At 36.7% G+C, this 288,358-nt stretch overlaps 3 protein-coding genes, 1 long non-coding RNA gene, 1 other non-coding gene and 2 pseudogenes across 6 annotated transcripts; 1 reads left to right on the top strand and 6 right to left on the bottom strand.

Annotated features, from left to right (window-relative positions):
* Positions 1-55,081: 55,081 nt before the first annotated feature.
* Positions 55,082-139,610, bottom strand: LOC143669735 (uncharacterized). Of its 2 annotated transcripts, none has more exons than XR_013169023.1 (3): positions 139,005-139,610; positions 67,849-67,911; positions 55,082-55,172 (listed from the first exon to the last, which is right to left on the bottom strand). It is a non-coding gene; the product is annotated as an uncharacterized LOC143669735 (long non-coding RNA). The 2 variants fall into 2 exon arrangements; XR_013169022.1 differs by lacking the exons at positions 55,082-55,172; positions 67,849-67,911 and adding exons at positions 124,897-125,443; positions 127,239-127,322.
* LOC143669771 (olfactory receptor 13G1-like) lies at positions 60,827-61,713 on the bottom strand (annotated as a pseudogene).
* A 1,586-nt stretch (positions 139,611-141,196) lies between the features above and the next one.
* Positions 141,197-173,814, bottom strand: LOC143669608 (pleckstrin homology domain-containing family A member 3 pseudogene; annotated as a pseudogene).
* A 700-nt stretch (positions 173,815-174,514) lies between these two features.
* On the bottom strand, positions 174,515-174,621 carry LOC143670075 (U6 spliceosomal RNA). Its single transcript, XR_013169256.1, has one exon. It is a non-coding gene; the product is annotated as a U6 spliceosomal RNA (small nuclear RNA).
* Positions 174,622-188,403: 13,782 nt separating this feature from the next.
* Positions 188,404-189,304, top strand: LOC143669943 (porimin-like). Its single transcript, XM_077144596.1, has one exon. It carries the CDS (start codon positions 188,525-188,527, stop codon positions 189,134-189,136), a length of 612 nt encoding a protein of 203 aa, XP_077000711.1. The 5' UTR covers positions 188,404-188,524; the 3' UTR covers positions 189,137-189,304.
* Positions 189,305-196,653: 7,349 nt separating this feature from the next.
* Positions 196,654-197,589, bottom strand: LOC143669849 (olfactory receptor 14C36-like). Its single transcript, XM_077144430.1, has one exon. It carries the CDS (start codon positions 197,587-197,589, stop codon positions 196,654-196,656), a length of 936 nt encoding a protein of 311 aa, XP_077000545.1.
* Positions 197,590-236,533: 38,944 nt separating this feature from the next.
* On the bottom strand, positions 236,534-237,469 carry LOC143669848 (olfactory receptor 14C36-like). The gene has a single exon (XM_077144429.1). It carries the CDS (start codon positions 237,467-237,469, stop codon positions 236,534-236,536), a length of 936 nt encoding a protein of 311 aa, XP_077000544.1.
* Between the last annotated feature and the right edge of the window lie 50,889 nt (positions 237,470-288,358).

The raw sequence follows: 288,358 nt of genomic DNA, 5'->3' as shown, positions 1-288,358 counted from the left end.
GCATACATAATTTGCTCAGATGGATTCCTCTTGCCAATCCTATTATATATATGTATCCCAGGGTACTGTAATAGATTAGCAATGAAACAGAGTTTGACCAGTATGTTATAGTGCCAAAGTTGCTTTTGCTTGCTTCAGTGATGTCATTGGGTTTTATAAGCCAAACACATAGTAAACTGGCCATAAAGGCCTGTCTATATATTTCACACTTCCATGTAAGAAATTCAATAGGGAACCTTTTTTTTTCAAATCACAGATTTTTTTTAATTGTGAAAAAAATAGTGATAAATTTCAAAGTGCACCACAACAATTGGCTGTAGAACAGATTTCAGAGTTGGGTATGGATTACAATTCCACAATTTTAGGCTTTCCTTATGGTTGTTTTAAGATACTATAGACTAAAAGAAATATCAATATAGTGATCAGTAGTCATTCTTATATCCTATCTTCTCTTTATTTTTAAAATTTTTTTATTGTATAGCATAACATATACACAAAGCAAAGAAAGAAAAAAGCAATGGTTTTAAAAACACTCTTCAACAAATACTTATAGGACAGATCCTGGAGTTAGTCATGGGCTACCATTATGATCCTCTCAGATTTTTCCTTCTAGTGGCTCCAGAATATAGGAGGCTAAAAGGAATAAATATATGTATTTTTTAACATCACAATCCATTTTCTCTTTTATTTGTGAAAAATAACATATATGCCAAAAGGTAAAAAATTTCAAAGCACAGCACCACAATTACTTGTAGAACATACTTCAAAGTTTAACATGGGCTACAATTCCATAATTTTAGGTTTTTCCTTCTAGCCACTCTAAGATACTGGAGATGAAAGAGATATCAATTTAATAATTCAGAAATCCTATTCATTTGTTAAATCTTATCTTCTCTGTATACTTCCACCATCATCTTTGATCTGTCTATACCTCTCTTTAGGGATATTTGGGCTATGGCCATTCTAAATTTTCATTTTGGAAGGGTATGTCAATAATATGGGGTAGTGAAATGGAACTATCTGATGTTCTGGAGAGGCTGGGCTTTCTAGGTTTCACTATTTCTCTGGTTGAGGGATTCATCCGGATGTTATAGGTTTCTGGAAAGTTACTCTAGAGCACGGAACTCTATTGGAATCTTATATATTGCCTTGGGTGTTCTTTGGGATTGTCTGGAATGGTCCTCATTGGGGTTTGGGAAGTTGTGATAGGTAGCAATGTCTAACTGAAGCTTGTATAAGAGCAACCTCCAGAGTAACCTCTCGACTCTATTTGAACTTTCTCTACCACTGATACTTTTTTTAGTGACACTTATTTCCCTCCTTTTGGAACTGTTGATCTCATGGTGCCAGGGCCAGACACATCCCTGGGAGTAATTTCCCATACCAGCAGGGAGACTTTCATCCCTGGATACCAATGTACCATGTAGGGGGGTCAGCAATGATTTCACTTGCACAATTGTGCTTAGAGAGAGCGAGGCCACATCAGAGCCACAAAACATGTCCTACAGAAATAGCTTTTAGGTGCACCTATAGGTAGGCTAAGCTTCACAAGAGTAAGCCTCAAAATAAGGGCTTGGTCTATTGATTTGGGTGTCCCTAAAGTTTGACACAGTATCCCGGGATTCCTTGATGGCAAAGCTTAACAGTGCCATATTTTCTCTCCCATCCCTAAAGGAACTTTGCCAATACTTTTTGATTATCTGCTTAATATAATTTAGGATGTATCAAGGCATTACTTTAAGATACACAAGATTAAAGGACCTCTTTCCTATTCTCAGCTCCCATTGCTACAATTGTTCAAATGAGCTACATAGAGAGATTGAGTTAGATTACATGCTACAGAAAATTTAGGTTTCAGACCAAGTAAACCTTACTTCCTTTGGTCTCAAAGAGTACAATGTGGTTTAAAATATAGACAATATCTGCCTTACCCCTTTGTTCTGAATTATTTTAAATCTGACCTGATGCGCTTCATTCTTATGTTTAAATACCAAGTGATAGATAGATAGATAGATAGATAGATAGATAGATAGATAGATAGATAGATATAGATATAGATAAAGATATGGATATAGATACAAAATAGTCTCTCAAAATCCAGAAATGATAATTATTCTACACCTAATGTGTCTGCTATAAGAGCTTATCATCTATGCCCCTGTTTCTTATAAGCATTTTCTAAAGGAAATTATACCATAATTGTTATTTTATTTCTGACTTATTTTGCCTTACCAAATGTCCCACACATTCATTCACATTGCTGCATGCATTACAACTTCGTGATTTTTTTGTAGGAGCACAACATTAAATCATATGTATACACCATTGTTCACCAATCTTCTTCTCAGTCAGTGCATCCTTCAGCCACCTGCATTCATCAGGAATTATGTATTGTGCCCAAAGTTCACAGTCCATCAACACTCTCAATTTTAGATAATTTCATTGTTCCCAAGAAAAAGATAACCAATAAACACACCCTCACCAAATAGGAAATCTAAACCTCCTGTTAACTCTTGTCCCTTCCCCCATTATTTACCTCTGCTGTTGCTGTGGTAGTGCTGATGTTTTCCTTTTAAACAGCCCATAGCATGCAATAGCAGTTTTTGCCCTGTACCCTGGACTTAAATACTTTTTGTACATGAATCATACCTTTGAAGCAGTTCTTGCAAGAACTGATTTATATTACTAGTATTAAGCAGTGGGACACAATGGTCTATACAATCTCTTTCAGTCTTGTTCATCTTCAGTGTGGCAATACTACTTATAAACCCACTATAGAACCACCTTCACTTCTATCTATTCCCTTACATTTGAGCTCAACCTCATTAGCTAAACATTCACCTATCTCTAGCTTCTATGTATTTCTAAGTCCCATATGTTCTGTATTATAAGTTTCTGATTTTACCTTTACATGGTCATAAAAGTAGAATCATACTGCATCTGTCTTTTGGTGTCTGGCTTATTTCACTCAGCATTATGTCCTCAAGGCTCATCCATCTTGTAATGTGCTTCAGGACATCATTTCATCTTACTGCTGCATAATATTCCATCATCTGTATATACCACATTTTGCTACTCTACTGGTCTGTTAATGGGCATTTGGTTTGTTTCCTTCTTTTGGCAATTGTGATTAATGCTGCTATGAACATTGGTGTGCAGATGTCTGTGTCATTGCTTTCATGTTTTCTGTGTATATACCAAGTGGTGCTATTTCTGGGACACAGGGCAACTCAATATTTAGTTCCTCAAGGAAAGGCCATAGTGTTTTCCATAGTGGCTGCACCATTATACATTCCCAACAACACTGCCTAAATGTCCAATTTCTCCACATCCGCTCCTATATTGATAGTTTTCTGTTTGTTTAATAGCAGCCATTCTTTAGTTGTGAGGTGGTATCTCATTGTAGTCTTGATCTGGATTTTCCTTATTGCTAATGAAAATGAGCATCTCTTCATGGGCTCTTGAGCCATCTGTATTTGCTCTTTAGAAAAATGCATATTCAAAGCTTTAACCCATTTTATAATTGGGTTGTTTGTTCTTTTGTTGTTGAGCTGTATGATTTCTTTAGGTAAACAGGATAGCAAACCTTTGTTAGATATGTGATTTCCAAATATTTTCTCCCGTTGACTTGGCTGGCTCTTCACCTTTTTGAAAAAGGCTTTTGAAGTGCAGAAAGATTTGATTTTGAGGATTTCCCATTTATCTATTGTTTGTTCTTGGTGCTTGTGCTTTGGGTGTGAATTTTAGGAAACTACCTCCTTTCCTAGGTCTTGAAAATGTTTCTCTTTTCTTCTAGAAGCTTTAATAGTGCTAATTCTTATATTTATGTGTTTGATCCACTTTGAGTTCATTTTTATATACAGGATAAGGGGATATCCAGTTCTTCCATGCCAATTTATTGTAAGGACTATTTTGCCCCAGTTCAGTGGATTTGGAAGCCTTTCCAAAAATCAGTTGACCATAGATTGGTGGTCAATTTCTGCACTTTTAATTCAATTCCATTGGTCAATGCTACTATCTTTGTGCCAGTACCATGATGTTTTGACCACTGTGGCTTTATAATAGATTTTAAAGTCAGGGAGTGTTAATCTTGCCACTTCATTCTTATTTTTTAAGATGCTTTTAGCTATTTAGGGTCTTTTCCCCTTCCAGATGAATTTGGTAACTAGCTTTTCCAATTCTTCAAAGTAGGTTGTTGAGATTTTGATTAGTACTGCATTGAATCTATAGATCAATTTGATTAGAATTGACATCTTAACTATAATTAGCCATGAGCATGGAAGGACTTTCCACCTATTTAAATCTCCTTTGATCTCTTTTAGCAATGTTATGTAGTTTTCTGTGTACAAGTCCTTTACAACCCTAGTTAGATTCATTCCTAAGTACTTGATTGTTTTAGTTGCTATTTTAAATGGATGTGTTACCTTAACTGACAGCTCAGTTAGGTCATTGCTTTTGTGTAGAAATGTTACTGATTTTTTCACATTAATTTTTTTATCCTGCCACCTTGCTGAATTTGTTTATTAGCTGAAGAAACTTTACTGTAGCTTTCTCAGGATTTTCCAAGTACACCATCATGTCATCTGCAAATAATGGAAATTTTGCTTCTTCTTTCCCAATATAGATGTGTTTTATTTCTTTGTCCTGCCTGATTGCTCCAGCTAGAACTTCTAGTACAATGTTGAACGATAGTGGTAACAATGGGCATCCTTTTCTCATTTCTGATCTTAGGGGAAAAGCTTTCAGTCACTCTCCATTGAGTACGATGCTGCCTATCAATTTTTCATATATTCTCTTTATCATATTGAGGAAGTTACCTTTGATTCATATCTTTTGAAGTGTTTTTATCAGAAAAAAGATGTTGAATTTTGTTGAATGTTTTTCAGCATCAATTGAGATGATCAGGTGACTTTTCTGTTTTGATTTGTTGATGTGCTGTATTATGTTAATTGATTTTCTTGCATTGAACCATCCTTTCATTCCTGAAACAAACTTCACTTGGTTGTGCCATATAATTCTTTTAATATATTGTTGGATTTGATTTGCTAATATTTTGTTGAGAATATGTTCATTAAGGAGATTGGCCTGTAGTTTTATTTTCTTATAATGTCTTTACCCAGCTTTGGTATTAAGATGATATTAGTTTCATAAAATTAGTTCAGCAGAGTTCCTTTTTCCTCAATTTTTTGTAAAAGTTTGAGCAGGATTGGTGTTAGCTATTTTTGGAATGTTTGATAAAATTCCCCTGTGAAGCCACCTGGCCCTGGGCTTTTCTTTGTAGGAAGATTTTTGATGACTGCTTGAATGTCTTAACTTGTGATTGTGTTTTTGAGATCTTCTACTTCTTCCTCAGTCAATGTAGCTTATTTGTGTGTTTCCAGAAATTTGTCCATTTCATCTAAGTTGTCTAGTTTGTTGGCATATGGTTGTTCATAGTATTCTTTTATTTCTTCAGGGTCTGTGGTTACACACCCCTTCTCATTTCAGATTTTGTTTATTTACATCATCTTTCTTTTTTTCTTTGCCAGTCTTGCTAGTGGCCCATCAATTTTATTGATTTTTTTAAAAAACCAAATTTTGGTTTTATTGATTCTCTCTAGTGTTCTTTTGTTCTCCCATTCATTTAACTCTGCTTTAATATTTGCTTTTCTCTTCTATTTGCTTTGGGGGGTGTCAGTTTGCCATTCTTTCTCAAGTTTCTCCAGGTGAGCAGTTAAGTCCTCAATTTTTGTTCTTTCCTGTTTTTTTAACAAAGGCATTCAGGGCAAAAAATGTCTCTCTCAGCAGACTTTGCCATATATCATAAGTTCTGATATGTTGAATTCTCATTTTCATTTATCTCCAGAGTTACTGATTTCTCTTAGCATTTTCTTCTGTGACCCATTGGTTGTTTAAGAGTATTTAATCTCCATATATTTGTGAATGTTCTCATTCTTTAGTGGTTATTGAGATCCAGCTTCATTCCATTTTGATCATAGAAAGTGCTTTGAATAATTTCAATGTTTTAAAATTTATGAAGCCCTATTTTGTGCCCCAGCCTATGATCTATCCTGGAGAATGGTCCATAACCATTAAAAAAGAATGCATATACTGGTGTTTTGGGGGGCAATGACCTTATATATGTCTATTAGGTCAAAACATTTATCAAGTTGTTTAATTTCTCTATTTTCTTGTTGATTTTCTGCCTGGTTGTTCTGTCTATAGAGGACAGTGTTATATTGAAGTATCCTACTATTATTGTTGAAACATCTATCACTTCCTTCAGTTTTGCCAATCTCTGTCTCATGTACTTTGGAGCTCCTTGATTGGGAACATGAACATTTATGATTGTTATTTCTTCTTGGTGAATTGTCACATTAATATATAGTGTCCTCCTTTGTCTCTTATGATGTTTTTATATTTAAAGTTTATTTTGTCCAATATTAATATAGCTACTCTGGCTTTCTTTTGGTTACAACTTGCATGGAAAATCTTTTTCCATCCTTTCACTTTCAATCCTTTTGCATGCTTGTATCTAATATGAGTCTTATAAGCAGCGTATAGCTGGGTTATATTTCTTAATCCATTCTGCCAGTCTGTATCTTTTAACTGGTAACATTAGTCCATTAACATTCAAAGTAATTACTGAAAATGTATTTCTTGAACCCACCATCTTATTGCTTGAATTTTGTTTGCCAGATCTATATATTATTTTCCCTCTTTCTCTTTTTATCCTTTAAGTTACCCTTACTGGTACTCCTCAATTCAGTGCCCTCCTCCAGGCTTCCCTCTCCTTTCTGTCTGGCTGAACTCCCTTTAGTATTTCTCATAGGGGTGGTCTCTTGTTGACAAATTCTTTCAGGATTTGTTTGTCTGTGAAAATCCCTCCCTCAGTTTTGAAGGACAATTTGGCTGGGTACAGAATTCTTGGCTGGAAGTTTTTTCTTTCAGGATCTTAAATTTATTATATCACTGCCTTCTCACCTCCATGGTGCCAGTTGAGTAGTCTGAATTCAGTCTTATGTGTTTCCCCTTTTTTTCTCTTGCCACTTTCCGAATTTACTGCTTCTCTTCAGCATTTGACAGGCTGATTAGTATGTATTGTGGGGAAGGCTGGTTTGGATTTATTCTATTTGGAGTTCATGAGCTTCTTTGACTTGTATATTTGTGTTCTTTATAAGGGTTGGGAAATTTTCCCCCATTATATCCTAAACTACTCCACTTAGTCCTTTACTCCTCTCTTCTCCTGAGAAACCAATGATACTTATACTTGTGCACTTTGTTTTGCCCACCTTCTGTCTGAGATCCAAATCAAATTTTTCTTTTTTGCTATTTGTTGTTTTGAGTATCCAAAATTAGTTATTCTGTCCTCTACTTAACTTATTCTTTATTCTGCCTCCTAAATCTGCTGTTGTGTGTGTGTCTAGTATGTTTTTCATTTGGTCTACAGATATTTTTAATCTCTGTGATATATTCTATTTTTCTATTTATTCTTTCAAATTCCTCTCTATGCTCTTCTAGAGTCTTCTTCATCTCCTTTGACTAGTTGTTTCAATGTTTGTGTCTCATCTTGTGTTTTAATTTGGTCATTAGGTTGGGTTATATCTGTCTGCATTGTGAGATTAGCTATCTTCTGTTGTTTCTGCCACATGTAAATATCTTGATTGATTTCATTTGGAAGTCAATTTCCTTCAGTAGTCTAAAGCCTTGTGCTTGTGGGATGGATGTGTAACAGGATGCAGGGCATGGGGTGGGGCACAGCAGTGCAGTAATGAGTTGCAGTACAGGTATAGGTGCAGGTTGAGGATGTTATGCAGGTACCTATGAACATGGGTGCCCAGTGGTTGGGGATGATATGGCTGTGTGGGCACATGGGTCTGGGTGTACAGCCCTGATGTGCACTGGTCTAGGGTGTAGAGCCATTTGTGCACATGTACAGAGCTATGGCAGTGAGTCAGCAGTTTGCCTGCATGGCTAGGGGTGGATGAGACCTGGCTGTGCAGGTCAGCTCTTTCCCACAACTTGGGGGTGTGACTAGGGGCCATGCATGTGCAGGTCTAGGAGTGCCATAAACTGATGTACATGTGTGGAGAGCTCAGGGGGGTAGGGCTGGGATGTGCAACTGTATGAGCTGGCATTGGGTGTAGCCTTGATATGGAAGTAAGCTCCTGCATCCTTTACGCTCTGGTGACAGATTTCAGGGATTAAGGATGGGGAGGTAGTGCTCAGGAAGGGCACAGGAGAGGTTTGTTGGGCTGCATTCATGGTGGTGGTTTGGGGCAAGTACACACGTGAGGGGTTGGAGGGGTGGGGTGTTTGGAGCATGGGGAGTGAGTGTGGATGAAGGGGTTCAGGTACGTGGAGTGTGGGGTGAGTCGCAGGTCACAGGGCTGCACTGAGTGTAGCACATCCAAGGAATGCAGCTTGGCCTACTTTATAGTCCTTGTCTCACCATCCATGCACTCAAGATGGGTCTGAACTTCCGTGTTAGGCTCCAGTTCTCTGTTTCTCAGTTCCTTAGCTTTTGCAACTAGGGAAACTCTATGTGGTGCAGAAGGTTCTCTGAGGTCATTTATCCTCTGGAATCACCATCTCAGTTGCCCTTCTGTCCCTTCTCCAAATTCTTCTGGAGCAAAGCTGAACTCAATCTATCTTATTCCACCATCTTCTGATAATTCACAGCTTGGATCATTTTAAAAGTAAATCCTGAAAAGGAATTAAAAGAAAAATGGATCTTCACGTTTCTTTTCAGCAATCCGTGCTGACTGTGGATTCTGTTCTGACTTCCTCTTAACCTTCTGAGTCTGGCCAGACTCCTCTTCCCACTCAATCCATACTTTGTTTTGTTTGAATTCCTCAGCCTACTTAATGGCACCACCAATTGTTCCATCATCAAATTTACTGATTTTTGGTATCTCTCTCTCTCTCTCTCACCCTCATAACAAAACTAATCCCAACAAGGGATTCTTTACAGCAAGAGGAAAGTGGTTTTTTTACTAAGCATATGTGTATTGTTACATGGGGATATTTTTTATATTCCTCTCCAGAGGTGTTTGTCCCAACAATGAACCAACTGGAGGCCCTCCATGCAATAAATGCTCCAAGAACTGATGACTTGTGTCAATAAGTCTGTAAAGATTTTACTGATTCTATATTTTTAGTGGAGTTTGAGTTGCCCAGACTCTAGGTGGCAAATAATTCTGATTTTCTGGCTGACTACACAGATCTCTCATCAGAGCACAGGTATTCAGAGTTATGTTGTCTGTTTTTCTATATTCATGAGTAAACCAGGACACAGATTGAGCCATATCTGAAAAATCTTAAAGTGAGAGTGTACAAGAAGAAAGAACCTTAAGTAAGAAAGCTGGATAATGTAAAGTGGTTCCCATTGTTTTATATGTCATATGTTTATGTAATGTACTCAGGTAAACTAGGATTTGGCCTTGCCTTGGAAGTCTCTGAGTTGACTCTGCAGATTTATTTACTAATGAAAATGATTTTTATGTCTAGAAATTGTTGTGATTACTTCTTAGAAGACTTCTGAAACAGAGTATCTTTGATGATTGGCTGATGGGCATTGTGACTGTTGTCCAGTCTCCCCTATTTAGATGCTTACCAGTTTTCATAAACCAAAATGACAATGCACAGGTTCTACACAACAGCCTGATTTGACAAATGATTAAAGAGCAAAGGTTTGCCACTCCTCTGCTCTTATTGCAATTCACTAAACCTACTTCTCTCAAAAATAATATTCTCTGTATACAATGGTCCACATTGCAATATAGGGTGTCATGATCAAAATCACAGAATCATTTTTACTTCTTTGTTTCACAACACTTATCTGAGCAACTAGGAAATTCTGTCAGCACTAGTTCTTCAGTATTCTCATAATATGACCATTCTCACCCGAGACACCATCATCATATCTGCATTATTGAAATAGCCTCTTTATTCTGTTCCTACATTGTCATTACCCATTCATTCTTTTTTTAATGTTCATAGAGCTATTGACATGTCATTATTCTTCTCAGAACTGAACTTTTAATCACATTCAGAGAAATGGTTTGCATATTTATCATGAATTACAGGACTTCTTTGATCTGGCCTACTTGAAGTCATTCCCTATACCTCATAAACTTGTCCAACTTGCTATACTACCACTGATCATCTTGTTGTTTTATTTGTTTCCTAATGCTCCCATCCAAACTTGTAACTGAGTAGCTTAAAACAGCATTATTATCTCAGTCTTAAAGATTAGATGTCTGAAATCAAGGCACCAGCAAGGATGTGCTCACTCTGAAGGCTTTAAGAGAGGTTCCTTTCTTGTCTCTGCCTAGATTCTGGCAGTTACTGGCAATCTTGGGTGTTCATTGGCTTGTGGTATTATAACTTTAATCTCTGCCTATATCTTCATGTAGCCTTTTCCATGTTTTCCTCTCAGGAAGATGCCAGTCATTTTGAATCAATTTCCACTGTGATCCAGGTTTGCTTTACCTTAACTAATTCCATCTTCCATAGCTTTATTTCCAAATAAGGTCACATTCACAGGACTGTGTGTTGGGATTTGAATATACCTTTTTTGGGGACACAACTCAACTCACACCACTGATTTCCAAGCATGTTAACTTTCTCTCTGAATCCTTTACCAATGAAGAGTATCTTTGGCCTGGGATATTTTCTCCCACAAGCTCCCATAGCTCATTTCCTTCCTCCAGATCTTATTTCCAATATCATCTTCTCAATGATCCCATTCTTGTTCTATATTTTAATTCCATACTTCCCATCCCTTCTCCTGGTTTTATTTATTTTTCACCCTTGACATTTGCCTCTATCCAACACACTTTATACTTCCCTTGGTTAAAGTATTGGTTGGAAAGTTGTATGTACCCCAGAAAAACTGTGCTTTAATCCTGATTCAATCTTGTAAGAGCAGCATTTCTATTAATCCAGATTCAATACCATAGGTTCAAAAACTTTGATTAGATTATCTCCACAGAGAGGTTCTATGCCCAATAATTGACCTTTTATTAGATGGGGATGTGACTCCACCCATCCCATTTTGGTCTTGATTACTTCACAGAAATATTTAAAAGAGTGAAAATATTGGAAAGAATCAGAAATGACAGAAGCCTTAGAACCAACACAAACTTCACAGCAGAGCTGACACAGTTGCAGACACATGGAGAACAGAGACATGGATTTCGGAGATGCCTGGAGCCCAGCAGACATTGAAATGAGATTTTAAGCAAGCCAGAACCTGGGGAGAACCAAGGGAAGCAAAGAGAAGAAAATAGGCCCTATAAAAGCAAAATGAGAACCCCAAAATAACAGAGGTTTAAAGCAATGGAGCCCAGGAGCAAGGGACCAACAAATGCCCACCACATGACCACCCAGCTGACTGTAGTGTTCCTGACACATTGGCCTTTCATGAATGAAGGTAACCTCTTGTTGGTACCTTAATTTGGACACTGTCATTTCCTTAAAACTGTAAACTTGTATTAAATTCCCCTTTTTAAAAACCATACCAGTTTTGGAATATTGCATTCTGACAGCTTGCAAAGTAACACAGTTACTATATATATGTATACTTTGTATCCCACTAGAATATAAATTCATAGAACAGGAATTTTGTCTTTTGAATACAGTCATATCTTTATAATTAACACATTACCTCATGCACATTTGGCCTTCAGTAAATATATAGAGACTCAGTAAAATAATGGATGAAGTCACATTTTGAGAGATATGTGCCTCTTGGGCAAATCATAAAATTTCTCCTGTAACCACTTCAACAACAACAGTTGTCAATGAAGCCAGGGCCTAGGCAGTGGAAAAAGCTATGGCCACAGTAGCAAATCTGTCAACCATCCAGACAGAGAACAGGTTAGAAAGGTTTCAGGGCCAGGTGAAGAGATTTGCACAGAGTTGGCAGGAATGGTACCTTCAGGAGCAAGATTGACTATCAAGGAGTAGGGGATGTTGAGTGAAAAGGGATCTGATGCCCTCTCCCAGCCATTAGTTATCATAACAGAGGCTAATAAGTGAAGGGGTTGGCACTGAACATGTGGCAAAAGGAAAGAGGATGTGATTTCTGACAACTGACTCCATAGCACAAAGAAATGAATTTTTTTTTCAGTAGCAGGAAGACAGAAGAACAGAACTATCTTCCAGTCTCTGTAAAAAGAGAAAGATAGAAGTTAACTTTGTTTGACTACTACAGTTAACCTCAAATAGGACCTCTTTCTTTCATATTAAGCCTTATCTTTTTTCATGACTAGGAACTAAGTATACTAGGAATCAGCTCCAGAGCCCCAAGAACACTTCAACTGGGTAGTCATTAAATTCACTGACAGTTTTTTGGCTTTTGGGGTAATTATAATGAGTGATCTTGCCAGCTGTTCAGTATCTCCTTAGGTGTCTTGTTTGTGAGGGAACTTTGTTCAGTGCAATTAGCTAAATTGGATTTCATCTATCCACACAGAATGTCTGTATCACCATTTCTGAGACAAACTATCAAAATTCCTCTGGATTATAGGGAAACCTTTCCTCATGAAGTTTTTATGGAATGATTTAACAGAATATTAATTTGATGGCTGGATTAACTAAGATTGCAGGATATGACACTCCAGAGTACTATTATCCCACAGAATAATTGAGAAAATAGCATAAAATTGTAGAACCATCTTCTTCAAAATTAAAACAACAACAAGAACAACAAAGTTGAATGGCTACAGTAACTGAGGGAAGTTGAATAAAATACTGTTTATGGCAAGAAAAACTCATGATGTCCTTGCCTGTCTTTCCCTCTCCCCAGCACCAAACTAGTCTGCTACACTGTGGATCACTGGTCCTGATCTGCAGGGAAAACAGAAATGCCAATGTGCATAATGGGATGCCTGTTTGTTCCTGTCAATATATTTATCCAGGGTGGGCCACGGTGGCTCAGCAGGAAAGAATGCTTGGCTGCCATGCCAGAGGACCTGGGTTCAATTCCCGGTTCCTGCCCATGTAAAAAAAAAAAATAAAATATATATATATATATATTTATCCAGTGGCAGCATGAAAGATTATACCAGGAAACTCCTCTCAGGATCCACCCTTCTAGTATTAGTCAGAAACAGCTTGCTCAGAGTTTAAGAGTATAAGTAATAGCTAAATCAAGATTGCCTGAGGCAAATTATTACAGGCTTTAATTTGAACAATAGAGCACAGAGGAGGAGGTTTAATTTGTATCATAGTGAAGAGAGGGTGCACTCAAATTCCTGTAAATGCAGGAATCATAAAAGCATAGAAAAGCACAAGCTTAGGAAAAGATGTAGGGTCAATAAAGTCAAAGAAGACCCTGCCCTTCACATTCATTTCAAGTTTGTCTTTACTTTGAAAGAGGGAACCAGCCAAGACAAAACTAATTTGCAAAGACTGTGAAATGTGTTTTTGTTTCTGTTCATCTGTTTTTCTTAGCTCCTAGAACTCAAGGAAATCTCTATCATATCACTCATTGGATGAAAACTTCAGGAACAGACAATTCAGGTACTAAATCTGAATTAGCACAATAAAATATTCACATGTACAGTAGGAAACAAAATATTACAAACCAAAAAAATGAAAGAGAAAATGATAGCCCATCCAAAAGAAAAAAGCAAAAATCCAGAAACCATCAACAAAGAATACCAGGCTTTAGGCATTGCAGAAAAGGACTTTAAAAAATAATCTTCAATATGCTCAAGTAGATACAAGATATCAGGAAAGCAATGAATGGCAAATATGAGAATCTCAGAAATGAGAAAGGAATTTTAAAAAGAAAGCAGAGAAATTCTGGATAACAATAACTGAAATGAAAAATTCCCTAAAGGTAACTTAATTTTTCTATACTAATGACAATTATAATTTACAGACAATTCAATTACTCATGGCACAAGTTTCTACATAATGGGTGCAATTTTAAGAATGAGCTTCCTATTAGTAACAGTTAATTAGCAATATAAACATTGTCAAAATACAAAAAAAGCATTAAAATAAGAGAAAATATGTTACCAAAGATGATAACTAAAATATGCTTTTATGGCTCTCTAGAGAATATTGCAGTTTTAGAAATGAGATATAATTGCTTGACAAAAGGATGTAACATGTTTATATTTGGGAAAAATCAGTTTTCTAAAGCTACCAATTCTCCACAAAATTATCTATAAATTGAATGCAATTCAGTTTATTAAAATTATAACATTTCTGAGATCTTGAGTTCTAACTAACTCCTTCAAAACCAATTGTCTTTGTAGAACTGGTTGACTCCTGGGATGTGGGAGGGGGGGAATAAAAGATAAACCCAAAACACCTTCTGTTACCAGAATGTAAGGTTGTGAAAAAATGAAGTATGTCCAAAGGGCAAGAGATAATATGACAGATTTCTCTATGGCCAGTGTAAGAACAGTGTGAACAACAAAGTAAATTATAATAGTATTTGATTATAATACAAAGAATAAAATAAACGCAAGGTGGCAATGGCAGCTTAATGGCAGAATTCTTGCCTTCTATGCTGGAGACCAGGGCTCGATTCCTGGAGCCAGTCCCCCCAAAAAATGTATATGAATTGATACTGATATGAATAAAGATCTAAAAAAAAGCAAACAAATGTAACAAGTCTTTCTCAAAGAATTTCAATAGAGAAATGAAGAAGGATTAAGGTTATACCACAACAGAAATAATTTCCACAAATAAGATGCACCAATTGATAGAAAAATAAATGACAAATATTGAAACAGAATCAAATATTTGCATAGTTCCAAAGTAAACATGGCACAAAATATTTAGTAATTACAAAGAGTAAAATTGTACTTTTCCAGTGGCAAATCATGGTAGACACTATTCCAACCAAATGATCAAGGGTAAAATCACCAGTCATAAGTCATATTAATAACACATACCCCCTAATAAACTCAAAGAGAAGTACACATCACCTTTCTGATGGCCTCCCCAATAATGCATTGCCTCAATCTAATCATGAAAAAAACACCAGAAAAATGAATATGAAGGACATTCTACAAAATTACTGATGAGTACTCTTTCAAATGTATCTAGGTCATCTAAGACTAGAAAAGATCAAAACTGTTAAACTGGAAGAGACATAAGAGACATAATTATATGCAGTGCAGTATCCTGAATAGGATCCAAGAGCAGAAAAAGTACAGCTGGGGAAAAATACTGGTAAAATTTTAAGAAAATTTGCAGTTCAGTTAACAGTATGGTAACAATCTTATTTTCTTAGTTAGGATCATGTTTCTATGGTTATGTAAGAAATTAACATAAAGGGAAGCTTGTAAAAGGTATATGGAGCATAAATTTAATTTTAATATTTTCTGCAGGTCAAAAATTACCTTGATTGTTACAGGAGCTCAAAATCCAATCATAAAATTATTAAGTCAAACCGAAACACCATAATAAGCCAAGATAATTTTGAAGGATATTAAGGACTAGTGGAATGGATAACCTTACATGATTTGAAGACTTCCTGTTAGATTTTTTTTTATTTTTTTATTTTTTTTTATTTTTAATTTTTTTATTAATCAAAAAAAAGAAAAGAAATTAACACAACATTTAGAAATCATTCCATTCTACACAGGCACTCAGTAATTCTTAGTATCATCACATAGATGTATGATCATCATTTCTTAGTACATTTGCATCGATTTAGGAAAAGAACTAGCAAAACAGCAGAAAAAGATATAGAATGTTAATATAGAGAAGAGAATTAAAATAATAATACTAATAATATATATATATATAAAAAGGAAAAAGAAAAAAACAAAAACAAAAGATACAAACACACAAACAAACAAACAAAAAACCATATTTCAGGTGCAGCTTCATTCAGTGTTCCAACCTAGTTACATTACACTTAGGTATTATTGTGCTGTCCATTTTTGAGTTTTTGTATCTAGTCCTGTTGCACAGTCTGTATCCCTTCAGCTCCAATTACCCATTATCTTACCCTGTTTCTAACTCCTGCTGGTCTCTGTTACCAATGATATATTCCAAGCTGATTCTCGAATGTCGGTTCACATCAGTGGGACCATACAGTATTTGTCCTTTAGTTTTTGGCTAGACTCACTCAGCATAATGTTCTCTAGGTCCATCTATGTTATTACATGCTTCCTAAGTTTAGTCTGTCTTAAAGCTGCATAATATTCCATCGTAGGTATACGCCACAGTTTGTTTAGCCACTCGTCTGTTGATGGGCATTTTGGCTGTTTCCATCTCTTTGAAGTTGTAGATAATGCTGCTATAAACACTGGTGTGCAAATGTCCGTCTGTGTCTTTGCCCTTAAGTCCTTTGAGTAGATACCTAGCAGTGGTATTGCTGGGTCGTAATCCATTCTGCCATTCTACGTCTTTTGATTGGGAAATTCAGTCCATTAACTTTTAGTGTTATTACTGTTTGGATAATATTTTCCTCTACCATTTTGGCTTTTGTATTATATATATCATATCTGATTTTCCTTCTTTCTACTCTTTACTCCATACCTCTCTCTTCTGTCTTTTCGTATCTGACTCTAGTGCTCCCTTTAGTATTTCTTGCAGAGCTGGTCTCTTGGTCACAAATTCTCTCAGTGACTTTTTGTCTATAAATGTTTTAATTTCTCCTTCATTTTTGAAGGACAATTTTGCTGGATATAGGAGTCTTGGTTGGCAGTTTTTCTCTTTTAGTGATTTAAATATATCATCCCACTGTCTTCTAGCTTCCATGGTTTCTGCTGAGAAATCTACACATAGTCTTATTGGGTTTCCCTTGTATGTGACAGATTGTTTTTCTCTTGCTGCTTTCAAGATCCTCTCTTTCTCTTTGACCTCTGACATTCTAACTAGTAAGTGTCTTGGAGAACGCCTATTTGGGTCTATTCTCTTTGGGGTGCGCTGCACTTCTTGGATCTGTATATTTAGGTCTTTCATAAGAGTTGGGAAATTTTCAGTGATAATTTCTTCCATTAGTTTTTCTCCTCCTTTTCCCTTCTCTTCTCCTTCTGGGACACCCACAACACGTATATTTGTGCGCTTCATATTGTCATTCAGTTCCCTGATTCCCTGCTCAAGTTTTTCCATTCTTTTCCCTATAGTTTCTGTTTCTTTTTGGAATTCAGTTGTTCCATCCTCCAGTTCACTAATTGTAGCTTCTGTCTCTTTAGATCTACCGTTGTAGGTATCCATTGTTTTTTCCATTTTTTCTTCTTTGTCCTTCACTCCCACAAGTTCTGTGATTTGTTTTTTCAGATTTTCTATTTCTTCTTTTTGTTCAACCCATATCTTCTTCATGTCCTCCCTCAATTTATTGATTTGGTTTTTGAAGAGTTTTTCCATTTCTGTTCGTATATTTAGCATTAGTTGTCTCAGCTCCTGTATCTCATTTGAACTATTGGTTTGTTCCTTTGATTGGGCCATATCTTCAATTTTCCGAGCGTCATCCATTATTTTCTGCTGGTGTCTGGGCATTTGATCAGATCTCCCTGGGTGTGGGACCCAGCTGGTTGAAAGGTTTTTCTGTGGAATCTCTGGGCTCTGTTTTTCTTTTCCTGCCCAGTAGGTGGCGCTCGTGGCGGTCATTTGTCTGCAGGGCAGTCGGCCCGGGAAACCGCGCGTGGAGGCGGGGGTCGCTGGCCGTGGCTTGGGGGAGTGCCGGTCCAAATTGCCCAGCTGGCCGAGACGCCAAGCGTGACTGCAGGGACCCGCTATCCAATGTTCCCAGTCAGACCGGGGAGCCACGTGCGTGGAGGGGACCCCAGACGCCAGCCACCCCAGCCGGGAAAACGTGCACCCCTCGGGTATCTCACAGCAGTGGATTCTCCCTACCCATTCAGCCGTTCCAGAAAGGGGTACGCTGTCTTTTTTGGTCTCTGTCGTGACTCCGGGAGCTGTTTCGTATTGTTTCTGTTTCTTTAGTTGCTTTTCTGGAGGAGGAACTAAGACCCGCGCGTCTTACTAAGCCGCCATCTTCTCCGGAAGTCTCCTGTTAGATTCTTAATAAATAATTTATAAAATCAATCCCAACAGGCATTACATATAAGTGGCAGGAGAATTATTCATATCCTAACTAGTATTAGAACACTGTAAGATCAAAATGGAGAAAATTATAGCTCTGTATATCAAGCAATGTGTACGAAATTGGTCTCTGGCATGGCAGGCAAGAATTCTGCCACTGAGCTATTCTTGCACCACCTCCTACAAGATTTTTTAAATAAAAGTAAAATATAATCAATGCATATATTTAGCAAAATGCAGATGACTTTAACTGGTAATATTCTTGGACAATTGAATTCAAAGAGAAGTACATCCCTGTCACTTTATCATATGGTGTGCTAGTTTGAAAAAATTTATGAATCCTAGAAAAGCCGTGTTTTAATACTAATCAATCTTGTGGGGGCAATCATTTCTTCTAATCTCTATTTAGTACTATAGATTGGAAACTTGATTAGGTTATCTCCATGGAGATGTGACTCAATCAATTGTGGGTATTGAATTTGAGTGGATAGAGACATGTCTCCACCCATTCTATGTGAGTCTTGATTGGTTTACTGGGATCCTATAAAAGAGGAGAAATTTTTGGAAAGAATGCCTTTGAGAATGATGAGAAAGCCACAGCAGAGTTCTGCAGAGCCATGAGGCCAAGAGAACCACAGAATCCACCAGCCAGGGACCTTTGGAAATGAGGAGAATGCCATATGGAGCTTCATGAAGCAAGACACCTGGAGAGGAAGCTAGCAGATGATGCCATGTTTGCCATGTATCTTTCCAGATGAGAGAGAAACCATTACCATGTTTGCCCTGTGCCTTTCCACTTGAGAGAGAAATCCTGAACTTCATTGGACTTCTTGAATCAAGGTATCTCTCCCTGGATGCCTTTGATTGGACATTTCTGTAGACTTGCTTTAATTGGGGCATTTTTATGGCCTGAGAACTGTAAACTTGTAACTTATTCCATTTTAAAAAAAAAAATATTCAATGCTGGTGTATTGTATTCTGGCAGCTAGCAAACTAGAGCATATAAACAAGTGAAAAGGATATCACAGATTGTTAGAAAGACACAGAATAAGCTGAAAGACTTCAGATATGCCAGGACAACATGTATAACTGGACACCCACCTCTTTGTGCTGTGCTGTGCCTTGCCTCCAGAACTCTGTAGTTAGGTGCTTAAAAAATAAGAATCAGTGAGTTGTGAGAATGATGATTTTTATTGTGCATACACAGCAATTAAATTCCAAGAAAAAACCAAAAATTCCAGAGAAATGCTCCCATTAGTAGGTAAATACGAATAAATGTGCTCAAAGTTTTAGTGCTTTGCAATATACTTGTCTTAGAACATCTTCATCAGATTCTTAAATCGTGCTTATACTTATGCATTAAAATGTGCTTGAATTGTTTCCCTCTTTTACTATTGTCTGGGAGAAACTATCTTGGTATTCCTATATGTATTTTTTACATGGGCAGGCACCAGGAATTGAACCCGGGTCCTTGGGTATAGCAGGCAAGCACTCTTACCTCCTGAGCCACCGTGGCCCACCCTCTTGGAATATTCTTAAACCTAGTATGGTCCTGTCTTTGCTTATGGACTTTTCTATAAATTTTTTACCTTTAGACAAATTAAAAGTTTATGTTATATATTGCTTCAAATTTGAAAATTATAAGGTGACTATCTTTTCTTCAAGAAATAATCAATGTTATGAACTTCATGCATTTTTTCAGAAACTTAAAAATCCATTGCCTACATGGAATGTGGGAGTATTTTGTGTGTTTTTGGCTCACAAATTTTTTTTTCAGAAAAGAGGCTTTTTTTTTAACTCAATTAACTGAAAATAGGAAACCAGAGGAGGGTCCCAGGGTGGTACAAATAATATCTCTCTCCTCCACTGACAGAACATGGGGAGAAGATGGCCTCTGTGTTACATTCAGTTGTCAACTTGGCCAGGTGAGCATACCTAATCTTGTTGCTGTGGACATAAGCCAACGGTACATGAACCTCATCTGTTGCCAATTACATCTGCAGTCAGCTAGGAGGCGTGCCTGCTGCAATGAGTGATGTTTGACTTAATTGGCTGGTGCTTAAATGAGAGAACGCAATGTAGCACAGCCTAAGCAGCTCAGCGTTCCTCATCTCAGCACTTGCAGCTCAGCCCAGGCCTTTGGAGATGCAGAAAGAAGTCACCCCGGGGAAAGTTGTTGGAACCCAGGGGCCTGGAGAGAAGACCAGCAGAGACCATCCTGTGCCTTCCACGTAAGAAATAACCTCAGTGGAAAGTTAGCTGCCTTTCCTCTGAAGAACCAACAAAATAAATCCCCTTTTATTAAAAGCCAATCCATCTCTGGTGTGTTGCATTCTGGCAGCTAGCAAACTAGAACAGCCTCTCTTCTTTCGTTGGTCTCCAAGGGCCTCCCTCCTCACTCTGCTGCAACATGCTAACCCTATGGGCTGGAACCCACTAGCTTTATGACTGGGGAATTCAATAGCCCAGCCTGCTCTGCCCCAGCCCCTCTTCCCAGTGAAAAGCATCTTGGGAGAGAAGAATATGAGCAGAACATTAAGAGGCAATGAGCATGAACATTTGATACTGGTGGTAGCAGTGCAAATGGACATTTAAGAATGAAACTTTGAACACAAAATAATACTACTATCCTGGGGTAGTTTGTGGTGAGAAGAAAGATGGAATCAGAACTCTGTGGTAGGAAGAAATGGATGGACAAAGATAACTCCTTGCTATCAGTGCCCCATATATAGAAAAGGGAAAATGGACTAGAGTGGATGCAGATAGATTTGGGTAAGAGGTCCCAGCCAACCTTAGGCAACCACCACAGGAATCTGGAACTTCTTAGACACACCTGTGTAAAAGGTGACACTCAGCATCTCCAAACTGCAAAATGTTCTGATTCCAGGTGAGAAGCACTGTACGCTTCTTTGGCTCCAGATAGAGGGTGCAATCAAACTATAGATTTATGGATGATTAAAAAACAGCATGGGAACACACAGATAATACACTTAAATCAAATTACTGTTTGATTTTCTACAGCTCAGACTCTACTTACAGAATCATACCTTCTAACATAGACTGATGTTTGCACTTACCAAAGTCAGAATTTTAAAATAGAGTTTTAAAATCTATTTAAATTTTAAATCTGATACCATGATCATTTTGTTTAGTCAGCATTTATTAAGCACTTTCTATTTGCAAACTATGAATATTTTCAAAATTTCAAAGATTTTTAAGATTTTCATTCTACTCTGAATTAGTTTAATGTTTTTTAAGTAGGACTCTACAGTTTTTCTTTATATTGAAAGACAAAAATGAATCACAATATATGTGCCACTGTATAAGTGCAAGAATAATGTCATAAAAGGAGTACGACTAATGAAAAATTCAAGCTGGTAAAAGAAAGGAACAAATCTGGGAGGACCTGATAATTGAACTAAACTGTGAAATATTACATCAATGGGTGGTGGAGAGAATAAATGGAGGACACACTGAAAACAAAGAAAACATTTAGACAAATGTGTGAATTTTAGATAGTATGCTGAAACCAGAATTAGAGTTGTCCAAGATTTTGAACTTCAGAGCATGTGTAGTTCTCAGAAAAAAAAAAGTTCATGCTTTTTTGAAATGCAGGAGTAAGAACAGAAACCAGGGAAATAAGATCAGTGTCTTACAAGAGTTCAGATAGATGAGCTTGGATTAGAGAGAGATGGAATTAAGGAAGGAACTCTATCAAATTACCAAGGTGCTGTGTCTGACTAGGTTTGGGGAATGAGGTACAATGGGGAGGTAAGTATGTGTCTGAGCTATTTGAGTAACTGAATTGGTTCTATTTTCAAAACAAGGACCAAAAATAAGAAATAGATTCATTTACTCATTCTACAAATATAATTCATATGCATTTTGTACCAGGAATTGTGAAGAAGTTAATATATGATTTGTATATTTTCTCATATGTATATAGGATATATGGAATTAATATCTGAATGTTAGAAAAATGTTCAGTATGCTTCAATGAAAAATATTCCATATTTTACAATTTAAAAAGTTTTCATTAAAAATATTCATTGATTTAAATGCACCCCAAAGTCTGCTTCTAAAGTGTCAGCAAGGTTATGCTTAATTTGTACAAAATTTCTGTTTAGATTCATTATAAAGGTTTGGATATGGATTGTGGGGATGGTAGCACATTATTGTGAGTATAATTAATAGCATCAAATTTTATAGCTGATTGTAGTTAAAAGGGTAAACCTTAGGGCTTATATGTTATTAGAATAAAAACTAAAAGAGAAAGCATAAGACTGTGTAACATATGAATCCCATTGTAAACCACAGATTAATAGTGCAAGTACAAGAAGTCCTTCAAGAATTATAGCAAATGTACAACACCAATACAAGGTGTTAATAATAAGGTGCTATATGGGAAAAATATATCTAACATCAATATGGATAATAGCTAATAGTACTATTTAAACAACCATGAATCAATCATAACAAAGATAACCTCTGTTTAAAAAATAATACAATTACAAAAAGATGCTATCATCAATTATAACAAATATTTCACACCGATGCAAGGTGGCATTGGGATGATGCACGGGGATCCTGTATTTTACGCATGATTTTTCTATAAATTCATATTTTTCCCAATATATTGTTTTTTAATTTGATGTCTGCTTCTTTTTTAAAAGTACAGACACATTAACACATCAATTTTGATGTTATTTATGTATACATGTATGTTTACATATTTAAATAAAAGACTTGGGGTCTATAAGACTGTATATCTTATCCTAAATTAGTAATGATAAATTCCTCTCACCATAACATTTTATTAAACATATTATGTCGTTTCTTCATATTTTTTCTTCCTCCCACAATTCTTTTAACTTGACTTCCACTTGTGATTTAAATGACCTCCATTCTCATTTGGATACATAATATCTGAAGGAAATCTTTTTCCAAAATATATGTCAATTATACTATTTTCTTTTTTGTGTGAGTACCTTCAATGATGTTTTACATGGAAAATCATTATCCTCAATTTGGATTATTTTTTCTGTATTTTAACATATTCTCATATTTTTGTTATTTATGAATTTAGTGCCTTTGTATATCTGTATTTATCTTCAATACTACAAGATGTGAGAAAAAATCTTTAACTATCTCACCCTTCTTCACTGCTTTATGATTACATCTTTACCTGAAATATATCTTGTATGTTAACCCTGTTTCTGGTGAATGGTATTACACTTGAACTACCCTACCAGAGCCACATTGTTATCATTATATTGTACGATCTTTATTACCTAGTGAATACATGCTATACATGCTCCTTTTTAGAAAATGTTTTTCTAAATATTATTTTCTGTATTGATTTTTTATATACACTTTTGACAATGTTGGCCATGATCCAACATATTCCACTTGAATAAAAATAGCAATTTAATTACCATTATGATATGATTTGTGGAAAATTTTGTATTTATATTATATGGTTTCTCCTACGTTTTATCTGTCTCATGATATAATTTTTAAATGTTATAAATTTAATGTATTCAAGATTGAGATTAAACATTTTTTAGTGTTAAATATATATAAATTTGAATGATAAACACCTGGACTATGCCAATTATTTATGTTAGAGAATCAGAAGAGATAGCTGAGGATTGGTATAGTAGATGGGATGGAGAGGTGATTTCTGATACTGGGTAGCGATCAGAGATATAAAACAGAGCCAAAACTCTCAAAAGGCACTGAGTCCTCAAGTATCTGTTAGTGTCATATAACAAAGCTCAAAAATCTCAATTATAAAAATTCATTCCTTTAGGTTAAATAAACCTGCATAATTTTGAAAGTCTTCTGAAAAGTAAATGTCTTCAAAGAGATAGTCTAAGGTTGTGTGAAGCATCTTAAACTTTGCTATAACTTTGTGGGGTCTAATTTTGACCTGTAAAAATGAAGACCATCAAAAAGAAAAAAAAATGAAGCCCTACCTAAATTAACCCTGCCTGGCATTCTGGCATTTGTTAAGATATAAAGAAAGAAACAAAGTGGGGAAAAGGAATGGGAGGGACCCCTAGCCACATACAATTTTTACAATGAGTATTATTCTCAATCTAACATTTCTTTGTCTGTACTTGCACAATTTATATGAGAGCCCTAAAGGGAAAAGACATTTATGTATATCACCACAGTAAAGATGAATATGAAGATCTGAGTTAGATACCCAGAGATTCACATATATGTAGAATTAAAGTTTAAATGACTAATGTTATAGCCACTCCTTTAGTGGCTTCTGCAATCTAACATGGTTTCTAGGAAATGTGGTGAGGAAAGCTGAAAAATGAGGACATAAAACTACTATCTGGAATGCCAGTTGATATCTGGGATAGTTCTTTGGAAAAGAGCATCATCAGGCATACTTGACAATGTTAGCACTCTTTGCTTTGAGATAACAGATTACTGTGGAAATATGTCATTTTAAGTATCTCACTTTAGAAGCTTATATTTTCTGCTGTCCATAGGTGGAAGGCAGCCAAAAAGAAAATACCTCCACAATCACTTAGGTGATCTTGCTAGGTTCTGGAAACTCAGAGAATTTGGGATTGTCTTTTTCTCTTTATACTTCAACCTTTATATGGTCACACTCTTTGGTAATCTGCTGCTCATTCTTGTTGTCCAGACAAGCCCTTGCCTTCATATTCTTGGATATTGTGTCTTATGAATGCTATTTGGTCATTTGTTGGTCCTGAGATATAAATTGCTGATAGACAGCAGGACCTGTGTGAATGTAGGAGTTGGGTCATGGATTGGTAGTTTCCTTTTCATGGGAGCTGTGCTAATTTGTTTGCCATATTCATCTTCTATTGTCCTAACATAATTGAACATTTATTTTGTGACTTCTACACACTGGTGAAGCTCTCCTGCACAATACTGTAATGGTGGAGAAATTAACCTTTGCTTTATTATTTCTATACCTGTCTCACTTCCTTTGGATCTTATTGTTTTACTCTTGCTTCCATTTTAAGGATTTCTTCTGTCAGGAGGCACAGAGCCTTTTATACCTGGTTATCCTGACTGATGGCTCTGAATATATTCTATTGCACCCTGGTTTTGGTGTATATGTCATCAACATTAGAATCAACACTCAATCTGTACAAGATTTTCTCATTTCTGTATACTGTACTCAAAGCCCTTCTCAATTATTTAGTTTATGGTATGAGAAACAAGGAGATGCAAAATGCTTTGAAGAAAGGAACAAAACACATCTACCCTGGAGGTTAAGTGGGATGAGGTAAAGTTATTGTCTAGAGAGTTAGGATTTGGAGCAGAACTTGCAGCTTATGAGATTTCCAGTAAGACAGTATAGTTTAAGTTCAGCAAATAAACTGTTAGTAATAGTTTAGATAATAAATTCAACAAATAATACATAAAATAGTTATCAATTTTATATGCAATTAGAACACTAATTGTCTATATATAGTAGGTGATAGAATATTGACTAATATATCATCATGATATATTTTGAAATGTTTATCCATACTTATGTTATCCTCAGAACTCTATGAGAGCCAGTGGATATTACATAGTAGGTATAATCAGTACCTGCTAATTTTTAGTATTTTGTAATGACCATGATTAACATGTACATTTCTGCATCCAAATTTGGTTTAAAATAGCTCAATAGTAGTTTTATAAACTAACGTTTTCTTTACTGATTCCTAATTTTCATTAATTTAATTAAAATAGCCCAAAATGTGTGAATAAACTCTATACAATACATGATAGGTTAAAGGTAATTAGAAGGAGACTGGTTTGAGTCATTTAATGCAAATTGACAATAAATCTGTCTTGTATCTTGTACAAATTAAGAAAAGCAACCTCCTTAAGTATTGTATTTATAGTAGCATTATTAAAACAGTTATGACTTAAATCTGAAAATGAAAAGTAAATCACAAACACAAATTTGCAGATGATGATGAAGTTAGAGTGATTACACTCAATTTACCGAGACATATTATACAATCATAGTAACTAAGGAAGCATGTCATTTGTATCAGTAGAAATCAAATGATAGAAAAAATGGGTGTCTTGAAATTGTTACACATATATATAAACATTCAACTTATAACAATGATGAAACATAGTCCATGGAGACTTTGTGTTCTCTATAGAAACAGAATTAACAGGATTTATATCTACATATATTAGGAGATTAATTATAGGTATTGTCACAAATGACTGTTGGCATTGGAAAGTACAAATTCAGTAGGGAAGACCACAAGCTGAAAGCTCCAAAGATGTTGAAGGTGAATTTCTGAGGAGATGCTAGCTAGCAGAAGTAGGAGCAGAAATTATTCCTTCTGACTTCTAAAATCTCAGTTTAGGCTTTTAATGACTCATTGATTGTATGAGTAGTCTCCAAATGTTGCTGAGGACAATCTCCTTTGTTGACCATAGATGCATAAGGTGCATACAACTGATTATAGATAAGGATCTATGAAGAATTACCTTCAAAATAATAATCAGCCTAATGACTGCTTGGCAAAAAAAAGTCTGATACAAAATCATGGTGTCAACAAACAAATACCAAACTAAGATGCAAAGCAACAATGACATTTATTTTGGATATTAGAATTGCAATTCATGGAACACAGATTCATGTAGCAACCCAAATAGTGTCTCATATCAGCATTTCCTAGCAAGGCTTTTCATAGGAAAAGCACAAGGTTAGATAAGTTGTTTTCAGTTAGTGGCTATTAGGGTACACCAAATATCCTTCATGTTAATAGTTTACTGAGTTCTTTATCTTATGATTTTGTTGGTGCCTAAATGTCATTAAGGTTTTAAGGAACAATGTTGCTTAAAGCTTTGCATACTTGTTCAGTTTACGATATTTGACTGAAATTTGCATGCAAGTAACCTCCAGAATGAACTTCCAATTCAATTTTAAATCTCTTAGCTGCAGTACCTCTATTTTATTTTATTTCTGATGTATAAAAATGACTGTCACAAAAAGAGTAGGAATTATAATTAAATTACCCTAAGATAATTGATTATCTGGTTTAATGGGGGAAATATCTGTTATCCCCATACAAAGAAATTTCAAATAGATTGTGGATCTGAATGTTAAAGCTTCAAGATAATTTTGGGAATTATGATATTGGGAAGGTAAATATTTCTGAAACAAACTGCATTATATACAAAAGAAATTATTACATTAAAATTATGAACAACTATTCATCAAAAGTCAGTTTTGAGGGAATATGCAAATCAGAGAGAGATAGATGTAGAGATAAGGGAGAGAGAAAATATTTCCAATACATAACTGACTTAGACTTCATTTCTAAAATAGTTTAATAACTCTTACAAATTAATAGTGGATTTATAGATAAACCAATAGAAAAATATACACAAAGTTTTTCAGATATACTACAAACAATCCAAATGGTCAAAGTTTATGAAAAATAATAATCTCAAATGGGGTTTCTGCAGTGGCAGCTCTGAGACAAAAATGCAAGTGGAATTATGTGAATTATAAGTGTGTCTAAAGAAACATGGGCCATAGGGTGGGGAACTGACATAGCAGTGGAAGGCTGGCCAAATTTAACTCTCTAATAAGAAAAGTTACTAATGTAGTCAACTGTAATGAAATCCCACTGGAGACATTTTGGAGAATATTTTGAACAAGTCTAAAATTGCCTCACCCATATAGGAAGGACATTGGGTATTTATTAATAACAATTCTTGTCATTGGTAGAAGACTTCTCCTGGGGGAATTAATTCTCCACTAATTCTACCCTGAGCAATCCTTGAGGCAAGCATATTCTTTTAGGTTCGGAGTAAATTCTGCACCAGAGAGTATCTAAGGATCATAATAAGAATTCAAATGGTAATTTGGGCTAGTTGGGGTTCTCTAGGGAAACAGAATTAGCAGGGAGATATCCATAGATACAACACTTATAAAATTTTATCAGATAACTGTGGGAATGCAGAGTCCAGGGTCTGCAGGGCAGGCCACAAACTGGCAACCAATGAAAATTCTCAACAAAAAAGAGACTGTCTGAGTAATCATGGAAATGAAACAGTCCAAAATCTGTAGGGCAGGCTGTGAAGCTAGTGACTCCAATGAAGGGTCTTAATGAACTCCACAGGAGAGGCTTGGGAGCTGAAGCAGAAAGAGTGACTGTCTCTTCTGAATCATCCTTAAAAGCCTTTTGGTGATTAGATTAAGCATCAGTCATCATAGAAGACACTCCCCATAGCTGATTACAAATGCAATCAGTTGTGGAGGCAGACAACATAATCATGATTTAAGTCCATGAAATGTCCTCATGGCAACAGACAGGCCAGCACTTGCACAACCAGATGGCCAAGTACCACCATGTGGTCAAGTTGACACATAAACCTGGCCATGACTGTCCACCGCTTGTCAACTTGACAGCTATACAAATCACCTTAAACCATACTTAATCTCTAAATAGAAAACAATAACAGATGCATTTTTTCCTCTCCTAACAATACTCAACTGTCGGTATATGGCTGGAAATGTATTAAATCTCCTCAGAATATGGTGCAAGTCCTTGGATAACATTCACTTTTAAACTTGATATCCTACAACTTAAATACTATAACATGAACAAAACAACATTACAGTCTTTGCTTCTGTAACTAATTATGTGGACTTAGTTCATATTTATCACTACCTTCTTCCACTACCCATTCCATATTCCCTGTGCCCTCAGCAAGCACTTCAGCTTGCCATGGTTTTTTCACTGCTGGGGTGACCCAAACCTCATCCCTGAAGTTTCAGAACCATTTGTAGTCCTGCTTGCATTGGGTTGTTGCAGTTTTCCATTGATTTTAATCACAGGGATTGTAGTACTTAGAGATGCCCTAGGGGATCTCCTATATTCCACGAAAACTCTTCTTCATCTCCATTGTGTAGGTGCAGTCCTATTTTCCCCTGATAGTCAGGGTCAATCATCCCAGCCAGTAAAGTAATTACTTTCTTGGTTTGTTGATTCAGGGGCATGAGTAGCCCAAAGTGACCAGGTGGCAATCTTAGATACCTGTTCAATGGAATCATTGTTGTTTCTCCTGGTAGAAACACTCTCCTTTCTGGAACTAAAACCTATAGACCAGCAGAGCTCAAGGTCACAGGGACAGGAAGAAAAATTTTTCCTAGTGGATTGCTAGGGGTGGTACTGGATGGTACCACTCCCATTTTTACCCCTCGGTTTCTGGACCCATGGACTCTAGCTATGGAAGAAACAAAACCATACAATGAATGCTGATTCAGAGCATGCACAGCTTCCTAAAGAACATCACCCCGGTACTGCAAGGTATTGCCAGCTAGCTGGCATTGTAATTGAGTCTTCAGAAGGCCATTCCATTGTTCTATCAATCCAGCTACCTCTGGATGATGGAGAACATGGTAAGACCAGAGAATTCCATAAGCATATGCCCATCCCATACTTCATTTGCTGTGAAGTGGGTTCCTTGATCAGAGTAATGCTGTGTGGAATACAATGACAATGGATAAGGCATTTTGTAAGTCCACAGATGGTAGTTTTGGAAGAAGCACTGTGTGCAAGGAAAGGAAACCCATATCCAGAGTATGTATCTATTCCAGTTAAAACAAATCACTGCCCCTTCCATGATGGGAGTGGTCCAATATAATCAACCTGCCATCATGGAGCTGGCTGGTCACTCAGGAATGGTGTCATATTGGGGCCTGAGTGTGGATCTCTGCTGCTGGCAGATTGGGCACTCAGCAGAGGCTGTAATCAGGTCAGCCTTGGTGAATGGAAGTCCATGTCGCTGTGCCCACGCATAACCTCCATCTCTACTACCATGACCACTTTGTTCATGAGCCCATTGGGCAATGACAGGAGTTGCTGAGGAAAGAAGTTGACTGGTATCCACAGAACAAGTCATCATATCCTCATAAAAACAGACAGGTCAGTGCTTGCTTGACCAGATGACCTGGCAACATAACCTGGCCAAGTTGACACATGAACCTGACCATGACATAACCTAAGACACATATGTCCTTAATCATAATCTGCATTCCTGTGAGTGTGAACTCACCATAAATTTGACCTGTTGAAAACGCTATTCTTATTTAAGATTTAACCTGATTGAATATGTGTAGGTCTTAATCTGTATTACTAGAAATTTTAGAAAGAAGACCCAGGAATCACCATATTTTCAGTGAAATATTTGCATATTTCGTGAAAGTGAGAAAGGAGCCCCAGAGAGTCTTAGTCCAGGAAGTATCTGAGAGTGCCACTGTCTGATGGCTTGGACTCTTGTGTACTATATGCAAAACAGGCATTTTTTGGTAAGGTCTGTTTATGGGAAACTACTGTCAGCCTGAACTAAAAGAAACAGAAATGGAACAGATTGAAGGGGTAATAAATTCAATGATAGGACCATGGAAGCTAAGGTATGCACCAAAGTCATCTTCTCTGGCCAATACAGCAGACACACCCATGTATGTGGAAAGGATGACTATATCTCAGCACTTCAAGAGGACAGGCCATCTGAACCTTTGATCAGGATGGGAGCCACGACCACAGCTTCAGAGGAGGATAAGCATATATCTTGAAGATTATGGATAACATAGCTGTCATCTAGTATTCTGAGAGGGTTGAGCCTGTGCCCCAGGAATTGGGGAGTCTGGTAGTTGCTCTGGTTCTTGGAAAGAGTGGAGTTTTTACATCAGACTAAAGATTCTATTAAATTTCTGTTATTATTAATTATATTAATATCTGTGATTATTAGACTGGATGAGAATATCAAACTCAACCATATGCTTCTACCAAGAGAAATAACTTAAATATGAATACTCAAAATTTTAGGCTACATTTATATATAAGAAAAAATGGGATTGAAGGAAAATTGAATTTGTCAAAAAATAACCGAACTATTAGATACAATAGTTGTAAATCTGCATTGCCTAATAAGGCAGTCCCAAAATACATTAAGGGAAATTGACAGAACTGAAAAAAGAAAAATACACATTTATAATTATAATGCGAGGAAATAGTCCATTAATAATATGATAGAATAAACAATAAGCACTCTATAAGAATATAAAAGATCTGGACAAATATGAAGAAGATAGACAATTGACACATGTGGAACACTGCAACCAATAAGAATAAACTACATATAAAACTCACCATATGTGAGCCCATAAAGCACACCTCAAAAAATTCTAAAGAGTAAAATACTTCAGAGTATGTTCTCTTGACAAAATAGGATTAAGTACAAAGTCAGAGAAAATATACAATAATTTTGAAAATTACATATCTACTATTGTAAGTAGAATAATAAATTGCCAAATAATCACTGAATCAAAAATATTTAGGAACTATTTTTATTTTAATTATAAGAAAAATAAAAGACATCTAAATTGGGAGATTCAGGAAAAGCTTGGAAAAGAATAGCAAACCACATGTAAAGAATGCAAAAAGATTAGGTCAACGTAATATTGATACCTATATTTAACCAGGATATATAAGAAAGCAAAGAAATGTCGATATGCAAAGGTCTATGTTCAAAAATTAAGTACCCATTAATGATATAAATTTTCAGCATAATAATATAGAGTAAACTTCTTAATATAATAAAAAGTACTTTCAAAAAGCCTATGACAGACAGCATACCCCATTCTGGAATGGCTGACTGGCTGGGAGAACCCACTCCGGTGAGATCGCCGAGGGGCATGGGCCTCCCTGGGCCGGAGTGGCAGGCGGCCAGAGTCCCTCCCTCCCTCCTTACTGGGCCGGCTGGGAGAATTGGACAGGCAGTCCCCTCAAGCTGCAGTGGTTGGCACCACCCCCATGGAGACCAGCTGGGAGAATTGGATTGGAGATCCCCAAGCCACAGAGAATGGTGACTGGGGTCCCTTCCAAACATGTGGCTTCCTGGTCCGGTTGGGAATGGTGGATAGACACTCACCCAAGCTGCAGCGGCTGGAGCCCCCCTGCCAGGCTTGGCGTCCTGGGCCAGCTGGGAAATTTGGAGAGGCGCTCCCCCAAGTCGCGGAGGCCGGTGATCCTCCCCGTGTGCGGATCCCCGGGCTGGCTGGGAGATTCAGACTGGCACTCCCCCAAGCTGTTTCGGCTGGTGACCCCCCCCCCCCCACAGCAAGAGTTTTCCAAAGTTAAAGGAGCCACAGCATCTTTTACTGGTGGGACCCACAGACAGATGAGCACCACAAGTGCCACCTACTTGGCAGGATAAGAAAAACAGAGCCCAGAGATTTCACAGAAAAATCTTTCAACCTGTGGGGTCTTACACCCAGGGAAATTTGATTAAATGCCCAGACACCAGCAGAAGATAGTGGATCATGCTCAGAAAATTAAAAATATGGCCCAGTCAAAGGAACAAACCAATAGTTCAAATGAGATACAGGAGTTGAGACAACTAATGCTGAATATATGAACAGAAATGGAAAGCCTCTTCAAAAACCAAATCGATAAATTGAGGGTGGACATGAACAAGACATGGGCTGAAAAAAAGAAGAAATAGAAAAACTGAAAAAACAAATCACAGAACTTATGGGAGTGAAGGACAAAGTAGAAAAGCTGGAAAAAACAATGGATACCTACAATGGTAGATTTAAAGAGACAGAAGCTAGAATTAGTGAATTGGAGGATGGAACATCTGAATTCCAATAAGAAACAGAAACTATAGGGAAAAGAATGGAAAAACTTGAACAGGAGATCAGGGAACTGAAGGACAATATGAAGCACACAAATATACGTGTTGTGGGTGTCCCAGAAGGAGAAGAGAAGGGAAAAGGAGGAGAAAAACTAATGGAAGAAATTATCACTGAAAATTTCCCAACTCTTATGAAAGACATAAATTTACAGATCCAAGAAGTGCAGCGCACCCCAAAGAGAATAGACCCAAATAGGTGTTCTCCAAGACACTTACTAGTTAGAATGTCAGAGGTCAAAGAGAAAGAGAGGATCTTGAAAGCAGCAAGAGAAAAACAACCCATCACATGCAAGGGAAACCCAATAAGACTATGTGTAGATTTCTCAGCAGAAACCATGGAAGCTAGAAGACAGTGGGATGATATATTTAAATTACTAAAAGAGAAAAACTGCCAACCAAGACTCCAATATCCAGCAAAATTATCCTTCAAAAATGAGGGAGAAATTAAAACATTCTCAGACAAAAAGTCACTGAGAGAATTTGTGACCAAGAGACCAGCTCTGCAAGAAATACTAAAGGGAGCACTAGAGTCAGATACAAAAAGACAGAAGAGAGAGGTATGGAGAAGAGTGTAGAAAGAAGGAAAATCAGATATGATATATATAATACAAAAGGCAAAATGGTAGAGGAAAATATTATCCAAACAGTAATAACTCTAAATGTTAATGGAGTGAATTCCCCAATCAAAAGACATAGACTGGCAGAATGGATTAAAAAACAGGATCCTTCTATATGCTGTCTACAGGAAACACATCTTACACCCAAAGATAAACATAGGTTGAAAGAGAAAGGTTGGGAAAAGGTATTTCATGCAAATAACAACCAGAAAAGAGCAGGAGTAACTATACTAATATCCAACAAATTAGACTTCAAATGTACAACATTTAAAAGAGACAAGCTACCTAATTCATTCTATGAAGCCAACATCACCCTCATACCAAAACCAGGCAAAGATATTACAAAAAAAGAAAACTACAGACCAATCTCTCTAATGAATATAGATGCAAAAATCCTCAACAAAATTCTAGCAAATCGAATCCAACAACACATTAAAAGATTTATACATCATGACCAAGTAGGATTCATCCCAGGTATGCAAGGATGGTTCAACATAAGAAAATCAATTAATGTAATACACCATATCAACAAATCAAAGCAGAAAAATCACATGATCATCTCAATTGATGCAGAGAAGGCATTTGACAAGATTCAACATCATTTCTTGTTGAAAACACTTCAAAAGATAGGAATACAAGGGAACTTCCTTAAAATGATAGAGGGAATATATGAAAAACCCACAGCTAATATCATCCTCAATGGGGAAAAATTGAAAACTTTCCCCCTAAGATCAAGAACAAGACAAGGATGTCCATTATCACCACTATTATTCAACATCATGTTGGAGGTTCTAGCCAGAGCAATTAGACAAGAAAAAGAAATACAAGGCATCAAAATTGGAAAGGAAGAAGTAAAACTATCACTGTTTGCAGACGATATGATACTATACATCAAAAACCCAGAAAAATCCACAGCAAAACTACTAGAGCTAATAAATGAGTACAGCAAAGCAGCTGGTTACAAGATCAACATTCAAAAATCTGTAGCATTTCTATACACTAGTAATGAACTAGCTGAGGGGGAAATCAAGAAAAGAATCCCATTTACAATTGCAACTAAAAGAATAAAATACCTAGGAATAAATTTAACTAAAGAGACAAAAACCTATACAAAGAAAACTACAAAAAACCATTAAAAGAAATCACAGAGGACCTAAATAGATGGAAGGGCATACCATGTTCATGGATTGGAAGCCTAAATATAGTTAAGATGTCAATCCTACCTAAATTGATTTACAGATTCAATGCAATACCAATCAAAATCCCAATAACTTATTTTTCAGAAATAGAAAAACCAATAAGCAAATTTATCTGGAAGGGCAGGGTGCCCCGAATTGCTAAAAGTATCTTGAGGAAAAAAACCGAAGCTGGAGGTCTCACGCTGCCAGACTTTAAGGCATATTATGAATCCACGGTAGTCAAAACAGCATGGTATTGGCATAAAGATAGATATATCAACCAATGGAATCAAATAGAGTGCTCAGATATAGACCCTCTCATCTATGGACATTTGATCTTTGATAAGGCAGTCAAGCCAACTCACCTGGGACAGAGCAGTCTCTTCAATAAATGGTGCCTTGAGAACTGGATATCCATATGCAAAAGAATGAAAGAAGACCTGTATCTCACACCCTATATAAAAGTTAACTCAAAATGGATCAAAGATCTAAACATTAGGTCTAAGACCATAAAACAGTTACAGGAAAAAGTAGGGAGATATCTTATGAAACTTACAATTGGAGGCGGTTTTATGGACCTTAAACCTAAAGCAAGAGCACTGAAGAAGGAAATAAATAAATGGGAACTCCTCAAAATTAAACGTTTTTGTGCATCAAAGAACTTCATCAAGAAAGTAGAAAGACAGCCTACACAATGGGAGACAATATTTGGAAACGACATATCAGATAAAGGTCTAGTTTCCAGAATTTATAAAGAGATTGCCCAATTCAACAACAAAAAGACAATCAACCCAATTACATAATGGGAAAAAGACTTGAACAGACACCTCTCAGAAGACGAAATACAAATGGCCAAAAGGCACATGAAGAGATGCTCAATGTCCCTGGCCATTAGAGAAATGCAAATCAAAACCACAATGAGATATCATCTCACACCCACCAGAATGGCCATTATCAACAAAACAGAAAATGACAAGTTCTGGAGAGAATGTGGAGAAAGAGGCACACTTATCCACTGTTGGTGGGAATGTCAAATGGTGCAACCACTGTGGAAGGCAGTTTGGTGGTTCCTCAAAAAACTGAATATAGAATTGCCATATGACCCAGCAATACCATTGCTAGGTATCTACTGAAAGGACTTAAGGGCAAAGACACAAACGGACATTTGCACACCAATGTTTATAGCAGCATTATTTACAATTGCAAAGAGATGGAAACAGCCAAAATGTCCATCAACAGAAGAGTGGCTAAACAAACTGTGGTATATACATATGATGGAATATTATGCAGCTTTAAGACAGAATAAACTTATGAAGCATGTAATAACATGGATGGACCTAGAGAACATTATGCTGAGTGAGTCTAGCCAAAAACTAAAGGACAAATACTGTATGGTCCCACTGATGTGAACGGACATTCGAGAATAAACTTGGAATATGTCATTGGTAACAGAGACCAACAGGACTTAGAAACAGGGTAAGATAATGGGTAATTAGAGCTGAAGGGATACAGACTATGCAACAGGACTAGATACAAAAACTCAAAAATGGACAGCACAATAATACCTAATTGTAAAGTAATCATGTTAAAACACTGAATGAAGCTGCATCTGAGCTATAGGTTTTTTTGTTTGTTTGTTTGTTTGTTTGTGTCTTTTTTTACTATTATTATTTTTATTGTTTTTCTATATTAACATTCTATATCTTTTTCTGTTGTTTTGCTAGTTCTTTTCCTAAATCGATGCAAATGTACTAAGAAATGGTGATCATGCATCTATGTGATGATGTTAAGAATTACTGATTGCATATGTAGAATGGAATGATTTCTAAATGTTGTGTTAATTTCTTTTTTTCTTTAATTAATAAAAAAAAAGCCTATGACAAGCATATGTAATAGAGAAACACTTCTGCATTTCCTTCACAGCTTGAGAAAAAAAATCAAATATCCATTTTTTTCAATTTCTATTCATTATCATCCTGGAGATAAAAGAAATATAGTAAAGCAAGAATGAAAAATAAAGGCTAAAAATGAGAAAGGGAGAAAAAAATCATAACTTTATAGCCAACATGATTTCTTATCAAAAATTCTAAAAGAATCCACAGGAGAACTATGGGAATTGTAAGTAAATTTAACAAGGTTGCTACATGCAAGTAAATAGATAAAATTTTATGGATACGAGTGAGAGAAATAAATACCAAATTAAATTCAGATAAATATACCATTTAGAGTTACATTGAAAATTCAAATTCCTAGTGAGATTCCAACATATGATATCTGAAACCTCTATAATTAAAACTACAAAATATAATTAAGAGATATTTAAGAAGATACTTCTTAACAGGTATTTAAGAAGTAAATGGAAAATTGCATGATGTTTATGGATTGGAAGATTTAATATCTCAAATAACACTGCTCTTCATCTTCAAGTTGTCTATAGATTCAATCTATTCCCAATCAAAATTTCAGTATTTTTTAGATTGATAGACTTATTCTCAATGAATACTCATGGCAATTTTGAAGAACTAAGCTGATGGAAACCATGTATAAAATATTCAGTCCTCTATATACACTAGTGATTAATACAGTGTGGAATTGTTGCTATATGAACAAATTGAAAAATGGAACAGATGTCAGTTCAGAATATATATATATGTATATATATATATATGCAGATGGATTGAGACAGTCTTTCCAGGATGGCACTTAGGCAATTAGACATATCAAATGATTTTGACACCTATTTTACATCACATACAGAATTAAATTATACATGGCTGCGATTCTAACTATGAATAGTAAAAAAAAAATAAAGTTTTAGGAGAAGTATAGATGGCTGTCCCATGATTTTGGCTAAGCAAAGATTTATTAATACACAAAGCACTAAATGTAAAGAAGAAAAAGTAAAATGGATAAATTTACAGTTAATAACTTCTAATCATCAACCAATACTATTAAGAGAGTGAAAACATAACCTACAGAATGTGTTAAAACTGTATAGCATATAAATGCTTGACAATAAATACATATCCACAATGTATACTATGTTACTGCAAATTGATATTTTAAAAAGAGTATTATACCAATAGAATATGCACTTAAGAGAACTATCAAAACAGTTAATATGAAAAGTTACCCAACTTTTTTAGAGCTCAAGAAAATGCAAATTAAATTTATACATTGTAATATGACCTCACACTACACAAATGTCTAAACAGAGAAGACATGATTTGTATAGCAGTGGAATTCTCATTACTGCTGGTTGGAAAGTAAAAGTGTGTGATTAATTTGGGGAAGGTGTTTTTCTATCTCAAAATTGAGACACGATGAAAGAAAATATTAATAAATTTTTACTACATGAAAACAAAAATAATCTGCATGGAAAAGCACCAGTGAAGGCAAAATATATTTAAATTGTTATATTTTATATAATTTTCATTATTGTATTTTATATCATTTTTATTACATTGAAAGGTGAGTAAAATAAAATTGAAAGGTGATAAAATAAAATGGAGCTATTATGCCTAAGAAATTTAAAATGGAGTCTTGGGGCCATTCAAGAACTTTCTCTTATGCAATTCTTAACCATTTATCATAAACTGCCAAAGTATGCAAAATTAAAAGAAAAATGGTTCTGAGTACCTCTGGATGACATGTACCAACTAAGATAAAGAATATCAGTAAAGTGCCTAACCCGAAGGATATTTGGCTATCAAACCAATCATAATTCTTTACAAACAATTTATGTAATCCTCATTTTCTTTAAAATCCTTTGTTTGGAAGCATCAACATTTTGGAATAGAGTTTGCATTGCTACCTGAAACTGAAGTACCAAAATTGCAATTCCAAGAGCCCGCAAAAAACCTTCTATTGCCTTACAGCTCAGTCAGAAATTTCTCAGTCACAAGGAAACCTGAAAATATTTATTACATTTTATTTTTAATTTTTAACTTTGTCATTAATTTTATAAAGGAATTTTAGAAACCAAGAATAAAAACACTGACAATCAATAAAATTATAGGCAAAGGAAGAGATCAATTATCAAAAAATGGAGAAAATATACCTTAAGTATTTGAAAAATATGCTCAATGTAATTCACAAAAAAAATTTGTGATTTAAAATACACTGAAATTTGTGAAAGTGCAACGTTTGAAGAGACATTGGAAAACAAGGCTGATGAGAGTCCAAAACTCTATCCTCAATGGAGTGAAAAATTTCTTAAAATAAATAAAAATTACAAATGCATTTCCAATTTGTCTCTCATGCTTCTGGGCAGATATATCTGCTCATATAAAAAAACTGATGTAAATCCTAAAAAAAAAAAATAAGAAAAAAACCCCCAAAAAACTGATGTATGGAAAATTGTCCCCAAGACAGAATCAACAAACGGCTGAGTAAAACCACTCTGCCCTCCACATAATTAAGGAGAATACAAAGGTATGAAGTAAATTAAAAAGTATAGAAGAGTTATATAGATTTTGCTAACTTCTGTTAAGAATGGAATGTAAATTATATTTAGTCTATTCTCTTATAGCACTGTAAGTAAATACTAGAAAACATGTAATTTTATTTGAAGAATATCTAGGAAATACATTAAAAAGTAAGGCTAATAAGAAGCATATCACCAACAATTTATTTATTATATGGTATGCCAGTTTGAAAGGATTGTGTATCCTAGAAAAGCCATATTTTCATCCTGACCTATCCTGTGGAAGCAACCATTTCTTTTAATCCCTATTCAGCATTGTAGGTCAGAAACTTGGTTAGATTATCTCCATGGAGATATGACACACCCAATTGTGTGCTAATTTTTGAATACAGGGAGCTGTGACTCCACCCATTCCAGGTGGGTCTTGATTAGTTTACTGGAATCTTTTAAGTGAGTAAACATTTTGGAAAAAGCAAGAGAGCTACAAAAGAGCCACAAGAACCACGAAAGCCCACACATCCAGAAACAAGAAATCTGGAGAGAAAGCTAGCAGGAACTGCCATGTTTGCCATGTGCCATTCCAGTTGAGAGAGAAACGCTAAACTTCATTGGCCTTCTTAAACCAAGGTATTTTTCCCTAAATGCCTTAGATTGGACATTTCTAAATCCTTGCTTTAATTTGGACATTTTCACAGCTTTAGAACTGTTAACTTGCAACTTAATAAATTCCCCTTTTTAAAAGCCAGTCTATGTCTGGTATATTGCATACCAGCAGTTAGCAAGCTAGAACATATGGCAATATGAACTAGATTAAAATGGTATGGGTACAGAAAATTCATAATCAAAACAATTTTATAGATTGCCAAAGTTCAACATATGAAGATTTCATATTTGACAAAGCATTTTTTAAATGGGAAATATGTGGTATTTAAATCTTGATGGGTATCCCCCTGCTCCCCTCTCCTGAGGTCACTACAAATTACAATGCTTTTTCTATCTTTCCTCATGATTCTTAAATTGCCATAGGGTCCTGAGAAAAGCCACCACTAAATGACTGCTATTATATATGAGAGGAAGTATATTTGCCATGGCACAGGTAGTGTCTAAGGGAGAACAAATTAGGATATGTATTTCATTCCTCATTCCAAAAATAAATTACATCCAAATAAAATATTTAAATGTAGAAATTAAAGCCATAAAAGGAATAAAAAAAGATTATGGTATTCATAAAACTGATGTAGGAATGATATTTAAAACACCATCTTGTACTGATATTAAAATTTGAACTCTGTCAGCTCTGGTGAGACAGCTGAGATTTGACACATATGGATAGGGAAGTTTCTTCTGAGAGACATCTGGATAGAATGGCACAGAGCTCCCAAGAAATGCAAAGAATTTGAGTGGCTTTATTGCTGACAATATCTGCAATGGTGAAATTGTTTTCATGGTAATGAATGAACAGACCGTTGCAACCAAGTTCAGTGCTTCAGGTTTGTGCTTTGCTAAGGAATTGAAGACGTTTTTTTCTTCTTTTTAAAAAGTTTCTATATGACCAGTGTTATCAATAATGAGATTGGATGATGGTATTGTAGAATGACAAATCAGGGTTGAGTTTGCTGAATATAGGATTTTATTGGAGACACCAATGATTGCTGCAGGAAAGGAAGCAAGATGGCTTGCAGGAAGGGAAGAAACTTCAAGATTCTAGGGATGGCAAAATATTTTTATAGACACAAAAATTAGGTGTTTGACTCCTACTGATTGTATGCAGGTTTATTCTATCTTTAAGGGGTGGAATGTGGGCAGGTGGTCTTTATTGCATGTTGGGGCAAATGTAATATGCCAGGGGATTGATTAGTTATCTGAGTCAGTTGACTTGGTGGGAATTTCTAATTTCAAAGGATATCAAGAGGGTGTTCAAAGAAGAGGTCAGGCACAGATATTTATATCTGAGCAGTCCCCAGGCCTTTGCTATATAATCTTATCAGTAGGTAAGTTCCACATCTTCATGTATTCTCTATTTGGGGTTTCTCATGTATGAACACACTGTATCCTTGCTAATATGCTCAAGCATATATATTTGATAAAGATAATCCTTTCCTGAGATTATAGTCAAATGTGATTCCTTCACCCACTGGGAAGTGTGAAGGCAATTCTACTTGAGATTGTGATGGGTATGCCTGATATTATGTAATTTATTGAATAAGCAGGATTTCAGCAATTTGCTTTGTCCTGTCATTTTTCCACTGGTATCAAGCTTTTCTCCACAATCACCTGCATTCATCACTTGCATTCAAATGGAAACTTAGTGGTGTTTTCTGTGGTTCCAATTGGATTAATCCCCTGCAGGAATACGTGCCTGTATCATAAAATTTTCCCAGTATTGAAACTATGACCTACTAACCCACTTTTCAAAGTAGTCGCTCCCTTACTGTCTTGCAAATATTCCCACTTTCATTTCCTTAGAATTCCCATCTCCTCATGTTTATTCATAAGAAGCTTTCTCTGCTGCAAGACAAGTTCCCATTTTCCACTCCCATTCACACAAGTGCTGTTGGCCCTGTAGAGTAGTTTCATTTTCAGAAAAGAAATAGATCTGGGAACAGATGTCTTCTAGGGAAGTAACTTTATATAAGTGCCTATTCTTTTGTCAAAGTTTATTTGTTAGGATCATGGGTTCCAGTCCCACCCTAGAATATTTTATTGGGAACAAGCCCCAAGACTTATGAGAATTTTGTCACAGACAGTACTCAGAGTTTCTGGTTCTGATCTGGGTAAGCTTGCAAGTGTTAGAAATAAGATTCAAATTGTGATAGGCAGATTTCACTCTGAGACATGTTCTGTTGGTGCTGGATAATTGTAACCAGGGAAAATGTTAATATTTTAGCAGCAAGTATGTATTTTAGATGACTGGTCCAAATTTAGCTATGAGTCTATCAAATAATTTTTTTTCCTTTTGATAATGCTGCCTGCCCTCAATAAACATTAGAATATGAAGAACAATGACTAGGAAATGGATTGTTTACCCATAAGACTATATTACACTTAGGTTTATGTTGCAAAAATTAAATTAAATTAAATGCCATATATTCAATCTTGTATGTGTTTGTATCAGAATTAGAAATTATGGAAGAAGTACAAGACAAAAAATTAATAGGTTTTATGTTGCTGTGTCTGATTCATGCTAAAGATTTCAATAGAAGCTTCAGAATTTCTTTTGTGTCTGTTTGATGTATATTTCCTACCTCCAGATGTTAATACCAAATTAACAAATGAAAATTCTTAGGAGAACTTTATTCAAATTTCTTATAGATAAATAGGAATATATAGGAATATATATATATTTCAAGGGTTTTATTTATATTTTAAGCATTTAATTTCTTCATGAAAACAAAAGAGGAAAGATTTATTTTATCCAAAATTTAAATTTTCTGTGGCACACTGTCTGATTGAAGCTGTCTGGTATTATTTAGACAGCATAACTTTATTTTCTTAACATGGATAGAAAATAGGAAATAATATCTTAGTATTCTATACAGTTTAACTTTAAAATGTTTTAAGCATAAAATGAAAAATGTATTTGCAAGGTCCCTTGAGAGACATGGAATTATTTAGACTTTCCCACCTGGTGAGTTCCTGTTATTGTCTCAATCAATAGGGTCTCCCACTTTATTAAACTATAATCAAGGAACTTTACAAAATCTAAATCTTAGCTTCACTTACTCCTCCACTTTTAAGAAAAAAATAAATGATCTCCATTTGAACTTACAATAGGAAGACCTATACAAATAAACTCTAGAATATATAAGTCCAACTATACTAGTAAGCCAAGCCTTTGATCTTCAGTTTTGCACTTAGGAAACATTTCTGTAATTATGAAACTAAACTTACTTATAATTAATGTCTAAGAGTTGCCCCCTGAAAACCTGGATGCTCATATTTAGCCTCTTTCTCAGCTGAACTCTGCAAATAAACCCATTACCTTTCCCCATACATGGGACAATTCCAGGGATGAGCCTCCCTGGAGGTGAGGGATTAATGCCAAATGTTAATCAGCAATGCTCTTAGAGAATGATCGTGATCAAAAGGGGGAATGCTAAAAGGAATAAAGCAAAATGAAATGTCTATGGATAGAGATTTCAAATAGAGTTGAGACGTCATTTTAGCAGTTACTCTTATGCAGGTCCCAGCCAGATATTGCAAACTGCCACCATAAGCAAAGTCCCGAATAAAAATATTCATGAAAGCCCTAGAGACATATGGACACCATAAATAAGCTACATGGCTACATGGAATCATCCCTATAGATTCCATCTAAGAATCAAGAAAAATTGTTTCCCCAAATTGACATGACTATTAAAATTCCCCTGGGCGGGCCGCGGTGGCTCAGCGGGCAAAGTGCTTGCCTGCTATGCCGGAGGACCTCGGTTCGATTCCCGGCCCCAGCCCATGTAACAAAAACAGAAAAACAAAATACAATAAAACAAGAAAATGTTTAAAGATGTTTCCCTTTCTTCCTTCCTTCCTTCCTTCTATCCTTCCTTCCTTCTCTCTGTCTTTCCTTTAAAAAAAAAAAAAAAAAAAAAAAAAAAAAATTCCCCTAATCATAATTCTTCTACTCTTTTATTTAACCCTGTAATTTTCAATTTACTTCTAATATTTATTCCTCAAAAATTTAAAACCTTAGGACTATTCCTATGCCAATTAAGAACTGAAACTTTGTGCAATAAAAATCAGTTTATAGAGATGTCCACTATTCCTATCATCTATTCTTCCAAGCTTATTTTAACCTTGATCCTATAACCTGAGCTTGTGCAGAAAGCACCAACTCTTGCCCTTCAGACCATCTCTGAGACACCAGGAAAAGAAGTCAGTTTCCTAGGACCTAAGATTAGGAAGACAGGGAGACATAAGGCACAAATAAAAAATTAAAATCCACAAGGCTATTTCTATGCAATCTAAACTACAAGAATACCATCTGTACTGGTTTGAAACTTATTTACCACAGAAAAGCCACTCTTTTAATCAACTCCTGTGGGTGCAGACTTACTATGAGTTGGGTCTTTTGAATAAAGTGTTTCTGGGAATATGTGACCCAACCGATAGTGGGTAGATTATTTCTGTGGACACGTGAGCTCACTCATTCACAGTAGGTCTTAGCTTAGTGGAGTTCTTCAAAGAGTTCATGGGGAAAGAAAGAGTTCAGAGTTGATACGGAGAGCAGAGATCGAGACAAATGTTTGAAGATGCAGAAGAGGATGCCCCATGGGGGAAGCCAGAAGGACCCACAGCAACTGAGAGAGCCATTTGAAACCAGAAGCTGGGAGAGACAAAAGATATTGCCTTGTGCTTTCCCATGTGACAGAGAAACACCAGACCTGAGCAGCCTTTTGAGTGAAGTTAACCTCCTGGTGGGGCCTTAATTTGGACATTTTCATGGTCTTAGATTAGTAACTTTGTAACCTAATAAATTCTTTTTATAAAAGTCAGTCCATTTCTGGTATATTGTATAACAGCAGCTTTATCAAACCGAAATACCAGCCTCTTCAGGAACAGCAAACTGGAAACCAAGAATATCTCCAACTGCTAACAAAGCAATTTCATTCTTCAACCCCCAACCTAGAACCAAACCTCTTATCCCTCAAAATTGTGGAATGTAACAACAAAAGTGGGGACTGAAACCACCACCTACTAACAGACTTTTCAAAGCAGCCCCCCTTTACTGCCTTGTAAAAATTCCCATGTCCCTTTTGTTAGAACTCCTACCTCCTCATGTTTATTCATAATAAGCTTGCTTCACCACAAGATAACTTCCTGCTTTTCACTTTCCCTGCAACACCTATAAGGCCAGTTCTGAACTATTCTAGGCACAGGGTCAAAATCAGATTAAAGTAGACTAATTTAATAAATAAATAAATATATATACCTAATTATGATTGTAAAAATCATATTCACACATTATGATAAACTAACAGTTTTGAACATGGAATGCATGCAATAGCATGATTTATAACAGCGTATGATCCAGTTAATCTTGCTCCTTGATCCATATCATTTAATTCCATCCTGTGTCACTTTCCAGTGTTAGGAGGTTTACACCTTCCTAACCCCATAAAAACTCTAAACCTCTGTCAGGGAGATAAATCTCAGCTCCTGTTCAGATAATGTCTCCTGTTGTATGAACCTTGACATAAGTTTTTTTTCTGGAAATCCAGATTTCACAAGATTGGTTTCCATGTGCATAGAACAATGAATCTACTTGGGAAGTAACAGTATCCATGACCAAATTCTGTGACATTTATAACCCTGAATATCTTATCCTGAATAATATCAAATAATGTGAGGTAATAAGGTCCACTTTGTTCTTTGTATTTCTCCATAATTGTTTATAAAACTGTCCCTGTTTGCTTGTTTTACCAAATTAACATTTGCTTTATGTCATGTCTTAAACCAGATGGAGACAAGCAACCAGTATGGTTAGGGGAAAGATATCACATTTTATAAATAATAAATGGAATGAATATACTAGGCAGCAAAGATTACAGAATTGTATTTGCTAATATGCACACAACAGAAAGAAGTAAAATGTAAGGTATCAAATTAGTTACAAATACAAAATTAGTGTGCATTCAAGCTACCTAAACATGAAATCACTTCATTTCTGATTTGTGTATAGATATGTATATACATAATAGATATGTATGTATACACAAAAATAAGGGGTAAATTTTTCAAAACAAACTATAAAGAGAAAAATGAAGGGAACAACAAAAAAGAGTGGAAACATAGAAAACACTAGATGAAATTTTCAACATACAGAAAGAAATATGTACTCTTTGTAACATGTTATTAAATCACATAGGATGAATATAACAAATAGGTACCAATTGATGCTATAAGAAAAAATCAAATCTAGGGAAACCCTATGTATCCTAAATGTCATGCCTAACCCTAAGTTCACCTCATTCTTAAAAGAAAGAAAATTAATTTACAGTATCCAATAAAATAATTTTAACATTTCATATTGCTCTATTACCTTTCTCTGTTCTTTTTCTTGTGGGAGCTTTGATACACACTTGGATTGGAAATTTCCATGATTATTAACTACTTAAATAGTCTCAGCTAAATAATGTCTTCTCTCTAATATTTTCCTTTAATGCATATAATATTTCATCATGTGCACTGATGGCCCATTTTTTAAAATCCCAGCTGTATCATGATCCTATCAGTAATACTTTAAGTATTTTAGTCAGTATCTAATAACCAGTCTTTGCTTTTGTTTTTTTTGTGTGTGTGCTTTTGAGGTTTGCTTGTTTAGAGTTAGTGGGTAGGATAAGTGCAAAGGACAGTGGAGTATGATATTTTGGAGTAGATTATAATATCAAAGTAGATTTCTTAGTTTCAATTGGAGCAATAAATACTAGTATCTTTACTCATGAAGCCTATTAATGGGGGATCCAGTTTTCCAGTGTTGTATTTTTCTCAGTTTCATTAAAGTGAGTACAAATGAAAAACAATGACAATGAAGAAGTTTTGCTGAGAACAGTGTAAAAGAATCAGTATTATGTAGCAACTTAGATTCAAATTGTGATTGTTTTGATCTGATCAGATAGGTTTCACAGAGACTTTCCTTTGGATGGTAGAAATTTGGTTTGTCTAAATTAAGAATATCTTGACCTCCCAATAAGAGAGTTTTTTTTATTATTAAAATAAAGGCAGGTTAAAAAACTTGGGACTTGAAGTGGGGCAAGATGAAGATGTAATTAGGTGTAGAATATAGTTAGTCCTCTAGAATAGCTAGCAAATAACCAGGAACTTTCTGTAAAACTATGTGAATGGACATACATTGTACATCACTCTGGAACAGGTGAGAGGGCTAAGAGCAAAGCACTGACCTGTTAGTAAATCTCCCAAACTGTGGATGTGGCACCTCTCCCCCACTGGCATGGTAGACTCTGTTGGAGATGCTTCCCCATGGGAAAAAGAAGCAGTTTCTATTAGGAGTAAGAAAAGGTAGCTTGACAAAACTCCAATTGCAATTTTAATTTAAAAAATTGTACTACAGAATGCAAGCTCTGAACACAGATAACTCAGAGAAAGCACGAGAGTAACCCTTGAGGTTTTTCCTGGCAGAGATGAGACAGAGCTGATGAAAAAGAAAGAAAGAAAGGAGGCTTTTGGAATTATTAAAGCTCAGAATACTGGAACAGGTTTGTGCCCCAAGAAGAGGGTCACACAGAGCTGTGTGCCAAATCCAATTTGTTACTGGTGAACTTGTGGACTGGTGAGACTTACTTTGAAATAGGATTTTATTTTATTTTATTTTTTCTCTTTTTTCCATTTTTTGAATATTCTTGGTGGCTCATTAGAGAAAACCTCAGAAATTTTCAACTGTCAATGATGACCCAGGAAATGGCTATGTTAAAAAGTTCTGAGAGACAAAGTACAAAGTCAAGTGAAGAAGATAATTGCCTAACATGCATTTCTTTCCTAAGGAAATGGGATGGGGCCCAGCTCAAGTGGTGGCCCTCCTTCAGAGAATTCAGACTCCAGGGACTGGGAATCAGAAACAACCTAAGTTTGCCTTCCACCTCAGCCTCTGATCAACACATTCCTGGAATGGCTGAGAATTAGACTCCACACCACTTTACTGATGCTAACAAGCATCACCTGCTGGACAGGATAGGAAAAGCACAGAGTCTTGAGGCTCCACAGAAATATCAAACAACCTGCTGGGTTTCATCCTCAGGGAAACTTGATACTGATTATATGCTTTCCTGACATATGGGAGAGCCTTGTCTGGGAAAATCTGATTGGTGTCAATCATATCTGGGGAGTAGGTTTCATTTAGGCAGGGCAAGTACAAGAAAAACAAAAGGTGAAAAATTCTGATCAGTTAAACATAAGTTATGCTAGAGGTCTAGAATATATTGAACTGAATGCAAAGAATAGATAGAGAACAAAGACAACCAACAAAATAATCCTACATAAGAATGAAAATGACCTCCAGCAAAAACTAATCAAGGAAATCAAATGCCTTAACATCAACAAAATTATGACTCATACTAGGAAAAATGAAAATATTACCCAGTCAAAGGAACAAACTAACACTTTACAAGAGATACAGGAGTTGAAAGGACTAATTAAAGGTGTTCAAACAGGCATGATAAATCAATAGAAAAATTAATTCAATGAGTTGAGAGAAGATATGGCAAAAGAGTTGAAGGATCTAAGAAGACATTGGGTGACCATAACGAATTCACAAGCTTGAAAAAGCAAATGACAGAACTTATGGAATAAAAGGCACAGCAGATGAGATAACACAATGGAGAATTAGAACAACATATTAAAATGAGAGAAGAGAGGATTAATAAACTAGAGGGAAGGACATCTGAAATCCTACACACAAAAGAACAGAAAGGGAAAAGAATGGAAAAAATATAAGCAAGGTCTCAGAGAATTGAATGACAATTTGAAGCACATGAATATACATATTATAAGGGTACCAGAAGGAGAAGATATGGTAAGAGGGTCAAAAAACCAATGAAGGAAATGGTCACTGAAAATTTCCCATCACCTGTGAAAGATGTAAAATTACAGGTCCAAGAAGTGCAGTGTACCACAAAGAAAATAGATCTGAATAGACCTACTCTAAGACACTTACTAATAAGCTTGTCAAGTGTCAATTGCAAAGAGAAAATTCTGAAAATAGGAAGAGAGAAGCAATCCATCACATACAAGGGAGGCTCACTAAGATTTCTGAGCAGAAAACTTTGAACTGTAATCTAGTAGCCTTGATTCTTGAAGATTATTGTATAACTATATGGCTTTTACAGTGTGATCTTGTGATTGTGAAAACTTTGTGACAGACAATCCTCTTATCGAGTGTCTGGATAGATGAGTAAGAAAATAAAGACAGCAATAAATAAACAATAGCAGGGATAGGAGCTATGGGATATTTTGGGTATTCTTTTAAACTTTAACTTTTATTTTTATTATTTCTGTTATTTGTGGAAAAATGAACATGTTCAAAAATTGATTGTGATGATAATGAACAACTTTATGATGATACTGTGATCGTATACTTTGCATAATTGCAAAATATACTTTGCAAAATTGTGCGTGAATGTATCTCAATAAAGTTGCATTTAGAAATACTAGAGGGGGTGGGCAATGGTGGCTCAGTGGCAGAGTTCTCACCTCCATGCTTGAGACCTAGGTTTGATTCCTGGTGCCTGCCCATGTAAAATAAAAAAAAAATACTAGGGACTGGATGCATGGGTGGTTCAGTGGTGAGTGCTTGACTTCCATGCAGGGGACCCAGGTTTGATTCCTGGACCATGCAACCTCCTCCAAAAAAACACTGGGGACTAAGGAAAGATTTAAATAGTCTCTTGAAGAACATTTTTAAAATCTTGAAATGCAGGTTTCTTTTCTTTATTTAGCAATATCCTGGAGCTGACAATTTCCACTTTGAAAAGTACAAAGGAGAACCCTCCCTCCTCATTATACTCCATGTCTGGGCATGCCTGGGGACTCATCAAAGTGCTACAATATAATAATTTAATTCAAAAGAAGAAATTACAAGCACTTGCACCTACAGTTTCTATCTCAGAAAGATACGAGCCTTTTAAACTATCCCTTGGGCTTCCAATTCAGCTCTCCATGGCATTCTGAGCAGTAATACAGCTTCACATTCATTTAAAAGGATTTTTTTGAAAGGTGAAAAAAAGAACAACTTTGAGAAAAAAGTGTTACGTTCCTCTTAGGATTAGATGTAGTAGCCATATACAATGCATTATCAATGTGTTTAATAGAAGGTGGTCTATGTTTTCAGGTGCATTGGGAATGAGAGAATAATAGTGTACTTTTACTTTGATCTTGTAAAATAGCAAAAGGACCTCTCCTTGGTGCCATAGGGTTCATTTTAATTATTATGTTTAGCCTCCATAGAACTTGTCTCCACTGAATAACCATTGGACACAACTGATAAACCTTAAGGATTATATCATTTCTCTGACATGACTATTTATTTCAGTATCTTGAGGGCATAAATCTCAGTGCATACTATAACATGAAAAATAAATGTAGTTATATCATAATGATTACAGTAAAATTGCCACTGCACTAAAAATACAATTGTGTATTTTGTTTGGTGTAGAAGCACATATTATTCAACTCTCTTACTTCAGAAGAAGCTACCTGATTATTTAAAGCTTGCACATTTCAATTATTTATAAACCTAAAGAACTGGAGCTATAATCTTCGTAAACAAAAACTAGTGAGAGTTATCAATTTCATAAAACATTCCATCACAACAGTGAAATCCACATTTCTCTGGGGACAAACCGAATTGACATTTCACAGTACTTCAATTTCTTTCCCATAAAGAAAGTAGATATTATCCTAGAGAACTTTCATCATAAACCAAAGTCTGCTATTTTCTGCTGTCTCTTTTCTACTCTTTGATGACCGTGCCCCAACTCAAATTACTTTTAACATTTTAAAATTAGTATTCTACTTTCCAAACTGCTAAATATATTTATTGAATTGAAACATGGCTTAGGTGTCCCTTATCTTCTGACTCCTGTTTTCTTGTGCTGATTTAAAAGAAGAGAGTATTTCAATTTTATGTGTTCTTTCATTTTCTATTTTCTGGGATGTCTTTTTTTAAAAATAAAATTGGTGCTATTGTTTCTCTAAATATTTGTTAAGAGTATGCAGTGGAGACACCTGGGCTTTAAGGTTTTGTTTTTAGGAGATTATTAATTACATATTCAACTTATTTCATGGTTATAAGGCAAGGAGGATGACCATGTTATTTTGGTTGAATTTTGGAACTTTGCTATTTTCCAAGGATTTTTCCATTTCTTCTATTTTGTCAAAATTATTAGTGTAAACTTTTTGTCATATTCAATTATGACCCTTAAATAGCTAGAAGATCTGTAGTGATACCTTTTTACTTATGTTATTGGTGATTGGTGTCTTCTTTTGACATCTTTCAGTCTTTAGAGGTAATTTATTTTTAAACTTTTTTGTAAAGTCAGCTTTTGTTTCACTGATTTTATCTATTGCTTCTCTGTTTTCAGTATCCTTGATTTCCACTTTTATTTTCATTCTTTCATTCCCTCTGCTTTCTCTTTTTATGTTGCTCTTCTTTTTACAACTTCTTGAGAGAGAAACTTAGATTAACTGACGTGAGACTATTCCTTTTTTCTAATGTTACCATTTAGAGCTACACATTTTCCTCCTCATACTGATATTAGCTGTGTTTCAAAAGCTAAAAGTCTTGATTAGTTTACTAGAGTCCTTTAAAAGAGGAAACATTTTGGAGAGTGTCAATGGAGTACAGAGCTGACAAATCTTCAAACCCCAGAGTTGACACAGATGCTGACACTTGGAGAAAAGAGACACAGATATTTGGAGATGCTTGAAGCCCATAGACATTACCATGAGATGTTAAGCAAGTTAGAACACAGAGAGAGCCAAGGGAAGCCAAGAGATGAAAGCCAGCCTTGGAGAAGCAGAGTGAATGAAACTCTGCTCTCAATTTAGCAACTGGTTTAACTAGGGTTTAGGGTTCACTGTGTAGTGCAGTCCAATGGCTTTTAATTCTAAATTTTTTCTATTACCATAAATATAGCATAATATTTCCCATATATATATATACATATATATATGTGTGTGTGTGTGTGTGTGTGTGTGTGTGTGTGTGCTGTGATTTTCATTCACAATGTTAGGCTACCATCACCGCCATCCATTACCAAAAGAGTTCCATTGTTTCAGATAAGAACCCTGAACATCTGAAACCTAACTTTTGATTCCCTATCCTCATATCATTCCTTGATAACCTATATTATATATTCTGACCCTATGAATTGGATTTGCCTAATTATTCCATATTAGTGATATAACACTCTCTGGGTCTTTTTTTTTCTGGCTTACTTCACTGAAGATGATGTGTTAAAGGATCACTCATACTGTCACATATATCAGAACTTCATTCCATTTTATGGCTAAATGATATATTTATCATTTAGCCATAATATATATGAATAATATATATTGTTCATATATGAATAATGAATAATATATTCATTGCAGGAATATACCACATTTTGTTTATCCACTTATCAATTGATGGACACCTGGGTTGCTCCCATCTTCTAGCAGTTGTGAAAAATTCCACTGTGAACATTGCTGTGCAAACATCTGTTTGATAACCTGCTTAATAATGGGATTCCATGATCATATAGGAATTCTACAGCTAACTTTGTGAGGGATTGACAAATTGGCCTCCACAGCAGCTGCACCAGTTTAGATTGGCACCTGCAATAAGTGAGTTTTCTTACTTTCCTCATTGTCTCTAAAACTCGTAATTTTCTGTTTTTGTAAAAAAGGCAACCATTCTAAAGTAGTGTGAAATAGTATTTCATTGTAATTTTGATATACATTTCCCTGATGGCTAAAGATGCTGAGTATCTTCTTACGTGTTTTTTGACCATTTGTATATGTTCTTTGAAGAAGTGTCTATTCAAGTCTTCTGCCTATTTATACACTGGGTTGTTTGTCTTTTGGTTCTTAAATTGAAGAATTTCTTTATATATTGTGAACAGTAAGCCATCAGAACTATGGCTTCCAAATATATTTTCCCACTGTGTAGGATGTCATTTTACTTTCATAATAAAATTGATTGATGCAAAAATATTTTAATTTTGATGAGGTTCCATTTATCTATGTTTTTGTCTTGTTGCTTGTGCTTTAGGGGTAAAGTCTAAGAATGCACTGTCTTTGATCCATTTTGATTTTATGGTGTGAAATAGGGATCCTCCTTCTCCTCCTCATTCTTCTCTTTCATCTTCTTATATTTGAAAATGGAGGTATAGGTTTTCCACGAAACATTACATTTGTTGAGGAGCATATTATCTTCCAACTGAGCAGTCTTTGCCCTCTTGTCAAACTGAGTTGACCAAAAAGTCCTGTTGTTGAAGCCAACCAGTTTACAATATTTGTCTTGGCAGCTTGCCCACCCAAACTATGAAAGCACCCATTCCCCACATCCCAGTTGTATTGTTATTTCAATGTGCCTCTCATTAAAATTAGTACTCTCATTTATAAAACAAAAAATTGTCACTCTTAAATATAACAATAATTTCTTACTAATGCCAAGCAACCATTAGGTTTCAGATTGCTTCTTTTGCATCATAAGTGTCTATTTATAGCTTTTTTATAACATCAGAATCCAGATAATCTCACATATTTTGTTGATCTATCTTATAAGATTTAAAACAAATCTTTTGCAATTGACTCTCCTTTTTCATTTTCTTGCCATTTTTTTGTTGATCAAAATAAGCCCTTTGTCCTTTATAATTTCCCACATTCTCTTTTTGTTACAGTTTCAAAAATACTGAAACCATTCCTCTGTCTCTTTTATTTCCTATGATGTGAACATTTGATTGAATTCTGGTTCTATTATTTTGCAAAGAAACTGGATGAAACATTGCACCTTTTATTACCGAATATCAAGATACTTATAATATCTAGTGGTCTTCTTATTAATGATAACAACTTTAATCATTATGTTCAAGGGTTTTTAACCTGTTTATCCATTTAAAATTTCTACATTAATATTTCATCTAACAATTTTAATAGCCGCTAATGAATACTGAAGCTGCAAACTGACAATATTTCATTCATTTTGGATTTATTAACTTGAAATTTTCTATAAATAATAATTTTCTTCATTTACTATTTGTTAATACTGAAATGCAGTTCATTGAGACCACAAAAGTAATCATATTTTTGTTCAGTTTTTGTGTTTTTATTGGCTTTTAAGTTTTTATTTTGCTCTTTATACTCCTTTATATATATCTTATTTTGTCTTGTCTTATGGTTTATCTTACTGGAAAGGTTTGTTTGTAACATTACTGTAGTTTGAAATTATTTAAAGTATTTCATTTTTTAGTAAAGCCATAAGTTGAATATAAGATAAATGTATTTATGTTGCTTTTGAGTTTTAGGAATTGCTAAAATTTTATTTTAATTTAGTTGTATAATTATCTAAAATATTTGGATTACCCAAGAATACAAACTTCAAAATATGATTAACACAGAAATGTAAACTCCATCTCTCTCTGGGCCACATTGTGGCCTTTCTGCCACTGTATAAAGTCATCCTCACTTTATTTGGTGTATCCTTCCATTTTTAATATATACCAATATTATACATACTATTCTGAAATGTACTTTTTCACTTCACAAGATATCTAACAGATGAGACCATAATGTCATTTCATGTAAATATATGTATGCATGTATATATATATACACACATATATGCTTTATATATATATACTTTTTCAGTTACATCATATTATAATAAAGATTGTTATGCTGTATATATTTGAATATGCATGTATTCCTCACCCCAGAATAGTTTTATGATATTGATCCTTTGAAATATTGGAAGTTCTACTTTATGTTGACATGCCTGGTCTATTCCTGTAATTGTTCATATGTGCTTGTAAAGACTCTCTATTCTCTTTGGAGGGAGTATAATATACAATAGTGTACATACTGCTTTAGTTCAATATATGGGTCTTTGAGCTTATTAATTACAACGTCTTTTTTTTTCTATGGATAAAATTTATTTTCTTCCTTAATTTTAAAGTGAACAGCAAAATAATGAAAGAAGCCAAACCAGTGTTGATATATAGAAACTCTACTTTACCCAGATTCTGAGGTAAAAACAATTAGCCTGCTAATCAGTTGTCAAATACTCATAAGAAACAAAAACCGAAATAATTAAATGTATTTGACATGTGAATATATTCTATTATTAACAATGAACTTCACCTTATGTGTGTATTTTATCTCACAATATTAGCTAATAATAGTATGAAGCCATCACCCTTAGGACAAATTATTCAAATTTAGTATTCTGGACAGCGATATCCCTCAGAAAATTTTGCAATAGATCACACTTTACAGAATCTTGTAATTTAAAAAATGTATGTATATAAAAAACAAAGAAAAATTTAAAAAGTATGCATAATGATAAATATTTGAAAGCTGCATTTGAGTTTTTTATTTGAAAGCAAAAGAAAGAAAGCAAAATCGCTTTAAAGACATACTTTTTTTTCTTATGTTGTTGAACATTGCTGAAAAAGGTGGGGGAAAACGTTGCGATAAGAAACTGAACTTCATTCCTGTGTCAGCAAATATCTTTGAAAGAACAGATAAATGAGGAGGTGAGTTCAGAAAAACATGAATTTTAAAACAATTTTTTCAGTGTAAGAGGTCTTCTATGAGAACATTTAATATTTGTAACAATTCTATTTCAATTATGTGATACTCAAAGAATATTTTTGAAAATGAGTGAAAGGGAGCTGTATTAGGGAAGATATATTCCCAACAGTAAATACTATCTATATTGTTTTAATCAAAAGACTATGCAGAAAGAACTATTAAGATGTTAACCACTAGTTGAGCAGCTACATTTCTTCTTTGCTGTGGTAAAGTTAATTTCCTATATCAAAAGCTAAAGTATGCACAAATACTTGTAGACAAAAGTGAAAAAATTGTGAAGGGGTTGGCTTTACAAAGAAAAACACACTTAAAATATAATAGAACATTTATGAATGCATCATTCCACATAAAGTTTTCTTATTTTACACATGAAAAAAATACTAAACAAATTTCAGCAAGAATTATTAAACTTAATGATGGAAGGAATGTTTCTTTTTACCTTTATTTGTTCCGTACATATTTCATAATGTACCTCTGAAAGATAAAACACTTTTTCATAATAAAACATCACCATACTTAAAAACTAACTCCACAAATATTATGAAATAATCATTTGATGTTCTTCTTTTTGTAATTGCCTTGGTTTTCATACAACAGCTTTGCTTGAATTAGGAGTAAAAGAGAAGGTCTAAACTTTGCAATTAGTTGATAAATCACTTAAATTCCATTTGTTCTGTGTTTACCTTCACCTTTTAAAAAAAATTTTCTCTTTTAAAAATTTATTTTTAATCTTGAAATTTTGTTGTTGCTGGAAAATCATTAGTTTATATTCAAGTTTTCCAGTTTGGATTTTGTTGAAGGCACGTCTGTGGTATTATTGTCCTTTAAACACTGCAGTTTCCATAAACTGGTTGTTAGATTGAGGTTTGCTTAAACTGTGATTAATTCTTTTAGCAAGGTGACTTGTAAGAGTAGTTATCCTCTTTCAGTGTTGTCAACAGCCATTCATGACAATTGCCTAGATTTATTTAATTTACTTAATTCCATCTTCCTTATTCATTTATCAACTAAAATCCTTCTAGGAAGACAAATTTCTCTAGCACACCAACTATGTGACAACACTGGTGTACTGAAGCATGAATTTTATAAAAAAGACAAAATACACACTCTTTTATTTTCTTTACCAGTTTTGACAGTTCATTCCCTAACACCCCCCTGAATTCATGATACATTTTAGTATCATTTGGACCTCTCATATTTAAATATATGATGGGTTAAATTCACTCCAGTTATTATCCATGCTATTGCACAAATGTCCAGCCCTTGCCAGTAGAAAGAAGCATGTAAGTTGTTAACTGAATCATAATACTATTTGTCATAATGCCCTTCATCTCTAATAGCATTCTGGCTTTCTTGTTTGACCATTAATTCCAGGGTTATCATAAACAAATTAGACCCCTGTCCTATAGCCTACTATTTCTGCAAAGAATGTGCTTCTTTTGATGGGAACTAGTGTATAAATACCACAATCTCAAGGTCAGATGCTCATTGCTTTTTTCATTGATCATTATTTCTAAACCTTTCCAGAGACAGGCCCAGAAAGTATGTCTGTTTTAAAGATGAAATGCCCCATGAGTTCATGCAATTTTATTGTTGATGAAACTGGATGGCTTATACTGAAGAGTTCTATATTTTACCTCACAATTGCATACCAACTATTACTAAAATCAGTATAAACATTGTTTGTAGTTCTTTGTATTTAGGTTATATAACATTAAAGCAGTGCAGTGAAATTACTTTCTTTTCAAGTCATTTCACATAATTTTAATATAAAGCGTTTTTCCTTAATTAAAAAAATACAGAATTTAGGGAAATTTGCATGCTATCTAGAATTCAGGGAAGTTTGCATGATATCTAGATCAAAGATAAGTTTCATAAAATATAACACACATGGGGAAAAATTAAAGAAATAAATGTTTGGAGATACATGTACCATTGTGCAACTTTGTTGGCAAAAATGATGTAAACAAATCTCTAAATCACTTAGAAACATGATTTTCTAAACTCATATTAAATTATCAAAAGAAGAGGTTCAAATAGGTTTTCTACCCATTTGAAAGAAAACAAGCCTGTGACAGCTTATGGTTTATTTGTAAAGCCAGATTTCAACATGTTTGCATAAATGTGGAAAGTCATTGATAGATTATTATTATCATTTAGCAAACCCAATCAGTAATGTATTTGTTTTATTTTTGTATAAAATAATGTGTGAAGTATTGCTTTTAGCTCTTGTAAATTAATGAATCTAAATAGTACAATATAACACACTTAAAACCAGCCCATTGTTTCATTAGTCAACTATTAAGAATTTTGAAGATGTGGAAACAATTTAAGTTATATGACTCTTACTAATATTACTTAAACATTACCATGTATCATTAATATAACTATTGTTTTAGAATTATTAAAATGCATGTACTGCTAATAAATATTTTGAATTAAATCTTATTAATTAAATTATTCTCTTTATCTTTAACTCATATTTTAAACATATTATATAATATGATATAAACAGGGAATATGTATGTTATAGTAAAAAAGTTATTTCCAGGGGTTCATGATTTTCAAAATACTATCCACTGTTCTAGAAAAATCATGCAATATGGTTCATAGTTTAATTTTTCTTTTCAGTGCCTTAAAAGTTCTGAACAGAGCTCAGTAACTTACTCTGGGATGTAAGCAAAATTCTACCTCTTTGGGAATATGTAAACCCAAAGTAGAATCTGGAGTTAAGGAAACAAACCTTGTTTTCTTTCTTTACCCAATTCTAGCTATAGATTTGCTTTTATATTAATTAAACTTTAGAGTGTTTTTAAATCTCAATATTTTATTCTTTAATCAGAATGATCGACTACTGTTAACCGAGAGAAGACATCTAAAATCAAATCTTCCCTTTGTAAACCTTTGTCTACATGACTGTCTAGAAAAACCTATGTTTTTAATAAACACATGGTAGAGTTGACCTTTTGATTCCAATATGTGTATTACAAAGAAACCTCAATTTTTTACTAATTTTCTAAATTCCAATTAACTCTATACCTATATAATGTAACACAAAAGGAAAAAATATGAACAGCATTTTTTTGAAAATCAAATCATATCAAATTGTAACAAGTCTTATGGCCTCCACCAGTAGAAGAACAAAGCTTGTATTATGATGGTGTTCTCAGTTTTATCAACCTTCGCTTTTCAATACATATTTGATTCAAGCATTTGATGGTTCCAGATCTGCATGTGTGATACATTTTTTATAGTAGATATTTCTAATAGTCTATATAATATGAATATTCCTTTCCATTAACCTTGAATTAGCTCCAAATTTGTTCAGGCATGCCAAATGTTAGTTACAAAACTTACTTTTCCCATCAATTTTTACTGCTTGAGATGTGCAGTAATATAGTTATGGCCAATCTATATTGACTCATAAAAAGAATGAACAAAGTCTCATTTGCCCTTTTCTTCTTTATTCTTAACCTTCATTCTGTTTTTGTCATGACTGTGATGCCTAGTAAAATGAAGCTGTCTGTGATCCAAGGGAAAACAAAGTTAATGGCCAAGCAAGAAAATTGAAGAAGCATAATTCTTTTGTGGCAGCAAAGAACTATCATAGACACCAGGGACTGCCTATCACCAGACTTCTGTTTCATGAGGCCTAAATTTCTTCACTGGCTTTAAAGGACTGTGATAGTATTCTGTTATTTGCAGTTGAACATAATATTGGAAACTTGCACAGGCTTTGTTCTATAATTTATTTTAGTACAACATACTTTCTCCAGTGAAATCTAAATAACCTGCAAGAGTACCAAGCCCAGATCAGATGGCTTATTATCACAGCATTCTAAGCAAACTAGCTCTGTCCATTGTGAAGTAGTCATTAAATTCTCTTAAAGTACCAGATACAGTGAATAATAAATCCATTATATAGAATAATTTTCTTCATCCCATTTGCATATTAACTTAGAAATGGTACAAAACACAAAATACTCACATTTCTATTGTCACCTACCTCTGAAACTTACAATGATTGGTAAAAGCCTTAATATTTATATTTACCTTGGTAAGAGATGTATGGTTCTGGGTAAGAAAAATGGGTCTACTGTAAATGTCATGCACATAAATATTCCAGAAAAGTAGATATATATACAAAGTTATTTCTCTCCTATATTATGTGAGGTATATGCTCCAGTATAATATGTCAGGTAGAAAAACTTATAAATTAGTCCAAAATATGGTGATGTGATATTCCTTTATACATACATTATAAAATGCATGCACACAGTGTCAGAATAATTCCTCTTTGAAAATTTTTCATTTGAAATGAAAAATCTTGATAAAACAAATATGAATTTTTCAAATGATGGACTTAGTCCTTCAAACCTTGTTATAACTACCTAATTTCAGAAAAGGGAACACATTCAAGCAGTTATTTAACTATAATGTGCTGTAAAGAAAGTAATCTATATTTTCAAATTGACTTTCATGGGGCTTTCTTTTACAAGAAGAAAAGCATAATGGAAAAAGGTCATCTATGAGCTGAACTCTCATGAAGTGACAGTGGAAAAAGAAGCAAGCTCTGATAGTTGTCAACAGAGTTCAACATCTAGGCTATGATATTCTATTGATTATTTAAAAAAAATTCTCTTTATACCAGAAAAATTCACTATGTTGGTGCAAGACGGAAACAAGGTCAGGCCATTAACTTTCCTAAGCACAGATGAAAACAAGAACACTGCTTAAGCCCCAGGATGACTAAAATCCTCTTTTACCAGCTAATATGAGTGATTGCAGATTCCTTCTTAATTAGAGCTTTAGCAATGCTTCATTCCTCCTGCATTGTATATAAAATTGCTCCCAATTTTTTGTCACCACCTAATCCAAGGAAAATTCCTGCTTCCTTTATCCTTTTCCAAACCACCCAACACAATACCAAATGACTCCCTTCCAATGTCCTCTTTGAAATATACCATGGTTCCCCATTTTGTGCTGTTTTCTTCATTGCAAAGAAATTTACAGAACATTGAATTATATAATATTAGAAGTAATCTTACTTTGTCATATATGAAGGAAGTGTATGTGTGTGTGGGTAATTGTTTTATATGCATGCATGTATAAGCAGTTGATGTTATTGTATATATTTAAATATATCTCAGAAATATTTTGGAATATACATTGTGATATACATTTATATGAGCATGTATGTGTATTGCATTGCAAGCATTGTTTATGTGAAGCATATGCAATTTTAGTGGAGGCACTGAGAATACTAGCAACAGAGTAGGAAAAGGAGAGATATTTTACACCCTCTATGATTAATTTGGAAAGTTTTCAGAAAGACCACATTCCAAAAATTTGTGGAATGATAAGCAGAAATCAGTATAGTTGGAATGGCAAGGAAATAAGTGTAATTTAAAAAAGAAATCTAAGGACATGACTTAGGGAGGAGTGAATCCTACTTGCTCTAAAGTGAAAATGATAAAGCAGCAGTGGAGAAAACTATGAAAGTTTAGTAAAATATGAGATATACTAGGACAAGAGTCTACACCAAGAAGCTGAGGTTCATCTTGAAATTACTAATTTTTCAGAAACGCAGACAATTTCCTAATCCCTTTCTTCATGTTCTTGTTCCAGAACCCATAAAAATCAGTGTCCCAAGAGTGTACAGGGTAGCTTCTACCTTATTCCTTTCAAATGCATAGCTAGAGGCAGGACAGCTGTAGGTGTAGATCACAGGGGGATTTTAGAGGTAAGCCACTATGTCAGGGGATGGATATTTAGAAAAGGTCTTCCTTTTGCCTTCTACTGAGCAGATGTGGAGAATAGTAGCAATGATAAAAACATAGGAGATGCAGGTGAAGGTGTAATCACCTACAGATAGGGTAATGTCAGCCACATACACCATCACCTTGTTGATTCTCATGGGGCTGCAGGACAAGGCCAGTAGTGGGGGGATCTCAGGGAAGAAATGGTCAATATTATTTAACCTTAAGATTAAACCTGTGTTAATACAGGATTTGATTATTGCAATAACCATGACAATGCTGAACAGGGCAACACACATATGGTGGTTCATAATAGTCCTGTTACAAAGTGGGAAACAGATAGCTACATAGCAGTCCTAGGCCATGGTGATGAAGAGAATCATCTTGGCCCCAAGGGAGCACATGAAGAAGAGCTGAATCATACAGCTTCCATATGAAATGGTTTCACATGTCATTACCATAGTCCTCAGCATCTTTGGGATGATGCTTGTTGTGCAGATAATGTCCACACTAGCCAGTCCCTAAAGAAGAACACATGTTATGCAAGGTGGTATTATATATTAGACAATTACAATGTGCATATTGCCAGGAAAGGCCTCAAGGTAGATGAAAAGAAAGATAATGAAGAGAACTCCCTGGAGTTCAGGATTTCTTGTGGGGCCCGGAATCACAAACTCTGTTGCAATGCTGTAGTTCATTCTGGTTTGGCAATTAAATGTCAGATATTGCACAGAGTGAACTCCTGGAAGCTAAAAGTATCTGCATGTTGTTAGGAGAAGTTGTGGGGCATTTTATGTGTGTGTATGAATTCATTAATTTGATTATTGATTTGCTACAACTTTATTTCAGGACTTTCCTTACAATGATAATCACTCTTCCAAGGCAATATTCTATATTCTCCAGACAGATACCATTCCCTGGTCACATTCTTCCATTGATTATTCAAGTAAACTAAAGCCAGTGGTTGAAAAGAATAACATGCAAAAATGAACATCTTCAAATACTTCACTATTATAATTTTGAGTTGAAACTTTTATGAGAACAATTTACATTTTCATATATATTTCCCATGAAAATACATTAAAATAATTACATACTGCACAGATTCAGTTAAAAATACTATCTCTAGATATCTCTTGAGATATTTTTTAGCAGGAATATCTATAGCAATGGAAGTAGACAGGGCTAATTATATTGGCCACAGTTCAGGAAAAAAATGCACAACTAATAGTCTGAGGCTGTGTATTCATGGGATCATTGACTATAGCAATTCAACTAAGAAGCAATTTAATCAAATGTCCGCCTTGACAATCTTTCTACATTCTTTGTACAACGCAGCAAGTACATTGCTCAAATTGAGTGAAGCAATGATTTGTGGCATTGTCATATAATGACAAGTGAGTTGGATTTAAAAACAGATTTGATTGCTTTTCATTATAGCTTAAAATTGACCATAAAACTTCAAAAGCTTCACTTTTCTTATTTTTGAAACTTTGATAACTTGATAGAAAAATCAGATTTTATATAAACAGAGTCAAACTCTTTTATTTTATACATGTAGGATTTTATTTATTTGACCTTTTATGTAATTGATAATTTGCATGAATTCATGGCTAGCATGACTATTATGATCAGGTGCTTAAAGTGGTTTTAAATTTATTCATTACTTTGTTGTTTATATAACTTTTTTTGGATCTTAGACATTCCAAAGATGGTATTATATTTATAATACCTAAACAGGAGCATAAATAAAAATCATTTATGTATGTGTATCTTCAAAATCCATTATTAATTTCACCCCCAGGTCCACAGTCACATTTAATTCAATAAGAGAAATCTAAGCTCCTTAGATAATAAGGAGCTAAAATAAAGGAAGCTTTTGTCTAATATGTAATCCAGTTTGAGAATTCCTAGTTTTACTGCTCATTTTCCCATACAGAAATAATATAAGATCTACCATAACTTGGGTATGTGACAAGAGATCCTCTGGAGACAGGATATCATTTGCCCTCACAACTACATTGAAACTTAATTTTACTGTATTTATATGGTTATTGAGTAAACACTTTGTAGAGACAAGATAATGGTTACTAGGATTCCATATTTTGTAAATGATAGAGCAAAGATTAACACTTAATGTTGTCAGATCTCCCCAATATTGTTATTACTTTCTTGGCTATATACCTTCACACAAAACACAAAACAGTGATACAAGAATTGTTTGAGGATAGATGAAAAATACCCTTTATTCTACTGATATGTGATTTTGGGAGAAAGAAAATAAAGACAAAACAGCTGTCTTCAAATATTTGAGTAATCTGATGTTGAAATAAAGGATGGTAATTTATCATTAAAATACTAAGTCTGGAATATGGTTTAAAAGTATATTAACAGGTTTCAGTCTGGTCATTCTGAATCAGAGTCCTGGCATCAAAACTTCTAAGAATCAATCTATAAGATATAAGTCCCCTTTAAACTACACAATTTTAACTATAAAAAGTAGGTACTCAAATATAAGCTGAACATTTCTCAATGAAGTAAAGCTTAATTTTCCCTTAAAGAATTATTTATCAGTGTAAATACTGTTATTTGTTAAAGTTATTGAAATGTCTCTTATGAAGCTGAGTTTGAGGAAAAGATCCCAGTCCAAGATACAAAGCCAAGTTTTATAAAATGACAAAAGTTCAGAAAGAGGCAAAGAAGTGCACCATCAGAGATGGTGGAAAAGTAGGAAACTCTGAAGATTTTAAATGTAATGTCATGCATCCTCCTTCACAGGCTGAGCTTTATATTCACTGCTTTTTCCATGAGTTGAGATGATTATTGTTTGCGGAGGAGGCTGAACTCAGAAAGAGACTTTGTTGGAGGGATTATGTAATGTAATGACTACAAAATCCTTGATCAAATGCTTTTGATCTGGAGTAGAATTATATGCTATTCTCTATCTTGAGACATCCAGGTAGTGGTCAATAGTTCCTCCTGAAATTCAGCAAGTTTTTCTGGTTTGTGTAAGTAACCCTAGTAACCCAAAGGTCACATCTTCCGGTGAAAGAGGGCTTACTCAAATTAGCCTCAAAGTCTATTTTTCTAGGGGTCAAAAATCAAAAGCCACTTCTTTTTGTTCATGTCCCTCTCTGATCATCTCATCTGGAATGATCAAAACTTTGCTTCAGTAATTATGTAAATCTGGCTAAAATTGTCCATTGATTAAATTTCAGAGGCAAGAAAAATCAGTTAAATTCAGTTAGAATCATTGTAGCACAGTGGATTTAAATTTTAACCTTGTACCTTCTGTCTGTAACCTGGCACTTTTAATTCATGTTCTACAGATTTATGTTGGTTTATTGATTTAATGGGGAGTAAAATCAGTTATAACCTCATTGAATAGTTTTAACATTAAATAATGAAGGTGAATCATTAGCCCAAATATGGGGTCATATTTAGCTCTCAAATAAAGGTGATCAGTTATTATTTAGAGTTCAAATACATGTCATTTGAGAAGTCTCACTTTAGAAAATGGATTTTTTTTCAGTAATAATGAGACAGTTTTCAATATTTAATTGAGTAAATATTTCCAAACCTATATTTGAAATAATTGAAGCATTATAATTAAAGACATTAAGATTTTTGGACAATTAAAAATAAATCAATTAATTCTAATTACAATAAAGATACCTTTATTACAAAAAATATCAAAAGCTCATATATTGTGCTAATCATTGTATGATTGCCATTGACTATGATGTTAAGAAAATATATGTTCTCAGTTATCTCAGAGTTAATGATGAAAAAACACCCAATTAACTATCATGTTGAAAGCTTGGGCAAATTACAATAGACACAGACTCTTTAATACAGCAACGTAGTGCATTTTATTTGGTTTTGGATAGGGTAGTGGCAAGGCTAACTAAAACTAAATGTATGGATGTGGTATTATCCATGAAAGTAGTAAGCAGTTCTTAAAAAGTGTGAAGGGAAAAGGGAAAGAGGTTGGGAAATAAATAACAAGCCACATAACTGATTTGCAAATAGCAAGCAACATCACTGATTTGCAAATGTAAGGAAGCATAAAGCACAAAATATTTCTGGGAAATGGGAAGCAGTTTAGCTAGAAGACTAGGGCAGTTTGTGTGCATAAAAATACTGCGCTTGGCGGGCCGCGGTGGCTCAGCGGGCAAGAGTGCTTGCCTGCCATGCCGGAGGACCCCGGTTCGATTCCCGGCCCCAGCCCATGTAAAAAAACAAAACAAACAAACAAAATATAATAAAATAAGAAAATGTTTAAAGATGTTTCCCTTTCTTCCTCCCTTCCTTCCTTCTATCCTTCTCTCTGTCTTTCTTTGAAAAAAAAAAAAAAAAAAAAAAAAAAATACTGCGCTATGTGAAATATAATGATGAGGAACTTGTTCAGATTATTATACTCAGGAATTATTTTATGCTTCTAAGATACTTATGAGTTTTAGAGAAAGGAAATAATATGCTGTGTGCCCCAGTTTTAGAAAGACAACCCTAATGACAACAGAGGATGGATTGCAAAAAGATATATTATTGTTCATGTTGTGCTAAAACTGTCTGTAAACACCGATAGGCTTCTAGAATAATAATTTAATTATGATTAAAATTAAGGTTTATTGATAACAAGAACAAAATAAAAGTTATAAAATAGACCAAGTGCATAGAGTAAGAATTTTGTATTTTAATTTTAGATATTTCGTAGGATTCAGGCATGTAATCAAATAAACATTGGTAATTGCTTCCCAAAGGGAGTGACTTAACATCAGATGATGTTAATTGTCTGTATCAGAATGTTTAATAGCAGTTCATGGTGGTGTTTTATTTATATACCTATCACTGTGTTTTTTTGTTTAATACTGAGAACATGTTTAATTAAAAATTATTAATAATATTGTTCATATTTTACATGAGACACTTGAAGCTGGGATTTATTTGATTAACACTTGTTCATTGTCACACAATCAGACATAGGTGACTTTGGGGCCTGAATCTAAGGAGTCTAGTGGCCAATTCATTCAAAATGTCATACAACTGCCAACACTCAAAGCCTGGTTTCTTCTGTATCATCAACTAAATCATCACCATCATCATCATCATCTTTCTCATTATCATCATGTCTGTTTTACAATAATTTCATATTCATTTCCAGCATGAACAATATAGAAATTTCTTCAAAAATTTCTTTAAAACCTCTTTAACTTTAAGACAAAGTGCCAGGAGCTCACCAAAGTAACCACTGTTTTTATAGGAACGAGGTGGTATAACTTAATCCAGAATGATTTCTCCCAGACCACTACATTCTAGGCAACTCTAGATCAAGCAACATGAAGTGAGAGATGATTCTAGGTTATACAGTGTTCAAGGAGAAGGCTGCTTTCTCTTTAGTTTAGCTTCACAGATGAAGTACTGGAAGAAAGATGAAAGTGGATATGTCTCAATTTTCTGAGGTTTTGGAGGGGTCAATGAGAGAGAGAGAAGCAGAGAATAAAAGTGCCTGGGAAGTAGAGTGTGGTACACAATGGTTAAGGGTGGTATAGATTATGGGAGTGAGGCAGCCAATATAATTCATGGCCCTACTTGAGTTAAGTAAATAACCAACCCTTTAGTGTGGAATTACTCCAAATTTCCATGGTAAGTCCCATTTCCTAGGAAACTCCTTGCGGTGATTTCAAACTGTACACACCCTACTAAAACATGTTCTTAAATTTAAACCATTTCTGTGGGTGTAACCCATTTGAAGTTGGACCTTGTGATGAGGCTACTTCACATAATTTGTAGTCCACATCAGTCAGGACGGGTCTTAGTCCTATTACTGGACTATTTTTCTGACTTTTTTGTTTGTTATGTCTTTCTTTGTTTGCTTGTTTATTTGTTTTTGGGAAATGCATGGGCCCAGAATCAAGCCCGGGTGGTCCGCAAGTGAGAATTCTATGGTAGATATATGATTTTAATGGGTATTTTGGGGGCAATACAGTGTATTTATTTTACAATATTTTTCATGTAACTCCAGTGACCATCAGAACTCATTTCTAAGATGTCCAGGTTTAAGTGTTAGTAGAATATAACAGTGCTGTCATAGCAGTGAAACAAAAGAATTAGAATGCAGAGATCAGGCTTAACTTCTTTTATTACCTTCCCTAAATATGAGAGCTGTGAACATAAGCAAATTATTTTTATAAAAAGTATCAATTTCTACTTAAATTCTTTTTAAAAAGTGGCAATTTCAATATAAATTCTAATTATGCACAAAAGGATTAACAGAATTTGAAATCTTACTTGCCAAGAGTATTTTAAATTTATCTAATTAACAATTTAGATACTTAACAAGGAATAGTCATTTTATGATTAGTGAAGGCAGTCACTTTAAATATGCTAAGTTTTATGAAAACAACAACAATATACTGTCTCTCTTTATAAATAAATCCGTCTTTAAATTTTAGATTCATTTTTCTATGACAAATATTTTCGTAAGAATATTAATGCCAAATTATTGATATGTGTGCTTTTGATAAAAGCTATATCTAGAATTATCCCCAAATTGAAGCACTGTTGCCAAGTTTTAAACTATTTATTTAGTCAAAAATAAATGTTATGCAACCTGCTTTCTATATGATTAATCATATTATAAAAATGATTATACACATTTGAAAAATAGAAAAAAAAAGACAATGGTGAATCTGTTTTGAACTGTCATCACCTGATGAATTTTCTTTAGTCCTATGCCTAAAAATGAGCTAATAAGTTCCTTGGCTCATACTTCCCTATTTAGGCCATGATTTCACTGTATCCATGAAAATTAGAATGTCCCAAATACTCACATTTGTTCTCTATTAGAAATTATGATGTTTAAATGGTGACCTTTGTTAAATCACTAGAAAAACCTGAAAATAAAAACAGTATTTTCTGTTAGTTTGCTGACAATAGAGCTTTTTTATTCTTGCTTAAGTACTGGTTCCTTCCTACTTAAGATCAATCAAATTCATGTTTCCTGACTCAAGTATAAGTGTCCTTGGGGAATTACATCTCAGTCCGAATTGCTGATAGGTGCATAAAATACATCTCAGAGGAACAATTTTCATGACCTTACATTAATTAATTATGATGACATGAAGAGTTGGACTTTGCATGCCATCAATTCTCTTTAAAGACCAAAATGCACTCTAAAATAATATCAATCAACAGCATTTTGAAAAAGTAATAGATTGGTCTATGAGTTTGTTGTTGAATTTATAGCTATATCTAGAACATTAAAATTGATGAAAGAAATAACATAAGTTGGACTTGATTAAAATGAAAAGGTTCTGCTCTGTGAAAAATCACTATTAATATAATGAAAAGGCAAGCCATACATTGGAAGAAAATACTTGAAAAACATATATCTGACAAAGTTCTTACCTCCAAAATATATAAGGAACCCTTACAATTCAACAATAAGTAAATAAGAAGCCCAATTAAAAAGTGAAAAAAAAGATTGGATCAGCTATCTCTCTGAAGAATCTAGACAGATGGAAAATAAATATAGAGACTATTCTATATCATATGTCATTAGAGAATTTCAAATGAAAACAGAATGAGATACTTCTACAGACCCATTAGAATGACTAAAATCCAATGCTGCCAATACCAAATGTTAGCAAGGATGAAGAACAATATGTGCTTTTATTCACTGCTGTTGGTATAACCACTTTGGAAGACAGTGCGGCAGTTTCTTACAAGTTCAACATAGACTTACCATACACTTGAGCAGTTATGCCCCTAAGTATTTACTCAAATGTGATGAGCATATATATTCATGCAAAAACATGCACATGAATGTATAGTGTAGCTTTATTCATAATTCCCAAAGTTGTAACCACTCAAGATGTCCTTAATAGGTGAATGAATAAATAAACTGTGCGAACATCCAGACAATGGAGTGTTAATCAGCAGCAAAAAGAATTGAGTTAGCAAGTTGTAAAAAAGTCATGAAACCAGTAAAAGAAGTCAGTCTGTAAAAGTCACATACTGATTCCAACATTATGTTGAAATTCTGGAAAAAACAAAGCTATAGAGACACTTAAAAGATTCATGGTTTCCAGAATTCACTGAAATTGAACTAGGATGAATTGTTGGAGTACAGGTCCTTCTTTGCTCCTTGGTATTATTCTGCATGATATTGTAGTGGTAGAAAAATTAAATCATGCTTTTGGCAAAAGCCTTATAAGTGTATAACACAGTGAGCTGTAATATAAACCATTGACTTATTTAATGATAATAGTGTATCAATATTGCTTCATCAGTTACAACAAAAACACCAAACTAATGGACAATATCAACATTAGGAGAAACTGTATGAGTTGATATATGTGAACAAACTCTACTTTCTGCATAGATTTTCTGGAATCCTATAACTGTCCTAAAAAATCAAGTCTACTACATTAAAAATATATATATACACACATACACCACAAATACCATTAGGATCCAATTTTTTCTCCTTAAATAATTAAAGCCATTACAAAGTCATATCAAAAACAGTAAATAGGGTGGGCAGTGGCGGCTCAGTGGGAGAGTTCTTTCCTGTCATGCCAGAGACCCAGGTTCAATTCCCAGAGCCTGCCAAAAAGCAAACAAAAACAGAAAATAATTCTAAAACAGGGAATCTCTAGTTAGATTACATAGAAAGTAAACAAGAATCTTTCACATTTTAAGTGTCAGTGAATAAAATAAAAAGAAAATCCATTACAATTCGGTGACTTCTGCTCTAACATTAACACTTCTAATATAACAAAACTTCACACAAAGAGAGATTAACCTCACACAAAGAGAGATAAAGGCTTTCTAAATTCCAGGCAGGAAGATGCACAGACATTTGATGGTCTTATAATGTCACACCTTTAACTGGTGTCTTTTTGTAGAACTTATATATCTGGTCGATGATTACCCATCTTTGAGAACTTGCCTCATATTCAACTTCCTCCACAATTTTTTTTATGCTTTAGGTTTCTATCCTGAGTGTTCTTTATGGATGTTGGCATAGCTTTATAGTCTCTCTCAGACAGCTGCATTATCTTTGCCTGCTTTTTTCTATACTTCATTACTAGATAGTCAAAAGCTTCATGGAATTCATGTATGAATTTCATTGTGTTACCTTAAATCCTTTCCATAGTACCATATTCATTTGATCATGTTTTCATTCATGAAATAAAGACTTAATTATTGATATATGAGTGAAATGGATAAATGAGTTATTAAAATATCAAAAATGAAAGCATCATGAAAAAAGAGAAACACTTCTTTCTGAGGGAGATATCAGGGATCATAGAGGGTTAGATGCTTTACTTTTGGGATGATATTATCGTCTTAGCCACACTGAAATATTATTAGTAATGATTTATTCTAGTTGAATTCTTCAAAAGTGACAGGCTCTGCACTATAGGTGTTAAGAACAAACTCTCTTTCATGAACCTCTTTTAATACATTTATTTTTACATACTTCTGGAAATGTACAAAATTCCTTAAATTAACACTATCCATGTTTCTAGGCCAAGGCTCAAAATCAGCAATTTAAATGTCAAAGCCCAGTGCTCTTTCCTATCAAATAGAATACTTACATCTCAAAATTCTGCCTCTACCTGAAGGTAAAATAATATTCATTATCCCGGTTTCATCCTACAATGTTTATCTGTCCAACCTCCAGTTATGAAAAAATATGTAAGAGTGAAGGTAAGGTTTTGGGAACAACGGTTATTGTACACTTGTTATCCAGCAAAATACCTCTGAGGACATCACTTTATTAAACTGATATGCTGCAAAATGCCTTGACATGAAGGGGAAAGATTTATATTTGTCTCATAATGCTAAAGTTTCATCATTTTGGCCAAGCTAGTTTAATATATTGTTTTATTTTAATATATTTGCCAGAGGAGTCTGAAAGACTAGGAAGTGAACATTATGCACTACTCTGAGCAGGAACACACATATTCTCTGAAAAGTAAGAACTACATTAACAAACTTTTCCATGAAGCAGGGCTGAAATAGATACAATCTATTCTGCTATCTTCCCAGACCCAAGAGTAAGGTTTTCATAATTAAGTGGCTAATACAACCAATCCTGTGGATATCAGTCATCATCTTTCCTTAGCCACTTCTGCCATTGCCCAAGGGGATCATTAACAAGTGGTCATGGTAGTAAGGATGGAGGTTATGCATAAACTCAACAACACGGACTTCCCCTTCCCAGGACTAAACTGGCTACAGTCACTGCTTTATGCCCAATCTGCCAGCAGCAGAGACCTATACTCAGTGCCCAAATGGCCCATCCATTTTGATGATCAGCTTGCTACATCATGGCAAGTTGATTACATTGGACCACTTCCATCATGCAAGGGGTGACAATTTGTTTCTAACTGGAATACACATACTCCACATATGAGTTTGCCTTACCTGCACTTAATGCTTCCACAAAAACTACCATCCATGGACTTAAGGAATGGCTCATCACCATCATGGTATTCCACACAACATTGCTTTACACTTCTCAGCAAATGAAGTGCAGAAATAGGCACATGCTCATGGAATTCTCTAAACTGACCATATTACCCATCATCCAGGGGCAGTTGGAATGACAGAATGATGGAACAGCCAACTGAAGACCCAATTATGGTACCAACTAGGTGGCAATACCTTCCAGAGCTGGTGTAATGTTCTCCAAGAGGCTGAGTATACTCTGAAGCAGCATCTGCTGTATGGTGTAGTTTCTCTCATAGCCAGAATTTATGGGACCAGGAATCAAGGGGTGAAAATGGGAGTGGTACAACTAACATCACCCCTAGGGATACACTGGGGAAATTTTTGCTCCCTATCCCTGCAACCTTAAGCTCTTCTGGTCTATGGGACTTAGTCCCAAAGGAGGCGTGCACAATAATAATCTCATTGAACTGGAAGCTTAGACTACCACCTGGCCACCTTTGCCTTCTCATGCTACTGAATCAATTGGCATGAAAGGAAATTACTGTTCTGGCTGGGGTTATTGATTCAGACTATGAAGAGGAAATAGGACTGCAACTACAGAATGGATGTAAAGAAGAGTTTTCCTGGAAAACAAGATCCACTAGGGTTTCTTTTAGCATTATCAAACACTGTGATTACAGTTAATGGATAATTGCAACAACCCAATACAGACCAGTGGCCCAGAATCTTCAAAAATGGAGGTTTCATTCACTGCAACTGACAAAGAATCATGACCAACTGATGTGCTTGCTAAGGGTAAAGGGAACATGGAATGGGTACTAGAAGAATGTAGTGATAAATATGAACTATGACCATGTGAGCAGTTACAGAAACAAGGACTATGATTGGATGAATATTTCCTCCATGTTTTATGATGAATATGTTTGCATGTGTGCATAAGCAAATACCTTGTTTTCCTCTTATCATATGACTTAAGTTGTGTTGTTCATCTTATAGCATTTAAGTCATAGGATATGAAGTTAAGAGTGAATGTTACCTACATACTTGTATACTATTCTGGAGAGATGTAGTGAATTTCTGGTTGTACACAGGACAGTTGAGTTAGGCAAAATTTAGGTCTGTTGTGCTCTATTTGAAAATTAAACATGTGTATTAATTATGATTCACTAGAGAAACAGCATCAGCAGGCAATATCCATAGATATAAAATATATAAAAGTATCTCAATGTAACCATGGGAACATAGAGTCCAAAATCCATAGGGCAGGGTGTGAAGCTGATGACTCTGATAAAGGGTCTGGATGAAATCCACAGCAGAGACTTGCTTGCTGAAGCAGGAAGAGTACCTCCTCTGAATCCTCCTTAAAAGGCTTCCAGTGATTATATTAAGCATCACTCATTACAGAAGACACTCCCCTTGGCTGATTACAAATGGGATCAACTGAGGATGCAGCCAACATGATCGTGATTTAATTCTATGAAATGTCCTCATTTATTTTCATAAAATGGAAATGGTATATATGAAATAGCACCAGAGAAGGTCCTGAAGGCACAAGTAAGTTACATAGGATGTGGCCCAAATGCCCACGGTCTCCACTCCTGCCACATTACCTTCTCTTTCCCAGACCAGAGCTATGGCCTCTTGGGAGTTCCTTACAGTGATTTGACTGAGGAAGAGAAAACTTGGCCCCGATTTATAGATGGTTTGGCACGATATGTAGGTACCACCCAAAAGTGGCCAGTTGCAGCACTCCAACCTCTTCTAGGGTGTCCTTGAAGGAGAGTAGTGAGGGGAAATCCTCCTAGTAAGCAGAACTTCTAGCAGTGCACCTGGTTGTTCATTTTTCTTGGAAGGAGAACTGGCCAGAGGTGTATTGGTATACTGACCCATGGGCTGTTGCTAATGGTTTGGCTGGATGGTCAGGGACTTGGAAAGACTGTAATTGGCAAATTGGTGACAAACAGGTCTGGGGAAGAAGTATGTGGATAGACCTTTCTGAGTAGGCTAAAAACTTGAAGCTATTGTGTCCCATGTGAATGTGCACCAGAGGGTGACTTCAGCAGAGGAAGGTTTTAACAATCAAGTGGATAAGATGACCTGTTTTGTTAATACCAGTCAGCCCCTTACCCAGCAACTCTTGTCATTGCCCAATGGGCTCATGAACAAAGTGGTCATGGTGGTAGGAACGGAGGTTATGCATAGGCCCAGCAACATGGATTTCCATTCACCCAGGCTGACCTGGCCACTGCTGATTGCCCAATCTTCCAGCAGCAGAGGCCCACACTCAGCCCCTGATATGGCACCATTCTCTGAGGTGCTTAGCTGGCTACATGGTGGCAGGTTGATTACATTGGACCACTCCATTCATGGGAGAGGTAGCAATTTGTTCTAACTAGAATAGGCACATACTTGGGATATGGGTTTGCTTCCCCTGCACACAATGCTTCTGACAAAACTACTATCCATGGACTTATAGAACGCCTTATCCATCATCATGGTATTCCACACAGCATTGTTTCTAATGAAGGAACACACTTTATAGCAAATGAAGTGCAAGAAGAGGCACATGCTCATGGAATTCTCTGGTCTTATCATGTTCCCCATCATACAGAAGCAGATGGATTAATAGAATGGTGAAATGGCCTTTTGAAAATTCAATTATGGTGCCAATTATGCACCAATACCCTGAAGGCCTGGAGTAATGTTCTCCAGGAAGATGCTCTGAATCAGCATCTACAGTGTGGTGCTGTTTCTCCCATAGCCAGGATCCATGGGTCCAGGAACCAAGGTGTGGAAATGGGATTCGCACCACTCACTATTACCCCTAGTGATCCACTAGGAAAATTTTTGTTTCCTGTCCCTGTGACCCTTACCTCGGCTGGTCTACATGTTTTAGTTCCAAAAGAGGGACTGCTTCTAGCAGGACAAACAACAATGATTCCATCGAACTGGTATCTAAGATGGCCACCTGGTTATTTGGGGTTACTCATGCCCCTGGATCCACAATCCAAGAAGGGGATTACATTACAGGTTTGGGTGATTGACCCTGACTATCAGGGGGAAATAGGACTACAGCTACACAATGGAGGTAAGGAAGAGTTTTCCTGGAATGTGGGAGATCCCCTAGGGTATCTTTTAGTACTACCATGCCCTGTGATTAAAATCAATGGAAAACTGCAACACCCCAACCCAAGCAAGACAACCAATGGCTCTGAAGCTTCAGGAATGATAGTTTGGGTCAAACAGCAGGCAAAGATCCATGGCCCAGCTGAAGTGCTTGCTGAGGTAATGGAAGCATGGAATGGGTAGTGGAAGAAGATAGTGATACATATGAACTATGACCATGTGATCAGTTACAAAAAAAAGGACTATAATGCTGTTTTGTTCATGTTGCAGCATTTAAGTGGTAAAATATCAAGTTTAAGAGTGACTATTACCCAAGGACTTGCACCCTATTCTGTGGAGATTTAATGTTTTTCCAGTTGTATGCAGGACAGTTGAGTATTGTTAGGCAAGGAAATAATGTGTCTTTTATTGTTTTCTGTTTAGAAATTAAATATGGTTTAAGGTAATGTGTATAGCTGCCAAGTTGACAAGGGGTGGACTATCATGGTCAGGTTCATTTGTCAACATGGCCTGGTGGTGGTACCCATTTGTCTGGTTGGGCAAGTGCTGGCCAACTTTATTTTATTTTTATGAAAACCAACTTTAGGGCTTGGTGAGTCAGACAATACCCATTTCATGATAGGCAACTCAGGTTTCATGGTCACTTGGTGGCCCATGGTTAAGTGTTCAGTCTCTACTAAGGCCCAGTAGCAGACCAAAAGCTGTTTCTCAAAAGGATGGTAGTTATATGCAGCAGATGGGAAGTTTTGCTCCCAAATCCTAAGAGTCTACATTGTGATTCTCCTATAGAGGCCTGCCAAAGGCTTCAGACAGTACCTGTATTTGCCACTGACACTTCCAGCATCATTGGATCTGCTGGATCATATGGCCCAAGTGTTAGTGCAGCTTGTACAGCAGCTTGGACCTGTTGCAGAGCCTCCTCTTGTGCAGGTCCCCACTCAAAATTAGCAGCTTTTCTGGGCACTCAATAAGTGAGCCAGAGTAGCACACCCAAATGAGGAATATGCTGCCACTAAAATTGAAAGAGACCAACTAGACATTGCGTCTCATTTTTGGTCATAAGAGGAGCCAGGTACAGCAACTTATACTTCACCTTAGAAATGATATCTTGACATGCCTCACACCACTGGACACCTAGAAATTTCACTGAAGTATTTTTGTTGGATTTATTTCCCATCTTCTGACATGCAAATGCCTTACCGAAAAGTCTAGAGTAGTTGGTACTTCTTGCTCACTATGTCCAATCAACATGATATCATCAATATAATTGACCAGTGTGATGTCTTGTGGGAAGGAGAAGTGATCAGATTCCCTGAAGACAAGATTATGACATAGGGCTGGTGAGTTTATGTAGTCCTGAGGTAGGACAGTAAAAGTATATTGTTGACCTTGCCAGCTGAAAGCAAATTGTTCCTGGTGGTCCTTACTAACAGCAATTGAGCAAAAAGCATTTGGAGATCAATAGCTGCATACCAGGTACCAGGGGATGTATTGATTTGCTCAACCAATGATATCAAATCCAGAACAGCAGATGCAATTGGAGTTACCACCTGGTTGAGTTTACAATAATCCATCGTTATCCTTGAAGACCCATCTGTTTTCTGCACAGGACAAATAGGAGAGTTGAATGGGGATGTGGTGGGAATTCTCACCACTGAATTGTTCAAGTCCTTAAGAGTGGCAGTAATCCCTACAATCTTGGGAATCCCAAGAAACCAATTAGACTTTATAGGAATTTACTTGAGAGACTATATCACTCTTTAAAAATTAAATATTGACATTAATCTCAACTAAATACGAAAATTCCCCAGAATAAACCATGCACTGTGCCATAAAACAAACTTCAAACAAACTTTCCTTAAAAGGAAAGAAAATACAAAGTATGCTCTCTGATCAAAAAGGAATAAAATTAGAAATCAATGAGACTAAAAGTGAGGAACTCATAGTTAGGTGAAAATTTAAGAACATATTTCTAAATAACTGTAGAGTCAAGGAAGAAATGAAAAATGAGGTCAGAAAACACTTTTAAAGGATCGAAAATTAAGATACCACAGAAAATTTATGTGAGGCAGCTAATAGAGTTGTTAAAGGGAAGTTTATAATTATTAATGGCAAAAGAATGATCTCAAAACCGTAACCTAACTTTCTTCCATAAAGCACTGGATAAAGAGTAGAAAATTAAATCTAACACAAGCAGAAGGCAGAAAAAAAAATAGGGTGAAAATAATTAAATGGAGAATAATAAAATGGTGCAGAAACAAGTAAAATCAAAAGCATGTTCTTAGAAAATATTAACAAATGTGACTGATATTTATTTACCAACAGTTTTCAAAATAAAATGAGAAAAGACTCAAATTACTAGAATCAGAAATGAGATATGGACATTACTAAAAACCTTCAAGAAAACAGATATATTATAAAGGAATACTGAACAATCACATACCAAAATTAGATAACTGAGATGAAATGATTAATGTACTACAAAGGCAAAACTACCAAATCTCACTCAAGAAATAGCATATCTGAATAGACCCAAAACAAGTATGGTGGTTGAAAAAAATATATGAAGAAAAGCCCAGACCTATGTGGCTCCAACACTGACTTTTCAAACAAGTAAGTAAATAAATAAATAAATAAGAAAACTTAATACCAATTCTTCAAAAATTCTTCCAAAAAATTTAAGAGAGAGCACTATCCAACTCATTCTCTGATGTCAGTACTAACATGATAGCATGAACCAAAACATCAGAAGAAAAGAAAACTACAGAACAGTATCATTTATGGATATGTATGTAAAGTCTTGAGCAGAATACTAGCAAACTGAATTCAGCAACAAATACAAGCAATTATATACAATGATTGAGTGAGATTTATCCCAGAAATGATGTTTTTTAACATCAAAAATCAATCAGTGAATTTTATCATATCAATAGATGCAAAAACATCACATGATCACCTCAATGGACAAAAGCTATTGATGAAATTCAATCCCTTCTGACATAAAATACATTCAATAAACTATTAGCAGAAGTCAACCTCTGAAACCTGATAAAGGGGGGTGTGCAGGAGTAGTTCAGTGGTAGAATTCTCACCTGCTATGTGGTAGATCCAGGTTCTATTCCCAGTCCATGCACTTCCCAGGAAAAACAAACAAGCAATCAACAAATAAAAAACCAGCAAATGAACAAAAATCCAACAAATGGTGCTACAATAATGCAATACTCACATGGAAACATTATGAAATGTGACCCTGCCATGCAGCACACACAAACACATGCACACACAAAAAAAACAAAACAAAAAATCAATAAAGGGCATCTACAAAAACCAACAGCTGAAACCATATTTAATCAGAAATTGTTATTTCCCACCTAAGGTAACAAGAAAAGGATGCTCACTCTCATTACTTCTCATCAAAATATTAATAAAATAAAGGTATATAGATGGAAAAGAAAATTAAAGTTAATTCTTAAAGGTTGAAAGACTTATGAATGAATTTAGCAATATAAGGGCAAATGATACTTTAGAAACTACCAGACATTGTTAAAAGAAATTAAGAAATTCCAAATAAATGCATAAAAGATCCCATATTCCTGAATCAGAGACTTAATATTGTGTAGATGGCAATACTGATTGATCATTTAAGATCCTACAGAGGGAGGAAAAAAAATAGGACATATGCTTTTTTTTAAGGAAGAAACTGGCTCAGTGATTGTGAGCAAGGTTGGTCAGCAGACTGGTAAATTCACAGGAGTTGATGCTGTGGTATGGTAACAGAAATTACTCTGGGAAAATTCAGTGTTTGCTCTTAAGGCATTTCATTGGTCATATGATGCTCAACTACATTAGTAAGGGTACTATCTATTACTTAAGGTCAGCTGGTTGTAGATGCTAAGCATAAATACAAACACCTTCAAGGCAACATTTGAAAAAATGATAGATTAGATAATTTGGTATGATAGCCTAGCCAATTTGACACATAAAACTAATCTTCATAACATGCCAAATTGACACACACTTATAACTCTCTATCAGAATCCCAGCTGATTTCTCAGATAACCTGATCATAAAATTTATTTGGAAGGTAATGGAGTTAAAATAGCCAAATGAATCTTGCAGAAGAGGGGTTGTACACTTCCTGATTTCAAAACTTACTAGGTGGGATGTTAATCAAAGCAGAGTTATACTAAAAAGATATATACACATACATATATATATAATTCCATGAAATAAAATAGAGATTTCAGAAATAAAACTATGTGTCAACTTATTTTTGACAAATTTTATAAGTTGGTATAATGACAAAACAATAAACTTTTGAAAAAATAGTGAATGGGACAACAGAATATCCATATGCAAAGAATGATGTTGGAGACCTACTCATTTCAAGCAAAAATATAACTCAGAGCAAATCAAATGCCTAAATGGAAAAGCTAAACTCTAAACCCCTATGAAAAATACATGTATGAACTTATCTAATTTCATATTTTTCAAACCATTCTTAGATATGAAACCAAAAGCACAATTAGCATAAGGAAAAATAGATAATTTGGACTTCATCGAAATTTTTAAAACTTGTTTTTAATGCAAAAGACACTATCAAGAAAGTGAAGAGAAAAAGAAATCAAGAGAATGGGAGAAAATATTTACAAATCACATATCTGGTAAGGGTCTTGTATTCTGAATATACAAAGGACTCTTACAATCTAACACAATAAAAGACAACCTAATTGAAAATAAGCAAAGTTTCTGAATGTGTATTTTTCCAAGAAGGATATTCAAATGATCCATTGTACTTGATAAAATGTTAAGACATCAATAACCATCCAGGAAATGGAATGCAACACCAAAATGAGATACAATTTCACATCCACAAGGATAACTACAACTGAAAATCAGAAAATAATAAGTATGAGAATAAGGAAAAATAGAAACCCTCATATGCAGCTGGTAGGAATATTAGTGGTGCAGCTTCTTTGGAAGAACAATCTGGCAGTTCCTCAAATGATTAAACTTAGAACTACTTATGACCCAACAAATACATATAAAATGCATATAATATATATAAAATATATAAAAGTATAGACATACTTTTAAAAAAGTATGTCTACATACATTAAAAAATATGTCCACATAAAACATTTTGAACACTTGTTTGTAGCAGAAATATTTTATCATAGCGTTAAGAAGATGTGTCTAAATGTGCACTAACTGAGATATGGAAAAACAAAATGGAATGCTATTCAGTCATAAAAATTAATGAAATACTTATATACCATATTAATGTTGATGTTTAAAAACACTACACAAAGTCAAATGTTAATCACTAAAGATCACATGTTAATGATTCTTATGAAATGTTCAGAATGAGAGAATCTACAGATACAGTTTCTAGACATCAATTACTATGGGGAATAAGAGCCCCCAGCTAAATGGCATGAAGTTTCTCTTTAAGGAGATGAAATATTCTCAAATTGACTATTGTGATGGTTGTACATTCTGAAAATATACTAAAAAATAAAGTGATTCAAATTGAAAAGAATTAAGTAGCCCTTCAAGGCCTGTCAACTCTTTCAGCCAAGCAGGCTTAGAGGTTTATAGAATGAGAATGCATATATTTGTGTTTACAGATTTTTTTAAAATTCATTTCTGCAGAGCTTGTGTTTGGACTGGTTGGCAATTGTTCTGCTTTTCCAATCCCTTTGTTCAGCACTGTGGGTTCAATATCTATACAACAACTCTGTATTTTCTTTCCAGACCTGTATTTAAATATTGCCATTGTCTGTTAGTCAATTTTCAAGGTTAGGAGAGATTAAAAGAAGAAAAAGGATGGGGGTTGGGAGAGGTAGAAAAGGAGAGAAAAGAAATAAAGAAGAAAACAAGGGAAGGGAAGCAAGTGTCTGTTTAATTCTTTCAAGAGGCCCAATAATCAATGCAAAATTTCATTAATTTTGTGAGCACTTTAATTCATAATGACCCCTGGAAATACTTGTAAATGCCTGGATCCTTAAATTTAAAAATCAGAAAGTAATCTCTGGCTGCTATATGTATTTATTAATTTTCATAGAATCACATTTATAAAAAGTCTGGTAAAACAAAGCCAAACATAAACGAAAGGATCTACTGAGTCCAGTGATGATGTTCCAATTAAGGTTGATAAATGCTACTTCACTTCTGCCAAGCCCACTCTCACTAACACTCCATCAAACATATAAGACCATAAGGATTGTAGTCGTATCTGCCACTGGAAGGTACACATGGCTTCCTCTATTGATGTTTAAAGCACAAATATATTTTCATGTATTGACTTGAAAAAGCTGGCCATTTGACCAACAGCATCTCCAATCCCTGGTTTCAATCTGTCACCAGGGTAGAGGCTTAACCTTGATCAAGGTAACTGCCTTTAGTTGCAGATATTTTCTCTGAAATCTGTAAGTAGGAATTTTTTTGGGCAGATGAAAAACTATGTGCCTTGATCCATTGTCTGTTCTTATAAGAGGTTATCTCTCAATGAATGTTGTTGTCTATTTAAAGTTTATCTATTTTCTCAAGTAAAAATTCCAGGCAACTTTCCTTAAAATCTGTCCCTATATGCAGGAAACTATCATATACTACTTATGTTACCAAGGATTTCCCAAATAGTAACTAATAATTCTTGCTAATGCTTTATATCATAAACTACTTAGCATGAAATCTGTTGGTCTTTGTTTCAAAAAACTCTGTATGGCACTACTCTATGAGAATGTGGCTGAGGCATCCAGATTCACTAGGGTGAGTTTAATTTTTCTGGAATTTAAAGCCTTGAAAAAGGAAAATTAAGGGTGGTTAAATCCTTAGTATCTCTGAGATTCTATTCTCACTCTCAAATGGATTAGGAAGTTCTAGAATGCTACCTTCCCAAAGAAGGAGCCAATATTTTATATTACTATATAGTCTGTTTTAGTTTCCAAGATCTGTTGTAACAAATTACCACTAATGGAGTGACTTAAAGCAAAATAAACATATATTCTTATGGTTCAGGAGGCCAGAATTCTGCTCATAAGGGGTTGGCAGTTTGGTTCCTTCTTTAAACTCTACAGGAGAACAAACCATATTTCTCTACTAGCTTCTGGTGTTTGTTATTTATGAAATTTCTTGACTTAGAGATAAAGCCCTTCAATCTCTGCTGCCATCCTCACTTTCTCTCTCCCTTACCTTCCTCATATTAGGACAACTGCCATTGAATGCAGTGTCCACTCTAAACCCAGGATTATCTCGCCTCAATATCCCTAACACAATAACATCTGCAAAGATTTTTTTACCAAATAAGATCACTTTTGCCACTTCTGGATTTTAGTCCATGGACGTGTCAGTTTGGGGGCCGTTATTCAAACAATGACAAGCTGCATAGGAAAATAATCATAAATGCAGGGTTTCTAAGATATTGACATTTTGAGGAAAAGTGAATATTAAAGAGTTTTTCTGCCTTCCCCAAATGCTGGATCTCCTAACACCTTGGTTGAATTATATACCTCTGTGACATATAGCTTTTCATGGTGGATGAAGTGTTATTAGGCTTTATAAGTTATAGAAATAACTTTTAAAATGCAACTATAAGTGTATTGTAATGAGTAAATTATCCTGAAATCCGTTGCATTGTCTAGCTTGCTCTCCCATTAGCTAAGTAAGGATGCACCATAATTCAACATTGAGGAGTATTTACCCAAATGGGTTTCAAGATTGCATAGTGGCAATGGACTTCAAATGCTCAATGACCAAAATCTGTGTTCTATTAATACATAAAGATCTTGACCAGTTTCTTGGCCATTGATAATGTGATTACCTAGACTACCATATGATTTCCGAGCATTTTCATTGCATAAGCAACTCATTTAATTCCAATGAATTATTTACATCAGAATATTCTCTTTCTAATGGTGCATATGATGGTAAAGTTCAGGTATAAATTTGATTAGAGTCTGGCATCTGGTGGTTTGATCAAGTAAGCAAAGGCCTGATTGTTACTGTGAGGATATTTTGTGGATTTAAATAAATCCACATAGTTGATTGCATCTATGGCTGATTAAATCTACACTCAAAAAGGGATATTTCATCAGGGAGAACTAATGATTACATCAGTAAGAAAAAAAATTATTTCTCTAGTTCAGCCATCCTATCTCTCCTGGAAAATTTATCAAAACCTTCATCAAATTTCTCAGCTTGACTTCTGCCCTATGTAATTCAGACTTGCCAAACCCCACAGATGTGTGAGCCAATTCTATGTCTCACAGTATTTTCTTGTATACATCCTATCAGCTCTTGTTTTCCAGAAGAACCCTGAATAATATAGGGAATATTTTATATAAACCTGCATTGAAAGGTTTTATGAGCTTAATATATAGAGATATATATTCTTAACATTCATTGGAAAAAAATTTATTATAATCATAGAAATCATAATCAGTAATAATTAGTGATGATCATGACAATGGTAGTTATATGCATAAATACCTTTCATGTGTTATTAATAGTAGAAAAACAAGAAAATAAAAATAAAAAAGAGACATATTTAGGAGGTTATTTGTGTATGATGGGAGCTAAATGAACAAAATTCCAGAGAGCAAATAGCCCTTCCAAGGTGTCTACAGACCAACTACCACTTTGCTGACTGAAGGCAGCATGGTGGAGACACTGAGGCTGTGAATAAAGGGAGAAGCTTTGTGGGGCAAGAAGACACCAGCAAAGACTTTAAGGACTTTGCTGGAATGAAGGGATCTTAATGAGTACCACACTCCCTGCTAATTCCAACTACAAATCCAGGCATGAGATCTAAGGGCATGAAGCCACAAGGATTCTTTTTAAATACTCTTATGAAGATATATTCAGTAGTGAAAAAGATCTCTTAGGCATTCGATACTTTTCTTTTTCCATTTTTTTGAATGTGGTATTTATTTTCCTTCCAGACATATGTTTTAGCTTTCTCTTTGCCCCAATGAACCCACCATTGTTTTAAAAGTAGAATATTTTCCTTGTCATGCCATTTCTCCTTACTGTGTTCATGCTTCTTTGGGTCATTGCCAAGGGTACAGATGCTGTTGTTGCACACCACACTTGGAGAACCATTGTTTCATAAAATCCCATGGGTCCTTTTGGGTTCTTTGAAATCTTCCCAATGGATGTAGAACATTGAGGAATTTTTCAATCTGAAATTATCCACAGTGTTTTAATAATTTCCTTGTAGGAGTTATCAGGATCATCCCAGGATTTTGTCAGGTAACTTCTTCCTCAGTAGTCTTTCAGAGGTAGCAAATAGGCTGGGCAACAAAAAATTGCTGTACCGGTAACTTTGATAACTTTGAGGATGTTTCAGGTAATTTTGGTTAATTTGTGTTAAGTTTATGAAAAGTGAGCAATTCTATCTTGTTTTACTTTAAATTATTTTCCCATCTCTTATATAGTTAATTATATCTTAATTTACATACAGAACATTTTAATGTTCTTATCTAAAGGCTATTGATGCTATTATAATGAAATATTAACCTTCAAATATCATTGAACCAATACTGATACAGAAATCAGATTTTCTCAAGTTTCCAAAACCATATTCTACTGCTATCTATTAAAATAATTTATCCATCTAATTAATCACAATTTTTTGGACAAAATATTTATGGCAGACAAGATTTTAAAAGTCATTTTCTCCTCTGGAGGTTGCATTACTAGTTCTCCCTGAGGATTTTGACTATAAGTGCACCAGTGATCCCTGCTGCACATTTCATCATATGGTTTGAAATAAAAATACCCCATAAGATTCTACAGCATGCCCAGTGAAGGGATTTGAAGGGACACAGTGGTGGAATTCCCATCATTAAGTCTTTGTGAGAGATATTAATGGTCAGAAAGAGGAAACTGATATTTCAATCTCCCGGTATGTTTGCCCTTTTTAAACTTACTTTATATTCTATTTTGGATCTGTGTTATTATTTTAAAATCAAAGTGCAAAAATTAAATTGTCCAAGATCTACTGAGAGCCCTCAATGTTATTAGTATTGCTAAGTTTATATATATTCTGCCTTTTAAAAATTAGTATTTACTATTTAAGCATGCTTATATCATATAAAAATTGCTTCTGAAGTTTGGATCTTTAAATGCCATATACAGATTTATGTCAGAAGTTTCATTCTTTCTGAGCATATTTTGGATTCTCAGTCCATTTTGAATTCTCACTCTATTTTGACTTTCAGTAAAATTTTATCAATTTATCACTTGAAAGCAAAGAAATAGCACCATATTAGCAGACATGGACAATCTTACCATCTTCACAGAATTCCTGCTTATGGATATATCAAGATCTCGGGAGCTCCAAGTCTTGCAAGGTTTGCTGTTCTTGGTGATTTATCTGGGAGCCTTGGCTGGAAATCTTTTGACTGTTGTTGCCATTGTGATTGACCCACGTCTCCACTTCCCCATGTATTTCTTTATAGGCAATTTGTCTTTGATCGATTTTGGCTACATCTCAGTAACTGTTCCTAAATCTGTTATGAACTATTTGACTGGCAATAAATTGATTTCTCTCAATGAATGTGCCAGTCAGACTTTCCTCTTTATCTTATTTGGATCCACAGAGTTTTTTTTCCTTGTGGTGATGTCCTATGACCGCTATGTTGCCATTTGCCACCCACTGCACTATGGACTCATTATCACCCCACATCTGTGCAAACAGGTAGCAGGTGCCTTGTGGGCCATTGGGCTCATCTATTCTGCCATCCACACAGGTAACATGTTCAGGCTCCCCTTTACAGAGTCCAATGTAATCCATCAATTTTTTTGTGATGTGCCTCAAGTCATGAGTATTTCTTCTCAGGCTGTGCAGTTTTCTGAGTCTGTGGCTCTGGCCATAAGTGCTTGTCTTCTCTTAACTGGCTTTGTTATCTTATTCATCTCATATAGTAATATATTTTTAACTGTGCTCCAGATGCATTCTCTGGAAGCCAGAAACAAAGCTTTATCAACCTGCTCTCCCCAGATAGCTACTTTTATTTTATTTATCATTTCTGGGTTGTTTGCTTGTTTGGGCCCCATATCAAAAGAATCAACAATTCAAACACTGTTGACAGCCATGTTCTACTCTATGGGTTCCCCTTTCATAAACCCCATCATTTTTAGCCTGCGGAACAAGGAGATTAAAAATGCCTTGTACAGACTGTTTGCTAGATATTTCTGGATACCGAAAGGAAGACTTTTTTTTGTTTGGAAATAATCTTTAATAATTAAAGTGGAATAAAGTATATAAAATCATTATCTCTAAATTCTCATTAGTGTATGTATTTTCATATAAAATGGGCAATATACAATTAAATTTACAGTTGTAAATCATTTGTACATAAAGGTTGCCGGAATAAAATGAATTATTATTCTGTACCCACACATTTTGAATGCTTGTTATTGTACATTATAAAGTTAATAAGTAGGGTTGTCTTCTGATATTCACATTGTTCTAAATGGAGAGAGGTCAAGGCAATTGTATAACTTTTTCAGCTTCACATTGATTTTTGTGACAAAGCTAGGATTAAGACTAATATTTATATTACTATTAATATATGCTCTAAACTGTGTTTTCACCATGTAGTTTAATATTTATTATTTTATTTAAGTAGATAAAATATAATTAGATGGATAGATAGATAAACTAGTACACATTGTCTTTTATTTTGGTGTACATATGCATCATATCCTAAACATAAATTCCATAACTTTTCTAAATAATTATATGAGAAATACATCTACTAACAGATTCATTCATATTTATAACTATATATTAAATGAAACCTATTTTGGACTTCCAATCTATCATAAAGAAGGAATAGCAGACAGAAAGAAGGTAGCTGATACCAATACAAGGAGAGAAACAGCCTCTGTCTTATAACCATTCAGACAAAAAATTGAAACAAGCAACATTTAAAATGAATATGATAGACATTGTTTAAAATAATAATAAAAATCTAATGAGACAAAGTACAAAATCATTGTTGTAAAGTTGCTGAATTTAGGCATTGGTATTTCTGAACACAGGAGATAACACACAATGGGTGGATTGAAGAATTCCAAATATGTGGTACAGTAGAAGCTGATGATGATGACGATTGGACAAGAAAACTCAGAGATCAAACATATACCATGATTCCTACATGACAAAAAATAAAATCTGGTCTCAATACCCTTCAAAAATTTTTCCCAGAATAACTGTCTATGTAGAATTAAATGGTCTCATTCTAGGTTGGTCAAAAAAAGGTTTTGGTATTTAAATGCTGCTATATCTATATCTATAACTATCTATCTATCTATATCTATCTATCTATCTATCTATCTATCTATCTATCTATCTATCTATCTATCTATCTAAGAGCATATATATTTATTTTTACATATAGTTTAATAATTAAGCATTGAATTGAAAACATTATGACAGTCAACTAGGCAAAATCCAAAGCAATTTTCAGTCATGCGCAATTGCAACATAAAGCTTACTCTTTAGTGATTGTAGATATGTAAATATGTGTTTTATTAATTCTAATAAATATTGCTGTTAAATCACATTCCTTTTGTGGTTTTTTATATGTCAAAGATGAGAAGCATAACTAACATCTGTTTGTTTTTTTAGCTTACTTTCTTGTTTTAACTACTGCATTTTCTCTCATAGCACCCACCATATTTTATTTATCCGTTCCCAAATCCATGAAGACCTAATCTTCCAACTCCGAGTTTACTAAATGATGTATTCCAGTAAAGCAAGAACATTATTCTTAGTCTGTGTCTCTGTTAGCACACTGAAAAAGACAGCTTTAGAGTTGTTGTCATTGTTTTATGTCTCATTTTGCCTCAATTTCCATAGATTATATTGCTAGTGAATTAGACCTTCTCATAATTGATAACCATTTTGGAATTATATTCTAAATATTAAAAAATAAATTTGGTACATCTTTACTATATTTCTGGACATATCCTCTGATTTGAGAATATTTCCATCAACATTTATTAGTATATATGTATGCTAATCAACCATCTCCTATGGCTCCATTCACTTATTAATTTTGGCTATGTGTCTTTCTTTGAAGAGGTAACTTTTATATTAATATCAATGAATTCTTTCACCTTATAGTTTTATATATTGTTGTAAGGTGATTTTAAACACCTCAAGTATAGTAAGTTATGTAATTTTTCTATTAGCTCATAATTTTATCTTTCAAATTTAGACTTTTAATCAATCTGCATTCTACAATTCAAAGCAGCAAATAAAGGATACTGGCAATTTTTCTTCCTCTGGGATTCCTGTTTTCCTGTTAATCTACTTGTTAGCATTGTTGTAGCTCATTTATTAAGGTGCTTACCTTGAACATTTATATCTACTTCATTATATATTTCTCCCTCACCACTAAATTGTCTTGTTTACTAAGCACATTGTAATATTAATATCCTTTAAGATAATGATCCTCCTTTAAAAAATGGGTGATCATAATATACTATTATGTTTGCATGTTTGTTGATTGGATTTTTCAGTTCCTCATATATTTAAGTCCATCACAGATTGTGAATCCATTAATTTATATATATTTTTTGAGCTAACATTCATCACGTTATTTTGTCCTGTCTGTATTGTGAAATATCATTTTAGAAGCATAGATTTTTACCATACCCTTTTGTATTATTCAATTATTTTAAATATTTCATTTACCCTAAATAGTATATATTCATATCATATCACAAAAATACATGAAATAGTTTTAATTGTCCTATGATAAAATAATTTTATTTATATCTGACATAGTTTAAAATGTGATGAAAATAATTTAACCTCTAAAAATTTAATTATTTCTTGAAATTATTGTAAAAAATTACATCAAAATTAACAACTTTAAGGCTACTATTACAGTCATTATTATTACTAATTGTTGTTCTTGTATAGTTATTAATTATTATTACTTTTATTATTATAGGACTGATATGATGAGCTGCAAGATAATGAGCCACTTGAACATGTATCTCTACTCTCTTCAAGAAGGGTAGAGCACATATACCATCTAATTAAGGTCCCATGAAATGGCCTAGAACTGCCTTATAAAGTTTGATTTGAGCTATTAACTTGTTCTTTCTAGATACTGGATACTATCTAAACATTTTTCTGGGTATTCCAACTAAAAAAATATTTGGTTGATTTAATTTTCTTATCAGGTATGTATTCAAATACTGAAGTAATGTGTGTTAATTGTACACAAAAAATTAAGGAAAGAGTAGAGGTGTTAATGGCTCTTTAGACTAAAGATTTCCAATTAATAGTAATTGAAACATATGTACTTAATTATCCTTACCTCCTTTGAGCTCTATTTCCTTGTAACTACTGTGAAAATTCAGTTTCAGTATCCACTTTTATTCCTTTTTGAAATTTCAAAACCACTTTTATCAATATTGATTTTGCCCAATTATATTCCATGTATGAATATCACATTTTATTCATCCATTCATCAGTTGATGCCTTTTCTTCCCATTGTTTAGCTAATGTATATAGTGCTTTTATCAACAATAATGTGCAACTTTTTCCTGGACATGTGGCTTCCTTTCTCTTCAGGATATAACAAGAAGTAAAATTGCAGGGTGATATGGTAACCAATTTTTTAAATTTTGAGGGAACTCATGTATTTTCTAAAGCAGCTCCATTTCTTGTGACTCCAACTAGCAGTGTATTAGTGTTTCAATTTCTGCACATTCTTTTCAACACTGGAAAGATAAAAATGATTTTTATCTTTCTTTATCTTTCTTTAAATTTTAAAATAAAATTTAAAATTTTATTTTAACCATTGTTGTGGTTTTGTAAAGTTTTCTGTCATTGTGGTTTTGATTAGCATTTCTTGGTAGCTAGCATATTTGATGATATTTTTATGCATACACATAACTTTTTGCATATCTTCTTTTGGAGATATATGTGTTCTAATCCTTTGGCAATGTTAATTGAATCATTTGGCTTTTTATTACTAGGTTGTAAGAGGTTTTCATCTGTTCTAAAGTTAATCACTTATAAGACATGATTTGCAAACAATTTTCTCCCATTATATTGGTTGGCTTTTCACTATCTTGATGGTATATCGTGAAATGCAAAAAAAAATGCTTAATTTGAAAGAAATCAAGTTATCTTTTTCTTGATTATGCGCTTTTGCATTATATCTGACAATGTTTAGCCTACCCCAAAGCCACCTTCTTGTCATTTCTTTTGAGAATTTTACTGTCTTATCACTATGTTTAGCAATACTATCTCATTTGAATTAATTTTTGGATGTCATGGGAAGAGGTGTGCCAACTTCATTCTTTTTAAATGGAAATCCAGTTATCACAGCCCATTTACTAGAAATACTATTCTTTCCCCATTGACATCTCTTAGGCCTCTTGTAAAAAAATCAATTGACTGTAAATGTAAGGGTTTAATTCTGGGTTATTGATTATGTCATTGACCTATATGAAAGATGTGAATCATATGTCAATACTACATTGTCTTAATTCTTATAGCTTTGAAGTACTTTTTGAAATTCAGAAGTGTATACTCTTCAAATATGATTTTCAGGCTTTCTTTCTTAACTGGAAAGAACATGGCAAACATGGTGAGGTTTCCTAGCTTTCTCTCCAGACTTCTCCTTTCATGAAGCTCTCTGAGGAGCCTATTCTTTCTTCATCTCCACAGGTTTCTGGCTGAATGGGCTCTTGGTGCTCTCCAGGCTCTATTGCTCTCTCCAAATGTTTCCTCTTTTAAATAATTCCAGTAAACTAATCAAGACCCACCTGGAATAGGTGGAGTCACATATCTGGCTAATCAAAGGTTAATACCCACAATTGGCACATCTTCATCGAGATAATCTAATCAAGTTTCCAACCTACTGTGCTGAACAGGGATTAAAAGAAACAGCTGCTTCCATGAGATGGATCAGGATAGAAACATGGTTTTTCTAGGGTACATAATCACTTCAAACTGGCACAAACACTAATACTTTTTCAGTGGAATCTTCAAAATTTTCTATACACAAGATCATGTGTTTTGCAAAATGGTATCATTTACTACATCCTTTCCAATTTGGATTCTAAAAAATCAAAATAGTAACAGCCAATGTCCTTTTCTTGAAATCTCCTCATTTCAAGAAGTAAGCCTTTGTCTTCCAACATTAAATATGATTTTAGCACTTATTTTTCATCAATGACCCTATGAAGTAAAGATCAATTCTATTCCTATTGCTAAGTGTTTTTTTTTTACCCTTAGGTGTTGAATATTGTCAAATGTTTTACATCTATGTGTATAGAGGTCCTGATGTTTAATTTTACTTGTCAGCAAGGCTGTATTATGGTTTTCGGGTGAAATACCATCCTAGCTGCTATAGTGGGGGTATTTCATGGATGACATTAGACTCTACAATCAGGTGGAGTTAGGTACAGGACATCATCCTCCATAATGTGGGTGTGCTGGTTTGAATTGTTGGGCACCACAGAAAAGCCAGTTCTTTCATCCTCATTCAATATTGCTGGGTAGGTTCTTTTTGATTGTTTCCATGGAGATGTGACCCAGTCAATTGTGGGCAATAACCTTTGATTAAATGTTTTCCATGGAGATGTGTCTCCACACATTCAGGGTGGGATTGCTTACTGGAGCCCTTTAATAGTAGAACCACTTAGGAAAAATCTTTAGAGCCACAAGAGCTAAGAGCCACCAGAACCAACAGAGGCCACACAGCCAGAGACCTTGGGAGGCGAAAAAGGGAAGCTCTTTAAGGGAGCTTCATGAAATAAGAATCTGGGAGAGAAAGCTAGCAGACTTTGCCACGTGCCTTTCCAGCTGAAAGAGAAACCCTGAATTCCGTTGCCTTTCTTGAGTGAAGGTAACCTCTTGTTGGTGCCTTAATTTGGGCCTTTAATAGCCTTGCCTTAATTTGGACATTTTCAGAGGCTTAGAACTGTAAATTTGCTGCTTAATAAATTCCTCATTTTAAAAACCATTTCATTTTGGGTATATTGCATTCTGGCAGCTAGCAAACTAGAACAGTGGGGATGCCTCCTACAATCAATTGGAGGGCGTATCAGCAAGAACTGAGAATTCCAAAAATCAGAAGTTTTCCTATCTCAAGATTTCAATATCAATAGTTACCAAAATTTTCATCCTTTCAGCTTCTCCTAAAGAATTAACTCAAGATTTAAACATCACCTTTAGTGTAGAATTCAAATTCCATGGCTTTCCCTATGTAATTAGGACTTGCCAGTCCCCAAAATCATGAGACAATTCCTCATAAGTTTCCTCCAGAATGCCTGATCTACCACCATCATTTTCCACACAGTATTGATACTGATCAAGGACTCATTTCCAGCAAATAAATGAAATGTAGCAATGAGTTCATGCTCATGGAATTCACTGGTCTTACCATAAACTGCATCATCCTGAGGTAGTTGACTATATTAAATGGTAGATTGGCCCTCTGAAGACTCAAAATTCCACATCAGGCAAAGAACCGTGACCAGTTGAATTGTTTGCTGAAGGCAAAGAGGATATAGAATGGCTAGTGGAAAAAGTAACAACAAATTCATACTACAACTATGAGACAAGTTACAGAAATAAAGATAGAAATTGTTATAGGTATTTCTCCCTTAGTATATATGTATATATATATCCTTGCAAATATTTTTTTTCATATGGGCAGGCACTGGGAAATGAAACAAATAGTCTTATTTCTTTTCCTTTCTTATGCCCTTATTAGATACCATAAGTTATTTTAACTTTATGTCATAGTATTTAAGATCAGGATACCATTAAGAAGCATGGTCATCACCCAGATACATACATCATATTCTGGGGAAATAAGTGTACACAAATCCAACTAATAGGGGCTCATAAAATCTCTTTTAATATGACAATCCTTCTTATTCAACTTATAGTATACCAAATTAAGCTTTCTCTGGTATCTCTCTTTTTATAAAGTGAATGAGTTGATTCTTTTTGGTTTACCTGGGGCCCTCTGGGAAATTTTAAAGATCATCTGAAATTTTAAAAAGGTATGATTTAGCATTTGATTAGAGAAGGCAAAATGTTAAAAGTTGTCAAGATGATTGAACGATTGGTTTAATTTTATCACAGTTCATTGTGAAATGCTTGACTCCCTTCTTTAAAGTGACAATGAAAGATTCTAAAAGTAAATATAGTAGATAACATGATGAAAAAACTTCAGTTTTTCTTAAAAGTGTTTCTTTTAAATTAAGGATATGATAAAGTCAATATAAAGTTCTTGAAGTTATTTTGATAAAACAGACTTTCTGCCATTTATACTGAGTTTTCTGAAGAATACCCTTCAAAAAGTATTTCCAGGAACAGACTGATAGTTCAAGAAAACTTTACCTTATTATAGAGAGAAAAGCAAATTCTATGTTTTGCATCAGTATTTTGTTTAACACTAAGGTTCTTAGAAAATGTATAGATAGACCTATCAAATCCTAATCAACATAGACCACAAAAATTAAAATTCCTTTTCTACAAGTTTTCTACAACTTTCTATACACATTCAGGTTTATTTCTAAATTTTCTCTTTTTCATTCTGTAAGAACGAGGCATTTTATTTAAGGACAAAGCTGATTTTTTTTACCTTAATAAAAACACAGCCTGTATAAATTATAACATATGTTAACAAAATGATTTTTGATTCAAGGTAAAATCTGATAATACCTACTAATCACCAAAACAAAACTTTTCAGAGGAATGATTCAATTTCATTAAATGGAAATTCATATATATTCATTTAAAATTAGGTAAATTTAGCTTATTTAATCAGTAAACCTGCATATGTTAAAGAAAAACATTGCTAAAAACAAGTGCCTTTATATGTGTGTTTAACACTGATAATTCAGAGGACCTAGTTGTTTTATTTTTTATTTTATTTTTTGTATGCTGTATGGTGGGGTCACATTTCATCATTTTTCCATGTGAGTATCCCATTTTTGTTGCACCAATTGTTGAAAATTTTTTGTTTGTCTTTTATTTCTTTATTTTACCTGTTTGTTTGTTTTTGCGGAAGAGTTTTGGAACAGAAATCAAACCCAGGTTTCCCACATGGCAGGTGAAAATTCTACCACTGAAGTACCCTTGTACCCCCATAGCTGTTTTATTTTAAATTAATATTATGAAATTAGTATACAAATATAGGATTTCAAGCTTCAAATTTTTAGCCATGAATCAGGGAAAAAACAAAACAGACTCAGAAATATGGAAAAGCAAACTCAGAAATATAAAACTGGACTTTCGGAGAAGATGGCGGCTTAGTAAGACGCATGGGTCTTAGTTCCTCCTCCAGAAAAGCAACTAAAGAAACAGAAACAATACGAAACAGCTCCCGGAGTCACGACAGAGACCAAAAAGACAGCGTACCCCATTCTGGAACGGCTGAACGGGCAGGGAGAATCCGCTGCGGTGAGATATGTGAGGGGCGCATGTTTTCCCGGGTGGGGCGGCTGGCGACTGGGGTCCCCTCCACGCACGTGGCTCCCCGGTCTGACTGGGAACGTTGGATAGCGGGGCCCTCCCGTCATGCTTGGCATCTCGGGCCAGCTGGGCAATTCGACCGGCACTCCCCCAAGCCGCGGCCAGTGACCCCCGCCTCCACGCACGGTTTCCCGGGCTGATTGCCCCACAGACAGACGACCGCCACGAGCGCCACCTACTGGGCAGGAAAAGAAAAACAGAGCCCAGAGATTCCACAGAAAAACCTTTCAACCAGCTGGGTCCCACACCCAGGGAAATCTGATCAAATGCCCAGACACCAGCAGAAAATAATGGATGATGCTTGGAAAATTGAAGATATGGCCCAGTCAAAGGAACAAACCAATAGTTCAAATGAGATACAGGAGCTGAGACAACTAATCCTGAATATACAAACAGAAATGGAAAAACTCTTCAAAAACCAAATCAATAAATTGAGGGAGGACATGAAGAAGACATGGGCTGAACAAAAAGAAGAAATAGAAAATCTGAAAAAACAAATCACAGAACTTATGGGAGTGAAGGACAAAGAAGAAAAAATGGAAAAAACAATGGATACCTACAATGGTAAATCTAAAGAGACAGAAGCTACAATTAGTGAACTGGAGGATGGAACATCTGAATTCCAAAAAGAAACAGAAACTATAGGGAAAAGAATGGAAAAACTTGAGCAGGGAATCAGGGAACTGAATGACAATATGAAGCGCACAAATATACGTGTTGTGGGTGTCCCAGAAGGAGAAGAGAAGGGAAAAGGAGGAGAAAAACTAATGGAAGAAATTATCACTGAAAATTTCCCAACTCTTATGAAAGACCTAAATATACAGATCCAAGAAGTGCAGCGCACCCCAAAGAGAATAGACCCAAATAGGTGTTCTCCAAGACATTTACTAGTTAGAATGTCAGAGGTCAAAGAGAAAGAGAGGATATTGAAAGCAGCAAGAGAAAAACAATCTGTCACATACAAGGGAAACCCAATAAGACTATGTGTAGATTTCTCAGCAGAAACCATGGAAGCTAGAAGACAGTGGGATGATATATTTAAATTACTAAAAGAGAAAAACTGCCAACCAAGACTCCTATATCCAGCAAAATTGTCCTTCAAAAATGAAGGAGAAATTAAAACATTTATAGACAAAAAGTCACTGAGAGAATTTGTGACCAAGAGACCAGCTCTGCAAGAAATACTAAAGGGAGCACTAGAGTCAGATATGAAAAGACAGAAGAGAGAGGTATGGAGAAGAGTGTAGAAAGAAGGAAAATCAGATATGATATATATAATACAAAAGCCAAAATGGTAGAGGAAAATATTATCCAAACAGTAATAACACTAAAAGTTAATGGACTGAATTTCCCAATCAAAAGACATAGAATGGCAGAATGGATTATGACCCAGCAATACCACTGCTAGGTATCTACTCAAAGGATTTAAGGGCAAAGACACAGACAGACATTTGCACACCAGTGTTTATAGCAGCATTATCTACAATTGCAAACAGATGGAAACAGCCAAAATGTCCATCAACAGACGAGTGGCTAAACAAACTGTGGCGTATACCTACAATGGAATATTATGCAGCTTTAAGACAGACTAAACTTATGAAGCATGTAATAACATGAATGGACCTAGAGAACATTATGCTGAGTGAGTCTAGCCAAAAACTAAAGGACAAATACTGTATGGTCCCACTGATGTGAACCGACATTTGAGAATCAGCTTGGAATATATCATTGGTAACAGAGATCAGCAGGAGTTAGAAACAGGGTAAGATAATGGGTAATTGGAGCTGAAGGGATACAGACTGTGCAACAGGACTAGATACAAAAACTCAAAAATGGACAGCACAATAATACCTAAGTGTAATGTAACTATGTTGGAACACTGAATGAAGTTGCACCTGAAATATGTTTTTTTGTTTGTTGGTTTGTGTGTTTGTATCTTTTGTTTTTGTTTTTTTCTTTTTCCTTTTTATATATATATATTTTTTATTAGTATTATTATTTTAATTCTCTTCTCTATATTAACATTCTATATCTTTTTCTGCTGTTTTGCTAGTTCTTTTCCTAAATCGATGCAAATGTACTAAGAAATGATGATCATACATCTATGTGATGATACTAAGAATTACTGAGTGCATGTGTAGAATGGAATGATTTCTAAATGTTGTGTTAATTTCTTTTCTTTTTTTTTGATTAATAAAAAAATTTAAAAAAAAAAGAAATATAAAACTCACTAGCTCTATTGAAGAACTGACTTTGCCCTTTCCCTAACTTCTGTTGATATATTTTGTAAACTGTCTGTATTTTGGTAAAGAGGCCATTTTCATAATGATTATATTCTTTAGAAGTTTTGAATACTAAAGAATGCAGCCCATTCATTGCTGGAGTCTGGATTTTTTTTTTTTTTACTAAGTGCAACTTCAAATATGCAACCTTCTTTAAATTAAAACTTTTCAATTATGGCTACTATAGCTACAAGCTATATTTAAATTAAAACATCTTTTTTTAAAAAAGCACATAAGTAACTCATTTTAAACTGGGTCTTTTATGTTTCCTGTGCTTTTTTTTTGGCAAACAACCTTGTTTTCAGTGTTAATATTCTTGCAATATAGATAGCTGTTTTCTTTTATATTTGATGACACTTTATCTTCAAATGTATCAGCAAAAGATGAAAGGCTTTAATAATTACTAATGGTCTAAAACAATCAACTCTTTTAATCCTGAGGTGATTCATTCATATTTGTTAACATATTTAGATTATTGATCAATCAGCCTTCTTTTCAGAGGAAAAGCTTTTGGTGTGACATTTAATAAGTCCTTATAATTTTTTAAATTGGAAAAGTTATGTTAACAGAAAAATCATGGTTAAAATGCAGAATTCCTATGTTTCCACCCCTTATTATTAACACCTTGTGTTTGTGTGGTGTATTTATTAAAATTATTGAAAAATATTATTATAATTGTCCTATTATCTATAGTCCTACAATCTGTATAATTGCTCTACTATACATTAAGGAGTCCTTTGCAATTTGGTGGGCATTTTAGGGAGTATTCTTAGCTCTTATATAAGTAGGGTCCCTTATAAAATGTTTTAGTTTTTTCCATTTAGATGTCTTAATTTATTTATATTTTTTGTTTCACGTAGTCTTATAAAGGCATATGCATAAATTGAAGGCAAGCAAATCCTGGGCTATCAACTCTCATTATAATTATGAATTCTTTCTAGCTAAAAAAATCTATTTTAGGACAGGAAGTACTTTAATAATGTCCCTAAAATCTGCTCTTGTTCAGGGCCTAAAACTTATTGAAAGTATGATTCTCAAAGTCTCTGAAGGTCTTGTTTAATAGGTCATTGGCCAAATTTTAGTACTCAGGTGAAGAAGAATATAAGGAAGAGACACAAAGTTGGGCAGTGGATTAGGAGAAGCAGAAAGTATAGCATTTCCCAGCCCAGGCTGTTCAGTGAGATGGGTATTAAAATTAGATTAATATTTTTCTTAAATTCTCTGTAAGCAATCTTTCAAATAAGTAATTTTGGAATCAGATACACTCTGGCTGATTTGGCACACAAATTAAAGAATATATTACTTGATTTTTTTGAGATAATCAGAAGGATTTGGAATTTGCTTGTTTATACCTATTAGTTAAGTAGTATGGGTAATACAGACAGTCCTTTATTAGTTTTTACTTTAACTGGGTCTACGGGGAATGGTCTGAAGAAGCTTCACTGCCCTTATTATAAAGTGGCACCTCCACACTTTGTGATAAATAAGAGGAGGATGATAATGCAGACGACCAGTTGAAGCAGTCTTGGGAAATTCAGAAGTTTAAGACAGCTTTCCAAATATAGTTATGCATTTAGATAAGTCTTTTGTTTAATTCATTTGGTATTCATATCTTGGAGAAAGGCAGTTTTACACTTTGCTATACATTTGAAAGCTTCTAATAAGATACAATTAAAGATATACCTTATTAAGGTGATTTGATCTTATATCCCGTATTCCTAATTGTGCATGAGAATATGCAAATTTAGGTATATTAAAAGAGTTTCATTTTCGGTAATTGAAACTCAAGATTATCTTTATTATTCCTGGTCCAGTGAGATAAGAATGTAAGTGATACAGACCATAATTCTTTACATAAAACCTCAGCCTGATGACAGTTATCATTAGAATGTTTTGCATAATTAGAACCCATTGTTTCTGTTTGAGAGCAATCCTAAAGCCTCAACCCTGACATTGTTTATCCAACCTGTGACTTGGTGTCCCTAGCTACACAGTAATATTTGTATAGGTAGCAGGTGACCTATTGCCAATCTTTCCTGTCCCTGACCTCCTTATTCTTAGACAGGTGACCTGATATTCAGAAGCTGAAGATTTTCATCAAAGGATAGCAGGTGTTCTAATACCATTTAAGTGCCCAACTGTGCCCACAAAGATGATTATGTGACTTTTTTAAGTCAAGGAAAAGGTCAATAAAATCTTAGGGAGACATCCTTTCACATAATGCCAGAGAATGTGAAGAAGAAGAGATTCTAAATATTTCATTAGTCACCAAACGGGAAATTTCTATTAATCAAAAAGGCATCCAAAAAGACTACTGCCACCAGTCCAAACCAAAAGAAGAAAGTTCAAAATAAAACCAGAAGAACAAGTTAAAAATGCAACCAAATACAGATCAGAACCTCAAGTAAGGGATGCGAGGTTCAAAATTGAGAGAACTTACTAACAGAAACTTGGGGCTGTTGGTGAGATATGTCAGAATGCAAGGGCCTCTAGCCTGTACTATATTCAAATCCCATAACGGCCCTGGAAGTGAGGTGGTCATCAATTCTAAAGCTATTTATAACACCAGAAATGTTGTCCCCAAAATGGTAATATGAGCCTCAAGCAACAAAAGCATTTATCTGGGGTCTTATAATTGTAGTTTGAGAAGCAAAGATTCAGGTAGAAATCCAAACTGTGCTTTATTTGGGGCTTCAGGAAAGAGATCTTTATAGAAAAAACCATATTACATAAGTCTTTGTAAAGAAATATTAATTGGGGATATTTGAGGCTTTCCAAATGTCCTGAAGTTTGAAGTTGTAGATGGTTCATGCTGAGGTTATATAGATAATCTCAGTAACACTGTTGCTTTTAGTTTTGCATACCTTGTGATATTTGGCTGAAATGTGCATAACAGTAACTTCCTACAAGCTATCTCAACTCCATTTAAATAGCTTAGCTATAATAATTCAATTTTGTTTTATCTCTTTTGTCAGAGATTTTGTTTTACTTTTCAATCATCCAGAATGTGACATACCGGAAATGGAATGGCTTTTAAGAAAGGGAATTTATTAAGTTGCAATTTTACATGTTCTAAGGCCATGACAATGTCCAAATTAAAGCAAGGCTATAGAAGTGTCCTATTTAAGGCAATCAAGGAAATATACCTTGGTTCAAGATAGCTGATGACTTTCAGAGTTTCTCTCTCAACTGGAAAGCTACGTGGTGAACTTGGTAATATCTGCTAACTTTCTTTTCCTGTTTCATGAGATTCCCCTGAAGGCATTTCTCTTCTTTATCTTTAGAAGTCTGGCTTTATGGGCCCTGAATCTTTTACCAAAATGGTTCCCTCTTAAAGGGCTCCAGTCCCACCTGGAGCATTTCCACCTTGAATGGTTGGAGACACATCTCCATGGAAATTAATCAATATTTACAACCCACAATTGGGTGGGTCATATATCCATGGGAGCAATCAAAAGCTCCAACACAGCAATATTGAATAAGGATTAAAGGACATGGCTTTTCTGGGATACCCAACAGATTCTAACTGGTATATTGGTTATGATTTAAGGAGATGTATATTAGTGCCAAGTTCACAAGAGTTGTACTGCAATGACTAACTTTGTTATTAACTTGGTTAATATATATATATTATTTTTATATGGTTGATTGCTGTTCTCTGGAGAACCCTGGTTGATCCAGAGATGCAGCAATGATCATGTTTTTGCTGTCTTTTATTTTTTATGGAGTATTGTTTTGATTGTTTTCTTTTACTTTGAACAAACTTGGAATAAATTTTATTTGGTTATGGTGTGCAAATATTTTTATGTGTTGCTGTATTACTTTACTTAATGTTTTGTGATTTTTGCTCTTATTTGTTGGTAAATACTTTGGTTTTTCCTTTCTATTAATAAGAGACTCAGTATGTGTTTTTATTTTCTATTGATTCCTTTGTCTGGATTTGGCATCTTGATATTACTGGGTTTATAGAATGAGATGGGAAGTGTTCTTTCTTCAACTAGTTTTTAAGTGTTTGTTACAATTTGGCACAGATTTTTCTTCATGTGTTTGGCAGAACTCACCACTGAAGCCATCTGTTTTGGGTATTCTTTGTGTGAAATATTTAAATTGCTAATTCAAGCTCTTCTCTTTTTAGACGTTTTATCAGATTTTTTCTTTCAACTTGAGTAAGATTCATTAAGTTGTGTTTTTCTAAGAATATGTCCTTTTCATCCACATTACCTAAGTATTTGACATATATTTGTTCACTATATTCAAAATCCTTTTAACTAGTTTATTGCTCTATGTATATAATTATTTTGCTCTTTAATTCTTTAGTTTAGTCATTCTAGTCTTCCTCTTTTTCTCTTGGTGAACATAGAGGAGGGTTGTTAATTCTTTTAAACCAACAAAAATTTACCATTATTAATTTTGCTTATATTTATATATTCTTAATTATATTAATTTCTACTCTAATCCCTATTATTTCCTTCTTCCCTTTTTTTCCTTCAAGAATAGCTTGCTCTTTTTTTTTGTCAGTTCCTCAAGTTGGAATTTAAATAACTAATTTGAGAAACTTCTCATTTTAGTATAGGCATTTACAACCACAAATTTCCCTCTAAGCATTGCTTTAGCTGCCTGCCATATGTTTTCATAAATCATGTTAGCATTTTAATTTTTCTTGATATATTATATAATCTCTGTTTAAACTACTTTTTGATCCATTTATAATTTGATTATGTGTAGTTTAATTTCAAAATGCTTATGAATTTCCCAAATTTCTTCCTGTTGTGCATTCTAGTTTTATTCCATTGTGTTTGTCTGACAAGGTTTGTGTGATTTCAATACTTTGAAAAACACTTTAACTGTATGGACTTTGAGGATTTTTATAACCTAGCATATTATATCTTCATGAATGTTCCATTTTCATTTGAGAAGAATGTGTTGTACTTTTGGATGGAGAGTTCTACAAATGTTTCTTAGACCTAAATGATTTATACCTTTATCAAATCTTCTATGTCCTAGTTATTTTATGAATAGATATTCTAGTCTTTATTGAAAGTGTGGTATTGAAATCTTCAACTATTATTGTTGATTGCTTATTTATTCATCCAATTTTGTTAATTACTGAATCATGTACTTTAGGGATCTCTTTTTACATTGATACATGCTCATACTTGTTGTATCTTTGAATAGATTGATACTTTTAACATTATAAAATATTCTTTTTTATCTCTAAAAACAATCTGCTTTCCTAAAGTCTTTGGTATTATGGTAATATATTAGAAAGTTATTTTCCTTATTTTTTGCATGGTGTAATTAATATGCCATTATTTTAAATCTATTTGTATCTTGGAGTCAAAAGATCGTCTCCTATATATAGTATATAGATGGATCTTTTCTCTAAAAATCCAGGCTTGAAATTAATAACTTTTCTTTAAATTATTTACTCTTATCAAATGTTATATTGTTATTGCTGTGTTAGGTTTACAGCCATCATGTTATACTTTTGTTTTGTTTTCTATGTGTGCCATATATTTTGTATTCATCTGTTCTGTCTTTATTTGCGTTAAGTGCATGATTTCAAATATAATATTTTAATTCCTTTAATGATTTATTCAGTATAGTTTTGGGAATTATTTTATTAGTGATTACTCCAGGGTTTACAATTTAAATTTTTTTAAAATATTTTTTTGAGAATTCTTAACACATATACTGTCTATACATGGTATAAAATCAATGACTCACAATATCATCACATACTTGTGTATTCATAACCATGATCATTTTTGGAACATTTGTGTCACTCCAAAAAAAGAAATAAAAGCAAAAAAGAAAGAAAAATTCATACATCCCATGCTTCTTACCCCTCACTCTAATTGACCACTAGTATTTCAATCTACCTAATTTTTAACCTTTGGTCCCCCCTTATTATTTATTTTTATCCACATATTTTTGCTCATCTGTCTATATGATAAAAGGAGCATCGGACACAAAATTTTTACAATCACACAGTCTCACAAAATATACATTTTTTTTTACATGTACAGGCACCTAGAACTGAACCTGGGTCTCTGGCATAGCAGGTGAGAATTCTGCCACTGAGCCACCATCACACCACCCTATACATTTTAACTTATCAGAATATATTTCAAATTTAAACTAACAATTCCAGTGAGTTATAGGCTTGTTACTACTATACAGATCCATTATATTCATCCATTGTTGGGCTAATAAGTTATACATATGTTAAAGACTCATCAATACATTTTCATAACCATTCCTTTCATAATTTCATGTTTTTAAATAAACTGTGAGAAGAGATAAGGATTAGTATATTTTTATAGAGTGTCACTTATTAAACTTCTTATTTATCATTTCTTGTCATCTCATTTATTCATTTAGATTTGAGTTGCCAATGGTAACATTTCTTATTGTGTACAGCTTTGTTCCACTTGTATTATTAAATGTATATTTTGATGTGTCATAGACCCAACAATAGGAATATACATATATATTTTTTCAACCTCATTTTACATCAGTTAAAATAGCAAAGAAATGACAAATGCAGTTTCTATCTTCTAATATAACATAATTGCACTCACCTTTTCTTTGAATATTCAAAATACTGGGTAGCGAAGCTTGCTTTCATATTGGCAAACTTCTTTTAATAATTCTTTTAAGTTGGGTCTGATAACAATGGATTTTCTAACTTTTTATTCATCTGGAATGTCTTTATTTCATCTTTGTTTTTGAAAGGTAGGTTTACTGGAGATGAGCTCCTTGCTTGATAATCTCTTAATGTCACCCCATTGAGTCTGGCCTCCATTCATTCTGATAGGAAGATAGGTGTTTAACTTATTGGTATTCCCTTGTAATATTGAGTCATTTTTCTCTTGACTGCTTTCAGGACATTCCCTTTGTCTCTGGCTCACAGGGTTTTTTATTATAAAGTATCTGGGTCTGGCTGTCTTTGTGTTTATCATATTTGGAATTTATTTAGCTTCTTTCATGTCTAGATTAATGTTTTTCATCAAAATTGGTAGGTTTTCAGCCTTTATTCTTTAAATATTTTTTCTGATAATATCTATCTTTTTTCTCCTTTTGGTTTTCCAAGTATTCTTATGTTAGTGCTCTTAATAATGTTTCACATTTCTTTGAGGCTTTGTTAAATTTTTTACAATTTGTCCTTTCTTGAATTGTTTGCATACACTTTATCTTCAAGTTCACTGATATTTTTTCACTTCTGTCAGAGCAAATCTAATGATATTAACTATAGCAGCCACGACAGTGAAGTTTTCATTATAGTTATTGTGTATTTTATGTCCAGATTTTCTATTTTATTTTATAATTTATATATCACTAAGTATATTCTATATTTCCAACACATCATCATACATTATTCTTTTAAAAATGACCTACTTTACAACTTTGAACACATTTGTAGTAGTAGTTGTTTTGATGTCATTGTATGCTAATTCCCTTAAATGTCTCCATTCATGGGCAGTTTCCATTGCTTTACTTTTTTCTTGCATATGGATTAAAGTTCCTATATCTTTGCACATATCAATCTTTTGTTCAAAAAGATTAGTTTAGAAAATATTTGGTAGGAAATCTGGATGCTGATCACCTTCCCTTCCTTGTACAGTTTAATTAGCTGTTCCTTTCATGCTTAAGGATCTAGTGACTTGGAGGGGCTATTATAGTAAATACTATTTGCCAAGTTTTGTGTGTTGTCTTTGGTGTCAATCCTTAGAGGGAGCAGCTTTGCTAATGAACTTTCTCTGTGATGACAGTGGTTTTAGTAAAGCTTTTTAATGCTTTTCATACTTTGGTGCCTCTATGAAGAAGTTAGTCTCTGTTTCTCTTTGTTTCCACTATAAACAATAGTGTTCCATTGCTGTATTGTTTTGAAAACACTGCTTTGCTGTATTCTTGTATTGTTTTTGGCATTACCATAAGAACATAAATTACTCCTTATTATGATCTAAGTAAATGTAGCCCTTGTTCATGGATAATCTTAGTAAAAATACTTTGAAGCTTGTTTTAAATCTAATGGTGCTCTTTCTTTCGTTCCTTTTTTTTCTGTAGTATGATTTAGCTACTTGCTTTCATGGAGGTACAAGACTCTTACCATCAAAATCTTCATTGTTTTCTTTTCCTCATTTTTTTGAGGGAATCTTTCTGCTTGAGTTAACTTACATTCTGTTTCTAAAATTCAATTTCATTTTGGATTATTTGGGGGCTTTCTCTCTCCAGGCAAAACATCTACACTATTATTTCATGAAGTAAGAAAAGAAAGAGACAATATAGTCCCAGATAAATTATATAGATTTCTTGATTGCTAAAGTAGATATCATGCAGTAGGTTATCTTAAACAATGGGAATTTATTGGCTCATAATTTTGATGCTAGGAGAAATCCAAAATTAAGGTGTCATGTAGATGATGTCTTCTCCCTGAAAACATTAGTATTCTGGGGCTGGCTTCCAGAGATACTTCATCATTGGCTTTTCTTCCACAAGGAGGAAAATGGAAATCTTCTCCCTTGTGTAAAGCAGATATCCTTCTGCCTTGTAAAAAGTAATGGCAGATCTCCTAGCTTCTTGATTGCATTGTCTTACAACTTCTTGTTTCTGTGACTTTCTTTCTCTTTGGACGTCTCTGCACAGCCTTAAGTAATAGGTTTAGGAACCATCCTGTTCCAATTGGGTGACACCTTCACTGAAATAACTTCATTTAAAGGTCCAATTTACAATGGGCTAATACTCATGGGAATGGATTAAATTTAAGGACTTTTTCTGGGGGTATCTCATCCCAGATTACCAAATCATCATATAATAAAAACAGAAATTTGTGAAAAGGAAAGTAAAGAAAGAGTTCTGGTTTGGTGTGAAATGGAGTACATTATTCCTAGTCTCACCCAATAAACAGAAAAATCTGGACAGATGCATGAAACAACTTTTTGATGCCTCTGAAAATAAACTGTAGTGTGCAGACTGAGTTAGAACACTGTATTTTGAAGTAGCAATAAAACAACAGTGATTTTACCAATATTTTGCATCAGCTATAACCTGTCCTGCTTTCAGTTCACCCATAAGCCTCGAGGTGGACGCCAGGTAATGGACACAGAAGGATCCAGCTGATGTTGTCACTTAATGTCTCACTTTACTAATCAAGGAGAAGGGGGAAACTCCTCCAATTACATTGTTATTTCTTTTTGTTCTGCCTCCATTCTTTCACTCCCTACCTCCAAACAAGCCAGTGCGGATGGCAGTGTACAATATGATGGAATTGCATACCAGTGAAAATGTGGTACCAATAGATTGTGTCAAACACTGTTGCTTTTTGTCTTTCATTATACTTCCTCTAGTTAGGCAGATAGAAGGGCATAGTAGAAAGAAGTAAATGGGAGAATAAGGTATTATACTCCAACTTTCAGGATGCAGAATTACAAAGGAGAACCCTGGAAAACTAAAATGAATGGAGACACCAAGACATGTGTGGAGAGCCGCCACCCGGGTCAGGCCTAGTGGACGCGCTGCAGCCTGCTCTAAAGCTCCCCCCGCCCATCGAGTGAGCCAAGATGGCGCCCACATCCTGCTTCCGCGTATGACACACACGCCCACCAACCCGATCTACCAATCACCCTCTTAGACGCGGCAACAACCTATTGGGCTTGAATTATGTATATAAGGTATTGCCCGGACGAGGCGGGGGGGGACGACCCACAAGGAGCCGTGCCTGACGGCCGCACAGAGGTCGCTCCCCCGCGGGATGTATTCACCCGGCCGGGGAAAGTTATAGATAATGCAAGCTTAGACCCAGTAAAAATTTGTGCTTACAACTGCTGCGTATTCTGGACTCGTTTTCTACCGCCAGGACCGGTTTGTCTGCGTCTCTTTCTCTCTCCCCCTTTTCTTGTCGTACCCTCCGCCGGCCGGGGGCCCGACGTTGAGCGAGGAGACACGGACAGACATGAACAAGAAGAAGGGGATAAGGACATCTGTCCTTAATATTGCCTATGAAATCATATATTAGTCTCTGTTACATAAATGCATGTATCTCAAACTATAGAACATACATAGATTTTGGAAGGTAAACTACATCACAAACTAACAATAAGGTCTCAAACCAGGTACAAAAGTGTGAGATAGATTTGAATAGCTTTGCAAAAACTTAGAAGAGTGAAATGATATTGAAATTACAGTCCCAGAAAGCTGGTCAGAAATTTCAGCTGAAACTCAATCAGGACAATAATTTAGCAAAGCAATAGTATTAATATTCTCCATAGATTTTAAATATGATCAAGATCGCATCATATTAGTAAGAATTCCAGAATGTGATACAATCATACAGTTATGAAGAACAGAAAAATATCAAATCACATTTTAAAAGAAAATCAACTGACTATGTTGGGCAGATAATTTTCTGGCACCATTACTGAAATTCACATTCTGTTCTTATTGAAGCATTGTATTAGGCAGAGTTCTGCCCAGAAACAAAAAGAACAGTATATAAAAAAACATTTGTTTTAGGTAATTGTTTTATGCAATTCTTTTGGCTTGCAAGATGAAATCAATAGAGAAGATGAGAAGGCTGGAAATTTCACTGTGTGCTATTTCAGTCTTGAGTCAAATAATTATGAAGGTTGATTTTTGGGATTTATAAGTCTGTCCTTGTGCCAGTACCACAATTAGCTTTTCCATTTCTGCAAAGATGGTTATTGGAATTTTTATTGGTATTGCATTGAATCTATAAGATGCTTTCGGTAATATTGACATTTTAATGATATATTGTATCCAATCCAGGGACAAGGCATAGCCTTTCATTTATTTATGTATTTGTTCTAGTTTGCTAGCTGCCAGAATGCAACACACCAGAGATGGATTGGCTTTTAATAAAAGGGGATTTATTTTGTTGGTTCTTCAGAGGAAAGGCAGCTAACTTTCCACTGAGGTTCTTTCTTACGTGGAAGGCACAGGATGGTCTCTGCTGGTCTTCTCTCCAGGCCCCTGGGTTCCAACAACTTTCCTGGGGTGATTTCTTTCTCCATCTCCAACGGCCCGGCTGAGCTGCAAGCGCTGAGATGAGGAATGTCAAGCTGCTAGCTGTGCTATGTTGCGATCTCTCATTTAAGCACCAGCCAATAAAGTCAAACGTCACTCATTGCAGCAGACACGCCTCCTAGCCGACTGCAGATGTAATTGGCAACAGATGAGGTTCACTTACGGTTGGCTTATATCCGCAGCAACAAGATTAGGTATGCTCACCTGGCCAAGTTGACAACTGAATCTAACTAACACATATTTCATAATTTTAACAATATTTTGTAGTTTTCTGCATATAAGTCCTTTAAAACTTTGATATTTGATTCTTTTGGTTGCTATTATGACTAATTTTTTTCTTTATTTCCTCTTTTGATTGACTCTGTATAGAAATACTACTGGTATAGAGAAGTTGCACTTTTCTTAATTTATTTATTACCTGTAGGAGCTTTGTAGTGGATTTTAAGAATTTTCTGTTTAGGGGAATATATCATCTGCAAACAGGGAAATTTTATTTCTTCTGTTTGGTTTTGGATGGCTTTTATTTTGTTTTCTTGGCCAATTGTGATGGAATAAACTTCCAGTATAGTGTTGAGTAGCAAAGATCACCACTGAAATTCTTGTCTTGCTCTTGATCTTAGAGGGAATGCTTTCCATCTTTCCCCATTAAGAAAGGTATTAGCTGTGGGCTTTATCACAGTGAGTAAGTGTTCTTCTATTTCTAGTGTTCTAAGTGTTTTCATCAAGAAAAGGTGCTGGATTTTTTCAGTGCATTTGCTGTATCACTTGAGTTGAGCATGTGTTTTTTTAAAAAATTCATTCAGTTATATGCTGTATAACATATTTGGCTGTCTTACATTGAACCAAAGTTGCATAAAAGATAATTTCCACTTGCTCATGGTGTGTGATTCTTGTTTTGGATTCAGTTTGCCAGTATTTTGTTGAGGATTTCTATATCTATATTCACAAAATATATTTGTTTGTGGTTTTATTTTCTTGTGGTATGGTAATCCTTCAGTGGTATGATACTAGCCTCACTGTATGAGTTAAGGAGGGTTTCCTCTTCAATTTATTAGAAGATTTTGAACAGAACTGGAATTAAAATTTTTTTTATTATTTGGTAGAATTCCTCTGAATTTATCTGGTTGTGAGCTTTTCTTTGTTTGGAGTTTTCTGATTATTGATTCAATCTCTTCACTAGTAACTGTTTTGTTTACATCTTCTATTTCTTCTTTGTTTAAAAACAGTTTTATTCATATACCATACAATCCATCCTAATTATAAAATCAATGGGTCTTGGCATAATCATAAAGGCATGCACTCACTGCTGAAGTTAATATGAACATATTCTTATTTCTTCTGCAGAAAAAATGCCATACAATTTTTATCTCCCTATTATTGGCATTTAACTTTGGCATACTGTCTTCATTACAAATATTTAAATAATATTAAAATGTAGCTTTTAATTACAGACCTAGGTCTATAATAATTGCATTTTCTCACAAAACACTATTTTTTCATTTTTTTTGTATTGCATGGGTAGGCTCCAAGAATTGAACCCAGGTCTCTGGCATGGCAGGTGAGAATTCTGCCACTAAGCTACCACTGCACCACCCTCACCCTATTTTACAGCATGTATTGGTAGTGTACTAGTTCATGTAAGAACTCCATATTTATAAAAGTAATCATTATATTGCCCACTCTGGGTTTCACTAAGTTATATAGTTCATGTTTTATCCTCTATGCTTCCTTCTGCTGACATACATTACTTTAGCATGCCTCTTTCAACCATATCCACACTCTTCTTAGTTAATCACACTTACAGAATTGTGCTACCATCACATGGTATTATGACATTCATTTCCAAACTTTTTAATGAAACTTATTGACCATTCTGTACTCCTTAATCATCAATTGCCTGATCTCTGCTCACTTTCTCTCTCCTGATCACCTATGTTCTTGAATTTAATTTTCAGAGTTCATTATAGTTAGTTCATATTAGTAGGATCATAAAATATTTGTTCTATTGTATCTGTCTTATTTCAATCAACATAATGTCCTCAAGGTTTATTCACCCTGTTCCATGCTTCATGAACCCATTTTTTCTGCCGACATGAAACATCTCACTATTTGTATACACCAAAGTTCTTCCTTCTGCTCATCAGTCAATGGACCCTTGGTTCACCTCAATCCAGTAGCAATCATGGGTAATGACACTGTAAGCATCAGTGTGTAAATGTCTATTCGTGTCTATGTTTTTAGTTCTTTGAAACATATTATCTAGTAATGGGATTGTGGGATTATAAGGCAACACTATACTTAGCTTCCTGTGGAACCACCATATTGCCCTCCAGAGGGACTGTAACAATGCTATATCCCTATCAATGGTGAATAGGTATATCACTTTTCCACATCTTATCCAGCACTAGTAGTTTTCTATTTATGTCTTAAACATTTTTGTTCACACACAGTACAATCCATCCTAATTTTACAATCAATGGCTCCTGATATAATCACAGAGTTATTCATTAGTCACCACAATCTATATATTTCAATTTCTTCTGAAATGAAAGAAGAAAATATCCCATATTTCTCTGTTATATGCTGTTCTTACAGACCTTTAGATTTGCTTTATTGCCTTTTGGAAAAATTAATGAAAGAATATTACAATGTGACTGACAAGCATAGCCCTCGGTTTGGATTTTTCCATAGACAATCCCATTTTAACACTTTGTGATAGTGACATTCGTTCATTCTCATTCATGTAAAAACTTCCTTATATTTGTACAATTAACCACCATTATTTTCCACTCTAAGAATCACTAAGTTATACAATCCCAGTTTTTATATTCTATCTTTCTTTCTGGTGCCATACATGCCCCTAACCTTCCTCTTTCAAACATATTCATGCTCAGCTTTGCTCATTATACTTACAACGTTGTGTTACCATCACACAACATTATGTTGTTCAATTCTACATCTTTACAATGAAAAGTGTTACAAATTCTGTACTTCTTTAACATTCAAATGCACAATCTCTACCCTTTTTCTGTCTCCTGATAACCAGCATTCACAAATTTAACTCCCAGAGTTTGCCCAGTATAGTTATTCCATATTAAAAGAACATGCCATATTTGTCCTTTATTATATCCTTCACTCAAGATCATGTCATCAAGGTCCATCCACATTGACTGTATGCATCAAGATTTTTTTTTCTTTTTTTTTTTTATTAATTAAAAAAGAATTAACAAAACAATTAGAAATCATTCCAATCTACATGTACAATCAGTAATTCTTAATAACATCACATAGTTGCATATTCATCATTTCTTAGTACATTTGCATCGATTTAGAAAAAGAAATAAAAAGACAACAGAATAAGAATTAAAACAATAATAGAAAGAAAAAAAACAAAAAAAACAAAAACAAAAAACCTATACCTCACATGCAGCTTCATTCAGTGTTTTAACATAATTGCATTACAATTGGGTAGTATTGTGCTGTCCATTTCTCAGTTTTTATATCCAGTCCCGTTGTACAGTCTGTATCCCTTCATCTCCAATTATCCCTTCTCTTTTTTTTTTTTTTAATTAACGGAAAAAAAGAAATTAACCCAACATTTAGAGATCATACCATTCTACACATGCAATCATTAATTCTTAACATCATCACATAGATGCATGATCATCATTTCTTAGTACATTTGCATTGGTTTAGAAGAACTAGCAACATAACCGAAAAAGATATAGAATGTTAATATAGAGAAAAAAATAAAAGTAATAATAGTAAAATCAAAACAAAACAACACAAAACAAACAAAAACCTATAGCTCAGATGCAGCTTCACTCAGTGTTCCAACATGATTACTTTACAATTAGGTATTATTGTGCTGTCCATCCTTGAGTCTTTGTATCCAGTCCTGTTGCACAGTCTGCATCCCTTCAGCTTCAACTACCCACCGTCTCACCCTGTTTCTAACTCCTGCTGAACTCTGCCACCAATGACATATTTCAAGTTTATTCTCGAATGTCCGTTCACATCAGTGGGACCATACAGTATTTGTCCTTTAGTTTTTGGCTGGATTCACTCAGCATAATATTCTCTAGGTCCATCCATGTTATTACATGGTTCATAAGTTTATCTTGTCTTAAAGCTGCATAATATTCCATCGTATGTATATACCACAGTTTGTTTAGCCACTCTTCTGTTGATGGAGATTTTGGCTGTTTCCATCTCTTTGCAATTGTAAATAATGCTGCTATAAACATTGGTGTGCAAATGTTCGTTTGTGTCTTTGCCCTTAAGTCCTTTGAGTAGATACCTAGCAATGGTATTACTGGGTCGTATGGCAGTTCTATATTCAGCTTTTTGAGGAACCGCCAAACTGCCTTCCACAGTGGTTGCACCCTTTGACATTCCCACCAACAGTGGATAAGTGTGCCTCTTTCTCCGCATCCTCTCCAGCACTTGTCATTTTCTGTTTTGTTGATAATGGCCATTCTGGTGGGTGTGAGATGATATCTCATTGTGGTTTTGATTTGCATTTCTCTAATGGCCAGGGACATTGAGCATCTCTTCATGTGCCTCTTGGCCATCCGTATTTCCTCTTCTGAGAGGTGTCTGTTCAAGTCTTTTTCCCATTTTGTAATTGGGTTGGCTGTCTTTTTGTTGTTGAGATGAACAATCTCTTTATAAATTCTGGATACTAGACCTTTATCTGATATATCATTTCCAAATATTGTCTCCCATTGTGAAGGCTGTCTTTCTACTTTCTTGATGAACTTCTTTGATGCACAAAAGTGTTTAATTTTGAGGAGTTCCCATTTATTTATTTCCTTCTTCAGTGCTCTTGCTTTAGGTTTAAGGTCCATAAAACCGCCTCCAGTTGTAAGATCCATAAGATATCTCCCAACATTTTCCTCTAACTGTTTTATGGTCTTAGACCTAATGTTTAGATCTTTGATCCATTTTGAGTTAACTTTTGTATAGGGTGTGAGAGATGGGTCTTCTTTCATTCTTTTGCATATGGATATCCAGTTCTCTAGGCACCATTTATTGAAGAGACTGCTCTGTCCCAGGTGAGTTGGCTTGACTGCCTTATCAAAGATCAAATGTCCATAGATGAGAGGGTCTATATCTGAGCACTCTATTCGATTCCATTGGTCGATATATCTATCTTTATGCCAATACCATGCTGTTTTGACTACTGTGGCTTCATAATATGCCTTAAAGTCAGGCAGCGCGAGACCTCCAGCTTCGTTTTTTTTCCTCAAGATGTTTTTAGCAATTCGGGGAACCCTGCCCTTCCAGATAAATTTGCTTATTGGTTTTTCTATTTCTGAAAAATAAGTTGTTGGGATTTTGATTGGTATTGCATTGAATCTGTAAATCAATTTAGGTAGGATTGACATCTTAACTATATTTAGTCTTCCAATCCATGAACACGGTATGCCCTTCCATCTATTTAGGTCTTCTGTGATTTCTTTTAGCAGTTTTTTGTAGTTTTCTTTATATAGGTTTTTTGTCTCTTTGGTTAAATTTATTCCTAGGTATTTTATTCTTTTAGTTGCAATTGTAAATGGGATTCGTTTCTTGATTTCCCCCTCAGCTTGTTCATTACTAGTGTATAGAAATGCTACAGATTTTTGAATGTTGATCTTGTAACCTGCTACTTTGCTGTACTCATTTATTAGCTCTAGTAGTTTTGTTGTGGATTTTTCCGGGTTTTCGACGTATAGTATCATATCGTCTGCAAACAGTGATAGTTTTACTTCTTCCTTTCCAATTTTGATGCCTTGTATTTCTTTTTCTTGTCTAATTGCTCTGGCTAGAACCTCCAACACAATGTTGAATAATAGTGGTGATAGTGGACATCCTTGTCTTGTTCCTGATCTTAGGGGGAAAGTTTTCAATTTTTCCCCATTGAGGATGATATTAGCTGTGGGTTTTTCATATATTCCCTCTATCATTTTAAGGAAGTTCCCTTGTATTCCTATCCTTTGAAGTGTTTTCAACAGGAAAGGATGTTGAATCTTGTCAAATGCCTTCTCTGCATCAATTGAGATGATCATGTGATTTTTCTGCTTTGATTTGTTGATATGGTGTATTACATTAATTGATTTTCTTATGTTGAACCATCCTTGCATACCTGGGATGAATCCTACTTGGTCATGATGTATAATTCTTTTAATGTGTTGTTGGATACGATTTGCTAGAATTTTATTGAGGATTTTTGCATCTATATTCATTAGAGAGATTGGTCTGTAGTTTTCTTTTTTTGTAATATCTTTGCCTGGTTTTGGTATGAGGGTGATGTTGGCTTCATAGAATGAATTAGGTAGCTTTCCTTCCACTTCGATTTTTTTGAAGAGTTTGAGGAGAGTTGGTACTAATTCTTTCTGGAATGTTTGGTAGAATTCACATGTGAAGCCATCTGGTCCTGGACTTTTCTTTTTAGGAAGCTTTTGAATGACTAACTCAATTTCTTTACTTGTGATTGGTTTGTTGAGGTCATCTATTTCTTCTTGAGTCAAAGTTGGTTGTTCATGTCTTTCCAGGAACCCATCCATTTCATCTAAATTGTTGTATTTATTAGCGTAAAGTTGTTCATATATCCTCTTATTACCTCTTTATTTCTGTGAGATCAGTAGTTATGTCTCCTCTTCCATTTCTGATCTTATTTATTTGCATCCTCTCTCTTCTTCTTTTTGTCAATCTTGCTAAGGGCCCATCAATCTTATTGATTTTCTCATAGCGCCAACTTCTGGTCTTATTGATTTTCTCTATTGTTTTCATGTTTCATTTATTTCTGCTCTAATCTTTGTTATTTCTCTCCTTTTGCTTGCTTTGGGATTAGTTTGCTGTTCTTTCTACAGTTCTTCCAAGTGGACAATTAATTCCTGCATTTTTTCCTTTTCTTCTTTTCTGATATAGGCATTTAGGGCAATAAATTTCCCTCTTAACATTGCCTTTGCTGCGTCCCATAGGTTTTGATATGTTGTGTTTTCGTTTTCATTCATTTCGAGGTATTTACTAATTTTTTTGCAATTTCTTCTTTGACCCACTCGTTGTTTAAGAGTGTGTTGTTGAGCCTCCACGTATTTGTGAATTTTCTGGCACTCTGCCTATTATTGATTTCCAACATCATTCCTTTATGGTCCGAGAAAGTGTTCTGTATGATTTCAATCTTTTAAAATTTGTTAAGACTTGCTTTGTGACCCAGCATATGGTCTATCTTTGAGAATGATCCATGAGCACTTGAGAAAAAGGTGTATATTGCTGTTGTGGGATGTAATGTCCTATAAATGTCTGTTGAGTCTAGCTCATTTATAGTAATATTCAGATTCTCTATTTCTTTTTTGATCCTCTGTCTAGATGTTCTGTCCATTGATGAGAGTGTTGAATTGAAGTCTCTAACTATTATGGTATATGTGTCTATTTCCCTTTTCAGTGTTTGCAGTGTATTCCTCACGTGTTTAGACGCATTCTGGTTCGGTGCATAAATATTTATGATTGTTATGTCTTCTTGTTTAATTATTCCTTTTATTTGTAGATAGTGTCCTTCTTTGTCTCTTTTAACTGTTTTACATTTGAAGTCTAATTTGTTGGATATTAGTATAGCTACTCCTGCTCTTTTCTGGTTGTTATTTGCATGAAATTTCTTTTCCCAACCTTTCACTTTCAACCTATGTTTATCTTTGGGTCTAAGATGTGTTTCCTGTAGACAGCATTTAGAAGGATCTTGTGTTTTAATCCATTCTGCCAGTCTATGTCTTTTGATTGGGGAATTCAGTTCATTAACATTTAGTGTTATTACTGTTTGGATAATATTTTCCTCTACCATTTTGCCTTTTGTATTATGTACATCATATCTGATTTTCTTTCTTTCTATACTCTTCTCCATACCTCTGTCTTCTGTCTTTTCATATCTGACTCTAGTGCTCCCTTTAGCATTTCTTGCAGAGCTGATCTCTTGGTCACAAATTCTCTCAGTGACTTTTTGTCTGAGAATGTTTTAATTTCTCCCTCATTTTTGAAGGACAATTTTGCTGTATATAGAAGTCTTGGTTGACAGTTTTTCTCTTTTAGTAATTTAAATATATCATCCCACTGTCTTCTATCTTCCATGGTTTCTGCTGAGAAATCTACACATAGTCTTATTGGGTTTCCCTTGTATGTGATGAATTATTTTTCTCTTGCTGCTTTCAAGATCCTCTCTTTCTCTTTGACCTCTGACATTCTAACTAGTAAGTGTCTTGGAGAATGCCTATTTGCGTCTATTCTCTTTGGGGTGTGCTGCACTTCTTGGATCTGTAATTTTAGGTCTTTCACAAGAGTTGGGAAATTTTCAGTGATAATTTCTTCCATTAGTTTTTCTCCTCCTTTTCCTTTCTCTTCTCCTTCTGGGACACCCACAACACGTATATTTGTGCGCTTCATATTGTCCTTCAGTTCCCTGATCCCCTGTTCAAATTTTTCCATTCTTTTCCTTATAGTTTCTGTTTCTTTTTGGAATTCAGATGTTCCATCCTCCAAATCACTAATTCTATCTTCTGTCTCTTTAAATCTATCATTTTAGTTATCCATTGTTTTTTCCATCTTTTCTACTTTATCCTTCACCTCCATAAGTTCTTTGATTTGTTTTTTCAGTTTTTCTATTTCTTCTTTTTGTTCAGCCCATGTCTTCTTCATGTCCTCCCTCAATTTATCGATTTCGTTTTTGAAGAGGTTTTCCATTTCTGTTCATATATTCAGCATTAGTTGTTTCAGCTCCTGTATCTCATTTGAACTATTGATTTGTTCCTTTGACTGGGCCATATTTTCAATTTTATGAGCATGATCCGTTATCTTCTGCTGGCGTCTGGGCATTTAGTCAGATTTCCCTGGGTGTTGGACCCAACAGGTTGAAAGATTTTTCTGTGAAATCTCTGGGTTCTGTTTTTCTTATCTTGCCCAGTAGGTGGCGCTCGTGGCACTCGTTTGTCTGCGGGTCCCACCAGTAAAAGGTGCTGTGGGTCCTTTAACTTTGGAAAACTCTTGCCATGGGGGAGGTTCGCCAGCCGAAGCAGCTTGAAAAAGTGCCAGCCGGCCCGGGGATCCGAACGTGGGGAGGGTCGCCGGCCACCGCAGCCCAGGAAAGTGCCCGTCCGAATCTCCTAGCTGGCCTGGGGCGCCAAGCGTGGCGGAAGGGCCCCAACCGCCACGGCCCACAATAGTGAACTGTTCCCAGTCGGACCGGGAAGCCACGTGTTTGGAAGGGACCCCGGTCACCATTCTCTGTGGCCTGGGGATCTCCGATCTAATTCTCCCAGTTGGTCCGGGGGCCACACGTGGAGAGGTGCCAGCTGCCGTGGCTTGAAGGGACCGCCTGTCCAATTCTCCCAGCTGGCCTGGGAAGGAGGAAGGGAGGGACTCTGGCACTTGCCGCCCCGGCCCAGGGAAGCCTGTGCCCCTCGGCGATCTCACCGGAGAAGGTTCTCCCAGCCAGCCAGCCATTCCAGAATGGCAAACACTGTCTTCTTGATCTCTGTTGTGGCTCTGGGAGCTGTTCTGTATCGTTTCTACTCCCCTGGTAGCTGTTTTGGAGGAGGAACTAAGACCCGCGCGTCTTACTAAGCCGCCATCTTCTCCGGAACCTTGTAATGCATTTTAATAGAAATATTTTATGAATGTATGACACAGTACCATTTTCCTAGAGTTCCTTTGATCCTTCTTAGTAAATTCTTATTCTTTCCCCTTTCCAAAAATGCAATTGTGGTGTATTTAGTTATTTATTTTAACATAGGTTCACTTTTACTTTTTTAAATCTTTGTAAATTTCAGATCATGCTATGTTTGCTCATTCATACAAGTCTCTATTTACAAACTGAAATCGATTTATCCATGTTGGGTGTATCAGATTTATGAACCTTCTAAATTTAATAATTGAAATATTGTTTAATTGATATATGGTAACTATATCACATTTAATCACTTTTCCATTGATTGACATTTGCTCCATATCCACTTATTTATTTCCATTTTTACTACAGAAGTCACATATTTACAGAAAAACCAAGCAGAATGTACAGAATTCCCATATATGACCTTATTATTACCAACTTGTATTAATGTGGTACATTTGTTATGATTGATGAAAACACATATTTATAATTGTACTATTAACTTAGTCCATCACTTACAATAAAGTTCACTGTGTTGTAGAGTCCCATCTGTTGTTTAATTTCTATTCATTCTAATAACATATATACAACTTCCATAGCTAATCAGTATGAATGAAATTCTTTTAGAAGTTCCTTTATATCTAAGTTTTCAGGCTGGTTTTATAAATAATGTAGACTGAACTTGATAGTCCATAGCATAGGTGATATTTACTTTTATGAGGAAGTTTTTGAAATTCGAGAAAGGCTTATACTATTTCACACAAATGCCAAAATGTCTGAGTAGTTACATTGAGTAAAATCAACACTATCTTTCATTGTTGCCAGACTGATTCAATTAGAAAGTTTGGAGGTGTATCATAGAATATCACTGTTGTTTTAATTACTATTTCACTTGAAAATATAAAAAATTGGGCACCATACTGAGCCATTATATAAGTTTTCATGATTTAAAAATAGTATAATTGAACTGCTCTCTCTGCTCACAGTGGAATTGAGTCAGAAAAAGAACAAAATTTTGTAAATTTAACATGTATTTAAATAATAAGTGAGTTTAAAAGAAATAAAATGGAAAAACAAACAAAAAATAGAATTTAAGCAAATTTAACGATAGAGTTGCAATAGAAATCAAGCATGAATTGAGAAAAGTTTAAAATTTTAAGTGCTTTTAGTAAAAAAGGAGAAAGGTTCAAAGCCTAATGAACTACAATTCCAACTAAGGAAACCAAGAAAAGCAGAACAAAGTGATACTCTGTTACACAGAAGGAATGAAATAATAAAGGAAAGTGATGAAATTAATAATATAGAACATAGATAAACAGAAAGAAAAAGTGAAAAAGGCAAAAAGTTATATTTGAAAAGTTCTACCAGATTAACCAAATCATACCTAGATTTATCATAAATAAAAGATTATATAAACAAACTTCCAGGATCAGGAATGATATGTGTGTTATGAGTGACAAAGTGACTACAGGTAATGAAAATTTGGGGTATTGTAAATATTCTTCTGAAACCAATTGCTCATACAGAACAAATAAAATTAGTTGCTAAAAATAAAATTTGAATTTTAGAAAATTTCCTCCATGTCAGTTTGACAGTTCCTAATACTTAAAGACCTCACTGATGGTATTTTTGGTAAAATTAATAATGTGATTTCTTTTGTTATATTGTATAATGAAATATGTCATATTTTCAAAATATGCTGATTATTCTGTGAACCAGTATTTACAAATGAACGTATATGATGTTACAAAACATGCATGAGTAAAAGACCATTCAAAGAGCTAAATAGATAAATGAATTCAAATTTAACAGAATAGGAAATGTTCATTAATATGGTTTCATATTTCAAATAGCAACTCTTATTAAGAAATCACTTATTAAGAATACTTTCTGTATTAATCAAAAGTAAATTAATGATTTTCTAGTAGTGCAAATCAAATACTTCTTCCCATTTCTAAATAAATATGTCTATTATGTCATATTGCCTCCACAACCTTCAATAAATATTACCTACCCACTTATCATCCGTAACATACACATTATCTGCTTCCATAACCTTCTGTTTATCATTTTTGTGTTGTTTTTGTCCCATTTTACCACTTTATAATTTGTGTGCCCATTATCATATAATGTGCCTTTTTCTTGTTCAATTGTATACTGACTCCTGTAGGAATTAATGAGTAGGGTGGTATTTTCAGGATACAGTACTATCGGGTTTTGCATGTACCCTTTTAGTCACTCTTACTGAAGACTTTCAATTCCTCACAATACTCTAGGCTACTGTTTCTGTCTTTTCCTTTCAAACTGCAGAACTCTCTTTTGTAATTGTCACTGGTCAGATCTTTTGTTGATGAACTCTCTTAGTTTCTATTCATCTGTGAATATTTTAAATTCTCCTTCATTTTTAAAGGAGAATTTTGTCAGATAAAGAATTGTTGGTTAGCAGGTTTTCTCTTTCAGTATCTTAAATATATCATACCATGCACCTTCTCACCTCCACGGCTTTGGATGAGAAATCAGCACTTAGTCTTACTGAGGATCCATGTGTGGGACAAATCACTTTTCTCTTGCTATTTTCATAATTCTTTATCTTTGGCATTAACATTCTGATTAATTTGTGTAATGGACTAGGTCTTGGAGTACTTTGTGCTTTTTTGATATGGATATTTATGTCTTTCATAAGGGTTAGGAAAAAATTTACCATTATTTCCTCAAATATTCTTTTTGATCCTTTTTCCTTCTCCTTCTGGGACACCCATGACATGCATGCTTGTGCGTTATATGCTGCCCCTAAAATCCCTTAGGAACTGCTAATTTTTTTCTATCTTTTCTCTATATGTTCTTCTGATTGTATCTGATTTATCTGGTCTTTCAGTTTGCTGATTCATTCTTCTGCCTGTTCAGATCTGATATTTTATGTCTGCAGTGTATTTTTAATCTCTATAAGTATGTCCTTCATCCCCATAATTTCTTTTATGCTTCTTTTCATACTTTCAAATTTTCTTAATGCTCATACATTGTCTTTTTTTTACAGCATTTATCTCTTTGGTCATATTTTCCTCCACCTCCTTGAATTGATTTAAAATATTTGTGTAAACTCCTTTGATTAAATTTTTAAATTGAGTCTCCATTGAAGTTTTAATTTGTTCCCCTGACTGAGACTTATCTTCCTATTTCTTATTATGGATTGTCATTATCTGCTGATGTCAGGGAAATTATCTAAAGGCAAGTTTCTCCCTCTTGACCATGGATGTATTATTTATTGGTTTTGTGTTAAGTTGGTCCAACTTTTTCTAGAACTTTAGTGTGGCTCATGTTTAATTGTTCAGTTTTTGGCAATTCTTCTTCATCTGATACTAGCCATGAATATGTAATACACTTTTTATGATTGTCCTTTATGTGCAATTGTTTCACCTCAGGGAGGTAGCTTCCTTTCTTCTGTTTCTTCTCTGGGAATTTTGATCTGTTTGCTTTTGCCCATAATATTCTTCCAAACTCCTGTGATTTGTTTAAATTATCTCCTTCATTCAGTGGCCACATTTTATATTTTCAGTTCTGGGGCCCATCTTGTCTTATAGCAGTTCAGTTTAACCCTCTTAAATTTCTTATTCTGTGAATGTTTTGGTCTCTGATTTCTTTCCTTAAGGGTATTCTTCCTTGGGGAGGCAGATAGCTCTGTCCAGTAAGGTGGTTCACTCCAGAAAACTGTTTTGCATTTAGGTGGTCCAGCCAACAGAAACTGGATTGAGTGCACACACCTCTTCCCAAAAGTTCTGCCACTGTCTTTTCTCTCTTTCTTTTCTTTCCCTTATGCATCCTTATGCATGCAGTATCTCTTAGAATCTTGTGCTTTGCTGCAGGTGTCCAAGACTTGGCTCCTGTGCTTGATATGAATGGAGTTCGAATGCACTGCTGTGAGTTGTTTTGTAGTCTATATCTGCTGCTAGAAGGACCCAGGCCATGCTGCTTTTGTGTGACTCCCAAGCTACACAGAACTGAATGAGTGGTTGTGATCAGGTCTAGCTTGTGTGGGACAGAAATTTCCTACCTGATCTTATACATTATCTTTCTTTTTCTTTGATTCAGCATTTGTGGACACTTTCTCCAGTCTCTATAATCCTCCACGGTCCTATGCAAGTAGGAAGTGTTCTTTTCTTAGTTTAGATTTAGGGAAGACTTTTCCAGGGATTTTCTTGTATCACCATGCTGAGGACATCAGATCTTTTGTGTATTCTTATAGCAAAAGTGAAATTGAATGGTGTTGGAAAACAACCTATAAGATCTCAGTTGGTTACAAGAAATTCTTTAAAGAATTTCAGATGCATTCATTAACTTTGTTAAAGAAAATGTTTTTAAGTTAGTTAGCCACAGAACAGGTGATATTGGAAATCTTCTAATCATGGTCCCCTTGTACTTGAACAGAGTGAATAATTATTTGAGTAATAATTGTAACCTATTCAAACAAATGGCCTGATACAGAAGCTATTACAGAGGACATGTCCAGGATGACCATTAGATATTAAAAAGCATAAGAAAATAATCACTGAATGTCTAGGCAGAATTTGAAAAGATATTAACAGAAATAGTGCAAATGTGGCACAATAAATGAAAAGATTGTGTTGCTATCATTCCAAATATTTTCATGTGCTTAGGTTCCCACATAAGTTTTGAAATTATATAACAAAAGACTTAGGAAATAAAATGAGAGATATGTTCATTTATTGATTTCCCAAATCTGTCTTTTCTCTATTGCCTCTCTGCTGAAATACAGGTTAGAAGCCACATATTGATATAAATATTCATTTTATTCATGGTTAAGAAATATTCTCTCCCTTGTGTTTTTAGCATCACCTTATCATTATATAATTTTATAATTTGAATGCAAGAAGACTTCAGCATATTGTTAGTCATGGACAACCTCACTATCTTCACAAATTCCTCCAAATGGTTAGCTCAAGCTCCATGAAATTGCAAGTAATGCAAGGTCTGCTGTTCTTTTTTAATTATTTGGAAGCCCTGAATGTGAATCACCTAATTGTTACTGTCAATGAAAATAATGCATATCTGCATTCTGCAATTTATGTCTTTGTAGGAAACTTAGCCCCCATAGATCCTGGCTGCTTTGCGGTTACTGTATCGAAGCTGTTGGTTTGTGCACCCATGGGCAGGTCTATTCTGCTGTCCACACTGCTGTCATTCTTCTTTCACAGTGTCCAATGTGATATCTTTATATTTCTATGATGTCTCTCAAATTTTAAGTCTCTCTTCTCCACATATTCAACACCTTGACTCTGTAATACTATCTATAAATGCTTGCATTCCCTTAGTATGTTCTTCATTTAGATTTATACCATGCAATAACATATTGTTAAAGTTGATAAGGATTCATTGTGTGAACAAATACTTATCCACATGTACCCCACAAGTGAATATTTCTGATTTTGCTTGTAATTTATGTTTTTGCCTAGTATCTTAGTTCCAGCTGCAAATAAAGGATCTCTTAAAATATCCTCATGGAAATTTTCTATCAAATGGTTCCCCCTTTCATACACTAAATAATTTATACCTTGCAGACCAAGGATATTAACACTACTCTAGACAGAATGTTTAACAATAGTTTGAGTTCTCATAGGTGGATTTTCTTCACTGAAATTCTTTAAAACAAAATTTGAAAGAAGTATGATTTACATTTCAAATACTGTAAGTTCTTGGATTTCAATGTAACAATTTTAAATATCCAGTTTTGTTTTCTCTATATTTTTGTTGTTTTATATATGTTAGTAATATATGTATCTTTGCATCACAGTTTTTCTCACTCAACACCATATTTGTGTGATTTATACTTTCCTCTTGAAAAGGTTTTTCATACTGAAAAATGTTTTAGAGAGTGTTCACTATGATTTTGAGAATAAAACAAAATGACATTCTGTGGAATGCATCAACTACTTCAATAGGTGCTCAGACACATGAGAAAAATTCAAAGAACTAGATATGGCAAACATGGAAGAAAATAGTCAGTGGATTGCATTATAGTGTTATGCGAAACCAGGGACAAGGCTGCAAACCTCTAGGAATGTTACTGGAAACAGAACAAACTGGGGTTGATGCTCCAAAGTTTCAGGAAATAGGTTGTTACTTATCTATGGCCATATGGCTCAGCCAAGTAGCCTCTGAAAGTGTAGCCCCAAACAGGATTTGTCACAGGGTTTTAAGGGAAGTGCTTGGCTATGTACTGATGTACAGAAGGGGAGGGGTCTCTACCAGAATTTTTCTTATCCCACCTACATGCAGTTTTAAACATTCCCTAGGTAGGTATCCTGCTTACGTGCAGTTTTAAAAGTTCCTGGGACAAGGGAGACTTCTCAAAGGAAAATGGCCTACATAAACAGGGGCCTGCTTGCGGTCAGAGAAAATAGCTTGGGCAAATGGGGGATGCCTGAATACATTCTCCTCTTTGATGCTTGCCCAAGCCAGTGGGCAATAGCATCACCTATATCTCATTCTTTTTTGTTGTTGCAGCTGTTGGAATGTACCGATTTGAGTTGGGAATGGGAAACAAGGTAGCCATGCAGGGTTTCAGCCCTACAAATTTGGGAGGATGAGGGTCTGTGCCCTACCTCTGTTGGCCCCAAGTTTTTTCCTGATGGCCCTTTTGTGACTGGGCCTGTCTTATGTTGTTCTTTCCCTGAGGAATCTTACCTGTCTTTGGCTAACCAGGGCCAAGCAGGGTGATGTGAGGTGTACAAGTGAAGGAGGGTCAACACCTTCCAGTGATTAGATTAAGTATCACTCATTGCAGAAGATGCTTCCCTTGGCTGATAACAAATGCAATCAGCTGTGAATACAGCTAATGTGATCATGATTTAATTCTATGAAATATCCTCAAAACAGCAGACAGGACAGCACTCACCCAACCAGACAAATGAGCACCACCATCTGGCCAAATTGACAGATGAGTCTGACATGACAATCCACCCCTTGTCAGTTTGGAAGCTATATACATTATCTTAAACCACATTTAGTCTCTAAATAGAAAACAATAACAGGTACATTTTTTCCCCTTACCTAACAATACTCAACTGTCTTGCATATAACTGTAAAAGCATTAAATCTCCACAGAATAGAGTGCAAATCCTTAGGTAATATTCATTCTTAAACTAAACTTGATATCATAAAGTTTAAATACTATATCATGAAAAAACAGCATTACAATTCCTCGTTTCTGTAACTGATCACATGGCTGTAGCTCATATTTATCACTACCTTCGTCAACTACTCATTCCATGTTTCCTTTACTCTCAGCAAGCACTTCAGCTGGCTGTAGTTTTTTGTCTGGTGGGGTGATACAAACCTTCAATACTGACATTTCAGAACCATTGGTAGTCGTGCCTGAATTGGGATGTTGCAGTTTTCCATTGATTTTAATCATAGGACATGGTAGTACTAAAAAATGCCCTAAAGGATCTCTTATATTTCAGGAAAACACTTCTTTACCTCCATTGTGTAACTGCAGTCTTATTTCCCCCTGATAATCAGGGTCAATCACCCCAGCCATAAAGTAATCCTTTTATTGGCTTTTTGATCCAGGGGTATGAGTTGCCCAAAGTGACCAGGTGGCAACCCTAGATTGCAGTTCAATGTAATCATTGTTTCTCCTGGTGGAGGCACTCTGCCTTCTGGAAATAAAGCCTGTAGACAAGCAGAGGCAAAGACCACAGGGACCAGAAGCAAATTTTCTCTAGTGGATCACTAGGGGTAATAGCAAGTAGTGCCACTCCCATTTCCACCCTTGCTTTCTGGACCCATGGATCCTGGCTATGGGAGAAACAGCACCATACAGTGGATGCTGATTTAGAGCATGCACAGCTTACTGGAGATCATTACCCCAGCCCTGCAAAGTACTGTCACCTAGTTGGCACCAAAATTGAGTTTTTAAAAGGCCACTCTACCATTCTATCAATCCAGCAGTTTCTAGATGATGGGAAACATGGACCAGAGAATTCCATGATCATGTGCCCATTCCCATACTTCATTTGATATGAAGTGTGCTCCTTGATAAGAAGCAATGCTGTGTGGAATACCATGATGATGGATAAAGGCATTTTGTAAGTACGTAGATGGTAGTGTTGGCAGAAATATTGCATATAGAGAAAGCAAGCCAACGTCCAGAGTATGTGCTATACCAGTGAGAACAAATTGCTTCTCTGAACATGAAGGGAGTAGTCCAATATAATAAACATACCACCATGTAGTAAGCTGGTCACCTGGGGGAATGAAGCCATATCAGGGGATGAACATGGGTCTTGGCTGTTGGCAGACTGGGCACTCAGCAGTGGCTGTAGACAGATCAGCCTTGGTGAGTGAAAGTCCATGTTGCTGAGCTCATGCATAACTTCCATCCCTACCACCATGACCACTTTGTTCATTAGCCCATTGGGCAGTGACAGGAGTTGCTGGGGAAAGAGGTTGGCTGGTATCCAAAGAATGGGTCATCTTATCCACTTGATTGTTAACACCTTCCTCTGCTGAAGTCACCCTTTGGTGCACATTCTCATGGGACACAAATATCTTCATGTTTTTACCCACTCAGAAAGGTCTATCCATATACCTCTTGCCAAGACCTCTTTGTCAACAATTTTCCAATCATGGTCTTTCTAAGTCACTGACAATTCAGCCAAACCTTAGCAACAGGCAATGAGTCAGTATGCAAATGCACTTATGGCCAGTTCTCTTTCCCAGTACAATGAACAACCAGGTATGCTACCCAAAGTTCTGCCCACTGGGAGATTTCCCCTCACCACTTTACATTGTAAAGTTGCTACTCTAATACTTTACATTGTAAAGTTGCTACTCTAACAATAAGATTCTGAGTACAATTTTTGGAGATCTCAAATCTAAGGCTACAGGAAATAAGATTTTATTGCCCTTGTGGGAAAATCACAGTGCAGAACCTTAGGATTTTGGAGCAAAGCCTTACCATCTGCTGCAGATAACTACTCTCCTTTTCAGAAAAAGCTTTTGATCTGCTACTGGGTCTTAGTTAAGATTGAATGCTTAACCATAGGCTACCAAGTTATCATGAGATCTGAGCTGTGGGTTGTCTGACTAACCAAATCATAAATTTGGGCATGTACAGCAGCACTCCATCATTAAATGGAAATGGTATATAGGAGATAGTGCCAGAAAGTTCCTGAAGGCACAAATAAGTTACATAGGAAGTGGCCCAAATGCCCATGGTCTCCACTTCCACCACATTGCCTTCTCTTTCTCAGATCAGATCTATGGCCTCTTGGGGAATCCCACACCATGCTTTGACTGAGGAAGAGAAAAGTTGGGCCTGGTTTATAGATAGTTCTGCACAATATGCAGGTACCACCCAAAAGTGAACAGCTGCAGCACTCCAATCCCTTTTTGGGGTGTCCCTAAAGGAAAGAATTTTGTAGCTTGCCAATTTATTATACTTCCAAGTACCCCATGATTTACTAGCCAATGCCACAAGTCTCAGTGAGTCAGATTATTTTGACTACTGCTTTGAGTCTGCTGCCTACTATGATAGCCACATCCACATTGTTTATGGCTATTGAGTGCTGCCATCTGGCTTCTGTCAACTTCGGATCTGGTCATCCCCATTGTGTTTAAGGTTTCCAGTTCAGTGACAGCAGTTCCCACAGTAATATCTGACCTACAGAGAAGCGCAACCACAGAGCTCTTCAGGGATGTTGGCGCTAGTCTCACAAGTTTATTTTTCACTGTTCTGGTAAAAGGTGCATCCACCAGACATTCCTGGGATGGAAGAGCAGGTTTTCCATGATAAATCCACTCTAACATTCCAGTCCCACTAAGCCTCTGGATCCCCTCATCTTCATTATACCAGGGTAATTCTGGCATTTCAACCTCAGGTAATGTCAGCCACCTTTTGTCCCATGTTTCAGCCAACCATCCAAACTGTTATTGCCTTTTCTAAGCCCTTGAGCTCCAACATTTAAAGCAGAATCTCTGCTTAATGGGACCATATCAATAAATTCAGCTTGATTTAGCTTTATAAATCTCCCACCATTAACCAACACCCTTAAAATGCATTGCCACTCATATTCCCCTGATGTCTGTCTATATAAATTGGAAAACTCACACAGTTTTTTTGGAGTATAACATGCCTCTTCATGACATCATAGCTCACCATTTGGGGTCTGTTCAGACTTTAGTCTAGTTACAGATCTGGAAGAAATGAGGGTTGGGGGAGGCCCATGAAAAGAATTAGAAGTATCTTCCAAGCCATTTCTTCAGGGCATTCATTTGCAGTTTCATTTGGTGAAACATGATTAATCACTTAAGGCTAATCTCTTCAGGTGGAGGTCAGGTGACCAGAACGGGCTAGCGGTGGGGTGGCTATGCCCTCAAGGCAGACTATTACAGGGTTACCTGTAATAGAGAAGACTCAGCATGACTTAGGGTTTCAACCTCTCCACCGACATCATTATCAATCCATGTCACCATCCCATTTTTCAGGGATCAATGCTCCAGCAAACGACCTCACTTTAACAGCAGACACCATGCAAGATTGAGATTTCAGTTTACATTGTAAAGTTGCTACTCTAACTATAAGATTCTGAGTATGATTTTTGGAGCTTTCAAGTCTAAGGCTACAGGAAATAAGATTTTCCTTCAAGATGCTCATAGAAACATTTACATCTGTCAGACTGTGCATAAGCTTCTCATTTGAAGTCTTAAGCCCATCCCTTTCACTCATTAATATATACAGCATATCTAACAACAATCAACCGACATCTCTATACCTCCAATTTCCACAAAACTCTGTAAAGATGTCAAAAACATTATCCCTTGAGCCTGGCTTCATACAAGCAAAACATTAGAAGAATCCAATGGTGATATTTTGACTATCTCTTTTGCCAGTTCACCCCATGATTTGACAGTATCATTCTGGATATGGGAATTAGAGTCCTTAGGGCCTTTGAGTTCAGTCAGAATATAAAACCAATCAGAAAACCCCATTTTTAAGATTTTGTTTCTTAAGAACCACTCCTGGGTCCAAGCTGTACTAGCTAGGGTTCTCCAGTGAACAGAATCAGCAGGAAATATCTGTAGATGTAAAATTTATAAAAGTATCTCACATAACCATGAGAATGTAGAGTTCAAAATCTGAAGGGCAGGCTGTGAAGGTGATGACTCCAATGAAGGGTCTGGACAAGCTATAGCTGAAGCAGGAGGAGAAACTGTCCCTTCTGAATCCTCCTTAAAAGCCCCTCAGTGATGAAATTAAACGTCACTCATTGGAGAAGACACCCCCTTCACTGATAACAAATACAATTAGCTGTGGATGCAACCAAGTGATCATGATTTAATTCTATGAAATGTCCTCATAGCAACAGACAGGCCAGCACCTGCCCACTCAGACAAATGGGCGCCACCCCCTGGTCAAGTTGACAGATGAACCCAACCATGACTGAGGCTATCTAAAATCTATAAAATTTTGTTTACTGAGTTTATTTTCTCAGAAATTTAAGGCCACTAGTTTGTTCCAATGCCAGACAAGCACTGAAACTTGGAGGTATGAGTCTTCAAGAACATCAACCAGTTTTATTTTCTCTACCTCATAAGATCAACACCCCTTTACATCATGAAGAAGTTAAAATGACTATGTTCAGATTTCTCTGAAGATTGAGAGAGTCATCAAATAAGAGGGAGAGGCTTAATTGAGAAATTAGGGTTTAACAAATTAATATGACTTCTGATTGTATGCATATTTCTTTTTAGTTCCTATTGTCTTAGGTTAGAAGCAAATATATGAAATTGCTGAACTATAATCCAGTAGCCTTGATCTGAGTTAATGATTGTGTAACTAGGTAGTTTTTATCCTGTGGCTGTGTGTTTGAAAAAAAAATTGTGACTGACTTTCCCTTTATCCAGTATATGGGTAGAGGAGTAATAAAATAAAGACAAAAATTAATAATGGAGGGGAACAAAGGGTATGGAATACTTGGATTTCTATTTTATTTTCATTTATTTTTTAGATTAATGAAAATATTTTAAGGTTGATTGCTGATGAATCCACAACTATATGATAATACAGTGAGTCATTGATTGCATACTTTAGATTGATTATATGGTATTTGAATATATCTCAATAAAATTGTAGTAAAGGATAAAAGTAAAAGGAAAGATACAAGTGCTGGAGAAGATGCAGAAATGAGAGATACCTATTCACTGCTGTTGGGAAGCAGAATGATGCAATTCTTTTGGAGGGCAGGGTAGTATTTCCTTTGGAGGCTAATTATAAGGTTGCACATAATACCACTACCCATTTATTAGTTATATACTTGGAAGAATAGAATGGGATACAAATAGACATTTGCATACTGGTGTTTATAGTGGCATTATTCATGAATGCCAAAGGTTTGAGGTGACCTAAGGTTACAGCAACTGGTGAGCAGTAAGGTGAAATGTGCTGTAATATGGGAGGAAATATTCCTTCATAAACTGTGGACAATTGTTACACCATTACTTTAGTAATCCTTCAATTGTAACAAATGCAAGTACTGTTAAAAAATAGAATTACAAAAAATATGCTATCAATTTTACCAAAATTTCCACACCAATGCAAGTGTTGGCATGGGAGATTTATGGAAATCTTGTATTTTATGTGTGATTGCTTTGTAAACCCATAAATTATAATATTTTAAATAAAAATATCAATTAGCTTCATTGGCATGTTTTGATATAACATTACATTTAAAAAGTAAAACACCACAGAATTTTTCTATCATTTTAAAGTTGTTCTTTGCTTGATTAATTGCATGCTTCATTGCCTTAAATTACTGAATGATTTCCAGTGTTCTGGAAAAGTTGATTCTGCCAATTGCTGTTGATTTTCCAATGTTTTGAGGTAGGGTAGCAGTTGGAGCTCTCTATTCTACCATTTTGCTGATGTCTGTTTTCATTTTCACCATCTGAAATTCTACTTTGAGTTATTCCTTCATATTAATGAAGGCCTTATATTGTGTTTACTGGAACCCCTACTGAGACAGAGTTTGGGCTGCTAGTCCACGTGCTCTCCTACTACATGCTTAGTAATAAATTCTTTCTTTGAAACACTGGTGTCTTGGGGTAATTGGTTGTTGAGTACATCAGGTAAAATAATCCACAGCCTTTGTCCAGTGACAATTGGATGCCCCTCTGGGATGAATGACTGAGGTTCTGGAACTCGAGCAGAGCAGGTAAGCCAGGTAATAGAGCCTTTTATGGCCACTGGGCTGAATTAAGTCTCGAGGCTCCAGAGAATTTTGGTGCCTTAAAAAGATTCAGAGAGAAACATTTTTTTTTACCATGTCTGGACATTTGACTGGATGAGTGGGTCATTAGGTTAAAAGCAGATCAAGAAATGAATAGGTGATTTGGGTCACCTTGATCTAGGCCAGGGTAATGCTTCCAGAATAATCCCTTTTTCTCTGACCTCTAAACCTTCTGATTTTGGGTACCATTGTATACAAGATCTGTGAAGTCCTGACCTAATTTAACAATTAACTGATATTTACTGAAATTAAGTAGCTCTATTTAAGTGTTAGCCAGTGTGTTACCTAGGTATTGGTTAATTGTTAAATTGGTATAATGTGTTTTATGCCTGTAAAATTGTTAATTGATGTATTGGGTGTATGTTCTGTGTAGGGTTTGAGGCTCTGGCCCAAATTTGGCTGTTGACTATTCTCCAAAAAATGAGTAATCCAACAATTAATTGGCATTTAATGAAGTTAAGTAAGCCTGTTTAAATGCTAGCTGGTGTGTTACCTGGGTATATTTAAAGAGCTGATGTTTGCTTAATTGTTAATTGATGTGTTAAGCGTTTAATGCCTGTTTGCTACCTGGTGTGTTCAGTCCAGTTATTAATTGGTGTGTTCCTACATTTTTATTGGTCAAATGTTCCTAACTGGATTATAGAAATTCTCTTAAAAGGGAACGTTTGGGCTGTATTGAAAATTGAAAAGATTTTGGTTATGAGTCTATAAAAAGATTTTATTCCTGTAACATAATCTGGCCTCTATGTGATTTGAAATGGAAATGTTACCATTATAGTTAAAGTTAAAGATATTACAGCATGAACTGTTCTTCAAAAAGGTAAAAATGGGAGGATATAATATATTCAATATTTTATTTGTCCCTCCCAAAAGTATTTCTGTGTAACTAATTTTCTATTTGTGTCTGAATGTGTCTTATCAATGTATAATCTCATATCTCTGGATGATAATAACAAATTAATACGAAAATTCTTAAAGAGCTCCATTTGAACTGCTTAGAAGTAATTAGATGCCTGATATAACTATATAAATGAGTACTTCTGAAGTAAAAAAGCAAAAAGAGAAAAAATATCTCTCTGAATGGCAAGAATCACAATCTTAGTTTTGTAATTACTCTAAACAAACCTGGACATTAGAAAGAAAACACCCCTGGAATTTCCTAAAGGCAGCAGAAAACTGGCAAAGGGCTGCCTTTGGAAAAAGCAAAGACTTTTCCAATGGACCTATTCACAGCTTTTAGTAAAATAAATCTAATCATTGGAAATGGTTAAAAGAAGGGCATAGGAACCCTCAAAATTCCATGACCCTCACCTAAAATTTTCAAATCCAGAATCAACAAGCCTCATATCTTTCATGCAACCTATTCCTGATCTAAGGCCCAACCACATAAAGCAGTTATAGGGGAAGATAAGGCACATAAAGATATGGCAAGGTATGGTTAGAATTCTTTTTACTGGGCCTGGAAATTAGAAATGGTAAGCATAAAAAGTGCTACAGAATAGCCTATGTTTATTAATATTATTTTTCCAATAATACCTTTGCAGTGTTAACTGCAGTAATGAGATTATTATTAAAATATAAGTAGCCTTGGGATAGTAGCAATTGTATAAAATCTAATTACCAAATTTCAGTAAGTAAAATGAAAGATCTCTGAGAGATAAGGAAAAGTTTTTCTGCATTTAGACTTGGGACATATTAAATAATTGCTGTATATTTCCCAGAACTTGTCAGTCAATGCATTCTTTTAAATTATTGGTATTTTTAAGACTTTATGAAAACAAAAAGTCTTTTTCAACCTTTGATAAAAGGGATTTTATGATAAATTTTGGATTGAACAAATGCAATTTTATTCTGCATGGGTGTGTTCTCCATAAATCTATATGAGCTTACTGAAAAAAATAAGCTAGTATTATAAGTACATTCTCAAAATTGCTCTTAAAATAGCCTAACAGGTTAAGTTACATAAACTAAGCAGTGTAGCTGGTAGTAATAATACTTATATAATGTATAATTGAATAGATTCTGACACTTCAAATATACTGTTCTAGTTTGCTAGCTGCTGGAATGCAACACACCAGAAATGGATTGGCTTTTAATAAAAGGGGATTTATTTTATTATTTTTCAGAGGAATGGCAGCTAACTTTCAACTGAGATTCTTTCCTACATGGGAAGGCACAGGATGGTCTCTGTTGACCTTCTCTCCAGGCCTCTGGGTTCCAACAACTTTCCCCATGGTGATTTTTTTCTGTATCTCCAAAGGCCTGGGCTGAGCTGTGAATGCTGAGATGAGGTATGCTGAGCTGCTTGGGCTGTGCTACATGGTACCCTCTCATTTAAGCACCAGTCAATTAAGTCAAACATCATTCATTGCAGCAGGCATGCCTCCTAGCTGACTTCAGATGTAATCAGCAACAGATGAGGTTCGTATACCATCGGCTCATGTCTGCAGCAACAGAACTAGGTACCTTTACCAGACCAAGTTGACAACTGAATCTAACTACCACATATACCCTATTTAAGAAATTGGTTAAGTTTAATAAAAAGTATAAATGGACTTTTGTATAACATTGATTACCTAGATTTCAAATAATCTGTCTTTTTGTTACTTGGCCATTTGTTACCTTAGTATGTGGAAGAGTTTGAATTTGTAGTGACTTTGTTAATGTCAATCAGTATAGTTCTGTTGTTAAATGCTGTCATAAAACTCAGAGATACTGGAATCTCCAAGAATAACAACTGATTTCATCATTTCATACCTTTGCCCCTTATTACAATGCCCTTTTTCAGTCTTGAAGCAGTCAGAGAGTCATTGCCCAGATATCCATCAAGATTGAGAGATAATTATCAAATGAGAGGAAGCAATTGTAACCAAGAAAACAGGGCATAAGGGAATATTTTGATTACTGAATCATTATATAAATATTCCTTTTTGCTTTTTGACCAATTGGAGTAGAGACAGGGAAATAATTGATATCTCTTAATTGTAATTCAGTTGCCTTGATCTCTGATAATAATTATATATATATATATATATATATATATATAATGTAAAAAAAAAAATATATATATATATATATATATATATATATATATATTTTTTTTTTTTTTTTTTTACATGGGCAGGCACCGGGAAATGAACCCAGGTCCTCTGGCATGGCAGGCAAGCATTCTTGCATGCTGAGCCACTGTGGATCTCTGATAATAATTTTATGGTCCTTAACTTCTTCCTCTGTGATTGTAAAAACCATGTGGCTAACATTTATTTATACCCAGTTATCCAGTTTTTAAAATTTAGAGTCTTATAATCACTAAAGACAGCCCCTAATATTTATTAGAGAAGTGTCTTGGGTCAACCCAGAACTACTCACCCCAAATCTAATGTCATCTTGATGAAAGATCTTACCAAAGTGGGCCCACCTGACAAACACAGTGGCTTAGAATTTAATTTACAAGTCAGCTATACCTCATTCTGCCATTTTCTTTCAGACATTATGTGAGTAAGCATGTAATCAATCTGTGCATGCTCAATAATTAGATCACCTCTAATTACTTCATCTGTGGCCGCTGCCACTGTGCTCATAATCCTAAACCCTGCTCATTTTTTCACTTAAAAAGCTACCTGAATTACTATAGTTTGGGGAGACAGATTTTGGACAGCTAGGCCATCTGCTCTTCTACTACATGCCTAGTAAATAATTTTTCTTTTGAAAAAAAATAGGAACCCCTACAATATTAACATTCTTATATTACTATCTTTTGTGGGTGAAGTGTTAACAGGGGACACATGTTTTATGATATCATAGTTTCTATTACCTAAAACCTAATTATACTGATATCAGATGATCCTTAAGGACAGAGCACACAAGACATAGCTGAGTTCACAGCTTGAAAACTTTGCACATTTAAAGCTTACATTCATTTATAAGTTCTCACTCCTCAATTTGAAAAGAAAACCAAGGAAAAAATCATATCTGAGTAGAACCTCTATGAAAGATAAAGGTCAGGAGAATAACACAGAATTATGGCAAGAGTTTCTGTTTTTAGAAATGTAACATGAATCAAATAACTTTGGTGGAAAAATGAGGGCACACGAGAATTTGCATATGGGTAGTGCAAGTTAGAGTTTCATGAAAGAATGAAAGGCATACATATTATTTAGGAATATGGAGATATATGTTACAATGATACTACAAATAAAATTGCAAGTGGAATTTTAAGGAAGAAAAAATTTTGGTGGGGGTGGTAGAGACAGGAAATTGTTTTGCATCAACTATTATGTGTTATTTTTAATCTTTGTATAGATAAATTTTTTACACTTTAAAATAAATGAAGATTGCCATACAGAATGACGTAAGTAAGAGTGGGTTGTTTGATTAATTATATTGTTCTGTATCTGTGGCATTACTCAGGAAACACATACATAAAAAAAAAAGCAAAAAAAAAAAAAACAACACCCAAATAAGTACATTTAACTAATTGTTTTTCCACAACTTCTGTTAACTTTTAAGCTCATAGGAGTAGAGGTATAGATAGAGCTAGAATTAACAGTAGATAGGAGCATTTACCAAAAACACATATAAATAAGATATGAAAAAGTAGAGAAAGTAAAATATTAAAAAGCATCAACTAATTATTGATCTCTATATTCCATAATAAATAAATCACACTATTAATGCTAATATTATAGTTTTCTTACCTAATATTTCAAGTTGATTTCTTTCCGTTATATTTTCATGTTTCACATATTTAATATACCCTTATGTTTGCTTTGGTATATTTGTAATTATACATTATTATTTGAAATTTGGATCCATCCATTCTAAAATATTTTCTTCCTATGTCATAAGTTGTCCACAAATTGGCTTTCCTTCAGGTAAGTGAGCTGCTGTGCTATATCAAATCCTGACTTGTGAGCTCTTTCCCTGTCACTCCCCTTTAGTATCACATGCACTGTACATGTATTTGGAGGGGGCAGAGGACAAATCTTGCTCTGTGCCAGGGAGTGGTGAGTTTAAGAAAGGTAAGGAAAGTAGATAGCAGTTGTACAGAGAGGCTAAAGCATGCCAAGATGCTGTGGTCACTCACATGTGGGGTAAAGGTCCAAGGAAGGTGCCAAGAAACTCTTCATGTCAAGGATTCACCCTTAAGCCCCTGGTAATATAGTATTAGAATTTGACTGGAATTCACTGGTGCTGGATAGTAGGGAAGGGGGGCATGATTGCCTTGATGCATCATTCCTCACCTGTTGCCCTGATTTCTCACCCGACAGAGCTTTTGTGATGCTCTGACTTTCCTTGTAAAACCCACTTCAGAGACCATGGCCTTTGCCACAGATACTTGATAATATGCAGCAACTTCCAAAGTCAATGGCTAAGGAGAGCCCAGAGCAGATGAGAAAACACTATTCTTTACCCTCTGCTTCATAGCTTCAGGGGTTTTTGTGAGCTACAAGCTGCTGCCACCCACCTCATTCAACTACAGATGCTCATGCATTGACCTTTACACACATGACAAAGGTATGCATCTGCACAAACCCACTCACATGTGCACATAACATATACATATATACACACATGCACATCCCAGTCCCAAACAGTCTTTTGTCCTCCCAAAGGTTTCTCATCATTATGGGTCTGATGGTTTCTAGAGATCATGTTTAGTCCACAATGATGTTCAGGGGCAGGTTTCACTGGAAAGAGCTGTGGTCTGTCTTATTTTCAACAACATGATGGGAGCTGAAGCTCACCTAGTATTTCTGATTCAGTTTCAATTGGCCAATGTTTCCCATGTCTCTAACAAATGCTGGAATTCCTGAGATGATTGTCTCCTGAGGCCTGCACTCATGGAAAAATACAGAGACTCTGTGACCTCTTTACTAGAATTCTCATTGTTCAGTCCACTCAGACCAAGAAACCTTCCCCTAAAGTTCATTTCTAAGCCCAGCTATGCCTATGCCCTCTCAGATTCAACATGCTGTTAAGGTCCCATCAACTCCAGTCAAAGTCTAAAACACATAATACACTTGTTTCTCAATTTGGTTTTCAGTGACATGATCTGGTATCTCCCACCCTTCCCAAATTTAACTACTCTGTTTCCCAGCACTTTCCTTATGATCCATTCACACTGTTCTCCACTCTACTAAACTTGTTTGAATCCTAGATATATATCCTGAACTAAATTTTAATTCCAGCCCAACTTTCAATCAAGCCCACTTCAGTGGAACCTTTCTTGAACAGAACTTCTTAACCCAAGGATTATATATGTAAATATTTAGGACTTCTATGAACTAAGTGCTAAAATGATGGGGAAGGGTGTACTACAGTGGCTCAACAGGCAGAGTTCTCACCTGCCATGTTGGAGACCTGGGTTCTATTCCAAGTGCCTGCCCATGCAGAAAAAGGAAAAAAAGGATGGGGAAGTTTTAATCTCCATTCTACAGCACCATTTGTTGGTCATTGAATGACCAGGTGAAGCTCAGGGCTGCAGGAGTGGTGTGCTATCGAGGACAGGGCTCTGGGATAGGAGTCAAGGTTTATGACTTTGGCTTGGCTCTATCCAATGATGTATCATTGGATGTGAAATCCAGGGAGTTGTGAAGAGATAGAATATCATCTATTTTAAGTCATCAAAGAGATTAATTTGTTGACTGGCTCTGCTACTAGTTCTTTGCTTGTGTTCCTGCAATAGTTTAAAGAGTTTTTTCCTGGTGACTCACCAACCTAGATTCTGAAGTGGCTACTTAGAGTCACCTTCATCCTAGGAGCTTCTCTACAGTTTCTTCATGGAGGTGAGAAACAGGGTAGAGGCAGCCATGTTGGAAGAATCTCAGTCTTCACTGATGACTGGAGAGAACAGAGGGAAGAGGACATCTCACCTTTGCTTTCACCATCATAGCCCTGATTATGTGGGTGCAACTCTTGCACTACAGATTGCCATTCCCATAATAAGCCCAAGATCATGGAGATAATCCTCTTTTTACATAGGAAAACTGAGGTTCAGAGAACAAGTGATGCATCTATATTCACATGGCAAGTCAGAAAATTCATCAAGTTCCTCTCTTAGATTCCTTCATAATGTAAACCTAGACTAAAGGTGAAATAGGAAAAGCAATCCATTTTTTTTTACCTTACTATGATTTTCATGCTAATCTTTATATTGTGCAAGGGATATGGAGAACCACAGAGTTTAAAGAAGTCCAACAACCGTGACTCCCCTTAAGTTATGATGAGGAGTAAGACAACAACAGTGGCAGAAATCACTGATGTCAGAGACTTTCTTGGACGTTTTAGGATTTGTTGTGTGGCCCCCAGTAAATTTCCCACCATGGTTCTTATACTGTCAAGAAACAATGGCGTCAAATGCTATTAAAATCAAGCAAAGCAATCTACAACAATCCTTGGTTATTCATGCAATTGAATACTATTAAGTTATAAAAAGAATGAGCTAGGTATACATACAATATTATTCTGATGTGTGAAAGAAGCTTAACCCAGCAGAATATATATTGTATACTTCATTAATGTTAAGTTCTAGAACATGCAAAATTTATTCATGGTGGTTAAAAAAAATAAGAGAAATGGTTGTCTTAGTAGAGGGATAGGAATGAAGGAACTTCTCAAGTGAAAATTTATATTTCATAACTTGATAGGGGTTTGGGTTATATAGATATAAATATTTATTAAAACTCAACATTTAACATATGTGCATTTCCTTATATGTAAATTTTAAGTAAAATTAGTAAGTCTTAATGATATAAAGCTCTAATAATATGCATTTTGAATTATTAAAGAAATAAATAAAATAAATAAATAATTCTGAAATATTTTATCCACTACAAAGAAAGTTGCAACTTTCTTTGAAGTGGATGAAAATATGATAGATTGACAGATGATTTTGAACAGATGGGAAGATATGTGACAAAGAATTTGCCTTCCAATAATATTGATATACTAATGTTATGGGGATAAGATGTTAAATATATTCTTAGTTCATCTTTCCATTATTTTAAAAAAATTTTCATAATTAAATTTTTGGGGAAAAATCTCATTAAACCAACTATTCTTTCTGTGTGAAAGTTTATAAAAGATCAGGGTAGCTGATTCTGTTTGGATCATCAGACAATGCAGAAGGAAGTTTGCTAAATTAGAAAAATGAAATAACAGATGACTCTGAACTTCCAGATTCTTTTGAGGCATGCCAGAAAACTCCTGCCTTCAGAGTTTACTGTCCCTCCAATTCCCAGTTTCTTGAGGCCATCCTTACACAGAGAACAGGGAGGCACAGACCACAAGGAGCATGGGCATGACCACGTGATAGATGTAGCATCCCTTGAGTATGCATTGTGAGGGTAACTGTTAATACCACATGAAACAAACATTATGTTGGTTAATATCCTAAGAATATATCATTATTATGGACTCACATGTTCCTTTGTCTGCTTTGGAGGGGAGGGAAATGCACTAAATGAGGCTATGAATGTTGAATATAGCTTTGTCTCTGTTTTTGTCAGCAGAATAAGAACCACTGATGATGATTCCCATTAGGGCTCTGAGTTTTGTTCTAAGTAAGGTTTTACCTACATTTTCTTACCAGGATTGTGCCACATGCAGTGATCATGTGTCCAGCTTCCCCATGTGTTTATCAGATTCTGCTTGCATGATCCCTCCATTCTCAATTTGGGTTGAAAAAGTCAGAAGCTTTGCTGACACTATTAAATAATTGGTCTCAGAGATATCTGCCATCTATCCTTCTGAGGATTCTGTACACAGGTTCTACTGCACAATTCTGCCTTTCACATCCTCATTTTCTCTTGTCATTCAAAGGTCCCAAAGCTTTCTGTGATTTCTATATTACTTATGAGTATCACTGAACTCCTTATGTTGTTCATTCTGTTGTCACTGCTCTATGACATGTAGATGGTTAAAATATCCTTCCTGGCCCTGAAGGTGTTTGGCTTGGGGTTTCTCACTTTGCTTTAGATGTTCCAAGGGTAAAGAAGGTCAATGTGGGTGGGAAGCAAGAGTCCTGATTCTGTTCCCCTGAGACAAAGGTGAATGGGAGGCCAGAGCAACCTCCTCAGCAGGTTCAGTACTGATGTTATTTGGAAGTAGAGACAAATGACATTAGTGGAGGGGAAGCCTCCAGTCTATGCTCAGATTCTACTGTTCATATCAGGACCTGTGCCTCTGACATTTATCCCCCACCCTCCCTGTCAGTCCCCAGCTAAGTATCTGAATGTCATAATGGGACACCTGTGACATCATGCTGGTCACCATCTGATGTGACTCCCTAGTTTTACTCCCTCAACAGAGGCCCTGCCCACCCAGAGTCTTCCCTTTATCTATCCCACTGACTCTTCATCCATTTTCAATGTGAAGACATTATGACTTTCCTGGGCCTCAGGCAGGGTGGCTTCTCTAGGATAACACTGCCAACTGGAAGCAGGGCAGCTCTCAATCTAATGTTCTCAGCCCAGGGTGGAGAGAACAACAAGGTACACAGAAGACCAGTAGTGGGCTGCTTGAGCTCTAGGGTTTATTGTGACCCACCTCCAATGCCTTAGGCTTCACCCTTTCAAAACTGAGCTCCATGGAAGCTATGACTCCTATGGTGATGGAAACAAGCTCAACAACCATTTCTTTGTTTTCCAACATGTAGCAAAAAATTCATGTTGGTTATTTTTACCCTTAAGTACTAAAAATGCAAGGAATAAGGCACTATAACTCAGAGGTCTGTGGATTTCACTATTGTAAATTACTCATTTTTCCTCCTTCTATCATACATAAATTCAGCCCCCAGGATGTGAAAAATAATTTATTTAACTGTAATTGCAAAGCAAGTTTCACTTTGAGAAACTGAACCCACTTTCTATTCCTAAAGGACTTTCCATCAAGGGATCTGAGAGTAACAAGCAAGACATAAAACCACTGAAAGGTGATAGAGACATTTAGAGCTCATAATCTGCAGTTTGTCATCACAACTAACACACTCACCTCCTTCACCTCCATGATCTAAAATTACCAGACACTAAAATAAGCTGGAGTACTGTGGTAGATTGAATTATATACCCCAATTTAGGTAGGTTCTTAATTTTAATCTGGGTCCCTTTAGGTGTAAATCAATTTTAAATAGCTCCTTTAAAGATGTTATTTTTAGTGGAGTTGTGGCCAAATGTAGTAGGCTAGACATTAGTCTGAATTACTGGAGAACTTGTAAAGAGAAGAATTTAAAGCCATGGTCAGAGAAGATGACAAGGAGAAGCAATAAGCCACTTGGGACCTAAAAGAGAAAGGACAGGACATCACCAGGTGAAGTGAGACAGAAAAGTAAACCAAGGAATTTCAAGGATTGGAGCAAGCCAGCACCAAGTGCTACAGATTCCATGAGCAAGCAAGACTTCTAGCATTCAAACCATGACAAAGTAAATTCCTGTTTTTTAAGACAACTTCTAAGTAACAGGAAAGAGATTCATGGATTTATACAAAAATATTTTATTTTTATAAAACTATATTTGTCCTTATGGAGTAAAAATGTTACATCTTTAAAAAAGAAAATAAAAGAAAGATACACATTCACACTGTGAAGTTATAAGGATAAAACTCTTGCAAATAAACTACATAAAGATAAAATACACTTTAAGAGTTTGTGGATTGTTTCATTTACAATAGTCTACAAAGTGCAGAGAAATCCCAAATAAAGGGAAAAGCTACCTATGAAAATAGTTCAATTTTAGCAGCTTTTACATAGCAATAACTTACAGGAAGTTGTATACTTCAGTTTCCTTAGGAAGAGAAGGCTGGAAGAGGTACTTCTGACTTAGATTTCTTTTTTGACCATTAATCTACTTTCTTCAGAAATGCTTACAGATGCCAAATTTCCATTATGTATATTTCTTGAACAGTGGACAGATATATCTGGGTCTTCAAGGAAACTATCATTACAAGAGCCTGCATCTGAGTAGGTTCTTCAGTGTCACTGGGAGACTAGGTGATGTGTAGATTCTGGTCCTTTTATAGAGTGCCCCCTCCTCTCTGAACTATAAGAACCATGTGGCTGACAGGAGAAAGTAACACAGAAGAAACTAAGGGATCAGAATGTGGCAGCTGAAACATCTCAGGTTGAAATGTGGCATTCGCTGACTTCCTCAAGTGCTGTGATGAATGTATTATAGATGGCACTAAGCAAATAAGGGGCTTCATTCATGTTCTCCATGCTGGAAGATGGATGGTTTTCATCATGGTGAACAAATTCTTGAGTTGTATGAACTTGTTTTATTATGAGGACACAGTAGAAGTGGAGTTCAGACATTTCAGTTTTCAGAGATTTATTGGTTTCACTAATTTCTTTTTCTTTTTTAGTCTTACTATCAGTCAAACATGCTTTGAAGCTCCCCAGAGCAACCAGCCACCTGCCTTTCAGCTGCATTCACTGCTTTCATGTAGGAATGCTGCTCTCCTGGAATGATTAATTCCATTCTTGCCTTGTTTGCTGTATAGGCTTTAATTTCACAAATTGCCATCTTTATACTTCCTTTGTTCCCTTTGCAAGTATCATCCTGTGAATCATGTAGGACTGAATTCCATTATTTAAAACAAACCAATAAGGTTGCCAACCTGTGAAATAGTTGGCTACTAGTGCAGAAACTTCTCCATACTTCAAAGCCCAGCACTGCCAGTATCCTCCTGATACCCATTCTGCCCCAGTGATGGGGAAGTCTCAGAATATAGGGCAGCCCTTCAGGCCCACCTGAGTCCCTCTCCAGGCACCCAGGCCAGCATCAAGATTCCCTTATCCCATGCAAGCCACTGGGTTGTGGCAATCCTTAGTGGCCAACTCAGTGGGGTACCCTGCAGAGGTCTGGGGTTGTGTACTGCAGGCTGAGGCATCTCACAGCAACCCACAGTGGCAGCAGCAATGACAGCAATATGGCCAAAGCCAGTCTACAGCTTCTGTGTTCTCACTCCTAAATCCAACTTCTTGCTTCACACCCTCATTTTCTTTTTCTTTTTTGCATGGACAGGCACCAGGAATTGAACTCAGGTCTCTTGCACAACAGGGAAGAACTCTGCCACTGAGCCAGCATTGCCTTCCCATCACACCTTCATTTTTTGAAGATAGTTTTGCTGAACAAGAAAGTTTTGAATGACTAGTGTTTGTTTGTTTTATTTTATTTTTCACAGTGTTTTCCCCTCTTTGCTCTCTGATGAAAAATTGGCACTTAGTCTTATTGAGTTTCCCTTGTATGTGATAAATCACTTTTATCTTACTGTTTTCAGAATTCACTTTATATTTAGCATTTGATATTTCAATTGGTATGCATCTTGGAGTAGCTCTAATAGGGTTTATTCTGTATGGAATACATTGCATTCTTGGACACCTATATTTATGTTTTTTGTAATATGGTAAAATTTCAGCCATTATTTCATCATTTTTTTCCCCATCCCTTTTTCTTTCTATTTTCTTTCTAGTGCTTCCTTAATACATAGGTTGGTATGGTTCATGTCGTCCTACATGTCACATAGTCTCTGATCATGCTTTACAATTCTTGTTTCTCTATCTGTCCTTCTATGATTTTGATTGTCCTGCCCTCCAGATCCTCATAATACAACAAATTAATACAATCCAAGAATTTGTTCACCATGATGAAAGCCTTGATCTTATAGCATGAAGAACATGAATGAAGCCTCTTTTTGCTTAGTGCCATCTATAATACATTCATCACAGCATTTGAGGAAGACAGAGAATGACTATATGTTATTTTATATTCCTTTCCAGGCTTTTAAATTCTTCTTTTTTTTTTTTTACCACATTGTCTTCTTAATATCTTTAGCTCTATATCTACAATTAGTTTACATCTATTATATTTTCTTTTGGCAACTTGAATTGATTTAGGAGATTTGCTTGAAATTCTAATTAGTATTTCTAATGTCTGTGTTTCCTCTTAAGAGTCTTCCCTTGAATAGCAATATATTCTTGTTTTGTTTTCTATAGCTTGTGAATTTCTGCTGATGTAATTTTTAAATTATTTTCATGTGCTATCTGGAAATCAGTTTCTCCCTCTTGCCTAGAGTTTTATAATAGATTTGCTGGTTATGTGTTAAAACTCTTATGTAAAGCTTGATCCAGCTTGTACTGTGCATTTAGAGCAGCCCATGATTAACAATTTTCTTAAGTCCTTTGCACCTTTCTTTTGCCTTGGACATGTGCCTAATGTTTTAAAATTACCTTATTGTGTGTGACTGTTTCATGTCCTGGAATTTTCCTTCCACTGCCCCTCCTTTGGGAGTACCAGTCTGTTCTGGTTTGTTTTACGCAAATATTCCTTCTAGCAACTATGATTTGCTCAACTGTTCTTCTATACTCAGCTTACTGTCCACCCTGCCTTGTAGAGGCTCAATTTACCCTTTTATGAAATGTGGACTTTCTGCCTCAAGTAACTTCAGTGTTAGGGTATCCTGCTTCAAGGAGACCTGAGGGTCAGTGATAAAAAATGCCCATACTTTTCTTTAGGTGAACCAGCAATTAGAGACCAGGAGGGGATTGTACACTACTTGCAAACAATTCTGTCATGGGTCATTCTTATTTTCTATTTCATGGAAGCCACACTTTATGTGCTAACTTTTCAACTTCTTGGACTACACTTAAGATCCCCATGCATGAATATGTATGGGTTTCAAGTCACTGCTTAAAGTGACTCTGCTTAGAGTTAGCAAACTTGGCAGGAGGTGGCCAAGCCAGAATGCTGTCATGGTATGACTCTTGCACTGCATAGGACCATGTTTGGGTAAGGATCTGGATTGGCAGGTATGAGTCACAGATATCCTGCATTCTTTATTTGTAAGTTTTTTTCTTCAATTCTACATTTTTGAGCCTCTGGTCTCATCTTCCAGACTTCCAAGAGAGTGGAATATATCCTTTTCTTTAGTTGTTTCTAAGTGGAAAATTTCCTGGCATGCCTTACCCCACTATCTTTATGATGTCACTATTCTCAGGTCATACTTTTGCTCCTGTTAGTCCACCTGCAAACTACATAGTCTTGAATGGGTAAAGAATTTTTGATCTGGGTGATTAAAAATGGTTGCTAATGCAAGGTGATGATGTTAAAAAGATATTATAAAATCAATCAATTAAAAAAAGAAAGAAAGAAAAGAAAGGTCGAGCCATGGTGGTTCAACAGGCAGAGTTCTTACCTGCCATGCTGGAGACCCGGGTTCAATTTCTGGTGCCTGTCCATGAAAAAAAAAAAAAAAACCAAACAAATAAACAAACAAAAAAAAACCAAGCAATTCCACTAAATGAGCACTTAGGGTGAAATGAAAAATTGATGTTACATACATTTTCCCAAAAGGGGAAAAAAGAAGAGGCTACCTAATGATTAAATACACAGTAAGTAATCTAGAAAATAAATAGTGTATGAATTAGGGGAGATAGATGCTAGGCCTTATTAAGTGAATTAATTTCTATAATAAATGGCACAGTGTAGGCTATTACATATAATACTATTACAATTCATTATATACTTGGGATTTAAGAAGTCTCATGAGATGATGGAGGAGCTGTTCTTTTACTAATGGATTCATTCAGTCATCCTTCCAAAGGAATTTAAAGTATATTTGCAAAGTACTTTTCAAACACTATACTAGACTCTGTAAGGAAAATGAAGTCAAGACAGATTAGATTCCAACCCTCAGAAAACTTGGGGGGGAAGAGAGGCCAATTAACTAGCTGGATAAAATAAATACAGATTATTCTCAATGCTTTGAAGTAGTTAAAAGACTTCTATGATCACAAATAAGCTGGTGAGGATCTACTTTATATAGATTTACTTTATCTCAGTTATGAGGTGACCTTCAGACAGAGACTTGAAAGATGAGGAGTAAGTCATGCAAAGTGCTAAGGAGAGGGCACTCCAGGCAAGAATCACACTATGTGGCAGAAACAAGGACTTTCCTTATCAAGGAACAGAACTGAGTGTGGGAAAGAGGGTTGGATGCGCAAAAGGGGAAACAGACAGAAATTTCTCATGGAGACTAGTAGGCCATGATAGATTTGCATTTTACTCACAGCCTCACTAAATGTAAAGGGGAGGATAATAACATGACAGGGTTGGAGCAGAGCAGAAGCAGAGGGATGAGAAATGGAGTTCATGGGCAAGTGAACACAGAAGCCTGGCTGGAGAGGGCAGCTGCAGTGGAATCAGAGGGAGGCAAGGCTGCAGTTCAAGATTCAGACAACATTTTGAAGGGCTGAAGTTAACTTCTTTTTTTATTTCCTGTAAACAATAGTGCATTTTGATTATTTAGCAGGGATATACTTTTATGAATTATAGCAGGGAAAACAAAAACATGTAAGAAGTGGTCTCTACTAAATTTCTGAATCAATCCTAAACATTACGATTTAGGGATCCGACTTACTGATGGACAAGAAGCTAGTTCATGAAAATTGCAGTGCACCATTGCAATGGATGTGTCCTGCATCCCTTATCCTGCTGCTTCTGCAGCAATCTTGCTCCAGCTGCTGTGATTTCACTCATCCTATTTCTGTGTGTTCTCCTTGGCACATAAGCATGATCTTCCCTCTAAGGATCATGCAACACTAAGTAAGATATTTTGGTGTTTCCTTTATATGATGAGTCATATTCTCTTGCTGTTTTCCAAATTTTCTCTTCTTCTTTGATTTCCGCAGTTTGACTATGTTATATTTTTATATTTATCCTACTTGGGCTTTGTTGAGATTAAATTTTTGCAGATTAATGTTTTTAATCAAATTTGGGAAGTATTCAGTTGTCAGGCATGGATGAGACAGAAGTTACATGTTTGCTGCAGAGATAATAGCAAAGCTGTCTCTGTGGGAATCATCATCCAATGTCCTGAAAAGACTAAAGTGTTGCAAAGCTGCTTGAGTCTGAGGCAGAAGGAGGTCTTGGAAAGCATGTGTAAATTTTGACTCATCCACCAGAAGGAAGCAGATGGTTCAGCTGTGCTTCCTCCTTCCCCATTCTTAAGTTACATTCTTTACTTTCTTTATCTCACAGCCTTATAAAATAAACAGCATGAACTTCTTGGAGTCTTTGAGTCTCCATCTGAGCTCAAAGTCCCACCTGGCACCAGCTTTAACTATAGCTTTGTCTCTTATGTTTCTTTCTCAATTCCTCATTACCTCCCTTCAGTCCCAACATTGAGCCATGCTGGTTGCGGCATTCAGTCATTACTTCTCACCCAGTCCTTCACTGCTTTTAGAATTACCATTACACATTTGTTAGTATACTTGATGTTCTCTCACTGGTTTCTGAAGCTTTGCTCATTTCTCTTCAGTCTTTCTTTCTGATACCCAAAATAGATAATTTTTATTAATCTACATCTTCAAGTACCCCAATTCCTGATGTTTTAAAATATTTTTATTGTGAAATATTACATATATACAAAAAAGCAATAAATTTTGAAGTGCATTGTAACAACAAATTATAGGACAGATTTCAGAGTTTGGTTTGGGTTACTGTTAAACAATTTCAGGATTTTTCTTCTAGCTACTCCAGGAAGGTGGATACTAAAAGAAATATCAATGTAAGTATTCAGCAGTCAGACTCATTTGTTAAATACTATCTTCTGTGTTATAAGTCTTCCTTTCCTTTGGTCCATATCCCTATCTTTAGGAGCATTTGGACTCAGCCCATTCTAACTTTTTCATGTTGAAAAGCTGTGTCACGAATATGGGATAGAGGGATGTTAATAGTTGATGTTCTTAGAGAGGCTGACACCTCTGAATTTGGGAATTTATCTGGCCTAGGAACTTATGTAGAGGTTATATGTTTCTGGGAAGCTATCTTAGTATATGAAAGTTTTGTAGAATCTCAGCTAGAACCTAGCTGTTATTTAGTGTTAACAGAAATGGTTTTGGTAGATGTTTGACAAATCCTAGTAATTAGGAATATCTAGATAAAGCATGAATGCACCACAGTAGCCTCCTGAACAGCCGTTAGACACTGTCTGATCTCTCTTAGGCTTTGCTACTTTTTTTTCTTTTTCTTTTACATGCTATATGGTTGGAGTCTCATCTCATTCTTTTTCCATGTGATTATCCAGTTATTGCAGAACCATTTTTAAAAATTTTTGTTTTTAGGAAGAGTGCATGGGCTGGAAATTGAACCCAAGTCTTTTGCATGGCAGGTGAGAATTCCAACACTCTACTACCCTTGCACCCCCTGCTATCTTATTTTGTTACATTTCCTTTCCACTTTTGGTCAGGAAGAATTGTCAATCTCATAGTGACAAGGCCAGGCTCATCCCTGGCAGTCATGTCCCACATTGCCAGTGAGAATTTCTCCCCTGTATATCATCTCCCACATCGGGGTGTAGGGTAATTATTTTATCTGCAGAGTTGGGCTTAGATAGAGAGGCCACATCTGAGCAACAAAAGTGACTTACTGGAAGTAACTCTTAGGCATAATTATAGGTAGGCTTAGCTTCTCAAGTACAAAAATAAGTTTCACAAAGCAAATCTCCAAATCAAGGGCTTGGCCTATTGACTTGGAATTCCCTAATATTTGAGACTGTATCAGCATCTTCTCTTGTGTAAAAGGTTTAAAGTTCCATATTTTTTCTCCTGTCTCTCAAGGGGCTTTGCCAATACTCTCTAATTAATTGCCCAATTGAAGTCTGGGGTCTATCCAGGTATTACCTTAAGCTATAAAGAATTACAAGCTCACATTACTGTTCTGGGCTCCATGTGTCTGGGCTGTGTGAATGAGTTATCCAGACAGGTTAAATTAGATAAAGTGCTACAGAAAATGTAAACTTTGGAAAAAATAAGCATCTCTTCCTTTGGTTTCATATTGTAGATGACGTTCTAAAATATAGAGAGTCAGCATATCCCTGTATTCTGATTTACCTTAGAATTGATGCTGTTGGCTTTGTTCTTATCTCTAATTGAAGGCTGATCTTCTTTTCTATATCTTTAATGATCCTTGCATGTAGCAATGCTGACTTCAGAGTTACAGAATGCCAATTCTGAGTCTCAGATATCACACAGGTAGCAAAAGTTCCAGGGAGATAGTAGGTTATACATATGTAGGAAAACATCTAAAAATCTAGAGATAATATCAAAGATCTGGATTAAATGTGTCTGCTATAAGAGCTCACAACCTGGGCTCCAATGTTTATATAGGTATTTTCTAAAAGAGAACATACGATATTTGTTCTTCTCTTTCTGACTTATTTTACCATATTATGTCCCCAAATTTCATTCACCTCATTGCATATCTCATAATTTTGTTAATTTCTGTAGCCACATAGTATTCTATTATATGTATACACCACAGTTCACCTTTCTGCTTCACACTCAATGTGCCCTTCAGATATCTTCATCCACTGGACATCATGGATTGTTCAAAGGCAAAAATCCATGTCTCACATTATTCTCACTTCATTATACAATCAACATTATCATTTTTAGACAATTTTCATTGCTCCAAAGGAAAAAAATAACAGATACATGCACCCTTACCAAATAGAAAATCCAAGCCTCCCCTTAACTCTTGTGCTTCCCCCAATTATTTATCCCTGGTATAGCTGCGGTACTCTGATGTCTTCCTTTTAAATATAGACCATTGTTTACACAGTAGTTTTCCCCTATATACCTCTATTGTTTTCTCTTTTTACGAGATTCATAACTTTGAAGTACTTCATGCAAGAACTTACTTATATTTGTATTGTTGATCAGTGAAATACATGGCTCTATACAACACCTTTCAATCACGTTCACCTTCAAAATGTCAATATTACTTATAAATCTACTAATGAACTATCTTCACTTCTCTCAGTTCATTTACATTTAAGTTCAATGTCATTAGATATCCATTTCCCATCTTTAGATTCTTTCCATAGGTCCCCTAAATTCTATATTATAAGCCTCTGAGTTTACCTTTACCAAGATCATAAATCAGAGTCTCTATCAGTTTATTTCATTTTGCATTATATACTCAAAGTTCATCCATGTGGTCATATACTTCAGGACTTCATTTTTTCTTATGTACATATCTCATCTTATGCCTATACCTCATTTTGTTTATCCACTGGTCTTCTGATTGGAACATGGATTGTTTCCATCTTTGGGCAATTGTGAAAAATGTTGCTATGAACATTGGTGTGCAAAAGTTTGTTTGTGTCACTGCTTTCAGCTCTTCTGGGTATATACTGAGTCCTGCCAGGTCATAGAGCAACTTGACATTTCATTTTCTAAGGAATCACCAAACTGTCTTCCATAGCAGCTGTACCATTATATTTTCTGACAAGCAGTCCATGAGTGTTGCAATTTCTCCATATTCTCTCCAATATTTGAAGTTTCATGTTCGTTTAATAGCAACTACTCTTATAGGTATGAAGTGATATATCATTTTCACTTCATGTGCTTTTAGCCACCTATTTATTCTCTTTAAAAGTATCTATTCATAACTTTAGCCTATTTTATAATTGGATTGTTTGTTCTTTCATTGTTGAGGGTATGATTTCTTTAATATATACAGGATATCAAACCTTTATCCAATAAATGATTTCCAAATATTTTGTGCCATTCAGTTGGCTTCATTTTTACCATTTTGACAAAGTACTTTGAGATGCAGAACCATTTGGTTTTGAGGAGCTCCCATTTCTCTATTTTTTTCTTTCATTTCTTGCTTTGGATATAAAGTTTAGAAAACTACCTATTACTAGTTCTCGAGACATTTTCCTATATTTTCTTCTAGGAGTTTTATTATATTGGCTTTTTTATTGATGTCTTTGATACATTTTGAGTTAATTTTTGTGAAGGGTATGAGGTAGGGGCCCTCTTTCATTCTTACAGCTGTGATATCCTGCTCTCCCATGGCCATTTATTGAAAAGACTATTCCGTCCCAGTTCAGTGAATTTGGGGGTCTTGTTAAAGATCAATTGACCATAAATTTGGTGCTCTATTTCTGCATTCTCCATTCAATTCCATTGGTCAATACTTCTATCTTTGTACCAATACCAAATTGTTTTGACCACCATGGCTTTGTATTAAGCTTTAAAATCAGAAGCATTAGTCCTCCCACTTTGTTCTTTTTTTCTGGGATATTTTTAGGTATTTGATATCACTTTCTCTTCCAAATGAATTTGATGGCTCAGTTTTCCTTGTCTTCAAAGTAGGTTCCTGTAATTTTGGTTGGTATTATACTAAATCTCTAGATGAATTTGGGTGGAACTGACATCTTAACTACATTTAACCTTCCTCTTTCAATTTTTATCCATTGACCCAGTAACTTAACAGACAGAGTCAGATTTCTGATGTCCATGACAATGAAATACTGCAACATCCTGAGGAAGCAATGCAGCTTCCAGCAAATAGAGAATTTCTTGTTTATGCTGGACAGGGAATTTATCATTAGTGAGCAGAACCCTCTCTTTCCAGCTATTGGAGTGGGCATGCAACACTCAAAAGACATATTTAGAGTCAATGTAGAGGCTAACTCTCCCTCCAGCTGCTAGGGTTAGTCTATGGGTAAGAGCTATGAGTTCAGATTTCTGCATGCAAGGCACATCTAGAAGTGCCATCACTCTCTCTTTTACCTTTAATTCTATTCATACAAGCCTCTCTAATATACAGCTCCATGCCCCAGGGGCTAATCCTAGCAAACGTACCTGTGCAATATTCTCAGGACAAATGAGAAACTGCATCACTTTAGTCTATTACATTTATCTATGCTGTTCTTTATTGTTACTTTCACATCATAAGGGGAGTGGCCTCCTAGAATAATTCTAGGACTATTTAGAACCCCAGAGGCTTCACATAGAAGTTGTTCTATTTCTCTAAATGAGATACATTCATATTTTGAAGTACTCTACCATTCCCAGAAGTGTTTTTAGTTGCATCTTTGTCCCAGGGGAGGCATTGAGGACATGTCCTGGACTTTCTTGGTTGACAGAATATTCCCTTGGGGTAAAGAAAACCTGATATTAAAAACCTTTCATAAGGCAATTTAAGCATAGGAAACCCAATACCATTGTTCAGCTAAAAAATTAAATGTGATAATGGTATCCCATAAGGATGCTTTTTGAGTGGAACTACAAATCATGTTCTTGCAGAAGCAGTGTGCTAGATTCTAAATGAAAGAGGGATAAGTCCTGTGCTAAGGCATTTCCAAAAATATGAAGGCCATCTCTAAAACCTTGAGGTAAAATTCTCCATGTAAACAAGGTTGGAGTAGTATTCTCTGGCCCATGCCATTCAAAAGCAAACAAAATCTTTAGGAGTTTGGGTGTAGGCATAAACAGATGAAGGCATCTTTTAAATTGAGGACTGAGTACCACAGTATAGAGCTAGGGATTTTATTAAAATGGGTATATGGTTTGGGAACTTTAGGGTGAAGGGAAATTTCAAAGCTGTTCACAGCTCTAAGATACCACAACAACCAATACATCCCATTTGACTTCATTACAGGCAGGAAGGAGATATTACAGGGAGACTGATAAAGGACAAGGAGGCCAGTTTTGGGGATCTTCTGGATAAGGGGTTGGGTACTCATTATATCTTTTGTTTTAAGGAGGTATTGCCTCTATTTGAAGAATTTTTTTCCTGTCTATAATTGATTATAATTGGGAAGACATGAATGACCTTTCTGGATATTTCCATTTCCCATCTTTCTGAATTAACTTGACTAACTAATTCAGGAAGGATGTGCTTTTTGGATTTCTAGCTCTGGCTAGAGCCAGACTCACAGTTACAGATTCCTGTGCAATGTCCTCAGGACCTGGGGGAGATGAGCAGCCTATTAATTGGATTCATGAGCCCAATGCCTGTAGTAAGTCATTTTCCACAAGTGGGGTAGGGCACTCAGGTACTACAGAGGACTGGTGATTTAAAAGTATACTACCAATCTGACAGAGGAGTTGAACGAAGGTCCTGACTTTAGGTTTTCCATTTACCCCTACTATGGGACATGTTCACTGGGACTAAGGGTGTGAGTGGCAGGTCAAAATAGATCAAGTGAATCCAGTGTCAATTAAGAAATCAATTTTCTTATTTGCCACATTGTAAGTCATGTGGGTTTTATCAAAATTAACGTTTTTTTTGAGGGAGTGCTGATGATCCTGATACCTCATAAGCTTTGCTTAGGAGTGGTAATCCAGGTTTTCAGGAGTGCTTTGAATGTTCTTCAAGACTCAATGCCCTCTCTTGCCCATGCTCAGCATTTCTGCACCTTAGGCAAGGTTCAACTTGTTCAGTGTCACTGAGGACATTTGTATTTCCAGTGTTCTAGCCATCTGCACTTATAGTGGGATCCAGCTGGCTTGTCCCCTGACTGGCCCTGAGGTGGCTATTTAACATTCATGGCAAGAGCTAGGAGTCAAACTTTGCTCCTTTCTCTCCTTACCTTCTCTTCCTTATCAGCTTTGTCTTGGTTATTAAAAACAGAAAAAGCAGTCTTAATGAGATAATTCATCAGAGTTTGTGACATAGTATCCAGGTTTTTGGAGTTTATTCCTTGTGTCATGAGCTGACTGACCAATAAAATAGGTTTTAAGCATAATTTGCCCTTCTATGGGGGGTATACTTTTTCATAGCCCCTACTAGATTTCCTTGAAATAAAGAAGGGCTTTCTTTATCCTCCTGATTTATACTCTATAACACATTATAATTTACCATTTTTATGTTACACTTTTATATTCCTTTTGTTAGACAGGTTGTCATGTCATTCTGGCTTTCAAATCTGCCTGACCCTTCTGATAGTTCCAATTTGGAGTGGAACTATTACTGCTTCTACTGCATATTGACCAGGTTACTGCCTGGAAGTTTGTCTGGGTGGCCCTGGGCTTTGGTCTGAATTCAACATTTTTCCTTATGAGCACAGAAAGGGGAAAGAATGACTTGCACAATTCCCCAGGTGAATTCAAAGGCTAATACTAGGCTTTTAAATTCTTCCATAAATTTTGAGGGATCTTCTGAGAACCTCCCTGTTTCTTACACTGTACCAGATTGGCTATAGGATAAGGAACATGAATATGGGTGATTCCAATGTCTCCATTCACTGCTTCCCAAATGGGAAATATACTCTCCTTTTTCCTGTTTTCTTTTGGGGTTGTAGGTTGCCCCAAAATGAATACAGCCTACTAGGCTAGGGTAGGGTAGAGGCAAAGAGGGTGCTTAGAGGGCTGAAGTGTCAAGACTAGGATGTCTAGTGGTGCTTCAGTTTCTGGGACAGGGTCATAGTAAGGAGGGTGATTTAAAAGAGGACCATCTAAAATATATGCCTCCTTTCACAAAGAAAAGCCATGAGGAAGAAGTTCTTGACTCTTCTCTGGGCAGAACATAATTTGGAAGAGTCATCCATGGGTTTGTTCTGATATAAAGTCATAAAAATCTGTATGTAAGGAATTTCTTGCAAATTCCCCTTCTTTTTATAAAAAAGATTTGGTTATAAGATAAGGTTATAGTCCATCATTCCATATGTAGGCCACTGTTGGCCATCTTCCAGGTGATATTTCAGTCAGGCAGCATATAATAGAAAATAAGGTTTTTTTTTCCATTTTTGTCTTTGGGAGGGAGGTTATCCAAATTTCATAGCAGGCAGACCAACGGACTGTCAGCTGGAATATTGGAAGTGTAACCCATTACTAAGGAAGAAAGAGTGAGAGAAGAAAAAGGCAGAATTCAATACCAGTCCCTGGCATCATGAATTGTTGACCTGCCATTCTGATCACTGATCCCTTGGCCATTGGGTCAGGTTCACTTTCCCCAGGCATTTCTGGGCCCTGGTGAGACTAAGGTGATGAATGGCCTGGTACCACTATGATGTTTCTGAGCTGGGCTTTTTTTTCCCTCTGGATAGCTGCATTCCCAGATTGCTGCCTAACAGAATAGAAAGGATTTGCCATAAAGAAACTTTGACCACTCAAAAGTAAACATCTGACAATCATGATATTGTTCAGATATGTTGGACCAGACAAGCAGCAGCACCATGTAGACTTCACACATCAAGTGATAGAACTGATTGGGGCTTCAGAAATGTTATACATTCTGTCAAGCCTGTTTTCTCAGAGGTGCTGAATTTATCGACTACCTACATGCTGCCTGACAGCAGAGCACAGGGCACCTGCTCATAAATGTGTGATAGTGCAGGGTTGGCAGATGGCTACATAAGAGTCATAGGCCATAAGTGTAAGTAGCAGCAACTCAGCTTCCAGTAACCACATCAGGATGAAAATTTGGGTCATACAGCACTTGTAGGAGATGGTGCTGCCATTGCCTACCGAGTTCTCTAGCAATTTGGGAAGAATGGTAGACATGCAGACAATATCCAAAATAGATTGGTGAGAAGGAAGTACATTGGAGCATTCAGGGCTGTATTCAGGCAGATTGTCAGGATGATGAGGCCATTTACTGCTAGATCTACCACATAAAGAAGGAGGCAGGTAGCTGAGAAAGAACCCTGGGGCCCTGCAGGTCAAACTCTAACATGGCTATAATATTGTTTGTTGCCATTTGGTAGAGACTCTCTCCAAGTAGTCTGAGAAGCAAAAGCACCTGGGCAGAGGGAGACACAAGGACAGGTGTGTGACTTGTCCCTCCACCCTGCAGTTCTTCTTAGACTCTACAGCAATGTTTGTGATGGTGCTGTTCTAGTTTGCTAGCTGCCAGAATGCAACTCACCAGAGATGGATTGGCTTTCAATAAAAGGGGATTTATTTAATTAATGTATAGTTCTTCAGAGGAAAGGCAGCTAACTTTCAACTGAGCTTCTTTCTTACATGGGAAGGCACAGGACGACCTCTGCTGGCCTTCTCTCCAGGCCTCTGGGTTCCAACAACTTTCCCCAGGGTGATTCCTTTCTGCATCCCCAAAGGCCTGGAATGAGCTGCAAGTGCTGAGATAAGGTATGCTGAGCTATTTGGGCTTTGCTACATTGAGCTCTCTAATTAAGCACCAGCCAATTAAATCAAATGTCATTAATTACAGCAGGCATACCTCCTGGCCAACTGTAGATGTAATCAGGAACAGATGAGGTTCACATGCCATTGGTTCATGTTTGCAGCAATAGAACTAGGCACTTTCACCTAACCAAGTGACGCCTGAATCTAACTACCACATGCCCACCCCTTGTCAATTTGGCAACTACACACATCACCTTAAACAATATTAAAGTGCAAATAATTCTCTTCTAGCTGTGGACCTATGAATCTCAAAACAAGTTATCTTGTGCCAATATGCAAGGGAGGGACAGTCACAGGATCCATAGGGAGAAATTGAAAGGAAAACCTGCAGGAAAAGCACCACTGGATTTCAAAGTCTGAAAGTCATTTATACTTCAGCTTTAGAATGTGGCTGTCCTACCCTTTCCAAGGGCCTATGCACTGATCCACCTGTTTCTGAATCAACCTCAGGAAACACTGAGGAGACCACCTTTTTCTCAGCTCTACCTTTTCCAGGCATTGGGGCCAAACCTGGGCTCTCTGCCATTTCTGGGGCACACACTCAATCCCTCCTTGTGGTGGCAGCCAGGCTCTCCCCAGTCCCCAAGGAGCATGCTGTACCTTTTCCAAGGCCTGAGGTGGCATAACTCTTCCACTGCAACAAGGTGGGAGACTCATCCTCTCAATGTATATGGGTGGATCCACTCTCCTGGCTGAGATTTCTTGGTTTCAGGCCCGAGCTTCCATGGTTCTCACTCTGCAAACTCCAATTTGTCCCTTTTGTGTACACCTTTTTCCAGATTGGCAGTGATTCTGTTTACACCAACAGTCTCTTCAAGCACTCCAGGACTTCTCCATCATTCTCTTCACAGTACCCCCAAAATCTTCCCCTTATCCATCAAAAAACTGTTCCAACATATCTGGTATTTGTAAACTGCAGCAGCACCCTACTTCTCAGGTACCAAATCTGTTCTAGTATGCTAGCTGCTGGAATGCAACACACCAGAGATGGATTGACTCTCAATAAAAGGGGATTTATTTAGTTAACATATAGTTCTTCAGAGGAAAGGCAGCTAACTTTCAACTGAGCTTCTTTATTACATGGGAAGGCACAGGATGATCTCTGCTGGACTTCTCTCCAGGCCTCTGGGTTCCAATAACTTTTCCTGGTGATTCCTTTCTGCATCCCCAAAGGCCTGGGCTGAGCTGCAAGTGCTGAGATGAGGTACACTGAACTGCTTGGACTATGCTACATTGAGCTCTCTCATTAAGCACCAGTCAATTAAATCAAACATCATTAATTATAGCAGGCACACCTCCTAGCCAACTGCAGATGTAATCAGGAACAGATGAGGTTCACATGCCATTGGTTCATGCCCACAGCAATGGAACTAGGCACCTTCACCTAGCCAAACTGACACCTGAATCTAACTACCACAGGTGCCTTGGGCATAGGAAACATCTGGATGTCATCAGCATGATGACAAGAAGAACATTTCTCTTGGAAAGGACCATGTACAAAGAGGGAAGTGGTGTGATGTCTGCCTGTACCATCTATTCTGTCCCCTGCAGAGAGTAACTGATAGAGAAAGACTTATAAAACTTTTCACCTTTGAGTGATGGGCTGGCATCTGGCATGTGGATGCTGAGTTGTGTGGAAGCTAGAGTTCATATCAGTAAGGGAGAATTTAGGAATTGGCAAATTATGGCATCCTGGGGTCAGGAATGCCAGAGGAAAGGGCTGGCACTTGGGTCAGGTATGTTTACCCACTTACGATCCAGGTCACTGTGTGCTATGGGACAGAAGGCTACATTGAGCATCTCCTAAGGGCAAATGTCTCAGAATTCTTCTGGACCAGGGAAGGCTCTGTTCAGGCCCTTCTGTGAGGTAGCCTGACCCAAGCCCTAGTCTTGAGTTCTACAGGGACACAAGTGAAGATGAGCAGATGCCACTTTGCCTGACAAAGACCAGAAGCTCCCAGAACCAGGCACCTTGAGGTATTCAGGGCCAGGAGGTACAACTCATTTCCTGGGCATTTGGCAGAGAAAGGGCTGCAGATCTCAGGAAGACCAACATGAGCAGGTTATCACTGCCGCATACCTGCGAATAGTTCACCATAGTTAATAATACAATTATAATGATATTGTTTTGTCAATTGTTACAAAATTGTAAAATGGAATTTCAAGCAAATGATAAAAACACAAAGAGAAACTCTTGCATTCTGCTTTGAGCTAATTGCATAGATTAACCATCCATTTCAGAAAACCAGAAAAGCTGAGTAACAACAAAACCCCATCAGTTTGAGGGCACTGAGAGTTGGCAGAACAATTGAAGCTGGGATACAAGACACTGTGAAGCTGAAAAGGGGAAAGCTGGCATTTTCTTTTGTTTCTAGTTGAGGGAGTTGAAAATCTGAATTTCTTCCAGACTTGCCTGTTGGTGGGTGTGGAGTTGCAACTCCAGCTGCACATGGAGCTCCTAAGAAGCTGGGATGGCCATTTGCCTGGAATTCTGGGGTCCCAGCCCTACCCTGTCCCAACTGCCTTCAGGACCCTCTCCCTGGAGTCTGTGAGGTAGGACACTCTCCTTCCAGGCCCTGTGATTGGGGATAGACTACACTTTACTGTTGAAGAAGAAATATACCCAGATCAAGCACTACCATTGGAAGGTGAGCCATGGGTGAGAGCTCTGCTGGTTGGGCAGAAGTTTGTTGATCCATTGACAGGTGAGGAGGAGTGGGAGTAGGGAGACAGGCATGCACACATACCCCATACCTAAGCTGTCTCTGACTGGTGACAATTTCCACTGAGGTACTGATTTCTTGTACCTTTGGTAATTGCAGTGGCTCCAGGCCTGGAGGGTACCATAACCACCCAGGCTTCCAGGACTCACAGTGATGCATTGGGCTGCAGGTGGACCTGGACACCAGGGCAGGGACAGCAGGTGAGCGAATGTGGACCAAGTAACCTGAGGACTGGGTACAATGAATGAAGGGGCACAGGTGGATGGGGAGAGTGGAAGGAAGTAGCTGGGAAGCCACACACCTGAGTCTATGCATGGGAGTCTGGAGAGGGTGCTGGCAGGCAAGTGCAGACTTGGCAGCCACCACCAAAGTCTTCTGAAAGGACTGAGACACTCTAAGATTAGGAGACAGGATGTCTCCTCATTGTATTCTGATTCATTGTCCATGTCAGATCCTCATGACTTGGCTTCTACTGGGTCCCTCTGCAGGCAATTTTCAATCTTCAATGGAGGCTCCTGGCAGCATGCTGAGGCCTGGAGTCCCCTACCTACTCCCCAACCAGCAAAACCTCCCCAAGATGTGCAGACTGATGACCCACCCCTGATCAACTCTCCAGTGCTGTACTCCCCACCCTGGTGCCCTGTGTCCCCCATCTTGTCTTCTCTTTCTCCTTGAGAATCAGGACATGTCCCACCCCTTACTGTAAAATCAAAAAGGCTCACATATTCACATCCAAGGATGAGGAGAAGAACCTCACCCAGGGTAACCATGGTAGTGTTTCCTTCTGGTACTGTGGGTTTCAAGGGCACAAGACTAAGGCTCAGCTTGAGTCCCAGAAGCCAAGTAAAGTTGTGCTGGGAATCACCAGCAGGGTGGGAGGTACACTTGCTGGTAAGCTGGCCAGGAACCAGCCCTGCTGGAGCTAAGCCCAGGCCATACTCCTAGGTTTCCATGGTAACCATAAACAAACCTCAGCCTTGTCCCAGCCACTAGAGTCCTTCATGAGTCTGGTTCCCCCAAAAGGTTGGAAACCCAATGCAGATGCCAAGACATCAGGAAATGAAACATGGAGACATCAAGCTCGGGTGGGGCCAGGGCCCAGGGATGGATCACCTCCATTAAAGGATGCACAGACGTGGGGGTCTGCGGTGGTTCTCTGTGCACATCTGGAACAGGCAGCAGCTACTTGAGGAGCCAAGTCAGCAGAGGGATCCCTGATACTAATGTGGCCCTAGTCTCCAAAGCTGTGGAAGGGACCAGGAACCTGAGGGCCTCATTCCAAACAAGACCTTCTGGAAATATTCTAGAAAGGGGCAGGTACCTGCATGGGAAGGGCTAACAGACAGAGGAAGGAGTGTGACACACCTCCGCATGCTCCTAGCAGGAACAGGGTTAGTGGATGCAAGCATTGTAGGGTGTTAGAAAGAACTGGGAGCCTGCTTACCACTTAACTTTCAATCAAATTATGCATTCATCATTGAAAGTGCAAAGTAAGTTCTGAATTCTTAACCAAAACGTCAACCACAGCACATTTCCTCGATTCATCCCATTTTCTTTTGCCATACTGACCCTTTTCATCCTTTTCCACTTCTGTATCTTCTTGTGCTTTCCTTTGGTGCTATTTCAGATAATTCTCAACTTCCTAGTGTTGTCCTCTTTGTCTGAGGCCAGGATCTCTGATGAGGTGATGGTTTCCTTGTGTTCTGTTATTTGGTGCCTAATTTTGAACATTGTTCTTATCCCATCTGATGTAGGTATCTTTGCAAAGGTTTTCAGGTGAATTCTATTGTCCTCTGTCCTTTCCTTCTCCACCCAATTTCATTTACAGACATGGTACCACTTATTCTTAATAAACCTTTCTATCCAGTGAGTTTTATTTCATTGCTTTCAGCCAAAAGATTGTTCTGTTTTCTCCCATTAGTATAATAAATGAGAGAGCTGACACCTGAAAACTTGGGTGTGAACGCAGAAGCCACTCTTTATCTATTGTGTCTGTTTGATATAAAATTTCATTAAAAAATAAAAATGTAGTTTATTTGCATTACTATCATTCAAGGGAAAATATCAAGCATATAAGTCAGTTGCAAGAATTAAAGAAATTCAGAGCATTCCCTACTCCTCTTTATAGATGGAACCATATCAGAGTTTGGATGATTTCACTGCCTCCCCTGAATTCACTATTTGCCTTTCTATCACCTCCCAGACCTCATAATCCTTAGGCATGATTGCCTAGGACCTGGGCCTCCTCATAAATGGTCTGTAACAAGCCTGCTGTAGCCAAGGACAAAGGTCAAGAAAGTAAAGAATCTCCCAGAAAGGGAAGACTGTAAGCACAAATGTAAAAATGATATTGATTGCATCTTAGTCTTCAACACTAATCTTTGTAAAGCATCAGGTCTTAAACTTCTTTAATTATTCAACAGAGGCCTGCTGTCCTCAAACTATATGGAGTGTTTTTATTCTAAAATCATATTACCCACCCTGCCATGCACTCTTCTCCCTTGTGGGGCACTAACCCTCCAGACCTGCCACCACTGGAGAACCTCTCTTGTTTATAAGTCCCAATAAATTTATGACTACATCTATGCCTGGCATGTTTTTTGGTCTCATGGCAGCACTGGCCCATGTTGTGCAAATACTCAGTCTGGGCCAAACACTAATCTTAGTCTTTTATTTTCTTTCTCCTTCTTAGATGTTTCACCCATTAAAAAATTACAAAGCAATACATTGAATTGTTATGTATGTCTTCATCATGACATACAGCTATTAATCATGCCTTATGTTTGTTTTTACCAACCTCATAAAACTTAGTGACAAAAGAAATCATAACTACAATGAGAAGAGGAAATTTACAGAAAATTAAATACAAAACCTTAGAAGATTCAGATAGAAAAACATGATGTTTAAGGGAGCAATGAATACACACACACACACACACACACACACACACACACACACACAAGCACATATGGAAGCTCTTCCAACTCTCCCCAGGAGGAAAGCAATAGAAATAACTCATACAGTTGCCTTCTCATTTTCACCATCTGCAATCCTCAAAGGACCCATTCCTGTCCATACTCAAATCCCAGGTCAGAACATCCCTACCGGATTGAAGTTCCTGCTCTGGCTTTTCATATTTCTCCTCAAATCTCTTTCTGGGTATCTCAACCCAAACTTGACCACCGAGTGTGCCAGGCCAGAGGTGAGCACAGGAGTAATGTGTTCAGTCTAGATTGGGCCCATTTCACCCAACCTTGGCTCCACAGTGCTTGGAGATGCAGACATTTGCAGCCTGGTGGTTGTTCTAATACCTAAGGTATACATGGTCCACATATATGCAGTGACAGGGCGGGCCTCCATGCATGGATGTGGTAGGGGTGAGTTTGCATACTCTCTGGCAGCCCAGCTGAGAAGACCTCTCAGTGGCTTCCCTTTTCCTTATAGTTGACCACTTTCATGCCATGAGTTGGGTACAAATCAACAGTTGGGTTGAAGGCCATAAGGCTATATGGGGGTATGGATGAAGTCTGGTCAATGGGGCTGGGGTGTGGCAAGTGGGAGTTGGGTTCTGGGAAACGATTCCCAAGTGCAATATTGATGAATCCAGAAATGACATGGTCAATGGAAAATTCATTATGAATTGTGCAGGTGAGGTTGGACTCCTATTTGAACAAGATTCAGGGGCCTAACCTCTTATAGGGACCTCCTTGAAATGACTGAAAATTCATTGCACAGTGGTGGGGAAAGCTGAGCCTGGATGCACCTAGAAAACTCAAAGAGTATCCATTATCCCCAGAAGATGTCATTGGAAGCCTGACCATTGGGCCACTGCACCTGGAGGACAAAACACAGCATCATACTCTGCAGCAGGGCTCAGGACCCTCTTACCAAGGAGACCTCACCTACCTCTGGAGACCTGGGCTCAAGGGTGATTTCCCATGGCATGCAAACCTCATGTTGCTTTCCATCTCCCAATCCTCTCTTACACCTACTTCATCTTTTTTCAGTTCATTAACACCAAAAGCATTAGTTCATTCTCTCCTCAGTGCTTCCCATGGACACAGGATGTAGGCGAGAATGAATTTGGTTCCACAGAAAGGCCTTACCTGGCAAGAATGCAGATGCTGGTTCTGATCCATGACAGACTCAAGACTCAGAAGGGAGGTTGAGTTCTGCACCAGCTCCATGGGGCTGAAAAAAGGAAGCAATGTTAGGGCAGGTTCTGTCCCCAGTGCTCAGGGAACCCAGGATAACAACTGCCATCAGTGTTTCCTATACATCAGGAAGCATCTGGGTGATTGATATGAAATAGGGACAAAGCTCTGTGCCCTCAGAAGAGCTGGTGGGAGTATAACAACAACAGACAGGAAGTTAAAAGGGCTGTGACAGGAGATAAAAGGGCTCTAAGACCTACTCAGGGTGGGTGGGAGGGAGAGGGGATGAAATAGATGTGGCTGTTTGATGCCATAGGAACTTTCATTCCTCTCCTAGGTATTTACCTGAGAGAAATGAAAGCAAATGAGCCCCCAACACTGACTTTTCCCCTGAACACTCACAATAGCTTTATCTACAAGGACCCAAAGTGAATCCAACACCAATGCCCATGATGGGGGACTGTAGGAAAAAACTGGCACATCAGCACCATGGCAAACCTGCTCAGCAATAAAGAGGAATGGATTGTGGATATTTTCTGCATGGACAAATCCAAAACCATTATCATGAATTAAAGACACCGCACCAAAGAAGAGACAGAGAGAAAGAGTAATGTTGTCTGATTCCATTCTACAAATTCTACAAAAGGAAACAAATTAATAGTGACAGGAAGTGCCTCAGTGGTCCCTGGGGATGGAGCAAAGGGAGATGGGGAAATGGAGAATGGGCAAATGAGATTCTGTGGGTGGTAGATGTGCTCATTGCTCTAGCCTTGGATTCATAGGTAGAAACATGTCAAAAAAAAATCAAAGCATAACAACTGTAGCAACTAAATCTGTATAGTTTACAATGTTTCAATTATGCCTAAATGAAGCTGTTTTAAAACAGTTGAAAACTAGGATGCCAGGTCAGAGTGAGCATGGGCAGGAAGCTCTGGGGTCCGAGTATGGAGAAGAGGTGATGAAATGGTCCTGTGAAGAGTACAGAACACACACATGAAGGGTTATTTTGGGGTGGGAGGCCCAAGAGAGGTTCTTGGTGACATGGGTAAGGTGGAGTATAGGCAGGTGGTACTGTTCTTCCCAAAATGTGGATGCTTTTATCAGGCAGAACTTGTGATATGGGAGACTACTTTCTCCCACTATCACATAATGCCTGTCCTTCTGCCCTCTCTTGGAAATGCAGTGTTGGCCAGGTCTTTGGCTCCATATAGCCGACCACTTCTCCTCTTGGCCCCTTGTGTGATGACAGCACATGGACCCCCTGGAAGGTGGGGGATGGGGAATACCTTCTAGACCACCTTTGCATTCTCACAGTCTTTGATGACCCCTGTTGTCTTCCATGTCTCCTGTCATTACCCCCAAACAGCAGCTTTGGTCATTTTCTGTATATTTATAAAACCATCTAGAGCAAACTTTCGCCTGGAATGTACATTACCCTTCCAAGTCCTTTAACACCGCAATTTTGGATATAAAGTCAGGATGTTGTGGCTGCTTAGAAACACTGGTAATGCTTTTTGTGGAACAAAGTTTATTTCAGAAAGAGGTTTCTGGACCCAAGGTGGTCATAGGGAAGAGGAGAGCCTTGAGCTTGCCAATAGAGACACCTCATAAACACAGGCCACAGGAAAGGTATCTTGGCTGTTCTTCCATTTTGTAGAGATGGATGAGGGAACTATTTAATTCCCAGATATACACAAGGAAAGACCAGTCTGCTTAGTATGTGGATCAGGGTCTCCCCTTCAGGCTCTCACCTTGACAAGGTAGTCATGGAAGAAAACAAAAGATACAATTCGGAAGCAGTGGAGCAAACCCAGAGAAGCAATTTAGGAACTCTCAGTAAGGAGGCTTCACCACAGGCATAGGAGATTTCACTCAGATGGAAACAGGAGTAAGGACAGTGCCAGGAAGCCAGGTCTTCAGATGGAAAACTCAAATCACTTGAATAAATTAAGGATATGACAAAAGCAGTCAATGTAAGAGAAAAGAAAAGCAACTAGAAACTCCAGGAAAACAAAAGCTTAATGAGAGAAGATAGTTCATATAGCTATATCTATCTATAAATATTGATATAGTTATAGATATAGGTATAGGTATAACCATAGAATACTGGGGAATTTAGGTGATAGGATGAATTATAAGTGTCTGTATCTTCCACAAGGGTGGGAAACCACTAGATACTGCTGTATTTTAATGTATTCAATGCTACAATGATGAGGAAAGAAATTACAATGATAATACTTCTACCATGGGATGAGGGTGGACAGCAGGTAGGGAAGCTAAGAAGCTCACTCTTCCTCTGTCTAGCATATGGGAACAGATAAATTCAGGTGACACTGGAGGGAGATTAGAGAGGTAGCAGCTCTTTCCTTTCAATTTAATTCTTTCTATTCTGTCTTACTCTTTACCCATGTGCACAGGTTACTGTGTGAAATAAAATGAAAGTAATCTGAATTAATTTTGGAAAGAGTCTTTGACCCTGTGCCACTGGACCTGGGTCTAATAGAATGAGACAGAGTGAAGGTGAACACTTTGACCCTCCTAATCTTCTGCCCCTCAAAAAAGATGTAAAGGGGTCATAGCATCTTGTGCAGAACTCAATTGTCCTCTCTGGAATAGACCTTTCTGTGTGGCTGGGATTGTTCAGGGCAGTGAGAGGCACAGCTGCAGTGCCATCCAGACAGGGCATCATGAAGTTCAGCCCCTGACCATGGACCAGCACCCAGTCTGGAAGGAAATCTCCTCAGAGGATGCCAGTGTGAGGGAATGCAGCCAGGATGCTGAGGAGCCCAGCAGGAAATCCACCAGGTTGCTGTTATCAGCCTAAAATGAGAGACCAGGCCCAAAGCAGATGGGAGGCAAGTTGGTAGCATGGCAGTCCAGTCCATCTACCAAATCTCAGCATTCTCCAGAAATGTGGTACAAGGAAGCACAATCCTGCAGTAGGCAGAGGCTCCTGCAGGCTGCTGCCTTGGAAGAGACTCCAGCTACATTTGGGATACTGGGTTCCCACCTGGGTTCAGACCCTGGTGTCTTTAGGGTCCTCATTTCATAAGTCATGCTTTCCTCCCCTGTCCTCCTGTTCCACCTGAGCTGTGAGAACCAAAGGCTTGGCTCTCTGGTGCTGGCCCCAGGGATGCAATAAATATGATTACTACAAACTAAACTCATTAGCACTTGCATTTACAATGATTGTAAATGGAGCACTACTACAGTGCTGAAAACTGAAAAGGATTAGCAAGAGCCTAAATGTAGAGTAAACTGAAGGATGATACATTGAAGGAATACCAGGCAGCAAGGAACCCCAATACTTGACAGAATTAATATTCATCAAATATTTACTATCTCTCAGACTGGGCTCCAAGCCTTTGGATAACAAGCCCAGATAATCTCTGCAGTAGCTCCACAGTAGCCCTATTTCATAGGTCTTGTCACTTGCCGTATTTCATAGGCAGGTAAAAAGAATGACAGGAAGTTCTGGTGAAATTGCCTGAAGTCATATACTAAGGTGGGGCTGGATCTGGAAGTAAACCAGCTGAAAAATCCATGAGACATGCTGATGTCAAAATGCTAATGAGAAAAGAGGCAACAGGATTATGAGGAGACATGGTTAGGGACCTTCTTGTTCCAGCCCTGTTGCCAGCCAACCTGTGGATTACAAGTACCTTCCTTACTGTTCTATTAGCTTTGTGCTCCTCGAAGGAGGAGAAAAGGGGCAGGGGAAGTACTTAGGAAAAGCATCCAGGGCAGAAGAGGGACTCATAAAATGCTGGCTGCTACTAATCAATGAAGTTTAGAAGACAAGTTTTTGAGCCCAATCTCATACAAGCCTCAGCCACAGACATCTCATCCCCTACAATAAATTGATTCACCATCTGACAGTGACCTCCAGCCACTGGGCCAATGTTTGAACTTGTCATTGCAATACTGCGTAGCCCGAATAACACCAGGTGAGTGTGAATTGTTTGAGAAGCCAGCAGCCAACCCCCAAAACACAAGGAGCACTCACCAGACCATGCTGGCCTATCCTCAAACCCCCACACTGTAAGCACTTTGGGCCTGCAAATATTACCTACATAATATATATCTATTGAGGCCCCGTGATTTACAAACTTTTAGCTCTATGTGGCAAAACAAGGCCTCAGTGTGTGCCTTCTGTCCAATCAGGCAGGGTGCCCCATCAGGCAGTGAGCCCCCATCCCAGGACCACAGCGAACAGTGGGTGGAGAACCCTGGAGCAATCAGCATGGGATGAAAATTCATGGGGTGCATTCTAAGGGAAGCACCCAGGGTGAGAATTCTGGAGAGGATGAGCATCCTGGGGGAGGCAACATGGTGGGGGTTGGAGACCTCTGTGGAGGAATGCAAAGGGGAGATTTCTAGGAGGGGAATTCTGGGAGAGAGTATGCCAAGGGGAGACTCCAGGGGTGAAGCTGCCTGGGGAGAATCATTCTGGGCTTTAGTACTCTGGAAAGGAGGCCTTGCAGTAAGACAACCACCTGTGGGTAAGTTACAGGATTGATGAGCATCCTTGGAGAGAAGCAGACCAAGGGGGAGCATCATGGGGAGAAGTACTATGGAGGAGAGGAACTCCCTAGGGGAGGTGATGAAGGAGGTAGTTCTTGGGGGAAAGCATGCTAAACAGAACATTCTTGGCAGTATAATTTGGGGGTAAGTATTCTAAGGAGTGCATATTGGGGATTGTGGTTTGGGGATATTACCTTGAGGAATTCTATGAGTGGGAATTAACTAAGGGGAGCAGCTGATTGGGAGGGGAGCAGCCCAGGGGATTAGCTTGGGGAAGCTTCCCCATCCTCTACACTTACACTTTGGTCCTTATTGCAGCTGGTTCCTGTGCCCAAGGCTAAATCCTGCATCCTCTGGTAAACCTCTCTGGAAAGTACCTGTTCTTCAGACCCTCTGGTCAGAGGGAGGAAGGGTGGGTACTTGGACAAGGACAGTGAAAAGGAAAGTTATGAGAACAGGGATCCCCCAAAACTACTCCCTCCTCAAGGACCCCTCCAGGAAGCAACTTTATGCTCTCTGCTCTCCCCTACCAACTCTCTATCCCCTGTCTGGAGAAAAGGAGTTACCAGCAACCTCCACATAGGCTCAGAAGTTGTACAGGTAGAGGTGCTTGTCCCATCTGCTGACCCCAGGTGAATATGAGAGATGTAGGGCCAGAAGAGGGCTCCTGACACCCACGGGGCCCCTCATGAGACTGGCTCCTTCCAGAGGTATTCTCAGGACCCTGCTTGCCCCCCATATACAAGCTTGGTAGACAGCTCTGTTCCATAGAAGAAATTTTGTATGCATGTCTGTCAATTATTGAGTCACTGCTACTCTGGTTAGACCCCAGTGGTGGAGGTTTGCTAGGGTGGGACCACCTCTTCTAATGACACCAGCATTAGAAGCCTTCAGGGGTGAAACCACCTATTCTAGTGAACCCAGTGGCATAGGACATCAGGCAATACATGCAAAGCAGTCAGTGCACTACTGGACGAGTCCACATATAGAGACCAAGGCAGGTCTGAATGGGGTCAGACACAGAGTATACTGCATCTAGAGTAAGTGAGACCTTAAGTAAGGGGACTGGTACTAAGCAGGGCCCATGAGCCCTACTCAGCATAGACAATAGCTCTAGAATTCTCCCACCACCCAGCAATGCTCTCTCCCAGGGTCTATCTTCCTGTCTCCTATACCTGAGAGATAGGGACTTCCACACCTCCCCTGGCAAACCAGTCACCAGCTGGGAGAAGCACATGTGCACCTGCAGCCTTCCTTTCCTTTCCCCTCTTGCCCTCCTCCTGCTGCAGCTTCCTCTGGGTTGGTCACACAGAGACTGCTGAAGCTGGATGTTCTCTCTACCCTGGAGAGGTAAGAAAAGCCCTGAAGGCCACAGAAGTCGGTTCTCTGCCTCAGTCCTCTCTACCAACTTTCTGCTCTCCACAGGTGGGCTCACAACACACCAAGGCTCTAAATGAAACCAAACCCAACAACACTGGCAAACAGTTAACAGACATTGATAAAGAATAATAGTTTCCACTGTTATTCTCTTCACTTCTAGAAATATTTGAAATTTTCTATAGGAAAGAAGTGACATACAATGATCTGTCTGTTGAAGATTTGATATTCAAATGCCTATTGAACAACCCCATGGAGCTCTAAACTCTACTCACACATCACACACCCAAATGGAGTTCCAATTCTCCCTCTCAGTCTTCCCCCTGTGCATGGGGTCACAGATAGCTTGGTGAGAAGCTCCATGACAGAAGCGTCTTGCCATTCATCTAGGACAGGAGGGCACATCTGTCTGCATGCCAAACCTGGCTCATGTGCTGTTTTCCTGTGGCTCATGAGCTAAAAGCAGCTTTCAAATTGTTTAAAGGTTGTAAAGCACTCCACCCACACACACACACGTGGACTGCATGTGGCCCCCACTTTCTGCCCTTTATTGGTATATTGTGCTGACTCTCTTCCAGGATGCCAAACCCTTCCTGCACCCTGTCCTTGGCCTGGTGGCTCTCTCTGCCTGCGTGGCTGGCATCAAGTCCCTGCACTGACCAGCCACCAAATGAGTACTCCCAGCAAAGACCCCACACATCCTTGGCTATGTTCCAAATGTGTGTTCTGCATGGAGCTTCTCACTCTGAGTCCCACGATCAGCCTCTACTTCCTTAACAGCAATTTTATCCCACATCTAGAAGGCAGCTCTAGTTTGGTGGGGCCCGGTCTGCAGCTTGACCCCTCCTATAGCCCTGGCAGGCAGAAGATGCTCATGGTGTGCCATGTTATTCACCTGGCTGAGGCTTACTTGCCAGGTAGCTGGCACCTGCCTGGAGAACTGTGACTCTATCCCCAGAGACTGCAGGCTGAAAAATGCTAAAGCACTGCATGCTGTTAAGTAGGAATCATACAAGAACACCAGGCTCTGAAAGGAAACATCTCCCCTTCCTCCAGTAAGCAATGCCTATTGACCAGGCACTGTGATGCTAGAACCCTCTTCATTCAGCTGCTTTGAAGCTCAGAGTGAGAGCTGCAGCCCTGCACTGTCAAAGGGAAGGCCCAAAACTAAAAGCAGAGCTTCAAGATCTGAGAGACTGTGCCAGAGTCCTGTTTGTGCAGCCCTCTTAGGTGTGATGCTAGGGTAGGGGACCTAGCCTGTGCCTCTATTTCCTCCCTGTCAGTGGGTGTGAAGGTGATTATGACAAGGATTAACCCCAACGTGATTGGTACATATCACCTACCAGGCTCTCTTCTCAGCCCTCTGCCTCCTCCTGGCCCAATTCTCATGCCACCCCACCCTTCTCCCACCTCAGAGGAACTGTGGCTGTGATCAAGGTGCTGGGAGGCAGATCCAGGACCATGGCAGAGCACACCTGTGGGGATCAGTGGTCCTGAGGCATGTAGGCCAGCACCTCCCACCTGCTCCTCCAGTCTTATCTGTGCTCAGCCAAAGGCACCAGCCCCAGCTGGAAAGGAGATGGGAGGAGGGAACTGTGAGGAGGCTCCATTCCTGCAGGGCCACTCACTGTTGGGCATGGGATAAGTAGGGTGAATCCCACCACAGGCACACCTCTAGCTGCACTTAGAATTTCCCCCACATCTGGTGATGACCCCTCTCCTTCCCTGGGGCAGAAGCAGCTGTATTCCCCACTATGCCAGCCTGAGGTCACATCCTTCCTTACTGAAGATCCTTAGCTCCCAGCTGCCTTGCTCAGGGGCCATCCTTTTGCAACCAAAACATTGCCTGACAGTACAGGTGGTGAGCATGATTCAGTGAGAGAACACAGTGGGCACTGGAAAAACACTGGGGAAAAGGACATTTGTTGTTATGTTCTGAGTGTTCCCACTCTATCTGGTTCTCCTGCCATACTCTTCACCTGTGCAATCTCAACATGTGTCCTGGGGTTAGCACAAACCCACACCCAGTACACAGATCTTCCTGGTGGAATCCATTGGGTAACACAGACCCATGACCAGTGCACACCTCTTCCTAGGGGAGCCCCATGGGGTGACAAATACCACATCCCACACAAACCCATGTCCCCCACACACCTCTTCCTACAGCAGAACCTCTGCAAAGGGGCCAGTGTGGCCACACCAAGCCTTTTCCTCTCCAGATCATAGTGGATCTCATTCCAGAGGTGCACCAGCTCTTGGCTTCCTCCTGCTGATGCCCAGAAACCCTACCAGGGAGAATGTGACTAAGCCCTGGCCCTCCTGGAACCCAGTGGACACCAGAGCCTGTGCTCCCAACATCCAGGATGGAGCCTGGCAGGGACACAACTGTGGGTGATAATTCTTCCACTGTCTACAAAAGCCCTGGGTGACCAAGTGGTGAAAGCCTGAGACACCCAGGAGGCTATCCCTAACCCCCACTGCAGCATGACCCTGTGGTGGCTGGTTCTCCTCAAGGAACCATGAAACACACTCACATCATCTCCCTGAAGGCCACCATACTTGGAGCTCCTCAACCTTTCCATGAGGTGACACAGTTTTCAGCCTGTCCTCTGGGGAGCACAGAGCAAGGAGAAGGCAAAAGATGATCCTCTAACCACAGGTTAAATAGAGGTGGAGTACAGCATGACCCAAACCTCCCATGAAGGAACTCTTATCTCCCCCAGGAAGCTGGCCTTAGGGCTCTGCATTCTGGATGGCGTGAGACAAGAGACTCCTTCTGTCTGAAGAAATGAGTCACTGACCAGACCTGAAATTTAACAATCTGCTTTCATTAACTGCACTTTCCAGACAACTGATCATATGTGGCACTGGCCTAGGTGTGCTGCCTGCCATTTACTTAACCACAATGTCCACCACATAATCTTTCCAAGAGGGCTGTGCTGGTTTTTAATGCCACAAACACTTACGAACCAAGGTTTTCAGAACTGATTGGGTGAGGTGACCAGAATTTCTATGAGAGACAGAATTGTTCAGTGTTCTCTGTGGGGCACTAGAAAAGTCCTGTCTCACTAGGCTGTGACTTCTTGTGGCTGCTCTCCCACCCCACCACCCCACCCTTTGTGTGATGCTTGGATCTCTGCAGAAGTAGCTTCATCATGTCCTTATCTACTGGGAGCCATCAGAGACCATTCACAGAACTTTCCCACCTGTCCAGTGGGGCTGCACAGGCCACAATAGTCACTGTCCTTGGTGTGGGTGGCCCCGACAAACCTTGAAACCACAGAGCAAGAAGACTCCTCAGAGAGACCTTCTTGGACCATCCAACTGAGCTTACAATCCCTCACCTCTGGTATTTGGATCTCTGATGCCTCTGGTTCCTTAATGGCATTTATTACAATTCTGACAAGACTTTGTCATGTCTGTTCACATCATTCATTTACTTTGGCAAATGTGCTGCAATCAAGCCCTTCCTATGGTTCAGGTGTTATGTAGAGTGTCATTGGAGGCTGCCAGGGGCAAAACCAAGGTGGTCCCTCCTTGTGTCCCTGCAATGCCATGAGGAGCGATGCATCAAGGGACTAATGATAACCCAAGTAAGGAACTGTGCAGGTGGTAATAACAAGGGTGAGCTACCTGCATGGAGGAAATTGTGAAAGTCCCTCTGAGGAATGATGTTGGAACAGAAACTTCAAGAGTCAGAGGGTGCCAGTCACACCAGGAATGAGGCTTCCACCCCCAGGAACAGGAAGAGCACAAGTAAAGGTCCTGAGGTGGGGAATCATATCAGAAGTCCAGGATGGAAGGGCAGCCATTTGCCCATCAGGAGATGAAAGTGGGTAGAAGGCTGGAGCATGGTGTCCAGGAGCCACTGAAGCAAGTGCATGTCACAGTCCCCTCTGCACTTGCAGAAATCCCTCTGGTGGCTGTGTAAATAATGCAGATGATGGACAAGAGCAAGCACAGCATAGAAGTCAGGTAGACAGTGTGTTATCTTTGAGGAGGGGAAAGGAAACAGAAGGAACTAGGGAAATGGAGGAGCATTTTGAAGTTAAATTTAACATGAATTATGCATGGATTGGATTATGGGTAAAAGAGAGGGGACTAGAAGCCTCACATCTCTCATTAGAAACACTTTCTGGCCAGATGTATTTTGGAATGCAGAATTTTAAGATTTTAAGGTGTTCTAGTTTGCAAGCTGCTGGAATGTGATATACCAGAAATGGAATGACTTTTAAAAGGGGGGATTTATTAAGTTGCAATTTACATTCCTAAGGCTGTGAAAATGTCCAAATTAAGGCAAGACTATGAAAATGTCTAAGTTAGGGTATCTAGGAAAAGACACCTTGGTTCAAGAAGGCCAATGACGTTCAGGGTTTCTCTCTCAGCTGGTAAGGCACATGGCGATGTCTGGTAGCTTTCTCTCCAAGAATCTTCAATAGCTTCCCCAGGGCTCTGTCCATTCTGTTGGCTTTGTTGCTTCTGGTGGCCCTGTCAATTCTGTTGGTTCTAAAGCATTTTACAAAATGGTTCCCTGTTAAAGGAACCATTTAGCAATCTCACTTTGAATGGTGGAGATAAATCTCTATGAAAACCATCTAATCAAAAGTTACCACCCACAACTGGGTGGGTCACATCTCCATGGAAAAAATAAAAAAGATTCCATCCAGCAATATTGAATGAGGATTAAAGGATATGTCTTTTCTGGGTAATAATAGCTTCAAACTGCCACAGAAGGTATAGGAGACATATACCATCTAACCTTTACCACCCCGGTGTCATCTGGGCCAGCATTGCTTCATTACCTATGTGCTTATTTATATCACAAATCCTGAGGTAAGTCAGGCAAGCAAAATGTTATCAACAACTTCACACCCATACAAGTCAGCTTTGTGCCAGATGAGGACAGGGTTTTAGGTTTCCCAGTGCACTATAAGACATCTGCTTGGCCCTTCTGCCTCTCTCAGGGGATCCTTACTCCCCTCTGCCTTCCATGCTTTCATCCTATCTTCAGGATCCCCCTCCCAGGCCCACCTGCAGGAGTCCCATTGTCCCAAGCCTACCACCAGGACTTACTCTTCCCCTTGCCTTCCTTGAGGAGCTGACCAGCAGTCTGGGACTGCTTCTGCTGGGCCAGAACATGTGTGTTCACCAGCACTACATCCTTGCTGTCCAGCAGATACAGGCGGAACAGGCTATTCAGCAAGGCCACCACCAAATGCTCCATTTGAGTGAGGTCACCTTGCATGTACCAGCACAGATTCCTGCAAAGGCCACCAGCTCCATGGCTGGTGGACAGGTGTCTCCACTTTCTTGTAGCAGTGCCAGGAAACTCTGCATTACATCTTGGGCTGGAGCTCCATGCTGCCAACACAAAGAACAGTCATGACAGCATCAGCAGAGTCAGCATTCAGTTCACATGGCACCACCTGCATCCTCCCCATCCTCAGAACAGCTCAACATTGCTTCTTGGAGTCACAGGAGTTCACCCATAAATGACTGGGATGAGTGGACATCACACACCCTTGAGAATTTCCTCCCCAGTGAATGTCCTCCAAGAACTTCAGCAGAGTACCACATAAGTGCCTCACCCAGCAGCCATTACTGTATGTTCAGTGTACCTCTGCCCACAATAAGGAGAGATCCCAGGGCCAAGGCAGCGAGCATCAAGGTGGAGGTCATGCGGGGTTGCATGAGGTCATGAACCTACAAGTGTGTTCTCCTGCAGAGGTGCGTGGACCCCAGCCTTTGGCTCTAGTTTCTAGTGCTGACTGTGTGTCTGGTGCTGGGGCACTGGGGATGCACTTGACAGTTTGCTGAGTCAGGTCAAGTTATGTTTCTACGGGCTGATTCCCAGGAGCCCGTGCATTCCCCAGTGAGAAGGCCTTGGGTGACTGTGCGGCACCCTGCATCTATCTATAGTTCTCTAGGTCCCCATGCTGTGCATGGCTTCACCATCTGAGGCCAGGGTGCTGCGGGGGTGGGATGGGGGACTGGGAGGAGGGCGTCCTCTGGGCCCCCAGGAAGGAGAAGAAAGTGCTAGCTGGATATTTAGAAAAAATATTTAATATATCTTTTAAGTTAAGATGCTTCATTAAGTTTTTAGTAGTAAAAATAATGGTTTTCAATAATTATTTTATGTAAGCAGTTTTACAATTATTATGAGCATAATAGACTTTTTTGAAATAGTTTTAATTTTAGAAATCCATTTTAAAAATTAAATTTTTTTTTCTTTGCTTGAAGGAATGAAACAAATTAATGCTACCATTTTTTTTCCCTTTTGAAGGACAAGATTAAAAGTCTAAATAGTTAACAATAAGAAAGGGCTATTCAATGACAGGACATGCCAGCTAATTTGTTTTATTTTTTTATTTTATTTTTTTTAAATATGGAATGCTTCACAAATTTGCATGTCATCCTTGCACAGGGGCCATGCTAATGTTCTCTGTATCGTTCCAATTTTAGTATATGTGCCGCTGAAGCAAGCACAATTTGTTTTATTTTAATTTGCTAGTTTGGGATAGGTTTTTTATGCCAGCTTCCTGATGGGTTTTTGTTTCATTGCTTAATTTGTTGGTTTTGTTGAGTTTGATTTTGATTGTTGACTATTTTGTAAGCAATATTTATAAGTATTACCATGGCCTTTCTTATTTTTTAACCATTGTTAGGTTGGGGAACAGGGAAGGGCATTGCAACTGGAGCTGCAGAGGCTGTGTCACCCCTCCAAACCTGACTTCCAGAATTAATTAACCGCCCCTTCTGTACGGCATGACTTCAGGAACTAATGAACCGTCCCTTCTGGAAGTCACCTGACCTCCATCCTTAAAAGCTGCCCGCGCCAAAGCCGACAAGTGGACTCACTTCTCTCCATCTTGTGTTAGGTGACCTCTGCCTGGGAGCACAGAAATAAACCTGCCCACTTTAAATTTCCTGGTCTGTCTTCTTTCATTCTCACCCTTTTGCCTCCTAAACCTTTCAACCATGGGCATTTTAAGTTTATTTTTTAGCTTTTGCAATTTATGCTGAATATTTGGAGCATTTTGATTAATAAAATTAATGTTAATAATTTTGGAATTAGGGATTTGTATTACAATATTTGTGATATGTTTTAAAGATTTTTAAAAGGGGGATTTTTATTATGGTTTTCTCCAACTCCCACATTTTGTTTAGAAATTCTTGCTCTGGAACCCATTTTTAAAATGTTTTTTAGTTGTGAAATATAAAATACACGCAAAAAAGCAATCCATTTCCAAGTACATTTTAACATTTAGTTATAGAGCAGATTTTAAAGTTTGGTGTGGATTACAGCTCCACGATTTTTTATTTTTTTCCTCTGGCTACTCCAAAACACTGGAGACCAAAATGAATGTCAATACAATGATTCAGCATTCACATTCATTTGTTAAACCCTACCTTCTCTGTATAACCCCACGATCACCTTCAATCTTTCTCCCACTCTTTAAGGGTGTTTGGGCTATACCCACTCTAACTTTTTCATGTTGAAAGGAGAATAAATAATATGGGATAGGGGGATGGAACTAGGTGATGTTCTGGAAAACTGGGCCCTCTGTATTTCAGGACCTCTATGGTCCAGGAATCCATCTGGATGTTGTAGGTTTCTGGGAAGTTACCCTAGTGCATAGAACTTTTGTAGAATCTTATATAATGCCATAGGTATTCTTTATGATTGGTAGGAATGGTTTTGGTTGGGGGTTGACAAATTATCATAGACAGCAATGTCTAACTGAAGCTTGCATAAGAGTGACCTCCAGAGTAGCCTCTGGACTCCATTTGAGCTCTATCATAGAGCCCAATTCTTAAGGCTAGTTGAAATGCACGTTTTATAGTGTTTTAAGTGAGCCTGACCCCAATGGTCAATAGGATTTTTATTGGGTTTTGCATCAGGGATTGCAGTATTTGGGGTAGCTAAGTAAACAGTGTTTTGGGGAGATGCTTCTTGTAAGTGGTCTCTTTTTGTTTTGCTTTATTTGATACTATTTGGCTTTTTTAAGATTAGTAACATTTTTATTAATGATTGACTGAATATAGGCCCAATCTGGAGTGTGTGGTGGAAAGACCACAAATCAATAATTTAGCTTCACAATTTGAGCAGGTTCAAAAATAAGAGGAGACTAAATAAAAAGTTACCAGAAAGAAGGAAATAAGATTAGAATAAAGATAAAGGAAATAGAGAAGAGAGAAACTATGAAACTAGAATTGTAGGCTTGAATCTGGCAGTCATGAGTTCAAAAGCTGAGCTGCCACTTAATGGCAGAGGTCTTCTGGAAACTGTTTTAAAATTCACTTGACCTGTATCCTGAAAGTAAAATGGGAACACTAAGCCTAGCTTACTTAGAGTCAACTAAGACACTGTAAACAGAAATATCTTACCTGGTACTTATTGAGTGTATAGCAACCAAAAAAGTAACTGATTTTAAAATAGTGAAAATTACAATCATAGAACTTGTTGAACTACTTTAAAATTTAATAGTTCATGGTACTTTATTTGACCTTTTTGGCAGATTATGTTGCATGCTAAAAATTTTTAAAGCTTTCAAGGATGATCAGAATTGTATTCACTGAGCACTTAGTGTTCCTATAGAATGGGACCATGGCCAAATTCCAAAAATGTCTTCACTATAAGTAGTAGATTTGCTGCAGCAGGAGATGCTCAAATACATATTGAAATCCTCTAATTTCCATCCATTTCCTGCCCATGTTCCAACTGCTCCAGCCTCGGTGAATTTTGTCATGATCACACCAACCGAACCCTGTTAACACCTCTTTGTTTTGTCTTTCACTGCCTAAAAATAGAAAGCCATGATATTATCACTTTATAAAAATTAGGAAATTTGGATTAAAAAGGAGAAAAATTAATATGTCTTATTAATCACTCCAAGAACAACCAGCGTTTAGTGATGTGACATCTATCATTTTATTTCTAGCTCTCCAGGTAGGCTCCTACCTCACAAACTGTCTTGCAGGGCATCCTTTTTATTGTACAATGTATCAAGGGCATCCATCAGGTCTGTGAGTGTGCATCAGAGCCCATATTGCACAGTCATGGTTTATTTAGGAAATTTTCTGCTAGACTGTGCAGAAGTTCAGATTTCCCTTGAACTAATGCTGATATGAAGTGAGAATTCTCTCCAGGTAACCCTTGCCTACCATTTAGAAGCCAATGCAAGTCTCCATCTCTCATCTTGAGAGCATCTTCCCTGCTTGCTGGCTGTGACTCACAGCAAGCCTTTGATTTGCTTTGTGAGACTGTAAACTCCAGTAGAGGAGAGGATGGTGTTCACTAGAAGTCTCACCATTCATGTATTCACTAGAAGATGTCTCAAGCCAGATTTTAGCAGTTTGGTAACTAGCCAACAATTATTTGACCCTGGTCACAGAGAACTGCAAGCACCCTGCACCACCCTCAAGCCTCACTCCCTTTTTCTTCATTGTGCAGCTGCACCCCTAGGCACAGGGTCAATAACAAGGTTGGGCCTGTATAAGGTCAGAGCAAAGGGTAAAGCCTCTAAGGACCATCTGACAGGCCCCCTGTTGGGAAGGCCCCCATCCTAGGGCCCTCCACCTCTTTTATCAAGGAACCCCGGAGGTGGAAAGACACACATCCCCACCAAGATTCTCTGCTTAGAAACAGGCAGTCCTCTTCTTGGGGTATAAAGGTGCCTCCCTTCTCTCCATCCAGGTTCTGGAAACCAGAATTAAGGGTGCAGGAATCAGAGAGTAAGGGCTGTTTGCCCCACGGGGCTAGAAAACTGACCTGATGATTTCCTAGCCCAGACTCCTCTGCAAATTACATCTCCAGAGCCAGACTTGACTCCCACAGTAACTTGTGGCCCAGAAAGTGGGGGGTTTTCAAATTTCATCACTTTTACCAAGTGGTTGCAGGGTAAGGGTTCTGGCTCCTCCACCCTCATCACAACCATCTGGGATGTAGGCACTTCTGCTTCATCAGGGCCTGAGAATGCACATCCCACCCACTGGAATTCAGCCTAGGAGGACTGAAGGGTGCCCGGGATGGGACACAGAGAGGGTGCAGGGGGGAGCAAGCCACCTGGGGGTCCTCTGTCACAGGGTTATCAGCCTCCAGTGGGAATAGCCGACCCTTTCCTTTCCAGATGGAAATGAAACTTTATGGGGTTGGACAAATTGCCAAGTGCATCATCCATGACCCTGCGCTGGGCATGCAGGAAGCATTGGAGACTGGAGCAAGTGGCGATGTAAGAGCCCCAGTTTGGAAAAGGAGGGGCAACATGGCCCATGATTTGTAGCACTCATGACCCCACGCAGCTGAATCTGTGGTACTACTTTTGCACCTGGGCCTCCCCAGATGACCTTGAGCATGTGTTGGGCTCCTAGGTCATGGAAATGGAGAAGAAGAATAGCCAAGCCGTGGAGTCTGAGGTGAGAACAGGTGGGGGCAGCTGAAGGGGTAGGGGGTGACAGTTGGGATTGGGTAGGAGCTCCTCACTGGGTCAAGAAGCTGGAGTTTAGGGGCTAGAGGCAGCTGATAGTGTCCAGAACTTTATGAGCCACAAGCATGACCTGACAGGTATCAAGGTGCACAGTAGATTGGCATCCCCTCTGCATATGCCCAGCAGGTTTCTTCCACCTTCTTCTCCTCCTTAAAGACTTAGGCCAGGGAAATCCTGGGCCAAAAGGCAAAACCAGAGGGACCCCAGATGAATCGATTTCTGATCTTAAAATCATGTTTCATGTTCAGACAGCCCAAGGTCAGTATAGGCCTGGCCTCCAGCTTGCATCCCCATCTCCCCACCAGCCTTTCCCCAGAGTCTGGTGGAAAGGGTTTCTGTTAAAGAAAGCCTGTGTTCCTGAGGATCCCTCCCCAAAATGGAAGTCCCAGAAGCTCCTTTGAGGAGGGAAGGCTGGGTCTTTGGGACATTTTCTGAAGTCAAGAGCCTGCTTCAGTCAGATGGGGTGCAAGAACCAGCATGATCACCCCTGGTTGGTGGGTGAAGCCCTAGTTCAGGGTTTGGGGATGGGTGGGCCAGTAAAGTCTGAGAGGCAGGGGTCTTGAGGCTAGAATGTGTCTCGCTGGTAGGAGTGAAGTGGAGAAGGAAGGAGGAACAGAAACTGTGCCTGGCAAGAACCAGCCCAGGAATTCCAAGGGCAAAATTCAGGGTCAGCAAGGATGAAGAGAATGAGACAGAGCAAATCCCCTCTCCCCCAGCAACAGGACAGATAGGGCCTACCCTTGACCTTCTTTGGACACATAGGTTCTTGCTGCCTTCCGGAATGCAGTTTATAAGTGTTGATGGAAAGTATTGATTTCCACACCCCACCCCACTTCTAGTTCTAGAAGTTCATCCTATAGAAATAATAGTTCAATTGTGAACAGAGGAGTTCTATTTGCAAAGGCAAGTACTAGGACGCTACCTAACTGCTCATGGAGAGGCACACTTCAACCACCTCAAGTCCTCTGTTGATGGAATACATTGTGGGACTATTTTATGGGCAGTGACACATATGTGATGACAGGCAGATGGATGTCTGCCTGTCATCATTCTTTCTGTCTGTTGTTAGCAATATGCATTGTTTAATTCCATTGAAGAACATTAGAGTGTCTTGAAAATGATAAGGACTTATGGATATTTCTTTTCCAAAATTAAGAACCAACTCTGAACCAACAATCAGATTGTTTTGTAAGGGCACATTTTTGCGTCTCATATTTTATGAAGTTGGCATGACAGTCCCACGCATTTCCAAGAAGGGTGTGTGTTGTGGTCACTGCATGTCTCTTGTTAAAATAGGTATATGTGCCTGTAGTTAAATTCATAAAAACTGGGGAAATATTCAGAAAGCCTTAGAATCCCACTGGCAAGGGCTTAGCTCTGGAGGAGTTGAGTAGAAAGGCCTGACAAGGAAGAACACAAGCCTCCCTGGCTCTTGGAGTGGCCTTCTTGGTGTAGATAAGTTCAGAGCTTGGGCACGAAGGCTAGTATGGTGGGGTCTCCACCCTGCAACCTTTAGGAGTTTCTATGTCTCTCTGAACTGGAGACCCTCACCCACCAAGTGGAGGAAGCTCTAAGGTCTTCCTCATATGCTCCTGCGAAAGGAAGTTGCCCTAGGAACACATACAGACCTGTCACCTGCAGGGTCAACAAGGAGTGCCACTATTTGGGGTTCTCCTTTTATCATGTACTTTTTTCATTGTTTGGACCAGGGCAGATTTTACTTCTTTTTAATTTTCGATATCTTCCAAGATTTTTGTTTCTTCCCCCAAAATCAATATGCTTAAAAACAGATGGTATTGATAGTCCTGCAGCTTTAGTAGCTTCTTTTCTGAAATGGAAATATCGTCTGTGACTTCTGGCCAGAGTGCTTTCTAAGTGCATGGGAAGGCATGGGACATTTGTCTGCTAGAGGTGGGAAAGTTCTGGTGAAGAAGTTCGGGGCCCCCATCAAATTGAGAGCCCAGAGAAAGAGTCAGATGGAAAACCTATTGCAAATTATAGGACAAGCATGGAAAATATACAAGGAGAGAGTGTATGGGTGGAGCCAAGTGCACAGAGCACCCAGGGTGGGCCTTTCAGCAGCCATAAGGCTCAGAATGACCAAGGGGAGCAGAGGAGAGGTTCAGAGACAGAGATGAGCTGTGGAGGATGACCCCGGGCACCTAAGTGGGGCTCAGATGGAGTTCCTGGGGGACTGGATTCTTTGGGGGATTGGGAGGTAATTCTAGAGGGTGTTTGACACCCCCCCATGCCACCTTTTCTCTGGTGGTCTCCTGTGACTCCTAGATGCAACATGGAGCTGTTTTGAGGATGAGGAGGGCACTGGCATTGTTATGTGTATTGCATGGTGACTTAGCTGGTGCTGAAATGACTGTTCTAGGTTAGCAGTGTGGGCACCCTCATATGATGCAGAGCTTCCTGGTAGTGCTGCAGAAGATTGGGGATGCTGAGAGTGGAGCTGGTGGTCCTTATGTGAAAGTCCTTATGTGAAGGCTGTGCAGAATGATCTGGCCCAAGCAGAGTCCTTGATGGAGGACCTGTTGGGGAGTCAGCTCTTCCTGTACCTGCAGGACAGCGAGAACATACTGCTTATATGTGCACTTGTGCTGGCCCAGTGGGAGATGGCCACCTGCCATCTCCTGGGAGGTAGGCCTGGGTCTGATGGTCTTCTGGAAGTAAGCCTGGGAGGGTGCTCCTGAGGTAGGCTTGCAACAGTGGAACTCCTTAAATTGGGCTTAGATGGAGGGCTCCTTGAGGAAAGCCAGTGGTGAAGGGGCTCATGAAGGGAGGCCTGAGCAGAGGGGCTCCTGGAGGTGGGCCTAGGTCAGAGGGAGGGCAGAGCAAGTGTACATGGGCCCTGAGCACGAATGGCAGAGCCTAAGGCCCTTGACCTCATTGGGCAGTAAACCTGACCTGTATGGGCATGAAGTTAGTGATGATGTTTATTTACTCACTTATCTGATGATTTATGACTTAAATAAATTCAGTGTGGACTGATGAATATAGGCCCAGGTGATGTTGGGGTAGTACAGTTTATATGGTACATGCCTGTTATAACTTCCTCAAATCTTCAAGTTCTAAATTCCAAAGTACACCTGGCTCAAACTGTTTTACTTTTTTGTTTGTTTGTTTGTTTGTTTGTTTGTTTTTAAATTGAAAGGTACTGGGAATTGAATCCAGGTTTCTGGCATGGCAGTTGAGAACTCTGTCTGATGAGTCACCATGGTTCACCCTCAAATTGTTTTGAATGAGGGATGGAGGGATGTGGGGTCTTTTTGCCACTCTCTTTCACCCCATGACACCATTCATGAATAATTCATGTTAATTTACCGTCAAAATGCTCTTCCATTTTCCCCAGTTCTTTCTATTTTCCAAATCTACCTCCACAGAGCAAACACAATGTCTACCTGACTGTTACCCTCTGCTCTCTCCTGAAATGTGTTCTTCATCTAGCTGGTGGAGGGATTTTTGTGAGTGTAGAGGGGACTATGTCATGTGTCTGCTTCAGTGGTTTCCAGACCCCATGCTCTGGCTCCATCTGCTGCCCAGGCTCATCTCCCAATGGTCATGCTGGCTGTCTTTCCATCCAACACCTCTAAGATCATTCCCCACCTCAGGACCATCACACATGCTATTCCTGATCCTGGAGGTGGACCCTTGCTCTCCAGAACATCAGATAGTTTCATCTCCTTACCCCATATTAGTGACAGACTCTTACAATATGAAAAATTTAGAATGACAATAGCCCAAATATCCCAAAAGAGAGGGAAAGAAACATCAAAGATGATGGTGGAGTTATACAGACAAGGTAGGGTTTAAAAATGAATCTGAACACTGAATCATTAAATTGATATATTTTTTAGTCTCCAGTATTTTAGAGCAGCTAGAAGTAAAAACCTAAAATTGTGGAATTGTGACACATGTCAAACTCTGAAACATGTTCTACAACTGATTGTTGTGCTGGGCTTTGAATTTTATAGCTTTTTTTGTATATAGGTTATTTTTCACAGAAAAGGAAGGAAAAAAGTCAATTGTGATGATAAAAAAATGTTTAATTCACTAGCCTCCTATATTCTGGAGCAGCTAGAAGGAAAAATATGAGAGGATCATATGGTAACCCACGACAAACTCTGGGATCTGTCCTGTAGCTACTTGTTGAAGAGTGCTTTGAAAACTATTACTTTTTATTTTCTTTGTTTGTACATATGGCATACTATACAACAAAAAATTTACAAAAAATGGATTGATGGATTAAGAATTTCAAAGGTTATGATTAATTTGAAGATGAAGTGATAGAAAATAACAAAGTAAAACTCAAAAAGAAAATGGACTTTTAAACAAAATAAGAACCATAGGTACTTTGGTGGACATAATTCGCCCAAATCAATTTGTAATTGGCAAGACTGAATGAGAAAATTACACATGGATAGAAAATATATTCGAAGTTATAATGTTTGAAAGTTTTCAAATTATTGAATAAAATGTAAAAAATAATGCCACAGGCTTGAGAATCTAAAAAGAAGTTAAGACTAAGAAACGTGATGAAAAACCACCGAATATATTAAGTAAAAATGGTGGAAAATCAGCAATAATAAAATAATAATATTAAAAATAGTAATAATAAAATAATAAAATAAAAGCAGCCAGAGAGGAAAAATATTACATATAGAGGAACAAAGATAAAGATGAGAACAGATTTCTTATTGGACGAATGTAAGGAGGGAAAACAGTAGGGAAAATATTTAGGTTACAAAACTAAAATTGTCAGCATATTATATAATATTATATTACAATAAAAATTCCTTTCATAAAGAAAAATAAAAATGTCTTCTACAGACATAAAAATGCTAAAAGAATTCATCTTCAGCAGATTTATATAAAAGCATATGTTAAAGGAAGTCCTTCAGGAAGAACAATAGAGATATGGGTCTAAAGTATGAATACAGACAAAGGAACTGAGAGTTTCAGAAATGATAAATGTGAGTCCAAAAATTGATGCATTTTATTGTAACAAATAAATAAATAAATTTATTGTAAGAAATAACTGTTTAAACATGTTGAATGCTAATGAGCTTTGAAAATAGTCGAAAAGCCATGAGTGGATAAATGGAAATATTTTAAGATTCTTATGTTATGTGCAAAGTGTTATAATATCAAAAAAAGGTATGCATAGATGAATTAAACACATACACATATATACAATAAAACCTGAACCAACAACCAATATTAGAAAACAAAGAATTATAACTTAAAAGGAAACAGGGAAGATAAAATATACTTAATTCAAATGAAAGCAAAAATAAATAAATAAACAAGACACAGTTTAGTCTAAAAAGACAAAAAAAGTAGCAACATGTTAATATTAAATCCAATTCTAGGGATAATTATAATTAATGTGTATAGTCTAAACTATAATGTCTAAAAAATGTGTTTAGACTATACACATTAATTTAAAGGAAGAGTTTTTCTGATAGAATTGAAAAATAATACCCAAATCCATGCAGCCTACAAAACATGCATTTTTATATATAAATGTATTTTAAAATAAAATATTTAAATATAAAATATCAACATTAGAAAACTGGAGGGGTTAATTTATTACATGTATATCAGAATAATATAGATCAGGGGCTTCTAGGAAGACGGCAGACTGGAGTGGAGTAAGTTCATTTCTGCTCCATGAAATAAGATAGAGACGGGGAAAAACGTCCAGGACTGCAGGTCCTGGGACGTGAGTAGTTTAGGAGAGTCTTTAGGCACTTTTGGTGGGGAGGAGGATTGGGGAAGTGTGAGTGGGTCGGGTGAAGAGGATCACCGTGAAGCGGGCTGTGGTGCATTGGCGAATTGTGATAGGAGGGAACTGGCCCTCCTCAGTTCCAGCCTGCACAGCTACTGGCTTAGAAACCTCCCGACATGGTTGCAGTGGGCAGCACCTGCAGGGAGCCCAGAGGCTGGTGGGAGAAGTGATCACCCTGTCTGGGGCGGGAAAAGCCAGCCTACAGTCATGGTATCTAGCAGGTCCACTGGTGGGGTCCCAAGTTCCCTGAAAGGGACCCACCAGCCAGTTGTCCCTGGGCATCCACCCTGCTGAGCAGACCCCCCTGCTCAGCAGACCCCTGCTCAGCAACCCTGGCTCAGCAGCCCCTCTGCTGAGCACACTGGACGTGGGGAGGCGAGTTATTCTGCCCAGGAAGGCGGGGTTGAGGGAGGAGGAGACTCAATCCCACCATCTTCTGGTCAGACACAGTAAGTGCAGTGTGGCAGCACCAGACAGAAAGGGGAGAGCTTGAAGGCGGAGAAGCAGGACGGTTGTCACTTGCTGGGGAGAAGGCATAAGTGCAGACAAACTAACTCTCTATCTGCCTACATCTTTATTTTTATCTTAATATTCTTTTTTTTATTTCCCCCCTTTAAAACATATCCTTTCCATACATTTTTATGAGTAATATAAATGCCCTTTTCATTTTTTTTTTTTTTGTCATGGGCAGGCTTCAGGAATTGAATCCATGTCTCTGGCATGCCAGGTAAGATTTCTGTCACTGAGCCACCATTGCATCACCCTGTCCTTTTCATTTTTAAAAATATCTTTTATAGATATTTCATATTATTGTATTTTATTAATCTTCTATCTTTTAGTTCATGTATTATATTTTATTATTCCATTTCATTTATTTTTCCTATTTTTTTTTGTCTTAAACTTTTCCTCCCTCTGGTGCACACCAGCCTGACTGGGGCATCTCCTTTTGAGTGCCTACTGTTGTCAAGGTATATTCAGTTGTGGTTCTTGTTTTAGTGTTTCATATTTTTATTATATTATTATCTTACCTTATTATTATTATTATCTCTTTTTTCTTTTCTTGTTCTTCTTTATTATGCATAGGCTAGGAGTTTACCTTGCATCTCCTGCATGGTAGTCAACCATTTTGCTACTGGAGTACCCATGCACCCCAACCTAAATTATAGTATACCCTTAAGTTGAATTCTAGCCCCTACATGAGATCTGGATAGTGACTTGGCAGAGAATAATCAACAAAGTGCAAAAGGAAACATTCAAGAAATCTAAGTAAATACAAAAGTTTAGAAGAGTGAAGGAAACCAACTTGCAAAATAACCATGTCAAGATAATCAAATGCCCCAAACACATCAGAAAATCATAAAACAAATGAAAATCCAAGAAGAAACAGCCCAGCCAAATGGCAAAATTAAAATTCCAGAGAGGACACAGAGCGTGGAACTATTCAAGGATAGTTATTAAAAAAGTTAGGATACCAAGAAGACACTAGACGAGCATAGAGAAGATTTCAGAGGTTGAATAGAAAAATGGCACATCTCACGGAAATGAAACATACAGTAGACTAAAATAAAAAATACACTGGAGACAAACAATAGCAGATTCGAAGAAGCAGAAGGAAGAATAAGTGACCTAAAAGTTAGAACAATAGAATGGAAGCATACAAAAGAACAAATGGCAAGAAAGATGGAAAAAATACAACTGGATCTTATGGAAATGATGGACAACAAGAGTTGCAAAAATATAAGAAGTATTGGTGTCACAGAAGGAGAAGAGAAGAGTAAAGGGTTGGTAAAGTTAATTGAAGATATAATCAGAGAAAACTTCTGAACTCTTATAAAAGATATGAATATACATACCAAAGAGGCCCAGCGAACTCCAAATAGAATAAATCCAAGCAAGCCCACTTCAAAAACATACTGATCAGACTGTTAGGTGTTGAAGAGAAACAGAAAGTCCTGAAAGCATCATGAGAAAAGCAATCTTCTACATACAAGGGAAACACATAAGACTGATTTCAGACTACTCAACAGGCACCATAGGAGCAAGAAGGCCGTGGTAAGATATTTTTTAAGACCCTGAATGGGAAAGGCTTTCAGCCATGAATTCTTAATCCAACCAAGTTATTCTTCAAATTGAGGGAGATATTAAAATCTTCAAAGATAATGAGAGATTGAGAGAACTTGTCAACAAGAGACCAGCCATGCAAGAAATACTAAAGGAAGACCTGTCGACTGATTTAAAAAAAAATACAGGAGAGGGAGGTCTGGAGGAGGGCACAGAATTGAAGAATTAAATTACCAAAGGTAATTTAAAGGAAAAGAGAGAAGGAAAATAATATACAGATCTGATAAATAAAACTAAAGGACAAGATGGTAGAATCAAGAACTCCTTTTACAGTAATTACTTTGAATGTTTATGGACTAAGTTTACCAATTAGAAGATGCATATTGACAGAATGGATGAAAAAACATAATCCCTCTATTTTCTGTTTACAAGAATGTGTCTTAGACTCAAGGATATAGTTAGATTGAAAGTGAAAGGGTGAAAAAATATCTATGTGAGCTGTAGCCAAACAAAAGCAGGATTAGCTCTACTAATATCAGACAGAATAGACCTTAATTGTAAAAACATCATAGGAGACAAAGAAGGACACTACATATTGATAAATGGGACAATTCACCAGGAAGAAATAGCAGTCATAAATGTGTATGCACCCAATCAAGATGCTCCAAAGTACATGAGAAACATATTGGAAAAGCTGAAGGGAGATATAGATATATCAACAGTAATTGTGGGAGACTTCAATACACCAATCTTTGCTATAGGTAGAACAACCACACAGAAGATCAACAAGGAAATAGAGAACCTAAACAATAAGATAAATGAATTAGCTCTATTAGACATACACAGATCATTACATCCCAAAACAGCAAGATACACATTCTTCCCTAGTGCACATGAAACATTCTCCAGGATAGATCATATGATGGGACATAAACTGAGTCTCTATAAATTTAATAATATTGAAATTACCCAAAACAGTTCCTTTGATCACAATGAAATAAAGTTGGAAGTCAATAATCACAAAAGAACAAGAGCATTTACAAATATATATTGAGATTAAATAACACAGTCTTAAATAATCAGCATGTCAAGGAGAAAATTGCTAGAGACATCTCTAAATGTCTGGAGATGAATGAAAATGAGAATGCAACATACCAAAACTTATGGGGTGTGGCAAAGGCAGTGCTGAGAGGGAAATTCGTTCTCCTAAATACCTTTACTTAAAAAGTAGAATTAGCAAGCATGAGAATTTAACTGCTTATGTGGAGAATTTAGAGAAGGAACAGCAAACTAACCACAAAGCAAATAAAAGAAGAGATATAAAAACAAAAGCAGAAATAAATAAGCTGGTGAACAGTAAAATAATAGAAGGAATCAACAAAACTAAAAGTTAGTTCCTTGAGAAAATTAATAAAATTTGTGGTCTCCTGGCTAGACTAATATAGAAGAAAAGAAAGAGGATGCAGATAAATGAAACCAGAAATGAAAGGGGGGTTATTACCACAGATCATGAAAAACTTTTAAAAATCATAAGAGAATATTATGAATAACTATCTGCCAACAACCTAGATAACTTAGATGAAGTGGAAAAATTCCTAGAAATGCACAAATTACCTGTACTGACTTTGAAGAAAAAGGAATTCTTCCTAACTCATTTTATGAACTAACATCACTCTAATACCAAAATTGTATAGAGACAATACAAGAAAGAAAACTACACACCAACATCCCTAATGAATACAGATGTGAAAATTCTTAATAAAATACTAGGAAATCATGGGATCAAGTGGGATTCATACCAAGAATGCAAGTGTGGATCAACATAAGAAAATCAATCAATATAGTTAGCACATTAACAAATCAAAAGGGAAAATCACATGATCATACTGATTGATGCTTAAAACGCATTCAACAGGGGAGGGAGGGGAGGTGCGCACGGCGGAAGGGGACGCGAAGCTGGTGTGAGGTGCGCGGAGGAGCCGCTTTCTCTCCACCACCCCGTCCGCTCCGGACCCACGCGGCGCGGCGTCCTGCCCTCAGAACAATGGGACTCGGCGCACGAGGAGCCTGGGCCGCGCTGCTCCTGGGGGCGCTGCAGGTGTTAGCGCTGTTGGGGACCACCGTGGACGGCTCAGCAGATCTGGCGGGAGAAAGAAGCACAAATAATTCTACGCTTCTACAGAACCCCACTGCAAACATAACAGGGCATGTCCTACAGTTGTCTTCCAACCATACACATGGAATTTCCAACAGCACTTTGAAACCATTAACAACTCCAGTTTCCTCAGTCTCAAGCAATGTTACAGAATCCACAGCAGCATCTAATGTGATAACAAGGTCCTCTACAAATACTTCCACCACCTTAAAGTCTGCACCCAATACGACAAGTATTTCACGAAGCACGGCCCAGATGTCAACATCCCCAGTGGCCACATCTCATAATAGTTCAGTGGCATCTGTTTCTTCATCAGTAACGATCACAGTGCCTGTTAATTCTAAGGAAAATAAAGGATCAAAATTTGATATTGGCAGCTTTGTCGGTGGTATTGTATTAACTCTGGGAGTTTTGTCTATTCTTTACATTGGATGTAAAACATATTATTCAAGAAGAGGCATTCGGTATAGAACCATCGATGAACATGATGCCATCATTTAAGGAAATCCAAGGACCAAGGAAAGAAGAAACTGATGCAGCTCTATCAATTAGTTTTGGCTTATCAGTTTAAAAAATACTCTTTTCTTGAAAATAGTATAAACAGGCCATGCATATAGCATACAATGTATTATGCAAATGTTCTTCATGATTACTAAAGTTAAAAAAGTTTTGGTTTGTGTTTTGTTGTTTTTTTTTATGAATATTTGGAGCTTATAAACAGTTAATGTAGTGGTTATATCCACTTTTAGCAAATACATAGTAAGACAAGCAGGTCCTCTCCCAGTGATTGGAAGACATCATCACTGAAGGGCAGGATGCCATCTGGGCATGTAAAAAAGGAGCTTGCACAGCACTCAGAATTTTGAGTGTCTTTGTTGCTCACACAGAGAACTCTAGTGCTTGTCAGAGCTGGATTTATCTTAATTACTAATGCTATACAGCAGAAATTATACAATTAAGTAAATTAGGTCCTAACCATAATGTTAGTTTAGTTGTCTCTTCAGAAAGCATCAACACTTATATGCTTCAAGTATAGTAGTTGGTTTAGAAACATAATACACACCAAAAAATATCTTCAGATAAAACTAGAAACATTATCTGAGCTCAACACTGTTAGAAATCCATTGGAGCATGTATTTTTAATAATAACTTCTTTTGAGCTTTCAATGGTAGTTGATATAAAATTCTCTTGAGCTTTTCTGTGTATAATTTCAGTAAGTTGCAATGTTTAACATGATTGTGTTTTAAAGAGTTAGTTGTTGGTGTTATATAATCTTTGCATTATAGGGAGAAGTTGTAGAAGTAGATTATGTGCTACTGTGAGAATACTGTCACCACTGGAAGTTGCTTTTTATGTCATTTTCACTTAATTTTAATTTTTAGGGAATATTTTTAAGAGCTGTAGAGCTGCTTTCAATATTTAAAAATGTCTAATGGAATGTAAACACAGCTACTTTAAAAAAAATCCTTTATATGATTTCCAAAACAATGTTTAGAATTCCATATAATCAAAACCATAGACTAATGCTGTGTTTATCAAGCCAGGGATTGGGGGTTCCCCCAAGGATACTAAAACTGTAAGATGAAAATGCTGCATTTTCATGCCATATCAATTTTTCTGAAAAGATTTGGGGAAAAGGCCTTTTTATATTAAAACAAACATATATTTTGGAATGAATTATTTTGAAGTTATAAAACAAATTTTTAAAATAACAAAATTTCCTGTTTACTTATTTGGGTGTTTCCCCAGTCCACTCCTGTTTCTCAGTACTGCTGAAGAGGAGGTACTTCGAGATGCATTGTTAATGGGGGGGGGGGGGGAGCACAGTATTGTAAGGACAGCAGTACTAGCAATGTAGTTTGGACTATTTTCAGTTTATATACCAGTACTCAAAACTCAGGGTCAGGGTTTGGCAAAAGAGGTATTTAGTCATACTATAACTACTAAGATAGTATTCTTGTCTTACATGGCCAGAGTAAATCACACCAATATCTGACAGTTCAAATATCAGTTATGATGTCCTATTGAACATATGTCTACATTTAATAAAAATAAAATATAACTTGTGATCAGCTTTTGGTTAATAGAGAATGCCAGATATCAAGAATCTTGTACATTATGACCATGGTGATAAATATGGATGATAAAAATTATCTAAAATATGGATGTGATAGCACATGCAGTGTCAAGGAAATTTTATGAAATACATGTGTCTAAAATAATTTGAAAAGAGATGGGGATTGATACGTGATTTGTTTATTACTAACTTTGCCCTAAATTTAGGTTACTCAACTACTGCTTCCATTTCTTTACAAAATACAGTTAAGGTATACTTTATACTAATGGGGGCCTTTTAAATTTTACTTCTTTTGTCTCCCACAGTCTTGATATTTCAGTACTTCAAGTCAGTCAGAACTTTGTGGATAGGCCTGAAGTTTTTCTTGAATATTTTTCTTTTTAGCACTTTGAAGATACAAAACCACTTTTTATGTACTAAATGTCATTATTTGCCTTGAAAATAGTTTATTCTGCTTTGGGTTTGAAATTATTTTAGTTACTTTTCTCTGTATATAAGTGATAGAATTTGTTCATTTTAAATGCTAGTACTTTTTATCAGTGTAGTCAGGTTTTCTTAAGTTTTTTTTGCAAAGGTAATGGTGATGCAAAGCAATATTTTGCTTTAGGACACATTTCCTAAATGTAGATTTATCTTCTTAATTATGTTTACTTAAATTATGTTCAAATGTATTTACATTCCTTAAGAATGTGTATCTATTTGAATATAAAAGCAACCCACCTGTATGTCTAAATATCAGGCAAAAGCCAATGTAGGGTTTTAAAGTTTCCTTGGACAACCTGTAAGATTAATAATTCAAACATAAATATAAGAGTTAACAGTACATAACAGTGACACTTTTTGTATTTTTCAGAAAAAAAATTTAAGCAAATTCCTGTTACTTTTTTTTTCTTTTTGTTATAGTGGCCAGCTTTTGGCATTTCATTGTTACTGAGATCTATTTTTAGAATAAAATTTTGTTCTCCATCTAAAAAAAAAAAAAAAAAAAAAAAAAACGCATTCAACAAATCCAGCATTCTTTCTGATAAAACACTTCAAAAGTTAGTCATTGAAGGAAATTTTCACAATATCCTAAAAGGCATATATAAAAACCCAATAGTCATCATCATATTTCATGGTGAGACATTGAAAGCATTCCCTCTGAGATTGGGAGAGAAGGATGCCCATTGCTACCACTATTATTCAACATTGTATTAGAAGTACTAGCTGGAGCAGTTAGACAGGAGAAAGAAATAAAAGCCATCAAAATACAAAGTAAAACTTTCATTATTTGCTGATGGCATGATCCTATCTATAATTAGAAAATCCTGAGAAATCTACTGTAAAACTACTTGAGCTAATTAAAAAAAATTCAGCAAAGTGGCAGGATACAAGGTTAATGTACAAAAATCAGTAATGTTTCCATACACAAGCAATGACCTATCTGAGATTATAACTAAGGGAAAAAATTCCACTCAGAATTGTGACCAGAAGAATTAGATATCTAGGAATAAACCTAAATATGGATGTCACAGACTTATACACAGTAAACTAAAAAAGATTGCTAAAAGAAATTTAAAATGACCTAAACTGATGACAAGCTCATCAATGCTCATGGATAGGAAGGTTGAATATCCCCAAGATGTCAGTCCTGCACAAATTGATCTACAGATTCAATGCAATAACAATAAAAACCCAAAAATCTATTTTAAAGACTTGGAAAAAGTGGTTAGCAGATTTACATGGAGGGCAGGCCAAGGTGAGTCAGCAGAGTTGCTGCCTCCTATGCCAGAGACTCAAGTTCACTTCCCAGTGCCTGCCCATGCAAATATATGTATATATATGGAAGGGAATGGGATCTCAAATTGCTACAGGTACCTTAAAAAAAGAAAAGCAAACTAGGAGATCTATCACTTCCTGACTTTAAAGCTTACCATAATGCCACAATGGTCATAACAGCAAAATACTGGGACAAAGGAAGAAAGACTGACCTTTGGAATAAAATTGAGAGTGCAGAGATTGACCACCACATTTATGGACATTTGACATTTGGTAAAGCCTTCAAATCCATTGAATTGGATGAAAATAACCTTTTTAATAAATGGGCATGGAAGAACTGAATTTCATTAGTCAAATGAATGAAAGAGGATGCCTACCTTGCACCCTAAACAAAATTAATTCAAAATGAATCGAAGATCTAAGTGTGAGAGCCAGTACCATAAGACCTCTTGAAAGAAATGTAGCAAAACTTCTTCAAGATCTAGTAATAGGAGATAGCTTATTATACTTCACACCTAAAGCGCAAGCTGTGAAAGAAAAAAATGACAAATGGGACTTCCTTAAGATCAAAAGCCTCAAAAGACTTTGTTAAAAAGGTGAAGAAACAGCCAACTCAATGGGAGAAAATATTTGGAAACCACATATTGAATAAAGCCTTGATATCTTGTGTGCATAAAGAAATTTTTTTATACAGCTCACCAACAAAAGAATGAACAACCCAATTATAAAATGGGCAGAGGAAATGAATAAGCACATTTCTGAAGAGCAAATACAGATAGCTAAAAAGCACATGAAGACTTGCTCATCTTCATTGGCTATAAGGGAAATGCAAATTAAGACAACAATAAGATATCATCTCACACCTATAAGAATGGCTGCTATTAAACAAACAGAAAACTACAAATGTTGGAGAGGATGTGGAGAAATTGGAACACATTTGCTGTCAGTGGGAATGTAAAATGTCTCAGCTGCTATGGACACCATTTTGTCAATTCTTCAGAAAAGTAAATACGGAGTTGTCCTATGACCCAGCAATACCAATACTCTGTATATATCCAGAAGAGTGGAGGGCAGTGATATGAACAGACATTTGTACACCAATGTTCATAACGGCACTATGCACAACTGCCAGGAGATGTAAACAACCCAGGTACCTATCCACAGATGAGTGGGGATAAGGAAAATGTGTTATATACATATGATAGAATATTATGCAGAATTTAGACAAAGTGATGTCTCAGAACATATGACAACATGGGTGAACCTTGAGGATATAATGCTGAATGAAATAAGTCAGAGACAAATGGACAGATACTGTATGATTCCATTATTATGACTCTGATAAAGCCACCAGTGTTTTGGAGCAGTTAGAAGGAAAAACCTGAGTTCAGGACATCGAAGTCCATGACAAACTCTGGGAACTGTTCTATAACTACTTGTTGAAGTGTGCTTTGAAAATTGTTGCTTTTGTTTTTCTTTTATTTGTATACATATGTTATATTTTACAACTAAAAATCATTTTTAAAAATCTGTAGGAAGATAAAGTAATATTAGATAAAAATAAATTCTTGAAAGCAAAAATTTGAAAATATTTAGTAACATAGCTTACTACTATAGCAAAGTAGATATTTGCAGTAACTTTTTAAGTGATATTTTGAGAATGTGCACAGTTTTGATAATTAATCAAATGATATTTAAGATGCTGTTTAATATTTAGAGTTCAAGTAACTATGATATCTATATTTATAGATTTTTTCCTTCCTTTCTGTAATTTTAAATTGATTTATGAAACCTGTTATACAAACAGGCTTTATGTTTATTATTTAGATTTTTTAAATATGCTTATGGATAAACTAAGATATTCATTTTAGTTTGATTAAGAATTCTATATGTCAATTTTCACATGTTAATTGTAAAATTATTTGTAAATGCTTCATATATTTAGTGACATAGGTCATTATTATAGCAACACAGATATTTGTAAGAACTTCCTAGTTGATATTTTGAAAATATTCACAGTTTTGACAGCTGATCACATGGTGTCTAAGTTAATGTTTAATATTTAGAATTTAAGAACTTTGTTATCTGAACATGTAAATTTTTCTTTGTTGCCTTAATTTTAAATTGGTTTATGAAACTTACTGAACAAACACAGGATTTGCAATGATTATATGAATGCTTTAGTTAAATATGCCTACAATTAAGCTAAGATATCCATTGTTGTTGGTTATAGGTGTATTTGTTTTCTTAAATAAAAAATCATATTGATATGGCACTTTTATTTCACAGGTGTGTTTGGAAAGTGTCTCATTCAGAATGTAGGTATTTATTAAATTGCTGTTCTTTAGTCCCCCCTGACTGAAAGAGATAAAATAAAATTAAATAATATTAATATAAAAATATTAACATAGATAATAGCACAATATTACAAGGGTAAAGGAGGTATTTTAAAAGTGATAAGGAGTCAGTTAATTAAGATGATACAAAAACAAAATTTTATGTGTGCAATAACAGAGCAACAAAATATACAAGTAAAACTGTTGGGAAAAAATAGAATATGTACAATTTATGTTAGTGTTATTGAAACCACACACTCATTTTATTAATTCCTGAGATAAAAGGTAGTATTTTCTATTATTTCTGTTCTTTGAACTTGGCAAATATTTTCTTTTTGGCCCAGTGTATGGTTTGCATAGCAAATGTCCAGTGTGTATTTGGAAAGAATACATAATATGCAGTACTGAAGCATAGTTTCTACAAATCTCATTGAGGTATATTTGAAATTGTTTTGCACATGTTTTTATCTGTTTTATTTTTATCCATTTGTTCTGTTAGTTGTATTTAAGAGTTAAATTGTAAACTGTTTATGATGGTTTTCCTTCCCATTTCTCTTTTTAACTTCTGTTAATTTTGTGTTGTATATTTTGATTAATTATTATTGTACCCATGAAAACACTATGATATCTTATTTGAATGTGTATTTCAAAATGAGCTTTATAAAGTTTAAAGATGGTTATTTATAGTGGGAAATTGGTGTTCAAATTGTATTCTGCACAAAATGGTATCAATAAATATGTAAAGAATAAAATTTAGGAAACAAATAAATGAATTCTGTTTTCTTTATTTTAATAATATTATACACACACTGATAACTGAATAATGCTTTTCTACAATTACAAACACAAAAATGATTGAATGCATAGTCATACTTGAGGAAAAGTAATATTATTTTACTGAAAATTTTATATAACAAAAATTTTACAACAGTATAATAGTTTGCAAAGTACTGCATGTGTGATCAGTTAACTATCATCAATATCCTATGATAATAACAATTTTAGAATTAACAGAAGTGGTAGTGCTATTTCCAATTAGTGACAACAATTCCTTCGATTAACATCTAAGAAACCAAAACAGTAATAAATTTTAGCTATTTTTTCAGCAAGGTTGATTATACTTGGCAAACTATTTCACCATCCTAAATATATTGAAAAGATTCCTCAGAGCCAACATAATGGAAACAGAAAAAAAAAAAAGTAACTCGTTTTGGTTTCATGGCATGGAAAATTTTGAGCCTTCCAACAATTATTATCAATCTTAAACTTTCTCAAAATAGCAGTGGTTTACATTTCATAGATATTAATATTTGTTTTGAGTAAAAATATCATTTAAAATTTATCCTTTCACACTATGAAAAAATAAGTATCTTACATCTCACCTGCCAACCACAGTGTCCTAAGATGCTTATTTTTATTAATAAAACAATATCTCAGTGTTAATTTAGGGCCAGTTTTTAGATATTATTGTATACATGTTTTGAGAAATTTTGAATTTATGACAAAAATGATTCTTCATTTAAATGCAAAAATAGATCAGGCAAGTTTAGTATAGAGTTTCAAAATTTCAGACAGAATTTATTTAATTGAGAATAATTGACAAGCAAACTATTTAGCAAAAATACCAGCACTTATCAATGATAATTCAGATATCAAGGGAAAGTGAATTTTGGAGAGTAGAAACCTGAAAATGAAACATGTGTGCTGTTTTTTGATTGACACATAATCAATGGAATATTATTTAGAAATCAAGTCAGGTCACCCAAAAGAGGAAATAAGAAAGAAAATTAATGCTGGATCATAATTTAATGATGCCATAAAAGTGGGATACCTTGAAATCTTTACCTTATTTTCCTGAACAAAGCTTTCTCCTGATAATTCTCCTTACAGCATCCTTAATCTTCTTGTTTCTAAGACTATAGATAATAGGATTCAAGAAAGGAGGGACTATAGTATAGAACACAGACATGATCATGCCCTGAATAGTGGGTGAATGTGAGATTGGCTTCATATATACAACAGCAATTGAAGTGACAAAAACAGTCACAACAATTATGTGGGGGACACAAGTAGAAAAGGCCTTTCCCCACTCTCCCCTGGTTGGAAACTTGATCACATTAGAAAAGATATGAATATAAGACCTGGTAATAAATGCAAAGGAGCCAGCAAGAATCACCACTGCAGATATAAAAATTGAAATTTTATTGCTCAAGGTGTCAGAGCAGGAGAGATTCAGGAGTGTGGGAATATCACAGAAGAATTGATGTACCACATTGGACTGACAGAAGGACAGTCGGAATGTACTTCCAGTGTGGAACCCAGAGTAGATGATGCCACAGAGAACTGAGGCCAGAGTCATCTGGACACAGACTTGATGGTTCATAATTATAGGATAGTGGAGGGGCTGGTAGATGGCCACATAGCGATCATGGGCCATGATGCAGAGAAACAGTATCTCAACAAAAGCCAAGAAAATCACAAGGAAAACCTGAGCTGCACATCCTACCATGGAGATTACCCTTGTATCAAACAGGAAGATGCTACATGCTTTGGGTATTGTAACAGAAATAAAGCACATGTCTAAGACAGACAGATTCCTAAGAAAGAAATACATGGGAGTATGAAGTTTATCATCAAGTATTGTTACTGTGACAATGAGAAAGTTTCCCATCAGTGTTCCAAAGTACATTAGTAGGGATAGCATGGCATGCAAGACTCTGAGCTCCCACACATCAGAAAATCTTGCAAGCAAGAATTTAGTCACCATGGTAGAGTTGGGCATCTTTAGGCAATTTTCCTTCATCCTGAAGAGACAGATAAGTAATTCCTAAAAAAGCATGTGGAAGAAATTAGCAAAGTGCATTTACTGACTGGCATATTATTCAATTATATTCTATCTTGATTGTCTTGGTTAATAGGATCTAACATCATTTTCCTCATGCTACTTGAGTCTCCAGGCTTCTGTAAATCATTTCCATGATAGGGGTTTCATGAAAGTAAAATCTTTAAGAGCTTTGCTATGCTTGCAAATGTTATTTCACTTACCATATAAACTTAACATACCACTTCCTATATACAATTGATTTATTGGAGGTCAAATTTTTGCCAGAAAGACAAAGTGATTTAATATAGGTAATTTCTATGCATCCCTGGCATGCTAGTTATAAGCTATGAATATTAATACTTATGATTACTTGATGACCAAATAGAATATGAATAGAGATAAAAGCATGTATTTGGGGACCTCTGACAATTTTACTATCAAAAGAAATCCATTCCCTGCTTAACAGGTGGAAATTTTTTTATCTTCACTTCCTCCATTGTGAATGTTGATACTATTTTGACTTCCAACTGTTTGACATCTTTTTGTCATTTTGAATAGTTTGTTAGATTCTTTCTGATTTGATTCCATTCATTCCATATCCTAGATAGAATAATCATGAATAAAATTAATGCAAACTTTTATTTACTCAGAATGTCCTATACAGTTTAAAATAATTTATATATTGCAATTCTCATCAAAACTCTACAAAATGGGAAGTAAAATGTGCAATCTTGAAAGTAGAAGAGTTGGTCACTGAAAATCAAGGACATTTACTAAACCATGAAAACATAAGTTGAATAGTAGGGCTTCAAAGTTGGATTGTCTGCTCAATTTGCATATCACCACATTGCACATTTCCTACACTAGAATCCCTGACAATATTGGGCTTCACTTATTCCCATAAGATCAGTTCATGTTTCTTGTCCAAGCTCAACATTCACTAGTATGGCTATATCCCAGCTTTCTGAACACTACATGATCCACAAGATCTTGTTATATATTCATTTAAATCACAATGACCTGGAGTTGAAAGCATTTTTCTAAATATTGAATATTACTTTCCATTTTACCCCAATTTCTTTCCAATGTCAATGGCTCATTTATCCATTTAAAATGTCCTAAGAGATTTTGTACTAATATATAATGAATTTCAATAAAAAATGACTTTATGTATGTTCACTCATCTTTTCCCTCTCATCTGCTATATTAATATGAAGCAAATCATTCATATTTGAGGCATTCACAAACTCAGCAAAAAAGTCTTCCTCCCTTCACTGATATCAATGTTTCACTTAAATGCCATAAGATTATCATGTTTCCCCATGTAGTACTTGTATATAAATAAATTCTTAGTTTCCTCTTTTCCAAAAAAATCACTTGTAGCTATTGATAAGTGGGTATTACCTGCAAAAAACGATATTTATTTAGTAACAATATCAAGTTCACTAATGAAGTCAGTTGCATCTTCAGTTTTGTGGAAAATACTGTCATGCTTTCCCATAAAATATGGACACATTTCAGAACTTGATTAAGATGAGACGGAAAAACATTGCTGGATGTAAGGGTCATTAATGACTATTGTACTCACTTTCAATTCCTTAAGAATGTCTGCTTTCATAACTTTATGCCCCTAGCTAAACCCTTATTGACTGTTAATTTCAGGAGGCAGACTTCTGGACATGATTAAACTATGTATTTTACTTGAAATATTGAAACCTCAGAATGCATATTTTCAGACACACTAACACTTTCTTTTTTTAATTCTAACTGATAATGGAACATACACTGTATCCACAAACTTCACATCTTTATTTTCTTGGAATCACTGTCACCGCTTATCACTTTGAAAACCTCTGCTAAATGCTAGAAGGTAAGGAGTGGGCAATTTCAGACTGACCTCCTGCTCTCAAAACTAAATACTCCTTCTCTCTTTTTGTTCCTTTTTATTTCAGGATGCTTCAAAATTGTTCAATGATTTTTTTGGTTTTGTTTTATAATAATCTGTTTACTGAAAATTTGTTGATAGCATGTTATGGTAAACTTAGTTAAATTGCTCTTTCAATATTTATCATAGGTTGATATATCTGTTTGTCTATCTACAAATTCCATATAAAAATGGCTATCAGACAACTACCACTATATTAAATAAATCTAACAGGCTTTCAAAGTTTGAACACAGAATGAAGAAAATATAACATCACACTTACCAATCAAATTTAGATTTCTAACTTCAATTTCTTTCTGGTTCTGCAGTGGGGTTAAAACTTCAAAAACAATATTAGAGGAGGAGAAATTTTGCATCCTGACTACCATTTAATTGTTATACAGCTATGGAGAGTCTCTCAAATATATTTGAACTTCAATTTCCTTATTTATAAAAATTATAATATGGCTACCTCATTAATTTAATATTTGTAAAATATTTCAAAGTGTAAAATGCAAAATAGTAGCTGTGCTGAAAGAAAGTAAGTGAAAAATAAAATTCAAAATAGAATTAAACATGTAGCTACTCCTGCACTTATATTTCTTTTAGCTTATATTCATGGAAGTAATGTTTTTTTAAAGAAGTAAAGAGTGCTATTCCTTTGCTCATGCAGTTTTCTGTTAAATAGTGTATGACAATACAAAATATCTTGAATAGCTAAATAAAAATTGTAAAACTCAGACTATTTCTTTACATGCAGATTGGCAAATAACAAGAGAATAACATGTCCAGCAAAATTCTCCTGTGGTAACTAGATTATTCACCAGGTACTACTATCCATCAAAGTTTAAAAGCAAATGAATCTTTGCCTTTTCTGCAAAATAGATGGATGTATTTCTTATTCTTAAGAACTAGAGCATATATTTTTAATGTTAATAAATTTGTTTCAAGCATCCATTTAATCTTTAATTTATTTAAAATTAACAATATTTTAAAATATTTTGGGAAAATTATATACATACATTTTTCTTGAAGTTATGTCGAGCAATCATAAAGAAAAGTTTACTTGTTTTCAGGATATGACATGAAAAAAACCCTACAATTACACCTGAAATTATAATTATTTATATACACATTTTGACATGGAATCACTTACTCACTTTATTCTGCTTGAATATATGGCATATTTCCTGCTAAAAAGGAAATATTAGGTAAATAATTATTGAAAGCATTAATTGATTAACAATAATATGCATACATCTCTATTTTAACTGTTTTAGAGAAGGAAGCAACCAACCAGAAATAAATTTAGTTGAATGTAAATTTAACTTGTCATTCTACATTATGATGCTTTGGGAAGTATACAGAGTTATTCTTGCCCTTTCATATTTTGCTGGCATCTACCATCTACTAGGTTCAGAGCTAATATAAGTTTATTCTGCATTTCAATGAACAGGTAAAATTAAGCTAAAACTTCTGGGATGTGTCACATTTTGCAAGAAATAAAACAGTAGAGATTTGTCTTGTGTCTGTATCTTCCCTGTGTATCTTTTCTAACCTAATCACTTTAGCAGCCTCTCTCAAAAATAAAGTGAATAGTTCAAGAGAGAAATGTGGTTGATTCATGAAGGAAAGGGAAAAAGAGAGAAAAGAATTATTAATAAAAAGACTTACAAGTTAATATTCTTTCCTTAAGTGGTGTGAGCACGATAGATTTCTCATAAAGAATCAATGGTGTTTTAGAAACAAGCTAAGATAAGTAAACATATTTAGTTAACATGATTGAGATCCTGAATGGAACCTTTATGTTTAAAGAAAAAGCTTTCACATTCAGTTTTACCTCCAAAAGGGAAGACTCCAAATGTATCAGACAAAACCTCTGGGAATACAGCCTTTGGCACTAATAGGAGCCAATGCCCAGAGGTAATTTCAATGAGATAATTAGTTCTAGATTATTAAAAAGAGGGACCAAGTACCATCTTTCATGAACACTACTTTTGCATATCAGAAAATAATAGTTAATTTTGAACCAATCTTCAACAAAGATGTTGAAGATTAAGTAACTTAAAGGGAAAATGAATCACATTTACCTTAATATCTTGAGGGCTCCTAACCTGAAATGTCTGTAAATTCTAGAGATCAAAGAACAGAGGATAGACCCAAAGCCCAAACTCAGGCAGATCCAGGAAGAAAAGTTATTACTCTCAGGAAAAGTGTAATGTATACTAGCTGGACAATTGGAATCAGCAACAAAAGAGAATTTCTGAAATTGTCCAAAATACCTATATGAAACTGATAGGCAAGCCCTGCACAGTGGCTGGCAAGTTCTAAGATCATCAGCATATTGATTTATCTCTGGTACTTGAATTTCTTCTTTTTCATGCATTAACCACAGTGTCCACCATTATGTACCAATTGAGAAGAGGAACATGAAAACAATTAGACTAGTACCTGGAACAAAGGTACCTATTAGAAAATGATGCAATATCTGTTGTTCAGTCATCACAGTAAAGATATGAGTCAATCAGTCAGATCCTGTTAATAAAGTAAAGCCACAACATGCTTTCTTGAAATGCTACTTAACCTATCTGTCATTGACTTCTACTTTAATTCTACTCTGCTTGGACAACACACTTTATGATTTCAAACTGATCAATGTGCACTTGCAAAGAACATGGATTCTGCACCATTGGAGTTCGGCAATTGTAATATTTTATACCTTTACTGATAGTTGTTTCACATTTATTTTACTTGCTAAATTGTATTTACACATCCAGCTATGATCTAAATAATTTTTTGTATTGTGTCATTTTATTGCAGCATATGTTTTGAGGCTATGTTACTGGATGCATATAAATTTAGCATTTAGCAAAAATTTATAAATGTTTTCCCATATACCCAGCTTCCTACCATTGATGCAAAATAACTCTTCATAATAAGGCATATTTCTTGCCTATATGGCTACAATGTTTGAGAAGAACACAACTGCACAGGTATATCAACTTTTGTTTTGTGTTTGCTCCATATAATTTCCTCGTTTTAACTGTTTCAATGTGTATATTTGCATTTATTGTAAATATTAATTATAAATAGCATTTTAGTTCTCATTTTCAACACACTTTAACAATCTTTGTTTTTAAATTGGATTTTTCAGTTTATTTACATTTAATAATATCACTGAAACATGCTAGGTTTCTATTTGTCTGATCTTTCCAGTATTATATTTTTCTTCTATTAGATAAATAAATTATATTTTCCTTTTGCATTTTTCTTGCCCTGTAGCTTTTCTCTAGTGCAATATTAATTTTATTTTATAGTTATCCCATAAAGATTACTATATCTTTCTTCAGTTCTTTACAATTTAGTTTGATTTAGTATTTATACAACTTTTTAAATGCATTTACCCGTCCTTGTGCTCTTCATTCCTTAAACTACCAAGACATAAATCTGGGATGGTTTTCTGTCAGACTGTGGAACACCTATTAACATATCTTTTACCATAAGAATTTTGACATTATAAATATTTCTGTTTTTAAAAATTTATCTTTATTTGTTCCTACTTTAAAGTATTCCTATGATTATTTATTATTTTGATTTCTGTAATTTATTAGCTTCAAAAATCTTGACTAAACTTCAGTTTCATAAAAATGGTCTCGGAAAATAAGTTTTCCTCTGCAGCTGATTTTTTTCTCACCAAAATATTCATCAGATTTTTCCATGTATATGTTGTTACAAGTGGTTTTCTTTTTCCATATCAGAAGAATTCCACATTTTATTTATCAATTCTCTTGATAATGGGTATTCTGCTATTCCATATTTTAGCTATTCAGAAAATAAATTATCTATAAAAATGGTGCATATTTCTTAGGGTGGTGATAAATGCACATTTATATTGAGTGAATAATTAGATAAAAATACTTGGTCACATGGTAGATATGTACTTGGCTATAATTGATGCTACCAAGTCATTTGTTAAAATTGAAATATCATTTGAGCTCACAACAGCCATGTATGAAATTTCCATTTGCTTCTCATATATATCAAAATTTTACTGAAAGTTTGCAAAGCTCTATGTCACTTTAAAAGAAGGATCACCTTGCCTCCATGGCATCATGGAAAATAATTGTGTTGGGCACCCTAAGAATCAACTCCTCCACTGAAGCAGCCATTTAGCTGGCAATACAAGCAAAATTGATTTTTTAAATTATTCTGAATATTGATATTAAAAACACAAATCAATCTGGGTAGGCTTTATGATGATAAAAAGCTGTTAAACCTGCTTAAGATAAAAAACATTGTGTGCACTTGTTAACCTGCCTACTATTTATCATTACAAAATTTGAAACAAGTTATGGGCACGGTTGTCTGTATTCTTTATGCAAATTGTTGATGCAGAAGGGTAAAGATGAATTTAATTCTCAAAAAATATGTGATTGTGCATTTTGCCTTGTCTTGTGCTCCTTGAAGTGTTTGACTTTTCCCCCCTCAAAATTGAGTGACCTCTTTGGAAATTATTTGAAGCATTTACACATATTTACTACTTGTGACCATGTGAGGCAAAGAATAGCAAATGCAGTGTGATGGTTTGGAGCAATGTTCCCCAGAAAAACAGGTTATTAAATTTAATCCACACCTGTGTGTGTGAAATCTTGCAAATAGGAACTTTGGATGATGTTACAGTTCAATTAAGGTGTTGACCAACTGAAATCAGAGTGGGTCTGCATTCTATAATGGAAGAAGGCCTATAGGAAAGGTCACAGAGGAGGAGTATGCACCCAAAAGCTGAAAGGCAACAGAACCTGGAAGAGAAGAATAAGCCTGCAGAAGCCATGTGGATGATCATGTGACAGAAAAGTCAAGGACCAAGGATTGCAGGCAGCCATTCCTAGAACCACACAGTGTTTTGGGGAGAAAGCACCTTCATTTGGAATTCTAACCTCAACAGATTGAGCCAATAAAATCTGGCTGTTTATTACAATCCATTCAAGGAATTTGATTCACTAACCAGGAAGTTTAATCATATTTGGTACTATAAAGTGGGGTGCTGCTATTTCAAGTAACTAACATATGGGAGTAACTTTAGAATTAAGTAATGAGCAGATGATTGAAGAATTGTGAGAGTTGTAATAGAAAAAGCCCAGATTGCTTTTAAGAGATTGTAGAAACATGGATGCTAAAGTTTGTCCAAATGAAGACTTAAAAAGAAATGATGAATGAGTTATTGGAAACTGGAGACAAGGTGATCCTTGTTTTAAAAGTGACATAGAGCTTTGCAAATTTGAGTTCTAATGTAAGATGGAGGGTAGAACTTGCAGCTTATAGGGAATAAAAGTGGAAAAGGATAGCTGAGTAATGAACTCCTAAGCATAAAGAAACCAGAAATCAATAGTTTGTGAAATGTTGAACCTACTCAAATAGTGTATTCAGGCTAGGATCAGAAACAGCTCTACCAGAGAATAATATGCATTTCTGAAGAGTGAGTCCCTGGAGAATAGGGACCCATGTGAGGGTTAAAATGAATATGTTCCCAGTCAGTCATTTCAGTGGAAATCAGGATTAGAAATGTGATGCAGGAAGGTTGTGTGGAAAGTTCCACTGTCTAATATTTTGGAACCTTCTGAATTACACATAAAGTTGAAAACTTGGGGGGGAGCTTGTGTGAACAGAACCACTGCCAGCCTGGACTGAAAGGAAAAATCAAGGTTGAGTTGAAGTAAAAGTAATCTCAAAGGCAGAAACATAGAAGCCAAGAAATGGGCCAAAGAGATCTCCTTGGGCCAAGAAAGCAGACTCACATATGTGTGTGGAAAATGTAGACTCATCTTTGCATTAGGAGATATCAGTTTATCTGCCCCAGCGTATGGATGGCGTAGGCTGTGTGACAGATTTTTAAGGACAATACTTTTACCCCAGTGCTTGAAGATGGTGGAAACTGTCCCAGCATTCATGGAGAACCTGGACACCATGTTAATGCTCAGAGAGGGTAAGAACCCTGTCTTGACATTTGTAAAGAGTTTGTCACCATCCTAATATTTGGAGAAGGTGGATAATTTACCCCAATGTTTTGATTGACACTTGTGATATTTCTTGATGCTTCATTATGCCCAGAGGACCAAATATCAGTCCATAAATTATTCTCAGACCTTGGAATCTAATGGAGATTGCCCTGTTGAGTTTTAGAATTGTTTGGAGCTTGCTAACCCTGTTTTCTTACTAACTTCTCTCCTCTTTAATGAGATTGTCTATCATATGCTTATTCTGCTATAGCATTTTGGAAACTGATAACTTCTTTCCTGCTTTTATAGCTCCACAGACAAAGAAGAATTGTTCTCCGGGATAGATCATGCCCATAACTGATTTTGGTGAGACTCTTTAGTTAACATTGTAACTGAAATTACTTAAAGCTTTTGGGATGTTTTGATGGAATGAATGCATTTTGCAGGTGGAAAGAACAGTCTTTTTGAAGTCCAGGTAGTGGGATGTTGTGGTTGGCATAACATATCCTGGGAAAACATGTTCTTAAATTAAACAATTCTTGTTGATATGAACCCATTGTAAGTAGGACATATAAATGAGCTTACTGGAGTTAATATGTGGCTCAGATGTTTTTACAGTTAGTCCTAATGCTATTACTAAAGGCCTTATAGGGAAGAACACAGACAAAGAGAAAGCCGGAGGTAGCAGCCATAAACTTCAATTAATAGAACTTGGAAATGAAAGAATCCAAGAGAGGCCACCATGTGAATTTTCATGTTATAGAAAAGCCGAGGACCAAGGATTGCTGACAGCCAGCCCCAGAACACCACAGTCTTCTTGGAGAAAAAAAATCACATTGATGATGCCTAGATTTTGGAATTTTCCTAGCTTAAAGCAATGAGTCAAAAAGTTTTCATTGTTTAAACCAACCAATTGCATGGATTGACATAGAAAGTTAATCATCATAATATCATGGCAAGTCAATCATCATAAAAGCCTGGAGATAAAGATGCTGAGAAGGAGGATCTTTGTGGGAGAAAGGGCTTTAAAGTGATACCAAATAAATATAGAAAGCAAAACAAAACTCACTTGGTCATAAAATTCATAGGTTTTCACCTTCAACCAATGTTTGGGCTCTGCCCTGAAAGGAAGGGGTGGAAGTGAAATAGTTTTCAGCAAATTTTAAAAGACCAAGAAAGTATTTGGTTTCTTTTAGCTCCTGGGATTCTGTTATATAACTTGCTGATTACTGAGAAAGTAGATTGGAGATGTGAATGATAATATTTCAGAAGATATAAAATACCTGTCTTGTCACTGGTTGAACACTCAAAATGAAATGGACACTTTTAAAGATCTCACATGATAAGACATATCATTTCTACAAAAATTGTATATAAAAATCATTGAAACAAAAGGAAAATTGCATCCCCAAAACAACATCAGCAGATACTGGGAGTGAGGAAAATCAGATTTCCATTCTTAACGCATTATGATATTTTAAATGCCAATTTGCAGCAGAAAGTACAAAGCAAACAAAGGGACAGGATCACAAGGTCACATGGTCTATTCAAAGTAGAAAAGAAATTGACAGATGCTTTTCCTGAGAAAGCTTACACACTGTACTAGACAAAGACTTTAAATCAACTGCCTTAACTATGCTCTGAGGGATAAAGGGCATTGTGAAAAAAATCATAACAGAAACCAGGAAAACAATATAGATGGAAACATATAGCTGATATCAATAAAGATACAAAAGAAACAAATAGAAATTATGGAAATGAAAAGGATAATAGCTAAATTGAAATTTCACTTGTGTTCTATAACAGCTTTGAGGCAGCAAGAAAAGGATCCTTGAATTTGAAGGTAGGTTAATTGAAATTATGCAGTTGGAGGAATATAATGAGAAATAACAAAGAGAAAGTGAATAGAGAGTAGTGGATGTGTGATACATCATCAAATGCACAAACAGGTGAATCATGGGAAGTCCAGAAGGTGAAGACAGAAATGGGAGAAAGAATATTTGAAGAATATGGGCGACTGCTTCACAAATGTGATAAAAGACACAAATTTACCTATACAGGAATGTTAACTAATGCCAAGAAGAATAAACAAAAATAGAACCAAACTAAGACGTATTATAATCAAACTGTCAAAGTGAAAGACTGTGCAGAAACTCATGGGCAGACTCGGCAGCTCTCTCCCAACCCCCACATACCCTCATTCTTTTTTCTTTCTGCTTCTTTGTATGTACATGTCTGTATTATTTCACTCTTGTTTATTTATGTGCAGGTATTTGTTATAATTCCATTTGTGCCTTTTTTGCAAGCTGGTTGGTTTTCTGAATGTTTCATTTTGAAACAGATTGCAATCATCTACTAGAAATATGCCATCTTAACCAACCCATTGCTTGTCAAAGCACAAAGTTTGCTCATTTACAGATTCCTCTATGCCAGAGTGTGTAAAAGCTCAAGACTCAGCCAGTGCATCTGACATGGAGAGAGGCACGCAGAGGTAATGAACAGCTGGTTTCCTTAGGGACTGGTGAAAGTGGGATATTTCTACCTGCTTTTTTGTACTATTTGTTCTATGTAAGTAATAAAGCACTCATTTATTGAAAACCGGTGCAGTGCCTGAGCTTGTGTTCCCATATGTATCACAAAGCCACTTGTTCCTAAAAGAAAAGACTCTCAAAAGAAAAAAGAGAGGTAAAACTTATGCAATGGATCCTGATTGAGACAATCAGCAAATATGTCTTCTGAAACATGGAGTTCAGAAAGGTGTGAAAAGACATAAATAAGACGTTGAAAGAAAAAACAATATGGCAATCAATGATTCTGTATCTAGCATAACTATTCCCTAAAAATGAGGGGAAGAGTGCATGGGTAGTTCAGTGGTTAGAATGCCCACTTTTCATGTAGGACACCTAGGTTAAATTCCCAACCAGGCAACCCCCATAAAAAAAAAAAACTGAGGGAAAGCTCACAGTGCATGAAAGGCACGGAAATAGCAGTCAGGAAACATCTCACTGGGGGCACAGAATAAAAATTCTCTCACAGCAGTAAGGTAGAACCCCACTGTTTGGTGACCAAGAAACAGGAAAGGGCATTTTCAGACCCAGGTCACCAGTGAGGAACAAAAATCTGTGAGGAACAAAATCAGTGAGAGACAAAAAGTCTGAGAAAACACAGAAAGACACTGTATTTCCAGGCCTGGATCTGAATGCCTTTTCTGCATCGTGGAGGAAAACTGCAACAGGCAGCCTAATCTTTGCCTTGGGGAGACTTGAATACTGGGATGAAAGGGAAAGTCCTTTCCCACAAATAAAGTGGGGGACACAGTCACAATTGAACCAGGTTTCAGCTGGCAAAGTGAGGGCACAGGAATACCACAGTTTCAGTCCTGATCAGAGGCAGCCTGGACACTGAGGCAAAGGGCTTCTGAGGATGATTAAGTTACAAAACAGTATCATCTTCTGGGAAAACCAGAAGGTATAGGGAATTATAGGACATTTCAGAGACCCTCCAGACATTAATTCAGGTCCACTGGGGCTGGACTACACTCCCTGCATGGAAACCCTCACCTGTTTTTTGTCTGAATAATATGCATGGCCCAAATGTTAAAGCAGTACATCCAAACAAATCCAGGTCTATCAGGCCAGCAAAAAGCACCACCACTGGGACCCAGCAGAATTTTTTCAGCAGTGGAGAATTTTCTGTGATATGCAGTGCCTCACACATCCATGAAGCAGTCTGCTGTGGGCAGCTGATATTGGGGGTGGTCAGGGGACCAGAGACAATCTCAAAACTTGTCAATGAAAGAGACAGGCAGAGAACAAAGTCAATGATTAAAAAATTCTAGGCAAAAGAGACAAAATGACTTTCAGAATAAACAAAGAAAGAAAATCAGATGTCTGCACCTCACAGCTCATACAAGGAGCATGGAGTTATGAACCAAGAAAAGCAAAAGAACACTAATACTTCAACTGAGCTACAGGCATTTTGACAACTAATTAAAGATGCTCAAACAGCTCTTCTAAATCAAATCAATAAGTTGAAAAATAACATGGGAAAAGAGAATTAAGATAAAAGAAGACAAAAGTTATCCATATAGAAGAACATAAAATCTTGACAAAAAACAAATGATAGATTTTATGAGAATGAAAGACACAATTGAAGAGAGGAAAAACACAACGGAGACATAAAACACATTTGAAGCGGCAAAAGAAAGGATTATTGAATGAGAAAACAAGTTATCTGAAACCTTACACAGAAAAGAACAGATAGAGAAGAATGGACATATTTGAGCAGGGTCTCAGAGAACTGAAAGACAAAATGAAGTGTATATTTATACATATTATGGGTGTCCCAGAAAAGGAAAAGAAAGGAAAAGGGGCAGAAAGAATAATAGAGGAAATAAACACATAATATTTTATAATTATCATGATAGACATAAAATTACATGTCTAAAAAGAACAATGTGCAGCAAGCAGAAAAGATCCAAAGAGACCTACTCCAAGACATGTACTAAATAGATTGTCAGATGTCAAAGACAAAGAGAATATTCTAAAATCAGCAAGAGAAAAGTGACCCATCACTTAAAAAGGAAGCTTGATAAGACTAAGTGCGTATTTCTCATCAGAAACCATGAAAGTGAGATATATTTCAGACACCAAAATGAAAAAAAATGCCAAACAAGAATTCTATATCCAGCAAAATGGTCTTTCAAAAATGAGGGAGAGTTTAGAATATTTAGAGGTAAAAATATCTTGAGAGTGTTCATGTAGAAGTTTCTTGGTGTACAAGAAATACTAAAGGCAGTGATACAGGAAGATAGGCAAAGACAGGAGAGAGAGAGATTTGGAGACGAGAGGAGAAATGAAGATAAGTAGTAAGAGTAACTAATAGGTCATAGTCAGAGGGAAAATAAGATGTAACATAAAATTCAAAAGAAAACCTAGTTAAAGAAATACTGCTTTTATAATAATAATATGAAATATTAATGAATTAAACTCCCCAATCAAAAGACACAGATTGGCAGAATGAACAAAAAGTAGATCAATCTATGTGTTGCCTACAAGACATTCATTTAAGAACTTAGCCAAAAACATTTTGAAAGTGAAAGGTTGGAAAAAGATATTTCATACAAATGACAATCAGAAAATATTTAAATTGAATTAGAATTCAAGTGTACAACAATTAAAAGACACAAGGAAGAGTACTATATATTCACAAAGCTGTCAATCCATCAAGAAGACATCCAATAACAAATATCAATTCACAAATCCATACTGCCCCAAAGTACATAAGGAAAATACTGAAAAAACTGAAATGAAAATAGACCATTCTACGAAGAACTGTGGTCAGTGGATAAAACACCTAGAAGAGAATCAAAAGGAAGAAGATACTTTGAATAACATAAGTGAACTACATTAACAGACATTTACATAACTTTGCAAACAATTACAGTAAGATATACATATTTCTGTAGTATACATGGGTCATTCTCCAGGATAGACCATAGGTTAGGTCATAAAGTAGATCTTTATCTGCCATATGTACATAGACTCAAAATAAAACTCCTTTAATCAAACAAAAATAGAAGTCATCATCAGCAATTGGTTAGGTCACATCTACATGGAATGAATAAAAGCATACAACCCAGCAATATAGAATGAGGATTAAGGAGCATAGCTTTTCTAGGGCAGACTACAGTTTCAAACCAGCATGCTTTTAGCCCTAAAAACATGTTCATGCCAAATGCAAAATATATCCATTCCATCACAATGTCACAAAGCCTTAAACTATTTCAACAAAACTGCAAATACAATAAAAAGCCAGAAACAATGCAAAATCTCAACAAAGGTAGCTACACACATGGTCTTTCTTAAGGCAAAACTTTTCTGTGATCTTGGACCTGTAAAAATCAGAATAAGTTATCTCCTGGCAATATACAGAGTAGGAGTGGTCATAAGATACATATTCCAATTTTCTTAGACAAAAATTGGTAAGAACACAGGTGTCACTAGAGCAAATAGTTCTGCAATCTTGTAGGACAAACTCCATTATATGTCAAAGTCTGAGAGTCATTTATCCTCGGGGCTTGAAGAAGCAGTGGGTCTACCCTTTCCAAGATGGTGACAGCACTAAGCAGCAGAAGAGGTACAGCTTATATAGGATAGTTGGCAAGAAATAGGGAAAGGGAGATGATAGATTTTCATTGTCTACCTTGGAAGCAGGAATTTTGCAGGTTTCTTTGATTGATTTTGGAAGTAGGGGTCTAATTTTGGAGCTGATTGATTTTCATTGGTGATGTTTAAAATTTAAATGCTGTTGTAGTCATGCAGGTTTGCAACTGCTTGTGGGCATCTATAGGGTAAGGGGAGCTTATCTCAAGATTGCAAGGGCAAGAGGGCATGGGATGGGTTGGGCTCAGTGGGTTTTCTTGAAATCATGGGTGGGGGAAACCTTCTTGGAATATTTACTAGGACTTCACATCATGGAGGAGGGGGCTCTGCCTAACATTCCAACTTTTTCCTTTTAGTTATCTTGAGAAGCTGAAGGGTGAAGGTCTGTTTTCTACATCTGCTTCATCTGATAGGGAGCATAGAGCATGCCAGAGTAGTAGCATGTCACTGACAGCCTGATTTGTCATCTTCTCAACAGTTCTGTGGATAAAACTACTTAATAGTTTTAAAGGTAGGGTCTAAAATTGAGGAGGGTTATCTTCATGATGACTCTGATTCAAAGCTGAAAAGGGGCATGGTCACTGAAGGGTGAAGGGATGATATGATGAAATTGGTTGTTTTTGGAGGGTCTTGCTTTTCTGGGGTTCAGAGTTTCTCTTGCGTTGGAACAAACTGGAGGTTTTCAATGTCTGAAAAACAAACTTTTTAAGTAAAATTTATAAAGTACAGGATATTTTTCAAAGTTTCCATGAATACTGTTGGTTGGGGTTTGCCATATTTTGGTGGTTTGCAATATCTGGTGGAAACTTGCATAAGAGTAACCTCCATAATCATCTCTAAATTTCATTTGAAATCTTTTAGTCATTGAAACTCCATTTCTTTTCCCCTTTTTGGTCAGTTAATCCATGGTGCGATGCCAGGCTCATCCTTGGATCTTATGTCTTACAATTCCAGGGTCAGTTATGCCCTGATATGCCAGGGCCAGTTATGTCCCACAGTGCCGGAGCCAGGCTGATACCCTGGATATTATAATAAGGAGGTTCAGTTGGCTACTATGAAGATAAGTTTCATAAGGGCAGGCCTCAAAATTGAGGTGTTGGTTTATTACATTTGCATCCTCTTTTGCTTAAGAAAATGTTAGGAATTCCCCACATGGGGAAGTTTAATTCTTCTCTTTCCCCAGTCCCTCAAGGGACTTTTCAAACTCTTTTTCATTTTCTGCCCAAAAAACTCTGAAGTGCATAGTTCAATAACATTAATTTTTACAGAATATTGAGATTTTTATCCTTTATGTGAGGTTCTATATCAAATAAAACTGAAGTTGGTAGAGAAAGCTAGTAGACATTGTCATGTGCCTTTCCAGCTGAGAGAGAAACCTGAACATTATCAATCTTCTTAAGCCAAGGTATCTTTTCCTGGATGCCTTAGTTTGGATATTTTTTATATCCTTGCCCTAATTTGGATGTTTTCATGGCTTTAGAACAGTATGCAACTGAATAATTTCCCTTTTAAAAGCCATTCAATTTCTGGTATATTGCATTCTGGCAGCATTCACAAACTAAAAACAACATATTTTAAAATTTGTCTGACATTCTCTTCTGTAATATTCCTGTTTATATTTTTTCTGACACATACATGCTCCAGTTTTTTACATAGAATTTTGAGTTTTTATAGATCCTTTGAGGACCAGACATTCTCAATTCAAATATAATCCATCTTTTCTTCTATAATTTGTGTATTGCTTTGAGTATGAAAGATACTTACCTAAGCTGGTATCATGAAGATATTATCCAATGTTAGTTCCTAAAGCCATTGTAGTTCTGCCTTTTGCATGTTGTCCTTATATTACATCATTTGTGTATGATGAAAATTACAAGTAAAGTATCTTTTATTGGTAATGAATATCCAACTGCCCAATCACCATTTACTTAAAGTACCTATACCACCACAAAATAGCTTTGTTATATATTGTGTTCCTAGATGAGATTTTCAGAAGCTGCACATGTGATTCTGTTGCATTTATTTTTTGTTAACTTCTGCACTCACATCATATATGTTTAATGTAATGCAAATTATGTTTGAAACAAATATAAGTAATGTTGAAAAATATTTATTTTTCTTGACTTGATATGCTTCAAGAAAATCACATGGAATTGGTTGAATTATGATATAGATTTAAAAATTTTATTGTATAGTAAAAAATATATTCAAAAAAAGAAAAAAGTAATACTTTTCAAAATACTCTTCAACAGCTAACCATAGAACAGATCCCAGAGTTTGTCATGGGATACCATATCATCCTTTCAGAGTTTATCATCTAGCTGCTCCAGCATATAGTAAGCTAGAAGGAATAAATATGTTTTTATCATCACAATCAATTTTTTTATTTTTTGTGAAAAGTAACATATACAAAAATAATCCATTTCAAACCACAGCACCACAATTAATTTTAGAACATATTTCAGAGTTTGACATGGTTTACAACTCCATAATTTTAGGCCTTTACTTCTAGATGCTCTAAGATACTGGAGACTAAAAGAGGTATCAAATTAATGATTCAGCACTCATATTCATTTGTTAACTCCTATCTTCTCTATATAACTCCACCACAGAGATCTTTCTATTCCTCTCTTTAGGGGTGTTTGGGCTATGGCCATTCTAACTCTTTCATGTTGGAAGGGTCTGTAAATAATATATGGAAGATGGAACTACCTGATATTCTGGAGAGGCTGGGCCTTCCAGGATTCAGGACTTCTCTGGTCCAGGGACCCATCTGGAGTTTGTAGGTTTCTGGAAAGTTAATATAGTGAGTGGGACACTTGTAGAATCTTATATACTACCCAGCTGGAATGGTTTTGGCTGGGGTATAGCAGTTTATGATAGGTGGCAATGTCTAACTGAAGTTTGCATTAACAGCGATCTCCAGAGTAGCCTCTCAACTCTATTTGAACTCTCTCAGCCACCGATACTTTATTAGTTGCACTTCTTTTCCTGTTTCTTTCAGGATGGAATTGTTGATCCCACAGTGCGAGGGCTGGACGCATCCCTAAGACTCAGATCCCACACCACCAGGAAGATTTGATCCCTGGAAGTCATGTCCCATATAGGTGAGAGGATAATGATTTCACTTGCAGAGTTGGGCTTTGAAAGAGTGAGGCCACAGCTGAGAAAAAAAAAGGGTCCCTCAGAAGTAACTCTTAGGCATACCTATAGGTAAGCTAAACTTCTCTGCTACCTACATAAGCTTCACAGGAGTAAGCCTCAAGATCAAGGGCATGACCTATTGATTTGAATGTCCCTAATGTTTGACACAGTATCAGGGGATTCCCTGATGGTAAAGTTTAATAGTTCCATGTTTTTCTCCTACCTCTCAAAGGACTTTGCCAATATTTTTTGATTATATGCTTAATACATTCTAGGATGCATCCAGGCATTACATTAAGGATTAAAAGCCCTAATTGTTATTCTGAGCTCCCTGTGTTTCAATTGTTCAAATGAACTATACAGATATGTTGAGTTAGATTATGTGGTACAGAAAATTTAGGTTCCAAACCAAATAAAGTTTTCATCCTCTGGTCTCAAATAGTATGCATAGTTCTAATATACATACAGTGTTCCTTACCTTTGTGTCCTGAATTACCTTCACTGGGACCAGATCAGCTTTGTTCTTATCTCCAAATACCAGGTTCTAGATATATAAAATAGCCTCTTGAAATCCAGAAGTAATAACTACCACTCTGATTTAATTGTGTCTGCTATAAAAGTTTACAATCTAGGTCCCTGTTTTCTTATAAGCATTTTCTAAAGGAGACCATACCATAATTCTTCTTTTGTTTCTGGCATATTATCCTTCACAAAATGTCCCACATGTTCATTCACATCATTGCATGCCTCACTATTTTGTTATTTTCCACAGCAACACAACATTCATTCACAAATATACGCCATCATTCACCAATCTACTTCTCAGTCAGGGGATCCTTCAGCCGCCTGCATTTATCAGGCATTATGTATAGTGCCAAGTCCACAGTCCATAAACACTCTCAATTTTAGGTAATTTAGTTGTTCCTAAGAGAAAGATAACCAATAAACACACCCTCACCAAATAGGAACTCTAAATTTCCTCTTAATTATTGTACCTCCCCCCATTATTTACCTCTGATGTTGCTGTGATAATGCTGATATTTTCCTTTTAAACATAGCCCATAGCATATAATAGCAGTTTCCCCCTGCACTTACACACTCTTTGTATATGGATCATACCTTTGAGGTAGTTCTTGCAAGAACTAATATATATTTCTAATGTCAATCAGTGGGACACATAGGTTTATACAACCCCCTTCAAACTTGTTCATCTTCAATTTGGTTGTATTACTTATAGACCCAGTAGACAACCATCTTCATTTCTCTCTATTTCCTTGGATTTCAACCTCATTAGCTAACCATTCACACATCTCTAGCGTCTATGCATCTCTAAGTCCCCTATATTCTGTGTTGTAAGCCACTGATTTTACCTTTACCATGGTCATAAAAGTGTAGTTATATGGTATCTATCCTTTTGTGTCTGGATTATTTCACTCAGCATTATGTCCTCGAGATTCATCCATTTTGTCACGTGTTTCATGATGTCGTTTTGTCTTACTGCTGAATAATATTCCATCATATGTATATATCACATTTTGTTAATCCACTCAGCTGTTGATGGAAATTTGGTTTGTTTCCATGTTTTGGCAATTGTGAATAATGCTGCTATGAACATCAGTGTGCAAATGTCTATTTGTGTCATTGCTTTTAGCTCTTCTGGATATATACCAAGTTGTGCTATTGCTGGGTCATAGGGCAACTTGGTATTTAGCTTCCTAAGGAATCAGCACTCTTCCATGTGGCTGTATCATTATCTATTCCCACCAGCAGTCCATAAGTGTCCCAATTTCTCCACATCCTCTCCAGCACTTAGTTTCCTGTTTGTCTAATAGCAGCCATTCTTTTAGGTGTGGGGTGGTATCTCATTGTAGTCTTGATCTGCATTTCCCTTATAGCCAATGAAAATGAATGCTTCTTCATGTGTTTTTAGGCTATCTGTATTTGTGCTTCAGAAAAAATGCCTAAGCATATGTTTAGCCCATTTTATAATTGGGTTGTTTGTTCTTTTGTCTTTGAGTTGTATGATTTTTTTGTGTGTACACAATATCAAACCTTTATCAGATGTGTGATTTCCAAATATTTTCTCCCATTGAGTTAACTGCCTCTTCACCTTTTTTACAAAGCCTTTTGATGTGCAGACGCATTTGATTTTGCAGTGATCCAATTTATGTATTCTTTCTTTTGTTGCTTGTTCCTTAGGTGTAAGGTTTAGGAAGCTACTTCTTATTACTAAATCTAAATATCTTTTCCTACATTTTCCTCTGGAAGCTTCATGGTGCTAGTTTTTATATTTAGGTTTTGGATCCACTTTGAGTCTATTTTTGTATAGTGTGTAAAGTACAGGTCCTCTTTCATTGCTTTGGCTATTGATATCCAGTTCTTCCATGCCCATTTATTGAAAAGACTATTTTGTCCCAGTTCAGAGGATTTGGGTGTCCTGTCAAAAATCAATTGATTTTTTGGGCCACGGTGGCTCAGCGGCAGGAATGCTTGCATGCCATGCCAGAGGACCTGAGTTCGGTTCCCGGTGCCTGCCCATGTAAAAAAATTAAAAGAAAAAAAAAAGATTATGAAAAATCAATTGATTTTTGGTGGTCTATTTCTGCACACTTGATTCAATTCAATTGGTTGATGCTTCTATCTTTGTGCCAGTACCATGCTCTTTTGACCGCTGTGACTTTACAATAAGTTTTTAAAGTCATGGAGTGTTTGTTCTACCACTTCCTTCTTCTTTTTTCAAGGATGCTTTTAGCAATTCAGGGCCTTCCAGATGAATTTCCCTGTTTTCTTGATGGATGAATTTGTTGTCTATCTTTTCTTTGACATTCAGTTCAGCTTTATCTGGACCTCTAGCTTAGGTTTTGTTTAACGGAGGAGAATTTTTCGGTTCTTGTTTTCTTGTTTCTTGCCCTGCTTGTATGGTACCTTTTCCCACACACACATAGGAGGGTCTATTTAAGTATTATAGACCCTAGTCGCATTTTCCCAGACCAAACTGGCCTCCTATCAGGAGGAAAGAGTCACCTGTGCTGGTTTTCCCTGAGGGTGAGACCGAGCAGGTTGAAAGACTTTCCTGTGAAGTCTCTGGGCACTGTTTTTCTTATCCTGCCCAGTATGTGGTGCTTTTCTGCCTGTAGGTCCCACCATCATAAGATGATGCAGTCCCTTTAACTTTGGCAGAGTCTCCCTGCTGGGGGCATGGTGGAGACAGAGGAGAGGTTGTAGGCTGGTTTTAATGGCTTCCAATTACCAAGCCCTTATGTCTGAATTACTTGAGGTAGGGATTCAACCTGATTTGGGCTTCACCCCTCCCCTGGGGAAGGCACAGGCTCCAGACAAGCTCCCAAACAACCTTGTTTCTGCCTATGTCTGAAGCAGTTGCAGTATGAGAAGTCCAGCCACTATATCTAAAGGCAGTCAAGCCTTTGTAGAAACCCAGCCACAGAAACCTCTATTATCTTTTTTTTCCATCAGCCTTGCCCCCTAGGCTTTGGGGCAAAAATCAACCCCTCCACTTTGACCAGGTTCTCCTGGTCAATGACCTCCACTTTGACCAGGTTCTCTTGAGCTGGGGGTCTATTTTTAGTGGTCAGAACTTGCTAATTAATTCCACAATTAGCATTTAGTTGGGCTCTGCTGCTAGTAAAGTCTCTTTCCTTTCCCCTCTGGGAAGCAGCCTGTGGGGGAGGGTCACCAGTCACCACAGCTTGGGGAACTCACAGTTCTGGGGGGACTCACAGGTGGTCCACCTGGTCCAGATTGGGGTACGCTGTGTGTCCCATCACTGACATGGCCCCAGGAGCTGTTCTGTACTGTTTCTGGTCATTTATTGTTTTTCTGGAAGACCAACTAAAATGCACACATTGTTAAGCCACCATCTTGGCCCAGAAGTCAGGGAATATTCTTGTTCTCAGAAAATGTACAAGTATTATGTGTTCAAAGAACATGATCATGTATAACTTACACTTAAATGTTTAGAAAGCAGATAGAAAAGTAGATAATAAGTAGATTCAGGGACAGATAAATAATGTTTCAGCAAATTAGTAAAATGTTAATATTTGTGGATCTGAGTATCAAGGGGAGTATTACTGCAGGGGTATTATTAATTGTATTATTATTAATAATACTGCAGGGGTATTATTTTACTCCTGTCCTGTAAATATAATTTTTTTCAAAATAATCATATGTAAAAAATGATTGGGATCTAGAGAATATAAAACACCCAAATGGAACTCTTAAAAATAAGAGTTACAATTATGTGTGTTGAAAATTACATGTGCAGGCTTAAAAATGGATTGAAGACAAGATGGCAGATTAGTGAGGTGTGGGATTTAGTTCATCTTCCAGAGCAGCTAGTAAATGGACAGAATAACATGGAACAACTGCTGGGGTCATGTAAGTGACTGGACATACAGTGTACCCCAATCTGGATAAGCTGGACCAGCTGCAATCCCATTGAGAATAGTGAGTTCCCCAAACTGTGGGGGCTGGCACCCCTCCTCCACAGAATGCTACCGAGAGGGGATAAGAAAGAGACTTTAGTAGGAGCAGGGACTGAGTGCAACCAAACTCCAATTGTGTAATTAATTAACAAATTCTGACTACTAAAAATTGATCCCCAGCTCAGCTGAACTTCAAGTAAAAAATTATTGGTTTTTGCCCCAGTGCAGAGGGGGCAAGATGGATGAATAAAGGAAAAAAAAGAAACCAGATATTTTCTGGATCAGACAGCACAAAACACTTGAAAGGGTCGGGGCTCTGAAGGAAAGGAGGGGGCACATAGGCCCTGGAGATACACAGAGCAACATACCAACTTAAGCCCTTGATTGGCAAACCCAAGGAATAGGGATCCTGGCCCAAAAAGGATATTTATTTATTTATTTATTTATTTACTTACTTACTTACTTACTTACTTACTTATTTTTATTTTCTTTTTTGTGGCTGTGTTTCCATGGCTTGAATGCTGTTTAGATACAGGTGCAGTGCTTCTCAGCCTCCAATTGCCCCAGGCATGGGCTGAATTAAGCTTGTTTCAGAATTTTTCTGGAGGCTCTGCCTTCCCCAGGAGAAGGGTGAGGTCCAGTTCAGGTGGAATCCCTCCCTCAAGGAATTCAGACCCAGGGTCTGGAAAAATAAAACAATTAAAGCTGGCCTACAACTTCTCCACTGTCTCAACCATGCCCCCTCAAGGGGGAGAGTCTGCTGAAGTTAAAAGTACCACATCACATTATGCTGGGAAGACCTGCAAGCAAAGAAGTACTTTTGAGGTAAAATAGGGAAAACAGAGTCCAGAGCCTTCATAGGAAAGTCTTTCAACACACTGGGTCTCACCTTCAGGGAAAACTGATGGAGGTGACACTTTCCTTACAAGATGAGGCCATTTTGGTCTGGGAAAATCTGACTGGTATCTATAACACCTAAGTAGACCCTCCTAAGGGGAAGGGGGAAGGCAACATAGAGGCAGGGCAAGAAACAAGAAAACAAGAACTGAAGAATTCTGATATGTTAAACAAAACCTAAGCTCGAATAAGCTGAACTGAAAGTCAAAGAGCAGATGGACAACAAAGTCATCCAGCAAGAAAATCCTAGGTAAAAAAAAAAAAACAATCTCCAGAATAAACTAATTAAGGAAATTAAATGCCTAGACATGAGCAAAAAATAACAAATCATACTAGGAGAATTGAAGATATAGTCCAGTCAAAGGAACAAACCAACAATTCAAATGAGATACAGGAGTTGGAATAATTAATTGAAAATGTTCAAATAGACATGGAAAACCTTATCAAAAATCAAATCAATGAATTGAAGAAGGATATAAAGGAGGCAAGGAATGAACAAAAAGAAGAAATCAAAAGTCTGAAAAAAAGCACAGGACTTATGGGAATGAAGGACACAGTAGAAGAGATGAAAAAAACCATTGGAAACCTGCAATGTTAGATTTCAAGAGGCAGATGACAGAATTAGTGAACTGGAAGATGGGACATCTGAAATCTGACGAGCAAAAGAAAAAATAAGGAAAAGAATTGAAAATATGAGCAGGGACTAAGGGAATTGAATGCCAACATGAAGTGCATGAATATGCATGTTTTGGTTGTCCCAGAAGGAGAAGAGAATGGAAAAGAAAGGGAAAAATTAGTGGAGGAAATTATCATTGAAAATTTCCCAACTCCTATGAAAGACTTATAATTACAGATCCAAAAAGATGTACTTCACGACACTTACTAATCAGAATGTTAGATGTTGAATAGAAAGAGAGAATCTTGAAAGCAGTAAGAGAAAAACAATCCATCACATACAAGGGAAGCCCAGTAAAACTACATGTAGATTTTACAGTAGAAAACATGGAGGTGAGAAGAGAGAGGGATGATATATTAAAGTTACTAAAAGAGAAAAACTACCAACCAAAGATTCATATAGAATTCATATCCAGCAAAATTGTCATTCAAAAATGAGGCACATATTAAAACCTTTTCAGAAAGAAAAATCATTGAAGGAATTTGTGACCAAGAGACCGGCTCTGCAAGAAACACTAAAGGGAGCACTAGAGACAGAAAGGAAAAGACAGGAGAGAGAGGTGTGGAAAAGAGTGTGGAGAAGAGTTTTTACCTTTACAGTAAAGGTAAAAAGAAAAAATTTTAGATATGACATATAAAATCCAAAAGGCAAAATGGTGAAAGAAAGCACTGCCTTTATAGTAATAACCCTTAATGATAATGGATTAAACATCCCAATAAAAAGACATTGTATGGCAGAATAGATTAAAAAATAGGACCCATCTGTATGCTTTCTACAGGAGATGCATATTAGACACAAGGATAAGCATAGGTTGAAAGTGAAATATTGGGAAAAGATATTTCATGCAAAAAACAATCAGAAAAAAGCAGGAGTAGCTATGCTAATATTCAACAAAGTAGCTTCAAATGTAAAACAGTTAAAAGGGGAAAAGAATGACACTATGCTTTAATAAAAGGAACAATTCAACAAGAAGACATAGCAATCATAAATATCTATGCACTGAGTCAGAGTGCTCCAAAATACATGAAGCAAACACTGGAAACAGTGAAAAGATAAATAGACACATCTACCATAATAGTTGGAGACTACCATATCGCACTCTTATCAATGGACACAACATTTAAACAGAGGATCAATAAAGAAACAGAGAATTTGAATAGCACAATAAATGAGCTAGACTTAACAGATATTTATAAAACATTAGGCCCACAACAACAGGATACACCTTTTTCTCAAATGCTCATGGATAATTCTCAAGTATAGACAATGCCCTGGGTCACAAAGCAAGTCTCAATAAATTTAAAAAGATTGAAATCACACTAAACACTTTCTCAGATCATAAAGGAATGAAATTTGAAATGAATAATAGTCAGAGGGTGAGAAAATTTACAAATATATGGAGGCTCAACAACATACTCTTAAACAACCAATGGGTCAAGGAAGAAATTACAAGAGAAATAAGTAACTATCTCAAGGCAAATGAAAATGAATACACAACATATCAAAATTTATGGGCTGCAGCAAAGGCAGTGTTAAAAGGGAAATATATTGCCCTGAATGCCCATATCAAAAAAGAAGAAAGAGCAAAAATGTAGGAATTAATTGTCCACTTGGAAGAACTAGAGAAAGAACAGCAAACTAAGCACAAAGCAGGCAAAAGGAAGGAAATAATGATGATTAAAGCAGAAGTAAATGAAATTGAGAACATGAAAACAATTGAGAAAATCAACAAAACCAGAAGTTAGTTCTATGAGAAAATCAAAAAATTGATAAACCCTTAGTGAGGTTGACAAAAAGAAGAAGATAGAGGATGCAAATAAATAAAATCAGACATGGAAGAGGAGACACAACCACTGACTCCACAGAAATAAAGGAAGTAAAAAAGAGGATACTATGTACAACTTTATGCTAATAAACTAGACAACATAGATGAACTGGACAACTTCCTAGAAAGGCATGAACCACCAACACTGATGTGAGAAGAAATAGATGATCTCAACCAACCACTCACAAGTAAAGAAATAAGTCAGTCATTAAGAAGCTCCCAAAAAAGCAAAGTCCAAGACCAGATGGCTTCACACGTGAATTCTATCAAGCATTCAAGAAAGAATTAGTACCAATCCTGCTCAAAATCTTCAAAAAATTGAAGAGGAGGGAAGGCTATCTAACTCATTCTATGAAGTCAATATCACCCTCATACCAAAGCCAGAGAAAGATATTACAAGAAAAGAAAACTAGAGACCAATCTCTCTAATGAATATAGATGTAAAAATCCTCAACAAAATTCTTGCAAATTGAATCCAGCACCACATTAAAAGAATTATACACCATGACCAAGTAAGATTCATTCCATGTATGCAAGAATGGTTCAACATAATGTAATACACCATATCAAGAAATCAAAGCAGAAAAACCACATGGTCAACTCAATTGATGCAGAAAAGGCATTTGACAAAAGTCAGCATCTTTTCTTGTTGAAAACACTTCAAAGGATAGAAATAGAAAGAAACGTCTTCAACATGATAAAAGGAATATACTAAAAACCCTTAGCTAACATCATCCTCAATGGGGAAAAACTGAAGACTTTCCCCCTAAGATCAGGAACAAGATAAGGATGTATACTATTGCCATTGTTATTCAACAGTGTAGTGGAAGTTCTAGCCAGAGCAATTAGACAAGAAAAAGAAATACAAGTCATCAAAATTGGAAAGGAAAATGTAAAACTCTCACTGTTTGCAGATAATATAATACTATATGTTGAAAACCAAAAAAAATCCACACAAAACTTCTAGAGCTAAAAAATGAGTACAGCAAAATGGCAGGTTACAAGAGCAAAACTCAAAAATGTGTAGTATTTCTATACACTAGTAATGAACAATCTGAGGGAGAAATCAAGAAACAAATTCCATTTACAATTGCAGCCAAAAGAATATAACATTTAGGAATAAATTTAACAGAACATAGAGGTAAGGAAGACACTGTTTATATTTTAGAACCACATGCACTCTTTAAGACCAATGGAAGAAAGGTTTCTTTGGTCTGGAACTGAAATTTTCTGTAGTGCATATTCTAATTCAACCTATATGTATAGCTCATTTGAACAATAAGCTCGGAATAAGAAAAAAGTCCTTTAATCCTGTATAAATTATTGAATGCCTGGATATATCCTAGTGTATATTAAACAAATAATCAAAAAGTATTGCCAATGTCCCCTGAGGGATGGGAGAAAGAATATGAACTATTCAACCTTACCATCAGGGAATTCCCTGATACTGTGTCAAACTTTAGAGACATCTGAATCAATAGACCATGCCCTTGATCATGAGGCTTACTGTTGTGAAAATTATATACGTAACAAAGAAGATCAGTCTACCTATAGGCATGCTAAAGAGTTACTTCTAGAGGACCTCTTTGGTTGCTCAGATGTGGCCTCACTCTCTCTAAGCCCAACTCTGCAAGTGAAATCATTGCCCTACCCCCTACATGGGACCTGACATCCAGGCAACATGGGAGATGACTCCCAGGGATGAATCCAGGCCTGGCACCATGGGATCAACCATTCCATTCTGACTGAAAGGGGGAAACGAAGTATAACTAAAAAGTATCAGTGGCAGAGAGAGTTCAAATAGAATCGAGAGGCTCCTAAGGAGGTTGCTCTTATGCAACTTCAGTTAGACATTGATACCTATCATAACCTGCTAACACCCAATCAGGACCATTCCAGCCAATCCTAAATAACACCTAGGACAATATATGATTCCACAAGGATTCTATACAGTAGAGTAACTTTCCAGAAACTTATGACCTCCAGATGGGTCCGTGGTCCAGATAAGTCCTGAAACTTAGCCCAGTCTCTCCAGAACATCAGATAGTTTCATCTCCCTACCCCATATTAGTGACAGACTCTTACAATATGAAAAATTTTAAATGACGATAGCCCAAATATCCCAAAAGAGAGGGAAGGAAACATCAAAGGTGATGGTGGAGTTATACAGACAAGGTAGAGTTTAACAAATGAATCTGAACACTGAATCATTAAATTGATATATTTTTTAGTCTCCAGTATTTTAGAGCAGCTAGAAGTAAAAACCTAAAATTGTGGAATTGTAACCAATGTCCAACTCTGAAATATGCTCTACAACTAATTGTGGTGCTGGGCTTTGAATTTTATAGTTTTTTTTTTGCATATATGTTATTTTTCAAAGAAAAGGAAGGAAAAAAGTCAATTGTGATAAAAAAAAATATTTACGCCCCTAGCCTCCTATATTCTGGAGCAGCTAGAAGGAAAAATATGAGAGGATCATATGGTAACCCATGACAAACTCTGGGATCTGTACTGTAGCTACTTGTTGAAGAGTGCTTTGAAAACTATTAATTTTTTATTTGTTTGTATATATGTTGTACTATATCACAAAAAAGTTACAGAAACTGCATTAATGGATTAGAAATTTCAAAGATTATGATTAAGTTGAATATAAAGAGATAGAAAATAACAAAGTAAAACCCAAAAAGAAAACAGGCTTTTAAACAAAGAAAGAGCCATAGGTACTTTGGTGGACATAATTAGCCCAAATCAATTTGCAATTGGGAAGACTGAATGAGAAAATTGCACATGGGTAGAAAATATATTCGAAGTTATAATGTTTTAAAGTTTTCAAATTATTGTATAAAATGTAAAAAATAATGTCACAGGCTTGAGAATCTAAAAAGAAGTTAAGACTAAGAAATGTGATGAAAAACCACCGAATACATTAAGTAAAAATGGTGGAAAATCAGCAATAATAAAATAACAATATTAAAAACAGTAATAATAAAATAAAAGCAGACGGGGGAAAACATATGGAGAAACAAAGATAAAGATGAGAACAGATTTCTTATTGGACGAATGTAAGAAGGGAAAATATTTAAATTGCAAAACTAAAATTGTCAGCATATTATATTATATAATATTATATTATAATAAAAATTCCTTTCATAAAGAAAAATAAAAATGTCTTCTACAGACATAAAAATGCTGAAAGAATTCATCATCAGCAGATTTGTATGAAAGCATATGTTAAAGTAAGTCCTTCAGGAAGAACAATAGAGATATGGGTCAAAATATGGATACGGACAAAGGAACTGAGAGTATCAGAAATGGTAAATATGAGTCCAAAAATTGATACATTTCATTGTAGCAAATAAATAAATTTATTGTAGGTTATAACCGTTTAAACATGCTGAATGCTAATGAGCTTTGAAAATAGTCCAAAAGCCATGAGTGGATAAATGGAAATATTTTAAGATTCTTATGTGCTGTCATGTTTAGGGACACGTGTCAACTTGGCCAAGTTGTGGTAGCTGTTTATCTGATTGGGGAAGTGCTGGCCTGCCTGTTGCAATGAGGACATTTCATAGGATTAGATCATGATCACGTCAGCTGCATCCACAGCTGATTCCATTTCTAATCAGCCAAGGGGGAGCGTCTTCTACAATTAGTGATGCTAAATCTAATCACAGGAAACCTTTTAAGGAGGACTCAGAGGAGACAGGCCCCATTCCTGCTTCGGCTGGTGAGCCTCTCCTGCGGAGTTCATCCAGACCCTCCATCGGAGTCATTGGCTTCACAGCTTTCCCTGTGGATTTTGGACTCTGCATACCTGCGGTCACGTGAGACACTTTTATAAATTTTATATTTGCAAGTGTTCCCTGTTGATTCTGTTTCTCTAGAGAACCCTAACTAATACATGTGCAAAGTGTTATAATATCAAAAGAAGTTATGCATAGATGAGTTAAACACATATACATATGTACAATAAAACCTGAACCAACAACCAATATTAGAAAACAAAGAATTATAACTTAAAAGGAAACAGGGAAGATAAAATATACTTAATTCAAATGAAAGCAAAAAAAAAAAACAAGACACAGTTTAGTCTAAAAAGACAAAAAAATAATGTGTATAGCCTAAACTATAATGTCTAAAAAATGTGTTTAGACGATACACGTTAATTAAATGGAAGAGTTTTTCTGATAGAATTGAAAAATAAGACCCAAATGCATGCAGCGTACAAAAAATGCATTTTTATGTATAAATGTATTTTAAAATAAAATATTTACATATATAAAATATCAACATTAGAAAAGTGGAGGGGTCAATTTATTATATGTATATTAGAATAATATAGAGCGGAGGCTTCTAGGAAGACAGCAGACGGGAGTGGAGTAAGTTCATTTCTGCTCCATGAAATAAGATAGAAGACAGGGGAAAATGTCCAGGACTGCAGGTCCTGGGGAGTGAGTAGTTTAGGAGAGTCTTTAGGCATTTTTGGTGGGGAGGAAGATTGGGGGAGTGTGAGTGGGTCGAGTGAGGAGGATCACCGTGAAGCGGGCTGTGGTGCATCGGGGAATTGTGATAGGAGGGAACTGACCATCCTCAGCTTTAGCCTGCACAGCTACTGGCTTAGAAACCTCCCTACATGGTTGCAGTGGGCAACATACGCAAGGAGCCAAGAGACTGGTGGGGGAAGTGATCACCCTGTCTGGTGTGGGAAAAGCCAGCCCACAGTCATGGTATCTGGCAGGTCCACTGGTGGGCTCCCCAGTTCCCTGGAAGGGACCCACCACTCAGTTGTCCCTGTGCATCCCCCCTGCTGAGCAGTCCGTTTGCTGAGCACACTGAAAGTGGGGAGGCGAGTTGCTCTGCCTATGAAGGCGGGGCTGAGGGAGGAGGAGACTCAATCCCGCCATCTTCTGGTCAGACACGGTAAGTGCAGCGTGGCAGCACCAGACAGAGAGGAGAGAGCTTGAAATTGGAAAAGCATCATGGTTGCCACTTGCTGAGGACAAGGCATAAGTGCAGGCAAACTAACTCTCTATCTGCCTACGTCTTTATTTTTATCTTAATATTCTTTTTCTATTCTCCCCTTTTAAAACATATCCTTTCTATACATTTTTATTAGTAATATAAATGCCCTTTTTTTTTTGTCATGGGCAGGCTTGGGGATTGAACCCATGTCTCTGGCATGCCAGGTCAGATTTCTGTCACTAAGCTACCATTGCATCACCCTGTTCTTTTCATTTTTAAAAACATATTTTATAGATATTTTATATTATTGTTTTTTATTAATCTTCTATCATTTACTTCACATATTATATGTTATTATTCCATTTCATTTATTTTTACTATTATTATTATTTTTGTCTTAAACTTTTCCTCCCTCTGGTGGACACTAGCCTGACTGGGGTATTTCCTTTTGAGTGCTTACTGTTGTCATGGTATATTTGATTGTGGTTCTTGTTTTTGTGTTTCATATTTTTATTATATTATTATCTTACCTTATTATTATTATTATCTCTTTTTCTTTTCTTATTCTTCTTTATTATGCATAGGCTAGGGGTTTACCTTGCATCTCCTGCATGGTAGCCAACCATTCTGCTACTGGAGTACCCATGCACCCCACCTAAATTATAGTATACCCTTAAGTTGAATTCTATCCCCTACATGAGATCTGGATCTTGTTTTGGCAGAGAATAACCAACAAAGTTCAAAAGGAAACATTCAGCAAAAACTAAGTAAATACAAAAGTTCAGAAGAGTGAAGGAAACTAACTTGCATAATAACCATGTCAAGATAATCAAATGCCCCAAACACATCAGAAAATCATAAAACACATGAAGATCCAAGAAGAAATGGCCCAGCCAAACAGCCAAATTAAAATTGCAGAGGGGACACAGAACGTGGAACTATTCAAGGATAGTTATTAAAAAGTTAGGATATCAAGATGCATAAGAAATACAACTTAGAGCATAGAGAAAAATTTTGGAGGTTAAATAGAAAAATGACAGATCTCACAGAAATTAAACATAGAGTAAACTAAATTAAAAATTACACTGGAGACAAACAATAGCAGATTCAAAGAAGCAGAAGGAAGAACAAGTGACCTAGAAGTTAGAATAGAACAGAAGCATACAAAAGAAAAAATGGCAAGAAAGATCGAAAAATGCAACTGGATCTTATGGAAATGATGGACAACAAGAGTTGCAAAAATACAAGAATTGTCTGTGTCACAGAAGGAGAAGAGAAGAGTAAAGGGTTCATAAAGTTAGTTGAGGATATAATCAGAGAAAACTTCTGAACTCTTATAAAAGATATGAATGTACATATCAAAGAGACCCAGTGAACCCCAAATAGAATAAATCCAAACAAGCCCACTTCAAAAACATACTGATCAGACTGTTAGGTGTTAAAGAGAAACAGAGTGTCCTGAAAGCATCATGAGAAAAGCAATCTTCTACATAGAAAGAAAACACATAAGACTGATTTCAGACTACTCAGCAGGCACCATAGGAGCAAGAAGGCAGTGGTAAGATATTTTTTAAGACCCTGAATGAGAAAGATTTCAGCCATGAATTCTTAATCCAACCAAGTTATCCTTCAAAATTGAAGGAGAGGTTAAAATCTTCAAAGGTAATGAAAGATTGAGAGAACTAGTCAACAAGAGACCAGCCTCGCAAGAAATACTAAAGGAAGCCCTGTCGACTCATTAAAAAAAAAAGACAGTAGAGGGAGGTCTGGAGGAGGGCACAGAATTGAAGAATATTAGCAAAGGTAATTTAAAGGAAAAGAGAGAAGGAAAATAATATACAGATCTGATAAATAAAACTAAAGGACAAGATGGGAGAATCAGGAACTCCTTTTACAGTAATTACTTTGGATGTTTATGGACTAAATTTACCAATTAGAAGATACATATTGACAGAATGGATGAAAAAACATAATCCATCTCTATGCTGTTTACAAGAAATGTGTCTTAGACTCAAGGATATAGTTAGATTGAAAGTGAAAGGATGAAAAAAAATCTATATGAGCTGTAGCCAAACAAAAGCAGAAGCAGCTCAACTAACATCAGGCAAAGTAGACCTTAATAGTAAAAACATCATAGGAGACAAAGAAGGACACTGCATATTGATAAATGGGACAATTCACCAGGAAGAAATAGCAATCATAAATGTGTATGCACCCAATCAAGATGCTCCAAAGTACATGAGAAACATATTCGAAAAGCTGAAGGGAGATATAGATATATCAACAGTAATTGTGGGAGACTTCAATACACCAATCTTTGTTATAGGTAGAACAACCACACAGAAGATCAACAAGGAAATAGAGAACCTAAGCAATAAGATAAATGAATTAGCTCTATTAGACATACACATCATTACATCCCAAAACAGCAAGATACACATTCTTCCCTAGTGCACATGAAACATTCTCCAGGATAGATCATATGCTGGGAATTAAACGGAGTCTCTATGAATTTAATATTGAAATTATCCAAAACAGTTCCTTTGATCACAATGAAATAAAGTTGGAAGTCAATAATCACCAAAGAATAAGAGCATTTACAAATAAATATTGAGATTAAATAACACAGTCTTAAATAATCAGTGTGTCAAGGAGGAAATTCCTAGAGACATCTTTAAATGTCTGGAGATGAATGAAAATGAGAATGCAACATACCAAAACTTATGGGGTGTGGCAAAGGCAGTGCTGAGAGGGAAATTCATTCTCCTAAATACCTTTACTAAAAAAGTAGAATTAGCAAGCATGAGAATTTAACTGCTTATGTGGAGAATTTAGAGAAGGAACAGCAAACTAACCCAAAGGAAATAAAAGAAGAGATATAATAAAGACAAAAGCAGAAATAAATAAGCTGGTGAACAGTAAAATAATAGAAGGAATCAACAAAACTAAAAGTTGGTTCCTTGAGAAAATTAATAAAATTTATGGTCTCCTGGCTAGACTAATATAGAAGAAAGGAAAGAGGACGCAGATAAATGAAACCAGAAATGAAAGGGGAGTTATTATCACAGGTCATAAAAAACTTTTAAAAATCATAAGAGAATATTATGAATAACTATCTGCCAACAACCTAGATAACTTAGATGAAGTGGAAAAATTCCTAGAAATGCACAAATTACTTATACTGACTTTGAAGAAAAGGAATTATTCCTAACTCATTTTATGAACTAACATCGCTCTAATACCAAAAGTGTATAGAGACAATACAAGAAAGAAAACTACACAACAACATCCCTAATGAATACAGATGTGAAAATTCTTAATAAAATACTAGAAAATCATGGGATCAAGTGGGATTCATACCAGGAATGCAAGTGTGGATCAACATAAGAAAATCAATCAGTATAGTAAGCACATTAAAAAATAAAAAGGGAAAATCACATGATCATATTGATTGATGCTTAAAAAGCATTCAACAAATCCAGCATACTTTCTGATAAAACACTTCAAAAGTTAGTCATTGAAGGAAATTTTCACAATATCCTAAAAGGCATATATAAAAACCCAGTAGCCATCATCATACTTCATGGTGAGGCATTGAAATCATTCCCTCTGAGATTGGAAGAGAAGGATGCCCATTGTTACCACTATTATTCAACATTGTATTAGAAGTACTAGCTGTGGCAGTTATACAGGAGAAAGAAATAAAAGCCATCAAAATTCAAAATAAAACTTTCATTATTTGCTGATGGTATGATCCTATAATTAGAAAATCCTGAGAAATCTACTGTAAAACTACCTAAGCTAATTTTAAAAAATTCAGCAAAGTGGCAGGATACAAGATTAATGTACAAAAATCAGTAATGTTTCCATACACAAGCAATGACCTATCTGAGATGATAACTAAGGGAAAAAATTCCACTCAGAATTGTGACCAGAAGAATTAGATATCTAGGAATGAACCTAAATATGGATGTCAAAGATTTATACACAGAAAACTGAAAAAGATTGCTAAAAGAAATTTAAAATGACCTAAATTGATGACAAGCTCATCAATGCTCATGGATAGGAAGGTTGAATATCCCCAAGATGTCAGTCCTGCACAAACTGATCTACAGATTCAATGCAATAGCAATAAAAACCCAAAAATCTATTTTAAAGACTTGGAAAAAGTGGTTATCAGATTTACATGGAGGGCAGGCCATGGTGAGTCAGCAGGCAGAGTTGCTGCCTCCCAATGCCAGAGACTCAAGTTCACTTCCTAGTGCCTGCCCATGCAAATATATATATATGGAACGGAATGGGATCTCAAATTGCTACAGGTACCTTAAAAAAAGAAAAGCAAGCTAGGAGATCTATCATTTCCTGACTTTAAAGCTTACTATAATGCCACAATTGTTATAACAGCAAAATACTGGGACACAGGAAGAAAGACTGACCTTTGGAATAAAATTGAGAGTGCAGAGATTGACCACCACATTTATGGACATTTGAAATTTGATAAAGTCCTCAAATTCCTTGAATTAGGTGAAAATAATCTTTTTAATAAATGGGCATGCAAGAACTGGATTTCATTAGTCAAATGAATGAAAGAGGATGCCTACCTTGCACCGTAAACAGAATTAATTCAAAATGAATCGAAGATCTAAGTGTGAGAGCCAGTACCATAAGACCTCTTGAAAGAAATGTAGCAAAACTTCTTCAAGATCTAGTAATAGGAGATAGCTTATTATACTTCACACTTAAAGCGCAACCTGTGAAAGAAAAAGAAATTGTCGAACGGGACTTCCTTAAGATCAAAAGCCTCAAAAGACTTTGTTAAAAAGGTGAAGAAACAGCCAACTCAATGGGAGAAAATATTTGGAAACCACATATTGAATAAAGCCTTGATATCTTGTGTGTATAAAGAAGTTATACAGCTCACCAACAGAAGAATGAACAACCCAATTATAAAATGGGCAGAGGAAATGAATAAGCACATTTCTGGAGAGCAAATACAGATGGCTAAAAAGCACATGAAGACTTGCTCATCTTCATTGGCTATAAGGGAAATGCAAATTAAGACAACAATAAGATATCACCTCACACCTATAAGAATGGCTGCTATTAAACAAACAGAAAACCGCAAATGTTGGAGAGGATGTGGAGAAATTGGAACACATTTGCTGTCAGTGGGAATGTAAAATGTCTCAGCTGCTATGGACACCATTTTGTCAATTCCTCAGAAAAGTAAATATGGAGTTGTCCTATGACCCAGCAATACCAATACTCTGTATATATCCAGAAGAGTGGAGGGCAGTGATATGAACAGACATTTGTACACCAATGTTCATAATGGCACTATGCTCAACTGCCAGGAGATGGAAACAATCCAGGTACCTATCCACAGATGAGTGGGGATAAGGAAAAGGTGGTATATACATACGATGGAATATTATGCAGAATTTAGACAAAGTGATGTCTCAAAACATATGACAACATGGATGAACCTTGAGATATAATGCTGAATGAAATAAATCAGAGACAAATGGACAGATACTGTTTGATTCCATTATTATGACTCTGATAAAGCCACCAGTGTTTTGGAGCAGCTAGAAGGAAAAATCTGAGTTTAAGACATCGAAGTCCATGACAAACTCTGGGAACTGTTCTATAACTACTTGTTGAAGTGTGCTTTGAAAATTGTTGCTTTTGTCTTTCTTTTATTTGTATACATATGTTATATTTTACAACTAAAAGTCATTTTTAAAAATCTGTAGGAAGATATGGCAATATTAGATAAAATAAATTCTTGAAAGCAAAAATTTGAAAATATTTAGTAACATAGCTTACTACTATAGCAAAGTAGATATTTGCAGTAACTTTTTAAGTGATATTTTGAGAATGTGAACAGTTTTGATAATTAATCAAATGATATTTAAGATGCTGTTTAATATTTAGAGTTCAAGTAACTATGATATCTATATTTATAGATTTTTTCCTTCCTTTCTGTAATTTTAAATTGATTTATGAAACCTGTTATATGAACAGGCTTTATGTTGATTATTTAGATTTTTTAAATATGCTTATGGATAAACTAAGATATTCATTTTAGTTTGATTAAGAATTCTATATGTCAATTTCCACATGTTAATTGTAAAAATATTTGTAAATACTCCATATATTTAGTAACATTGGTCATTATTATAGCAATGCAGATATTTGTAAGAACTTCCTAGTTGATATTTTGAAAATATTCACAGTTTTTTTTTTTTTTTTTTTTTTTTTTTAAAGGAAAGACAGAGAGAAGGAAGGAAGGATAGAAGGAAGGAAGGAAGGAAGAAAGGGAAACATCTTTAAACATTTTCTTGTTTTTATTGTATTCTGTTTCTCCGTTTTTGGTACATGGGCTGGGGCCGGGAATCGAACCGAGGTCCTCCGGCATAGCAGGCAAGCACTTTGCCCGCTGAGCCACCGCGGCCCGCCCAGAAAATATTCACAGTTTTGACAGCTGATCACATGGTGTCTAAGTTAATGTTTAATATTTAGAATTTAAGAACTTTGTTATCTGAACATGTAAATTTTTCTTTGTTGCCTTAATTTTAAATTGGTTTATGAAACTTACTGAACAAACACAGGATTTGCAATGATTATATGAATGCTTTAGTTAAATATGCCTACAATTAAGCTAAGATATCCATTGTTGTTGGTTATAGGTGTATTTGTTTTCTTAAATAAAAAAATCACATTGATATGGCACCTTTATTTCACAGGTGTGTTTTTAAAGTGTCTGATTCAGAATGTAGGTATTTTCTAAATTGCTGTTCTTTTGTCCCCCCTGACTGAAAGAGATAAAATAAAATTAAATAATATTAATATAAAATAGTAACATAGATAACAGCACAATATTACAAGGGTAAAGGAGGTATTTTAAAAGTGATAAGGAGTCATTTAATTAAGATGATACTAAAAACAAAATTTTATGTGTGCAATAACAGAGCTACAAAATATACAAGTAAAACTGTTGGGAAAAAATGGAATATGTACAATTTATGTTAGTGTTATTGAAACCACACACTCATTTTATTAATTCCTGAGATAAAAGGTAGTATTTTCTATTATTTCTGTTCTTTGAACTTGGCAAATATTTTCTTTTTGGCCCAGTGTATGGTTTGCATAACAAATTTCCAATGTGTATTTGGAAAGAATACATAATATGCAGTACTGAAGCATAGTTTCTACAAATCTCATTGAGGTATATTTGAAATTGTTTTGTGCATGTTTTTTATCTCTTTTATTTTTATCAATTTGTTCGGTCAGTTGTATTTAAGAGTTAAATTGTAAATTGTTTAATTATGATGGTTTTCCTTCCCATTTCTCTTTTTAACTTCTCTTAATTTTGTGTTGGATATTTTGATTAGTTATTATTGTACCCATGAAAACACTATGGTATCTTATTTGAATGTATATTTCAAAATGAACTTTATAAAGTTTAAAGATTGTTATTTATAGTGGAAAATTGGTGTTCAAATTGTATTCTGCACAAAAAGGTATCAATAAATATGTAAGGAACAAAATTTAGGAAACAATTAAATGAATTCTGTTTTCATTATTTTTTTTTTTTTTTTTTTTTTTTAAAGGAAAGACAGAGAGAAGGAAGGAAGGATAGAAGGAAGGAAGGAAGGAAGAAAGGGAAACATTTTTAAACATTTTCTTGTTTTTATTGTATTCTGTTTCTCCGTTTTTGTTACATGGGCTGGGGCCGGGAATCGAACCGAGGTCCTCCGGCATAGCAGGCAAGCACTTTGCCCGCTGAGCCACCGCGGCCCACCCTGTTTTCATTATTTTAATAATATTATACACACACTGATAACTGAATAATACTTTTCTACAATTGCAAACACAAAAATGATTGAATACATAGTCATACTTGAGGAAAAGTAATATTATCTTACTGAAAATTTTATATAAGAAAAATTTTACAACAGTTTAAGTTTGCAAAGTATTGTATGTGATCAGTTAACTATCATCAATACTCTATGATAATAACAATTTTAGAATTAACAGAAGTGGCAGTGCTATTTGCAATTAATGACAATACATTCTTCAATTAACATCTAAGAATCCAAAACAGCAATAAGTTTTAGCTATTTTTCAGCAAGGTTGATTATACTTCGCAAACTATTTCACCATCCTAAATATACTGAAAAGATTCCTCAGAGGCAACATACATGGAAACAGAAAAAAAAACAGTAACTCATTTTGGTTTCATGACATGGAAAATTTAGAACTTTCCAACAATTATTATCAATCCTAAACTTTCTCAAAATAGCAGTGGTTTACATTTCATAGATATTAATATTTGTTTTGAGTAAAAATTTAATTTAAAATGTATCCTTTCACACTATGAAAAACTAAGTATCTTATATCTTGCCTGCCAACCACAATTTCCTAAGATGCTTATTTTTATTAATAAAACAATATCTCAGTGTTAATTTAGGGCCAGTTTTTAAATATTATTGTGTACATGTTTTGATAATTTTGAATATATGACAAAAATGATTCTTCATTTAAATGCACAAATAGATCAGACAAGTTTAGTAGAGAGTTTCAAAATTTCAGACAGAATTTATTTAATTGAAAATAATTGACAAGAGAACTATTTAGCAAAAATACCAGCACTTATCAATGATAATTCAGATATCAAGGAAATGTGAATTTTGGAGAGTAGAAACCTCAAAATGAACATGTGTGCTGTTTTTTGATTGACACATAATCAATGGAATGTTATTTAGAAATCAAGTCAGATCACCCAAAAGAGGAAATAAGAAAGAAAATTAATGTTGGATCATAATTTAATGATGCCATAAAAGTGGGGTGCCTTGAAATCTTTACCTTATTTTCCTGAACAAAGCTTTCTCCTGATAATTCTCCTTACAGCATCCTTAATCTTCTTGTTTCTAAGACTATAGATAATAGGATTCAAGAAAGGAGGGACTATAGTATAGAACACAGACATGATCATGCCCTGAATAGTGGGTGAATGTGAGATTGGCTTCATACATACAACAGCAATTGAAGTGACAAAAACAGTTACAACAATTATGTGGGGGACACAAGTAGAAAAGGCCTTTCCCCACTCTCCCCTGGTTGGAAACTTGAGCACATTAGAAAATATGTGAATATAAGACCTGGTAATAAATGCAAAGGAGCCAGCAAGAATCACCACTGCAGATATAAAAATTGAAATTTTATTGCTCAAGGTGTCAGAGCAGGAGAGATTCAGGAGTGTGGGAATGTCACAGAAGAATTGATGTACCACATTGGACTGACAGAAGGACAGTCGGAATGTATTTCCAGTGTGGAATCCAGAGTAGATGATGCCACAGAGAACTGAGGCCAGAGTCATCTGGACACAGACTTGATGGTTCATAATCATAGCATAGTGTAGGGGCTGGCAGATGGCCACATAGCGATCATGGGCCATGATGCAGAGAAACAGTATCTCAACAAAAGCCAAGAAAATCACAAGGAAAACCTGAGCTGCACATCCTACCATGGAGATTACCCTTGTATCAAACAGGAAGATGATACACGCTTTGGGTATTGTAACAGAAATAAAGCACATGTCTAAGACAGACAGATTCCTAAGAAAGAAATACATGGGAGTATGAAGTTTATCATCAAGTATTGTTACTGTGACAATGAGAAAGTTTCCCATCAGTGTTCCCAAGTACATTAGCAGGAATAGCATGGCATGCAAGACTCTGAGCTCCCACACATCAGAAAATCTTGTAAGCAAGAATTTAGTCACCATGGTAGAGTTGGGCATCTTTAGGCAATTTTCCTTCATCCTGAAGATCCATATAAGTAATTCCTAAAAAAAACATGTGGAAGAAATTAGCAAAGTGCATTTACTGACTGGCATATTATTCAATTATATTCTCTCTTGATTATATTGGTTAATAGGATCTAACATCATTTTCCTCATGCTACTTGAGTCTCCAGGCTTCTGTAAATCATTTCCAGGATAGGGGTTTCATGAAAATAAAATCTTTAAGACCTTTGCTATGTTTGCAAATGTTATTTCACTTACCATATAAACTTAACATACTGCTTTCTATATAGAATTGATTTATTGGAGGTCAAATTTTTGCCTGAAAGACAAAGTGATTTAATATAGGCAATTTCTATGCATCCCTGACATGCTAGTTATAAGCTATAAATATTAATACTTATGATTACTTGATGACCAAATAGAATATGAATAGAGATAAAAGCATGTATTTGGGGACCTCTGACAATTTTACTATCAAAAGAAATCCATTCCCTGCTTAACAGGTGGAAATTTTTTTATCTTCACTTCCTCCATTGTGAATGTTGATACTATTTTGACTTCCAACTGTTTGACATCTTTTTGTCATTTTGAATAGTTTGTTAGATTCTTTCTGACTTGATTCCATTCATTCCATATCCTAGATAAAATAATCATGAATAAAATTAATGCAAACTTTTATTTACTCAGAATGTCCTATACAGTTTAAAATAATTTATATATTGTAATTCTCATCAAAACTTTACAAAATGAAGTAAAATATGCACTCTTGAAAGTAGAAGAGTTGGTCACTGAAAATCAAGGACATTTACTAAACCATGAAAACATAAGTTGAAGAGTAAGGCTTCAAAGTTGGATTGTCTACTCAATTTGCATATCACCACATTGCACATTTCCTACACAAGAATCCCTGACAATATTGGGCTTCACTTATTCCCATAAGAACAATTCATGTTTCTTTTCCAAGCTCAACATTCACCAGTATGGCTATATCCCAGCTTTCTGAACATTACATGATCCACAAAATCTTGTCATATATTCATTTAAATCCCAATGACTTGGAGTTGAAAACATTTTTCTAAATATTGAATATTACTTTCCATTTTACCCCAATTTCTTTCCAATATCAATGGCTCATTTATCCATTTAAAATGTCCTAAGAGATTTTGTGCTAATATATAATGAATTTCAATAAAAAATGACTTTATATATGTTCACTCATCTTTTCCCTCTCATCTGCTATATTAATATGAAGAGAATCATTCATATTTGAGGCATTCACAAACTCAGCAAAAGTATTCCTCCCTTCAACTGATACCAATGTCTCACTTAAATGCCATAAAATTATCATGTTTCCCCATGTAGTATTGTATATAAATAAATTCTTAGTTTCCTCTTTTCCAAAAAAATCACTTGTAGCTATTGATAAGTAAGTATTACCTGCAAAAAACGATATTTATTTAGTAACAATATCAAGTCCACTAATGAAGTCAGTTGCATCTTCAGTTTTGTGGAAAATACTGTCATGCTTTCTCATAAAATATGGACAGATTTCAGAACTTGATTAAGATGAGATGGAAAAATATTGCTGGATGTAATGGCCATTAATGACTATTGTACTCACTTCCAATTCCTTAAGAATGTCTGCTATCATAACTTTATGCCCCTAGCTAAACCCTTATTGACTGTTAATTTCAGGAGGCAGACTTCTGGACATGATTAAACTATGTATTTTGCTTGAAATATTGAAACCTCAGAATGCATATTTTCAGACACACTAACACTTTCTTTTTTTAATTCTAACTGATAATGGAACATACACTGTATCCACAAACTTCACATCTTTATTTTCTTGGAATCACTGTCACCACTTATCACTTAGAAAACCTCTGCTAAATGCTAGAAGGTAAGAAGTGGGCAATTTCAGACTGACCTCCTGCTCTCAAAACTAAATACTCCTTCTCTCTTTTTGTTCCTTTTTATTTCAGGATGCTTCAAAATTGTTCAATGATTTTTTTGGTTTCGTTTTATAATAACCTGTTTACTGAAAATTTATTGATAGCATGTTATGGTAAACTTAGTCAAATTGCTCTTTCAATATTTATAATAGGTTGATGTATCTGTTTGTCTATATACAAATTCTATATAAAAATGGCTATCAGACAACTACCACTATATTAAATAAATGCAACAGACTTTCAAAGTTTTGAACACAGAATGAAGAAAATATTATATCACACTTTCCAATCAAATTTAGGTTTCTAATTTCAATTTCCTTCTAGCTCTGTAGTGGGGTTAAAACTTCAAAAACTTCAAAAAATATTAGGGGAGGAGACATTTTGCATCCTGACACTACCATTTAATTGCTATACAGCTATGGAAAGTCTCTCAAATATATTTGAACTTCAATTTCCTTATTTATAAAAATTATAATATGGCTACCTCATTAATTTAATATTTGTGAAATTTTTCAAAGTGTAAAATGCAAAATAGTAGCTGTGCTGAAAGTAAGTGAAAAACAACATTCAAAATAGAATTGAACATGTAGCTCCTCCAGCACTTATATTTCTTTTAGCTTATATTCATGGAAGTAATGATTTTTTAAAGAAACAAATAAAGAAGTAAAGAGTGTTATTCCTTTGCTCATGCAGTTTTCTGTTAAATAGCGTATGACAGTACAAAATATCTTGAATGGCTAAATAGAAATTGTAAAACTCAGACTATTTCTTTACATGCAGATTGGCAAATAACAAGAGAATAACATGTCCAGCAAAATTCTCCTGAGGTAACTAGATTATTCACCAGGTACTACTATCCATTAAAATTTAAAAGCAAATGAATCTTTGCCTTTTCTGCAAAATAGATGGACGTATTTCCTATTCTTGAGAATTAGAGCATATACTTTTCATGTTAATAAATTTGTTTCAAGCATCCATTTAATCTTTAATTTATTTAAAATTAACAGTATTTTAAAATATTTTGGGAGAATTATATACATACATTTTTCTTGAAGCTATGTTGATCAATCATAAAGAAAAGTTTACTTGTTTTCAGGATATGACATGAAAAAAACCCCACAATTACACCTGAAATTATAATTATTTATATACACATTTTGACATGGAATCACTTACTCACTTTGTTCTGCCTGAATATATGGCACATTCCCTGCTAAAAAGGAAATATTAGGTAAATATTTATTGAAAGCATTAATTGATTGACAATAATATGCATACATCTCTGTTTTAACCATTTTAGAGAAGGAAACAACCCACCAGAAATAAATTTAGTTAAATGTAAATTTAACTTGTCATTCTACATTATGATGCTTTGGGAAGCATGTAGAGTTATTCTTGCCCTTTCATATTTTGCTGGCATCTACCATCTGCTAGGTTCAGACTAATATAAGTTTACTCTGAATTTCAATGAACAGGTAAAATTAAGCTAAAACTTCTGGGACAATGTCACATTTTGCAAGAAATAAAACAGTAGAGATTTGTCTTGTGTCTGTATCTTCCCTGTGTACCTTTTCTAACCTAATCACTTTAGCAGCCTCTCTCAAAAATAAGGTGAGTAGTTCAAGAGAGAAATCTGGTTGATTCATGAAGGAAAGGGAAAAAGAGAGAAAAGAATTATTAATAAAAAGACTCACAAGTTAATATTCTTTCCTTAAGTGGTGTGAGCACGATAGATTTCTCATAAAGAATCAATGGTGTTTTAGAAACAAGCTAAGATAAGTAAACATATTTAGTTGACATGATTGAGATCCTGAATGGAACCTTTATGTTTAAAGAAAAAGCTTTCACATTCAGTTTTATCTCCAAAAGGGAAGACTCCAAATGTATCAGAAAAACCTCTGGGAATACAGCCTTTGGCACTAATAGGAGCCAGTGCCCAAAGGTAATTTCAATGAGATAATTAGTTCTAATTATAAAAAAAGAGGGACCAAGTACAATCTTTCATGAACACAACTTTTACATATCAGAAAATAATAGTTAATTTTGAACCAATCTTCAACAAAGATGTTGAAGATTAAGTAACTTAAAGGGAAAATGAATCACATTTACCTTAATATCTTGAGGGCTGCTAACCTGAAATGTCTGTAAATTCTAGAGATCAAAGAACAGAGGATAGACCCAAAGCCCAAACTCAGGCAGATCCAGGAACAGTTATTACCTCAGGAAAAGTGTAATGTATACTAGCTGGACAATTGGAATCAGTGATGAAAGAGAATTTCTGAAATTGTCCAAAGTACCTATATGAAACTGGTAGGTAAGCCGTGCACAGAGGCTGGCAAGTTCTAGGATCATCAGCATATTGGTTTATCTCTGGTACTTCAATTTCTTCATCTTTTTCATGCATTAACCACAGTGTCCACCATTATGTACCAATTGAAAAGAGGAACATGAAAACAGTTAGACTAGTAACTGGAACAAATGTACCTATTAGAAAATGATGCAATATCTGTAGCTCAGTCATCACAGTAAAGATATGAGTCAATCAGTCAGATCCTGTTAAGAAAGTAAAGCCACAACATGCTTTCTTGAAGTGCTACTTAACCTATCTGTCATTGACTTCTAGTTTAATTCTACTCTGCTTGGACAACACACTTTATGATTTCAAACTGATGAATGTGCACTTGCAAAGAACATGCATTCTGCACCATTGGAGTTCAGCAATTGTAATATTTTACACCTTTACTGATAGTTGTTTCACATGTATTTTACTTGCTAAATTGTATTTACACATCCAGCTATGATTTAAATAATTTTTTGTATTGTGTCATTTTATTGCAGCATATTTTTTGAGGCTATGTTACTGGATGCATATAAATTTAGCATTTAGCATAAATTTATAAATGTCTTCCTATATACCCAGCTTCCTACCATTGATGCAAAATAACTCTTCATAATGAGGCATATTTCTTGCCTATATGGCTACAATGTTTGAGAAGAACACAACTGCACAGGTATATCAACTTTTTTTTAATTAATTAAAAAAATTAATTAACACAACATTTAGAAATCATTCCATTCTACATATGAAATCAGTAATTCTTAATACCATCACATAGATGTATGATCATCATTCCTTAGTACATTTGCATCAATTTAGAAAAAGAAATAGCAAGACAACAGAAAAAGAAATAAGATGATAATATAGAGATAAAATAAAAATTAAAAATGCAAAAAATATGTTTAAAAAACAAAAAAACAAAAAACTATAACTCAGATGCAGCTTCATTCAGTGTTTTAACATAATTACATTACAATCAGGTAGTATTGTGCTGTCCATTTTTGAGTTTTTGTATCCAGTCCTGTTGCACAGTCTGTATTTCTTCAGCTCCAATTACCCATTATCTTACCCTATTTCTAACTCCTGATGGTCTCTGTTACCAATGACATATTCCAAGTTTATTCTCTAATGTCGGTTCACATCAGTGAGACCATATAATATTTGTCCTTTAACTTTTGGCTAGTCTCACTCAGCATAATGTTCTCTAGGTCCATCCATGTTATTACATGCTTCATAAGTTTATTCTGCCTTAAAGCTGCATAATATTCCATCGTATGTATATACCACAGTTTGTTTAGCCACTCGTCTGTTGATGGACATTTTGGCTGTTTCCATCTCTTTGCAATTGTAAATAATGCTGCTATAAACTTTTGTGTGCAAATGTCCGGTTGTGTCTTTGCTCTTAAGTCCTTTGAGTAGATACCTAGCAATGGTATTGCTGGGTCGTAGGGCAATTCTATATTCAGTTTTTTGAGGAACCACCAAACTGCCTTCCACAATGGTTGCACCATTTGACATGCCCACCAACAGTAGATAAGTGTCCCTCTTTCTCCGCATCCTCTCCAGCACTTGTCATTTTTTGTTTTGTTAATAATGGCCATTCTGGTGGGTGTGAGATGATATCTCATGGTGGTTTTGATTTGCATTTCTCTAATGGCCAGGGACATTGAGAAGCTCTTCATGTGCCTTTTGGCCATTTGTATTTCCTCTTCTGAGAGGTGTCTGTTCAAGTCTTTTTCCCATTTTGTAATTGGATTGGCTGTCTTTTTGTTGTTGAGTTGAACAATCTCTTTATAAATTCTGAATACTAGACCTTTATCTGATATGTTGTTTCCAAATAATTTCTCCCATTGTGTAGGCTGTCTTTCTACTTTCTTGATGACGTTCTTTGATGTAAAAAAGTGTTTAATTTTGAGGCACTCCCATTTCTTTCTTTCTTTCTTCAGTGCTCTTGCTTTAGGTTTAAGGTCCATAAAACCGCCTCCAATTGTAAGATTCATAAGATATCTCCCTACATTTCCCTCTTACTGTTTTATGGTCTTAGACCTAATGTTTAGATCTTTGATCCATTTTGAGTTAACTTTTGTATAGGGTGGGAGATACAGGTCCTCTTTCATTCTTTTGCATATGGATATCCAGTTCTCTAGGCACCATTTATTGAAAAGACTGTTCTGACCCAGGCGAGTTGGCTTGACTGCCTTATCACAGATCAAATGTCCATAGATGAGAGGGTCTATATCTGAGCACTCTATTCGATTCCATTGGTCGATATATCTATCTTTATGCCAATACCATGCTGTTTTGACCACTGTGGCTTCATAATATGCCTTAAAGTCTGGCAGCGTGAGACCTCCAGCTTCGTTTCTTTTCCTCAAGATACTTTTGGCCATTCGGAGCACCCTGCCCTTCCAGATAAATTTGCTTATTGGTTTTTCTATTTCTGAAAAATAAGTTGTTGTGATTTTGATTGGTATTGCATTGAATCTATAAATCAATTTAGGTAGGATTGACATTTTAACTATATTTAGTCTTCCAATCCATGAACACGGTATGCCCTTCCATCTATTTAGGTCTTCTGTGATTTCTTTTAACAGTTTTTTGTAGTTTTCTTTGTATAGGTCTTTTGTCTCTTTAGTTAAATTTATTCCTAAGTATTTTATTCTTTTAGTTGCAATTGTAAATGGAATTCGTTTCTTGATTTCCCCCTCAGCTTGTTCATTGCTAGTGTATAGAAACACTACAGATTTTTGAATGTTGATCTTGTAACCTGCCACTTTGCTGTACTCATTTATTAGCTCTAGTAGTTTTGTTGTGAATTTTTCCGAGTTTTCAATGTATAGTATATCATCTGCAAACAGTGATAGTTTTACTTCTTCCTTTCCAATTTTGATGCCTTGCATTTCTTTTTCTTGTCTAATTGCTCTGGCTAGAACCTCCAACACGATGTTGAATAATAGTGATGATGATGGACATCCTTGTCTTGTTCCTGATCTTAGGGGGAAAGTTTTCCAATTTTCCCATTGAGAATGATATCAGCTGTGGGTTTTTCATATATTCCCTCTATCATTTTATGGAAGATCCCTTGTATTCTTATCCTTTGAAGTGTTTTCAACAGGAAAGGATGTTGAATCTTGTCAAATGCCTTCTCTGCATCAATTGAGATGATCATGTGATTTTTCTGCTTTGATTTGTTGATATGGTGTATTACATTAATAGATTTTCTTATGTTGAACTATCCTTGCATATCAGGGATGAATCCTACTTGGTCATGATGTATAATTCTTTTAATGTGTTGCTGGATTCGATTTGCTAGAGTTTTGTTGAGAATTTTTGCATCTATATTCATTAGAGAGATTGGTCTGTAGTTTACTTTTTTTGTAATATCTTTGCCTGGTTTTGGTATGAGGGTGATGTTGGCTTCATAGAATGAATTAGGTAGCTGTCCCTCCACTTCTATTTTTTTGAAGAGGTTGAGCAGAGTTGGTACTCATTCTTTCTGGAATGTTTGGTAGAATTCATGTTTGAAGCCATCTGGTCCTGGACTTTTCTTTTTGGGAAGCTTTTGAATGACTGATTCAATTTCTTTACTTGTGATTTTTTTGCTGAGGTCATCTATTTCTTCTTGAGTCAAAGTTGGTTGTTCATGCCTTTCTATGAACTTGTCCATTTTATCTACATTGTTATATTTATTAACATAAAGTTGTTCATAGTATCCTGTTATTACCTCCTTTATTTCTGTGAGGTCAGTGGTTATGTCTCCTCCTCCATTTCTGATCTTATTTATTTGCATCGTCTCTCCTCCTCTTTTTGTCAATCTTCCTAAGGGCCCATCAATATTTTTGATTTTCTCATAGAGCCAACTTCTGGTCTTATTGATTTTCTCTATTGTTTTCACGTTCTCAATTTCATTTATTTCTGCTCTAATCTTTGTTATTTCTTTCCTTTTGCTAGCTTTGGGGTTAGTTTGCTCTTCTTTCTCCAGTTCTTTCCAAGTGGATAGCTAATTCCCGAATTTTTGCCCTTTCTTCTTTTTTGATATAGGCATTTAGGGCAATAAATTTCCCTTTTAGCACTGCCTTTGCTGCATCCCATAGGTTTTGATATGTTGTGTTTTCATTTTCATTCGCCTTGAGATATTTACTAATTTCTCTTGTAATTTTTTCCTTGACCCAGTGGTTGTTTAAGAGTGTGTTATTGAGTCTCCACGTATTTGCGAATTTTCTGGCACTCTGCCTGTTATTGATTTCCAACTTCATTCCTTTATGATATGACAAAGTGTTGTGTATGATTTCAATCATTTAAAATTAGTTGAGACTTGCTTTGTGACCCAGCATATGGTCTATCTTTGAGAATGATCCATGAGCACTTGAGAAAAAGGTGTATCCTGCTGTTGTGCGGTGTAATGTCTTATAAATGTCTGTTCAGTCTAGTCCATTCATTGTAATATTCAAGTTCTCTTTTTCTTTATTGATCCTGTCTAGATATTCTGTCCATTGATGAGAGTGGCGAATTGAAGTCTCCAACTATTATGGTAGATGTGTCGATTTCCCTTTTCCGTCATTGCAGTATATTCCTCACACATTTTGGGGCCTTCTGATTTGGTGCATAAATATTTATGATTGTTATGTCTTCTTGTTTAATTGTTCCTTTTATTAGTAGATAGTATCCTTCTTTGTCTCTTTTAACTGTTTTACATTTGAAGTCTAATTTGCTGAATATTAGTATAGCTACTCCTGTTCTTTTCTGGTTGTTATTTGCATGAAATATCTTTTCCAAACCTTTCACTTTCAACCTATGTTTATCTTTGGGTCTAAGATGTGTTTCCTGTAGACAGCATATAGAATGATCCTGTTTTTAATCCATTCTGCTGGTCTATGTCTTTTGATTGGGGAATTCAGTTCATTAACATTTAGTGTTATTACTGTTTGGGTAATACTTTCCTCTACCATTTTGCCTTTTGTATTATATATATCATATCTGATTTTCCTTCTTTCTACACTCTTCTCCATACGTCCTCTTCTGTCTTTTCATATCTGACTCTAGTTCTCCCTTTACTATTTCTTGCAGAGCTGGTCTCTTGGTCACAAATTCTCTCAGTGACTTTTTGTCTGAAAATATTTGAATTTCTCCCTCATTTTTCAAGGACAATTTTGCTGGATATAGAATTCTTGGTTGGCAGTTTTTCTCTTTTAGTAACTTAAATATATCATCCAACTGCCTTCTTGCTCCCATGGTTTCTGCTGAGAAATCTACTCATAGCCTTGTTGGGTTTCCCTTGTATGTGATGAAGTGTTTTTCTCGTGCTGCCTTCAAGATCCTCTCTTTCTCTTTAACTGCTGACATACTAACTAGTAAGTGTCTTGGAGAACGCCTATTAGGGTCTATTCTCTTTGGGGTGCACTGCACTTCTTCGATCTTTAATTTTAGGTCTTTCATAAGAGTTGGGAACTTTTCAGTGATAATTTTTTCCATTAGCTTTTCTCCTCCTTTTCTCTTCTCTTCTCCTTCTGGGACACCCACTACACATATATATGTACACTTCATATTATCATTCAATTCCCTGAGCCCCTGCTCAAATTTTTTCATTCTTTTCCCTCTAGTTTCTGTTTCTTTTTGGACTTCAGATGTTCCATCTTTCAGTTCACTAATTCTTGCCTCTGTCTCTTTAAATCTACCATTGTAGGTTTCCATTGTTTTTTCATCTCTTCTACTGTATCTTTCATTTCAGAAGTTCTGTGATTTGTTTTTTCAACTTTCCATTTCTTCTTTTTGTTCATCCCATGCCTTCTTTTTTTTTTTTTTTTTTTTTTTTTTTTTTTTTTTTAAAGGAAAGACAGAGAGAAGGAAGGAAGGATAGGAGGAAGGAAGGAAGGAAGAAAGGGAAACATCTTTAAACATTTTCTTGTTTTATTGTATTTTGTTTTTCCGTTTTTTGTTACATGGGCTGGGGCCGGGAATCGAACCGAGGTCCTCCGGCATAGCAGGCAAGCACTTTGCCCGCTGAGCCACCGCGGCCCGCCCATCCCATGCCTTCTTCATGTCCTCTCTCAATTTATTGATTTGGTTTTTGAAGAGATTTTCCATTTCTATTCATATGTTCAGAATTAGTTGTCTCATCTCCTGTATTTCATTTGAGCTATTTGTTTGTTCCTTTGACTGGTCCATGTCTTCTATTTTCCTGGTGTGATTTGTTATTTTTTGCTGGCATCTGGACATTTAATTAGATTTCCCTGAGTGTGGAACCCAGCAGGTTGAAAGGCTTTCCTGTGAAGTCTCTGGGCTCTTTTTTTCTTATCCTACCCAGTATGTGGTGCTTGTCTGTCTGTGGGTCCCACCAGCAAAAGATGTTGTGGCCCCTTTAACTTTGGAAGACTCTTGCTGCTGGGTCTGTGGTGGAGACAGAGGAAAGTTTGTAGGTTGGTTTTAATGGCTTCAAATTGTGAAGTCCTGGGATCTGAATTCCTTGAGAGAGGGATTCCACTTGAGTTGCGTTTCACCCCTCCCACAGGGAAGGTTCAGGTGGTAGAGAGCCCTGAAAGCAGCCTGTTTCTGTGTTCGGGGCAGTTGCAACCTGTGTAATCCCAGCACTGAACCCAGAGGCAACCAAGCCTCCATAGAAACAGCTGCAGAAGGCTCTGTTTCGCCCCTTTCCTCTTTTTCAGTTAGCCCAATTGGCGACTTCCTCCTTGATCAGTTTTGCCTGAGCTGGGGGCCTAATTTTAGTAGTCAGAAGTTGTTCATTAATGCCACTATTGGTGTTAGGTTAGGCTTAGTCTCTACTATTGTTGGAGACTCTTTCCTTTCCCTCCAGAAAGTCGCCTGTGAGGGAGGGGTGCTGGCCGCTGTGGCTTAAGGGACAGCTGATCTGAGGCTCCCAGCCAGTCCAGGAAGCTGCGTGTGTGGAAGGAGCTCCAGTCACCGGCTCCTGTGGCTTGGGGAACCACCATTCCGAGGTTCCCAGCTGGCCTGTGAAGCCGCATGTGTGGAAAGTGCTCTGTTCACTGGCTGCCATGGCTTGAGGAACTGCCGATCTGAGGCTCCCAGCCAGCCCGGGAAGCCACGTGTGTGTAAGCAGCTCTGTTCACCAGCCACTGTGGCTTGGGAAACCGCCGATATGAGGCTCCCAGCCGGCATGGAAAGCCGCGCATCACAGGGGTTCCGGTTGCCAGCCACCGTGGCTTGGGGAACCGCCGATCCAAGGCTCCAAGCCAGCCTGTGAAGCCGCGTGTGTGAGAGGGGCTCTGTTGCCGGCTGCCATGGCTTGTGGAACCGCTGATCCAAGGCTCCCAGCTGGCCCAGGAAGCCATACGTGCGGGAGGGGCACCAGCCACCACGACGTGGGGAACTGCCAATCCGAAGCTCCCATCCAGCATGGGAAGGAGGGAGGGAGGGTCTCCAGCCACCAGCCACCATGGCTCGGGGAAGTGCGCGCCTGTCGGAGACCTCACTGCAGCAGAGTCTCTTAGCCGGTCCAGCCATTCCAGAATGGGGTACACTGTGTGTCTGGTCTCTGTCATGGCTCAGGGAGCTGTTCTGTACTGTTTCTAGTTCTTTAGTAGTTGTTCTGGAGGAGGAACTAAGACACGTGCTCCTTACTAAGCCTCCATCTTCTCCAGAAGTTTCAACTTTTGTTTTGTGTTTGCTCCATATAATTTCTTTGTTTTAACTGTGTTTCAATGTGTGTATTTGCATTTATTGTAAATATTACTTATTATAAATAGCATTTTAGTTCTCATTTTCAACACACTTTAACAATCTTTGTTCTTAAATTGAATTTCTCAGTTTATTTACATTTAATAATATTACTGAAACATGTTAGGTTTCTATTTGCCTGATCTTTTCACTATTATATTTATCTTCTATTAGATAAATAAACTATATTTTCCTTTTGCATTTTTCTTGCACTGTAGCTTTTCTCTAGTGCAATATTAATTTTGTTTTATAGTTATCCCATAAAGATTACTCTATCTTGCTTCAGTTCTTTACAATATAGTTTGATTTAGTATTTATACAAATTTTTAAATGCATTTACCCTTCCCTGTGCTCTTCATTCTTTAAAGTACCAATACATAAATCTGGGATGCTTTTCTGTCAGACTGTGGAACACCTATTAACATATCTTTTATGATAAGAATTTTGACATTATAAATATTTCTGTTTTTAAAAATTTATCTTTATTTGTTCCTACTTTAAAGTATTCTTATGATTATTTGTTATTTTGCTTTCTGTAATTTATTAGCTTGAAAAATCTTGACTAAACTTCAGTTTCATAAAATGGTCCCAGAAAGTAAGTTTTCTTCTGCAGCTGATTTTTTTCTCACCAAAATATTCATCAGATTTTTCCATGTATATGTTGTTATAAGTAGTTTTCCTTTTCCATATCAGGATAACTCCACATTTTATTTATCAAATCTCTTGATAATGGGTATTCTGCTATTCCATATTTTTAGCTATTCAGAAAATAAATTATCTATAAAAATGGTGCATATTTCTTAGGGTGGTGATAAATGCACATTTATATTGAGTGAATAATTAGATAAAAATACTTGGTCACATGGTAGATATGTGCTTGGCTATAATTGATGCTACCAAGTCATTTGTTAAAATTGAAATAGCATTTGTGTTCACAACAGCCATGTATGAAATTTCCATTTGCTTCTCATATATATCAAAATTTTACTGAAAGTTTGCAAAGCTCTATGTCACTTTAAAACAAGGATCACCTTGCCTCCATGGCACCATGGAAAATAATTGAGTTGGGCACCCTAAGAATCAGCTCCTCCACTGATGCAGCCATTTAGTTTGCAAAGTAACCAAAATTGATTTTTTTAATTACTCTGAATATTGATATTAAAACACAAATCAATCTGGGTAGGCTTTATGATGAAAAAAAGCTGTTAAACTTGCTTAAGATAAAAAACATTGTGTGCACTTGCTAACCTGCCTACTATTTATCATTACAAAATTTGAAACAAGTTATGGGCATGGTTGTCTGTATTCCTTATGCAAATTTCTGTTGCAGAAGGGTAAAGATTAATTTAATTCTCAAAAAAATGTGATTGTGCATTTTGCCTTGTCTCGTGCTCCTTGAAGTGTTTGACTTTTCACCCCTCAAAATTGAGTGACCTCTTTGGAAACTATTTGGAGCATTTACAGATATTTACTACTTGTGGCCATGTGAGGCAAAGCATAGCAAATGCAGTGTGATGGTTTGGAGCAATGTTCCCCACAAAAACAGCTTCTTAAATTTAATCCATACCTGTGTGTGTGAAACTTGCAAATAGGAACTTTGGATGATGTTACAATTCAATTAAGGTATTAACCAACTGAATCAGAATGGGTCTGAGTTCTGTAATGTAAGAAGGCCTATAGGGAAGGTCACAGAGGAGGAGTATGCACCCAAAAGCTGAAAGGCAACAGAACCTGTAAGAGAAGAATAAGCCTGCAGAAGCCATGTGGATGATCATGTGACAGAAAAGTCAAGGACCAAGGATTGTAGGCAGCCATTCCTAGAACCACACAGTTTTTTGGGGAGAAAGCACTGCTTTGCTGACACCTTCATTTGGAATTCTAACCTCAACAGATTGAGCCAATAAAATCTGGCTGTTTATTACAATCCATTCAAGGTATTTGATTTACTAGAGAAGAAATTTAATCATATTTGGTACTATAAAGTGGGGTGCTGCTATTCCAAGTAACTAACATATGGGAGTAGTTTTAGAATTAGGTAATGAGCAGATGATTGAACAATTGTGAGAGTTATCATAGAAAAAGCCCAGATTGCTTTTAAGAGATTGTAGAAATATGGATGCTAAAGTTTGTTCAAATGAAGACTTAAAAAGAAATGATGAATGAGTTATTGGAAACTGGAGGAAAGGTGATCCTTGTTTTAAGAGTGACATAGAGCTTTGTAAATTTGAGTTTTAATGTAAGATGGAGGGTAGAACTTGCAGCTTATAGGGAATAAAAGTGGAAAAGCATAGCTGAGTAATGAACTCCTAAGCACAAAGAAACCAGAAATTAATAGTTTGTGAAATGTTGAACTTACTCAAATAGTGTATTCAGGCTAGGATCAGAAGCAATTCCACCAAAGAACAATATGCATTTCTGAAGAGTGAGTCCCTGGAGAATAGGGACCCATGTGATAGTTAAAATGAATGTGGGCCCAGTCAGTCATTTCAGTGGAAGTCAGGATTAGAAATGCTGTGATGCAGGAAGGATGTGTGGAAAGTTCCATTGTCTAATGTTTTGGAACCTTCTGAATTACACATAAAGTTGAAAATTTGGGGGGAAGCTTGTGTGAACAGAACCACTGCCAGCCTGGACTGAAAGGAAAAATAAAGGTCGAGTTGAAGTAAAAAACAACCTCAAAGGCAGAAACATAGAAGCCAAGATATGGGCCAAAGAGATCTCCTTGGGCCAAGAAAGCAGACTCACATATGTGTGTGGAAAATATAGGCTCATCCTTGAATTAGGAGACATCAGTTCATCTGCCCCAGTGTATAGATGGCACAGGCTGTGTGACAGATTTTTAAGGACAATACTTTTACCCCAGTGCTTGAAGATGGTGGAAACTGTCCCAGCATTCATGGAGAACCTGGACACCATGTTAATACTCAGAGAGGGTAAGAACCCTGTTTTGATATTTGTAAAGAGTTTTGTCACCATCCTAATATTTGGAGAAGGTGGATAATTTACCCCAGTGTTTTGGATTGACACTTATGATATTTCTTGATGCTTAATTATGCCCAGAGGACCAAATATCAGTCCATAAATTATTCTCAGGCCTTGGAATCTAATGGAGATTGCCCTGTTGAGTTTTAGAATTGTTTGGAGCTTGCTAACCCTGTTTTCTTACTAACTTCTCTCCTCTTTAATGGGATTGTCTATCATATGCTTATTCTGCTATTGCATTTTAGAAACTGATAATTTCTTTCCTGCTTTTATAGCTCCACAGACAGAGAAGAATTGTTCTCTGGGATAGATCATGCCCATAACTGATTTTGGTGAGACTCTTTAGTTAACATTGTAACTGAAATTACTTAAAGCTTTTGGGATGTTTTGATGGAATGAGTGCATTTTGCAGGTGGAATGAACAGTCTTTTTGAAGACCCGGTAGTGGGATGTTGTGGTTGGCATAACATATCCTGGGAAAACATGTTCTTAAATTAAACAATTCTTGTTGATATGAACTCATTGTAAGTAGGACATATAAATGAGGTTACTGGAGTTAATATGTGGCTCAGATGTTTTTTATAGTTAGTCCTAATGCTATTACTAAAGACCTTATAGGGAAGAACACAGATAAAGAGAAAACCAGAGGTAGCAGCCATAAACTTCAATTAATAGAACTTGGAAATGAAAGAATCCAAGAGATGCCACCATGTGAATTGTCATGTTATAGAAAAGCCGAGGACCAAGGATTGCTGACAGCCAGCCCCAGAACACCACAATCTCCTTGGAGAAAAAAAATCACATTGATGATGCTTTGATTTTGGAATTTTCTTAGCTTAAGACAATGATTCAAAAATTTTTCAATGTTTAAGCCAACCCATTGCATGGATTGACATAGAAAGTTAATCATCATAATATCATGGCAAGTCAATCATTATAAAAGCCTGGAGATAAAGATGCTGAGAAGGAGGATCTTTGTGGGAGAAAGGGCTTTAAAGTGTTGCCAAATAAATATAGAAAGCAAAGTAAAGCTCACTAGGTCATAAAATTCATAGGTTTTCACCTTCAACCAAAGTTTGGGCTCTGCCCTGGGAGGAAGGGGTGGAAGTGAAATAGTTTTCAGCAAATTTTAAAAGACCAAGAAAGTATTTGGTTTCTTTTAACTCCCGGGATTCTGTTATATAACTTGCTGATTACTGAGAAAGTAGATTGGAGATATGAATGATAATATTTCAGAAGATATGAAATACCTGTCTTATCAGTGGTTGAACACTCAGAAAATGAAATGGACACTTTTAAAGATCTCACATGATAAGACATATCATTTCTACAAAAAAATGTATATAAAAGTCATTGAAACAAAAGGAAAATTGAATCCCCAAAACAACATCAGCAGATACTGGGAGTGAGGAAAATCAGATTTCCATTCTTAATGCATTATGATATTTTAAATGCCAGTTTGCAGCAGAAAGTACAGAGCAAACAAAGGGACAGGATCACAAGGTCATATGTTCTATTCAAAGTAGAAAAGAAATTGATAGATGTTTTTCCTGAGAAAGCTTACACACTGTGCTAGACAAAGACTTTAAATCAACTGCCTTAACTATGCTCTGAGGGATAAAGGGTATTGCCAAGAAAATCATAACAGAAACCAGGAAAATAATATAGATGGAAACATATAGCTGATATCAATAAAGATACAAAAGAAACAAATAGAAATTATGGAAATGAAAAGGATAATAGCTAAGTTGAAATTTCACTTGTGTTCTATAACAGCTTTGAGGCAGCAAGAAAAGGATTCTTGAATTTGAAGGTAGGTTAATTGAAATTATGCAGATGGAAGAATATAATGAGAAATAATAAAAAGGAAGTGAATAGAGAGTAGAGGATGTGTGATACATCATCAAATGCACAAACAGGTGAATCATGAGAAGTTCAGAAGATGAAGACAGAAATGGGAGAAAGAATATTTGAAGAATATGGATGAATGCTTCACAAATGTGAACAAAGACACAAATTTACCTATACAGGAATACTAACTAATGCCAAGAAGAATAAACAAAAATAGAACCAAAGAAAGACGTATCATAATCAAACTGTCAAAGTGAAAGACTGTGCAGGAACTCATGGGCAGACTCAGCAGCTCTCTCCCAACCCCCACATACCCTCATCCTTTTTTCTTTCTGCTTGTTTGTGTGTACATGTCTATATTATTTCACTCTTGTTTATTCATGTGCAGGTATATGTTATAATTCCATTTGTGCCTTTTTTGCAAGCTGGTTGGTTCTCTGAATGTTTCATTTTGAAACAGATTGCAATCACCTACTAAAAATATGACATCTTAACTATCCCATTGCTTTTCAAAGCACAAAGCTTGCTTATTTACAGATGTTCCATATGCCAGAGTGTGTAAAAGCTCAACACTCAGCCAGTGCATCTGACATGAAGAGAGGCATGCAGAAGCAATGAACAGCTGGTTTCCCTAGGGACTGGTGAAAGTGAGATATTTCTACCTGCTTTTTTGTACTATTTGTTCTATGTAAGTAATAAAGCACTCACTTATTTAAAACTGGGGCAGTGTCTGAGCTTGTGTTCCGATATGTATCATGAAGCCACTTGTTCCTAAAAGAAAAGACACTCAAAAGAAAAAAGAGAGGTGAAATTACACAATGGATCCTGATTGAGACAATCAGCAAATATGTCTTCTGAAACATGGAGTTCAGAAAGGTGTGAAAAGACATAAATGAGACGTTGAAAGAAAAAATAATATGGCAATCAATGATTCTGTATCTAGCATAACTATTCTCTAAAAGTGAGGGAAGAGTTCATGGGTAGTTCAGTGGTTAGAATGCCCACCTTTCTTGCAGGACACCTAGGTTCAATTCCCAACCAGGCACCCCCCATAAAAAAAACTGAGGGAAAGCTCACAGTGCATGAAAGGCATGGAAACAGCAGTCAGGAAACATCTCACTGGGGGCACAGAATAAAAATTCTCTCACAGCAGTAAGGTAGAACCCCACTGTTTGGTGACCGAGAAACAGGGAAGGACATTTTGAGACCCAGGTCACCAGTGAGGAGCAAAAATCTGTGAGGAACAAAATCAGTGAGGGAGAAAAATCTGAGAAAACACAGAAAGACACTGTATTTTCAGGCCTGGATCTGATTGCCTTTTCTGCATCATGGAGGAAAACTGCAAGAGGTAGCCTAATCTTTGCCTTGGGGAGAATTGAATACTGGGATGAAAGGGAAGGTCCTTTCCCACAAATAAAGTGGGGGACACAGTCACAATTGAACCAGGTTTATGCTGGCAAAGTGAGGGCACAGGAATGCCACAGTTTCAGTCCTGATCAGAGGCAGCCTGGACACTGAGGCAAAGGGCTTCTGAGGATGATTAAGTTACAAAACAGTACCATCTTCTGGGAAAACCAGAAGGTATAGGGAACTATAGGACATTTCAGAGACTCTCCAGACATTAATTCAAGTCCACTGGGGCTGGACTACACTTCCTGCATGGAAACCCTCACCTGTTTTTTGTCTGAATAATATGCATGGCCCAAATGTTAAAGCAGTACATCCAAACAAATCCAGGTCTATCAGGCCAGCAAAAAGCACCACCACTGGGAGCCAGCAGAATTTTTTCAACAGTGGAGAATTTTCTGTGATACGCAGTGCCTCACACATCCATGAAGCAGTCTGCTGTGGGCAGCTGATATTGGGGGTGGTCAGGGGACCAGAGACAATCTCAAAACTGGTCAATGAAAGAGACAGGTAGAGAACAAAGCCGATGATAAAAAAATTCTAGGCAAAAGAGACAAAATTACTTTCAGAATAAACAAAGAAAGAAAATCAGATGTCTGCACCTCACAGCTCATACCAGGAAGCATGGAGTTATGAACCAAGAAAAGCAAAAAAACACTAATACTTCAACTGAGCTACAGGCATTTTGACACTAATTAAAGATGTTCAAACAGCTCTTCTAAATCAAATCAATAAGTTGAAAGATAACATGGGAAAAGAGAATTAAGATAAAAGAAGACAAAAGTTATCCATATAGAAGAACATAAAATCTTGACAAAAAACAAATGATAGGCTTTATGAGAATGAAAGGCACAATTGAAGAGAGTAAAAACGCAATGGAGACATAAAACACATTTGAAGAAGCAAAAGAAAGGATTATTGAATGAGAAAACAAGTTATCTGAAACCTTACACAGAAAAGAACAGATAGAGAAGAATGGACATATTTGAACAGGGTCTCAGGGAACTGAAAGACAAAATGAAGTGTATATTTATATGTATTATGGGTGTCCCAGAAAAGGAAAAGAAAGGAAAAGGGGCAGAAAGAATAATAGAGGAAATAATCACACAATATTTTATAATTATCATGATAGACATAAAATTACATGTCTAAAAAGAACAATGTGCAGCAAGCAGAAAAGATCCAAAGAGACCTACTCCAAGACATGTACTAAATAGATTGTCAGATGTCAAAGACAAAGAGAATATTCTAAAATCAGCAAGAGAAAAGTGACCCATCACTTAAAAAGGAAACTTGATAAGACTAAGTGCATATTTCTCATCAGAAACCATGACAGTGAGATATATTTAAGACACCAAAATGAAAAAAATGCCAAACAAAAATTCTATATCCAGCAAAATGGTCTTTCAAAAATGAAGGAAGGTTTAGAATATTTAGAGGTAAAAATATCTTGAGAGTGTTCATGCAGAAATTTCTTGGTGTACAAGAAATACTAAAGGCAGTGATACAGGAAAATAGGCAAAGACAGGAGAGAGAGAGATTTGGAGATGAGAGGAGAAATGAAGATAAGTAGTAAGGGTAATTAATAGGCCATAGTCAGAGGTAAAATGAGATATAATATAAAATTCAAAAGAAAACCTAGTTAAAGAAATACTGTTTTTATAATAATAACATGAAATATTAATTAATTGAACTCCCCAATCAAAAGACACAGATTGGCAGAATGAACAAAAAGTAGATCAAGCTATGTGTTGCCTATAAGACATTCACTTAAGAACTTGGCCAAAAACATTTTGAAAGTGAAAGGTTGGAAAAAGATATTTCATACAAATGACAATCAGAAAATATTTAAATTGAATTAGAATTCAAGTGTAAAACAATTAAAAGACACAAGGAAGAGCACTATATATTCACAAAGCTGTCAATCCATCAAGAAGACATCCAATAACAAATATCAATTCACAAATCCATACTGCCCCAAAGTACATAAGGAAAATACTGAAAAAACTGAAATGAAAATAGACCATTCTACGAAGAACTGTGGTCAGTGGATAAAACACCTAGAAGAGAATCAAAAGGAAGAAGATACTTTGAATAACATAAGTGAACTACATTAACAGACATTTACATAACTTTGCAAACAATTACAGTAAGATATACATATTTCTGTAGTATACATGGGTCATTCTCCAGGATAGACCACAGGTTAGGTCATAAAGTAGATCTTTATCTGCCATATGTACATAGACTCAAAATAAAACTCCTTTAATCAAACAAAAATAGAAGTCATCATCAGCAATTGGTTAGGTCACATCTACATGGAATGAATAAAAGCATACAACCCAGCAATATAGAATGAGGATTAAGGAGCATAGCTTTTCTAGGGCAGACTACAGTTTCAAACCAGCATGCTTTTAGCCCTAAAAACATGTTCATGCCAAATGCAAAATATATCCATTCCATCACAATGTCACAAAGCCTTAAACTATTTCAACAAAACTGCAAATACAATAAAAAGCCAGAAACAATGCAAAATCTCAACAAAGGTAGCTACACACATGGTCTTTCTTAAGGCAAAACTTTTCTGTGATCTTGGACCTGTAAAAATCAGAATAAGTTATCTCCTGGCAATATACAGAGTAGGAGTGGTCATAAGATACATATTCCAATTTTCTTAGACAAAAATTGGTAAGAACACAGGTGTCACTAGAGCAAATAGTTCTGCAATCTTGTAGGACAAACTCCATTATATGTCAAAGTCTGAGAGTCATTTATCCTCGGGGCTTGAAGAAGCAGTGGGTCTACCCTTTCCAAGATGGTGACAGCACTAAGCAGCAGAAGAGGTACAGCTTATATAGGATAGTTTTCAAGAAATAGGGAAAGGGAGATGATAGATTTTCATTGTCTACCTTGGAAGTAGGAATTTTGCAGGTTTCTTTGATTGATTTTGGAAGTAGGGGTCTAATTTTGGAGCTGACTGATTTTCATTGGTGATGTTTAAAATTTAAATGCTGTTGTAGTCATGCAGGTTTGCAACTGCTTGTGGGCATCTATTGGGTAAGGGGAGCTTATCTTAAGATTGCAAGGGCAAGAGGGCATGGGATGGGTTCGGCTCAGTGGGTTTTCTTGAAATCATGGGTGGGGGAAACCTTCTTGGAATATTTACTAGGACTTGGACACATCATGGAGGAGGGGGCTCTGCCTAACATTCCAACTTTTTCCTTTTAGTTATCTTGAGAAGCTGAAGGGTGAAGGTCTGTTTTCTACATCTGCTTCATCTGATAGGGAGCATAGAGCATGCCAGAGTAGTAGCATGTCACTGACAGCCTGATTTGTCATCTTCTCAACAGTTCTGTGGATAAAACTACTTAATAGTTTTAAAGGTAGGGTCTAAAATTGAGGAGGGTTATCTTCATGATGACTCTGATTCAAAGCTGAAAAGGGGCATGGTCACTGAAGGGTGAAGGGATGATATGATGAAATTGGTTGTTTTTGGAGGGTCTTGCTTTTCTGGGGTTCAGAGTTTCTCTTGCGTTGGAACAAACTGGAGGTTTTCAATGTCTGAAAAACAAACTTTTTAAGTAAAATTTATAAAGTACAGGATATTTTTCAAAGTTTCCATGAATACTGTTGGTTGGGGGTTGCCATATTGTGGTAGTTTGCAATATCTGGTGGAGACTTGCATAAGAGTAAACTCCATAATCATCTCTAAATTTCATTTGAAATCTTTTAGTCATTGAAACTCCATTTCTTTTCCCCTTTTTGGTCAGTTAATCCATGGTGCGATGCCAGGCTCATCCTTGGATCTTATGTCTTACAATTCCAGGGTCAGTTATGCCCTGATGTGCCAGGGCCAGTTATGTCCCACAGTGCCGGAGCCAGGCTGATACCCTGGATATTATAATAAGGAGGTTCAGTTGGCTACTATGAAGATAAGTTTCATAAGGGCAGGCCTCAAAATTGAGGTGTTGGTTTATTACATTTGCATCCTCTTTTGCTTAAGAAAATGTTAGGAATTCCCCACATGGGGAAGTTTAATTCTTCTCTTTCCCCAGTCCCTCAAGGGACTTTTCAAACTCTTTTTCATTTTCTGCCCAAAAAACTCTGAAGTGCATAGTTCAATAACATTAATTTTTACAGAATATTGAGATTTTTATCCTTTATGTGAGGTTCTATATCAAATAAAACTGAATTAGGTTGTTTAACTTAACTGACTAGACAGATTAAATCAGTGTTTACAGAAAACTTTAATTTTGGGCAAAATAAATATTTTCATTTTTATCCCACACAAAATTTAAAACTTTAAAATACAGACAATATTATCCTTTACCTTGTATATTGACTGACCTAAGTTTTAACCAGATCAATTTCATCACATCTTTAATCAGAGATTGATTGTTTTCAGTTTCCTTAGCAGTTGCTGCATGGGCCCATGCTGACTTTGAAATATTTAGAAATAAATCTAAGTTTCAGGTTTCACACAGACACTTAAAGAATTGGTAGGTTAGATAAAGAACAAACCATTTTAGAATTTAAAGATAACAGTTAAAATTTACAATCTGAACTTTAATTTTATAAGCATTTTTCAATGAAGCTCCTTTCAGAAATAAAAATATTGGACAGTTGTTTTATGTAAACAAACCATAACAGAGCTTCTGTTCTACTTCACTTTTACACATTTACTAGAGTTATGCTCACTAACAGACATTTGTTCTGCTTTTCTTTTAAAGTTCTTTATTGTTACAGATGGAGCTCTTAGCTATAGATGATTACATATACTTTTAAAGAACTTTAAAAGCAAAGCAGTCCAACTGATAATTTGTCTTTCTCTATGATATGTAGCGTTTTAAGAATAATTAAACTATGACTAATGTGTAAGTTTGAAAGCTGCCCGAATGAAATGTATCAGAATTGGGATGGCTTTTTAAAAGGGAATTTAATAAATTACAGGTTTGCAGTTCTAAGCTAATAAAAATGTCTAAACTAAGGCATCAAAGGAAAGGTACCTTAACCCAAGAAATGTTGATACATCAGTAATATGTCTGGTAGTCATGTGGCTGGTATCCACTGGTCCCTTGCTCTGGGGTTCTGATGTTTTCAGCTTCTGCTCCTCTGGGGGTTCCTCACTATGCTTCCCCATGGTTGCCTTCCATTTATTTGTTTCCTTTGACTCTCTCCAGGTTCTGGCTTTCTTACCATCTCATGGTGATGTCTTCTGGATGCAAGAATCTCCAAATATCTTGGCATCTGTGTCAGCTCTGAGGCATCTGTTATGTCTGACTCTCTCCAAAATGTTTCCTCTTTTAAAGGATTCCAGTAAACTAGTCAAGACCCACACGAAATGAGTGAAGTAACATATCCATATAATCAAAGATCACACCCACAATCGAGTGTGTCACATTTCCATGAAGATAATCTAATTTTCCAAAAAATAGTATTGAATAAGGAATAAAGGTAATGGCTGCTGTTCTAGTTTGCAATCTGCCAAAATGCAACACACCAGAGATGAATTGGCTTTTAATAACGGGTATTCATTTAGTTCTTCAAAGGAAAAGCAGCTAACTTTCATCTGAGGTTCTTTCTTATGTGGGAAGGCTCAAGGTGATCTCTGCTGGCCTTCTCTCCAGGCCTCTACATTCCAACAACTTTCCCCAGGGTGTTTCCTTTCTGGATCTCCAAAGGCCTGGGCTGAGCTGTGAGTGCTGAAATGAGGTATGCTGAGCTGCTTGCGCTGTGGTACATTGAGTCTTCATTTTAGCACCAGCCAATTAAATCAAACATCATTCATTGCAGCAGGCATGCTTCCTAGATGACAGCAGATGAAATGAGCAACAGGTGATGTACACGTATCATTGGCTCATGTCCACAGCAACATAACTAGGTACCTTCACCTGGCCAAGTTGACAACTGAATCTAACTACCACAGCTGCCTTCACAAGATTGAGTCAGGATTAAAATATGACTTTCCTGGGATACAAAATATTTTCAAACTGGCAAAACATCATACATGTTAGGGGCAGGATACAACATGGATAGTGAGAATACTGTTATTCTTTAATCCTCATTCAATATTGCTGTTGAGATCTTGTTACTGTTTCCATGGAGATGTGACCCACCAAATTGTGGGTGGAAACTTATGATAAGATTGTTTCCATAGAGATGTGTCTCTACTCACTCAATGTGAGATTGCTTACTGGAGCCCATTAAGAGGGAAACACTTTGGAAAGTGCAAAGAGAGGTCTCACAGCCAGAGATATTGGGAGATGTGGAAGGGGGACAACACTGGGTAAACCTTATGAGATGAGGAGATAAAGGAAGGAGATATCACCAAGTGCCCGCCAAGCTGGTAGAGTATCCAGAAGCCCAAGACCCTAGCAGACACCAGACAGGTGCCTTTCCAAGTGATAGAGAGGTTCTGGAAAGTATCAACTTTGCTTGAGTAATGGTAACCACTTGCTGGTGTCTTAATATGGACATTGTGTGGGCTTAGAACTGTATCCTTGATTACTTCCCATTTTAAAAGCCTTTCCATTTCTGGTATATTGTTTTCTGTCAGCTTACCAATTAAAACAGATAGCTAACTCATTCTATGAAGTTAACATCATTCAGATACCAAAGCCAGGAAAAGAAAAGAAAATTAAAAACTAAACTTTTTAATGAACATAGATACAAAATTTCTCAACAAAATACTTGCAAGTCAAATCCAGTAACACATGAAAAGAATTGTACACCATGACCCTATGGGTTTTAAAACAGTTATGCAAGACTGATTCCATGCAAGAAAATTGATTAATGTAATGCACTATATGAACCAGTTTGAATCTGTGATGGACCCCCAGAAAAGCCATGTCCTTTCATCTTCATTTGATATTGCTGGATGAGAGAATTTTGATTCTACCATGGAGATGTGACCCACCCAATTGTGGGTGGTAACTTTTGACCAGATAGCTTCCATGGGCTTGTGATGCCACCCATTAGTTCTTCAAAAGAGGAAACATTTTGGAGATAGTCCCTTTTTAGAGTCATGAGAAAGCCACAAAAACCAAAGCAGAACTGAGCAGAACCATGAGGCAGAAAGCTCACACTTCCAGAGGCATTGGGAGATGAAGAAAGAAAGCAACACTAGGGGAGTTCCATGAAACAAGAAGCTGGGAGAAAAAGCTGAGTTCACCACATGCCCTTTCAGCTGATAGAGAAATGCTAAACTTTATTAGCCTTTCTTGAATGAAGCAAAGTAATCCCCTTCTTTGCTTGTTGTTTCAGGGGCATGAGTAGCCCAAAGCGACCAGGTGGTAGCCTTAGACTCCAGTTCAATGGAATTATTACTGTTTCTCCTCATGGAAGCACTCCTGTCATGGTCAGGTTCATGGGTCAAATTGGCAAGGTGGTGATGTCTAGTTGTCTGGTCAAATAAGCACTGGCTTATCTGTTGCTATGAGGACATTTCATGGACTTAAATCATGACCATGTTGGGTGCATACTCAGCTGATTGCATTTGCACTCAGTTAAGGAAAATGTCTTCTACAATGAGTGATGCTTAATCTAATCACCAAAAGACTTTTAAGGAGGTTTCAGAAGAGAAAATCCCTCTTCTTGTTTCAGCTAGCCAGCCTCTCCTGAGAGTTCATTGAGAAACTTCTTTGGAATTGCTGCTTGTTGCCTTCCTTACAGATACTGGACTCTTATGTCTCCAGGGTTGCCCAGCCAGCCTCTCTTGAGAGTTCACTGAGGACCTTCATTGGAGTTGCCAGCCTGTGGCCTGCCCAACAGATCTTGGACCCTTATATACCCATGGTTACATGAAACACCATTAAATTTTATAATTATATGATCATCTAAATCTATTTCTTTAGAGAACCCCAGCTAATACAGTTTGATACCAGAGGTGGGATTCTTAAGAAATAGAATCTGAAAAATGGGTTTTTACAACTAGTTCTCTACTCTGACCAGGCTTAAAGACACTAATAACTCAGTTTCTTGTAATCACGATGGCAGGCCCAGTCCATGGGGTAAGCTGGCAAAAGAGATAGTAAAAATATCACCATTTGATTATGCTAATTGTACACATATACAAGGCCAGATTCTGTGTGGTTATGTTTTTGACACTTTTATGGAGTTTCATGACATTAAAAGGTATATAGATGTTGGCGGTTTGTTGTTTGTTATGGTGGATACATTGATGAGGGAAATGGTTGAACTCAAGACTTCAAATGAGAAGTTTCCCTGCCAAATGACAGATGTAAAAGATTCTTTGAGTTCCCTGAAGGAAAATCGCATTTCCTATAGCTACAGACTTGAGTTCTGAGAAAATCAGACATAGAATCTCATCATTAGAGTTGCAACTTTATGGTGTAAACTGAAATCTGACTCTTGCATGGTGTCAGCCATTAAAGTGAGGTCATTGACTGGAATGGACAGGGACTCTGAAAACTGAGATGGCAACATACAAATTGATAATGATGACTGTGGAGACATTGAAGCCCTGTATTGTGCTGAGTCTTTTCTAGATAACCCTGTAATAGTCTGCACTAAGTAAATGGCTTTGCAATCTCCAGTCAGTCCTAAGGAATAGGTCAGCCAACTTCCACATAAAGGAATTAACCACTCAGTACCTGTGAAGCACATAATTACCCCTATGGGGAAACAGCCCTTGGCCCTCGGCCTGGAGTGATTAATCCTGTTTCACCAGATGAAACTGCAAATGAATCCCCTGGAATAATTGGTTTGTTAGATACTTTTAATTATTTTCATGACCCACCTCCACCACCTACTTACCTCCAGACCAATAACTAGAATGAAGTCCCAACAGGTTAAAAAAGGTGAAGTATAAATGTTCAACCATGAGGAGGTATACTATACTTTCAAAGAATTGCATGGCTATCCAATTTATCTGACAGAAATCTGTGGAATACATGTGAGAATGGATTTTAAGGGTGCAGGATAATGTCGAAAGGAATATAAAGCTGGATCAGGCTGAATTTATTGACACAGGGCCACTAAGCAAAGACTCTGCCTTCAATGTTAGAGTTCAAGGGGATAGAAAAGGCATTAACAGTCTGTTATGGATGGTTAGTTGAAACATGGATCAAAAGGTGGCTGACATTACCTAAAGTTGAAATGCCAGAATTGTCCTGGTATAATTTAAATGCAGGAATCTGATAGCTTAGAGGGTTGAAATATTAGAGTGGATTTATCATGGAAAACCTGCTCACACACCCCAGGAATGACCAGATGTCACACATTTGACCACAATTGTAAGAAATAAATTTGACACTAGCACTGTCATCCCTGAAGAGTTCTGTAATTGCACCTCTCTGTATGTCAGATATTACTGTAGGAACTGCTGTCACTGAGCTGGAACAGTTAAACACAATGGGGATGATAAGCTCCTGAGATGGCAGAAGCCAGGTGCCAGCACTAAATCACCAAAGACGAGGTGGGTATGGCTATAATGATGGACAACAAACTCAAAGCAGAAGTCAAAATAATTTGCTCTGCAGAGACTTGTGGCATTGGTTAGTAGATCATGGGGTACTTAGAAGTACAATAAATGGACAACCTACTAAATTCTTGTTTAAGTTGAATAAACAGCAGAGTTCTAGGTTAGGTGGGCAGAAGTCTAACTTGAATAACAAAAACAGAGAGTCATGGCCCGTTAATCATTTCTCAGACTTGAGACAGCTTACAGAACCAGGGCCGCTTGAATGAGGGTAAGGACAGGTCCCTGTGGGGATGACCCTGATAAACTGCCACAGATTTATACTGATAAACTTCCTCCAGAACTTCCACAAGGAGACATACAGCCTTTTATGAGGGCTACTATGAATTGGGGAAAAGGAAATGATCAGATATTTCAGAAATTGTTAAACACTGGTACAGAAATGACATTAATTCCAGAAGAACCAAAATGTCACTCTGGTCCACCAGTCAGAGTGAGAGCCGATGAAGGTCAGGTGATCAATGGAATTTTAGGTCAGAGCCATCTCATAGTGGGCTCAGTGGGTCCCTGTCCCTATTCTGTAGTTATTTATCCAGTTCCAGAATGCATAATTGGATAGACATACTGTACAACTGGAAAAATCCTCACATATATGTATTATATCTCCTCGTATTATATACCCAAGTGGAAGTCATTAGAACTGTCCCTACATAGAAAAATAGTAAATCAGAACAAATACCAGATTCCTGGATATATGGCAGAGATTAGTTCCACTCTTAAGACTTGAAGGATGCATGAGTGTTGTTTCCTAACACATCCTCATTCAACTATCTTATTTGGCCTGTGCAGAAAACAGATGGGTGTTGGAGGATGACAGTACACTATAGTAAACTCAATCAGGTGGTGACTCCAATTTGTAGCTGCTGTTCCAGATGTGGTATCATTGCTTGAGCAAATCAACACACCCCTGGTACCTGATATGTAGCTATTGGCAAATGTTATTTTCTCAATAGCTGTTAGTAAGGAAGACCAGAAATAGTTTGCTTTCAGCTGGCAACACCTGCAATATACTTTCACTGTCCTAACTTAAGGATATATCAACTTTCCAGTCCTAATCATAATCTTGTACACAGGGACTTTGATCATTCCTCCCTCTGATAAGATATCACACTGGTCCATTAAATTGATGATATTTTAATGAATGGATGTAATTAACAATAAGTAGCAAATACCCTAGACTTATTGGTAAGGCATTTGAATGTCAAAATATAGGAGTAAAACTCAACAAAAATACAATAAAAACAATACAAAAATTCGACCTCAGTGAAATTTCTAGGTGTTCAGTGGTGTGGAGCATGTTGAGATATTCCTTCTAAGGTTAGGGATAAGTTGCTGCATTTGGTTCCTCCTACAAACAAAAAGGAGGCATAGTGCCTGGTTTGTCTCTTTGCATTTTTGATGACAATATAGTCCTCTTTTGAATGTGCTACTATGGCCCATTTTTTGAGTGTTCAGGAAAGCAGCTAATTTTGAGAGTGGACCTGAACAAGATGAAGCTCTGCAATAGGTCCAAGCTGCCATACTAGCTGCTCTGGCACTTGGACGGTATGATTCAGCAGATGTAATGGTGCTAGAAGTGTCAGTGGGAAATTGAGATGCAGCCTGGAGCCTTTGGCAGGCTCCATATGGGAATCAAAATACAGACCCATAATATTTTGGCACAAAGCCCCACCATCTGCTTCAGATAACTTCTTTCCTTTTCAGAAATAGCTTTTGGCCTGCTACCTAGTCCTAGAAGAGACTGAATGCTTAACAATGGGCCACCAAGTTATCTTGAGACATGAGCTGCCTATCATGAGCTGGATGCTGTCTGACTCACCAAGCCATAAAGTTGGGCATGTGGAGCATCACTCCATCATAAAATGGAAATGGTACACATGAGATAAGGTCAAAGGAGGTCTTGAAGGCACAAGTAGGTTACATGAGGAAGTGGCTCAAATGCCCATGGTCTGCACTTCTGTGATATTAACTTCTCTTTCCCTGACCAAAGCAGTGGCCCATTGGGAAGAAACTTACAATGAATTGACTGAGGTAGGAAAAACTTGGGCCTCGTTTACAGATAGTTCTGCACAGTATGCAGGTACTGCCCAAAAGTGGACAGATGCAACACTACAACCCCTTTCCGGGATGTTCCTGAAGGACAGTGGTGAGTGAAAATCCCCCCAGTGGGTGGAGTCTTGAGCAGTGCACCTGGTTCTTCATCTTGCTTGGAAGAACTGGCCAGAGGTGCATTTGTATACTGACTCATGGGCTGTTGTTAATGGTTTTGCTGGATGGTCAGGGACCTGGAAAGAGCATGATTAGAAGATTGATGTAAAAGGTCTGGGGAACAGGTATGTTGATAGAAATTTGGAGTGGGCTAAAGATATGAAGATATTTGTGTCCTATGTGAATTCACACCGCAGAGTAAGTTCAGCAGAGGAAGTTTTTAATAATAAAATGGATAAGATGACCCATTCTGTGGATACCAGTCAGTTTCTTTTCCTTGCAGTTTCTGTCATTGCCCAATAGGCCCATAAGCAATGTGGTCATGGTGGTAGAGTTGGAGGTTATACATGACTCAACCACATTGACTTCACTCACCAAGGCTGACCTGGCTATAGCCACAGCTGAGTGCCCAATCTGTGGGCAGCAGAGACCCACACTCAACTCCCAAAATGGCACAATTTCCCTCAGTGATTAGACAGCTACAATGTGACAGGTTGATTACATTGGGCCACTTCTATTATGGAAAGATGAGCAATTTGATTTACTTGGAATACGTACAACATCTGGATATGTGTTTTCTTTCTCTGCATGCAACACTTCTGCCAAAACTATCATCCATAGACTAACAAAAGTCTTAATCCTCTGTCATTGTATTCCCACAGCATTGCATCTGATGAAGAAACCCAATTCACAGCAAAGTAAGTGCATGAATGGGCATATGGTCATGGAATATTCTGGTCTTACCATGTTCACCCATCATCCAAAGGCAGCTGAGTTGATAGAACGGCAGAACAGAGCCACTTCCTCATTTTTCCTTTTGAAAATTCAATTACAGTGCCAACTAGATGGCAATAACTTACAGGGCTGAGGTGGTGTTCTCCAGGAAGCTGTGTATTCTAGTTTGCTAGCTGCTGGAATGTGACACACCAGAGATGGATTGATTTTTAATGAAAGGGGATTTATTTCATTAGTTCTTCAGGGGAAAGGCAGGTAAATTTCAACTGAGGTTTTTCTCACGTGGGGAGGCACAGGTTGATCTCTTCTGGCCTTCTCTCCAGGCCTCTGCATTCCAACAACTTTCCCTGGGAAAGTTGCATCTCCAAAGACCTTGGCTGAGCTGCAAGTGCTGAGATGAGGTATGAGCTGCTTGGGCTGTGCTAAATTGCGGTCTCTCATTTAAGCACCAGCCAATTAAATCAAAAATCATTCATGGTAGCAGGTATGCCTCCTACCCGAATGCAGATGTAATCAGCAACAGATGAGGTTTACATGCCATTGGCTCATGTCCGCAGCAATAGAAATAAGCTCCTTCACCTAGCTAAATTGACACCTGAGTCTAACTACCACATATCCACCCCTTGTTAACTTGGCAACTACATGCATCACCTTAAACAATATTGAAGTGCAAAAAATTATCTTATGGCTGTGAACGTATGAATCTCAAAACAAGTTATCTGGTGCCAATATGCGAAGTAGTAACAGGTTTTCATTTCCATAGGGAGAAATTGGAAGGAACACAGGAGTCATAGACCCAAGCAGTTCTGAAAACCTACAGGGAAAACACCATTGGATTTCAAAGTCTGAAAGTCATTTATCCTTCATCTTTAGAAAGTGGCAACCCATCCTTTCCAAGGGCCTATGCAGTGGCCCTCCTCTTTCCAAATCAACCTTGGGAAACATTGAGGAAGCCACCTTTTTCTTGGCTCCACTCTCTCCGGGCATCAGGGCCACCCCTGGGCTCTCTGCCATTTCCAGGGTGCATGCTCAACCTCTCCCTGTGGTGACAGCCAGGCTCTCCCCAGTCCCCAAGGAGCATGCTGGACCTTTTCTAAGGCCTGAGGCAGCACAATTCTTCCACTGCAATGAAATGGGAGACTCATCCTCTACCCTCAGAGCAAACTCACCTCTCTATGTATATGAGTGGGTCCATTCTCCTGGTTGAGGATTCGTGGCTTTAGACCCGAGCTTCCATGGTTCTCACTATGCAAACTCCAATTTCCCCATTTTGTGTCCCCCTTTGTTCAGATTGGCATTGGTTCCATTTACACCAACAGTCTCTTCAAGCACTCAAGGACATCTCTACCATTCTCTCACAGTTACTTAAAAATATTCCCCTTAGCCATCAAAAAAACCATTCCATAATATCCAGTATTTGTAAACCACAGCAGCACCCCACTTCTCAGGTACCATTTCTGTCCTAGTTCGCTAGCTGCTGGAATGCAACACACAAGAAACCCATTGACTTTTAATAAAAGGGGATTTATTTCATTAGTTCTTTAGAGGAAAGGCAGATAACTTTCAACTGAGGTCCTTTCTTACGTGGGAAGGCACAGGATGATCTCTGCTGGCCTTCTCTCCAGGCCGCTGGGTTCCAACAACTTTCCCCGGGATGATTTCTTTCTGCATCTCCAAAGGCCTAGGCTGAGCTGCAAGTGCTGAGATGAGGTATGCTGATCTGCTTGGTTTGTGATACATTAAGCTCTCTCATTTAAGCACCAGCCAATTAAATCAAACATCATTTATTGCAGCAGGCATGCCTCCTAGCCAACTGCAGATGTAATCAGCAACAGATGAGGTTCACATGCCATTGGTTCATGTCCACAGCAATAGAACTAGGCTCCTTCACTTAGCCAAATTGACACCTGAATCTAACTACCACACTGTGTATGCTCTGAATCGGTGTTCTCTCTAGGTGTTGTTTCTTCTATAGCAGGATGCATGAGCCCAGGATATAAGCAGGGGAAATGGGAGTGGTGCCACTCCCTATTACCCCTAGTGATCCACTAGCAAAATTTTTGCCTCCTGTCCCTGTAACCTTGAGTGCTGCTGGTCTACAGGTTTTAGTTTCAGAAATGGGAGTGCTTATACTAGAAGAAACAACAATGATTCCATTGAACTGGAATCTAAGACTGCCACCTGGTTATCTTGGGCTACTCATGCATCTGGAGTCAACAAGAAAAGAAGAGGATTACTTCACTGACTGGGGGGATTGGCCTTGATTATTGGGGGAAAATAGGACTGCAACTGCACAATGGAGGTAAAGAAGAGATTTCCTGGAATAAAGGAGATTCCCTAATGAAACTCTTAGTACTACCATGTCTTGTGATTAAAATCAGTGAAAACTGCAACAACCTAATCCAGGCAGGACTATCAATGACTCTGAAATTTCAGGAATGAAGGTTTGGGTCACCCTACCAGGCAAAGAATCATAGCCTGCTCAGGTGCTTGCTGAGGGTAAAGGGAAAATGGAAACTGTAGTGGGAAGAAGGTAGTGATAAGTATAAGACATGAACACGTGATGAGGAGTGTAGCAGTATGAATATTTCTTACTTGCTTTCTAATTAGTATCTATGTATTTGTATACAAATAAAATATTTTTATTCATTCTTTATTTTGTCCCCTTTTTCATATGAAATAAGCTAATTCTTTCATGTTTTAGTATTTAAGTTGTAAGGTATAAAGTTTAAGAGCAGATGTTGCCCAACAACATGAACCCATTCGGGAGAGATTTAATGCATTTCTAGTTGTACACAAGACAGCTGAATGTTGCTAGGTGAGGAAATGTGTCTGTTGTTGTTTTCTGTTTAGAGATTAAGTATGGTTTAAGGTGATGTGTATATCTGCCAGGTTGACAAGGGGTGGACTGTCATGGTCAGGTTCATGTGTCAACTTGGCCAAGCTTGGTGCCCAGTTGTCTGATAAGGCAAGCCCTGCCCTTTCTATGGCCATGAGGACTTAAATCATGACCACTTTGGATACATTCACAGCTGATTGCACTTGCAATCAGTTAAGGGGACTGACTTGTGCAGTTAGTGACACTTAACCTAATCACAAGTAGGCTCCTAAAGACGATGCAGAAGAGACAATCACTCTTCCTGCTTCAGTCATCAGCCTGATGGCTTCATTGAGGACCTTCACTGGAGCTGCCAGCTTGCAACCTGCCCTATAGATCTGGTACTCTTACATCCCCACAGATGCCCAGCCAGCCTCTCTTGAGAGTTTTCTGAGGACCTTGGAGCTCTGAGCACATGGCCTGCCTTATGGATTGTGAACTCTTACATCCACAAGGTTACATGAGACACTTTTATATTTTATATTTGCAGATATGTCCTGCTTATTCTGTTTCTCTAGAGAAACCTAGCTAATACAACTCCCCTTTCTGAAACTAAAATTTGTAGACCAACAGAGCTCAAGGAAGCAAGGACGGGAAGCAAAAATTTTCCTAGTGGATCACTAGGGGTAATAATGAGTGTTGCCACTCCCATATTCACCACTTGATTCCTGGACCCATGGATCCTGGCTATGGGAAAAACAGCACCCAGAATAGACACAGATTCAGAACATACACAAACTCCAGGAGAACATCATCCAGTCTTTAAAGGTTTTCCTAATTTGTTTGCACCATAATTGAGTTTTCAAAAGGCCATTCCACTGTTTTATCAACCAGCATCACCTGGCTGATGGGGAACATAGTAAGACCAGAGAATTCCATGAGCATGTGCCCATTCATGCACTTCCTTTGTTGTGAAATCAGTTCAGTGATCAAAAACAAAGCTCTGTGAAATGCCATGATAATGGGTAAGGTATTCTGAAAGTCCACGGACGGTAGTTTTGCAGAAGCATTGAGTGCAGGGAAAGCAAACGCATGTTAAGATGATGTCTATTCCAGGTAAAACAAATCACTGACCTTTTTATAATGGAAGTTGCCCAATGTAATCAACCTCTCACCAAGTGATTGGCTGATCACCTTGGGGAATAGTGCAATATTGGAGGCTGTGTATGGGTCTCTGCTGCTGGAAGTTTGGGCACTCAGCAGTGGCTATAGCAAGGTTAGCCTTGGTTAGTGAAGTCCATGTTGTTGAGCCCATGCATAACCTCCAAACCTACCATATGGCCAAATTTTTCATGAACCCATTGGGCAATGACAGGAGTCACTGAGGAAACAGGCTAACTGGCATCCACAGAATGGGACATTTTATCCACTTGATTATTAAAACCTTCATCTGCTGATGTCATCCTCTGGTGCACATTCACAGGGCATGCAAATATCTTCATGTCTTTAGTCCATTACAAAAGGTCTATCTACATACCTGTTTCCAGGTTCAAATTTTCATCAATCTCCCAATCATGCTTTTTAAAAGCCCCAGACCATCCAATCAAACCATTAGCAACAGCTCATGAATCAATATAAGTACACCTCTGACCAGTTCTCCTTTCAAGCCAAATGTAAAACAATGCTATACTGCTCAAAGTTCCATGCACTGCGAGGATTTTTGTTTGCCACTGTCTTTCAGGGTAATCCTGGAAAGGTGTTTGTTCTAGTTTGCTAGTTGCTGGAATGCAACACACCCAAGATGGATTGGCTTTTAATAAAAGGGGATTTATTCCATTAGTTCTTCAGAGGAAAAGCAGATAACTTTCAACTGAGGTTCTTTTTTATATAGGAAGGCACAGGGTAGTCGCTGCTGGCTTTCTATCCAGGCTTCTGGTTTCCAACAACTTTCCCCAGGGTGATTTATTTCTGCACATCTAAAGGCCTGTGCTGAGCTGCGAGTGCTGGGATGAAGTATGCTGAATTGCGTGGGCTGTGCTATGTTGTATTCTCTCCTTTAAGCACCAGCCAATTAAGTCAAACATCATTGATTGCAGCAGGCACGCCTCCTAGCTGACTGCAGAAGTAATCAGTAGCAGATGAGGTTCACGTACCATTAGCTCATGTCCACAGCAACAGAACTTCACTTGGCCAGGTTGACAATCTAACTACCACAGCATTATATGCTTTAAGATGGTTCATGCATATTGTGCAGAATCATGTGTAAACCAGACCCCAGTTTCCTCTTCCTCAGTCAACTCACTGTAACAATTCCCCCAAGAGGCCAAAGCTCTGATTTTGAAGGAGAAGCTAAGGTGGGAAGAGTGCAGACCATGGGCATTTGGGCCACTTCCTCATGTGACCTATTTGCGCCTTCAGGACCTGCTCTGGCCCTATCATGTATATACCATCTCCATTTTATGATGGAGTGATGCTGTGCATGCCCAACTGTATGGCTTGGTGGGTCAGACAACACCCAGGTCATGATATGCAGCTCATGACTCATGGTAATTTGATGGCCCATTGTTAAGTATTCCGTCTCTACTAAGGCACAGTATAAGGGCAAAAGCTGTTTCTGGAAAGTAGAGTAGTAATCTGAAGCAGATAGTAAGACTTTGATCAAAAGTGTTAAGGGTCTGTGTTTTGATTCTCCTATAAGAAAATCAGCATCTCCATTTGCCACTGACACTTCCAGCATGATTGGATCTGCTGGGTCATATGTTCCTAGTTCCAGAGCAGCTCGTATCACAGCCTGTGCCTGTCACAGAGTCTCTTCTTGTTCAGGTCTCCACTGGCAATTAGCTGCTTTTCTGGTCACTCAATAAATGGGCCAGTTTAGCACACCCAAATGAGGAATATGTTGTCACAAAAATTCAAAGAGAGAAACTTAGCATTGTGCCTCATTTTTGGTCGTAAGAAGGTCAGATGAAGCAACATGTCCTTCAACTTAGAAGGGATGTCCTGACATGCCCCCCACCACCAGGCATACAGAAATTTCATTGAAGTGGAAGACCCCTGTATTTTTGTTGGATGTATCTTCCATCCCCTGACAAATAAATGTCTTATAAATAAATCTAAAGTAGTTGCTACTTCTTCCTCTCTAGGTCCAATCAACATGACATCATCAATGTAATGGACCCAATGTGATGTCCTGTGGGAGGTAGAAATGATCAAGTTCCTTGAAGACAGCTTATGACATAGGGCTGGAGAGTTGATCTTTCCCTGAGGTAGAATAGTAAAAGTACATTGTTGATTTGCCAGCTGAAAGAAAACTGTTTCTGGTGTTTCTTACTAACAGCTATTGAGGAAAAGAAGCATTTGCCAGATCAATTGCTGCATGCCAGATACCATGGGGATGTGTTGATTTTCTCAAGCAATGATACCACATCTGAAACAGCTACTGCAATTGGAGTCACCACCTCTATGAGTTCCTGATAATCCACTGTCATTCTCCAAGACACATCTCTTTTCTGAAGAGGTCAAAGAGGAGCCTTGTATGGGGACGTGTTTGGAATCAACATCCACGCATCCTTCAAGTTGTTAAGAGTGATACTAATCTCTGAAATTCCACCAGGGATCTGGTATTTCTTCTGACTTACTGTTTTGCTATGTAGGGGCAATTTTATTGGCTTACACTTGGTCTTTCCTAACATAATAGCCATAACTCCATGAGTCAGAGAGCCAATGTGGAGATTTTGCCAGTTTCTCAGTATGTCTATTCCAATTACCCATTTTGGAACTGGGAAAATAATTACTGAGTGGACCCATGGACCCACTAGACCCACTGTGAGATAGATCTGAGCTAAAACTTCTTCAGTCACCTGACCTCCATATGCCCTCACTCTGACTGTTGGACCAGAGTAACATTTTGGTTCACCTCGAGTTAATGTCACATCTGAATTAGTGTCTAACAATCTCTGAAATATCTGATCATTTCCTTTTCTGCAATGCACAGTTACCTGGTAAAAGGCTGTAAGTCTCCTTGGGACATGCTTGGGGGAATATTAACAGTATAAATTTATGGCAGTGTAATAAGATCCTACCCAAAAGCAACTGGCCTTCTCTTCATTCAAGGGACTCTGGGTCTGTAACTTTCTCAAGTCTGGAAATTGCTTAAGAGGCTGAGAGACTTTGTTTTTGCTTCCAAGTTAGATTTCTGTACGCTTGATCTAGAACCCTTCTGCTTACACGGCTTAAACAAGAATTTAGTAGAATTGCCTATCTATTGTATTTCTGGATACCCCATGATGTACTAGCCAAAGCCACAAGTCTCTGTGAGCCAGATTATTTTGACTCCTGCACTGAGTCTACTGCCCATTATGATAGCCACGCCCACCTTGTCTTTGGTGATTAAGTGCCGCCAACTGGCTCCTGCCAATTTAGGATCCAATCATCCCCATTGTGTTTAGGGATTACGACAGCTCCTCCTGTAATATCTGACCTACAGAGAAGGGCAACTATAGAGCTCCTCAGGGAAAATGGAGTTGGTCTCACAGATTTTTTTCTCACAGTTCTGGTAAAAGGTGTGTCTTCTGGAGATTCCTATCATCAAGCTTTACATGATAAATCCACTCTAAATTCCAATCCCTCTAAGTCTTCGTGTCCCCTCTTCTATGTTATACCAGAGCAGTTCTGGCATTTCAACCTCAGGTAATGTCAACCATCATTTGATTGATGTTTCAGCCAACTATCCAAATAAGCTTCTTTTTTTTTTTTTTTTTTTTTTTTTTTTAAAGAGAGAGGGAGGAAGGGAAGGAAAGACAGAGAAGGAAGGAAGGATGGAAGAAAGGGAAACATTTTTAAACATTTTCTTGTTTTATTATATTTTGTTTGTTTGTTTGTTTTTTACATGGGCTGGGGCCGGGAATCGAACCGGGGTCCTCCGGCACGGCAGGCAAGCACTCTTGCCCGCTGAGCCACCGCGGCCCGCCCCCAAATAAGCTTCTTATGCCTTTTCTAACCCATCAAGCTATAGCATTGAATGAAGAATCTGCTTAGTGGGCCCATGTCAATAGATTCAGTCTGATCCAGCTTTAGATTCCATCCAACATTATCCCAGACCCTTAAAATCCATTCCCACACATATTCTGCTGATTTTTGTCTATGTAAATTGGAAAAAATCATTCAGTTATTTTAGAGTATAGTGTATCTCTTCATCAATGACACTTCCTATCTCATTTTCGGGGGCCTATTGGGACTTCAGTCTACTTACAGTTCTAGAAGAAAAGAGGCTTGGTGGAGGTGGGCCATGAAAAAAAATAGAAGTATCTTCCAAGCCAATTACTTCAGGACATTCATTTGCAGTTTCATCTGGTGGAACATGATTAATCACTGCAGGCAAAGGATCAAGGATTCCTTCCACATTGGAGGTCATGATGTTCTTCAAAGACACTAAAGTGTTAATCCCTTCAGATGTAGGTTAAGGATTGACTCCTCAGGTGTGACTAGAGATCAGGAAGCCACATCATCAGGGAAGACTGGATATGGGGTTGCTATGTCCTCAGGGCAGACTATTACAGAGTTATCTAGATAAGCCTTAGCACAATCTAGTGTTTCAATGTCTCCATACCATAATTATCAACCCATACATCACCATAACACTTTTCAGGCTCACACTCCTTTCCAACCTATGCCCTCACTTTAATGACTGACACCATGCAAATGTTCAGTTTACATTGCAAAATTTATACTCTAACAATGAGACTCTGAGTATGATTTTCAAAGATGCAAAGTCTGCAGCTACAAGAAATAAGATTTTCCTTCAGGACACTGAGAAACTTTTACATATGTCTTATAGTGTGTAAGCTTCTTATTTGAAGACTTCTGTTCATCCCTTTTCCTCATCAATTTATCCAGCATATCTAACAACAAACAGCTGACATCTCTATACCTCTTAATTCCACAAAACTCTGTAAAGGTGTCAAAAACATCACCAAGAGCCTTGCATTTTATAGGCATACAATTATCACAATTGATTGGTGATATTTTGAGTATCTCTTTTGCCAGATCATCCCAGGGACTGTCAGTGCCATCTTTATTATGGGTAAGAGAGTCATTAGTGCCTTTGAGTCTGGTTGGGGTAGAAAACTAATATAAAAACCCATTTTTAAGATTCAGTTTCTTAGGGATTCTACCCCTGGTACCAAGTTGTGTTAGCTAGGGTCCTCTAGAGAAACAGAATCAACAGGAGAGATCTGTAAGTATAAAATTTTAAAATGTCTCACACAACTGTGGGGATGTATAAGTCCAAGATTTGTAGGGCAGGCCACAAACTGACAGCTCCAATGAAGGTCCTCAACAAACTGTCAGGAGAGGCTGGCTGAAGCAGGAAAAGTGATGACCTCTTCTGAATCCTCCTTTAAAAGCCTTCCAGTGATTAGATTAAGTGTTACTCATTGCAGAAGACACTCCCCTTAGCTGGTTGCAAATGCAGTCAGCTCTGGATACAGCCAATATCCTTACAGCAACAGACAGGCCAGTGCTTGCCTGATCAGGTAACTAGGCACCACCATCTGCCAAAATTGACATATGAATCTGATGATCACACCCACCATGACCATTGTTATTTAATATTGTGCTGGATGTTTTGGCTAGAACAATGAGTTAAGAAAAGAAATAAAATGCATCCAAATTGGAAAGTAAGAAGTGAAATTTTCATTGTTTGTAGATGACATAATGCTATGTGTAGAAAATTTAGAAAAATCAACAATAAAGGCACCAGGGCCATAAAATAGCACAGCAAAGTAGTAGGAAGGAATAACATGCAAAAATCTATGCAACAGTATATACAATAGTAATGAGCATTTTGTAGTGGAAATCAAGAAAGAAATTATTTTACAACAGCAACCAAAAGAATTGAATATTTAGCAATAAATTTAACAATGACATGATATTCCTATACACAGAAAACTACAAATTTTGCTAAAATTTTCAAGAAAGCCGAAGTAAATAGAAGGACATACCATGTTCATGGATGGGAATACTAAATATAGGGAAAATATGTCAATTCTGCCCAATTTGATTCATAGATTCAATGCAAATACCAACTAAAATCCAAACAACTTACCTTGCAGAAATTTTAAAATGAATAATCAAATTTCACTGGAAGTACAGTGTGCCCCAAATAGTTCAAAATATCTTGAGAAGGCAAAAAGAAGTGGGAGGTCTCACACTACCTGAGTTTTCAGAGCTCTCTTCTATGACCTACTGATCTTTGATAAGTAATCAATGAAAACTCAACTAGCACAAAATAACCATTTAAATAAACGGTGCTTGGAGAATTGTGCATGAACATTCAAAAGTATGAAAGTGGACCCCAATCTCACACCTAACACAGAAATAACTCAAAATAGATAAGAAAAATCTGAAGAATAGCATGAAGATCATTAAATGTTTAGAAAAATAGTTAGGGAAATATCCTAAAAGCCCTGTTGCAAGAAGTGGTTTCCTAATCCTTACATCCAAAGCATGAGCAATGAATGAAGAAATAGATAAATGTGATCTCAAAATTGAAAAAAATTTTGCATGAAAACACTTTGTCAGGAAAGTAAAAAAGGCAGTCTCAGTCTACAGTATGGAGACAATGTTTGGAATCTATATATCTGATAAGAGTTTAATACCCAAAATATACGAAGAGATACAACAACTCAAAAAAAAAGACAAACGATTTTTAAATGAGTAAAATACATGGACAGGCTCTATGAAAAGATGCATAATTTCACTAGCTATTAGGAAATGCAAATCACAGACACAATGAGACTCCATATCACCCCTACAAGAACGGGCATTACCAAAATAAGACAAAATTACAAGTGTTAGGATCTAGAGGAATAGATATAAGCAATCAAGGATGGTTTGAAGGTAGAATAGTTCAAGTGCACCGGAAGGCAGTTTTCTGGTTCCTCGGGAGCTAATTATGTATTTGCTGCATGGCCCAGTAGTTCTAATTTCATTGTCAAAGAAAATGAAAGCAAGGATATAAATGGTCACTTGCACTCTTACTTGTATAGCAGCATTATTCATTATTGTCAACAGATATAAACGGCCCAAACGTCCATCAACAGATGAGTGAATCAGCAAACTGTAGTATATGCATATGATGGAATATCATGTGAAGTTATAATGTGAAATAAAGTCATGGATCATACAACAACATGGATGAAACTTGGAAACATGATGTTAAGTGAAATAAGCATGAAACAAAAGAACAAATATTCTATAGTCCCACTAATATGAACTAACTATAATGAGCATACTTTAAGAGATGAAGTTGAGAATAGGTTATCAGGAGATAGAAAGAGGGAAGAGATTAGGCAATTCTTATGGACTACAGAATGTGCCACACTGTTGAGTGTAATGATTCATAAATGAAAGCAAAATTCTTGTTTGATGGTAGACAATATTGTCAGTATAATGAACAAAGATGAAGGTGAGTTCGTTGAGAAGAAGTCTACGACACTAGATGACATTAGAAGAAAAGATAGACAAAAAACTGGGAAAATATAACCGAGAAAAAATGAGAATGTTTTCTTCAAATCCTTATTCGATACTGTGTGTTGGAAGCTGACTAGGTTATCTTCAGAGAGATGTGACTCAATTTTGGGATTTTGAACTTGATTAGAAGGAGACATGTCTCCATCCTTTCTATGAGCCAGATTAGTTTACTAGAATCCTATAAAAGAATAAGAGTTTTGGAGAAAGCTTCAAAATGCTGCAGAACCTTGAAGTAAATAGTCCATCAGCCAGCAACCTTATGAGAATGATGAGAAAGACACAGCAGAACTGAACAAAGCCATGAGTCCAAGAGAACCACAGAGTCCACCAGCCCTTGGAGATTCTAAGAGAGCATAGGAGGACAACAGAATGACATAGCCATGATAAGCAGAGTCCACTAGCGACCTTTGGAGCAGAAGAAGGAAAGTGCCTCCTGGGGAGCTTCATGAAGCAGGAAGTCAGGAGAGAAATCTAGCAGACTGTTGCCATGATCACCACATACCTTCCCAGTTGAGAGAGAAATGCTGAACATCATTGGCCTTCTTGAACAAGGTATCATTTCCTGGATGCCTTAGATTCAACATTTTTATAGACTTGTTCTAATTGGGACATTTTCTTGGCATTAGAACTGTAAGCTTGTAACTTATTAAATTTCCATTTTTAAAAGCCAATTCATTTCTGGTTTATAGCATTATAGCAGCCTGCAAATTAGAGAAAATATTGGTACCAGAGGAGTAGGGTGCTGCTGCAGTTTGCAAATACCAAACATGTTGGAAAAGTTTTTTAAATCAATAATGGGGGGGGATTTTGGACGAATTATGAGGAGCTTGAGGAGAAGGCCTAGAATACTTTGATGAGACTGTTGGTAGAAATGTGGACTCTAAGGACACTTCTGATAATGCCTTAGATATAAATGAGGCACGTGTTTTCTAGACAGAAAGGAAGGTGAGCTTTGTTTTAAAATAGCAGATAATCTTGTGAAATTGACTAGTGGCTTTGGCTGGAAGGCAGATTTTAAAAGCCACGAACTTGGATATTTAGCAGAAAAGATCTCCAAATTAAATGTGGAAAGTGTAGCTTGGTATCTCCTCACAGCTTATAGTGAAATGCAACAGGAAAGAGATAAACTGAAAACTGAACTTGAGTAAAAAGAAACCAGAAATTGATGTTGTGGAAAATTCTGGGCTTCCAGGAAGGCAGATCCAGAGTATAGTGCCCAGGTGAGATTTCCCCAAATGTGGAGCCAGTCAACCATTTCAGAGAAAGCCAGGACTGGACATGAAGAAATCCAGGAAGGATTTGTGCACACTCCTTATGTCTGATGGGCACGATTTGAAGCTACTGCATAGAAAGACAATGAGAGCATTATGGGATCTGCATAAAGAGAACTAATGCCAGTTGGGGCTGAGAGGGACAGAGAAGGGACACACTGGAAGAAAAATAGCTTCAGAGACAGAACCATAGAGGCTGAGGTCTGAAGTCAAGAAGCCTTAGGCCAGGAAAGCAGACCCACCCACACAAGTAGAGAGAGGAAGTTTTCCCTGATAACATAGGATTGGCTTTCCACCTCATTGCAGTGGGACAGTCATGTGGCTTCACCTTGGAGAGGTTGGGGCACATTCCTTGGGGTGTGGAGAGAGCCTGTCTACCATCACATTGAGGGGTTGAGTGTGTGCCCCTGACATGATAGAGACCCCAGGTGCAGCCCTGATCCTTGGAGAGGGTGGGGCTAAGAAAATAGTGGTCTCCCCATTTTCCTCAAGGTTGCCTTCAGAGAGAGGCAGGGCTCTGCATAGGCCCTTGGAAAGTATGGGATTGCTGCTTTCTGCATCCCCAAAGATAAGTGATTCTCAGACTTTGAAATCTAATGGAGTTTGCCCTACAAGTTTACAAGACTGCATGAGTCCTGTGACCCCTGTGTTCCTTCCCACCTATGGAAATGGATATATGCATTCTATGACTGTTCCTCTTCCTCTTATGTATGTTGGCAGAAAATAACTTGTTCTGAGTTTTACAGATCCAGAGCCAGATAATAATTTTGCCTTAGGCCTACAACAAGCTTTGATGAGACTTTGTACTGATTTTAATCTTGTATCACATTTGAGTGTTACTGAAATGCTTTAAAGTTTTCACATACTGTGATGGAATGAATGTATTTTGTATATGAGGAAAACCGTGTCGTTTTTTAGGGACAAGAGTGTGGAATGTGCTGATTTAAAAGGATTTATATACTCTAGAAAAGTCATGTTTTAATCTTAATCCCATTTTATAAAAGTAATGTTTTCTTCTAATCTTTATTCCATACTGTATGTTGGAAACTTGATTAGGTTATCTCCACGGAGATATGGATATTAAACTTGATTAGATGGAGATGTGTTTTCACCCATTCGATGTGAGTCCTGATTAGTTCATTGGAATCCTATGAAAGAGAAAGTATTTTGGAGAAATCTTCAGAATGCCAGAGAACCAGGAAGCAGAGAGTACACCAGTCAGTGACATTTTGAGAATGACAAGAAAGCCACAGCAGGGCTGAGCAGAGCCAGAGAACCAAGAGAGGCCAAGAGACACACAGAGCCCACCCACCAGCAACCTTTGGAGAATCTGAGAGGGTAGAGAAGGATGACAGAATGACATAGTCATGAGAAGCAGTGTCCACCACCCAGTGACCTTTGGAGGTTTCATGAAGAAGGAAGACAGGAAAGCTAGCAGACATTAATCATGTTTGCAATGTGCTTTCCCAGTTGAAAGAGAAACACTGAATGTCATTGGCCTTCTTGAACCAAGGTATCATTCCACAATGACTTAGATTGGATATTTCTATAGACTTGTTTTAATTAGGACATTACTTCAGCCTTAGAACTACAAACCTCAAAACTTATTAAATTCCCTTTTTAAAAACCATTCTACTTCTGGTATATTGCATCCTGGCATCTAGAAAACTAGAAAATGTGCTTTGCAAATACCAAATTTCTCAGAATGGCTTTTTAAATAGATAATGGGAAGGTTCTGGAAGAATTTTGACATGTTTGATGAAGTCTGAAATGCTTTGAAGAGAATATTGGTAGAAATATGGACTCTAGTAAGATAACTCCAACGAGGCTTTAGACAGAAATTATGCATATGTTATTGTAAACTGTAAGGAAGGTGATTCTCGCTTGAAAGAGGCAGAGAATTCAGTAAAATTAAGTGCTGGTATTGGAAGGAAGGCAGAATTTGAAAGTAATGAACTTGGATATTTAACAGAAGAGATTTTCAAGCTAAATGGGAAAATGCAGTCTTGTTTCACTTTGCAGCTCGTAGTAAAATGTGGCAAGAATGAGATAAATTGAGAACTCTTGGGTATACAGAGCCCAGAATTTCAAGGTCTGGAGAATTCTGATTTTCCAGAAACTGAGACTCTAGAGAATAGTGCCACACTGAGGATTTAACTAAACATGATAACAGTCAGTCATTACAAAACAAGTCAGAATTGGAAACGGAGTTATTCATGAAGGATATATGGAAGGTCCTATTTTTCAATAGGTGTGATCCATATATACTGCATGGAAAACCAACAGATCTTGTGACAGCCTGTATAAATAGAATCACTGCCATTTTGCATTAAAATGGAGAAAAGGTGGGCGGGCCGCGGTGGCTCAGCGGGCAAGAGTGCTTGCCTGCCGTGCCGGAGGACCCCGGTTCGATTCCCGGCCCCAGCCCATGTAAAAAACAAACAAACAAACAAAATATAATAAAACAAGAAAATGTTTAAAAATGTTTCCCTTTCTTCCATCCTTCCTTCCTTCTCTGTCTTTCCTTCCCTTCCTCCCTCTCTCTTTAAAAAAAAAAAAAAAAAATGGAGAAAAGGGGAAATATTGACAGAAAAAAATATTTCAAAGGTAGACCCATAGAAGCTAAGGTCTGAATATTGGAAGTATTGGTTCAGGAGACTAGATACAAACATGTACTTGGAGAGGGTGAGCTTGCTCAAACGGCAGGGGACAGGTCTTCTGCCTCAATGCTCAGGAAGAGTTTTGGTATTCCAAGTCCTAGAGAGTGTGGAGCACATGTCTTGGGGACTCAGGGTATCCATGCTGCTTTCCCATTGTTCAAGGGATTTGATCATGTCCCAGAGAAAAAAGAGATCTCAGGTAGTGCAAGGATAATTGGAGAAGGTGGAGACAAAAAAAGGTTGTCTCCACAAACTCCCCCGAGTTTTCAGCCCTCACACCAGCATTTAGAGAGAGCATGGCAACTGTATAGGACTTGGAAATGGTGGGAATACCTCTTTATAAAGCCTCCACAAAATTGACTCAGACTTTGAAATCTAATGGAGGTTTTCTGCAGGATTTTGGAATTTTGGGGCCTGGTAAGCCCTGTTTTCCTTTCAATTTCCTCTTTAGTAATGGAATCACTTATCCTATGATGGTTCCTCTATAGCATATTGGCAGATGACTGGTTCTGGGATTTATAGGTCCACAGTCAGAGGAGAATTTTGTCTTACTACAGACCATGCTGGTAAGTGATTTTAATAATATTTGGTACTGCTTTTGACTTTATATTTTATTTGTATTGTTTCTGAAATGGTATAAGGCTTTGTGATATTGTAATGGAATAAGTGTATTTTGTATATTTTAAAGTACTTTTCTTTTGGGAGTCTAGAGAGTGGAATGTGCTTGTTTGAGACTTTGTTCTTTCTATCCTAATACACACTTGTCAGACAGGCCTATTGTTTGGGTGGGATCACTACGATTAAGTTACTTCCATAGAGATTTGATATACCCAATTGTTAGTGGGGCATTTCAACTAGGTTGTTTCCATGGGAATGTGTCTCTGCCCATTCAAAATTGACCCTAATCACCTTACTGGAGTCTTTTCAGAGGGAATTGTTTTTAAAAAAGCTCAAAGCTGACAAAGACAGAGATATTTGGAGGTCCAGAAGGAAACCACCCCCCCAGAGAAGCTCTTCGAATCCAGGAGACAAAAGACAAGCAGATGTCAGTCACATACCTTCTCAAATGACAGAGGTGTTCTGGACACCATCACCATTGCTTGAGTTCAGGTATTTGTTTCTGGATACCTTAGTTTGGACATTTGTATGGTCTTAAAACTGTAAACTTGTAACATAATAAATCCCCTTTATAAAAACCAAGCCATTCAGGAATATTTCTTTAAGACATCATTAACAAACTAAAACAATTACCTTCAGGGATTGAGGGAAATGTGGAATTATTAACCTTCCCCAACTGGGGAATTCCTGATTTTCTCTCAGGCAATAAGGACTCTTAATTTAATAAGCCAAGCCCTCGATCTTGAAGGTGGACTTTATTAAAATTATTCCTGCAGTGGTGAAGATAAGCTTCCCCATAATTATACCTGAGTCACCTCAAAAATCCTTTTTTGCTGCTCAGATGTGACCTCTCTCAGTAACCAACTATACAATAAGCTTGTTACCATTTCTGGTGAATGTTACATGACTTACAGGGGCATAGGTCTCCCTGGAAACCTGAGACATGACTCCCAGGGAAGAGTCTGGCCCTAGCATTGTGAGATTGAGAATGCCTTCTTCACCAAAAGGGAGAAAAGATATTAATCAATATAAGGCTACAATTGCTAATAGATTTCAAATAGAGCCAAGAAGTCATTCACTAGGTTTTAGCCACAGTATGTCAAGCCCCAGTCAACATAATTCCTGCAGACCATAAGAGACCTCTTGGCTCTATCCAAGTCTCTATAAAGTTTTCCTTGGCAAGTTTATTTTTTCAGAGCCTTCAGATTGAACCTATGCCAGATAATACATGAAATCCAGGGCTATCAATCTCTCTAAGAAATTCAACTAATTTCACCCCTCTACCCCAAAATGTCATTCCTAATGGGGAATGACTTCCACCATTTCCAGAACAAAGAAGTTAAAATGGTCATTGACCAAAGGTCCTTGAAGTTTGAAATATCAAATACGAGGGAAGAAGTACAACTGAGAAATTAGGACTTAAAAAGGATGGTGACTACCAGCTCATTCTAAAGATATTTCTTTTAATATGTAGTATTTTAGAAGAATCAAAGCAACTGCCTAAAGTTGTTAAACTGTATTCCAGTAGCCTGATCTTCCATAATGATTGTATAACAATATTACCAAAAAATGTTTGTATGGATCTATTTCTGGATGTTTTGGTCTGTTCCACTTTCTTAATTAACCTACCTCTATTATGAGTTTTAAAATTTGGTAATGCAATACTAGTGTTCAATAAGAGGGAGTATAAGGGGTACAGGATGTTTGAAGTTTCCTTTTTTCTTTTTGTTTCTTCTGATGAAGAATGCAAATGTTCTAAATATGATCATGGTGATGAATGTCTGTCTAATGTTATGATACTGTGATTTGGGAAGAATTACATGGTGTGTGAATATATCTCAATAACTTTGCATTAAAAATGAAGGAGAGGGCTGGCCATGGCAGTTCAGTGGCAGAGTCCTTGCCTGCCATGCTGGAGACCTGGGTTCAATTCTAGGTGCCTTACCATGTGAAAAAAAATGAAGGAGATATTAAAGCACTCCCAGATATACGAAAGTCGAAGGTCTTCATTGGTATTGGAACTGACATACTAGTAATGCTAAAGGGAGTCATTCAGGCTGAAATTAAAGAACACAAGACAGTAGCTCACATTATATAATCGGGTGCTATTGTTATTAGAAAAATATTACAGTTTTAAAATAATAGCTATCATTTGAATGGGATGAAAATGAAATTATTTTAAAATTGAAATGATTGTGATTGAGACAAAGACATAATTTAGTGCAGCACTCTTTTTAAGATGTAATTCATTTTATTAAAGCACATATTTATTAAACATCTTCTCCTATTAGATATGTGCATTGAAGGAAAATTGTTTCAGAAAATCCCCAGTAGGCCAATTATCATGCACTTAATAAGCCATAGAATGTGTTTGTCAAAGCATAGTGGTAGAGATAAGCAATTTCAAATATTAGCAAAATATTATAAAGCTGAAAAATAAGAATCTGTTTGTACTGTTGGGTAGCATTTGTATAACGTTTTCATTGTCCCTGTGAACCAGTTCATTCTGAATAATTAATATTTTGAAAATTAGAGATATTTGTTGATTATAAAATACACACTGCAAAATTAAGTAGTTGATATTTAGACATAGAATTTCATACCATACAGTCGGTTGAAGGTGGAATTGTAAGTTAAATTTAAAAGGAAAAGAACAACACTGCCAATAAAAAAAATTATAAACCAAATAATGTGAGGTGATAAGACTGATAACAAATTGAAGACAATGAAATTTACATAAATTCAAATATATAACAGATAATAAGAACATTAAAAATATAAGAGAAATACTAGAGTGGTGATTTACTTCATTAATGATGAATGGGTATAAATTACTAAGTTGTATATGATATGTGAATAACAGAAACAGTACATGGCTAAAGCTCTTTAAGAAAACAGTCTTAAAGGAAACAGTTCTTCAATGAAGAACATTATAAGGCATATATGCAATTTCAAAGGCATGTGGCAAAATAAGTGCTCGTTTGAAGACGAAATGTACCCCTGTGGTAGTTAGATTCAAGTGTCAACTTGGCTAGGTGAAGATGCTTAGTTCCATTGTTGTGGACATGAGTCAGTGGCATATGAACCTCATCTGTTGTTGATTATATCTACAGTCAGGTAGGAGGCATTCCTGGTGCAATCAATGATGTTTGATTTAATTGGCTGGTGCTAAAATGAGAGACTGAACGTAGCACAGCCCAAGCAGCTCAGCATATCTCATCTCAGCACTCACAGCTCAGCCCAGGCCTTTGGAGATGCAGAAAGAATTCACCCTGGGGAAAGTTGTTGGAACCCAGGGGCCTGGAGAGAAGGACAGCAGAGATCACCCTGTGCCTTCCCACAAAAGAAAGAACCTCAGTTGAAAGTTAGCTGCCTTTCCTCTGAAGAATTAACAAAATAAATCCCCTTTTATTAAAAGCTAATCCGTCTCTGGTGTGTTGCATTCCAGCAACTAGCAAACTAGAACAACCCCAGAAAAGCAATATGCTTAAGTCCTCACTCAATACTGTTGGGCGGAAGCTCTTTTGTTGGTTCCATGGAGATATGACTCACCCATTTGTGTGTGGTAACTTTTGATTAAATGGTTTCCATGGAGATGCTTCTCTATCCACTCAAGGTGGGTTTACTTACTGGAGTCTTTTAAGAGGGAATAATTTTGGAAAAAACCAACAGCTACCGTAACCAACAGAACCTACAGAGTCAGAGAATTTGGAGTAGAATGAAAATGTCACTGGGTAAGCCTTATGAAATGAGAAGAGAAAGCTAGCAGACATTTGCATGTGCCCTTCTAGCTGAGAGAGAAACCTTGACCTTCATCAGCCCTTTCTTTGGAGTTAAGTTATCCTTTCTGGATGCCTCATAATGGACATTTTCATAGCTTTAGAACTTAACTTGCAACTTAATAAGCTCCCTTTTATAAAAGATAGTCCATTTCAAATATATTGCATTCCAGCAGCTTGCAGAATTAAACAAATTTTACTACCAGAGAAGTGGGGTGTTGCTGTTGCAGTTTGCACATGAACAAATGTTGGAACAGATTTTAAATGGACAAGTGGAATATTCTGGAAAAATTGTGAGAACCTTGATAGAGAAGGCCCATAGGGCATTGAAGAGATTGTTGGTAGAAATGTGGACTCTAAAGATATAACTGATGAATCTTTAGACAAAAATGAGGAATGTGTCATTGCAAACTTGAAGGAAAGTGGTCTGGTTTGAATTTGAGGAGCCCAGAAATGTCAGGTCCCTTTATCCTCATTCTGTAGGGCTGGGTGAGAGTTGTTTTTTTATCATCTATACAGATGTGACTTATGTAATTGT

This window comes from Tamandua tetradactyla, chromosome 26 (genome assembly GCF_023851605.1).
Source record: "Tamandua tetradactyla isolate mTamTet1 chromosome 26, mTamTet1.pri, whole genome shotgun sequence".
Lineage (NCBI taxonomy): Eukaryota > Metazoa > Chordata > Mammalia > Pilosa > Myrmecophagidae > Tamandua > Tamandua tetradactyla.
The sequence above is the reverse complement of the archived record's forward strand: the minus strand, read 5'-3'. Positions and strand labels throughout refer to the sequence as shown.

Coding starts and splice junctions, on each gene's coding strand:
- LOC143669943 (XM_077144596.1), top strand. CDS start 188,525: ATGGGACTCGGCGCACGAGGAGCCTGGGCCGCGCTGCTCCTGGGGGCG.
- LOC143669849 (XM_077144430.1), bottom strand. CDS start 197,589: ATGCCCAACTCTACCATGGTGACTAAATTCTTGCTTGCAAGATTTTCT.
- LOC143669848 (XM_077144429.1), bottom strand. CDS start 237,469: ATGCCCAACTCTACCATGGTGACTAAATTCTTGCTTACAAGATTTTCT.